The 265,014-nt window shown below is 55.5% G+C and overlaps 6 protein-coding genes and 1 non-coding gene across 19 annotated transcripts; 6 read left to right on the top strand and 1 right to left on the bottom strand.

The window, feature by feature from the left end:
- The first annotated feature begins 8,736 nt into the window (after positions 1–8,736).
- MMP17 (matrix metallopeptidase 17) lies at positions 8,737–29,956 on the top strand. Of its 3 annotated transcripts, none has more exons than XM_060029329.1 (10): positions 8,737–8,965; positions 18,555–18,687; positions 19,502–19,631; positions 20,115–20,398; positions 21,325–21,501; positions 23,085–23,184; positions 24,845–24,927; positions 25,025–25,177; positions 28,022–28,279; positions 29,026–29,956. In XM_060029329.1, exons 1-10 carry the CDS (start codon positions 8,819–8,821, stop codon positions 29,337–29,339), a joined length of 1,779 nt encoding a protein of 592 aa, XP_059885312.1. In that variant the 5' UTR covers positions 8,737–8,818; the 3' UTR covers positions 29,340–29,956. The 3 variants fall into 3 exon arrangements, with proteins under 3 accessions (XP_059885312.1, XP_059885313.1, XP_059885314.1); XM_060029330.1 differs by lacking the exon at positions 8,737–8,965 and adding an exon at positions 11,466–11,522 and having other exon boundaries at positions 18,555–18,716; XM_060029331.1 differs by lacking the exon at positions 8,737–8,965 and adding an exon at positions 11,472–11,522.
- A 30,304-nt stretch (positions 29,957–60,260) lies between these two features.
- Positions 60,261–82,387, top strand: ULK1 (unc-51 like autophagy activating kinase 1). The gene is made up of 28 exons (XM_060027847.1): positions 60,261–60,580; positions 60,929–61,021; positions 61,102–61,143; positions 68,786–68,818; positions 69,110–69,146; positions 69,836–70,009; positions 70,092–70,165; positions 70,391–70,492; positions 71,486–71,544; positions 71,633–71,715; positions 72,085–72,135; positions 72,479–72,567; positions 73,313–73,466; positions 74,121–74,181; positions 74,385–74,474; positions 74,965–75,090; positions 75,541–75,689; positions 75,814–75,900; positions 76,322–76,590; positions 77,257–77,450; positions 77,774–77,883; positions 77,969–78,112; positions 78,464–78,657; positions 78,757–78,929; positions 79,010–79,128; positions 79,519–79,676; positions 80,437–80,572; positions 80,668–82,387. The coding sequence occupies exons 1-28, from the start codon at positions 60,470–60,472 to the stop codon at positions 80,721–80,723; spliced, it is 3,168 nt and encodes a 1,055-aa protein (XP_059883830.1). The 5' UTR covers positions 60,261–60,469; the 3' UTR covers positions 80,724–82,387.
- Positions 82,388–86,548: 4,161 nt separating this feature from the next.
- Positions 86,549–98,781, top strand: PUS1 (pseudouridine synthase 1). Of its 2 annotated transcripts, none has more exons than XM_060027846.1 (6): positions 86,549–86,584; positions 87,357–87,588; positions 89,414–89,551; positions 93,308–93,410; positions 96,306–96,997; positions 98,491–98,781. In XM_060027846.1, the coding sequence occupies exons 2-6, from the start codon at positions 87,367–87,369 to the stop codon at positions 98,530–98,532; spliced, it is 1,197 nt and encodes a 398-aa protein (XP_059883829.1). In that variant the 5' UTR covers positions 86,549–86,584; positions 87,357–87,366; the 3' UTR covers positions 98,533–98,781. The 2 variants fall into 2 exon arrangements, with proteins under 2 accessions (XP_059883829.1, XP_059883828.1); XM_060027845.1 differs by lacking the exon at positions 86,549–86,584 and adding an exon at positions 86,641–87,049.
- Positions 98,782–106,238: 7,457 nt separating this feature from the next.
- On the top strand, positions 106,239–217,065 carry EP400 (E1A binding protein p400). Of its 9 annotated transcripts, none has more exons than XM_060027839.1 (55): positions 106,239–106,326; positions 122,417–122,575; positions 125,037–126,370; positions 127,888–127,998; positions 140,919–141,009; positions 142,405–142,512; positions 143,021–143,382; positions 145,465–145,758; positions 146,347–146,532; positions 148,494–148,634; positions 149,425–149,503; positions 150,187–150,236; positions 150,581–150,638; positions 151,458–151,547; positions 155,707–155,814; positions 156,743–156,933; positions 157,173–157,350; positions 162,004–162,140; positions 163,139–163,308; positions 163,798–163,972; positions 164,074–164,210; positions 166,540–166,726; positions 168,969–169,135; positions 170,591–170,757; positions 171,607–171,849; positions 173,697–173,861; positions 175,165–175,320; positions 177,099–177,193; positions 177,700–177,971; positions 182,733–182,935; positions 183,023–183,192; positions 184,655–184,851; positions 186,527–186,638; positions 186,790–186,933; positions 189,964–190,104; positions 190,301–190,384; positions 190,703–190,834; positions 191,041–191,085; positions 191,192–191,345; positions 191,464–191,705; positions 191,800–191,973; positions 193,175–193,311; positions 193,447–193,503; positions 196,280–196,358; positions 196,467–196,724; positions 197,766–197,814; positions 197,895–198,004; positions 204,031–204,238; positions 204,348–204,508; positions 206,086–206,304; positions 208,246–208,441; positions 208,802–208,926; positions 210,386–210,532; positions 215,575–215,652; positions 216,434–217,065. In XM_060027839.1, exons 3-55 carry the CDS (start codon positions 125,069–125,071, stop codon positions 216,704–216,706), a joined length of 9,315 nt encoding a protein of 3,104 aa, XP_059883822.1. In that variant the 5' UTR covers positions 106,239–106,326; positions 122,417–122,575; positions 125,037–125,068; the 3' UTR covers positions 216,707–217,065. The 9 variants fall into 9 exon arrangements, 8 of the variants coding, with proteins under 8 accessions (XP_059883822.1, XP_059883820.1, XP_059883823.1 ...); XM_060027837.1 differs by having other exon boundaries at positions 125,034–126,370; XM_060027838.1 differs by lacking the exon at positions 106,239–106,326 and adding an exon at positions 109,971–109,982 and having other exon boundaries at positions 125,034–126,370.
- On the top strand, positions 184,240–184,367 carry LOC132436732 (small nucleolar RNA SNORA49). The gene has a single exon (XR_009521878.1). It is a non-coding gene; the product is annotated as a small nucleolar RNA SNORA49 (small nucleolar RNA).
- A 10,625-nt stretch (positions 217,066–227,690) lies between the features above and the next one.
- Positions 227,691–236,162, bottom strand: DDX51 (DEAD-box helicase 51). The gene is given in 16 exon segments (XM_060027834.1): positions 227,691–229,994; positions 230,124–231,458; positions 231,682–231,816; positions 231,896–231,959; positions 232,073–232,174; positions 232,364–232,480; positions 232,562–232,677; positions 232,755–232,953; positions 233,084–233,229; positions 233,299–233,407; positions 233,572–233,678; positions 233,773–233,844; positions 233,956–234,101; positions 234,417–234,567; positions 235,563–235,775; positions 235,777–236,162. Coding segments are annotated over 15 exon segments (2,037 nt in total). The 5' UTR covers positions 236,110–236,162; the 3' UTR covers positions 227,691–229,994; positions 230,124–231,431.
- Positions 236,163–236,172: 10 nt separating this feature from the next.
- NOC4L (nucleolar complex associated 4 homolog) lies at positions 236,173–241,788 on the top strand. Of its 2 annotated transcripts, none has more exons than XM_060027835.1 (15): positions 236,173–236,377; positions 236,706–236,826; positions 237,318–237,424; positions 237,691–237,798; positions 237,966–238,115; positions 238,200–238,299; positions 238,380–238,414; positions 238,668–238,784; positions 238,865–238,976; positions 239,124–239,184; positions 239,317–239,427; positions 239,591–239,751; positions 239,841–239,923; positions 240,211–240,324; positions 240,411–241,788. In XM_060027835.1, exons 1-15 carry the CDS (start codon positions 236,261–236,263, stop codon positions 240,528–240,530), a joined length of 1,617 nt encoding a protein of 538 aa, XP_059883818.1. In that variant the 5' UTR covers positions 236,173–236,260; the 3' UTR covers positions 240,531–241,788. The 2 variants fall into 2 exon arrangements, with proteins under 2 accessions (XP_059883818.1, XP_059883819.1); XM_060027836.1 differs by having other exon boundaries at positions 236,175–236,377; positions 238,734–238,784.
- The last annotated feature ends 23,226 nt before the right edge of the window (positions 241,789–265,014 follow it).

Genomic DNA, 265,014 nt, shown 5'->3' with positions numbered 1-265,014 from the left:
AGGCCAAGCCCCAGGGAAATCGGGCTCCGCTGCCCACAGAAGGTGCGAAGGATGCCGGGCCCTCCGAGAACCAGCCGTCCACCCCGCTCCGTGCCCGCGGGTCGGGGGCTGCCCACCTGGCGTCTGGGGCCGGTGCCGAGTCCCCCTGACAGGCCAGGCCACAGCCGTCCACGCAGCCAGCGCACGGGGCCTCCCATCTCTCAACTCGGCACGCAAAACCCACTCCAGGGGCCAGCGCCCTCCAGCCCGGCGTGGGCCCGGGCTCAGCACGCGAGCCAGGCGATGACAAAGCCCTGGAGGCGGGAGGCCCGACAACACGGTCTGGTCCACGGCAGCGGTCGGTGGGCCTGGGGGAGAGGGGACGCCGAGCAGAGGGCGCGAATGGGGGCAGGGCCAGGCGTTCCGGGCTCAGGGGCCGATGAGGGAGACAGACAGAGACACAGAGAAAGAGAAAGAGGAGCCCCAAGTGACTCCCAGGGTCCCAGGTCGGCAAGGGGAGGGGCCGGGTGATCCCTGTGGTGACGGACTAGACGCGGGGACCGCATCGGGAGCGCACGTTTAGCTGAACGCAGCTCCGGAAGGTGGCATGTAGACGCAACCTGCATATGCGCGCGCACACGGGTTACTACACGTGCGGGTTACTACACGCACGTGCTTCTTTCAGCACCGGCGCTGGGGACACACGGGTTTGCCTGGCGTGGCTCATCCACGGGACTGTCCAGGGAGGAGGCTGTTGGCCAAAGGCTCCAACAGGCCGGAGCTCGGGTGGCAGGGGCCTCGTGCCCGCAGCACGTGGCTGGTAACCGGAGCCTCCAGAGTCAGCAGCACGGGCATCAGAGCAGGGAGAGAGCAGCGCGGGACCAGCCCCTGGGGAGCCTGCACCGAAGGGCTGGGCGGGGGAGCTGAGGGCCCAGGAGACCCGGGGACACCAGGCCTCTGGAGCCCCGGCAGAGGCTGGTCCCCTCAGTCCCTCGCCGCCTTGGCAGTGGGCTGGGGCAGCCTCCCCTCAAAGGTGGAGGATCCCTCCTGAGGCCCTCGTGCTGCTGCTGAGAGCCACTGAGGGCAGGACAGCAAAGCCCCCCGGCCTTGAGGGGGGCCCGGAATGAACAGACGAGAAGGTACCAGACGCCGGGTGGTGGAGACTGCACAGCGGGGAGTGGGGCGAGGGCAGAGGCTGCTTTGCAGAGGCTTCAGTAAGGAGGCATCTCTCAGGAAGAGGCACGGGCGAGACCTGCAGGAAGTAGAGGGTTGGGGGAGCTCTGGGGCTGGGGGGCCACGAAGAGCGTGAGCAAAGGCCCTGAGGCAGGAGCAGGCCTGGGGTGAGGGGGGGCGGGGCGGGCTGGGCCCACAGGCTGGGATACGAGCTGGGACTTGCCCCCCGAGCACAGCAGAAGCCCCTGACGCTGAGGCAGGTGGCACCATCCCTCCACATGTGGGGAAGGTCGCCCTGGGCCTAGTTTAGGGAACAGCAGGAAGGCAGGGTGGGCACAGAGGACAGCTGGGAGGTGTGTCAGGGTCCTGGGCAGCCGCCCAAACCACCACTAAGCAGGGTTTGAAAACTCGGGAGTTTGTCCGCTCAGTTCTGGGGGCCAGAAGCCCGAGGCCCGGCTGCCACAGGGCTGGGGCTCTGAGGGCAGATGTGCTGCTGCCCGTCCGCTCCTGGCGCTGCCGGCGTCCTGGGCGCTGCTGTGTCCTCGGCTCGTGGCCGCACGGCTTCCGGCTCTGCCACCACCTGCCCGTGTGTTTCCCCGCTTCTCACCTCCTCTCCAAGGACCCTGTCACTGGGTTCGGGCCCCACCCGGACAATCCAGGATGGGCTCATCTCCGGCCTCAGCTTTGATTCCATCTGCAGCAACCTCTTTCCAAATAAGCTCATGTTCTCAGGTTCTGGGTGGACGTGAATTTGCGGGGACACCACTTGCCCTGATACAGGGCCTTGGAAGGAAACCCCAGCTGCTGTGCAGGAGCAGGCCTGAGCTCCGAGGAGCACATGGCTATAGGCTGAGGGCAGTGGGAGCGTCAGACCCTCTTCGTGTGTTCCCAGCCGCTAGGCTCCTCCCCGCACTATTTAAGAAGCAGCATCCCTCCCCCTCCCTCCCTCTCCCCCTCCCTCCCCTCCCTCCCTCTCCCCCCCCCCGCCCCCGCCCCCTCCCTCCCCGCCCCCTCCCTCTGCCTACCCCTCCCCCACACACGGACAGAGCACAGACCTGACAGCGCCTCCAACACCTCACCAGCCTGCTTAACTTTCCTCGCTCTTTAATGTGTGTTTAATAGGGATGCACGGTGAAGGGCTGTGTCTTGCTGAGTCTAGAAACCTCTTCCTATAAGTCGGGAACCAACTGCACGTGACAAAGCAGCCCATCACCGTGTGCGTGGCGGCCCTTCCCCTTCTTCGCGCTCTCTGAGATCGTGGTACCGCTGATTCAGTGATGCACAGTAACTTGGCTTCTTCTCAGTTTCACAACCTGCTGACCCCTGCGAGCAGCTGTCCCCTGTGCAGCCGGGGCCGGAAGAGCAGCGGCCACACAGCACAGACGGGGCAGGCGGGTCCGACCTGCCGACCCTTCACCAGCGCGCCTGGAGCAGAGCCCCCAACCCGTCATCCCCGCGTTTCCTTCTCTCCTTTTAAGCAGAGACTCACACACCATGCCATTCACCCCTTTAAAGTGGCTTTTGGTACACTCATAGCACCGTACAAACATCAACCACTATCCAATTCCAGAACATTCCCACCTCCTCAAAATAAACCAACCACCTACTCACTACCAGTCGCCCCCTTCCCCTCCCCCAGCCCCTGGCAGCCACCGCGTTGCTTCCCGCCTCTCTGGATTTGCTGGTTCTGGACATTTCCTATAAATGGAATCGTACAGCTCGTGGCCTTGTCTTCCTGTTTCTTTCCACTTACAGTGTGTTTTCCAGGCTCTTCCACGCTGCAACATGCCTCACAACTGCATAGCTTTTCAGGGCCGAATAATACTCCATTGTGTGGGTACACCACATTTGTGTGCCCCTTCTTCACGAGTCAACAACTGCATAGTTTTTCAGGGCCGAACAATACTCCATTGTGTGGACACCACATCTGTGTGTCCCTTCTTCACGGGTCAGTGGCTCTTTGGGCAGCTTCCATTTGGGGCCATTATGAGTAATGCTGCAACGGACACTTATGCACAAGTTTGTCTGTGGACATAGGTTTTCAGCTTTGGTTCTTTTTAAATTGGGAATAGCTACATCGCCTCCAAGTAGGGCAGCCGGAATTCACTGAGTTGGGTCTGTACATCCTTAGATCAGCTCCCAGAGCACAGCGACCGGACGACAAGCCTGGAAAGGGTGCGGGAACATGCACTGCCGGCCTCTTTCCTGCCAACACCCCTTTCTGGCACCTGCACCCCAATTTTCCTCCGGAAAGCCGCCCCTCCCCGACTTGGCCCACGTGGTAAGGGTGGGGCTGACAGGCCCTCAGCCCAAGACCCAGGCCAGCCAATCAGAACTCACGTCTGCTTGGCCCAGTGATGGGCTCAGAGAAGAGCACAAGACCCAGGTGAGACAATCCAGGACCTTCCCTGAAACGTTAGGAAGGGCCTCCTCGGGACTTCCCTGGCAGTCCAGTGGTCAAGGCTCCGAGCTGCCAGCACAGGGTGTACAGGTTTGAGCCCTGTTTGGGGAGCTAAGATCCTGCGTGCCGCATGGCATGGCCCAGAAAAAGGGAGGCCTCCTCTTCTGGGCAGGGTGGGGGAGCACGCGAGGTCAGCCAAAGGGAGGAAGCAGAGTCTGGGCTCAGAGACCCTGGAACCAGCCATGCCTGAAACTAACCTCTAATTTTCCCTCTTAAGCTGGGTTTCTTGAAGGCGCCTGAAATTGTTCCTCCTGCACAGAGACCAATGGGGCCAAGGGGGCCAGAGGCTCGTCCTGGATGGAAGACAACAGGGTACGAGACAGCCTGAGCGCCGGAAAGCATGTCCCACAGACAATCCCAGCAGTTAGAGCATCTTCTCTTCAAATACCAAGAGGTGAATACAAGTATTCTGAACCAGAACTGATTTCTCTTGTAACGCCCTCTCCGGAGGCCGTGGCATGGGGACCCGCCTCCCTTTCAGGCAGGTGCCCCAGAGAGGGAGGGGTGGGGTGCTCCCCGGGGGCACGGGCTGGGCAGAGGGTCCGGCTCCAGGACCAAGAGTTGCACCTGGCAGCTGAGTGGGGCGGGGCCCAGGGGGGCCAGCGACACCCCACCCCGGCCCCCATGGCCACTCGGCCCGCACAACCCCCAGCGCACGTGGTCCCCACCCTGACGACCTCTCACCTCTGGCTACGACCCCCTCTCCCTCCATCTGGGCGTCTGCTCTGGGCTGAACTGTGTTCCTCCAAAATCTGGGTGTTGCAGTCCTCAAGATGTGACTGTACTTGGAGATGGGGTCTTAAAGGTGATTAAGGTGAAATGAGTCCATAGGGTGAGCCCCGATCCAGCGTGGAGGAGGAGATCAGGGCACAGACACGCACAGGGACGGCCACGTGAGGACATGGGAGGACACGGCCATCTACACGCCCAGGAGAGAGGCCTCGGGGGGACCAGCCCTGCGACACCTCCATCTCGGACTTCCCGCCTCCAGGACACAGGACCATAAATGTCCGGGTGCTTGTTACGGCGGCCCTAGCAGACTCACACGGCATCTAGATACCAGCAAAAACATCCCAAATGTGGCAGGACTAAGCACCTCTCAGCCATCCTGACTACCTCCCACGGCTGCGGCTGTCCGGGCTCGGCCGGGCAGCGCTCCTCAAGGCCTCCCTGCAGCCGCCCCCAGACCATCCGAAGCTTCTTCACCCACAAGCTGGCCCCTGAGCTGGGAAGACGCAAACCGCCGGCTAGAGCCCTGGGGCTTCTGTGCATCCTCTCTCTCTCCCCCTCTCTCCGCCCCCACTGAGATGGCAAGTGTCTTGCACTGAGTGCCGGGGGGTCCAGGGGAGCCCGTGGCCTTTGCTAAGGCAGGCTCAGAAGTGAGCCTGCAGGCCCATCTGTCGATGGAGGTGGACACAAAGGCCAGGGGTGTAGTCCCCGCTGGGGAGCGTAGCCAAGAGTTCAAGGACAAGCTTTTTGTTGTTGTTGTTTTTGGCCACGTTGGGTCTTTGTTGCTGCGCACAGGCTTTCTCTAGTTGTGGCAAGCAGGGGCTTCTCCTGTTGCGGAGCACAGGCTCTAGGCACGCAGGCTTCAGTAGTTGCAGCATGCGGGCTCAGTAATTGCGGCATATAGGCTCAGTAGTTGCGGCACACGGGCTCTAGAGTGCAGGCTCAGTAGTTGCGGCGCACATGCTTAGTTGCTCCGCGGCATGTGGGATCTTCCCAGACCAGGGCTGGAACCCGTGTCCCCTGCATTGGCAGGCGGATTCTCAACCACTGTGACACCAGGGAAGTCCCAAGGACAAGTTTTAAAACCACCTCCCCCTGTTGGCACTCCAGCCCCATGGCTGAATCTCCAACACACAGAGACTGCCCCGGGGCCTTTGCACGGGCTGGCCCCCTGGCTGACTGCTCTTCCCTCAGGCCTTTGCGAAGCTGACGTCTCATCCTCCTGACCCCGCCCGTAAGATGCACAGGAGTTTCCCGTGGCTGCCCTTAACTGTGACCACAAACCCAGTGGTGCAAAGTGAGGCACCTTTGTTCTCCCCCAGTTCTGGAGTCCGGAGGTCTAGAGACAGTTTTGCTGGGCTGAAAGCAAGGTGTGAGCAGGGCTGGCTCCTTCTGGGGCTCCCGGGGAGGCTCTGCTCCTTGCCTCGTCCAGCTGCTAGAAGCACCTGCATCCCTCGGTGCCTGGCTGCATCGCTCCGACCTCTGCTTTCATCACCACGTGGCCTCCTCCCCTGACTCTGAGCCTCCCCCTCCTCCCTCTTTCAAGGGCCCTTGTGAGGACACTGCGACCACCCCCATCTCAACATCTCTAACTTAATCACATCTGCAAGGCTCCCCTTACCACATAAGGGGACACATCGTGGATTCCAGGGATGGGGCCTGGAACCTCTGGGAGCCACTGTTCCACTTTGCACCCGATTCATCTATGCCCACCATGCCAGGTGTCAGCCCCACAAGGGCAGGGATTCAGGCATGTGGCCAGTGCCCCATCGCTCTGCTGGACTGAAGGCCTGGGGCCTGGTCTAAGGGCACCACATCCCCTTGGGGCCCCATCTTGGAGCAGGGACCTCCTTGAGCAAGCTGACCTTTCCCATCCAACACACACATGCACCCTGCTCTTCCCACTGACCTTGAGTTACACAAGTAAACCAGGAAAAGCTGCTCCTGGTAAGAATGTAAAACTGTGCTGAGACCCTGAAGGCCTTGGTCCCTTCACATCCTGGTATCTACCTGTTGGTCCTCATCTGGTCCCCTGAGCAGACCAAGCTCAGAAGAGATGACACGTGTGTTTGTACACGGTACACATGGTAAATGTAACTATGTAGTTGTTTTGTGGGGTTTTTCTGCTCTCTGCTTTTTTTCTTGTAATTTTTTTTTCACTCAACAATAGGTCTGAGTAGCGTCATTGGCGCACCTGGATCTAGTTCACCCTTTCTCACTCAATGCAGTGTTCCATCTTTGGGGTACGTCCCAGCGCGGTCATCCCAGGGCAGCCACCAGCTTACACAGCAGCTGCGGGTCTTAGAAAAGTGCCCATTTCTGCAGTGGGACATGACCCCACTGCAGCAAACACAGGCCGGCAAACGGGCGCCACGGGACTCTGCCCGTCACCCTCGTCCTTGAACACAGCCAGCACCAGAGCACACAGTTAGGCAGTTTCTGGGTTTTTTTTTTTTTGGTTAACTATTACATCTCGCATCAGCCGTCTTGTACAAAGATGGGCGTGTTTTTCCAGGGCAGACACCAAGAATGCTGGGCCGTAGAAAGTGTACATTTCAAATTTTAATAGCTGCTCCCTGATGGCCTCCCAGCGAGGCTGCACCAGTGGCACCCCCTCCAGCAGCACCAAAGTCCCCACTTCCCTCCGCGGTGAGTGATGACAGATGACTTTCTCAACGTCGCCCATCTGATGGGTGAAAAGTGGCCTCTCGTCAGCGCTTGTATTTGGGCCACATTCAAATGCCAGCATTCAGGGGCAGGCTCGAGGAGAAAACAGCAGCCGTGGTGCCACACGGCCCCCGCCACGAAGTGACACGTCCCCCGACACCAAGCATCCTTGGTTCCCGCACCGTCCACCAGGCACCGTCTGGACCTACCTAGCGAGAACCAGGTCTGTCTGTCCGCAGCTTCTGATGCTTGTGGCCCTGCCGCTGCCACTGCCATGGCTCTTCACCGCCTTCAGGGCCTCCTACAGCTCCTCAGCAGCGCCCCCTCTCAGGTGCAGGAAGAACTGTGACACCATGGGGTCGACTGCTCCGGTATCTCTTCCGAGCCCCTTGCGCCAGCCCTGGCTGCCACCCACCCTCCTTCACTCTGACGTCAGCATCTCAAAGTTCCTTTAGAAAACGCCTCCCTTCCCCTCGTCAGCGCAGCTGGTCCCGCTCGTCCCCCAGCCACATGCTTGGCTAGGGATGGGCACACGGCCCACAGCGGCCAATGAGAGATGGCCGTGGGACTGCGGCCTGAGAGTCGGTCGGCCGGGTTTGCTAATCTGGAAGAATGTCGGGGGCGGCTGCCCACTCTGTCTTTGCTGCCATTTGGAGGGATCTCGCCTGAGGATGAAGCCAACACAGAGATGGAGAGAGAAACCGTATTCTGATCATGTCCTGGTGCAACTTGATCCAGCCTTGCCTGACGTCAGCCTGCTCTGAGATGGCCTAGTTTAATGAGCCCATAAATTTCCTTTCCCTGACCAGAGCCAGTCTGAGCTAGGCTTTTGCCAGTAGCACTTGAGCAAAGTTGGGGGATGTGCCTGTGAACGGCCATCGTATGCAGGGTCTTCACTGCAAGTGATCTCAGCGGGTCAATATAACGGTCTTCTGAGCAGGCTTGGAGAGTAACAGCAGGGAAGGATGCGCAAGACCCCAGCCACGGGAGGACAGTGGAGAGGAGGCTCTGCCCGAAAACCCAGCCCTCAAACCCGCAGCGACCACAGACCCACGGCCCTCGCTGACTCCCAGCTGCGCCCAGACGCCACCAGAGTCAGGGCCGCCGCCCGCGCCCCTCCTAGTCTCTCACCCCACCCCCTCCCGCAGTCCCTCCCGAGCTCCCACCCCCAGCCCCGCTGCAGCCCGGCTCCTCTCACGCCCCCAGCCCCTCCCTGCTCCCACCCCTACCCCGACCCCTCCCACTCTCCCTCCTCAACCGCCATCCGACCCCACCTCCCTTCTACCACGGTGCAAAGGCTCCCCCAGGCGTCCGCCGGGCGCGCTGCGGCTGCCGCTCCGGGTCCCCAGCCCTGACCGTGAAACAGTGCTCGGCGCGCGGGGTCCAAGTACGAGCGGTCGGGCGGGAGGCGAGGTCCGTTCCCCGGGGGCCGGCACAGAGCCCCGGACTGTGCCCCCGCCTGCATGCCTCCGCCGCCCCGGGGCCGTCTGGGGACACTCTGGAAGTGTCTTCCTTAGGGCCACCGCAGCCAAGGTCCCCGTGTGGACTCGCCGGGCGGGGCGTGGGTGAGCTCTGAGCATCCTCCAGGGGGCGCGGGACTCTGGCGGGAGCGGGGCGCGGGGCCCTTTAAGGCGGAGGGAGGGAGCGGCGGCGGCGTTCATTAACATATATTAGCATGCCCCGCCCCGCCGCTGGGAGGCGGCGCAGGGCTCGGTCGGGCAGGCAGCCTGGCGCGGGCGCGGGGCGCGCGGGCGCGGGGCGCACGGGCGCGGGGACTGCCACCGCCGCGCCGTCCGCCCTGTGAGCGCGATGCGGCGGCGCCGCGCCACCCGGGGGCCCGGCCCGCCACCTCCCTGGGCCCGGGTCCCGCCGCTGCCGCTGCTTCTGCTCGCGCTGGCCGCCCGTGGGGGCTGCGCTGCACCCGCGCCCCAAGCCGAGGACCTCAGCCTGGGAGTGGTGAGTGCGCGGCCGGGATGCAGGGCTCCCGCGGGCCGGGGAGACCCCATCGGGGCGCCTCGGTGCCTGCGGGAACTCGGACGCCCTGCACCCATTTCCTGGGCAGGAAGGCTGAGGCTGGGTCACAGTCTGAGTGTCTTACGCGCGCGCACCCGGGTCTGGGAAAGAGGCGGCGGGTCCCTCCCGGGCTCCGTGCGCTCAGAGCCCGCCGCAGTCGCCGGAGCCCGCGGAGGTTGGGGGCTCACTGGCCCCAGCCCCGTTACCGGCTCCGTGTAGCCCCAAAGGGGCCCCTGAGGCGGGTGGGACAGCAGTCGCAGCCGCCCAGAGCAGGGCGGTCCCGAGTGCGTTCCCCGTGGGAGTGGCGGGGGGGAGGGGTGCGCGCCCACAACCGAGAAAAAGACAGGGCTGCTGAGTGTGGGCGCCCCGGAAAGTCGGTGGTTTCGAGTTTGCTCCGTTGAGGATGTTGAAGACGTTGGGGAGCAAGGGAGCCGGCCTCCCAGCCCCCCGCTGGGCATGGATCTTGGCCCAAGTCCCTGTCTCCTTCCACCCCCAGGGTGGCCAGCCCTGCCTTGCCACCCTTGTCCCTGTCCTGAGCCTGCTGGAGTCCCCCTCCCATTCCCAGGCTCGGATGTAGCCGTCCCGCCTTCTCCTGCGCCCCTCCCTCAGTATCAGCTGTCCCACTGGCTTGGAAACCATACTGGGGGACTGCGCAGTGTCTTCTTCCCACACCCCTCCCCCTTTCAGCCCGCCAGGCTTGGAGCCTCCTCTTCGGGACCTGGAAGATTTAGATCAGACTTTATGGGTCTCGCCACCCCCGGGCCCCGGGAGGCCAGGCGAGGGCGAGAGCAGGGCGGTGGATGAAGCAGATTCCTTCTGAGGCTTCCGCCCCTGCAGTTGCCCTCACTTGCACAGATGAAGGGACAGGGCCGGGGACCTTGCTCCCTGCCTCTGCCCCCGGCCCACGGCAGTCTCCTAAAGGGGTGCCGATAAGGCTCCTCTCCCAGGCCAGTGGCATTCTCGAGCTCCGGGTGGCTTTCAGGCCAGTGCAGGCGTTTGGGCGGCATCCGCAGCCCCGTGGTTGGCAGGACTCGGCCACCCCCGCCCAGCTGCCGCAACCCCTGCAGCCGCCTGCGGGGGAACGACCACGGTCCCTGCTGTCTGCATCCAGACGCCAGAGGGTCCCCAGCGCCGCTTCCTCCCAGCCAAACTGCTCTGAAATCGGGATGCCTTTGCCCACCTCCTCCGGGCCCTGGGGTGTCTGAGGGCATCAAGTCTCTAGGTCTAGGCTGGGTGGTAGTAGAACCAGGCTCCCACCTTCCAGCTGTGAGGGGCCCCACGGGAGGGTTCCTGGGGGTCGGGCCCGCACGCTCAGGGCGTGGAGCTCCTAGCCCAGCCAAGTGCGTGTGTCTCGCCCAGGGCTGTTCTGAAGTTTCTCGCCGCCCACCCAGAGGAAGCGGGTCAGGTGCACACTCCGGCTCCTGGCTTGCACCGCCATGCCTCCGCCTCTCCCTGCTCCCCTGGGTTCCCCGGCAACGGGGCACTGGGCAGGGGACGTGGCTCCCCAGCCTGGAGCCCCAGAGACAGCAGGGCCCTGGTATACGACCCGGCGCATAAAGAGCAGAGGATGCTGCCCTTGCCCAGAGAGACCCCCGCCCCACCCAGGGAAGGCCAGGACCCCTCCAGCCTGAGTGAGAGAAACCTTCCTGCCTCCTGCCCCCGACTTGCGGGCCGAGGGCGGTCTCTGGTGGCCTTCGGGGGAATGACACCTCAGCGCATCAGACCCGGAGGTGCCGGAAGGCTGGGAGTACCAGCAGGGATTTGCGGGGAGGAGGGAGGACTCCCCTCCACCCAGCTCTGCACGCTGCCCCCAGGGGCCCACTGACTGGATATTCAGATCTAGGGCTGCCAGTGAGGAGAAGGGCCCCTTTGTAAGTGTGACCCAGCTTCTGCCAGACAGAGCCGTGCCCAGCGGGTCTCTTGTGCGCTGGCTGTCCCCGGGAGGGGGCTCCCCAGCCCAGCCCGCCCGAGCCTCAGAGGAGAACAAAGCACCGGATTGAGGCCTGACGCGCCGGTCCAACGGTGGGCTTTCAGGCCTCGGCGAGCGGGACAAAAGAGCCCCGTGCCCTCCTGGGGTTGTCGACTGAGCCGCAAGTCCTTCTGGGCCCGTTTTCATTATTTTATTTCTGAGTAGGTAGTACCCACAGCAGAATATTCAGACCATGCAGAAGGGTCTGCAGGGGCCGTTGTCTCCCTCATTTCCTGAGGATCCTTCCAGAGGTTGTCTGGGCACGTAAAAGGGCATGGGGACCTCGGTCCCTTATTTCTACGGATGACAACCTGCTGCCCACTGCCGCGCGCCCTGCGGTTTTCACTTCCCAGTCTATCCTGGAGAACGGTCCGTGTTGGAACGTCTCGGTCCTCCTGGTTCTTTCTTTCCACCCGTCGCATTTCACTGCACGGATGTCACGTCCATTAGCCAGACCCCCGCACGGACGGGCAGGCTGTTCCTAATAGTTCGCCATGGCCAGGAGCTGCCAGGACGCCCGCTTACTGCGACGTGAGTATGTGAGGGACCCATGCTGGGGGAGCCCAGGTGACAGGTATGCACGTAACGTATCGTATGTTGGCAGATTCGCCACCGTCCTCTAAAGTTTGTTCTCAGGTTCCTATCCCAGCAACAAAGTCTGTGAGCTCTTGTGCCTTGTACCACGCGTGCTGGCAGGTCTTTTGATGCCTGACACCCAGACGGTGACAGTGGCTTGTGGCTGAGAGTATGTGAGGGTGGCCGGGAGTAGCGGCCCAGGGGGCTGGGCAGGGGCTGGAGCTCCTGTGAGCACGTATCCCCCTCCAGGGGGTAGGGAGGGGGGTGGCGGGGGTGACCATCACCCTGGCCTCAGCCAGTCGCCTCTGGGTCCCCAGCAAGCGTCTGGCACCTCGGTGCACTCAGGACCCGTATCAGACCTGGCTTGGGGCCGGGAACACCCTCTCGGCTGCAGTCAGGGAACCCAACCGAGGGGACCAGGGATGGTGTCACTGAGCCGCCCAGAGGGGAGCCTCGCCTCCAGGTTCCCCTCCCAGAGCTTAGGACCCAACTGGGCCCCTTCCCGACCCTGGAGGCACGTTGTCAACAAGTGAGTCGTTTCCCAGACACTCATGGCCTAGGGCGTCTGGATGACTGAGAAGTCTTTGTGGTGCTTTCGGGGGCCTGTGGCGTGGGCGGGACCGCCCTGGCCGCCTGTGGTCTGAGCCCCGGGACTGTGGAAGCTGACTAAACAGGCTGGCGAGCAGCCTGGCAGCTGAGGAAATGTCGTTGCTCTTTCAAGGGGCTCCGGGGCCAGCCTCTGCTCACAGCCTGCGATCTGAGCGTTGGGCCTCAGTCTCCTCGTCTGTAAAGTGGGGCCATGAGAGCGGGGCAGTGGGGACGTTCCCTGGGTGATGCCCCTGAATCTCTCACCACAGCGTCTGCAGGCAGTAAGCTGCCTTCGTGTTCTGAGGAGGGGGTGTGGGAACAGGGACAAGGGCTTGAGGGCTCACCAGGGTCCTCCCTGATGCAGTGCCTTCCTGGGGGTTTCCGAGGGTGCTTTGCGTGCATGTGGTTTTTGCCTCTCGGTTAATGGTGGCTCGGAGCTTCCAGTGAGATGCTCTGGGTGCAGGGCCTCTGCTGAGCACGGGAGGGGTGACGGGTGCGTCTGTCACACGCTAGCCGACAGCCTGCTGTGTCCCTCCCAGGCACTGTCCAGCTCTCAGGAGGGATGGATAGTGGCCTGGGCAGGATGCGGGACCCACTTCCCCCTTTCCCTGGCCCGCCTGCCCACTCCTCCATCCTCTCTTCCCTCTGTACCCCAGTCCTACCAGTTCCTTTCTGCTCCCTGAACTTCCAAGGCTGGTTCCTGCCCCAGGGCCTTTGCACAAGCTGTTCCCACTGCCATGAATTCTCACCTCGGCTCATCATCTGGCCGGCTCCTTCTCATCCTTCAGGTGCCACCCCCCCGAGCACCCATTTAAGGAGCCCCTCCACCCTGTCTCACTTCCCCTCATAGCACAGCGGTCCTGGGAATAGGCCCTGAAGCCAGATAGCCTGGGTTCCCCTCCCAGCTCTGCACTGTCTGGCTGTGTGACCGTGGGCAAGTGTCCTGACCTCTCTGCACCTGTTTCCTCATCTGTAAAATGGTCATAATAATAGCGCCCACCTGTAAGATCATTTCAGTAGTTCTCTGTTGAGCGCCTACTGTGTGCCAAGCGGGAACTGAACCCCACAGACCCCTGTTCTCACAGCTTTCCCCTGTGGGTGCTGTGAGTAATTGAGCAGCGCTCAATAATCGTTGGCCATTAGGATCACTAATCATTTATCATCTGTGACACTTATCACGTGTTTATCTTTGGCTTTCTGTGCAAGACTGTCCCTCCTGCGTAGACAGCAGGACGGTGTCTCCCCAGACCTTCCCTGTCCCCCCGGCACCTGACACAGGGATCCCTCGGTGAGGGTGTCGGATGGACGGGTGGACCGTCAGAGGAGGTTCTGGGAGCATCCCCCTGGGGAAGATGCTGGGGCAAGGGGTCATCCCAACCGCCAGCAGCCCCTGGAGGAAGACGCACCCTGCCGGGGGCCACCAACCCCTTTAGCTCTGGGTCTTTAGCGCCCGGACGGCCAAGCGGGTCAGACACAGACTTGAGCCAGAGCTGCGCCCTGGGACCGTGAGCCATTTCCGCAGCTGCACGTGGAGGTGATGGTGACACCGCCCCGTGGGTGCTGAGCAGTGAGTGGGTGAAGGTGCAGAGCCGGCGGCACGCAGTGGGTGCCGAAGGGCCTGTTACTGTTTGGGGGTGGGGGTGGGCGCTCTAAACCACCGCCCGCCCGCCTCCGCTCCCCCAGCGCCGTGACGCTGTCTGCGCTGCCCTGGGCCTCCGTTTCCTCAACTGTGCCGTGGGGCTAACGACACCCGCTCTCCATACCCGCTCCAGACGAGGCTGGCGGAATCCAGTTAGAGACGGAGGGCGAAGGGGGCGCCGACAGTTCATCCGCCGTCCCCACTGTCCCGGCCAGACACGGGCCCCTCACGGGGCATCGGCGAGCTGACAGGCGTCCCGGGGTCCCGGTGGCTTCGCTCCGGTCCTGCTCCCACGGCCAGCGCGTGCGGCGAGCCCTCATTTCCCCCCCGTAAGTGGGGACAGCAGTGGCCAGGCCTGGGGCTGTGGGAGGGACCTGCGGGGGCACTGCACACAGTAAGCACTTCTTGTTTACCGGCACCGGCGCCGTACAGCACGTCGCAGCGCGGCCTTCCCTCGCCCGCTGGTCCACCCGTCTGTGGAAGGTTGGTTTGCTGCGCCCCCTGGGAGCCAGCAGCGAGGCCGCAGGTGCCTGCACTTGACGGCTGACCTGCTGGGCCGAGGGCCGCTCAAGACGTGAACGCGGGGCCGCTCCGTGGCGGCGATGGCCCACTGGCCTGTGACTGCGGAGGTCAGGAGGGAGTTCTGTGGTGTGTGCGTTAAACATCGTTAAACATCGTTAACGCTGTGAACGAATGCACGTTGTGTCAACCAGCGATAAACGACATAGAGAAAAACAAGACCAGGCGGGGGCTGGGCAGGGCGAATGGGAAAGCCACGGGAGGGATGGTAGGTGACTGCATTTGCGGTAGGGGCCGGCGCCCCACTTCCTGCCAGTGCCTTGGGCAGGACACCCACCTCTCTGGGCCTTGGTTTCCCCATCTGCAGTAATGGCTCAGCTCACGGGGGTCCTTGCGGGGAGGAGGGTGAAAGCATGTCCTTGGCTGTTAGCGATTCTCCAAGGCGGGGCAGCCCCTGCGGGTTTGGGGCTCCCCTCGCTCCCACCCCTCCCCCCTCCCCTCAGCCTTCTGGAAAGTTCACCCTCTGCCCACACAGCCTCGTTGCCCTGGAGACACGGTAGCCGTGGTGACAGTGAAGGGAGGACCAGTGGTTGAGCACAGGAGGGGGCTGGCCCAGGCGACCCACAGGCTCTGCAGGGTATTGGGGGGCAAGGGGCAGGGCCCCCACCCCAGGGGCCGTCCTCATGCGGGCACCACTGCGGTGGGTGCAGGGATCGGGGCTGCGCGGGCTCCAGGGGCAGCCGAGGCAGGGCTTTTGTCAGCCTTCGCCCCATGCAAGGACCCGGCCCTGAGGACGGGCTCTCAGCCTGGTTCCTCTGTGATGTTCCAGCGTGTACGTACTACCAGGAAAAAAAGTGAAACCCCGGCCCTTCGGGAATTTGCTTGTCTCACCTGAAGAGGGGAACGAGCTGGCAGGGCGAGAGGGAGAGAGAAAGAGAGAGAGAAAGGGGCTGTCCAAGACGCCCCCTCCCTCACAGGGCTCTAGGGTGACTGTTCCTTCCCAGCAGGGATGGGGGCTTCTTGTCGGGGACACTTGTGTTTCCACTGAAGGCAGAACAGGATGGCTCAGGCTGGGCTAGGGTCCCCGTGGGTTCTTCAGGCCCCCCGATCCACGCATCACCTGAGGGTCGGTGGCTGCCAGGGGCTCGTCCTGTTGTCAGACACCTCCTGAGGATTTCCCCCAGCGAGCCGTCCAGGAATCGACACAGAAGCCCACCGCCACTGGTGGGGCCACGGGGAGGAGGTGGGCCCGGGGTGTGAAGAGAAGGGACGGGCTTTGCGATGGGGGAGGGAGCTGCGCTGGGGGCAGGTGGGATGTCTGAGCCCAAGCCTGCGGGGAAAGGGGGAGGGAGCCCCTGCCTCCCGCCAGCCCCTCAGATCTGGTCCCTTCTTGTGCTCCTGCGTGCAGCAGGAGCTGCAAGCTGCAGTGCCCAGGGCCCGGGCAGGCGCCAGCAGCTGCCGGCCGCGGTCGGAGCAGAGCTTGTCCCAGGCTGGCACAGGCCCTCAGCTCTGCCCTTGTTCTGACCTGTAGCTGAAACCTCCTGCTTTTCAATGTTAGCAGACGTTTCCAAACCACCTGAGGTGCTCTTGAGGCCTGAAGCCCAAAATGCGCTTGGCCTTCGGGCCAGGCTGCCCAGCACCAGCGGGCGCAGCTCCTCTGTGAGCCCCATGGAGCCCCGCGAGGGCTCAGAGCGGGGCTCTGCTACGATCAGACGCCCAGCTGTTATCCCAGCCTAGAAGGGGACAGCCGGGAGACGGGTGGTCCCCCCAGGCTGTCTCAGCCCCTGCCCACCCAAAGCAACTGGCCTGGGTGGGGAAAGGCGCTTGCCTGGGTGGACCATTACCTGGTAAGGAGAGTGGGGACAGCATCGTCACCCAGCATCGTGTCCGGTCTGAGGACACCCCGGAGGGATTCCTCGTGGTGCTGGGCGCCTCCAGGCTCTGTAGCTCAGTCCTGCAATCCTAACAAAGAGCTGCAGAGTGTGTGTGTTTTCTGACTTTCCGAAAGAAAACGGCAGCATCAAAACCTTAAAGCACATGTAAAACTTTCCCCCAAGATGTGCAGCCACAAGCACACATTTTTAAAACAATTTTTATCGGAGTATAGTTGACTTACAATGTCGCCTTAGTTTCTGTTAGTACAGCAAAGTGGATACAAATACACATCTGTAACCGGGAATGCTCTCAGACACTGATTAGCCGGGGGACTCAGTAAATCCTGTTGACGGCTGACGGGGTGCATTTAAATGTGTTTGAAGTGATGTGAAGGGCGGTCCTCCCGAAAGAAGGGTGCTCGGGGTGGCAGAGGCCTCAACAGCACAGCCGGCAGAGCCGGGTCGGGGTGAGCCTGCCCGGCCCTCGTGCTCCCCTCGTCTGGGCACAGGATGTCACCCGGGTGTCCACCGGGAGCGCCCCTTGGTTGCTGTGCACTGTGCTGCCTGGGTCGAGGGGGGTCTCCCTGTCCCCCAGTTCTGTGCATTCTGGGGGTTCCTTCAGGAGTTGGGGAGGAGGTAACGGAACAGAGAGAACCCCAGCAAGGACTCAGTGTTTCCTGGAAAGGAGGGAATCCAGCTAGTCTGCTGCAGGTGTATGCAAATTATATGCAAATCATTGAGGACCCTCCTGGTCAGTTACATTCCCTGGGAATTCCAGGAGGATAGACCCCCTCCCACTGAGCACCCTCTGGGCCCCCTGTGGGGTCAGATCCCTGGGGCGGGGAGTCCTCAGGCAGGGGCTGCAAACTCGCAAGCTTCTGGGGGCCCTGCAGGTAGCATAAATGAATGGAAGATTTTTTACATGTCCACCAAAAAAAAAAACAATAGACCTGCAAGTCGGTGCATTTCTTGAAGCCTGGTCTGGGAGGGGGTGGAGCTCAGAGAATCTCCCAAACCCTGCCTTCCACCCACCTGTGGGTCATCTGAAGCTGGCTGATGAGCCCACCCCTGGCATTGCGTCCATATGGCTGAATGCTTTTTTTTTTTATCCTTTAGGACATTTATTTATTTATTTATTTTGACTGCGTTGGGTCTTTGTTGCTGCACGCGGGCTTCCTCTAGTTGTAGCGAGGGGGGCTACTCTTCGCTGCAGTGCGCGGGCCTCTCACTGCAGTGGCCTCTCACTGCAGTGGCCTCTCTTGTTGCAGAGCACAGACGGGCTCTAGGTGTGCGGGCTTCAGTAGTTGTGGCACGTGGGCTCAGTAGTTGTGGCTCACAGGCTCTAGAGCGCAGGCTCAGTAGTTGTGGCGCACGGGCTTAGTTGCTCTGCGGTATGTGGGATCTTCCCGGACCGGGGCTCGAACCCGTGTCCCCTGCATCGGCAGGCGGATTCTCAACCACTGCCACCAGGGAAGCCCGGCTGAGTGCCAAGTCACATGGCTTGGGAAGTGGGCATGAGAGCCGTGTGGCAGCTGAAGAAACAGAAGCCCCCCAGGAGGTCCCCACGGATGGCATCAGTGCCTCCCTGTCCCCTGGCCCCCCACAGATGGTAAAGGGGTTCTATGTGTGTCCGTGGTATAAAGGGTTGCCCCCCATTCCTGCTCAGAGGACCCCCACTGGGGCACTTTGCATCAGAGCTGTCCGCTGACAACACACACCTTATATGGAGGGTACCTGTGTCAGGGCTGATGTGAGCATTTCCACGTTCTAACTCTTCATATCCTCACATCCATAGGCGAGGAAACAGCCCAGAGGGGGTGTGACTTGCCTCAGTTGCACAGTGAGGAGGGGGCTGGGTGGGATTTGCACCCAGGCAGCCTCGCTCCAGAGTCTGGGCTCTTAACTACTGTGCACATGCAGCTCATAACCGGATTCCTAAAACCAGATTCTGAGCCCATTGCCCTTCTCAGCACGGGTTTCAGACCTTGGGTCCTAAACTGCTGCCTCACAAGCCAGCTCCGGGCCTGAATTGGGCGCTCACGATGTTAAATAACCTTTTAAAAATCTCACTTCCGGAAGTGTCCCCTGGGCATTTTGCTGCCTCAGGAGGAGTGAGGTGGGGCAGGCTGCCATGAGCAGTCGCACAGGTTGTGCACTGCTCAAACCCACCCATCTAAGGGGCATCAAGTTTATTAAGACACTTAGGCAAGGAAGGAGCATGAGGCACTGTGGGCTACTGGGCAGGGGCTGGAGTGTTGATCAGGGCTAGGAGAGGCCTGCCCCTCCCCACAGTGATGGCCCCAGGCAGGTGGCTCTTCTGTGGGGCTGAGCTCCCCCTCCACCCCTCACTGTACTCTCTGCCCGCAGGAGTGGCTGAGCAGGTTCGGCTACCTGCCCCCAGCAGACCCCGACACAGGGCAGCTGCAGACGCCAGAGGAGCTGTCCAAGGCCATCGTGGCCATGCAGCAGTTTGGAGGCCTGGAGGCCACTGGCGTCCTGGGTCAGTTCTCAGGGTGCAGTGGGAGATGGGTGAGCTGAGCCCAGTTCCTCCTAACTGCCCCCTCCAGCCTGCCCTGCTCTCCTGGGATGGAGGGAGGATTCCCGCCGCATGGGATCCCTCCGTCATCCCCTCCCCGTCCCCGGCCGTGGGCACAGCAGGGGGTGAGTGTGTACCAGCCGCACCCAGACCCCCTTTCCACACTTTCAGTGGGGTCTCAAACTCCATGCCACGGGCCAGGCAGGCCAGCTGTCGGAGTGGGGTCTGGCCACCCATGCCCCAGCTGAGTCGCCCCATTGGGGTGCTAGGCCTGTGCTGTTGAAACTGCCCGCTTTCCAGGAGAAACCAGAGATCTGGGGGGTTTATGTGAGCACCCCACTTTTTACATTTTGGCCACAAATTCCAATTTTGTAAAGACTTTTCGAAGGGCCAGCTGATCAAAACATGGCTGTCCCCGGGCCTCTCGGGAGTAGACACGTGTGTCACACACAGACCCGGTCGGGTGTGTGTCCCATGAGATGCAGGGAACGTTGGCCGACGGTCCGAGTTGGGGCCGTGCCCCCTCCGACTGCTCAGATCCCTGCCGTACGTCAGTGAATGCTTTGAAAGCCCCCACTCCTGGCCTGTGGACGCACCCCTGGCAGGGGGGCCCGACATAGCTGGAGGCCTGGGCCTTGTCGCCCTAGACCTGGTGCAGAGCGAGGGGCCGGGACTGGAGCTTGGGGCCAGCTCTCGGGGAGCTGCTGGGAATCCCCGGTTGGGGGTGCGCGTGCGCTGGGCCTGGCTCCTGACCCCCGCCCGCCCGCCCGCCCTGCAGATGAGGCCACCCTGGCGCTGATGAGAACCCCGCGCTGTTCCCTCCCTGACCTCCCAGCCGCAGCCCCGGCTCGAAGGACGCGCCAGGCTCCGGCCCCAACCAAGTGGAGGAAGAGGAACCTGTCATGGAGGTGGGCAGGCGGGGCTCCACCGGGCCTGGCCTTTCCGGGGGTCTGGGCGTCGGCCAAAATGAGCACCCACAGACCGGGGCTTAAGAGACAGGAATTTATCCTCTCGGTTCTGGAGGCCAGAAACCCGAGGTCCAGGGGCCACAGGTCCCTTGGAGGCTGTGAGGGAGAATCCGGCCCAGCCCCTGTCCGGGTGCTGCCAGCAGCCCTGGGCCCGTGGCTCTGATCCTTGCTTCCGTCTTCACGTGTCCTCCTTCCGCGTCTGTGTCCCCTTCTGTCTGTTGTGAGGACACCACTGGATTTAGGGGCCACCCTATTCCAGGATGAGCTCATCTCCATCCCCGCCCCAAACCCCCTTTCCAAATAAGGGCCCCGGTGCCCCCCACCGCCCCGGGGCAAGCTGTTCCAGGGAGCGCACTCCAGCCTGGGGCGGGGGCACTGGGCCTGTCCCTGTGACCGACCCGGCTCTGACCCCGCCTGCCCCAGGGTCCGCACGTTCCCGCGGGACTCGCCCCTGGGCCGCGACACGGTGCGCGCGCTCATGCACTACGCGCTCAAAGTCTGGAGCGACCTCACGCCCCTGAACTTCCACGAGGTGGCCGGCAGCGCCGCCGACATCCAGATCGACTTCTCCACAGCTGACCACAACGACCGCTACCCCTTCGACGGCCCCGGCGGCGCGGTGGCCCACGCCTTCTTCCCGGGCGACCACCACACCGCAGGGGACACCCACTTTGACGATGACGAGGCCTGGACGTTCCGCTCCTCAGGTGCGTCCGGGTTGGGGTGGCCCCGGGGACCCCGCATGACCCCCAGCCCCTGACAGAGCCCACGATGGTGTAGGGAGCCACACCAGCCCCCCAGGAAGAGGAAACCGCCACGGGTCCCCTGCCTAAAGCCGTGGGCACCTGTCCAGCTCAGGACAGCTCTGCCTCCAGCCGTCTCTGCACGGGCAACCCACCTGGCGGACCCGGGCTGGGCTCGCAGGCCTGGGACGTGACTCCGTGAGCCAGGCTTATCCTCCCCCTGGTCCAGCTCCCAAGCGGGAGTGCAAGCTTGGAAGGCCTCTGAGGCCTCGGCACGCCATCACTTCTAAGTCCCATTGGCCAAAGGAGTCACGGGCCCCTAGCTTCAAGGCGGGACGAGGGGCAGAGCCGCGTGGCACAGGCTGCAGGTGCGGGCGGGGGAGACGGGGGCCTCGTGGCGTGAGTCTATATCCCAGGCTGGGGAGCGCATCCCAGCTGGAGGAGCCAGAAGTGGCCCCGTAGAACCTGTGGGTTTTATGCCTTGATGGGAGCCCAGGCCCATCCTGTGGGGCCTGGAGCATCTATTCAGTGCTGTGGGGTTGAGGGAGCTTACAGTGACCCCTGTAACTTGGGATCCTGACGGCCAGCAAGGCCTGAAATATTTACCACGTGGCCCGTACAGAATAGTTTGCCAACTTTACTGTGAGGGGCACGTGGGAGGTGAGGGGGACCAAGAGACCCCCGGGGCCCGAGAGGCCACTGTGAACTCCACAGGGCCTCCTAGGAAGCAGACAAGCCCTGAGTGACTCCATAGGACCCGTCTGTCAGACCGGGGCCTCCTCTGTAACCAGCTTGGCGGACTCATCTCACCTCACCCCACGGGTCCCGTCCCCGTGGCCCAGCAGGAGCTGGCGGTGCCTCCCTGGGCTCACTGGCTCCTGTGTCCCCAGATGCCCACGGCATGGACCTGTTCGCAGTGGCTGTCCACGAGTTTGGCCACGCCATTGGGCTGAGCCACGTGGCGGCCACACGCTCCATCATGCAGCCATACTACCAGGGCCCGGTGGGTGACCCGCTGCGCTACGGGCTCCCCTATGAGGACAGGGTACGCGTCTGGCAGCTGTACGGTGAGTCCCCCCCAGAACCATCACGGGTCGCCCGGGGATGGGGACAGCGATGCCGGGGACCCCAGAGCACAGAGCCCCACGGCAGAAATGCCGGGGACCCCAGAGCACAGAGCCCCACGGCAGAAATGCCGGGGACCCCAGAGCACAGAGCCCCACGAGAGGGCTGGTTCTGTCTTGTCTGCTGCGCGCTCGGCACCTGGGGCCGCCTGGCACACGCTGGCTGCCCCGCGGTGTGTGTAGAATGAATAAGCAGGTGAGTTGTGTCGCCAGGGGTCCCTAGGACCTGGGGCCCCCGCTGCCCTCTCCACGGAGCTCATCCCAGAGCCCCGGGCAAGATCCCACGTCCAATCCCCAGACGGTTTCAGGTTGTGACAGCTGACGTTGATGGTGACCCAGGGCCCATGCAAAGCACTTACATGTATTAGGTCATCCAGTCTTTACAACCTGTGAAGTAGGTGCCACATCCCCACTGAGAGACGGGAGCGCTGAGCCAGGACTGAGCCAGGGCCAGCTCCGGGCCCCCTTCTGCTGGGGACACATCAGGCAAGGTGGCAGAAGGAGGTCTGTCCTGGGAGCTGCGAGAGCAAGGTGGGGGTGATGAACCTCCCCCAGTCACCCCCCTTCTCCATGCTGGTCTCCCTAACCCCACGCCAGTCTGCCCCTACCCACAGTGGCCAGAGCAGTCGTCTTAAGGCCTGGGACCGGGTGCCTCACCTCGGAGGCCAGCCTCACCTCATTCCGCGTCGCAGCCTCTCCCCCCGCCTGGACCGCCCCACCGCCGCGTCGCTGTTGCCCCAGCGCTTCCCACCTTCTGGCACCTGTGCGCGTCCTTTACTGACGCACAGTTTACGGTTTTTACCCTTTGAAAGCGTTTGGTACGTTCACCATGCTGCTCAGCCGCCGTTTCTCTCCACTTGCAGAACGTTCTCATCCCGCCCCCCTTTCCCGCGCCCTCCCACCTCACCCATGAGCAGTCACGTCCCATCCACTCCCCAGCCCCCGGCAAACACTCGTCCCTTTTCTGTGTCTCTGGACTTGCCCCTTCTGGACGTTTCACATAAATGGAATCGTACAATGTGTGGCCTTTTGTGTCCGGCTGCTTTCACGCAGCGTGTGTTTTCCGGGGTCCTCCCCGGCGTAGCGTGCATCGGTGATTCATTCCTTTTGACAGCCGATCACTTTATTTATCCTTTCTTCCGTTGGTGGACATTTGGGTTGTTTCCACCTTTGGGCCATTATGAATAACGCTGCTGTGCACATTCATGTACAGCTTTTTGTCTGAACACCGGTTTTCTGTTATTTGGGGCCTGTGCCCAGGAGTGGAGTTGGGGGGCGGGGGGGTGTAAACCCTCCCTTGAGTCAGTGGGGCACCTGCGCCTTCCGCTCACGCATCCCGAGGCTCCGGCTCCAGGGACGGAGTCTCCCCTGCCCTGCTCGCCGCCGCAGCCCGGCGCTCGGCCCGGTCAAGACGCGGTGCCACCCACCCGATGGCCCCGGCTCCGTCCTGGCGGCTCCAGGAAGGGTGGTGGGGTCTGCGGGGAGGCGGGTGTGCTGGGCCCGATGCAGCCTCCTTGTCTCCACAGGCGTGCGGGAGTCCGTGTCCCCAACGGCACAGCCAGACGCCCCAGAGCCCGAGGAGCCGCCCCTCCTGCCGGAGCCCCCCGATGATCGCGCGAGCACCCCGTAAGCCGTGGGCCCCTTGTCTCCACTCTGCGGCCAGCACGGCCCCCAGCAGCGGCTCCGGGTCCTGAGCTCGTGGGGCTTCTGGGCCAGCTGAGCCCTGAGTGACAGTTAGTTTCTTTTCTTATGGACAGACAGTGGAGGGGACCCCCCGCTCACCCCAGCCCAGAACCGTGCAGAGGCCTTGACTTTCAAATGTGCGATTTCCTCTCACCCTTCATCCCAGTCAGTCATCGACAGCTGCGTAACAAGCAGCCCTGCCTCGTGGCATGAAACCCCCACTACATCGTGAGGCTCGTGGGTTCTGTGGGTCAGGAACTCGGACAGGGCACGGTCGGGGGTCGGGGGTCGGCTCCACGGTGTTGGGAACACCTGCTGGGGGCTGGGATCGTCTGGGGGCATCTTGCCTCAGGTCTGGTGCCTGGGCTGGGCTGACTCGAAGGCTGGGCTCAGCTGGGCACCATCTGTGTCCCGTGCCGGAGGTTGGATTCCTGGAGTGGCTGTCCCAAGGGAGCATCCGGAGGGCTGGCAGTGCTGGAGGCCGTGCGGCAGCTGTCCGCCTTTTAAGGCCCAGCTTGGATTCGTCTAGCCCCGTGGTGAAAGCAGTCAGAGCCTGCCTACTCTCACCCCCCCATCCCCCAGTGGAACAAGTGCCACAGAATCTGCAGGGAGGCGTCCCCGTCCACCCCTCCCACCTTTGCCCTCACAGCCTGGCATGCCGCCGTGCCACCTTCACGCTCACACAAAACACTAAACACAAAAATACAAACAGAAGTCTATGTATTTAGGCTTCCGTGGTTTGGTTTGTTTCGAGGTTTGGTTTTCCAGACGTGGGATGTTTTCATGCTTTTCTCACTCCGCTGTATGTGGTGAATGGCCACTGAGGTCACAGATGTTGCTGTAACTTGTGTTACTGTTGGTCTTCATTGCACTTATTTATTGAATAAGTAACACCTGGCAGCAGTGCGCGATTCCAGGGGCACAAAAAGCAACTCACAGCGAAGTCAGTCCTCGCCGCTGACCTGCCAGCCCCTCCCTGGGGCAGACATTTGTGCGTGTGCGTGTCCTTCCAGAGAGACTCCACACGTGTGTAGAAAGCCCAGTGGGTAGATGTACATGTGTGAGCCCAGGGGATGTCTCCTGTGCCGCTCCGCGCCTCGGCTTTGGCCCCAGGGCCCGTGGAGGCCTCTGTGTCTGTGAAGATGCCTGGGTCTCGGGGCTGAGCTGCACTGCGGTACGCGTGTGCCCTGCCCTGTTTCTGAGTCCTGGATCGGCGGGCATTTAAGCTCCTGACCTTTTGTCGTCACACATGACGTTGCTGTGAGTACTGTCCGTGGACAGGGCTCCAGACTCAGAATCGGGGTCCCGGCACGCGCGCTCCGCGCTTCTGTAGAAAGTGCCCAGCTGGCTTCCCGACGCTTCTCTGGCAGCGTGGAGAGCGCCTGCTCGTCCAGTGCGCTCGCTCAGCGATCCGTCTCGCATCCTGCACGGCGAGCGTGGGGCTGTTTCACCTGCTTTTCTCTCTTGACTAAACTGCTGTGGTCGCTGGGGCTGCAGGCGGTGATGCGGGCGTGCAGGGTCCTTCGGGGATGCTTGTCCCCGTGGCCTTGCCCAGCCCAGCTCCCCGGGGCAGCTCCCAGCCCGGCCCTCTCTCTGCCCCCAGGCCCGGGAAGGACGTGCCCCACAGATGCAGCAGCCACTTTGACGCGGTAGCCCAGATCCGAGGCGAGGCCTTCTTCTTCAAAGGTAACCCCCTCGGGGTCCAGCGGCCGCGGACAGAGGAGCAGAGCCCACCTGGGCCCCAGGCCGGCCACCTGCAGCCCCACCCCCTGTGTCCCCCCAGGCAAGTACTTCTGGCGGCTGACCCGGGACCGGCACCTGGTGTCGCTGCAGCCGGCACAGGTGCACCGCTTCTGGCGGGGCCTGCCGCTGCGCCTGGACAGCGTGGATGCCGTGTACGAGCGCACCAGTGACCACAAGATCGTCTTCTTCAAAGGTGGGTGCCCCCCCATCTGGGTGCCTGCCGGGCATCGCTGACCGGGGGCCGCAGCCCGCGCTCCCCAGGACCCCCAAAGCTCGCGTCCACGCAGGAGGCCAGTCCTGTGCTTTGCTCTGTGGGTCCAGAGCTCAGAGCAGAGAGGCTCACGTTCACGTGTGCACTCAACCGGTTTGTAGTTATTGAGCACCTGCTGTGTGCTCTGCACTGTGACAGGCCTTGCAGGCACACAGTGGGCAAGACACGAAAATCCCTGCCCTCATTCTGGGCCGGGGGACACACGATAAGCGCCTGCAGGTAATGAGGGAGTTAACTTCAGGTGGACCTGCGGGACCAGCATACCAGGCCGAGGGAGCTGCCAGTGCAAAGGTCCTGAGGCAGGAACAAGCTTGCTGATTGAAAGAACCTGGAAGAGGGTGATGAGGCTGGATCAGAGTGAAGGGCGAGGAGGCGGGGGTGGGAAGTGCAGGTCCTCGCCAGGGGCCGCGGGAAGGAGCTGGATTTAGCCTAAGAGCAGGGGGAGACTGCTCTCCCATCTCAGTCCAGGGTGACAGGTCCACTGGAGGAGGGGTGTCACTTCACCCTCAACAGCCCCGCTCCCGGGCGGGGCTGGGGTGGTGGTTCCTGCCCTTGGGGAGCGTGCTGTCTCTTTGGGGAAAAGGCAAGGTGCCCCGCCTGCAGCAGGAGACTGAGCCCTGCCAGTTCTGTGGGCGCCTCGGGGGCCGTGAGCCTTCCTCAGTCTCACGCACTGCTGTGCAGCTGTGTTTTGGGGGTGTAGGGTCTGTAGCTCCCCAGAGTGAAGCCACCCTGCTGCCCTGACCCAGGCTCTCCAACCTGGCCTCCCTTGTGTGGTGCCTGGGCTCGACCCCTCCACACTCACCCTGACGCGCCCCCTGACAGTGGAATCACCGTCTCCCAGGCTGGATGTCAAGGGCCGGCCACAGTCATGGTGGGGGCACCTGTCTGGCATCTTCTAAGTAACTTGGATTATTTCTTAACATTTAAAAATCGGGAGATCCCCACGAGAAACCACAGCTCCAGACTTGAAATGTGAGACAGTGTGGGCACTTGGGGCCTCTGCACTCGCCTGGCAGCGTCCGCTGGAGCAGGTCGGGCTGCCCGGTCGACGTCACCCCACGTGTGCCCACTCAGAGGAAGTCCTCACGGCCCTTCTCGTTGTGATCGACGGGGCCCTGTCTGCAGCTGTGCCGTCGTTTCCTTCAGTTGTTGCCAGTCTCTGACAGATGATCTTTTAGAACTTATTGTTAATTGTGGTAAAACACACACACACACTGTAAAAGTTACCGTCTTAACCATTTATAAGTGTAGAGTTCAGGGGCACTAAGTACTTTCATGCTGTGTGCACCCGTCACCACCGTCCATCTCTAAAGCTTTTTCATCTTGTAAAGTTGAAACTGTCCCCATGAAACACTAACTCCCCATCCCCCCCCCCAGCCCCCGGCACCCACCAGCCTGCTCTCTGTCTCCATGGACTTGCCTGCCCTGGGGGCCTCATATCGCGGAAGCACACGGGATCTGTCTTTTTGCGACTGGCTTATTTCACTGAGCATCACGTCCTCAGGGTCATCCACGGTGCGGCAGTGGTCAGAATTGCCTTCCTTTTTCAAGGCTGAGTCGTGTTCCATTGCGTGGATGGAGCACATTTTACCATCTGTCGATGGACACTTGGCTTTGCTTCCACGTCTTAGCCGTTGTGAATAAGGCTGCCGTGGACATGGGTGTACGGATAGCTCTTTGAGAACTTGCTTTCAGTTCCTTTGTGTATATACCCAGGGGTGGGGTTACTGGGTCCTGGCCTATTTCTTTCTCCCACAGCAGCCGCTCCCAGTTTACATTCCCACCAGTGGTGCCCGATTCCCCCCATCCTCACCTACGCTTGCTGTTTTCGGGGGGCGGGTTTGATCGTGCCCGTCCTACTGGGTGTGAGGCGGTGTCTCGTTAGGGTTTCGACATGCATTTCCCTGATGATCAGTGATGTTGAGCATCTTCTCGTGTGCTTACTGACCACTTGAATATCTTCCTTGGAGAAATGTCTATTCCAGTCCTTTGTCCAGCCAAAGATTTTTTTAATGTTTTGCTTCTTCTTCATTTGTATCTTCTGTTTTCATTTGTTTCTTTTTCCATTTGTTGTTTTGTTTGTTTCTTTGGCCGCACCTTGCAGCTTGCAGGGTGAAAGCACAGAGTCCTAACCGCTGGACCGCCAGGGAATTCCCTCATTTGTTTTCGAAATAACAGGGTCGATTAGTTGCTAAACCGGGCGGGAGTGGGGGACATGACAACACATACCCAAATTTGATTCCCACCCGCCTGCGGCGGAGCAGCTGAGGATGTGTTTCCAGAGCACAGAGTCAAGGACACCCAACAAGGGTCTTAATCACACCATTTCCCAAAAGCTTTACGTGCGGATTTGAAGTTCTTGGTGATTTCTAAAGCTCTGCTTCTGTGTAATCTGACGAGGCTGCACACGTGCAGGTCCGGTGGGCCTTCACCCGGCGCCCTTCCTGCTTTGCCCGTGAACGTGCTCAGCCCGCCTCACAGCAGAAGTGGACAAGGCCCCGCTGACCGAAGTGGCTTCTCGGGGTGGGAGCGGGTAGTCTTGCCCCCTGGCTGTGACGCGGCCGCCTCATCTGGCCCCGCCTCCCCAGGCTGCTGGCACGTGTGGGACCCCTGCCGGGAGCACAGCAGGCGCTCGGTGAACCCTCCTGGGACTTACGCCATGGGCACTGCGCATCGGGGTGCCCGTCTGTGGGAGGAGCAAGGGCTGGGGCCCTCGCCCGGCGGGCTGGGCGAACCCCGGCCCACGGCTCTTTCTCTCGCCCCCAGGAGACAGATACTGGGTGTTTAAGGACAATAACGTAGAGGAAGGATACCCGCGGCCCATCTCGGACTTCGGCCTCCCGCCGGGCGGCGTCGATGCTGCCTTCTCCTGGGCCCACAATGACAAGACTTATTTCTTTAAGGACCAGCTGTACTGGCGCTACGATGAGCACACACGGCGCATGGACCCTGGCCACCCCGCCCAGAGCCCCCCGTGGAGGGGCATCCCCAGCACGCTCGACGATGCCATGCGCTGGTCCGATGGTGAGCCGGGCGCGGGGGGAAGGGCGACTCCGGGGCAGCCTCAGCACCCACACCTGGGGAGCTGGGATCCAGCGGCAGATGCGTGCGTCTGCTCCGCCCCCCCCACCCCCGCTGCAGACACCACCCGCCCCCAGAGGGGCCCCTGGGTCGCCCCTTCTGGCTCTTGTTCACCTCTCGGGGTCCCTTCCTCGCCCCCGTCACCCCTCCAGCCATAGCAGCCTTGCCTCCTGCTCTCACACACACACCTCAGGGCCTTTGCACCTGCCGTGCGTCCCCCCCCCCCCACCCCCGCCAACACTTTCCCCACCGGCTTCAGGCCTCCGCCCAAACGTCATTGCAGCGCCCCCTGGCTGCAGTGAGAAGTACAGCACCCTCCCACAGGGGCAGCTCCACCCCTACGGGAAGTTTCATTTGTTCTATTTGCAAAGCCATGTCCCCAGTACCTAGAACAGCCTGGCACATTGTAGGCCCTCACTAAATAAATAGCAGGGGAAAGCAGAGGCCATCTCGTCCATCCCCCTGCCTCCAGGCGGCTCCTTGAGCTTTCCCAGGCCTGCAATGCTCTGAGTGCCCACAGATGGGCTCCCCGTAGGCTGAGACCAAGACTCTGACTCTCACCTGAGACATTCTACGTCCGTCCTTCCTACTGGCCCCGCAGCTCTCTGTATCCCGTCCTCCTGCCGTCTACACCGAATCCCGCGTGCTGCAGCGGCCGGAGCTCAGCTGCCTGCCCTCTTCTCCCCCAGGTGCCGCCTACTTCTTCCGCGGCAAGGAGTACTGGAAGGTGATGGATGGCGAGCTGGAGGTGGCGCCCGGGTACCCGCAGTCCACGGCCCGGGACTGGCTGGTCTGCAGAGACCCGCCCGCTGACCCCGAGGACGCAGACGGAGAGGCGGGGGCCCACGCCCGGCCGGGGCAGCGCGACCACAGCCGCTCAGAGGACGCCTACGAGGTCTGTTCCTGCACCTCCATCGCCGCCGCAGCACCGCGGGCCGCGGGCCCACTGCTGGCCGCGCTGCTGAGCCTCCTGTGGACAGCGGCCCGGGCCCTGGCGCTGTGACATTCGGCGCTGGCCTGCGACAGGACAGAAGGGGCTGCAGTCCAGAGCCACAAAGTGCAAGGACTGATGCCCGCCCCTCCAGCGCCGGAGCCAAGCGTCCCTGCAGAGCGGACCGCGCCTTGCAGACGGGGACGGCGCCGCCAGCCCCCCAGGCCGAGGCCACCGGGTGCAGCCCCCCGACTCGGCAGAGGCCAGCAGAGGGCGCTGCTCCCCGGGCGCGGATGCTGGGGGAGCTTCCGCCTGGCCTGCCTGCCCTCTGCCAGCTGGGGAGGTTGCGTCACGGCCCGGCCGGGCTGGGGCCGGAAGCCGTCCTTTCGGTGAGCGAGTGACTGAATCTCACGGAGACTGACCGAGGAGCCAGGGGTAGGCTGGGCTGGGGGCGTTACATCGGGTCCGCAGACCCTGGCAAGAGCAGCCCGGAGGCCCACGGGCACCGCCTCCCCGTCCCCTGCCGCAGAGCCGCCCCTGGTGCTTCCGCCCGCCCGTGGGGCTTCCTCTCCTGGTCCCAGTGGGCCTGCCGGCCGCCTTGACCAGGGCAGCCGCCTCCACGGGCGAGCCCCCAAGCTGGGGCCGTGGTGGGCTTCCCTTGTGACGCGTTTCAGACAAACACGATCTCTTCCTGCTTTGTAACGGCTCAGGCTCGGCTCCCTGACGCACTCAGGCGGTCCGAGCGTGGGCGTCCTCCGGGGCCTGTGCAGCCCTGGCCCCAGACCACCTGCACTCTGGGGTGGGGGGCCTCCAGGGAGGCCTGTGCAGTGGTCACCAACACCTTCCTGCCCAGCGCTTACTTGACGACTCCATGACCCCTGGGTCATTACACCCATTTCACAGATGGACAAACTGAGGCCCAGCTCAGGGAAACGAGCCTCCTGCCCGCAGGCAGGGGTCGGGCCGGGTCAGGTGTCAGGACCTGGGGTTCTGGCACGTTCGCCCAACCCTCCCTGATGGAGGTACTGCTCCCTGATGGAGTACGTGCAGGTACTGCTCTCAGTGCGGGACGTGCAGAACGAGACAAGGTTTTGGGTGGGGCACCTGGGACGCTGTCTGCCACCCCGAATGCCCCTGAGGGCCTCCCAACAGGAAGTGCAGGGAGGTGGCTCCGTCCCATTGCTCCTTCTGCTTCTGGCTTCAAGGCCAGGATGGCAGCCACCGCTCTACCACCCGGAGGGGCAAAGAGTGGGAGCTGTACCCCCTTCACCCGGGAGGGCGACCTTTCCCAGAAGCCCTGGCTGCCTGCCCGCTCTCACTGGCAGGGAGCGATTCATCAGTGCTTCTCCTGGGGGTGCGTGGACATGGGGGTGGGACGGTCCTTGCCCGTCCCTGTCGCAGCCATAGATAGCCCCAAAGGTAGGGTCACCTGGGTTGAGAACCTCTGGTCTAGAGGAATCAGCACCCCTCCCTGGGGCTGGGGCAGGTGAACACCTGCAGCAAAAATGGTGTCGGTTAGAAAGAGGAGAGTAGGTGATGTGAGCATCAGGCCATAAGGGGGTGCGAAGAGCCCCTGCAGGGGCCGCCTTAGAGCCGGGGTTCTCCAGGCGGGGTGCCCAGCCAGCAGCATCGACATCACCCAGAGCCGGTAGAAATGCAGATTCTTGGGCCTGGCCCTGCCTGCTGATCAGAAGGCTGGGGGTGGGGCCGGCCATGTGTTACCCTCCCCCGCTTTCTGCGAGTGTGATACACGGGGAAGTTTGTGAACAGCTGCTTTCCAGGGGGCTCCGGAAAGGCCGCCTGAGCCGGGGAATGAGCTGAAACAGCGAGGAGGAGCTGGTTGTGCAGCGATCTGAGGGAAGAGGCCGGCCGGGGGCGCGGGGGGGCCGGGGCAGGGCAGGCGCACACGTCCTGGGGTGCAATGGGCCTGCCCAGCAGAAGCCCCTGCATCCTGGAGGTTTTCCAGGAGGAGAGCGGGAAGCGCGAGGCCAGCCCACGTGGGGCGTGGGAGGCTGCTGGAAGGCACTGGCACTCGTTCCCTGCATCGTGGGAGTTACCACCACCCCCGCTCTAGGGTGAGGCCCAAACGTTCGCATATTCAGGAGAGAGCTCAGGCTCCCGCAGCTGCACACCTCCACCCCTGCCTGATGCCCAGGTAGCAGAGGCAGGCTCAGGGCCCATCCTGGGATGCGTGGATGCCATGGCCAGGCAGGCAGTCTCCAGGCCAGGCCACGTCCCACATCCGTGTGTCCGCCATCTGGTCCCTGGGCCCAGGAAGGGTATCTGCCCGTCTTACCACACCAGATGGACTAAAGGTGCCTCCTGGGGGAACAGGCTACCTCTGCTCATCAAGGACGCCCCCCCCCCCCGGGGTCCCACTTCATTCTCCAGCAGCCTGCAGGGGGGTGGGGGGGCAATCCTAGGCCCTCGTGTATTTGGGGAAACAGCTCAGATAGGGTCCCCAGGTCCCCTGGGCACACAGCCCATGGGTCAGAGCCGGCAGTGGACCGGGTCTACAAGAACCCAGGCTCTCTCATGGTGGGTGGTGGTCTTACTCTTGTGTTAAAGCCAAAGACCATTTTATCAAACGTTCCCACTAATTCTGTCTCACATGAAGTAAACAGTAGACACAGAAGTGGCGCCTCTCTGTGTTCAGTCCTAAAGGACAAATTAGCAGTAAAAGTAGTGGCAGCAGGAGCTGCTCCCACCAGGGGCTGCGAACCAGGGGTCTGGGCACTGAACAAACCCATGGAAACACTCGGCTTGAGCCCATCTTTTTATAAATACACGTGCTTTCACATTCTGAAATAGTCTCATATATACAGAGGAGATGCAGGTCGAGTACAAGACTTTTTTTTTCCTTACCTAAATTATTTGGGAGCACACTGATGACCCCGGACACTTTTCTATATATTTCCTGCAAACTAGGACTTTCTCTCAAGTCTCTGTAAAATCAAGAACTAATAGGACACATCAGACCCCACTTGGTTTCTGCATTTGTCCCAGCAACATCGTTTATTGACAGGACCCAACCCAGCATCACACTCAGCTGTCCTGAGGTTTTATGCTCCCTGAGCCTTGGATTTCCCTTGACCTCCATGACCTTGGGCCTCGTGAAGGTCACAGGCTGGCTGTCCTGTAGACTGTCCCTCAATGCCAGCGGCCTCAAGTGTCCCCATGGTTCCATTCCGGTTCTGCATCTCTGGTAGTAATGTCGCAGAATGATGTTATGCTCACATACAATTTTCAATTTTAGGTGAGTATTTAAACACCTGGAGCTTTCATGTAAAATTTTGGGTTTTCAGTCAAAAGTCTCTATTTTCACCCCAAGCTGTGCTGGCTCTACTTGGAGAAGCTGTGGTGAGCCTGCAGCCATGGTGACAGACCCAGAGAGATCCCTCAGGAGGAGGTCAGAGGGTCCACACCACACCGGTGAGGGCACAGACCCTGGGCGAGGTCAGCCGTGGAGGCCCAGGTGCTGGCTGACCTCAGCATGACTGGGCCTTGCAGGGAAACACTCATGCCTGTGTGCATGGGTGTCAAGTATACAAAACGCATCTACACAGGGGACCCCTGGGACCAGAAGGTCTCTGTTCTAGCTCCCATTTTACAGGTGGGAAAACTGAGGCTCTGGTCTTGGCTCAGGCTGTCATAACAAAAGCCACAGTGCGGGCTTGAACAGCAGTTATTTATTTCTCACAGTCCTGGAGGCTGGACGTCCAAGACCACGGTGATGGCAGATTGGGTTCGTGGTGAGAGCCTGCTCCGGGCTTGCAGACAGCACCTTCTGGCCGTGTGTTCACATGGCAGAGAGGGCAAGTCTGGTCTCTTCTTCTTATAGGGACACTAAGCCCACCATGAGGGCCCCGTCCTCGTGACCTCCTCTCAGCTTATCACCTCCCAAGGTCTTATTTCCAAGTACCATCACGTCGGGGGTTAGAGCTTCAACATACGACCTTTGGGGGGACACAGACATTCAGCCCGTAACACACAGGGAGAGGGGCCCCCAGCACCGCAGCTGTCCCTCGCATGGGACCGAGGCCAGACCCAGATTCCAGCCACACCTCATCCCCTCCTGCCACCTTTCCTAGGAGCAGATTATGGGAGGTTAGGAGGCTCTGGGTGACTCACCCTAAAGAATAATCATGATGGTACAGTTACTGGTACTGTTCTGCACTTCACAGACACGAGGGACGGAATGTGCTTAGTTTCATTTTCCAGATGAGAAAACTGCGGCTCGGAGAGGAGCAGTGATTTGCTGAAGCTCGGGCTCTTGGTGGGCGGGGGAGCTGGGAGTGAACCCGTAACGGTCCTGCTCTGGGGGTCCTCCTCACAGGCTGCCGTGGCCCTCCCTGGGTGGGGAGGGGGTGTGATTATGGGACAGCAGCGCGGGTGCCCCTCGTTGGAATCCCAAGGACGGTGAGCGGGTTTTCCTCCAGGGCTCTGGGGCCAGGCCAGCGCTGGGCCAGTGTCCCTCGCGACTGTGTGCCCGTGGGCCTCCCACCCCAGCTGGGCATTGGGCCCCTGCTGGCTCTGCAGCCCCTGCCCTCTCTGAGTGGACAAAGGGTGACAGGACCCCAGTGCGTCCAGAGAAACGAGAGGAAACCAGAGCAGATGGACCCCAGCACAGCCGCCTGCTCCCCTGCCTCCCCGGGCACTGGGCAGCTCGAGGCTGCGGCAAGCGTTCCCACCTGCCCTCCCCCGTTTCTGGGTTCTCACCCGGGCTGTCGTGGGCTGGCAGCCAGGTGGTGACCAGGGCCGCGTCTTCCTCACCCGCATGGCTGTGACGCTGGCTGTCTCTGGAGCCCCCGCCTGGCCTGGGCTTCCTTACCTGGCGGCGGCCAGTGCCAAGGGCAGGAGTCCCAGGAGGCTGAGCGGAAGCCACAGGTCACTTCTGCTGGCCTCATGCCCGCCGGCCCCCAGGGAAGGGGACAGACCCCACCTCTCAGTGGGTGCCAAGTGTCAGTCCACAGTCTGAGAAACCATGTGAGATCCAAGGATTTTGCTCCTCTTGGAAAACTCAGCTGGCCACGCTGCTCCCGTTCGCATGGGAGAACCGAGGGCCTGAGCCCCCCAGACCTGCTCCTCCGCAGGCGGACAGCAGGCCACCGCCTGGCTCAGGCAGAGACCTCAGCACCCTGCTGTCACCTCCCGCCCGGCTCATCAGCCCCTCTGACCCCCAGGCAAGCCACCATCCGCTCTGCCTCTTAACTGTCCTCGGCATCCGCACTGGCCACTCTCCCATCTGTTCTCCACACGGCAACCACAGACCAGATCCCTCTGGTCTCCAAACCCTCCCGTGGATCCCCTGGCCTTGGGAGTGAGTGTGAGGGCACAAAGCCAGTCCTTACCACGGCCTAGATCTGGCCCCTCGTCCCTGTCCTCCATCTCCCCTCCCGCCTTCGCTCCAGCCACCCTGACCCAGCCCCTCCCAGACCACAGCTCCTGCCTCAGGGCCTTTGCACACGCAGGTGCCTCCAGTGTCACCTTTGCAGTAGCGCCTCTCTGACCACCTCCCTGGAACCACAAACGGCCCTCCTTCCCCATAAACGCACCCACACCCCTTCCCTCCTTTATTCTCCATGGTACCCACTACCATCTGACCCGCTCTATAGTCAGTTTAGATACTCAGCTTGTATTTTGTCGGCTGTCTTTCCTCTCCACTAGAGTGTAAAGATTTGGCCTATTTTGTTCAACGCCGTGGTTCTGGCTTACTAAATGTTTGCTGAGTGAACAAACGAATGACAGAAATGCCGCAGGTGGACCCAGGCCCCATGCTGGCGGCTGGGCCAGGCCTTCTTCTCCCTGAGCCATCTCAGGACTCCCTCTTCCTCCTGGCCCAGGAAGCGGCCTTTCGGAGGGCGGCCGCTCAATTTGGGTGAAAACCAGGACTGTCCGGGATGGACCTGGATGACTGGCCCCTCGTTCTAGGCCAGACCAGGAGTGCAGCGCCTGACTCGGGGGTAGACTCCCTGGGACCGAAACAAGCCCCAGTCCCAGAGCCTCTCAGTCACGACTCCCTCCTGGGGCCCGTAGTGTTTGAACCTCTCTCCGTTCAGTGTTGGTTTCAGAGGCGAGAGGTAAGCCTCTTGCGGTCAGCTATCGGGAGGCCCAGGGCTGGTGCAGCAGAGGCCGCCTGGCCGACTGCGGAGAGCACCACGAGGACCTCGAATCAGCACCAGGTGAAGACGCGAGAAGCAGCGTGACGCAGAGCAGACTCAGCAGACAGACGCCGCTCCGCAGCCTCAGGTCTCCCGGCCCTTTGTTTAGTGATAACACATGAGACATGAATGAGTGATTCCTAAACAATGCGGCCACTCCCTGCCCGGCAGAGCCCTTGTCACAGAGACACAGGGCACAGGACGCAAAGTGCTGACCGAGCCCACAGAGGACACGGGCGGGCCCCCGAGACAGACGGCACTGCGGCACTTACTGTCAGACCCATTTCGCAGTCGCGCCCAGGACCCAACGGGTAAATGTAAGTCGGACGCTCTGCAGGGGCGGGAGTCCAGGTGGGTGCAGGCTGTGGGGAAGGTGAGTAAACAGCAAGGAAAATGGGTGGTGACCGCACGCCGTGAACGAGGGGCGAGAGTTCTGGCAAGGACGGAGCCCCCAGGGGTCTGCGCGGAGCAGCCTGGGCTGAGAGCTGTCTGGGGACCGTCAGAGGGTCATGGAATGTGGAGCTCCCAGGGCCCACCCTCATCACAGTCACCGCCCAGGGAGGTGGCCACCGGCCAGGGTTGCATCACCCCAGTGAGGCCCCAGGTAGCCCCGGGCCACAGCAGCGTGGACCCTGATGCAATCCTCTGCCTGGACTCGTGTGGCCTCGCTGGCCTGCCGGCCTGGACTCTGCCCTTCCGGGGGCCCTGGCCCCCAGCGCAGCCTCCAGCTGCCCCCTGCTCCCAGGCTCCATCTAGAAGCACTTGGAGTTATTGCCTTGCGGTGCCAAGCAAGTCACTAGCGGCCTCCGAGGCTTCCTTTCCCACCTCCCAAGCGGCCCGGGGGCTGGGGAGCCAAGTGCGCGCCTGTCGGGAGCGTGGGTCCCCCAGCCAGACGCCCGTTCACGCCTGCTCTCCTCCTTGACGGTGTGACTCTGACTAATTACTCAGCTGCTTCATATGTGAATTGGGGATAAGCGCACCTGCCCGGTGGGCCGGATTAAACGAACAACCACACCCGGAGGAGAGGAACCGGCCGGGGCACAGGTGCAATGCCAGAGCCTGCTAGTGTTATGACCGAATTTCACTGAGTCCTCGATGAACAGTTTTTCACGTGAAATCAGGATGTGTCTTAAAACTGATGGAGGGTCAAAGTACAGCACAGGGACTTCCCTGGCGGTGCAGTGGTTAAGACTCTGCACTTCCACTGCAGGGGCACGGGTTCGATCCCTGGTCAGGGAACTAAGAGCCCAGGTGCCGCGCGGCACAGCCCAAAAAAACAAAGGTACAACCCACAACATTGTGTTCTTTCTAGCAGCTCGTAAAGGAATGGGGGCCTTACTATCAGTGGCATTTAGATTTGACTGAACACAGAAGTATTACTAAGCCGGAGAGACAGGGGGTCACAGACTCCACGGAGGGGAAGCGGAGGAAGAGATCTGTGAACCAGGAGTGGAGTTAACAGTGCCTGGGCTCGGGGACCCCAGGAAGGTCCCAGGCTGCACCAGGGCACCGTAGCCCCTGGACACCTGGCCCCTTTCCTGGGGTCTCAGGGACTCCAAGATGCCAGCAGACGTCATGAGCTCTCATTCCAGAGGCAGAAGAGAGAAGTCAGTGCCGCCATCAGTAAGAGGAGGGTTGTAAGTGGGGATCACAGCGGCCGGGGTGAAGGTGGGCCTGGGGTGCTTTAGACCAGGCGGTCCCGGAGGGCCTCTTGGAGTAGGCGACATTTGAGTGAGACCTCCGTGATGGGAGGGCATGGGGGCGGTGTTCCAGGCAGAGGGAGCAGCCAAAGGCCTCAGGCGGGAGCCAGCTTGAGAGGCGGGGAGACAGAAAGAGGCCAAAGGTCAGGGTGGCTGACCCAGGTCACCCGGCTCCAATAGGTGGGTTTGAAGCCAGGGCCCAGGCGCGTCCAGCTGCGCTTACCACGTTGTTGGTTATAACGAAGGACAAGGAGGAGGAGAGGGGGCAGCTCTGGGCGTGGGCATTTGGCAGGCAGGGGGCGGCAGGTGGCCGGGAGGGGCAGAGGGTGGCCGGCAGAGGCGCATCTCACATTCAGTCCCGTGCACCTCTGACCGTCCCCGAGGAAGGCAACGCTCAGAGCCAGGTGTCCCAAGGCCAGGTGGCCCTCCAGGAGGAAACAGGCAGCCGGGCATTGGGGGAGGAGCTGGGCGGAAATTCAAGGGTCTGTTTCTTTCTGAGCCCAGGCCCCTCCCTGTAGGATGAGATGCCCAACTGTAGGGGCGCTGGCCACACCGCAGCTCACACCTCAGGTTATTTCGCCTCCCTACTGAAACTGTTGTATTGTTTCTGACAATGTAGATTTTTTTTTTTTTTTTTTTTTTTTTTTTTTTTGCGGTACACGGGCCTCCCACTGCCGCGGCCTCTCCCGTTGCGGAGCACAGGCTCCGGACGCGCAGGCCCAGCGGCCATGGCTCACGGGCCCAGCCGCTCCGCGGCACATGGGATCCTCCCGGACCGGGGCACGAACCCGTGTCCCCTGCATCGGCAGGTGGACTCCCAACCACTGCGCCACCAGGGAAGCCCTCTGACAATGTAGATTTGACGTTCTTTTTCACTTATCCATACTTTATTTCAGCTCATACCTTTCTCAACAACTGTATGCTAAAATACACAGGACACAAAATTTATCATTAGTGACACTGAGTACACTGCCGGTGCCCACCCTGCCCTGCACCCAGCCCCCGACCATTTTTATCCACCAGAGGGAATCTCCGTGCCCCCCAGCGGTCACCCCCAGCCCCTCACCAGCCCTCAGCCAACACGAATCGCCTTTAAGTCTCTGCATTTGCTTATTCCGGGAAGCTCATCTGGGAGGAAACCATACAATCGTCGTCACTTTGCGGCTGGCTGCTTGAATGTAACATGTTTCCAAGGTTCGTTCGTGTCGTAGCGTGAATCAGAGCTCCGTTCCTCTTTACGGCTGAATCATGTTCTCTTGTACGGCCGGCCTACATTGGTTTATTCATCCATCCGTGGACGGACATCAGGGTTGGCAACTGTGAATAACGCTGCTATGAACGTGGGCGTGTGTGTTCGCTGAGCCCCGGTTTTAGTCCTCCGGGGAGTAGACACGGAAGGCTAACACAGGCTTTACTGGGGAACCCGAGTGGGCTTCTGAGAGCACTGCAGGGTGCAGATGCTCTGTCACCCAGCCTGGGTCAGGTCTGGAAGAGTAAAACTCCCCATCCTTTCCCACTCCCCTCCACCCAGCTGTTAGGGGAACCACTGACCGAAACCACCGCCCCACCCCCGCCCTGGCCAGACCCAATAGTAACCCCTTGCATGAGTTACCTTACAACGGGAGGTCCTGGTAAGGAACGTGGAACTCACAAGCTACCACCAACCGGAAGAATTCGGGAAAGGCCCAAAGGAGAGAGGAAACGCCAGTCCGTATGTCCTACCAACCTCCCAGAATCCTTCTCGCTGGAATCCATCCAGGCTGAGCGATGTGTGCGTCACCAGCAAGGACCCTGAGTCAGAGTGATTGGCCAGAGACGACCCGGAAACTAACCCCATCACCATAAACCCGAGACTGCGAGCCACGTGGCAGAGCCGTTCTCCTGGGGTCCCTCACCCTGCTGCCCTCCGCCCAGGCGACCCTTCCCAGCAAAGTCTCCTGCTTCGTCAGCCCGTGTGTCTCCTCGGACAATTCATGTTCGCGTGTCTGACAAGAGCCCACTCTCGGGCCTTGGAAGGGGTCCCCCTTCCTGCAACACAACCGCGACCCAGAAGCTGTGCCCGGGGAAGGGGAGCTGACTGGGTCTGAGCTCTAGGCTGGATCTCAGGAGTTCCAATCCACCAGCTTCCCAGACAGTCCGCTGCTCAAGAGCATAAATGCCTGTGACGGCTTTGCCCGGCGCGTGTGCAAATGTCCTGCACCCTCCATCTCCTGCAGAGGCTCTGCCGTGTCCCTGAGGGCATCTGGATTTGAGACCCGGGGCCTGTCTTGGTCTGGGGAGGGGAAAGGGGTTCCTGCAGAAGCCCATCAGGTAGGTCCTGGAGGCTGAGCACCACCTGTTCCAGGTGAGTCCAGGGATGCCCAGGTGTGGACTCTGCAGTGTGGCTGGGCTGGACTGTTTCCTTGGGGTCACCAGCTGTGGCGGCTAGGGGTTGAGGAGTGGGAGAGTCGCCAGGAGCACAGAGCCAAGCAGATACCTGCGGGGACCCTGAGCTAATTACCTACAAAAGCCACGGAGTAGGCAAATTGATTTGGAGCCTATACCAAAGTTTATCATTTATCAAGAAGGGGAACTAGCAGGAGATAAGAGAGTGCCCTTCTGAGAGGGTTTGGGGAACCTGGTTTAGGTATTTGGTACACATGCTTGTTTGATTTCTTGCGGTCCTAAAACCCCCATCAGTCTGCGGATAGTCTGCACCCCCATCAGTCTGTGGACAAAGAATGTCGCCTGCCTTTTCAGTAAACAAGGATGTTGCGGCCACAAAGCCAACAGCCGCTGCAGCTGCACCTATGGTGCACCCTGAGGGGAATTCAGGATGCAGAAAAACAAGATACTGGCCCTAGACAGTTAAGATGCACATCAAAGAAAAAAAGAGAGAGAGAGAGCACGCTTGCGAGAAGGCGAGAAGGAAGAAAAAAGAGGCACATCAAAGGAATGCTAAACAGGAGATGTGATTTCCAACTCCTAACCCAAAGCACACACGAAGGGGCCATTGAACAGCTGTGGGCTCTCGCCCTGGGCAAGCAGAAGAATGGGGAGGGGGTAGGACTGACTTCCGCCCCTACCCCAAGCTAGAGATGCCTGGTGGCCCAGGCCCCTCAGCTTTGCTCTCCTACCTGGGCAGCGTTGCCTGCACGCATATGCATTCAGTAGGCGCTCACCCCCGTGTTCATTCACCGCAGAACTATTTGTGGAGCACCTACTCCGTTCCATGTTCTGTTCCAGGCACGGGGGATGGCAGAGAACTTGAGCCCCAGGGGCAGCCCCTCCTCCACCCTGGGCCGACCTGCTGGGATATGAGCAGCCACTTCACAAAAGAGGCTGGAAGAGCGCAATTTGAGGCAGCAAAGAGATGCTCTCTGAACTGGACACTGTCCAGTAGTGAGTGCTGTCACGGGCTGGTGTTAGCAGGGAGGACCCATGGGTCAGGGGACTCTGGTGGGTGTGTAGCCCTCTGCAACCCCTCTGGAGCATAAATGGGCATATGATTTTGTAAAGTGGAAGCTCTGCATACTTTGTTACTCTGCAATTCCACCCCTAGGTATGTCCCCCAGAGAAACTCTGGCAGGGGACAGTAGGAGACATGAATGAAAGTGTTTGTAGCAGCCTGTTCCTAACAGCAAAGATCTGGAAACAACCTACGTGTCCATCATCAGAACGGATCATGGTTCTGGGACAGATCTTACAGGGCAGTGTAAGGCGGCCGTGAGGAGAATGGGCTGCTGCTGAACAACACAGAACGGATCTCAGTGACAAAATGTTTAGTGAGAACAGCAAGGTGCAAAGGACTACAAATGCTATTGTTGAAGATGATGATTCAGAGCTATAAAATCATGATTCAGAGCTATAAAAATGAAGAGGTGTTAAAGATTTTGCTCAAGGAGGGACCCAGGCAGATGTTAGATACTTCAAAACAAAATAAAGAGGGGCTTCCCTGGAGTCCAGTGGTTAAGACACCTCGAGCTTCCACTGCAGGGGGCACGGTTCCGTCTGCCCCTGGTGGCGGGGTGGGGTGGGGGGGCGGGGAGCTAAGATCCCGCCGGCCCAAATTTGCGGCCAAAAAGAAAAGAAAGAAAAGAAAAAGACACCTTTATAGATAAGGAGTATTGAAGTGCATATGTAAATGGAGGAAAATCTGTATTTTTCCCCCTGGGGTGGAGGGAAGATAACTGAACCTCTGTGGATAAGAAAGAATTCCCATGTCTGTCAGTTACCTGCCATTTACAATGAGTTGTAAAACAGCTCGGAGACAAGGGAAGCCCAAGTCCCCGTAGCCCTGAAGCACTGAAGCAACACGGTGTGTGGCTGACCCTTGGAATATTCTTCCATTCCTTTGCTTTCAGCCTGCCTGTGTCCTTAAACCTAAAGGGAGCAGCACACAGCGGGCAGCACGCAGTTGGCTCTGGGTTTTTTATGGACTCAGCCATTCAGTGACTTTCAGTTAGTTTAATGCATTTGCATTTATGGATTTGCATTTATCCATTTACATAATGACTGGTAGGGAAGGCTTTGCTCTTGGCATTCTGTTTATGGCTTTCAGTTCATCTTGTGGCCTCTTTTCCTTTATTGGGTTTGTTGATTTTTAAAATATTGATATACTTTGATTCCTTTCTCTTTCTCTTTTGTGTAACCCTATAGGTAATTTTGTGTGTGTGGTTACTTTGAGACTTACATAAAATATCATAGTTATAAAAGCCAATTTTAAGCTGATAGCAACTTATGTTCAGTTGCATACAAAAGCCCTGTAGTTACCTCCCCCCACACGTATTTCTTTTTAATTGAAGTATAGTTGATTTACAATATTATATTAGTTTCAGGTGTACAACATAGTGATTCAATATTTTTATAGATTATACTCTGTTTAAAGTTATAAAATATTGAGTATATTCCCTGTGCTGTACAGTATATCCATGTAGTGTCTTTATTTCATTTGGCGTAGTTTGTGCTTCTCAATCCCCCATCCCAACCTCGCCCCTCCCTACTTCCCTCTCCTCACTGGTAGCCATTAGTCTGTTCTCTGTAACCGTGTTCCTGTTTTGTTATATTCACTGGTTCGTTTTATCTTTTCGATTCCACATATAAATGATAACATACAGTATTTGTCTTTATCTATTTCACTAAGTATAATACTTTCCAGGTCCCTCCATGTGTTGCAAATAGCAAAATTTCATTCTTTTTTATGGCTGAGTAATATTGCATTTTATATATGTATACTACATGTTCTTTACCCATTTATTTTAGATAAACATTTAGGTGGCTTCTGTATCTTGGCTACTGTAGATAATGCTGCTATGAACATTGGGGTGCATGTATCTTTTCAAATTTATGTTTACGTTTTCTTTGGGTATACATCTGGGAGTGGAATTGCTGGATCATACAGTAGTTTTATTTTCAGTTTTTTAAGGAACCACCATAACGTTTTCAGTAGTGGCTGCACTAATTTGCACTCCCACCACACACACACACTTTACGGTATCGTCACAATTTATATCTATTCATACTGTGTACTTTTTAACACATTTATTAGTTATAGTTTAACACTTTTGTCTTGCAACTTTTAAACTCGAATTAAAAGTGATTTACCGCCACCATTACAGTGATATTCTGTATTTGTCTATATATTTACCTTCACCAACAGTTTTCTTATGCTATTGTGTTGTGTTTTTTGTACACTAAGATGTCAGTTTTATAAAGCTTAAAAACAAACAAAACACAATGTCTACATATATGAATATACAAATACATACATACACATATTATATATATATGCTAAGATTGTTTTGCAAAAGCAAGGGAAGGATGTGACCTCATAGGTGAATCTTATGGACATACCTCTTCCTGAATGAAGCCAGACACAGAGACTGAGCTCTGCATGATCCTTTTTTTTTTTTTTTCCGGCCACACCATGCGGCACCCAGGATCTTAATTCCCCGACCAGGGATTGAACCCGCTCCCCCTGCAGTGGAAGCTCAGGGTCTCAACCACTGGACCGCCAGGGAAGTCCCTGTATGATCCATTTTTATAATGTTCAAGAACAGGCAACACCAATCTATGGAGAAAGAGGCCAGGGTAGTGGTTCTATTGTCAGGGGTGAAGAAGAGTGCCTGAGAGCTTTCTGGGGCTGGGCAAGAGCTGCATCCCGAGCTGCGCAGTGATTACTCAAGTGCAGACATTTGTAAGATGAATCCATATCCTTAGGGTTAGTCCACTAACTGCGTGTAAGTTACACCTCAATTAAAAGTTAAAGCAAAGGAATAGCAAACACGCAACTCAGGCACCGGCAACCTCTGACTGAGGGGTCGAGTGGACAGGAGGGGAAGGAACACGGACAGAAATGGAAATTATCAGGAATGTCGCCCCTCTTTGGCACGGTTTTCAAGGTTGTTCATTCTCTGGTTATGCCTTCCATGTGTGCTACAGATATTATTTTGTATGTATTGAATGGTAACAAAGATTTTCAAAGTAAACATACAGGGATGTCCAATAACAATAACTACTTTTTTATATCTCTTATGCAGTATTTCTTTCCATTTGTCGTGAAAAAATTCAAGCTTAGAAAAGAAAATAGTTCAACGAGCAGCACATACACAGCACCTAAATTTAATGATTGTTAGCATTTTGCCATATTGCTTCACTTATTTTTGGTCTTTGCTGAAGTAATTTTAGAGTAAAGTAGACCTCCTCATTTCATTCCTACTGCATTTTGTAAGAAGTAGACTTGCTTTTTCTGGATCAATTAAGGTGTTACGTTTCTTGGAAAACATAATTTGGTTAATCAGGAGCCTTCATTGTCTTAATGCAAAAAAGTTCCAAGTGCAGTGATTTCCAAGGAGCTAAGTTTTGACGTTTGTTCGATAAATGTTTCCAGAGTATCTGGTAAGAGCAAGATACTGTGTATTAGGTGCTGTGAAAGAAATCCAGTTGAGAAAACCATAACCCGGAAAGATACACGCACCCCAATGTTCACTGCAGCACTATTTACAATAGCCAAGACATGGAAGCAACCTAAACGTCCATTGAGAGATGCATGGATAAAGAAGATGTGCTACATATATACAATGGAATATTACTCAGCCATACAAAAGAATGAAATAATGCCATTTGCAGCAACATGGATGGACCTAGAGATGATCATACTAAGTGAAATAAGACAGACAAGGAAAAACAAATATCAAGTGATACTACCCATATGTGGAATCTAATTTAAAAAAAAAGAGAAAAGGAAAAAATGAACTTAGTTAAAAAACAGAAACGGAGTTACAGATCTCAAAAACAAACTTACGGTTACCAAAGGGAAAACATGGTTGGGGAGGGATAAATCAGAAGTCTGGGATGAACAGACACACACTACTATATATAAGATAGATAACCAACAAGGACCTACAGTATAGCACAGGGAACTCTACTCAATATTCTGTGGTGACCTATGAGAAAAGAATCTAAAAAAGAATGAATATGTGTACATGTATAACTGAATCACTTTGCTGTACACCTGACACTAACACAACATTGTCAATCAACTAGACTCCAATAAAATAAAATTTTACAAAAGAAAGAAAGAAATCCAGTGGCATGAGACTTGGTCCTTGCTTTCACAATTTGGAAAGTAAAATAAAATATTTACACATATACCCCCCTCAATTTTTTAAAATAAAGTAACATGATGACATATTACTCCTAAGTACCTTGTATGAGAATACAGATATTTTAATATGTCAACTATACGTCAGTTAAAAAGAAAAGGATCATTTTCCTGCATGACAGCGACAGCACTGTCACACTCCCCAAATGAACAATAATGCCCTGATGTCATCTCCCACGTGACCATATTCAAAGTTGCCCCTTGTCTCCCCAAATACCTTTACAGTGGATTTGTCCAATCAGTCCTGGTCCAGAGCCACGGTTGCATCTGTGAATCTCTTTAATCTACAGCAGACCCCTATGTTCCCCATGCCCTTAACCTGATGAGCAACGGGGATTGATTGGCCCAAGACAGGTACTTTATTTTTTTTGTTTAATTTTTATTTTATATTGGACGATAGTTGATTTACAAAGTTGTGTGAGTTTCAGGTGTAACTTATGTGGTTACTACAGAATGCTGAGTGTAGTTCCCTGTGCTATTCAGCATGTCCTTGTTGGTTATGCTGGTTATATGTTGGTTATAACATAAAATGTTATCCATTTTATGTATAGTAGTGTGTATATGTCAATCCCAAACTCCTAATTTACCCCCACTTTTCCCCTTTGGTAACCACAAGATTTTTTTTTTGAAGTCTGTGAGTCTGTTTCTGTTTTGTAAATAAGTTCATTTGTGTCATTTTTTAGATTCCACATATGTGATGTCATACGATATTTGTCCCAGACAGGTACTTTAGACAAGGCAGACCAGGTGAAGTGATGGAGACGGAGTGAGGGGGCGTGGCTTTGCTTTAAGTGGTCAGGGACGCTCTGGGAGGAGGGGCCACCTGGGCTGACCCAAGAGCCAGCCGCGCAAAGTTCTAGGGTGAGAGTGTGCCCAGCAGGGGCAAGGCACAGGCTCAGCATGTTTGAGGTGCAGCGTGGAGGCCAGAGTGGGCGGGCAGGCGAGCCGGAGGAAGGGCTGGAGGTGCAGTCAGAGGAGCCGGGGAAGCAGGTCACGAGGAGCAAGCGAGCCAGTGGACGAAGGCTGCCACAGACGTGCCAGCTAGATGACCGCCCGTGTCTGTGAATCACCTGCTGGGCATGTGCGACGTGCTGGGCACTGCACTGAGCGTTTGGTGCGGTCAACCCACCCGATCCCCACGACAGCCCCGTGAGTTCCTGACTATCACTCAGGACCCGCCAGGCTCTGCAGCAGTAACAAACTGCTCCGAAAAGCTCCGCCACTCGAAACCCTGCAGGTTTATGTCTTGCTCCTGCTATGTGGTGATCCATCCCAGTGTTGGTGACGGGCTCCAGAATGAATGTGGGACCGTCTGGCATTGCCATACCAGGGGGGAGCTCAGGAGGGGCCGTTAGGAGCTCCATTCCGGAAGCTTCTACTGACAGCTCATCCGTCAGAACTGACCGCACGGCTGTAACCACAAGAAGGACAGGAAGTTTCTTCCCACTGGGCGCCCAGAAGCTGGGAACCCGGAAATATCCTAGTAGCATTGTGGCCCCATTTTACAGATGAGAAAACTAGTTTAAAAAAGATAAAAGTAAGTTGCCCAAGGCCTCACACCTGGTTACTGGCAAGGCAGGGAGAGCTGGCCTGGACTTGGGCTTTGTTGGCAGAGGCCTGGGCACAAGGATGCCGATGGGCGTGGTGGCTGTGGCTGTTCCTCCTGCCCCATGACACAGGGCACAACCGTTTTGCCCGTCTGCCTCCGAAGGCTGGAATCTGCCTCCGGACACTTGCTTCCTAGCCCGGAGGTGCCCCAGGTCCCCGGCGGGCTGTGCAGCTGGTGGTGAGGGCTGGGACCGGGACCCCGGGCCTCCAATTCCCCCCCGAGAGGCGTGTCCTGCACATGCTCGGGGCCCCACACCCAGACCAGGCTCTGGGCCCTGGAGGCTGCATCGCCCGGGGGCCTCTGGCTTTTCCTGGGTTTGGCCCAGCAGAGGCCCTTAGTCCCCGATCCTCCACAGCGGTGAGTTCTATGACCACCTCCCACCCGGGCCCTCCACCCAGCTCCAGCAGCCCCTGCGGGCCTGGCGAAGCCCCAGGTCCCCACAGCCCTGTGACTCCCTTCAGTAACGTCCAGTGAGACCCTGCGGAGTGGAATTCTGTCTCCCGTCAGGATATTGACTGATAATGGTCACTTCACCAGGGAGGTCTGGGAGGTTAGGCAGGGACCACTCACACAACAACTTCGACTGAGGGCTGCCTGAGGGCCAGGTACCATCTGAGGTTCTGGAAAATCCCTTCCGTCATGGAGTTCCCGTTCCATTGAGAGACAGACAAGAAACGCCATTAAACGAGGTCTGTTAGAAGGTGCTGGGTTTCCTAGACGGAACAAAAACAGGGAAGGGGCGCGAGTGTGCGGGAAGGGTCATAACTCTAAACAGGGAGGTCAGGACCCAGGGTGGGGGACAGGCTGGGCAACACGGGTCCCTCCCCGCAGAGCAAACAGCACGTGCAAAGGCCCTGGGGCAGGGCGATGGGTGCCCTGTGTGTTCAGGGGGAGCACGTGCAAAGGCCCTGGGGCAGGGCGATGGGTGCCCTGTGTGTTCAGGGGGAGCACGGAGGCCAGAAGCGGGAGGCAAGCGTGTCCAGCCTGGAGCGTGAGGACCTGGGCGTCCTTGGAGAGGAGCTGCAGGCTCTGGCTTGGACTTTCCAGAGCTGTGAGCCTGCACAGGTGAGAAGAGACTGTGGTGGACCCCGGCTAGAGGCCGGGGATGCGGCCCAGGAGGGAGATTCTGGCGGCAGAGGCCAGCACCTCCCACCTGGATCAGGTGCTGTACTGGGCTGCATGGTGTCCCCACAATTCATGTCCACCGGGGACCTCAGAATGTGACCTTGGACCTCCCTGGTGGCACAGTGGTTGAGGGTCCACCTGCCGGTGCAAGGGGCGCGGGTTCGATCCCTGGTCCCAGAGGATCCCGCGTGCGACGGAGCAGCTGGGCCCGTGCGCCAGGGCTGCCGGGCCTGCACTCTGGAGCCCGTGGGCTGCAGCTGGTGAGCCGCCTGCCGCAACTGCTGAGGCCTGTGTGCCTGGAGCCCGAGCTCCGTGGGGGGAGGGGCCCCGCGGTGGGGGGCATGAGCGCCCAGAGGGGATGGGCCCCCCCCGCTCACCGCGGCTGCAGAGCGCCCCTGTGCAGCCAAAAATAAATAAATAAATTAAATAAGTTAGGGCTTCCCTGGTGGCGCAGTGGTTGAGAGTCCGCCTGCCGATGCAGGGGACGCGGGTTCGTGCCCCGGTCTGGGAGGATCCCACATGCCGCGGAGCGCCTGGGCCCGTGAGCCATGGCCGCTGAGCCTGCGCGTCCGGAGCCTGTGCTCCGCAACGGGAGAGGCCACGACAGTGAGAGGCCCGCGTACCGCAAAAAAAAAAAAAAATCTGAATCACTTTGCTGTACACCTGAAACTAAAACAACATTGTAAATCAATTATATTTACATTAAAAATTTATTTAAAATTAGACTTTAAAATTAAAAAAATTTTTTTAATTAAAAAAAAAAAAAAAAGTTCCACTAACTGATGAATTAAAAAAATGTGGTCTAGGGACTTCCCTGGTGGTGCAGTGGTTAAGAATCCGCCTGCCAATGCAGGGGACATGGGTTCAACCCCTGGTCCAGGAAGATCCCACATGCCGTGGGGCAGCTAAGCCTGTGCGCCACAACTAGTGAGCCTGTGCTCTAGAGCCCGCGAGCCACAACTACGGAAGCCCGCATGCCTAGAGCCCATGCTCCACAACAAGAGAAGCCACCGCAATGAGAAGCCTACACACCACAACGAAGAGTAGCCCCCGCTCACTGCAACTAGAGAAAGCCTGCGCCCAGCAGTGAAGACCCAACACAGACAAAAATCAATCAACAAATATATATTTTTTAACAAATAAATAAAAATTTTAAAATGTGGTCTATCTGAGCAATGGAGTATCATTCAGCAAGAAGAAATGAAGTACCAATACATGTTACAGCGTAGATGAACCTTGAAAACAACATGCTGAGTGAAAGAAGCCAGACACAAACAAACCAGAAAGTAAATAAATAAAAAAAGAAATAAAAGAAGAAAAAAAAGAAATAGAAATAAGTCAGACACAAGAGGCCACACATCGTATGATTCCACTCATACAAAATGTTCAGAACGGGCAAATCCAGAGAGACAGACTAGTGGTCACCCGGGGCTGGGGGAGAGGGAGCCTGTCAGTGGGTGTGGGGTTTCTTGCTGGGGTGCTGCAAATGTTCTGAGATGCGATAGTGGTGATGGTCGCACAGCTCAGCATGCTAAAAATCCGCTGCAGTGTACACTTTAACATCCTGAATGTTATGGTGTGTGAATTATAACGTAAATTTCTTTTTAAATGAAGACAAATGCAATAAAGACATTAAAAAAAAAGAAAAATGGAGTACTGCCTGACCCGCTTGCCTCCGGGTGCAGAGATTGGCAAAGCAGCCTGGGGTGGGTGGACGTCGAAGGCGCCACCGCTGTGCACTGCCCGCAAGACAGGCTGACCTGCGTGGATGCTGGTCCACAGCCGGGCTCCAGGACCTGCCAGGGTGTGGCTCTCGGCCAGCCAGGCCCCTCCTTCCTCACCTGTAGAATGGGGAAGGTAATGGTGCCCACCTGGGGCCGGGGGTGAGGAGGCCGTGGGTGGGTTTCCGAGGAGCCCTAAGAGCAGGGCCTGGACGGGGCGCTGTGTTACCCGTCCATCCACAGAGCCCTCGGAGCACCTGTCCCCAAGCCAGAGCCCCTCGAGATATTTTTTTCTGAGGTGCGATTCACAAAACACAAAATTACCCACCTTAAAGTGAACAATTTAGGGGCGTTTAGCATGTCGACAATGCTGTGCGACCACCACCTCTGTCTAGTTCCAAAACATTGCATCACCCTGAAATAAGCCCCACCCCCATTAGCAGCCCCTCCCTCTCCCCTCCTCCTCCAGGCCCTGGCAACCATATCTGCAGCTTCATCTCTTCCAGGTGTTTCGTATAAATGGACCACTCGTGATACGGGACCTTAGACTTTCCCTCACTTGAGGCTGCTGGGAGATGAGAAAATAAAAGTATGTCTCCACATGGTTACATGAATTGTCCTTTTCAAAAAAATTCTAAACAAACCCCGGATGCACTGCTTGGATGAATCTTAGTTCGTGGTGCGCTGTCACCATCAGCTGGACTTATTTATAACATAAAAATGCGTGAGTTCACCAACCCACCCAAGAACTAGAGTATCAGTGATAACTCCCACCCGCCTCTGTGCCCCACACCTTCTCGTCCCTCCCAGGGACCACTGAGTTTTGTGCTGACACCTCACCTTTGTTGGATGGTAGTTTTAACACAAATGAACAATCACCCAGATGTTCATCCCACACGCATCACAATGTCACGTTGCGTTTTAACTGTTTTCAGCTTTGTTGAAAGGGTGTCATGTTATAGGTCATCTTCTGGGACTCATTTTTTCCCACTGCATATTATGTCGGTAAAAAGCATCTTTGTTGTTGCAGGAAGTTGGCATCTGTTCTTTTTTTTCCACTACGGGGCAATATTCCATTGCAGAAACAGATTATAGCAGAGGTTTGGGGAGGGGAGGGTTCAGTATTTTTCCTTTTATAGAGACTACTGCTGTCATAAAAACGAACGAAATTGAGTCATTTGTAGAGACATGGATGGATCTAGAGACTGTCATACAGAGTGAAGTTAAGTCAGAAAGAGAAAAACAAATATCGTATATTAACACATATATGTGGAACGTAGAAAAATGGTACTGATGAACCGGTTTGCAGGGCAGAAATACAGACACGGATGTAGAGAACAAACGTATGGACACCAAGCGGGGAAAGGGACAGGGGGTGGGGGAGTGGTGTGATGAATTGGGAGATGGGGATTGACATACATACACTAATATATATAAAATGGATAACTAATAAGAACCTGCTGTATAAAAAAATTAAATTTAAAAATTAAAAAAATTCAAAAAAAAAGGCTACTGCTGTAAACATCATAGGTTGTCCTCTGTGAGTGTGTGTGCGTGTGTGTGTGTGTGTGTGTGTGTGTGTGTGTGTGTCCAGGGCACAGGCCTGGAGGGGGCTCAGCAGGGACAGAAACAAGAACAGGCTCCCACAGCAGAGAGGAGAGGAGGGTCTCCGGGGATGGATGGGAAGGTGGATGCCTGGGCTCGCCCAGCCCCGGTGCCCCGTTCATTTGCTCACTCATTCATTCTTTCAACAATAGCGAACTGGGGACTTTCCTGGTGGCGCAGTGGTTAAGACTCTGCGCTCCCAATGCAGGGGGCTGGCGTTCCATCCCTGGTCGGGGAACTGGATCCCACATGCCACAACTAAGAGTTCTCAGGCCACAACTAAGGAGCCCTCGAGCCACAACTAAGACCCAGCACAACCAAATAAATAAATAACAATAACGAACTGAAGGTTTCCTAAGTCCCTTTTAGGCTAGTAACAAATTCAAGCTCCCTGTTTTGGAGCTTCCACAGAGGTGGAGGGAACTAGAAAATAAATTCACAAGGAGAGTTCCCATAAGGATAAGTGAGAAAGGACATGAAGTGGGGCTGAGGAGTTCTTAATTTTTTTAATCTTAAGCACTTTGGAGAGGGTGAATGGTAAATTTCTGCTGGAGGTGAGAGAAATAAGGTTGTAAGTGTGTCTCCCATCCCACTTCCCAGACCCCTGACTGTGCTCCTTGGCCCACAGTCCCCTTTGTTAGAGTGCCAGAGGGGCCCGGCTTCTTTGGATGGGACGGCAGTCAGGGAAAGCCTCTGGGGGAGATGGCTGGCTGGAGCCAGCCTTTTGACAAGCTGGTCAGTGCAAAGGCCCTGCAGCTGGGGTAGGTCGAGTGGGGCTGGATGAGGGAGGTGAAGACGGAAGAAGACAGCAATGCCCCGAGCACTGCGCCCACCAGGAGGCCCCAGGCCCCAGGCAGTGGCTTAGACCAGGGCGTGGCCAGGCCTGGAACTGGCAGAGGAGGACAGCAGGTTGGGGGGCGGGGAGCATGCACATCATCGGAAGACACACCTGGCTGCCCCTTGAGACGGGGACTAGAGGGAGGGCAGGACGCCGCAGGATTCTGGAGTTGCGGCCCAGGCGCTTAGAGGAAGCCCCAAGTCCCGAGTCCCCAAGTCCCCCTGCTCCAGGCCTGGCAGGGGCTTCTGCACCTGACAGGGCTCCTAACTCTCCGTCGTCCATCAGCAGGGTGGCAGTGGTCCGTGTCAGGCTGAGTCACACACCCGGCAGGATGCAAAGGCCTTGGGGCACTCTGCTTTGACTTCTGCAAGAAGCAGCAGCCGCAGGCTCTGAGCCAACTTGGTTCTCACTCAGGAGCTGCCGACTTCAAGGGCTGGAGCCCTCTGGGGCTGGGAAAATGCGGGCTAAAGCTCGGCGCCCTGGACCCAGCAGTCACTCACTCCTTCTCCCTCCAGGCCTTCGAGGAGGCTATTGGCACCCGATGTGCCTCCTAGGACCAGAGCCGCCAGCCCCCAGCACAGCCCCCCATGCCGCGGGCACCCTGGGAAGCCCCTCCCCCTCAGCAGTCCCGCCCCTCCCCCTCCCCTCAGCCCCTGCCAGCCGCCAATCCTCTTTTGGTCTCTATGGGTTCGCCTGTCTGGATGCTTCATGTAAATGTCTTTGTACAAGATGTGGCCTTTTGCGTCGGGCTTCTTCCACTCGCAGGACGCGTCCTAGGTTCATCCACACTGCAGACTGTGTCAGTGCTTCTTTTTATTTTATTTTCTTTTGGCCGTGCCCCGCGGCTTGAGGGATCTTAGTTCCCTGACCAAGGATCAACCCCGTACCCGCTACAGTGGAAGCGCGGAGTCCTAACGGCTGGACCGCCAGGGAATTCCCAGTGTTTCTTTTTAAAATTAACTTTGGGACTTTCCTGGTGGCGCAGTGGTTAAGAACCCGCCTGCCAATGCAGGGGACACAGGTTCGAGCCCTGGTTCGGGAAGACCCCACATGCCGCGGAACAACTAAGCCTGTGAGCCACAACTACTGAGTGTGCGCTCTAGAGCCCACGAGCCACAACTACTGAGTCCGTGAGCCACAACTACTGAGCCCGCGTGCCACAACTACTGAGCCCGCATGTCACAACTACTGAGCCCGTGAGCCACAACTACTGAGCCCACGTGCCACAACTACTGAACCCGCACACCTAGAGCCTGTGCTCTGCAACAGGAGAAGCCACCGAAATGAGAAGCCCATGCACCGCAACAAAGAATAGACCCCCGCTCGCTGCAACTAGAGAAAGCCCATGAGCAGCAATGAAGATCCAATGCAGCCAAAAATAAAAAATTAATTTATTAAAAAATTAAAAAATAAAATTAACTTTACTGAGGTATAATTCACACACAGTTAAATACTCGCATTTCAAGGGTTTTGACAACTGTATAAAGCCATGTATCCACCAGACCCCAATCACCATAGAACACTTGTCCCCTCCAAAGCCCTGCCTGTCCTTTCCCGATCCATCCCCCCAGCCCAGGCAACCAACAAGCGATCCGTTTCTGACGGGTGAATCCCACACAGGATGAATCCCTACAGCAGAGGTCTTCTGGGTCTGGCTTCTCTCGCTTTACGTACAGGGCGTCAAGGTTCGCCGCGCTGCTGCGTGGACAAGATGCTCATTCTCTCCGCTCCAGAGCGCGGATATCCCCATTTGTTTCTGCTTTCCCCTGTGATGGACATCTGTTTCCAGCTCTGGGCTACTCTGAATAAAGCTGTAATGAACATTTCCCATCAGGCACCCTGAGTAAACAGCTAGGAGTGGGATTGCTGGGTTGTAAGTTTATGTTCAGCCATCCTTGCCTGGGGGACACGGGTACAGACCTTCCCTCTGGGCTTGAGGCTGGAAGGGGCTGGCTGCAAGGCCAAGGTGGGCGGCGCCCTGAGGTTACCCGGGACTGAAACCAGCCCGGAGCCCCCTTAGAACCCTGGCTGTCACCATCCCACCCTGCTGGGAGCCAGGAAGCAAATTCCCATCCTGCCCCAAAGTCTGAAGTCCTTGAGATGAGCCTAGGCCCCGAGCAGCTTTGCCTAAAGTCCCCTAGCGGAGGATAAACACCTTTTCGGGATGAGACCACCAGCTCCCCCTTCAGCAGTGCTCCTCGACGGCTGGAGTTAGCTTGGGACGGGACTGGGAGGTGGTGGTGTTCTAGGGAGCTCTCCTTGAGGAACCTGGCTGTCTCCATTGTTCTAGTTAATCCTCCTTATTATTCCAGGTGAGATGACCTAGGCACAGAGAAGCCAGGTGGCTACCCAGGCTTCCCCGCTGTGCCTAGAGGGGACCCACCCAGACACTCACCCACTCTGCCATCCAGCCCATGGTTGGGGAGGAGTGACCTCCCAACACACACACCAGTGGTGTTTCAGTGGCATTTGAGGAGTGGATTCACCTCTGGGCATCGCGGACTGGGGTGATAGAGACGGGAACTCCTAGGTTTTGCCGGTATCCACTACCACTGTTTGGAAGAATGATCCAGAACTTGTAAGCAATGACTTCAGCATGCTCTTCCGTGGTCCAGTTGGAGCATCATTGAAGGACTACTTAATACTTCAAGGCCAGGGTCACCAAACTCATTCTGTAAAGGGTCACATGGCACATATGGCTTTGCCGGTCGCACGGCCACCTTTGCAGCTACTTAGCTTTCCAGGTGCAGCTTGGAAGCAGCCAGAGACACTAAATAAGCAAGTGGGCGTGGCTGGGTTGCAATAAACTTTATTTACCGAAGTAGGCAGTTAATCTCTAGAATATATAAAGAACTGCAACTCAAACAATCCAATTAGAAACCGGCCAAAGAACGTGAGCAGACGTTTCTCCAAAGAAGTTAAACAAATGGACCAGTAAGCAAATAAGATGCTCCGCATCACTAATCATTAAGGAAATGCAAACCAAAGCCACAGTGAGAAACCACAACCACTAGGACGGCTATTTTTATAAAGCAGAAAATAACAAGTGCTGGTGAAGATGTGGAGAAATTGGGATCACTGACGGGAATGTCAAATGGTGCAGCTTCTGTGGAAAACAGTAAGGTGGCTCCTCAAAAGATTAAAAATAGAATTACTAGCAGTTCCACTTCAGGATGTATATCCAAAAGAATTGAAGACAGGATCTGGAAGAGGTACCTAGACACTCGCGTTCATAGCCGCGTTATCCACAATAGCGAAAATGTGGAAGCAACCCAAGTGTCCTTCAGTGGATGAATGGCTAAACGAAATGTGGCGTATACGTACAATGGAATATTATTCAGCCTTAAAAAGGAAGGAAATTCTGACGCATGCTACAACACGGATGAAACTTTGGGACATTATATGCTAAGGGAACTGAGGCAGACATTAAAAGACAAATACTGTAGGATTCCACTTTTATGAGGTACCTAGAGCTGTCAGATCCATAGAGACAGAAAGTGGGAGGGTGGGTGCCGGGGTGGAGGGAAGAGGGAGTAGGGTGTTAGAGTTTTTGCAGGGGGATGGCATTAGTGTTTAATGGGGGCAGAGTTTCAGTTTGGGAAAATGGAAAATTTCTGGAGATGATGGTGGTGATAGTCGCACAGCAATATGAATGTATCGTACACCCTGAGGTGTACACTTAAAAATGGTTAAGATGGTAATTTTTAAGTTACGTGTATTCTACAAATATTAAAAAAATAAAAAGAAAGAAAACACTGGGACTTCCCTTGTGGTTTGGTGGTTAAGGCTCTGCACTTCCACTGCAGGGGGCACAGGTTCAACTGCTGCTTGGGGAACTAAGATCCCACGTGACGCAGGGCACGGCCAAAAAAAACAAACAAACGAAAAACAACAAAAAAGGAAAAAACCAAGAGGAGGGCTGGATTTGCCCCCTTAGACCATAAGTTTGCTGATCCTTGATGCAGGGGTTCTTCACCCGTGTTTACCTTTCTGTTGACAATTGATTCAAAGCTCTGAGTCTGTGACATTATCTGCATGTTAACTTGTAGGTTTTTGTCAAACAGAAGACAGATGATTTCTCTGAGACAGAAAAGATAATCAAAGGTTAATGTTTTGCCCTGGGAAACAATAACCAGTTTTGAATCGGACTGACCAATCTTACTCTAACATTCTTCTTTTCAAATCCCTATAAATAAACAGTCCCTCAAATTCTACCCAGGAACCATCTTTACTGTCTGGCTGGCTCCCTCGTTACTGAGTTAGCTAAACCTCTAGCCCACTTTTTGCTCCATATTCATATGAGAGTTTATTTGTTTTTTAATTTTTCAGCCACACCATATGGCATGTGTAATCTAAGTTCCCTGACCAGAGATCGAACCCACACCCCCTAGATTGGAAACACAGAGTCTTAACCACTGGACTGCCAGGCAAGTCCCTGAGAGTTAGTTTTTAACTTCTTGAAAATTACACTGGTGAAGTCTCAATGACACAGGAATGCAGCCCCCTGTCTGTTTTAAGGCACACAGACCACCCCCGACTCCCAGCACCTGTGACAGACATTACTATTCCATCACAGAATTCTCAGAACTCTTGAGTTTAAGACTCTAGGTAGCTGCCACCAGTCCCCTTGAAACGACACCCATTCACCATTCCTTTCACAGAAGGTAGCAGCAGTGCTGGAGGCCTGTCTGGGTGGGCAGGTGGCACCTCCACGGAAAGTGGTGTGTTTTGGCTTGTTGAGTAAGCAAGTCAGGGGTGCTTTTCTTCACTCAACATCCTTTCCACAGGTTTCTTGACTGATTGCTGGGCACTGGGCTGAGCACCAGAGGTCAGAGCTGAACAGGATTTTGTCCTTTCCTCGGGAGGTGTGGAGACCCGGGAGGACAAGGTGCAAGTGCTTGCAGTGGAGAGGTATCACTTCCTAGTTGTATGACCTTGGGCAAGTCACTTCTCTGGGCACCAGTTTCTTCCCCCATTAAATGGGAGTAACCATAGGAATCTACCTCCCAGGGTTGATGTGGGCATAAGAGTTACTTCCTGTAAAGAGAGTTGCCTGCACGTAGCAAGGGCAGTCGATTCTCACTGTTCATGGTACTGTGAATGAAGAATGTTTGCTGCCATATCGGTAAACAAAGGATGTTGCAGCCATCCAGCCATCACATTACAGCTGCCCCAACGGTGCATTCTGGGAAGACTCAGGATGAGAAGCAGAGGACACTGGCTCCGGATAGCTGAGGTGCATATCAGAGGAATGATTTCAATGAGCCCAGACTTTGCATCTTCCCATACATAGCGAAGCGCTAAATTCCTTAACTTGTGATGTCTGGTTTTCCTTATTTAACAGTAATCTTTCAATGTTCCGACTACCTGGTCTTAGTTTCAAAAACTCCTATAGATCCTGGCTCCCCGCCCCTTGCCCATTTGGGACAGTCTCTCAGAGTTTCTGAGATGCTGTGTCCCAGCCTTAAGTCCTTAGTTTTGTCCATCGAATAAAGCATAACTCTGAACTTTTAGGTTGTGCATTTTTTTCAGTCGACAGTACTCATGCTCTATAACGTTGCCACCAGCACAGGATTAGCGGATTCTGAACCTGCTCTGGGAAAAATACATTTAGGTTCCTGCCACCCTCTGGTCACAACGTTTTTGTCAACCGTTCAATACATCACTGTGTGTTTATGTGTGTTTCTGTTTAAAAGACATCTTATTTCATATATGCTGTTGATTCATTACCATTGTTTACTTTTGAACAGCGAAATCGCCAACAAAAAGCACAAAGATCCGAAGAATGTTGTGGGGCTCCAAGGACAAAGGACGGCCCTGCTTGAAAAGGTGTCAGCGTCACAGCCCCTACCGGACTCTTACTCACCCGCCCCACCCTGTTGCCATGGTTACAAAATTCCTGAGCCCACCTGGGCGACACTCATCTGAGCAACAGGGACCTGTCCCAAATAAGCAAAGGCATCTGCCCTGTCCCACTGCCACCCTACAGAAGGAAGGTGTATGTGCCTCGACCAATCAGTAAACGAGATTTTCACCTCAGACCATTCCTTTGTTTCCTGGCTATAAACACTGATCAATAGCACATGCTCAGGCTCGACTCTCCCAGACTGCTAGGACGTTGGCCCGCTGTTCTGGCAGCGACCCTTCCCTCCAATAAATTCTATCTTCTTTACGTTCTGCCCTGTGTCTGGAAATTCTTTTCCGGCCCGCGTTCGGACCGCGACAGATGTGGCCCTAAATGGCCCACAGGACCCTTGTTTGCGGTACGAGAGCTGCTGATGCGAGGCAGTGGCCTCCCTCACCCTCAGCTGGGAAAGGGGGCCTGGGGCAACAAACACTTTGCCCACAGAAGCATTTGAGTACTGATTTGGGGGTTACGTGAAACACTTAGCGAATAGGCGAATTCGCAGATATGGAATCTGAGTCACAAGGATGGAGTTGGCACAGACCATGGTGGGCGTGTCACACAGAGGAGGGTGGCAGCCTGAGCAACTGAGCTGGGCCCAAGGCCAGGGGAATCGAGCATACCTCGCCTCCCTTCCCTTCCACTGTCGAGGGCCCAGAAACCTTTTCCAAACGCACATCCCGTCTCATCTGCCCCCTTCCTAACTTCTGCCCTGTCACTTCCCAAGTTTAGGGCGAATATCTCCTTCCCAGGGTGTGCTGGGATCCTGGAGGCATGTCTCCGGGGGATCCCACTGTCTGCCCTGCCCGTTCTCTGCACTTTCCTGGGTTGAAAATTTACAACTGTCTGTGCAATCATTGCCCGTCTTGTCCCCCGACCCCAACCACTAGACAGGAAGGTCTTGAAGGAGGGGATTCTGTGTTTTTCTTCTGTGGCAACTCTGGGTGTTGAGAAAACAGTCATTGGATGAAGTGAGGGGATGGATGAGGACCTGAGGGCAGGCTACGACTGACCACATGGCACTGCAAGACCTTGTCTTTGGAAAACAAAGGTGTGGCCCAGGAGACCCATTGTCCCTTCCAGCTTTGATGGTCTCTGGCCCCAGTCCGGGCTGTGGAGTGCCTGGGAGCCTGTCCCTCAGAAGTGTGTTCCCACAGGCTGGTGCAACCTTCCAGGGCTATTACTGAAGACTGGGAGTGGCAGGGAGGGTTGTTTAGAATTCTGCATTTGCAAAAGCAATAATGGGAGGTTATGGGAGCAATTCACACTCAAGGTGTGAAGTGAAAAGGACCGGCTCTTCCCAAAGCAACCACTGTTAACAGTTTCTCCTGTGAGAGAATCCGGGCTCTTTCTCTTGCTGGCTGTGTGACTTTTTGGACGCGCAGGCCCAGCGGCCATGGCTCACGGGCCCAGCCACTCCGCGGCACGTGGGATCTTCCCGGACCGGGGCACAAACCCATGTCCCCTGCATCGGCAGGCAGACTCTCAACCACTGCGCCACCAGGGAAGCCCTGGCTGTGTGACTTTTTTACCTAACTTCTCTGGGCCTCAATTTTCTCATCTGTAAAATAGGGATATAATAGCAAGTACTTCATGGGATCATTGTGAGGAATAAATTAATATATGGAAAGACTACTGCCTGGTACATGGTAAGCAATGGGTTAGCTGTTATAGTTACCCAATGTACTATATATGCATACATAGTATAGTATTAGGGACCCTATATCTGTATATACATACATAAAACTATATACACATGTAGGTATGGTATACACACATCTCTCTCCAGTGACTTTCTTTATTTTTTAATTAATTTATTTATTTTTGGCTGCACTGGATCTTCGTTGCTGTGCGCGGCCTTTCTCTAGTTGCGGCGAGTGGGGGCTACTCTTCGTTGCAGTGCGCAGGTTTCTCATTGTGGTGGCTTCTCTTGTTGCGGAGTATGGGCTCTAGGCGCGTGGGCTTCAGTAGTTGTGGCTCGTGGGCTCTAGAGTGCAGGCTCAGTACTTGTGGTGCATGGGCTTAGTTGCTCTGACGCATATGGGATCTTCCGGGACCAGGGTTTGAATCCGTGTTCCCTGCATTGGCAGGCGGATTCTCAACCACTGCACCACCAGGGAAGTCCCTTGGAGCACTTTTTATCTGAGCATCTCTGCCTCTAAGAATCTGCTGTGTATTATTCCATAGAAAGGATGCACCAGGATTTACCTAACCTTAGGACCTGTGGGCTATTTCTTAGGTTTGGTGCAGTTTGGGGGACAGTTTGTAACTATCGAGCGCAATTTTAAATGCATAACCTGCAACGCAGTCGTTCCCTTTCTAGGAATTTATTCTATCCAATCTCCAGCCCTGGGGTACACAGGCCACGTCCCAGGTATTAATGGCGGCTATGGCACATGTGCGCCCCCCAGATGCGCAGACAAGGGATGTAGTGTAAGGCTGCAGCAGAACTGGTTGGAGGGCGACCGTTGGCTCATGCCCAGGCTTGCAGCTCCCCTGTCATTCCCAAGGAGGCGGGCCTGCTACTGACCCCGCCCCAACCATCTGGTCCCGCCCCAACAGGCCCCGCCCCACCGCCAGCGCCACCACCCACTGAGCGCGGCCGCCCGGCAGGCCCCGCCCCCCCCCAGCCAGGCTGGCCCCCAGGCTCCGCCCCGCCCGGCACTCTGTGCGCTTGCGCCGGCGTCTCAGGCTCCCGGGCCCGGCGGCCGCGGCTCTTTTGTCTCCGGGCCGGAGCCCGAGCTGGATCCTGAGCTAGGGTCGGAGCCCAGGTCAAGAGTGGGTTGGAGTCGGATCGCGTCCGCAGCCCGGGCTACCCGATGGGGCGCGCCCCCTGCCCACCGCCCCCGGCCCGTGCCGTCGCCTGAGCCCCGGCCTGCCTGGCCCGGCCCGCGCCATGGAGTCCGGCCGCGGCGGCCTGGAGACCGTGGGCAAGTTCGAGTTCTCGCGCAAGGACCTGATTGGGCATGGCGCCTTCGCCGTGGTCTTCAAGGGGCGCCACCGCGAGGTGAGGGGCCGGCCGGCCCGGACAGAGCGCCGGCGAGGGCGGCCCCCCCGCCCCGGGGTCCCTCTCCCCATCCCCCGCTCCAGGGACCCCCCCCCCCGTCATCCCCACCGCCGGGCACCCCCATCCCCACCTCCACACCCCAGAGGCCCCCTCATCCTGCCGGGAACCCCACATGAACACAGCCGGGCGCCCCTCGTCTCACCCCACAGCCCCGGGACCCCACGTCCCCCTCACATGCACTCCTGACCCCCTCATCTCCAGGGACCTGCTGGGCGCTTGGCCTGGGCAAGGCCTTCAAGGCGTTCCCGGGTTCCCCGCCCCTGAGGGACACCCGCGCTTGGTTTTCAGAAACACGACCTGGAGGTCGCTGTCAAGTGCATTAACAAGAAGAACCTGGCCAAGTCGCAGACTCTCCTGGGGAAGGAGATCAAGATCCTCAAGGTGAGCTGGCCTCAGCAGCAGGGGGAGCGGGTGATGGGCGAGGGCGCTCCGCTCACAGGAAACCTGGCTTTCTGTCCTAGGAATTGAAACATGAAAACATCGTGGCGTTGTATGACTTCCAGGTAAGGCTGCCGGCGCCGTCTTGGTGGGGACGGGCTGTGCTCCCCTCCGCCCCCGCCCCCACCGGCCCCAGTACAGCCTCAGGCCCCGCTGACTTAAGTCCCAGTCCAGCCAAGTGCTGGAGACCCTGGCCAGGAGTGGACTCTTCCAGGCTAGCGTCTCGTACTGGGGGAAGGAGCTGGGCACCCCCATGTGTGGATGGGCGTCAGAGGCCTGCTGGGACCTTGGAGACCCCACCCTCAGCCCAGTTCTTGGGCCTGGGTTTCTTCTGGGCGTGTTGGGAGAGCTCCCACCTTCCCCCGCCACCTGAGTGCCAGGGGCGCCAGCGCAGCTCCACCGAGGGAGGTCTGGCTACAGCGTGGCCCTCGGGGGTGTCTGGCCCAGCGGCCGCGACGGTGAGTCCTGTCCCCAGCGCAGGCTCAGGGCAGCCCTGCCGGCCTGGACCACCTGTCTGGGCCAGCGGATTGTTTGTTGACATTACCCCAGCGGCCTGGCATTGGCCACTGTCTCCCTGTGTCAGACTGGGGGAGGGGCGGGGCTAAGGGAGATTCCTTCTTGCCGGCAGCTGGGGCCAGCCACCCGGGCAGGAGGGAGGCGGGTGCCCGGCTGATGAGGCCATCTCAGGCCTAGCTGGCCCAGAAGACCGCGGCCTGTTTCCCCCAGTGACCCCGGGCCCCCAGGCCTGGCGGTGGGGGGGGCCCGGCCTCGGCCCAGGTCTGGGACCCTGGAGACCCAGTTTGGGGACCAGGAACCTGAGGCAGCAGATCTGAGGGCCAAAGTGCTGACTAATGGTTTTGAAACCTGTTTACTGAGGCCACGGGACCAGCCCCTGGCTGAGGGGAAGTTCCCAGCCTGGCTGTCTGTGTTTTGGTGGCCTCCTCCCTCCTTCCCTGTCCTCTCCCTCCCGCTTCAGAGCGGGGCTGCGGCCTTGGGGGCTGTGGCATGACATGAGGTGACTTGGGGAGGACCCAGGTCCAATGTGACAGCGACAGGAAGTGCCTGGAAGCTGTGTTCTGGGGCCAAGAGGGCGGCCCCCTTCCCCCTCCTCCTCTCCCACCCTTCCCTGTCCCCTGCCCCCGCCTCTGCGCGCCCTCCTTCCCATCCTGGCTGGGCCACACACCTGGTTGTGGGCAGTGCCACTTCCTCCAGGGCTTGCAGTGCTGTGGCTTCCCTTGTGCAGAGGAAGTGCTTAAGGCCAGCCAGCCTCTCCCTTGCAGGCCCCCCCCGCGGGGGCCCTGTGCTCTCAGCCTTTGGGGTGTGGGGTGGCTCCCCAAGTCCTTACACACTTGTCTGAGACACACATGGGACCCAGGAAATCATGGCTTTTAAAAACAGTTAATGATTTGGCTTAAAAAAAAAAAATGAAGAAACAGTACAAAAGGGACGTGGAAAAAGGTGACCCTACCATCCCTGGCCCAATGAGCCCCATCTCCCCCAGAAGGTCTCTCTGGGGACAGTGACACATCCTCACGTACCTCTTTGCTGCCACACCATCTACAGTTCTACTGTGGCATTTTTCACTTAAGTGTGTGTCTTTGAGAAGGTCTGTGTCACTCCACATTAACTCAGTCCATATGTGAGAAGTGACACCCCTCTCCTCCCAAGAAAGTTATCCCCCATTCTTTCTGCAGGGTTCAGAGTCCAGACTCTGAAGCGAGGTGACCTAGTTCCAGTCCTGGCTCTGCCACTTAAACGAGCTGTGTGTCCTGGAACAAGTGTCTTAATCCGTCTGTGCGTCCATGTCTTTCTCTGTAAAACAGAGTCTGGAGTTGTTTGGTTGAAACTGGTCCTAGTAAGCACTGTGTGTGCTGGCGTCGCTACGACTGTGACTGTGGTGTTACTTGCAGCTGTGTGGCGTTCCGTGGCCCTATATTCCACAGTTGACCTCACCTGTCCCCCACTGGTGGGACATGGGGTTATTCTGGGATTCTGACATGTCAGCAGTGTGGCGGCGACTCTCCTGGGTTCACCTTTGCCATGACTGTGTGTCCACAGGGTGGATTCCTAGAAATAAGAGGATGTGTATTTTAGTTTGGAACAGTTGCCAGATCGTGGTCCATAGAGGATGGACCGTGCGCACAGCAGTGCTGCTGGCAGGAGCGCCTGTCTCCCCACATCCTTGCCAGGAGGTCGGTTATCAGACTTCCATCTTGGCCTGCCTGAGAGGTGGAAAATGACATCTCTTATGGTTCTGTTGTTCACTTTGGGGGGAGGCTCAGCATCGCTCTGTGTGCACGTGAACACCAGGAATGCCTCCTACCCAGGGATGTGCTCCTGTGGGTCTTGTGATTACCGAGGTTGGACGGCACTGTGGTTAACAGCATGGGCCCTGCGCCCTCCTGCCTTTCTGAGCCCAACTCACCCATTTACTTACCTGTGTGACCTTGGGCAGGTTACTCAGCCTCCTGGTGCCTCAGTGTTACCCAGAAAATGGGAGATGATAACAGTACATCTATGTCGTACGGTGGTTGTGATGACAGCTTGAGTCTATGTATGTTAAGTGTTTAGATCTGTACTTGTTAGTAAGTGCTATATAAATATTGGTTGGTGGGAACTCTTTATATATTAAGGAAAGCCCTTCCATGATAGGTTGCAAATATTCCTCCTCAGGTTGCTTCTTGTCTGTTGAGGTGGTTTTGTTTTGTGGCCATACGGAACAGTGACCGTTGTCAGGCTGCTGTGCATGCGTGGGGGAGGCCTCTGGGGTGGTGCTCTGCTCTGTGGCCCACAGACATGTGGGCAGGCAGCGGGAGCCCCTGGCCTTTCCTTTCCTTGAGGGGCAGACGGCTGGCTCTGGGTCTTGCCCTCGCCTGCTGGGCGGTGGTTGGGTGTGCTCTTTCTGGGGAGAGTGGCCATCACAGGGGTCAGGGGACATCCCTGCCCAGCGTGCGCCCTGGGACGGGGGCCTTCCTGAGAGCAGCACGCCGTCCAGCTGGTTCCCACAGCTGGGTGACTCACTTCCCGGCCTGGCTGACAGAGCCACCCTTAGTGACTTTGGGTGGGTGGACACCTCAGTCAAGGGGAGAGGTCTGCCTTGCTGTGGGGTCATTCAGGACAGTGCCACCCTTTGGCCTTGCTTTTTCGTGACCCAGGCGGGCTTGGTGGGTCCGGGCAGGGACACGTCGATTCTGTGTTTTCCATTCTGGAAGTGTCCCCTGCTTCTCCCGAGTCAGGGGCAGGCCCGGAGTGTGGGAAAAAGGGGGCTGGGGAGGGCAGCTGGCCTCCCCCCGGCTCCCCGGCCCCCAGGAGCCACAGGCACACAATGGAAGCTGAAGGAGGCTCCCTGAGGAAGGGTGGGCTTCCTCCTCAGGGTGGGGCTGGGCATCCCTTCCCGTCTGGGCGCTGTCCAGGAGAGCCCAGCCTGGGGGCGGGGAGTGCCGCGGCTCCCATGGGCGGGTGGCTGTGCTCCGGCCCTGGCTGTGGCTTTTGCCTCCTTCTGGAGCCAGGACGGCCCACTCCAAGGGGTTAACTAGGCCAGTGCCCGCCCGCCCACCTGCCCACCAGCCCACCAGGCCCAGCCCAGGATCACCAGACAGAGCAGGCTCGGCCAGCCCGGGAGCTGGGATCCTCTTAAGCAAAGCACCTTAGCACCCTGTGGAGGCAGGGCGGCCTCCTGCGTGCCCGGGCGCCCGTGCCAGGCTGCTTGGAACACCTGGCCCCGACACCCGGGCCGGCCCGGTCCCCAGGGCCTGTGGGCGCGCCACTGAGAGACGGAGAGGGTGCCGCTTCATCCCGCCTTCAGGGCCTCGCCTGTCCTCTCGAGGTGTGCAGGTCAGCGTTCACGGCCCCCGTCCTTGGGGGCCGCACGCACGGTGGAGCGGCCAGGACTCTGGTGCCCGGAAGCCAGGCAGAATCACAGGGCCTGTCTGTGCCCGTTTCCTCCCCTTAAGTCGGCTGGGACGTCGATGGGACCTGCCCGCTCCTCAGGTTGCGCCGGGGGGACTGGTGGGATGGGGGTGGCCCCGCTGTGCTCCCTGCAGGCTGGAGGCCCGGTGGGCCGGCGCCTCGGCCATGTTGGTGGTTTTGCATTAAGAACATGATGGACTCCTGGGGCCAAGAGCGCGGCCAGAAGCTCCCTCATCCGCCTCCCCCAGGAGGGGAGCCCTCTGGCACGGCGGCCGCCACAGCCCCAGGAAGCAGTCCTGGTCCTTTCGAGTGTCCAGGCCGAGTCTGGACCGACCCCAAAGGAGGCGGCCTGCTGTCTGCAGTCCGCTTGGTCCCCCAGCCTGGGGGAGCTCGTGGAGACCAAATTTAGCTCAGGCGGAGGAGGGCCGAGGCGTGACCTCTCCAGGTCTCGGGTGGGCAGCAGGCTGCCAGGGGCAGCCCAGCAGTGCCACCGAGGCCGTGCTGACGGCCCCCCCGGGGAGCCTGGAGAGCCGGCTTCCTCAGGGGGGCCCAGGCACGCAGCCGTCCCGGAGACCGCCACACTGGGGGCGCTGCAGGCGTGGCCGAGGCTCGTGCCGGCCCATGGGGTTGGCGCCTCACAAGCTGATGCTGCGGGCGGGGAAGGGGCCTTCCGAAGCCAGGGCAGTGGGGGACCCCGAATCCCACGTGGTGAGGGGAGGTGGGCACGACTTCCCCGGCCTAGCCCTGCTGTGCTCTCCCCCTCAGGCCCTGAACCTCTGGGCTCTGTGCACAGTAGGGCCTGCGGGCAACACGCTCGGTCTCTGCTGGGTGACCCACGGGGTGAAGGGACAGAGATCGGGGGAGAAGAGGGGCCCCAGAGCCCCTGGTCTTTGCTCACTGAGAGCTCGCCGAGGGCACCAGGAAGGCTTCAGGGAGGTCTCAGGGGTCCAGGGTGTCAGGCAGCGGGGAGGGCTAGGAGCCCCGAGCCAGTGGGCGGCGGGCCCCGTGGGGTGGCCCCGCGGGAAGGAGGGCGTCTGGCCTGGTGTTTGGAAGCGCCCCCGGCTGGAGCGGGTTTCGGGGTCCTGTGCGGGGGTCCCGTGGGTTCCTGGGCACAAAGGGCAGTGTGCTGTCGCTGATGCACAGGCACCTCCTTTCTGGGGCAGGAGGTCGTGGGGTCCAGGCTGCGCAGGACTCACCTCCCAGCTGGCAGGCCCCTTGTCCCACCCAGCCACGGTTCTGCCAGCCCTGGGTGGCTGCCGGGGACCCTCGGGGGCGTGGAGGCTGCACCTGTCTCCTGTCCTTGTCATCCGGCCCTGCCCGTCCTGGCTCGGTCGGTCATCGGAGGCTTTCCTGGGGAGCAGGGGTCCTGTCGGGAGGACAGCCGAGAGCTGGGGGTGCCTGGGCCCCGCCCTGCGCTGCCCCTCTAGCGGTGTGGCACCTCTGGGCCACTCAAGACAAGGCTGCTCCCTGGCGGGTGAATTCGGGAGCCTGTTAAGCATGTCCCCAGAGGTGGCCGTGGTCAGGGTGACGGCAGGTGAGGGAACAGGTGGCCTGGGTGTCACGGGGAGTGGCTGTTCCATCTCCTGGGTTAGTTCTGGGTCCTCATCTCTGGCCCCTCGGCCCGGGAGCCTCCGGCTCTGCACCCGGCTCTCAGAGCCTCCCTCTGTTGGGATCTCCCTCCTCCTGGTACCCCTCTGTCCCCATTGCCAACCCCGCTGGGGTTGGTCGCAGTCGTGGGTGCGGCGTGACCGGGGACTTTCTCCCTGCATTATCTCTCCCCACAGCTGGCCTGGGAGGGCGGGGCCTGCGTGCTGGGCTGAGGCAGCTCCCACCTCTCTCCTGGGTGGGGGGGGGCGGGGGTGGGAGGGAGGGCCTGCTTTGGTGGGCGGAGCCCGCCCCCTCCCAGAGGAGCCCGGCTGGGCACTTGGGAAGGCTTCTGCATCCCTGCGGACACGCCGCTGAGTGAGGGCCTGGGGAAGCAGGGTGGGGCACGCGGCCCAGCCAGCCCCCGGAGCTGTCAGTGTCCACCTCTCAGCCCTGCTCCCCGGGGCGTCCCTGTCCCGGACGCACAGCCCCTCTGTTGGGGGAGCTCTGGAGGCATGGGGGCTTCTCTTTTGTTTTGGATATAAATGTATCTTTTTTATTTACCTTTTTTGGCTGTGTTGGGTCTTCACTGCCGCACGCGGGCTTCTCACTGTGGTGGCTTCTCTTGTTGCGGAGCACGGGCTCTAGGCGTGCAGGCTTCGGAGGTAGCTGTGGCGCGTGGGCTCAGCCGTTGTGGCTCACGGGCTCAGTTGCTCTGTGGCATGTGGGATCTTCCCGGACCAGGGCTTGAACCCGTGTCCCCTGCATTGGCAGGTGGATTCTCAACCACTGCGCCACCAGGGCAGTCCCGTAGGGGTCTTCTCTTGTTTCAGGGGGCTGATATTTACACCTGGGGTGTCACCCAGTGGCTTTGTGTTCTACTGGTGTGGGTCTGAGCCCAGGCCCAACCTCCTGGGGGTAGGGTGACTGATCAGGGGTCCTCTGTCCTGCCAGGTCGGGGTGGTGGCCCGTTGCTGGGGATCAAGTCTGTCTGGGCCTCGGGTGCCCTCCCCCAAAGGCCGCTGAGAAATGACCCTCCTGCAGCCACCTCCCTCCTCCACCCAGGCTTCCCTCGGGGCTCCCCGCATGCCTTGAGAGCTCCGGGGCCAGCGCACGCACTTGCCCCCTTGCCCCTGGGGGTTAGAAGCTGGAGCTGCCCGTGAGCAGCGGGTGGGGAATGGGGACTCGGTGCGTTCTGGGCGGCGGGGAGGGGCTGTTCCCGGTCCGCAGGGCCCAGCAGTGTACTGGTGCTGAAGGGGCTTGGGGACTTGCTCCTGGCTGGCAGGGCCCCTCCGTTAGGGAAGACCCCGCCTGGGAAGGAGGGGAGGGGACTGTGCAGGAGAGCAGAGCGGTCAGGACCCCGCCTGCCTGGCTGACTTGGCTTCGCTGGGCTCAGTTTCCTCATCTGTGACCTGGGGATCTCAGGGGCCCCTCCTAGACGGACGCCAGGGCCGTGAGTGCGGGAAGGCGTCTGTGCGCTGGCCTGAGCAACGGGCTCCGCAGTCTTGCTGTCGTGGACCGAGCTGTGGATGCTGGTGGCAGCCCGAGGCCATGGGTGGCCAAGGGCTGAGCCGGAAGCTGGCCGGCAGTGGGCTGGCGGCGCCAACCTATAATGCTGCCGGCATCTTTGGTTCCAGAGCCAGGAGCAGTTTCCGCGGCCTGAGAGTCAGGCCCTCACACCCTCGCTGTGTCCCTTCTTGGGGGCCTGAGTCCCCCACTAAGTGCTTCTACGTGGCCAGGACTCAGCACTCATAGAAGAGCAAGCGGAGCCCTGTCAGAACCTCCGGGCCAGGGCTGACCCTGACCCTGATGGAGACCTGGGCTGCTGAGGGCTGCCCCCGGGAGGCGGGGTCCTTGCTCCACCCCTGACACCTCTCCTGGGTCCTCAGCCCCTTCCCCAGACTTGACAGATGGAGTGATCTGATTGGCTGCTTCTCTGGTCACTCAAGCCCACTTGGCTCTCAGACCTCCTCATCTCCTGGCCACTAACGAACTGGCTAAGCCCTGGCATGACAGGCCCCAGGGCTGCCCGGCCAGCCAGTGTCCACGCTCAGTGGCCTCTCCTGCCTGAGCCCAGGCAGTGTGTCGCGGGCAGCTGCAGGTGCCGGGTGCCTGGGTCACGCTGGGGCCAAGCCAGTCTTCCCAGACAGCTGCCAGACTGGGGGGCAGGGCGTGCCGCTGCCCACCTCTCACTGCCTCTTCTGTGTCCTGCAGGAAATGGCCAATTCCGTCTACCTGGTCATGGAGGTGAGTCCTGGAGGCCAGCTGTGAGGACGGGGAGGCTGGGCCCTCTCGGCTCTCAGGCCCCTTGTCACCTTGCGGTGAGAAGTTGTTTTCATGTCCGTGGGCTTCGGGCCGCCTCACCGGCGAGCACCCCCATTGACCTCCTCAAGCATGGATTGCGGGGGACGCCTGCCCAGGCTGGAGACGGCACCGAGTGCCCAGGGAGCAGCGCCCAGGGGTGGGGTGGTGGGAGACCCGGGCCCAGCGGGCGGGGTGCCCTGGCCGCTGACCGAGGCGTGTGGCGGTCTCTTGCAGTACTGTAATGGCGGCGATCTGGCCGATTACCTGCACAGTGAGTGGACACCTGCGGCGGGACGGGCTGCCCGCGAGGCTCACCTGACCCGTTCTGAGAGGGGGCCTGGCCTGAACGAGCTCTCCTGGGCCTGATGGTGATGGCGGAGGCTCCCATCCCCCTGGCGCCTGCTGGGAAAGATGCAAGGGGGAGCGGAGCCCCGCTGGGGACACGTGCTGTGTCAGAGCCACGAGGGATGGCTTCTCAGGGCAGACGTGGTCTGCAAGGTCACTCTTGAGCGGGGCCCCGTGCGGCCCGCTGTGGATGTGGTGCCCGGCAGGGTCCCAGTCGCCGGTCGGCTGCTCTGCGGGGGCCAGACCTGTCCTGGGCCCCAGTGGGGTCCGGCTCTCCTCAGGGGGCGGGCCTTCGCAGGGTCCTGGCGCGGGTGGGGGACCACCGTTGAGGCCGGGCCTAGGGCTCATCGCACAGCCGCTGGCCGTGGTGCATGCCCTGGGCAGCGGGTAGAGGGAGCTGCTGAGAAGCGGCCCTCAGCTGAGAAGGGGCGGGGTGTGCTGGGCAGCACCGCGGGGCTCGCAGGCTGGGAGCGGACACGGGGCAGCTCAGGGTCAGACGGCGTGGCCGACGGGCCTGGAGGCCGCAGGGAGGGGCGCGGGAGCCATGCGGGGCGGGAGGCCGCTGGCCCGGGGCGCCCGGGCGAGCTGCGCCCCACGGAGCCCGTCTCCCCTCAGCCATGCGGACGCTGAGCGAGGACACCATCCGGCTCTTCCTGCAGCAGATCGCCGGTGCCGTGCGGCTACTGCACAGCAAGGGCATCATCCACCGGGACCTGAAGCCCCAGAACCTCCTGCTGTCCAACCCTGGTGGGCGCCGTGCCACCCCCAGCAACATCCGGGTCAAGATCGGTGAGGTGGCGGCCGGGGCCCGGGGAGACCGGCGGCCCCCGGGGGCCGCGGCCACCCCTCTCACGCCTCTCCTTGCCTGCAGCCGACTTCGGCTTTGCCCGGTACCTGCAGAGCAACATGATGGCGGCCACGCTCTGCGGCTCCCCCATGTACATGGTAGGTGGCCTGTTGGAAGGGGGGTCCGCGGTGGGGTTCCCTCCCGTGTCCATCCTGTGGCCTCACTTCGGGTGGCAGCCGTCGTGGCTGTGCCATTTCCCGCCACATCTGTGGCGTTCGGCTGGCGTGTGATATGATTGGCTGGCACCTGGCTGGAGCCAGACTTTGCGCAGCGCGCGCTCAGCGTCCATCCTTGCCGTCGCGCCGACGCACTGTACCCCGCAGGCCCCCGAGGTCATCATGTCCCAGCACTACGACGGGAAGGCGGACCTGTGGAGCATCGGCACCATCGTGTACCAGTGCCTGACAGGGAAGGCGCCCTTCCAGGTGAGGCCCCGGCAGGGGGTGTGGCACGCTCAGCCCTGCAGCCTCCCCTTGCCGGCATGCCGTGGCCGCCCAGCTCCCCCCTGTGCAGTCACTTCAGGGCCGAGGCCGGAGCCTCCACTGGCTCTGGGGCGTACCTGTGCGTGTCCACATGTGTGTCTGAACCAAGTTTCGTGGCCTCCCTCCTGCCCATTCCAGGGCTGGCGTGACCCACCAGATTGGTACGAGGACCCCAAGCTCTGGGGTACACCCTGCATTTGGAAGGCAGTGGCCTGCCGTGTGCTGGACCCCAAAGGGTCCAGGGCCCCGAGCCCGTGTCGCAGGCCCTTGCGTCCCGTGCTGGCCTCGTGGGCTGACCCGGCAGCTCTCCGCTGTCGCCAGCTTGCCCCAAAGCGCCCTCTGCCTGCCCGGTGACCTAGGCTGCCCCCATCCCCGCTCCCCGTACCTCCCTGCCTGCCGTTTCCTGCACGTGAGCAAGCGACTAGCGGAGGGCCGTCCCCCGCTGGCATGCTGGCCTTGGGAAGGCAGGGGCTGTCTTGCTCTCGGCTGCACCCCCCGAGCCTTGAACAGTGCCTGGCACACAGCAGTGCTGAGCGCGTGACACGTGAACAGGCGTGTGGGCGGGGCCCACTTGGGGGGCGAGCTTGTTCTGGGGCCCTTTGCTGGGGTGGGGTGCACGGACCACATTTTAATTTTAAGAAGCACATGACCGGTCACACCAGATACCCAGGATGCACCCGCACCAGGTGGGAAGGGGGCCCAGCCAGCATCCTTGCTCTGGGCCCCCCTGGCCCCCCTGTGTGGTCCCCGTGGTTCCACAGCCTGGCGGGGGGGGAGGGGGCCCCCTTCCTTGGAAGCATGCGAGGGCGCTCAGTGTTTGGACAGACAGGCTGGCCGTGCTGGACCAGGGGCCTCTCGGGAGACAGAGGCTCTGAGCGGCTGGTGGCTGAGAGCAGCAGGGATACTCACGCCTGGCCCCCTGGCCCTCACTTCCAGGCCAGCAGCCCCCAGGACCTCCGCCTCTTCTATGAGAAGAACAAGACGCTGGTCCCCCCGTGAGTGCCCCTCCCGCCAGACACAGACACCCTGCCCCCCCCGCCCCCGGGCAGGCTGCCCTGTCAACGTCGTGCCCTGTGCCCCCAGCATCCCCCGGGAGACCTCGGCCCCGCTGAGACAGCTGCTCCTGTCTCTGCTTCAGCGCAACCACAGAGACCGCATGGACTTCGGTGAGCACCCCCTGGTGGCCCGCCACCTCGCCCGACAGGCCTGGGGGGTCAGGGCCCTCGGGCTTGCGCCCCTGCCCCCCACGTCCTGCACACCCCACTCCCAGGGGCCCTGTGGCGGCAGTGAGTGGCTTTTCCCGGGGCCCGCAGCTCCTTTCCCAGCAGCGGAGATAAATCCCCGGTTTTGCAATGGGCAGCACTGCTGGGAAAACCATGGGCAGGGTGGCTGGATCCGGGCCTGGGCCGCGCTGGGGGCACCAGCTGGGACTCTGCCTCCCTCCGTTGCTGGAGTGCGGCAGCGGGGACAGGGCCCCGGGGACGGTGGGGCCTGGCCTCACCCCTCCTGAGCCCGGGCCCATCGCTCTCCTGCAGATGAGTTTTTCCATCACCCCTTCCTTGACTCCAGTGCCGCTGTGAAGAAGTGTGAGTCCCCTGAGGGTCTCGGCACTCCCGTGCCCCCCCCTTCTCCCTGTGGGCTGCCAGCCCCACCCCGGGAGGTTGGGGGCTACCAGCTCCTCAGCCCTCCTCCAGCCTGTGGTCCCCAGGGGCCCCAGAGGCCAGGGGGTGGGCTCGAGCTCAGCTGACTTGGTGCAGTGGGATTGGAGAGGTGAGGGCAGGCCCTCGCACAGGTCCCCTCCTGGTCCCTGGGTTCCTCTGGGGCGGGGCGGGTCCCGAGCCGGCAGCTGTGCTCGGCGTGGGGTTGACATGGGCAGGGTGGGAGCGGAGCATCCCATGCTGACGGGTGCTGATCCGCGCCCTCTGCCAGCCCCGCCCGTGCCCGTGCCCTCGTACCCAAGCTCGGGGTCCGGCAGCAGCTCCAGCAGCAGCTCCACCTCACACCTGGCCTCCCCACCGGTGAGTCACGCGCAGGGCGGCGGGCGGCGGGCTCCTGTCGCCTCGGCTTCGGGGCGTGCGGGCGTCCGCAGGAACCTCGTCGGGCTCCCGCCCCGCCCCAGCTCGCGCCTTCTGCTGTGTCGTCTGGTCTCATCACACCAGACTCAGAAACGTTCTGCTTGTGAATGTGGCGGAGTTAGAAGCGGGTGGAGGCCTGTTTCAGGGTCCCTGTGTCCCGTCGGTCTCTTCAGCACCGTGTCAGCTCCGCGCCTGCATGTGCACGGGCGCGCGGGTGGCCACGGGTGGGGGCCCCGTGTCCTGGGAGCCCACCCGCCCCGCAGCCCACGTCCCCAGCACAGGGCTGGGGTGAGGTCTGCCGAGGTTGTGCTCGGGGGCGGGGGCACTGGGGCTTGAACCTCCCTTGGGCCGTCTGTCTGTCCGTCCGTCTTGCCAGGCGGGGGCCAGGGCCAGGCTCGCTCACGCCCGAAGGTGGACCTTCCAGACGCCCCACCTCCCGAGCGCTGTGCAGGGCCACGGGGGGCAGGGGGGGAGTCGCTTGACATAGGGCCTCTGGAGCCTTTGGGGGCCAAGCGGTTCCTCGTGCTGGGCAGCAGGGGGCTCCGTGAGGTGACCGCTCCTGTGGGGAGGTCACCGGAGAAGCAGCGGCCTGGGGGAGGAGAACGTGCAGAGCCTCTGCCTCGTCCCCATGGTCCCCTTCACCCAGGCCCTGGGGCCGGGTCTCAGCGGCCTCCCCTCTGACCCCCAGTCCCTGGGGGAGATGCAGCAGCAGCTCCAGAAGACCCTGACCTCCCCGGCCGAGGCCGCCGGCTTCCTGCAGGGCTCCCGGGACTCGGGCGGCAGCAGCAAGGACTCGTCCTGTGACACTGATGACTTCGTCATGGTCCCGGCCCAGTTTCCAGGTCAGGGGGCCACCAGGCAGGGGTGGGCAGGGAGATCGCTGCAGACATGCCAGACGGAACCCCTAAGAAGGGGCTTCTGGAAGTTTCTACCCCAGATCAGCCTGGCCAGAGAGTCAGAGCTGAGTCCTGCCTGCCGCGGAGCGTCCGGGGCGCCTGCTCCGAGTGAGGAGCTGCTGCCCCCGCCCACCCCGCAGAGCCCTGTTCTCGGGCCCTCAGTTCCCCTCGCGACCCCGGCTGCTGGTACTTCCCTCACGGCCTTGGCCGCCCTGAGACTCCCGGGCCGGGGCCGCGTGGGAGCGGGCCCAGGTGTCCGACGGGCCACCCTGAGCCTGTCGGCTTGGCTTCGCAGGGGAGGAGAGGCCCTGTACCCAGCCACCGGCAGCTCAAGGAGGGCAGCGGGAAGGTGGGGACCCAGCGGTCCTGGAGGAGGAGTGAGGCCCAGATTGGGAGGTGTGGACACCCAGCCTGGGGTTCGCTGAAGGCTGGCGTGTGGGGAGGGTACCAGCGTCTCCGAGTGCCGTGAGGTCCAGACAGGCAAAGGGGGGTGTCAGCGCGAGCGACAGGAGCGGGGACGGGAGAGTGCTGGGCTCGCCGTGGCCTGGGCCCGCCCAGGAAGAGGTGCCTGGGCCAGCCTCACCCGTGTCCCATCCACAGGTGACCTGGTGGCCGAGGCGGTCGGTGCCAAGCCGCCACCGGACAGCCTGATGTGCAGCGGGTAAGCCCCCAGCCCGAGACCCGCCGGCTCTGCGGGGAGGGCGACGCCTGCTCTCAGGCTGTCCCCTGACCTGCCTGGGCCAGACAGTTTGGGAAGTGCCGAGTCTGCTGTGCCCAGTGCAGGACGGAGTCCCAAGGAGGGGCCAGGGTCTGCGCTGGTTTGGCCTGAATGTGAGGCCCTGCCGTCCGCCCTGTCCCCGCCAGGAGCTCGCTGGCGGCCTCTGCTGGCCTGGAGAGCCGCGGCCGGACCCCGTCTCCTTCCCCGCCCTGCAGCAGCTCCCTCAGCCCCTCAGGGTAAGCGGGGCCCGGGGCACAGGCAGCATCACAGCGCCCCAGCCCCAGTCGTATCCTGCAGGAAGCGGTTGTGTCCAGAGGCCCTGCCTTCATTCAGCCCCGGCAGGGTGCCAGGGCCCCTTGGGTGGTCCGGCAGAAGGAAGGGATTGTGGTGGAAGGGATGCAGGGTGGGCTTGGGGCCCAGGGGTGGTTACCGGAACCATCAGAGACCAGTGTCGTCGCTCCCTCCGCCCCTCCCGAGCTTGTGGGGCGAAGCGGGCAGTGGCTCCCAGTGCCAGCAGGAGCTGGCCCAACCTCGCTACTGGCTGGTCCCAGCCAGAAGCCACCTGGTGCAGAGAGTGGGGGGCATGGGGTACCAGGGAAGCAGTGCTGGCCGTGTGCAGAAACAAGGAAGCAGGTGGCCCGGAGTGGCCTCTGCCCCGGGATGTTAGGGCCTGGGGTTCAGCCCAGCGCCCCAGCCGCGGTGACCCCAACCTCTCTCCCCACACAGCCGGGCCGGGGCATCCTCCAGCAGCAGGTGCGGGGCCTCGGCCCCCATCCCAGTCCCCACTCAGGTGCATAACTACCAGCGCATTGAGCAGAGCCTTCAGTCGCCCACCCAGTACCAGGCGGCGCGGTGAGTGCACGGGCCCCCCATGGCCAGGCACATCCTAGAGGACTGTAGTGGGGGCCCCACGCAGCCCACTTGCATGGTGCGGGGCCGTCTCACGCGCACGGCTGTGCAGGCTGCACACTGCGCGACCGTCAGCGCCACCGCCCTGTGGGCACACTGGCACTCAAGCTGTACCGTGACGGCTTTCCGGTAGATGTCAGTGAAGTGTCTTGTGTCCACAAAACTGACTTCGATTTTTGTAAGTTTCGGAAGAGGAGAGGGCACCTTTTTTTGTAATTCACAGAAACCCCTGTGGGTTGGGGGCTGCCCTGGCAGGGACTGGCGGCTCCCACCGGGTTGGGGCTGCTGGTGAGGCCCGTTACTTGAACGGAGGGGGACAGACACGTGGCATGCTGGTGGCCCTGGCCGGGCGTGGCTGGGGCCCTCACACCCTGTGCCTGCTTGCGTCCGCAGGTCCTCTGCCATCCGCAGGTCAGGCAGCACCAGCCCGCTGGGCTTTCCACGGGCCAGCCTGTCACCCCCGTCTCACGCCGAGCACGGAGCTGCCCTGTCCAGGAAGTTCTCCCTGGGTGGGGGCCGGCCCTACACGCCGTCTCCCCAGGGTAAGCCTGCACGCCACTGGTGGACCCAGCCTCGGAGCTGGGACTGGGAGTCTCCACGCGGGGGGCGGGGGAGGGACTCACTCTCTGTCCCACATTGACCTTGGCAACCCCTCTTGCCCCCAAGTCGGAACCATCCCCGAGCGGCCAGGCTGGAGCGGGGTGCCCTCCCCCCAAGCAGCCGAGATGCGGGGTGGCAGGTCCCCTCGTCCAGGTAGGTGCAGCTCCGGCCCAGTGGGTGTGCAGGTGGAGCTGGGGAGGGGCGGAGGAGCTGGGCTGACCTCCCTGGGCTGGTCTGTCGCTCCTTGGGATAGTGGCCGTTTTCCTGGTTCACAACCGTCATTTCTTACGCGTTAAAAGAAGGCAGGAAACTCTGTGAGACTATTTAAACAAGCTTAAGCCTTCAGCTTATGGAGGCCCACTGTGGGGCTCAGATCCCACCCCGACCCTGCCATGCTGTGTGACCTCACGCAGGTGTCTCAGCTCCTCTGTGCCTGTTTCCTCAGGTGCGCAGTGGAGTGTAGGGAATCCTGAGCAGGCGTGGGGGTCTCTGTACACTGTCCTGGTTGGTCGTGTGGGCAGGTCCAGGCAGTCCTCGGGACAGCTGTGATTGGGCCCGTCCTGTCCCGCCCTAGGCTCCTCCGCACCTGAGCACTCTCCCCACAGCGCCGGGCTGGGCTGCCGCCTGCACAGTGCCCCGAACCTGTCCGACCTGCGTGTGGTGCGTCCCAAGCTGCCCAAGCCCCCCACGGACCCGCTGGGCGTGGCGTTCGGCCACCCGCAAGCCAGCCCCCCGCAGCCCTCCCATGGGCTGCAGTCCTGCCGGCCCCTGCGCGGCTCGCCCAAGCTGCCCGACTTCCTGCAGCGGAACCCCCTGCCCCCTATTCTGGGCTCCCCGACCAAGGTAACAGGGCCGCGGGCCTCCAGGGGGGTGGGTGGGAGTGGCTCTGTATGTGCTCAGGCCGCCGGGCTTTGTGTCTGGCGGGATTCCCACAGGACCTGAGGGGCCCCGGAAGCCAGAGGCAGGGCTGGTGTGCTCCAGCATAGCAGCGCCTGCCCTCTGTGCTGAGACCTCTTGCACTGGCTGGTGGCTGGATCCGTGTCTCCCCGTTCACGTGTGGGGTGGCCACGTCCCCGTGACGAAGACTGGCTCCCAAAGCCAAAACACCTGCGCTCTGGCCCTTGACCGGCAGCGCCCCGACCCTGGCCCAGCATCCAGAGCCCCGGAGAACCCAGGCTGCCACCGCGGGCACACTACTTAGCTCATCGCTTGCCTCAGTCTTCCTGTCTGTGAAACGGGGCCAGAACCTGCAGCTACCTCGTGGTGTCTCTGTGTGGGCATAGGTGCACACGTGCATGGCCTGTGTTGGACGCGTGCGTCTGCGTGTGTCACTGTCCTCCAGCACAGGGTGGAGTCAGCCTTCACACCTTTCCTGTGAAGACCTGGGTCGTGGAAGTTTGGGGTTTTGCGGCATGGGGCCCTGCAGGCTCAGACCAGCGCTGCTGACCCCGTTGAGATGTTAATGTCACCGTGGCGGGTCGTTCTCAGCACTTAACCTGCCCCTCCTAGGCCGTGCCCGCGTTCGACTTCACCAAGACCCCCAGCTCCCAGAACTTGCTGACTCTCCTGGCCCGGCAGGGCGTGGTGATGACGCCGCCTCGGAACCGGACGCTGCCCGACCTCTCCGAGGCGGGGCCCTTCCAGGGGCAGCAGCTGGGCCCCGGCCTGCGGCCCACCGAGGACGCCAAGGGCTCCTTTGGCAGGTGAGTGGGTGGGGACTCCCCCGACGTGGCCTGCGGGAGGAGAGGCCCAGCCCTGCCTGCTGTCTGCGGGCACCTCACTCCCTCTTCAACCCCTTCTGAGCCTCAGTTTGTGCGTCTGTTCAATGGGTGGCAGTAACTGCCCGGGGTGGGTGGGAGGACCGGGTGGCCAGCACAGTCGGGACGGGCTGGGCATGCTGACCAGGCTGCGGGGCCCCCAGACCCTGCCTCGGGGGGCCGGCCCTGGGCAGCGGGTGGCCTGGTGCCTGGGTCTCTGGATCCCCTGGGTGGCGCAGGGCCCGTGTTCACCACCCTTCACCCTGCAGGTCCCTCAGCGCCGGCCGCCTCACGGATCTGCTCCTTAAGGCTGCCTTTGGGACGCAGGCCCCTGACTCAGGCAGCGTGGACAGCCTGCAGGAAAAGCCCATGGAGACCGGTGCGTGGGGTCCGCCAGAGAGCATTCTGGGGAGTGGGGGCGCCCGCGGCGGGAAGACCCTGAGCCCCTCCTCTTGCCCTCTCAGGGCCGTCTGCTGGCTTCGGAGGGAACCTGCACCCGGGAGCCCGTGCGGGGGGCGCCGGCAGCCCTTCCCCCGTGGTGTTCACGGTGGGCTCGCCCCCCGGCGGGACCACGCCGCCCCAGGGCCCCCGTGCCACCGTGTTCTCAGGTGAGGACCATTGCTGGCCTCGCGGCTGCGGCGGATCAGCGGCCCACACCGTCCGTCGGGAAGCGGGAGGGGCCCTCGCTGTAGAGTCAGGAGCTGAGCCAGGCGCTACTCTCACGCGAGGCCCTGGGAGGGTCCTCCTTGGAGGCTCGGGGGCACGGCTCCCACAGCCAGGCCCCTGAAGCCCCGGCCCTGGACTCCGGGGTGCCCCTGCAGTGGGCGGGGGCCCGGGAGGGGTGAGGCCTCCGCTGGGGCGCCTGCTCGCAGAGGGGCAGGAGTGGAGCGGGTGGGGACCGGCTCTGTGTCAGAGTGGCGGAGGCCTGATGGGGAGGGCGGCCGGCCCTCTCCCCACAGGGGGCCCCTCCAGCCCCCTCGGCTCGGCAGGCTCCTCCTCCGCCCGTCACCTGGCGCCCGGGGCCTACGGCGAGGCCCCCCTCGAGGTACCCGCCCCCGGCCACTGCCGCAGCTTTGCCGACCCCGTTGCCGCCAACCTGGAGGGGGCTGTGACCTTCGAGGCCCCCGACCTGCCCGAGGAGACCCTCATGGAGGTGAGGGCCGGGCGGGGGCAGGCGCCTGGCCCAGCGTGGCGTCCGGGCAGGGCTGGTGGCGGTGCCGAGGAGCGTCCCTCAGTGGCCCCGTCTCCCCAGCAAGAGCACACGGAGATCCTGCACAGCCTGCGCTTCACGCTCGACTTTGTCCAGCACGTCCTGGAGATCGCGGCCCTGAAGGGCAGTGCCAGCGAGGCGGCCGGGGGGCCCGAGTACCAGCTGCAGGAGAGCGTGGTGGCTGACCAGATCAGCCTGCTGAGCCGCGAGTGGAGGTGCGTGTGCCCAGCGGGGCCCCGCGGGGAGGCAGCGGGGGTGCGGCCTCCGCCCCTGACGCGTCCTTGCCGCCCTCCAGCTTCGCGGAGCAGCTGGTGCTCTACCTGAAGGCGGCCGAGCTCCTCTCCTCGGGCCTGCAGACCGCCATCGACCAGATCCGGGCCGGCAAGCTCTGCCTGTCGTCCACCGTGAAGCAGGGTGAGGGCAGCCTTGGCCGGTGGCGGCGGCGGCAGCGGCAGCAGCAGCAGCGTTCGGGGCATGAGACCCTGAGGGAGTCGGGGAGGGAGGGATAGCCATCTCTGGGAGAAGGTCAGCGAGGAAGAGGTGACGAGGGAGGCCTTCCTGAGGAGGTTCCCTGGTGCAGGCCCAGCCCGGGGAGGGATAGTGGGGGTGGGGGGCAGGTGCAAAGGCCCTGCGGCAGGGCCCCCATGGGCCTGGGGCGGGAAGGCGCAGCGTGAGTTGCTGAGCAGAGCACCTAGGAGGTGGGGTCGGACAGCGCCCCGGGGACGGAGTGAGGGGCTTTTGCCCGCTGGTCGCGTGGGTTCCCTTGCTGGGGGCCGGCCTGAGCTGCCGGGGCGCCTCCCACAGTGGTGCGGAAGCTGAACGAGCTGTACAAAACGAGTGTGGTGTCCTGCCAAGGCCTGAGCCTGCGGCTGCAGCGCTTCTTCCTAGACAAGCAGCGGCTCCTAGACCGCATCCAGAGCGTCGCCGCCGAGAAGCTCATCTTTAGCCACGCGGTGCAGACGGTACGCCGGGCGGGGCCACGTGGGGCCGGGCGGGGAGAGCGGGCTGAGGGGCCGGCAGGGGCGGGTTGACGGCCACAGCTCCGCCGGATTTCAGGGGCATCACTCCCGGGGTGGGAAGTTCCACTACGCTGTCCCCTCAGCCAGCAAATGTCACCCGGGCCCCTCCAGCCCTGGTGGGGAGCCGGGAGCTCACCTGGGCTTCCGCCTCGCTGTGAGGCTCCACGGCCCAGACGTGTCCCTCCCTGAAACTCACGTTCCTTACCTGGAAAATGGGGAACCTGGTTTTCAAGGCTCTTAGCAGGTGAGTTGGTTCCTTCTTCTCTAGAGGGAACCAACGCAGGCAGCCCAGCTGGGAGCTGTGGCGTGAAGGCAGGAGGGGCTGGGAGGGGCCCTGCCCAGTGCTCTGCGTCTGTCGCTTTGGGGTCCTTGTGCCCAAAAAGCGCTGCTTCTGAGGCAGTGCCTGTTTTCGAGAAAATTCACTCGTGCAGTAAAAACACAGCCCGAAGAGACGTTCGGGAACAGTCGGCCTCCTCGTCCCCGAGCTCCCCTCCCCCAGGGGTGACCATCACTGACATGACCGGGACCGAGGGAGTGCTCTGCCCGGTGCGGGTGGCCGGTCGCCTGCCCTGTAACCCCGGCTGCCTGCGCGTGACCCGGCGGCGCCCACAGCGTGCTGCCCCGTGGCTCGTGCGGCCGTCAGCCCTGGGTCCCCCGTCTCTGTGGAAGGCAGCTGGGCCCAGCCTCCGCCCTCACCCGGCAGGTGCAGTCGGCCGCCCTGGACGAGATGTTCCACCGCCGGGAGGACTGTGTCCAGCGCTACCACAAGGCCCTGCTGCTCATGGAGGGACTGCAGCACATCCTCTCGGACCAGGCAGACGTGGAGAACATCGCCAAGTGTCAGTGTCCGCTGGGCCCCTGGGAGCGGGGGCGGGAGGGGGCAGCCGCTGCCCGCTCACCGTGGTGCCCGCCCCCCCTCCCTCCCTCGCTCCAGGCAAGCTGTGCATCGAGCGGAGACTCTCGGCCCTGCTGACCGGCATCTGTGCCTGACCTCCTGGAGGCCCGGCCCACGGTGCCCAAGGGGCCTGGACCTTTACTGCCGATCCATGGGGTGGGGAGCAGCTGGCCGGACTCGAAGGGACAAGCCCACGGCCGTGACACCACTCGCTGGTGCTGGGGAAAGGACCGTGGCTCCCCACCCAGCGTCCGGAGCCAGGCCTCAGGCTGCGTCTCTGTCTCCTGGGCTCCGCGGCCGTGGACTTCAGGGCGCTGGAGGCCCCGCACAGAACCTCGACGTAGGCCAGTCCCCTGGCCTGGCTGACGGGCAGAACTCCCCGCCCAGCCGGCGATCTGAACTGCTCTCCCGGCTGCCTCGATGGCAGGTGGGGATGCGTGGGCAGCCCCCGCCCCGCCCAGACCCCAGGGCTGTCTCGCTGAGGACAAGCAGAGGCCCTGAGACCGTGATGCCCACTCAAGCCAAAGCCGCCAGGCCTGCCCAGCGGATCCACCCAGCAAAAGGTGTGTCCTCCTGGCTCCCACCCCTCCCTCCCCCGAGACCACCACCCAGCTTTGTGATCACCCAGCACTTTATGCAGGCGGACTGGACCCGGCTGTTGCACCACCAGGCACGTGTGCACACCCGTAATCACGCGTCCGTGTGCAGACAGCTCCACGAGCGCGTGTGCTGTGCCTGCGCCCGGGTTGCTCTCGAGGCGAAGCCGCCGTCTTATTTAAATGTTCTTTTAGGGACGGACAGTACGAAGCACCGAGCTTCCAAAACCCAGCACAGACGCTGTTGCCGTCTTTCACACTTAACTCCTAAGATGTGTCTTATCTTCTGCAGCTCTTTTTCATTTTTCTTTGTTTTTAAAAGAAGAAAACTCGTATGAGTTGACGTTTTGTTCCTAAAGGACGGGGGCAGGATCGGGGCAGCCTCGGCAGCGATGCTGAGACCCCGGGGGCCGGTGGCGCTGGGCGCGTGTGGTCTGCGCATGGCCGTCCGCCCTCCCGCCTGTAGGGCGGCCCTACCCCTGCCCTTGCTCCCTGCCTGAAGACCGCGGACAGCTGAGGACTCCTTTTGTGCGTAAACCTACCTGTCCAGCTCTCACAGGAGGTTTTGATGTCAAGCCCTCTGTCCCCTCACCAGGTCCTGGCTGCCGTGGGGGGTCAGCGAGGAGGCCACCTTCCAGGCTCGGGGGGGTCCCTTTTCTGGTCTGCCCGGCTCTGCCTAGCTCCTCTCGAACGTGTCCTCAAGGATGCAGAGGGAGCCGCCCCAGCCCAGCACCCCCGGTGCCGAGGTTTCACCACAGGCCCAGGCAAGGACCCCATGCGTTTCTCTCTTGCGATACTTGAAATCTTGCCTCTGTGCTTGGACCCAGAAGAAGAGCAGCCCTGGGACTCGTTTCTGTCTCCTCACCGGTGGCTTGAGCTTCTCCTCCTGCGCAGAAAATGTCCGTATTTATTGCTTTACGGTTGGCTGGAACCGGGGCCTCTGGGGGGCGGCGCTGTGGGAGGGGCCCCTTGGGCTCTGTCCGCGGGTGACCTCCGGGCTGTGGGGTGAGCGCCGCCCACCCAGCCTGTCCTCCACAGCACAGCTCTCCACCCTTGGTCTACCTTACAAGACGTTTGTGTCACCCGCCCCCACCCCCACCCCCACCCCTTGCGTTAAGTTGTGTAACATCAATTTAAGGAAATAAACCTCTGGAGTTGTTGGGCTGCTGTTACTGATGGTTTGTCACAGCCTACCCTTCTCCCGTCACCTCCTTTCTCGGACTACACGCCCCGCCCCCCCATGTCCTGCAGCAGCAGCTGGAGTTTGGAGGTCAGGTTCGGGGCAAGGCTGGGAGCTCAGTCCTCCAGGGGTTCACCGGGTGCCAGACCTTGACAGCAGCCGCGTCACTTCCGTCCCCACCCACGGCGCAGGAGGGCCCCCCGCTCCGCCTCTGGGTGGGTGTGAGAGGCTGTGGTTTTGGTGTGCGCGCCCCCGACGGCTAGTGACCTCAAGTATCTCTCCATGTGTCTGTCAGCAATTTCTAGGTCATTTTTGGGGAATATCCATTCATGTCCTTTGCCCGTTTTTGAATCGGATGCTTTCTCTTTTTGTTGTTGAGTGCTAAGGTTTCCATATTTTAGACTACGTGTTGTTTTTTATTTATCTGTTTTTAAGGTTTTTTTTTTTATAAATTTATTTATTTTTATTTTTCTGGCTGCATCGGGTCTTCGTTGCTGTGCGCGGGCTTTCTCTAGTTGCGGCGAGCAGGGGCTACTCTTCATTGCGGTGCGCGGGCTTCTCATTGCGGTGGCTTCTCTTGTGGAGCACAGGCTCTAGGCTCGCAGGGTCAGTAGTTGTGGCACGTGTGCTCAGTACTTGTGGCTTGCGGGCTCTAGACCACAGGCTCAGTAGTTGTGGCTCACGGGCTCTAGAGCGCACGCTCAGTAGTTGTGGCACACGGGCTTAGTTGCTCCGTGGCGTGTGGGATCTTCCCGGACCAGGGCTCAAACCTGTGTCCCCTGCATTGGCAGGCGGATTCTCAACCACTGCGCCACCAGGGAAGCCCTACATATTGTTTTAATAGGCTAAAAGTATCTCATTAAGTTACCAGAAAGGCTAACCGCAATGTGAAACGAAAGTTCGCGGAGGGGTAGTGATAGAGGAAGTGGAAGGTGGGGCCTCAAAAGGCTAGGTCCCAGCAGGGCTGCTCCAGTCTGGCTTCCTGGAGTGCGTGCTCCAGGCTCTGCAGACAGGAAGGGCCGTGCCTGGTGGAGATGCAGCCCCTTCCGCTCTGTGGGGCTCCCGGTATGTTGCACAAAGAAATGCCGAAAGAGGATTAAGACAACCGTGGCATTTTGTTGTCAAATTAATAGACTTCATTTCTTACAGTAGTTTTAGGTTTACAGAAAAATTGTGCAGAAAGTACAGAGAGTTCCCAAATACTCCCTCTCCCCCTGCCACCCACTTTACTTCTCCTGTTAACACCTTGCATGGGTGGGATTCATCTGTTACAACTGATAAACCTACACTGACACGTCAGCATCACCCAGAGTCCATGTTTACGTTGTGATTCGCTCTTGGTGCCCGTGCTGTGGGTTTGGACGCACACATGATGACCTGTACCATTTCAGTGTCATGCAGAGTCGTTCCACTGCCCTGAATATCCTCTGTGCTCTGTGTTCCCTCCCCTGACTTTAACCCCTGTCCCTTTACTGTCTCCATAGCTTCGCCTCTTCCACGATGCTGGAATCACACAGTGTAGCCTTTTCAGGTTGACTTCTTCTGGGTGTTTCCATGGCTCGATGGCTCATTTCTTTTCAATGCTGAATGATACTCCCCTGTCTGGGGGTACTGAGTTTATGTATCCATTTTCCTACTGAAGGATATCCTCTTGCTCCCCAGTCTTGGTATTCATGGGTAGCGCTGCTGTAAACACCCTGTGTAGGAGCCTGACAGTAAGGAGGGCCCAGGAGGGCTGGCTGGGCCGGGGGTGCAGCGGGCACACGGGAGGGACCGGCTCCCCGCTTCCTGCGGGGCTCACGTTGCCCTGCGCGCTCCTGGCACGCTCACAGGGGGCCTTTGGCCAGGAGGTCCGGCTCAGGTGCCTGCCCCACTTCTAACTGCCCCCTGGGCACCTGTCCCAGCCTCACAGGCCTCAGTTTGTTCTCCGTAGATCAGAGTCCGGCTTGGTGCCACCATGGCCAGTTTGCAGGGAGGCCCCTCGGTGGTCTTTTCCTCTCATTCTCTCACCTGACACAGGACCTCAGAGCATGGCCCCAAGCTTCCACCCTCCCCACCTGCTGGCCCGCGGCACAGCCTGGGGTCTTGGGCCTGCCCCGGAGACTGCCCTCACCCGGCTTGGGTTTCTGTTCAAGCACCGGGAGCTTCCTGGTTCACACGGGCAGGGGGAGATGGACTGCTTCCCGGGGCACAACCTGAAGTCCCATCACCCAGTCTCAACTGCCTTCCTTGGCGGCTCTAGTTCCAGCCTCACAGTTGCCCAGGTCGTGCGCTTACACGGATGGTTCAGCCTGGGCCCCGTGTCCACCTCCATGTGCCAGAGCGGGTCCAGGCCTCCAGAGCTGCAGAGGCCGGGGGCGGGGAAGGAGTGTCCCCCGACAAAGGAGTCTCTATGGTAAGGGGTGCTCTGTGATGGTAGGTACTGTGTGACGGGGTGCTCTGGGTGAAGGTAGGTGCTCTGTTGTGGGGTGCTCTGTGTGAAGGTGGGTGCTCTGCGTGAAGGTGCCCCGATGCTTCCTAAGACTGCTCAGCCACCTGAGTTCCCCAGACCACATGTGACCTTGACCTTTCCTCATGCCTGGAGCCCTGGGGCAGCTCTTCCTCCCTTCCTCAGAGGGGTGGGCTGTCCTGGGGGATCGTTTAGCACGGGTGAGCTGTGCCCTTCCGCCTGCCTGAGCTCTTTTCCACTAGGCCTGACTTTTCCGACTAGGAGTCCGAGTAGAATTTGGTCCAGGAGAGGATCCACGTCAGCAGCCGCTGCTCCACTTTGTTTCTCGTGGATTCGCTCGTTCTGCACATTTCACGTACAGGTGACCTGTGAGCAACGTGGTGGTTCGGGGCCCAGACCCCCCCCCACACGCAGTCGAAAATCCACAGATAACTTGACAGCTGGCTCTCCATGTCCGTGGTTACGCATCCGTGGATTCAGCCACTGGCAGACCTACTAGTCCTGCACTTCGTATTTAGTGAAACAAGTTCTGTATAGGTGGAGCCGTGCGTTCAACCCTGCGCTGCTCAAGGGTCAGCTGTGCATGGAATCATACACGCACGACGTGGCCTTCTGCGCCTGGCTTCTCCACTGAATGTGTTTTCAAGGTTCACCCCCAGCCGTAGCATGCGTCAGTACTTCTGAGTCGTTTTCACATAGTGTTTAACACTTGATCACACACACTCTTGCTGTTGGTCTGTCATTGTCTGTCCCCACTAGAGTGGAAGCTTCCCGAGGGCACGGGTTCTGCTCCTAATCTGTTCGCAGCCTCTGCAGGCGCTGGGAACCTAGTAGGTGCTCGGAAAATAGCTACTTACCGAGTGGCCGTCTCAGGGAGGTCTGAGTCCCGTGCCGCCAGCCGCACTTCCTTCCACCTTCTGCGGGCTGTCGCTCGCTCCCGCCAGCTGTGGTGACATCTGTGCCGCCTCCAAACCCCCATGTGTGGACGAGTTTCCCATCTGTCTTCTACCAGCTTCCAGGAGGTCCTCACTCCCTGGAGCTCTCACACAGGCGGCTCCAGCATGACCCAGTCTCTCCCTGGCATTTGGGCCCCTCTCCGTGCCTCAGCTTCCTCATCTGTAAAATGGGGACAAGAGAACCTTCCTCAAGGCTTCATGAGGATTGAATAAGCTAACAGGCATCGAGCCACTAGAGCAGCACCTGGCACTGGCACATGGCAAGTGTTTTCTTACGAGAGGTTTGTGGGAAGGCGCTGGTCTGCACGCTGTTGAAAGACAGGCTGTCATTCCAGAAGCCGGGACTGGTGCTGTGTGGCTTCCGGCCATGGGCTCAGCCTCTCTGTCCCTCGGGTTCCTCTTCAGTAACGTGCTTGCTCTTACGGTGCTTGCTCCCTAAGGCGGGCGAAAGGCCTGAATGAGCTGACACTTGTAACACGGAACAGAGCCTGGAAGCGTAGTTGTTAGGACGATTTGTTCGCCCTAAGAGGGCGCATCCACATCGGCCTCAAACCACCCCCGAGTTGGCAGCGGGGAACCGGGCTCCCGGCGCCAGGCCCCGCCCTCCCCGCCCCGAAGCCCCGCTCAGTCCCGCCCCTGACACCAAGCTCCGCCCCAAGCCGCCTCGGCCCGCCTCGCCCAGAAGTACTTTTGTCCACGTCCGGCTGCCGTCCGGCCGCGCGCTCCGCTTCCGCCTTCGCCCACGTGGTTCGGCTCCGGCTCAGTCCGCCGCTCCGTGAGTGGGGCCGGGTCGGGGCGCGCCCCACTAGTCCCGGCGTGGGTGGCCGGGGTCTCCTCGATTCCCGAGGGAGAGCCGGCTGGGCGAGGCGAGAGGACGAGGGGGGAGCAGGAGGGACTGGGGAGGTCAGAGGTCAGCCTGGGGGTCAGGGACGACTTAGGTTATCCGCGGGCGGGGCTGGGGCGTGAGAGGGTCCCGGGAAGGTTAGAGTTCTCAAGGGGTGGGGCTGGAGCGTGGCCGTGGTCGGAGTTAAGGAGGGGCGGGCTGGTGTGTAGGGGCCCCGGGGAGGTTAGGGGTCTAGAGGACCCGGGTGGGTGCGTACCGGGGGAGGTCAGGGGTCGGGCGCGTGCCCCCCCGCCCCTCCCGGGCCTGCATGGGGCTCCCCAGCCTGCGGGCGGCGGCCTGGGCCCTGAGGAGAGCCTGCGGACCGTGGACCCCGCGCCTGGGACCGCGCCTCCTCTGGTAATGACAGTGCACTTGTCCGTGACCCCAGGGTAGCACGCTGACCCCCACTGAGCCCGACTGCATGCCCGGCGAGCACCAGCCCTCATCGCATAAAGTGCTGTCACTGCTCCATTTCTTGGACAGTGAAACCGAGGCCAAGTTGGTGGTTGGGCAAGATCTACAGTTAGCGCCCAGCTGGGATTTGGACTCGGTGGTCAGCCCAGGGTGTTTACTGGACCATGCTGCCACCGTCAGTCTTTCACTGGGCCGCTTCCTTCTGTGTTTTGCTCACACCCCACCCCCCCTCGCCACCGTGTCTTTTCAGTTTGCCCCCCATGGCAGGGAATGGGGAGGCCCCCGTGCCCGTGGGGACCAAGCAGGAGCAGGACAGGAAGGTCCGGCGTGGCTGGCAGGGCGCGGCCAGGATCTGGGAGGAGACAGAGCAGCAGGCGAAAAGGCTCAGGAGCAGCGAGGGTGGAGGGCAGCACAGGAAGCTGCCCAAGCGCAAGGTCGTGCTGCTCGTGGCCTATTCCGGGAAGGGCTACCACGGCATGCAGGTGAGGGCGCCCGCGGGCTGGGCCGCTGTGCTTGGGGCAGGGACCTCGCAGCGACGGTTACCCAGTGAGCCATCTTGGGAAGTGGCAGAAAGAGGGGTCTCATTCTCACCTCCTTTATCGTGTGGGTCCCATCAGGCAAGATTTAGATTCAGATCGAAGCAGCTTTGAGCCCTGTTTCATCCATGCATTGCTTGGGTGCTTGCGGGGGGCGGGGGGGGGGGAGGTGTTCATGGGTCTCCCAGGGTAGTTAAAGGCCCAGGCCTGCCGATGACCAGAGGCGGCAAGTGACGAGAACTCTCAGTCCGTCGTTTCCTCATCTCTCTGATCACAGTGCTGACTTTACAGGGCAGGAAGAGTCATTAGGCTGACCGATACCGCACACTAGAACTGGGACAGCGCCAGGGATGCTCAGAAGAGGCAGCTGTTACTCTTTGTTAGACACGTGAAGGTGACGGTTGTGGGTACGCAGGCACGTGAGAGCTCCCTGCTCAGCCCAGCCCCGTGACCCTTTCCTGAAAGGCACAAGAGCCCCGGCGCCCCGGCAGATGCACGTAGAGCTTCTTCTCGTCCCTTGTGGTCAGCGGTGTGGCTCTTACACTTCGGTGCCTCGTTCTTTAAACTTCTTGGAGGAATTCACTGCTGTGTAGAGTATCTCACTGAAGCGGAAGTTTAGGAAAACAGTGCCCAACCTTACCAGGTGCTGTGGTCACCTTTACTGTAAATAATAGTAGTAATGAGATACTTTGTATCCTATTTTAGTATTTTTCATTAAGTATAGGGTTGCACCCGTGAAACCAATTTGATGACCTTTGATGACCACGGGTGGATTGTGAAATGGTGGAAGCGGTGCTTCGGTCTCACGTAGTGGAACAGATAAACCACCTGCGCTGCTCTTCGCCGATGTTTAAATGCTTTTTTGTTTGAGGGTGACTGATTATGTGTGTTGTTGCCTTATGCGCTGTCTTGAGAATTTTGCCTGTGTCTCATCATCTTCCGTTTGCCTCAGTGTCCCCATTAGGGGAATGGAGGGGGGGTAGAGAGTGACGGTAGCTCACAGGGTGACAGAAGGACACAGCGGGCTGTGGGGAAGGGTGGTTGTCCCCGTTTCTTAATATCCATTCCGATCGCTGGAGGAGCATTTATAGCTTCTTGCTGAGTAAAGGGATTGGACTTAAGCTGCAGTGGGGACCGTGAGGTAGACTTTGGGAAGGACCTGCCCACTGTGGTGCGTCTTGGCGACGTGCTTGTCGCCCTGTGTCCCTTGCTTTGCAAAGATTTTCTTTGACGTCAGGGTGGTGATCTCACTGATGTCGCAGGGTCCTGCAGGCCCTGGACTGTGATTACACTACATCTGCACCCACTAGGTGCTGGCAGCACCCTGGGGTGGCGTCCTCCTCCAGCAGGGGCGCCTGCCTCCCTGTAGCGATGCAGGAGGGCCTGCTCCCTGCTGTGGTGAGGGAGGGGAGGCCCTGGGGTGATGAGGGAGGGGAGTCCCTCTTGGCCGGGTGCAACAGACAGATGGGTCTCCAGCAGGAGGGTGCTGGTCTCACATCTGACAGGTAGGGGGAAATGATGTCTTAGGTGATGCCCAGTGTCAGCTGCCCAGGGTGGGAAGTTTCTAGACTGTGGGTACCCACAGGTGGCTTTCCTGCTTCCCGTGGGTCGGGGGACGAGCTGCAGGGTCTCTCCACGCCCGCAGGTGCGGTCCCCACCTGCCGGGTGTGGGCACAACGCACATGCCCCTACCTGGATCAGCCACGGCCCAGGGCCCCTACTGTGGTAGTGATTGAGTGAAAAACAAGTTTTCTTCTTCTCTTTTCCTCAGAGGAATGTTGGGTCCTCGAAATTCAAGACCATCGAAGATGACCTGGTGTCTGCCCTGGTCCGGTCGGGTTGTATTCCGGAGAATCACGGGGAGGACATGCGGAAGATGTCCTTCCAGCGCTGCGCCCGGACGGACAAGGTAGGTGCTGTCCCCACATCCCCTGCGGGTGCAGGCAGCACCGAAGCCGCCGGTCTGTGGCTTGTGTTTGCCCTCATCCCACTTTCCATCTTAGCACCTTTATCTCTCAAGATTCTCTTGGTTACAATTGACAGATGCACAGCTCAGACTAGTGTAAGTGGAAAGAAAGTTGTTGCCTCGTGTGGCCAAGAAACTGCGGCATTTCTGGCCCAGGTGTGGCTGGACCTAGGTGCTCAGGGCCACAAGGTCTGGCATCCTCTCTGTCTGTGCTTTCTCCTCTGTCGCTCCTGTGGGTGGCGTGGTGGCCACAACATCTGCCTTAGATCCATCCATCTCAGGCTCGCGATACAAGTAGGACCGCGTGGCCGCAGAGGCCCACCATGCGTGTGATGTTAAACTTCCTAGGAGCCACAGCCAAAAGGGAAAAGGAAACAGGTGACGCTGGGTTTTGTTATCAATTTTATTTAACTTAGTGTGTCCAAGGTAGTCGCCTTTCAACGTGTAATCAACATAAAAAGCGATGAACGGGAAACAGTTTCCATTGTGCGTGTGTGAGCACCAAGTCTTTGGAACCCCACGGGAGTCGCACGCTCAGGAGTCTCGGGTGGCCGTGACCCAGCACTGTCCATTCATGCTCAAGAGATTGAGTCCTGCTGTCTGGTTGGCTCTCCCACCGTCCCAGGCCAGTCGCTGGCTGGTCCCACCCTGGCACACTGCCAGGTGTGGGGCTGGTGCGAGCAGGGGCTCCCCACAAAGGAGTGGAGGGTGTCGCCGAGGCAGGTGGGACAACCAGCCACGGAGAACGTGAAGCTGTCCCCCAGGAGAGAGAAAACCCAAAGTGCCCGTGCACCTGTGAGCCTGCTCTCTCAGACCCGGGCCCTGAATCATCTCTCTGGCCACCTAAGGTCACTGGGAGTCTGTGGTACACGTAGCTTTTTGCAGGTCAGGGTCCTGGGAATCTGAATAACGTTGAGTTTCAAAGGTGCAGCGTCCCCTGGGATCCACAGGCCCAGGCCAGAACCCCGGAGCCAGAGCTACCGCACAGACAGCTAAGAACAAAAACAGGCGCCTGGCAGTCTCGTGGGTGATCCAGTCACATGTTAGCTGGTCCAGGTAAAGAGTACCGGGGCTCTCCGTGGTGTTTGTTTTCTGTTTAACTTTCCCACTTACAGCTCTCTGGTTGTTTTCAAGGCAGAAGAAAAGTAAACATTTGCCTGAGCTAATGAAGACAGCATTTCCAAATATAGGGCTAGCATTTATTTCAGTTTTCACTGTTATTAGAGATGGTTTTATTCGAATATGTTTTCCTTCTTACATTTTGGGAAATCTAGGAAACCTTTGATACTAACATCCCCCTGGATGAACAAATGATGATATTTTGTTAGTTTTTGTTTCATATTAAAAAAAAAAGTTTCAAGGAGCTGTCATTCACTCCCACACATTTTGCCCATTTAAAGGGTACATTCATTGATTCTAGTCCTTTCTCACAGTTGTGCAGCCATTACCACAGCCCAGCTTAGAACATTTTCATCGTCCCCAGAGCTTCCCTGCACCCTTTAGTCATCACCCACTCTCCACTGGCACATCCAGAAAATTCTCCCTTCAGCGTGTAATCAGGGCTTTCCTGGTGGCACAGTGGTTAGGGATCCACCTGCCAGTGTAGGGGCCACGGGTTCGAGCCCTGGTCCGGGAGGATCCCGCATGACGCGGAGCAGCTAGGCCCGTGAGCCACAACTACTGAACCCCGCGCGCCTAGAGAGCCCATGTTCTGCAACAGGAGAAGCCACTGCAATGAGAAGCCCGCGCACCGCAACAAAGAGTAGCCCCCGCTCGCTGCAACTCGAGAAAGCCCGTGCACAGCAACAAAGACCCAATGCAGCCAAAAATTTTTAAAAAACCAGAAAAACGTGTAATCAATATAAAAAGATTAGCAATGAGATGTATTTCCATTCCTTTTTCGTGTACTGAGACTTTGAGACCTCATTTCAGAACAGCCATTTTATGCCCTCAGTAGCCACTCGTGGCCAGATGCCTCTGTGTTGGAGGGTGTCTGCCTGGTGAACAGTGGATTCGGCCTGTGTTCCATCTCGCCAGTTTATTTTTTGTCTTTCTTCTTTTTTACAAAAATCTCTCCAACTTTTTATTTGGACAAACCTCAGACCTCCGAAAGTCCCAGGAACAATGCATGAACACCCTTGGTCTTCCCCTAAACTCGGCAGTGTTAAAACTTTTGCCATATTTGTTTTCCTTTTTGTGCCTTTGAATGGAACCATTTGAGAGGAAGTTGCAGACGTCATCACCCTTCACCCCAAAATATGTCGCGTGAGCAGTGGCATCCTCTGGCAACTGCTTGGTGTCGCTGTCACCCTTGGGAAATTTAACACTGGTACACCGTTTCTTGTTGATCCTGTGTCTAACCCAGGGTTGATGGTTCATTCAGTTGTCATGTCTTTTGAGTTTCCTTCATTTTTTTTTTTAAATTAAAAAAATGTTTTTTCTATTTCTTATTATTATTTATTTATTTTTTTGGTTGTGTTGGGTCTTCGTTGCTGCGCGCAGGCTTTCTTTAGTTGTGGTGCACGGGCTTCTCATTGCGGTGGCTTCTCTAGTTGCAGAGCACGGGCTTTAGGTGCACAGGCTTCAGTAGTTGTGGCATGCGGGCTCAGTAGTTGTGGCACGCGGGCTCAGTAGTTGTGGCTCACAGGCTCTAGAGAGCAGGCTCAGTAGTTGCGGTGCACGGGCTTAGTTGCTCCGCGGCATGTGGGATCTTCCCGGACCAGGGCTCGAACCTGTGTCCCCTGCATTGGCAGGCGGACTCTCAACCACTGCGCCACCAGGGAAGCCCTTGAGTTTCCTTTAAAATGGTCTCGTCACCTCCTTTCTGTCCTTCCTGATGTGATGTTTTGGATGGTCCAGGCCAGTTATTTTGACGAATGTCCTCAATCTGTATTTGTCTGATTGTTCTCATGACTCGATACAGAGTAAAGAAATTTTTCGGCAGGAGTGTTACACGGTACTCTGTCTTCTTTGCTTACATTTAAAAAAATCTTTTTAGAAAGTATGATTGTAGCAAACAGAAAGGTGCATACAGTGTCAGTATAAAGTGAAATGGGTGATTCTTTGGTGAGCGCCCGGATGATCTCCACTCAGGTCCACACGCGGGTCTCTGCCCGCGTCCCAGGAGCCCCCTCCTCGTCCACCTTCCGAATCACACCGCTCCCCTCCCCCAGACCTTACTGCCGTATTGCCTTTTATGAAAACTTGCTTTTAGGAAAAAGGTGTAACATACAAATGGTGAACTGTGCTCTTCTTGAGTGCGGCGCTTGCTCAGTTTACCCGTGTCACTAGCACCCCATCCCCACAGGATACCTGCTGCTGTGACTTAGATGGTGACCTTGCTCAGCTCCAGTGTTCTGTCATCTAAGTTGCACTTTCTTTTTTCCTAAGTCCTTGAGAGTCACATCCAGGGTGGGACTTTATCTCCTATCTGCAGGATTTCATGTATTCGTTCCCGTGTTTCGTTGGGCTCTGAAGTTCACTTGTAATATTTTATAAGTTATGTGGCACTCACTCCCTTGGTATATAGAGCACTGTTCTTGTATCTGGTTATTCCCTTCAGATGCACTTCTGAAAGCAGAATTCCTCCACGGACAGATGTAGCGTGCGTGTGGTCCTTCTGCTGAAGAGACCAGCTTGCAGTGTCGGTGCTCCAAGTGCAAGGCCCAGCTGGCCCTCCCATGTCTGCTTCCTTTGCAGGGTGTGTCTGCGGCCGGCCAGGTTGTGTCCCTGAAGGTGTGGCTGATTGACGACCTTTTAGAAAAGATTAACAGCCACCTTCCGTCTCACATTCGGATACTGGGTAAGCCTTGCAGCGCTGGGCTGCACACTGGGTGGTGGCCAGTCTCACAGGGACACGAAATTTCTTCTTTCACCGAATTTCTCTGTTGCGGAGCTAAGGTAACAGAGTGGTCGCTTAGCAGTTGGAAGGAGTGGTTGTGAGTCAGCTGTAAGGAAGGGTTCAGTATTCCCACCTCCTTCAGAAAGGGACACAGCCAGACAGACAGACTTGGAAAGGCCCTCAGTGCAGCATCTTGGTGCTACATGTGCCTTGTTTTAACCAAATGCTTGGATATGAAAGTCCAGATTTGATAAAATTAAAACAGGGGCTATGACTCCCTATGGTAACAGGCCTGATAACGGGATTTGCAGTCTGACCCTCTCTGCCTTTTAAGTGGCATATATGTGCCATTGATAATTAATGTGGTAGTGGGGTGGCTGGGGGTAGCTCTGCTTGCCTTCTGTTTCTCTCTGTCCCATTTGTTTCCCTCTTCTTTTTCTCCCTTCTTTTGGATTAATTGATGTTTCTTATCATTGCATTTCATTATCACCTTGGTTAGCTAATGCGATGACTCGCTATGGTTTTTTTTTAGTGATCGCTTTGCCGGCCCTTAAAGCAAGGGCTGGCAGAGGCTTTCTGTAGAGGGCCAGGTAGTAAACTGTCTGAGGCTTTGTGGCCACACAGATCACTGTCTCTGTTGCATATTCTTCTCCTTTGTTTCTTCTTTTAACCACCCTTTCAGCCTTAGCTCAGAAGTTGTACAGGAACGGCCATGGTTTTAGCCACTGTTTGCCAGCCCCGGGGTCAAAGCATCCATGGGCCAGTTACCACAGCTGCCTTCACGTGAAGCCAGGCCACCTTGCACGCACCTCACACCTGCAGCCACGCACTTGCACCTGTCCTGCTGTCGTGACGTGTATTTCAGGTCTGCCTGTGTCATCACCCGTACACTACAGTGTCAGTTTTTCTTTAACCAGAGAATTAAAAACACTTTTAAATGCTTTTTAAAGTTGGAGTATAATCAGCGTATGGTAAACTGCGTAGTTCATTATACAGTTAAAACGTTGTGATATGTGTGCATACCTGTGAAACCAGCCCACTTGAGAGAGTCACCCTCTGTCCCCCCCAGAAGATTGTGACCCTCCCCACGCCCCTCCCACCCCATGCCTCACCGGGCGACCACTGATCTGCTCTCTTTCATTATAGACTGCTTCGTAGTTCTAGAGTTTTATGTCAATAGCATCGTAGGGAATGGCTTCTTGCACGGAGCCTCTGGTTAAAGACTCCTGCACGTTGTCAGGTGCATCCGGTTTGTTCCTTTCCATTGCTGCGTGGTTTCCAGTTGTTTATCCAGTCACCTGGTGGGGAGCACTGCGGGTGTCTCCAGTTTGGGGCTGTTACAGAAAGACACTGCCATGAGCGTTGGGTACAAGTATAAATAGGGATCTCAGCGCAAAGTCACAACCCTTGTTTTTGGTTACTTTGCCCACTACTGAATTTAGTTTCTAAATTTTTATTTGTTTATTTATTTGCTGCACCGCACGGCACGCGGGATCTCATTCCCCGACCGGGGATGGGACCCGCGCCTCCTGCAGTGGCAGCGCGGAGTCCTGGCCGCTGCGCCGCCGGGGAGGGCTCTGCATTTATTATTGGCATGACATGGTTTTATTTTTATTGTCCTGTGGTCCTTCTCTGCCTGGTGAGGATAATTCCCTCCTGAAGACCTTCTCTGGGAGCCAGTCCTCTTAAAGCCCCATGTGATGCCTCTTAACATTCACTCCACGGGAACGTTCTCATGTATGCCACAGGTTGTTCCCCACTTTCGCTAAAATAATACCAGACCCTACACAATTCGCAGCCGTTAGCACTGCTTACGTAACATGACCCAGCAAGGCTGTGTTTCCCTCGTTAGCAGCCCAGCCACGTGGTCGGCTGCCAGCCCCTTTCAGCCTTTTCTTGGCACTTATGTTCCGCACGACAGAAATTAGGTGCACAGAGCATACCTGCGATGCTGTGTCGATGAAATTGGATTCTTAAAGCAAGACAAAACACAAAAATAAGATTACCCCAAATCAGACACGACAGCAGAGACAGAAGACGGGAAGGGCGGCGCAGACGCAGCCTTGAACTGGCAGCCCCGGGGCGGGGTCATCAGTCCTTGTAACGTGAAGCCAAAGCTGGCCTTTAAGTCACAGCCTCCTTGTGAGGCTGAGTCCTCGCGACCCGGTCTGGGCTTAGCGTGAGGACAGCCGCGCAGCACGGAGCACCCAGGGCCACAAAGCGCTTCGTGCTCCCCAGTTCCCAGAAGCCGCCCCCCCCCAACGGTTGTGATTCTTTCAGAAGTTTTCTCTACAAATACAGACATAATCCGTGTGTCTGTATTTTTCTCACAAAGAAATGCACACGTAGTGCTTCGCTTCGCTCTTTTCTCCCTGAGCGGTTAGGAAGCCTGTTGGGAGCCCTGGCCGGGCACAGCGAGTCTTCGGCGCTGCAGCCCCCGGTCCTGGGCACGGGCGCCGGGGCTGCGGGGCTGCTTTCGGCTCGTTCTGCAAACGTCTAAGAGCCGCTGATCGTTTCCCCGTTGCTGGACTTTTTAAGTTGTTTCCAGTTTCTTTTGCTGTCTGAACACATTGCTGTCCCTGGCCTCACCTGCAGGATGGCGTGTGATCCAAGGCTTCTGGGTCGGGGTCACCGGCTGGTGCTTTAGTCCGCATGGGTCCCCCGGGATCCTGAGGCGAGAGCAGGGTGTCCCGCACCTTGGCCGACCCCGGGGTTTGTTTGATAGGGTTTAGCTGAGGGTTTAGCGCACGGAGCCGGGGCCCCCTCGGGCTCGTCCGGGTTCGGCAGGTAAGGTGCCGGCGCTCAGACCTGCTCAGGGTGTCGTCAGTCTGTCCTCATCGCCTCCTCTGCCCCCAGGACTGAAGAGGGTCACGGGCGGCTTCAACTCCAAGAACAAGTGCGACGCCAGGACCTACTTCTACATGCTGCCCACGTTCGCCTTTGCCCACAAGGACCACGACGCGCAGGACGAGACGTACCGGCTGCACGCAGAGACGCTGGGGCATGTGAACCGGCTCCTGGCCTGCTACAGGGGCACCCACAACTTCCACAACTTCACCTCGCAGAAGGGGCCCCGCGAGCCCAGCGCCCGGCGCTACATCCTCGACATGTTCTGCGAGGAGCCCTTCGTGCGCGAAGGCATGGAGTTCGCGGTGATCAAGGTCAAGGGCCAGAGCTTCATGACGCACCAGATCAGGAAGATGGTGGGGCTGGTGGTGGCCATCGTCAAGGGCTACGCGCCCGAGAGCGTGCTGGAGCGCTGCTGGGGGGAGGCCAAGGTGGACGTGCCCAAGGCACCGGGGCTCGGCCTGGTCCTGGAGCGGGTGCACTTCGAGAAGTACAACCAGCGCTTCGGCCACGACGGGCTGCACGAGCCGCTGGACTGGGCGCGGGAGGAGGCTGAGGTCACGGCCTTCAAGGAGCAGCACATCTACCCCACGATCATCGGCACCGAGCGCCACGAGAGGTCCATGGCCCAGTGGCTGAGCACCCTGCCCATGCATGACTTCAGCGCCACTGCCCACGCAGCCGCCGGCCCGGGCGCCAAGGTGGGGCTGGGGCCACGGGGGCTGGGGGTCAGGGGAACCGTGGGGCTGGCGCTGGCCCTTCCAGGAGCTCAGCCAAGCACTTGTGCACATCTGTCACTGTCCGTGGCTAAGCTTCAACCCACTCTGCCCCCTGTCATTGTACCCATTGTACAGATGAGCAAGCTGAGGCACCGAGAGGCCTGTTGCTGCCCTGGGGCCACAACAGTGGGAGGAGCAGGGCCAGGGCATAGGACCTGGTGGCCAGCCGCCCTGCTCCGCGCTTAGTGACGCTGGGGAGGGACATGCTCGGTGGCCGTCGTCCCGTGTGTGGGACGGAGGTGCCGCTGGGACGTCCTCCTCTGGCTCATGCTGCTGGTCAGTTGGCACGTACCTGGCTCCAGAACATGGGCTCGCTTGGCAGGCGCCAGGGACGCTGAGCGGCCAAGCGTCGTTCTCCTCGCCCTCTGGGCGGCGTTCCTGTCCGGGCCCGGGTGCTCTCCTCCGCCTGGGAGGGGACGCAGGCTGTGCTTTCGGCCGCACTGTCCCAGAGCCCTGCTGTCCGATACCGCCCGGGGACCTGGCTCAAAGTGTGATTCATCTGTGAGTTAACTGCCAACCTTATGTTAGAAGGAGAGCATCCACGATTGGAGGTGCTGGAGCTAAAAGTGAACATTTTACTCTAGTTCTCGATTCTCTACCCTGGGGCGAGGGAGGTCCCCAAAGCCCATGTTCGCTCATGGTGTCCCAGCAGGCTGTCAAAGGGTGAGATTCCCACCTGGAGCTCTGGGAGATTTCTTCCCATTGTCTAGATATCTAGAAAAACACTGTCTTCCCTCCCCAGCTGGGCTTGTAAACCCATGTGCATACAGGTAAGGGGGCCAGGTGTAAGAAAGGCAGGGGTTGCAGGTCAGATGGTGAATTCCAAGCAGCGTCGGGGAGGAGACGGGACTTGGTGGAGACTGTGGGAAACGGCAGAGCTCTCATTCCACCGGAAGGGCCCCTGCAGCTCAGCGCCAGCCAGGGGAGGGTGGCCCTGAGTGTTGTCGGAGCTTGCCTTTTCTCAGGAGAAACTGGGATTGCAGACGTGTATGTGAAATAGTCCACTCTTTAAATGTTGGTGGTTATCAATTTTCCCAGCACTGTGAGGCCAGATGGAGCACGTGTACAGATGGGACCTGGGGGCCAGGCTTGCTCTCTGCTTGATTCCCACAGAGAGAGGCCTCTGACCGTCTGCCGTCTCTATATAGCGCCGAGGGGCTTGTACTTGACCAGCTTTGCAGTAGATCAGTTTTATGTCCCCAAGGTCACTGAAGCCTCTGGGAGCTGGAGGAGCCCAATGAAGACCCCCTCTGGTCCCCAGCCCTTGGCTTTGCCCGTTCAAGACAGGTTCTTGAATCAGTGAAGAGGAAGACGGGTGAGGCTGAGCCTCGCCCTGGGCAGCCCCTGTGCAGGAGAGGGCCCCCGCCGGGCGGAGCGCTCCCCACAGTCATTCCCTGTCTGCTCTCGCTCTGCAGGTCCCCCGCCCCCTGGAAGGCAGTGATGGAGACAGTGACTGAGCTGGCCCACGACACCGCACGCCGGGACCCGCCAGCCTGCTGCTGGCGGCATGCCTCGCCCAGACGGGACGGCCCGCGCGCGGCCTCCCCAGCTCAGGATCCTGAGAGCTGCGTCATTCTGAGTTTCCGTCACAGGGAGAACCTGCCGCGAGTCTATTTTCAGCTCACGCGCTGACTACACACAACTCAGCACGTAAAGACACTATTTTTTTAAAGAAGCGATTTTCTTATTAAATAAGTACAAACCTTGCTTAGTCACTTCTTTTACCTTTTTCTCGGTCTTTTCCACGGGTCTTTCACCGAGAGAGGTGCAAGGAGCACCGTGCGCTGTGTCAACAGCAGACCGGAGCGGTGGGAACGGGTGACCTGGTGGGGGCGCGTGGCTGGGCGAAGGCTGGAGCCGGCGGGACAGCGGGCGGCTCCTGGCAGGACTGGCTGCCCGGCTGTCAGGGTGGGGCTCGGCGGCCCGGCGAGCGGCGCAGACCAGAACAGGACAGGGGGGCCGTCGGGCCAGGGGTAGCAGTCCCCAGCGCTGGAGGACACGGGCTCCTTGTGGGTGTCCACCTGGCCCCCTGCGGCACGCAGCTTTCATCCTGGTCCGTGCATCCCTGGCGCCGCCTGTATTCCGGGCGGGAGGGAGGAGGGAGGGCAGAAGGAAGGGGCACATCGTTGACTGTCCCGTAGCGAGCCCTCCTGGACGTCCCGCCAGCGACTTCATCCCCTCACTGGCCAGAGGTGTGTCACGTGGCCACGTCCAGCTGCAAGGGGGGCAGGGAAATGCTTTTATTAAGTGGCGCCCTGCGGAGAAGGGGACGCTCTGTTACCAAGGAAGTCGTCAAGTCTGCTGCAGGAGACGCGTGGTGTGTGTGCACGTGGGACGCACGCGTGCACGTGCTGTGTGCCCACGTGGACGCACGCGTGGTGTGTGAGCAGTTTGTGCACGTGTATTTGTGATGTGATCGTAGGTGATGTGTCTGCATGGGTACGTGTGCACGTGTGATGTGCAAATGCCGTGTGGTGGGTTGCACACGTGTGTACAACGTGGCTGGGCAAATCCCCTCGAGGGAGCACTGTCTTTCCGAGAACAGGGCGGGTGGGGCGAGTAGAATCGGCAAGACTGGCAGTGCCGTGGGGGAGAGACCAAGTGAGGTGTGCCTTTGGGTCCGAGAAACCTTGCCGAGCGGCTGCCGCTGCCGGGTGGCCTGCGGCTGGGACAGGAGGCAGGGTTCGAGGCCGACCTGGGCTTTGGGTTTCAGGAATTGAGGAGCTAGCTGGGCCATTAACAGGTGGCGTGATTGGGAACAGGATGGGCTTGCAGGAGAAATCCTGGGGCTTGGCTTTAAGCATGTTAATTTTACCTGTGAGAGGGCTTTTAAAGTCACTTCCCAGGGCAGAAAGTAACCTAAGCACTGCTGGGATCGTGGGGCTCTCCCCATGGAAGGTTACGTGGCCTTGGTTTCAGGGTCAAATTGTAGACAATTCCCAAGTGTGACTCCAGGCAATTAGTGAGTGAGTCTTGTTTTGTTTTTTAGCAAAGAACAAACTCCTTTCTTTAAAAAAAAAAAATTAATTTTGTTTGTTTATTTTTTTGGCTGCATCGGGTCTTAGTTGCGGCACACGGGATCTTCGTTGAGGCATGTGGGATCTTTCCTTGCAGAGCGCTGGCTTCTCTCTAGTTGCGGGGCGCGGGTTTTCTCTCTAGTTGAGGCGCGTGAGCTCAGTAGTTGTGGTGTGAGGGCTTAGTTGCCCCGCAGCCTGTGGGATCTTCGTTCCCCGACCAGGGATCGAACCCACGACCCCTGCATTGGAAGGCAGATTCTTTACCACTGGACCACCAGGGAAGTCCCTGGGTGACTCATTTAAATCACCTTGGAGGATCCCTGGGTATGTGATATTTTAAAATATGTACTTGGAGGGAATTCCCTGGTGGTCCAGTGGTTAGGACTGCACACTTCCACTGCAGGGGGCGTGGGTTGGATCCCTGGTCGGGGAACTAAGATCCTGCATGCTGCACGGCACGGCCAAAAAAATAAATAAAATAAAATGTGTACTTGGAAAAACAGAGTACAGAAAAACAGAAGTTGCCCTCCCTCCCTAATTCCCAGTATCTCTCCATAGGCCCCTACTCGTTTTTCTTGTGACTTCCAGAGGTCTCTGTGCATATATGAGCGTGTTTGACCCTTGTCTTCACACAGACGGTGGCGGTCTTTGCCATCACAAAAGTCTGTGTCGTTCTTGCTGGTGGCCCACAGTGTACGCAGTCCATACCACTCAGCCTGCTGGTGGACGTGTGTCCAGCCTGTGATTTTGCACACAACGACCAGCCCTATACATCCTTGTCCACGTGTGAGCATCCCGAGATGCTGACTCAGTGGTCTGGCGGGTTTCTAATGCCTACCTAATTCTGACAGCCCCTGTCCGCCGTAGAAGCGTTTCCTTGCATCCCTGCCAGTATCATATGACTATGCCTAGTCCCCCACTCTCCACAACATCAGGGAGCAAACCTGATCTTGGGGCCGGCCTTCTTCTGGGTCTCGTGCCCCTTCCCTGAGTGGGGAAGCACACTCAGGAAAAAGTTAGAGTCAGGGGCCTGCATAGTCGGGGTCTCAGTTGTCAGCAACTGAGACTCAGTCTGGCTGATTTAAACAGAAAAGCAGGGCTCCCCTGGTGGCGCAGCGGTTAAGAATTCACCTGCCAATGCAGGGCACACGGGTTCGAGCCCTGGTCTGGGAAGATCTCACATGCTGCGGAGCAACTAAGCCCGTGCGCCGCAACTACTGAGCCTGCGCTCTAGAGCCCGCGAGCCACAACTACTGAGCCCGAGTGCCACAACTACTGAAGCCTGTGCTCTAGAGCCCGTGCTGCGCAACAAGAGAAGCCACCACAATGAGAAGCCCGCGCACCTCAGCGAAGAGCAGCCCCTGCTCAAACGAAGACCCAACACAGCCAAAAATAAATAAATAAAAAACAAAAACAGAAAAGCTCTGTATCCCCCCGATGCCGGAGGGCAAGCAGACACAGCCAAAAATAAATAAATAAATTAAATTAAAAAACAAAAACAGAAAAGCTCTGTATCCCCCCGATGCTGGAGGGCAAGCAGAGCCTGAGTTGGTACCTCTTTCCCCGGCCCCAGCCCTCCTGGCTGAGGGACGAGCTTGGCGGCCCATCATGCCAGCCTTCCCCGGCTGCCCCGCAGATTCCCACATCGGCCAGCATGTAAGATGTGCACAGGAATCAACCATCCAAGAAAACAGTGGGAAAATCATTTAAGCGTTTTTTTTTTAATTGAAGTGTAGTTGGTTTACAATATTCTATAAGTTGCAGGTATACAATATAGCGGTTCACAGTTTTTAAAGCTTACATCTAAGCAGTTTTGATCTGTGTGTATTGAAGCTGCAGTTTGAGAGGGTCTAAGAGGGAAAACGTTACAGGCTGCTTCTGGAAACGGAAGCCACTCTGCAGATTGAGTTGGGCAGACGTTTTCCACAGGACATGTGGGGCTTGTGCATTGTTGGAGGGGCCTAATAACCTGGTTTGGACTGGGTCTCCTGGAATGACTCCCAAAACAAGACAGAACTGACCCCCCGCAAGGCACCTCCAGTTGCTGATGCTGCCTCTGGAGCCGAGAGGGATGGGAGGCCCCAGGACCCCCAATAGCCCCACACTTGGAGATGCGTTCTGGCAGGCCCAGAGCTGCGTCCAGGGTCAGGGATTCCGGTCAAGAAGCCACCCACCACCGGACCTCCCTTACAGGAGAGACTCAAATTTGTCAACTCATATCCGTCAGCAAGTGCAGCCAGGAGCAGCAGGAAGGAGGGCACCTCCCTGCCACCCCCAGTCACGCAGAGGCAGCAAGTGGGAGGGGCCCACGTCTTGGCTGGGGCTCGGGCCTCCAAGGAGTCTGGCAGGTGTAGTTTTTAACTTTCCAACGTTGCTAAGTAGGAGGGTGGAGTGAAGATTGAAAGGGCCTCCCTACCAGTACTTAGAAACATGAAATCACTCCCCTCTTTCATCCAACTAATTTGATCCCTTTCATGTCCCTCTCCTGTCTCCCTTTTATAGTCAAGTTTTACTTTCTCTTTAGAATTTTTTGTGTGTTTATATCAGAGAGGATACTTGCATCTGCATTTTGCTGAGCAGTTGATCACTTTAGCCTGCATTTTTTTTAAGATGGATTTCTGATTGAGATATAATTCATGTACCACGAAACTCATCCTTTCAAAGTGCACAATGCAGCGGTGTTTAGTAAATTCACAAAGTTGTGCAACCACCAGCACTACCTAATTTCACCTTTTTCATCAACCTTGAAAGGAAACCCTGCATCCAGCTGCTGTCCCAGTCCCCTCCCTCCAGCCCCTGGAAACCAGCATCTACTTTCCATCTCTGTGGATTTGCCTGTTCTGTACGTTTGACATAAATGGGATCATGAGATACGTGGCCTTCTGTGTCTGGCTTCTTTCCCTTAGTGTAGTGTTTTTTTCAAGGTTCATCTGTGCTGTAGCCTGTGTCAATATTTCACCCTCCTTTTTCTGCTGAATAATACTCCATTCTATGGCTCCGCCACATTTTGTTTATTCATCAGTTGATGGACGTTCGGGTTGTTTACATTTCTTGGGAATTATGAGTAATGCTGCTAAGAACATTTTCATACACACTTCCATGTGGCTGTGTGTTTTTAATTCTCTTGGGTATATACTTAGGAGTGGAATTCCCGGGTCATATGTTAACTCCTAACAACCCTTTTGTGGAACTGCCAAACCATTTTTTTCAAGAGGCTGCATCACTTTAAATTCCCACCAGCAGTGTATGAGGTTTCCGATTTCGCCATAGGCTTGTGCACTTCTTGTTACCTTTTTTTTTTTTTGGCTTGAAACAACGCAGATTTATTATCTTAGAGTCATGCAGGCCAGGAGTCCAAAATGGGTCTCATGCGGCTAAAATCATGGTGCTGGCAGGAGGCTCCAGGGGAGAATTCATCTCCTTGTCCTTTTCAGCTTCTGCACACATTCCTTGCCTCACAGTCCACAGCCAGCAGTCGTACCTGTCCAGCCTCTTGCTTCTCTCATCTCCTCTCCTACTTCTTCTGGAGTCAAATCTCCCTCTACCTCCCACTTGTGATTACATTCGGGGCTCACACGGGCTCATTCAGAGCTATCCAAGATAAACATGCAGTTACCTTTTTTTTTTTAAACAATATCTTTTTAAAATTTAATTTATTTATTTTTGGCTGCCTCGGATCTGCGTTGCTGCACGCGGGCTTTCTCTAGTTTTGGCGAGCTGGGGCTACTCTTTTTTTTGCGGTTCGCGGGCCTCTCACTGCTGTGTCCTCTCCCGTTGCGGAGCATAGGCTCCGGACGCGCAGGCTCAGCGGCCATGGCTCACGGGCCCAGCCGCTCCGCAGCATGTGGTATCTTACCGGACCGGGGCACGAACTAATGTCCCCTGCATTGGCAGGCGGATTCTTAACCACTGTGCCACCAGGGAAGCCCGGGGCTACTCTTCATTGCACTGCACGGTCTTCTCATTGCAGTGGCTTCTCTTGTTGCGGAGCATGGGCTCTAGGCACGTGGGCTTCAGTAGTTGCAGCATGTGGGCTCAGTAGTTGTGGCTCACGGGCTCTAGAGAGCAGGCTCAGTAGTTGTGGTGCATGGGCTCAACCACTCCGCGGCATGTGGGATCTTCCCGGACCAGGGCTCAAACCCGTGTCCCCTGCATTGGCAGGCAGATTCTTAACCACTGCGCCACGAGGGAAGCCCTACCTGACTTTTTGATTCAAGCCATCCTAGTGGTTTTGGTTTATATTTCCCCATCCCTAATGACGTTGAATATCTGTTCATGGGCCTATTTGTACATCCTCTTTTGAGGCATATATGCAAGTCCTTTGCCCATTAAAAAATTTTTTTTTAACTGAAGTATAGTTGATTTACAATGTTGTGTTAATTTCTTCTGTACAGCAAAATGACTCAGTTATACACATATATATATACTTTTTCATATTCTTTTCCATGATGGTTTGTCACAGGATACTGAACATAGTTCCCTGTGCTATACAGTAGGACCTTGTTGTTAATCCATCCCTTTGCCCTTTTTTTTTTTTTTGCGGTACGCGGGCCTCTCACTGTTGTGGCCTCTCCCGTTGCAGAGCACAGGCTCCGGATGCGCAGGCCTAACGGCCATGGCTCACAGGCCCAGCCGCTCTGGGGCATGTGGGATCTTCCCGGACCGGGGCACGAACCCGTGTCCCCTGCATCGGCAGGCGAACTCTCAACCACTGCACCACCAGGGAAGCCCCCCTTTGCCCATTTTAAAATTATTAGCCTTTTAACTCTTCAGTTGCAAGTTCTTTATTCTGGATACAAGTCCCTTATCAGGTATATGACTTGCAGCTATTTTCTCTCATTCTCTGGGTTGTCTTTTCTTAGTGATGTCATCTGAAGCACAAGTTTTTAATTTTGATGATGTCCAACCTATTTTTTATGTTGTTACTTCTGTTTTTGGTGTCATAAGAAACCACTGCCTAATCCAAGAACCTGAAGATTTGCATCTGTTTCCTTCTGCGAGTTCTGTAATTTTAGCACTTACATTTAGGCCTTTGATCCATTTTGAGTTCACTTTTGCATATAGTGTGAGGCTGTGGTCCAACTCCATTCTTTATGAAAGCAGCTCCTTTGCCCCTTTCTTGTTTGCCCATTTCTGTTCCCCTCTAACCTTAAAAGAACCTAATTATAGAAATGAGACCACTAGGCAATTTAACCTAATTCCTGACTGATGCTCTCCTGAATGCACACATGCCTTGCCTAACCTGTTGATTCTTTCCCTAGATTAAAAGAAGTCAGAATGAAGAATTAAGCAGTTAAAAAATGACCAGCTCTCTGCCCCCAGCAGCCCCCTTAGCAATCCTGCAGGCAGATCACTGAGGCAAGATAACATCTGAAGAGTCAGGCAGTGTGCACGCAATGGAGAAGGACGCAGAACCCACCCTCCTGCCTCGATGACTGCCTGAGATTCTCCCCCCTTTTTCCCTTTAAAAACTGTCATGGCTGAGCAGAATCCTCGGAGTTGATCTCTGGACGCGAGTCCACCTCCTCCCCAGACTGCCGGCTTTTCTGATTAAAGCACCTTTCCTTTCTCCTGACTCTTGCTTCCCGTTTATTGGCTTTGAGCAGCGAGCAGCCGAAGCTGAGCTGGGGAACAGCTACCAGTGGACACCCCGTCTCCCCGCACGGTTTGTCTGGTTCTGAGGGGTGACTTCCTCGGCTCCCGCCCCCTTTCTGCGCCGCCTCCTCACTCCGCCCTCCGGCTGACCCTTCCTCCGGCTCGGCCAGCCCGCCTGCCCGCCCCTCGTCCCGCCCACAGCGCCGGCAGCCGACCCCGCCCCCCCGGGATGGGCGGCCCCGGGGGCTTCCGAGACCTCCTCCGGAGGCCCCAGCCGGCGCGCAATAGGCGCTGCGGCGGGAGGAGCGAGCGCACACCCGCTCCCTCGTCCTCGCAGCGCCCCCAGGGCAACCTCCGCTCTCCACAAACCCGGCGCCCGCTCCGCCGCCGGCCCATCGGCCCGCGCCCTCGCCTTGCCGGTCTAGCCCTCACCGCCGTCTCCACTCCTCCCGCTCCGCCGACGTCACGCCGGGCGCCAACGCGCAGCTGCGAGCGCGGGGCGCGCGTCCCTTCCGGCTCGCCGTAGCAGGCGCGCCGCCGCTTCCTGCGGCCGGGCCCCGGATGTGTCGAGCGGAACGGTGCCTCTGGGCCCGGTCCCCAGCCCCAGCCCGACGTGGAGGAGCGCGGCCCAGACCCGGGGTAGGTGTGGGCGCGGCGGGGACAACGGGCCGGGGGTCTTATGGCCTGCGCCCCGGCCTCGGTTCCCCCTGGAGCCGCGGGGGCGCGGGGCTCCCGGGAGGGAGGCCCCGCGCGGCGCTGGCTGTGGGACGGGACGGGCTCGGCGCCGGGACCGGTCGGCCGTGAGGCGGGCCGGCGGCGGCCGGGGGCGCTGCGGGCCCGCTGCGGGCCGGCCCGTTCCTCCCGGTGAGTGGGCCGTGGGGCCGCGGGGCGCCTCGCATTGTTTTCTGTGCGTGAGATTCAAGTCAGGTCTGTTGCTTTCTTTTGGTCTCGTGGTCCGGGTTCGATGCCCGACCCTCTCCGCAGCATGGGGATGGCGCGGCTTTGCTTCTTCGCGCGAGGTGTCCCGCGCAGGTGTGGGCAAAGGTGCTGAGGGAGAGTGACTTGTCAGACGCGTCGGCCAGGGAGCCCTGCGGCGCCGCGGCGTGCGGCCGCCTCCAGCCCCCCTCCCTCGCCCACTTGCAGCTCTCAGCTGGCTAAGGCTTGTCGCCCCCGGGGTCTTCGCGTTGCCCGCACCCTCCGCCCGGAACACCTTCCCGCAGAGATCTGCCGCCCACATCTCTGCTCAGACGCCACCTCCTCAGTCGGAGAAGAATAACCTAGCAGCGGGCTAGTAGTGATTATCCCGGGCGTTATAGATGAGTTTTATTCTCTTCGCTTATTTGTATTTTCTGGTGAATTTTTTTTTTTTTACCTGATATGTGCAATAAAATGGTTTTTGTAATTTTTTTTTAGCGGAACCAATGAAATATAAATATGCTTTCTGAATGGTTGGAAAAAAATACATCTTAAAACTCTAAATCATTCTACCACCCAAAGATAAGCACACTTAGCAGTTTCTTTGTGGCCCCTTGTTCTATGCGTGTAATTTTTTTTTTAATAATGGGGATTGTACAGTGTAATTCTATGTGCTTTTAAAAACATGTAGTTATCATGATCAGGTGTCATGAAATCCTCTACAGCAGTTGCTGTTAGTGGAGTAGTATTAGTGAACCGTCATCTACTTAATTTCTTGTGTTGGATCCCCTCTTTCTTGCCTATCCCAGGCCGTGGCTTTAATATCCTCGTGTTGCCTTCAGTTTATCTTCTTTTCAGAGTATTCTCATCAACGTACAGCCCCTCCCTCCAGCTACCGTTACCCTTTCTAGGGCTTAGCTTCCTTTTATACCAGAATTAGGAAGAATCGCGAGCTCCCTATCACTACTTCCTCTTCTCATTTCTCTTGAACGTTGGTTCAAGCTAAGCTTTTGGTCCCACCTCGCCTCTGAAACAGCTCCTCTTGGGGTTAGGTGACACCATATTGCCAAGTCCCCCTGTTGGCCGCCTTTGACTGGGCCTCCCATGGCTTCCTTGAATCGCTGTGCCCTGCTGGCACTGGGACACAACTCTGTTGATTGTCCTTTTACCTTGATGGTTGCTCTCCTCAGCCTCCTTGCTGGTTCCTTCTCATCTCCCTAACTTACACAAATTATAAGGCCTCGAGGTGGTCCTCTCACCTCCTCTCTGGTCTGTACACTGGGTGATCTCATCCCGTGTCACGACTGGGTCACTTGTCAACACATCCTGAATGTGTTTCTCCTGGCAGGATCTTCCAAACAGCCACTTTTACATGTGTGAAACCTGCTTATACACTGCTGCATCTCAGTCAGAGGCAGCGCCATTCTTCCTGTTGCTCAGGACAGAGCTCCTTGTGTGGTCTCTGTGTTCCTTCCACGTTCCAAATTTGATTGGTCGGCACTTTAAAAATTGATCTCAAACCTGACTGCTTCTCACTGCCTTCTTGGCTACAGCTGTCATTTAAGCCCCCCGGGTCATCTCGCCTGGGTTATTCCAGTGACCTCCTTCCTGCTCACCTGAGCTGAGCTGCTCTGCAGTTGACTCTGAGCACAGATTCGGGTGATGCACTGCTTTGTTCAGAGCCCTCCATCGTTTCTCATCTCCCTCAGAAAAAAAGCCAAAGTCCTTAAGGCAGTTTATGAGGCCCCTTGTGCCCAGGTCCCTGCTGCCCCTGTGACGTCATGTCCTGACCCCACTCGTTGTCACCTGGCTCCTGCCACACCCAGCTCAGGCCTGGGCACACTTCGGCTCTGCCTGAAACGTCAGGTCCCCACGTGCCACGGGTCTGCCTCTCACTGAGTTCTCTTTTCAGCAGTTCCCTCCTCAGAGAGGCTGCTGGATAACCCAGCGCCTTGCCCACTCGCCCGCGTGCTCCATCCCTTACCCTGAGCTGCGCCACTGCACTGATGGTCTGGCACTCACCGCTTTGTGCGTTGGGGCAGGAGCTATGCTTTGTTCGCTGTCATACACACAGTGCTTCAAATCGTGTCTGATGGCGTACGTGCTTAATAAACATTTGTTGAGTAAATAAGTTAATGAACACATTCCTTTCTAAAGCAGGTGGATTTGGTAGGGACCTAGGCATGCAAGCGTAATTAGAAATTGTAGGGGTTGCTGAGGAATAGACTTCGCATGCTCTCAGAGGAGGGAAATTGGCTTTTCTAGTAGAGACTTAATGCACGAGGTGAGGTTTGGATTTCGTAGGTAGAAATGAAGAGAATTGAATTTGACTCCTGCAGTTGGAGATGGGAGCTCCGGAGGCCATTGAAGGAAGGGTTCAGCTGCTGGATCTTGCATTCAGGGGGCCCTGGGTGAAGTTAGACGTCCTGCACAGGCAGCGTGGTGTCCTTCACGTGGACCATTCACCGGGGCCGTCCGTCTTATGTCTTGAATTCTCTCGTTGGCATTCTCTCTGCACTGCTACCCGCACCCCCAGGGTCCCGCGTTCCCAGTGTGGCGGCAGTGAGCGCCTGCAGGGCGAGCAGCTGACTGCGGCTGCGGCCTCACATCTTGCTCTGGGGCTGCCTCTGCTCCTCAGCCCCCTGTACAGGGACTACGCACCGCTGCCTTTCAGAGTCAAGACCCTGGCCCTTAGACTTTTCTTCTGCGTAGAGCATCCTTTGGGCCTGTTATCTCAGCCCCACCCCTTCTGTGTTTTTTTTTGCTTTGTTCTAACCAACAGAAATTTTTATCCTGTTTAGGCGCACTATTGTAGAAATAAATTTAAAAAATCATTTATGTTCTGAGTGGAAGGGAAGGTCTTTGCATATCCTCACTTTGCTGTTTTACTTAGCTTTTTTTTTTTTTTTAAATATACGTTTAATAGTATTCACTTTTTGGAGTAGAATTCAGAGAATTTTGACAGATGTGTAATTTCCATGACAATTGGGATACAAAACAATTCCTTCCCTCCCAGCAGTTGCCTTGTGCTGCCACTCTGTAGTGAACTCTTTCCCCAGCCCTCGGCAGCCTCTGACCCGTGAGTGTGTGTTTTCTGTGTTTTTCAGGATGTCAGCTACAGGAACTCACACAGCGTGGAGCCTTTTGAGTCTGGCTTCTTCCACTGAGCGTAATGCCTTTGAGATTCATCCAGGTTGCTGCGTGTACCAAGAATGTCCCTTTTTGTGGAGTAGTAGGTCCACAGTGTGGATGGACCGCGGTTATCCATTCACTCGTTGAAGGACATTTGGATTCTTGCCAGCCTTTTAATACAAGTAATGAATGAACAGTTTACATTGCATTACAGTCAGACAGTACAGAAGCACCCCAAGCATGACGAGGTTCCTCTTTGCTCTTTCTCCTCCTTCTTGACTTCCCCAGACTGACTGATTTGGTATCCATTTCTTTATTTACTTTTAAATTTAAAAAAAAAATTTTTTTTTTTTTTTGGCCATGCCACGTGGCTTGCAGGATGTTAAGTTTCCCGACCAGGGATTGAACCCAGACCCTCAGCAGTGAAAGCACCGAATCCTAACCTGTGGACCACCGGGGAATTCCCCGGTATCCATTTCTTTTCAAAGTGTATTCTTGTAAACAGCATATAGTTGAGTCTTATTTTCTTAATCTAGATTGTGACTTTAAGATTTTTATTTGATATTTGGTCTATTTAATTTTTTTAATATAAATTTATTTTACTTATTTTTGGCCGCGTTGGGTCTTCATTGCTGCACGCGGGCTTTCTCTAGTTGCGGCGAGGGGGGGCTACTCTTGGATGTGATGCGAGGGCTTCTCATTGCGGTGGCTTCTCTTGTTGCGGAGCACGGGCTCTAGGTGCGCAGGCTTCGGTAGTTGTGGCTCACGGGCTCTAGAGTGCAGGCTTAGTAGTTGTGGCGCACGGGCTTAGTTGCTACACGGCATGTGGGATCTTCGTTCCCAGACCAGGGCTCGAACCCCGGGTCCCCTGCATAGGCAGGCGGTTTCTTAACCACTGTGCCACCAGGGAAGCCTCTGTTTAACTTTTAAATAAACACTTTGGAATAACTTTAGATGTACAGAAAATTTGCAAAAATAGGTTTCTTTCTATATATTAGAAGCTACATTCTCTGTGAGGGTGATATCTCCCACAAGAGGATCAGAATTGGTTCTTGAGAGGAAGGTGAGAAAAAATTAGGTATGACAGTGGTTTGTGGCATCCCAAAGAGTCATAGTACTTCACAGATACACAGCATAGCTATGGTTTACAACTTCACGGGGGACGGTCGGGAGAGAAATGCCTAAATAGGCTTCTTAGGGGGACAATGGGGAAAAAAAGGTTGAGAAATAGCAGCAGAATAATGAATTGGGCGTTTGTAGCTTTATTAGCTGGTGTTTAAGGAAGCACTTCTTCAGTTTGTCTTGAATGTTCCTCTCAAGCTAAGATAGATCCCACCTGGCATAGTACAGGGGGCGCTGGCCCATTGGGTTAAGGACCCACCACCAACACCATGATTTTAATCAGAAGGGACGCTGGGGACATGAAGTCTGGGTTTCCGTTTGCACTGCAGCCTGAGAGAGGTCAGGCCTGTGTAGTAGCACATGGTGTAGTGCACCCTTAAAACCGAGTTTTAAAACTCCGTTTAGTCCATTTTATATCTTTTGGAACTTACGTATTTTAGGAACTACTATGGAACCTTCATAACCTGCTCTGAGGTGGGAGAAGAATGAGTGTTTTGTTAGCCAATAGGACTTTTGTTAAGTGGCATCTGGTGTTACCATCTTAATAGATGCTAACATTTTACTATGAAAAATTTCAAAGATACACAAAGATTGAAAGAATTTTATAGTAAACACCTAGATACCCACCACCTAGTTTTCTATTATTAACATTTTACTGACCTGCTTTATCACACATCCATCTATCCATCCATCTTTTAAAAATTTGGGGGAGCAATTCAAGATGAGTGAAAGCATTGTTTTTAATGTGTTTAATTTGAGCCTCTTTTTTACTCCCTCTCACAGAGGTAGTTGGTCCATTTTGGGGGTGTCTATCAAGTTACTTAGGGCCGCACAAAGACAACTTATATAAAAAGCCCTTGAATACAGGTTACCAGGGAGTGGAGGGCAGAGAGCATTCTCCACAGAGGGGAGTTCTGGAGGGCGGCGGTGCTTTTTCAGGGAAAGAGGGAGGGTTCACGTGGCTGCACGTGGGGTGTCTGGGGGTGAAGGTCCTTGTGGTGTAGATGCCACCGCTCTGCTGATGGGAGTCAGTCTCCATCCCCGCCTGGGCTCCCCCTGAATCGCTTTCTCACAAAACTGAGATGTGGTGGTGGTGCCTGGAGGCCGCGGACCTCAGACTCCCCCGGCCGACGCTGCCTGCGATTCAGCCCCGCAGAGGCCTGCTCCGTGTGTGACGCGGCCCCCACGGTGCCCTGAGTGGCGTCCTTCACCCTGGCCTTTCTTAACCCGCCTGTGCCTGTTACTAGGCCTCCAGTCTTAACTCTGCAGGTTTTCTAGAGTGTCAGTGTGTGCGCAGCAGCGTCTCTGTTTGAGGAGAGCCTCAGGTTGAAAGGAGAAGCTTTACTTCGTCTTGGATTTGTTTGTAGTCCCATCGCTGACTTGACTTTGAGATACAAATGGTGTTAAACGATGGCATGAGTTTATTTATTTCAAAGATGGAGATGAAACCGCTGAGAACCACTGTCCTAAAATCTCCTAACCTTTCTCTCTGTCTTCCGTCACCACCCCGGGCAAGGCTGTGTACATCGCTGCTTGTTCTGCAGAGCTCTCTGCCCCTAGTTTTCCTCCATTCTGCCAGGATGTCATTGTTTTTAGGCCATTTCAGGAGACAGGAAATGTGTTTTAAGGAAAAACCATGAGTTGATACTGACTCCCTCTTCTCATCCAGCATCGTGGAGTTGATCCGTGCCTTCCTTCCCCGTTCCATTGGTGATTATTTTGTCCTTTCCAGAGTTAGATTTGCTTCTGTTTGCGTTCAGTTTTAGGGAGCTCTTCATCCCTATTGATTTAATTTTGCTTTTTGAACGTGTAACACTTTAACATGATTCTAAAAGTCAAAATGATATGAGATGGTGTACTCAGAAGCGCCCCTTCCTCCACTGTCCTGCCAGTCTGCTTGCACCCACCCCCTTCATTTCTGGCTTATTCTTCCTGAGTTCCTTTTTTGCAAAAGTAAGCAGGTATTTATGGGGTGTTATTGCTTCCAGACTCTTTAGTGGACATAACTAGGAAATATATTTTTTAAGAAAGAAATATATATATAGATATGTATGTATCTGCTTATTTTTATTGGAATATAATTAACATACAACATTATATTAGTTTTAGGTGTCCATCATAATGATTTGACATTTGTGTACATTGTAAAATGGTCACCACATTAAGTCTAGTTACCATCTGTCGTCATACAGAGTTACAATTTTTTTTTTTCTTGTGATGAGAATTTTCAAGATTTACTCTCTCGGGGCTTCCCTGGTGGCACAGTGGTTAAGAAACCGCCTGCCAGTTCAGGGGACATGGGTTTGAGCCTTGGTCCGGGAAGATCACACATGCCGCGGAGCAGCTGAGCCCGTGCGCCACAGCTACTGAGCCTGCGCTCTAGAGCCCGTGAGCCACAACTACTGAAGCCCACGTGCCTAGAGCCTGTGCTCCGCAACAAGAGAGGCCACCGCGACGAGAAGCCCGCGCACCGCAACGAAGAGCAGCGTCTGCTCGCCGCAACTAGAGCAAAGCCCATGCGCAGCAGCAAAGACCCAACGCAGCCAAAAATAAATAAATAAAATTAAAGAAAATAAAGATTTACTCTCAGCAATTTTTGAATATGCAGCACAATATTACTGACTACAGTTCCCAAGCTCTACCTCCCCAGGACTTATTTATCTTACAGCTGGAAGTTTGTACCTTTTGATCCCCTTTAACCCACTTCGCCTACCACCCAGCCCCCACTGCAACCACCAACTTGTTCTCTGTATCTGTGAGTTTTGTTTAGATTTCACATACAAGTGAAATCATACAGTATTTATCTTTCTTTGTCTGACTTATTTCACTTAACATAATACCCTCAGGTTCCATCCATGTTGTTGCAAATGGCAGGATTTCATTCTTTTTTATGGCTGAGTAATATTCCATTGTATATCTCTCCATATCTGTCTCTCTATATAGCTCACATCTTCTTTATCCATTCATTTATTGATGGGCACTTAGGTTGCTTCTCTGTCTTGGCTATCGTAAATAATGGTGCATATGAACATAGGGGTACCTGTAACTTTTCAAATTAGTGTTTTTGTTTTCTTCAGATACAGTGGAATGGCTGGTAATAGAATTGTCATATGGTAGTTCTGTTTTTAATTTTTTTTGAGGAAGCTCCATACTGTTTTCCATAGTGGCTGCACCAGTTTACCGTCCCACTAACAGTGCCTGAGGGTTCCCTTTTCTCCACATCTTTGCCAACATTTGTCATTTGTGGTCTTTTTGATAATAGGTGTGAGGTGATACCTCGTGGTTTCGATTTGCCTTTCCGGTGTGAAGTGGTATCTCGTGGTTTTGATTTGCATTGCCTGATGATTAGTGATGTTGAGCATCTTTTCACGTATCTGTTGGCCGTCTGTTTCTTCTTTGGAAAAATGTCTATTCGGATCCTCTGTCCATTTTTCAATTGGATTTTTTTTTTTTGTTATTGAGCTGCATGAGTTCTTTATATATTTTGGATGTTAACCCCTTATCAGATATATGATTTGCAAATATCTTCTTCTATTCTTCCTATAAAAAGATTGCCTTTTTATTTTGTTGACGGTTTTCTTTGTTGCACAGAGCTTTTAAGTTTGATGTCTCCCATTTGTTTATTTTTGCTTTTGTTGCCATTGCCTTTGGAGTCAGATCCAAAAAAAAATAAAAAAGTCTCCAAGAGAGATGTCAAGAAGCTTAACCACCTGTGTTTTCTTCTAGGAGTTTTATGGTCTCTGGTCATACATTCAAGTCATTAATCCATTTTGAGTTAATTTTTGTGTATGGTGTAAGATAGTGGTCCAGTTTTATTTTTTTGCTGTGGCTGTTCAGTTTTCCCAACACCATTTATTGAAGAGACTGTTTCTTTCCCATTGTATTTTCTTACCTCCTTTGTCATAAATTAACTGACCATATATGTGTGGGTTTATTTTTGGACCTTCCGTTCTGTTCCATTGATCTGTGGGTTTGCTTTTATGCCAATACCATACTGTTGTGACTACTAAAACTCTGTAATATAGTTTGAAATCAGGGAGCTTGATGCCTCCAGCGTTGTTCTTCTTTCTCAAGATTACTTTGGCTTTTCATGATCTTTTGTGGTTCCGTACAAATTTTTAGATTGTTTGTTCTATTTCTGTGAAAAATACCTTTGGGAGTTTGATAGGGATTGCGTTGAATCTGTAGATTGCTTTAGGTAGTATGGACATTTTAACAATGTTAATCCTAATCTGAGAGCACAGGATATCTTTCCATTTCCTTGTGTCATCTTCAGTTTCTTTCATCAGTGTCTTACAGTTCTTAGTGTACAGGTCTTTTACCTCCTTGGCCAGAAAATTCCTAAGTATTTTATTCTTTTTGATGCAATTGTAAATGGGTGTTTTTCTTAACTTCTCTAATAATTCTTAGTATATGAAAATGTAACAGATTTTTGCTTATTGATTTTGTATCCTGCAACTTTACTGAATTCATTTATTAACTGTAACAGGTTTTTGGTGGAGTCTTGAGGGTTTTCTGTACATCATATCGTGTCATCTGCAGATGGTGACGGTTTTACTTCTTTCTGATCTTGGATGCCCTTTTATTCCTTTTCCCTGTCTAATTGTTCTGGCTAGGGCCTCCAAAAGTGTGTCGAATAAAAATGGCAAGAGGGGGCACCCTTGTCTTGTCCTGATGTGAGAGGAAGTGCTTTCAGCTTCTCACTGTCGAGTATGATGTAGCTATGGGCTTGTCATATGTGGTCTTTATTACGTTGAGGTATGTTCCCTCTGTACCCACTTTGTTAAGAGTTTTTATTCTAAATGGATGTTGAGTTTTGTCAAATGCTTTCTCCGCTCTATTGAGATGATCATGTGATTTTTATCCTTCCTTTTGTTAATGTGGTGCAACACGTTGATTGATTTGCTCATGTTGAACCATCCTGCATCTCTGGAATAAGTCCCAGTTGATCACGGTGTATTATCCTTTCAATGTATTGTTGAATTCAGTTTGCTAATATTTTGTTGAGGATTTTTGCATCTGTGTTCATCAGGGATGTTAACCTGTAATTTCTCTTTTGGTGGTGTCCTCTTCTGGTTTTCGTATCGGTAATGCTGGCCTCGTAAAATGAATTTGGGAGCGTTGCCTCCTTTTCATTTTTTGGAAGAGTTTGAGAAGGATAGGCATTAAATCGTTTTTGAATGTTTGGTAGAATTCGTCAGTGATGCCATCTGGTCCTGGACTTTTGTTTGTTGGAATGTATCTGTTTATTTATTTATTTTTGGCTATGTTGGGTCTTTGTTGCTGCATGCGGACTTTCTCTAGTTGCGGTGAGTGGGAGCTACTCTTTGTTGCAGTGCGCGGGCTTCTCATTGTGGTGGCTTCTCTTGTTGTGGAGCACGGGCTCTGGGCGCGTGGGCTTCAAGTAGTTGTGGCTCGCGGGCTCTAGAGCGCAGGCTCAGTAGTTGTGGTGCACGGGCTTAGTTGCTCTGTGGCATGTGGGATCTTCCCGGAGCAGGGCTCGAACCCGTGTCCCTGCATTCTTTTTTTTTTTACAAAAATAAACAGGGCTTCCTTGGTGGTGCAGTGGTTAAGAATCCGCCTGCCAATGCAGGGGATGTGGGTTCGATTCCTGGTCCAGGAAGGTCCCACATGCCATGGAGCAACTAAGCCCGTGCACCACAACTACTAAGCCTGTGCTCTAGAGCCTGCGAGCCACAGCTTCAGAGCCTGTGTACCACAACTACTGAAGCCCACATGCTCTAGGGCCCCCATGCTGCAGCTACTGAGCCCGCGTGCTGCAAATATTGAAGCCCGCACACCTAGAGCCCATGCTCTACAACAGGAGAAGCCACTGCAGTGAGAAACCCGTGCACCGCAATGAAGAGTAGCCCCTGCTCACTGCAACTAGAGAAAGCCTGGGTGCAGCAATGAAGACCCAACACAGCCAAATAAAAATAAAAATAAATGAATGAATGAGTGCAGGAAAGGTATGTCTCTGTCCTTCCATTAATTAGTCCATCTGTCTGTCTTTCTTTTCCCCTTTCTTATACAAAGTTATTTCCCCATATATAGTCTTTTTACACTTTGTTTATGTGATTTAGCAGTATACGTTCTGGAAATTGCTTTATACCAGTTCATGGAAATCTTCCTCATTCTTTTGTACAGCTACGTAGTACTTCATTAAGTGAATGTACTGTAATATAGTCAACCAGTCTCTGAAATATTATGGCTGTGCAGTTTATTTCCGGTATTTTGCGTTTGCAAATAATGCTGTAGTGAATAAACATTGCGCTTGTGTGTTTTCATTTTGGAGGTGGATATTCACGGTGAATGTGTAGTGGGATGCTGGGTTGAAGAGTAAGAGCATGTGTAGTTTCTTCTTCTTTTTGGCTGTGCTGGGTCTTCCTTGCGGTGTACAGGCTCTTCGTTGTGGTGCGTGGGCGTCTCTAGTTGTGGCGTGTGGGCTCAGTAGTTGTGGCATGAGGGCTTAGTTGCTCCACGGCATGTGGGATCTCAATTCCCCGACCAGGAATCAAACCCGCGTCCCCTGCATTGGAAGGCAGATTCTTAACCAGTGGACCACGAGGGAAGTCCTGAGCATGTGTAGTTTTGGGTAAATGGTGCCAGGTCCCCTTGTAGGGTTGTACAGCTTAACATCCCACAGCAGAGTTGAGAGGGCCTGGTTCCCACAGTCTCACCAACAGAGTATGTTGTCTGGCTTTTGAATTTTGTTAGGCTGATAGATGAGAAATGATATTTCAGCTTAGCTTTAATTCATATTTCTTTCATTATGAGTGATGGATTTACAAGTGAATGTGCTTGAAAAATTCAGCCTCAAGTCTTACCTTGGAGTTTTACTTTGTTTTACTGATTTTTGCAATAGAAAATCCCATTTCATAAATACAGGCTAGGCGTGAGTGAAATGAATCAGGCGTTTGGTTCGTTACATGTGAGCAACCTTGTAGAGAGAGTCATAGTGTTTTGGTGGGTTTTGATGTTAGTCAAGAAGGCCAAGCCTGGGTTCTGGTTGATGCTGGTAATTGTGTTAGGAAGTTGTGGAGCTGGCTTTATTTCTGGCAGGCCAGGCCTTCTCTGGTTTCTGCCTCTGCATATCTTCATGGCCTGTGAGGGGCTCTTTGATGCAGACGCTGCGCTTTGGATGTGGGCTTCCTCCCGTTCAGAAATGGCCCTCTTGATGGTGCAGTATAGAAATGCTTCCCCACTCTAACAGCAGTGCTCCCTGGGTGGTGAGCGGTGCCTGGCCCTTGGCTGTGGTGTGGGAGGCGCGTCGACTGTGGCGATGAGCGCAGTGAGCCTGGCGGCCTGGGGCTTCTGCTCAGCTCCCGCTTCTTGTTGCCGGCTGGGATGTGGCCCAGTGTGGCCAGTACTTGGATATTTCTAATGAATGAAGCTGACAACTTGCGTTTTTTATGTGAAATCTCCTGGTATAAAAATATCAATTGAAATGAATCCAAACAGCAGATGACATCATACAGACTAAAACCGTGTCTTTGGTCTGCATAGAGCCAGGGCGGCCATGATTGCCAGCATCTCCTGCCGAGCGACTTGGGGACTCCCCACCCAGTGTGGCGTAATGGCCCTCTGAGCCCTGGCTCTGTCTGTCTCCTCGGCCTTGGTCTTCAGCACGCTAGTATTCTAGCACTTTCCCCTCCTCTGCTTTTCCCATGCTCACTCGTTTACTCACCAAGCACCTACCGGGTGTCTCTCATATGCCAGGCTCTGTTCTGGGTGCTGGTGGTTCATCAGTGAGCCCAGTCAGACAGCCTCCCTTACACGACACGCTGTTATGCTTGGCCAAAGACGTTTCTTTTAACGTGTACAGAGAGAGCTAGAAATATGTACACGCCCATATATGTGTTGTCGTGTCGAGAGTTTAAAAACGTGTATACGTGTAATATATATGCTACGCGTATGTTTGGCTTTACTCCAGTTATATAATTTAAGTACGTACAAGCGTTTCCTCATTCTTTTAGTGGCTGCCTCTAAAGGGTGGTTATACCAGATTTTGTTAAAAGTTCCCCATAGGTGAGCATTTACATGTTTCAAATTTGACATTATAAATAATATTATAATGAACACCTTTGGACAACTGTATATTTGTGTGAATAGATCCCTAGAGGTGGAGTTCCTTGATCAGTGTACATTAAAACTGTGATAGGTAATGCCGCGTTACCCTCCAGAAAGCTATAGCTGTGCTTTACTTCCCTCATTTGTGTATGGCGGGTTCGCCATTTCCTAGCAGCCTTACTAAACCTGAATATTACCAGTCTTTTGATCTTCACTAACCTGTCAAACAACAAATAATTGTCTCACTTTATTTCATATTTTGTTATTAATGAGGTTAAGCATTTTTGATGTTTATGTGTCATCTGAATTTCTTGTAGGATTTCTGGTTTAGCCTCTTTTCTTGGGTTGTTTGGCTCTTCTTGATTTGTGGGAATTCTTAAGGATGGATAACCTTTTGTCATATAGGCTTCAAATTTTTTTTTTTTTTTTGCGGTATACGGGCCTCTCACTGTTGTGGCCTCTCCCGCTGCGGAGCAGAGGCTCCGGACGCGCAAGCCCAGTGGCCATGGCTCACGGGCCCAGCCGCTCCGCGGCACGTGGGATCTTCCCAGACCGGGGCACGAACCCGCGTCCCCTGCATCGGCAGGCGGACTCTCAACCACTGCGCCACCAGGGAAGCCCATAGGCTTCAAATATTTTTAATCAATCTCACTTTTTTATTGTAATGTTCTTCTTTAGTAAGGTTGTCAGTTGTTAATGCTTTTTAAAAATAAATATTGTTTCTAGGTTTCACGCCATGTTTAGGAAACTCTTCATTACTGCAGGATTATAAAGATATTCTCATATGTTTCAAAATATTTTTATGGTTTGATTTTACCCCCTTGAGTAATTTTTGTGAATGGTGTGAGGTGCAGGGGTGGGCGGGGCTCAGGGGGTGGATCTGACTTTTATTTTTCTAAATGGATCGATCTAAGAAAGTTTGGATTTTAATTCTCTAGCTTCAGGACTTCTCTGGCTGTCCAGTGGTTGAGACTCCACGCTTCCACTGCAGGGTGTGCAGGTTCGATCCCTGGTCAGGGAACTAAGATCCCACGTGCCGCAAAGAGCAGCCAAAATATAAATAAAAAAATAAATAAGTGATAAAAAAATAATTCTTTAGCCTTCCAGAAAGCTGTTGTGAACTTTAGTAATGCTCTAAAAAGACTTCTTATTTTAAACATCTCGACAACAGTCAGAGAGGTTTAAAAATAGCATCTGTCTGTGAGAGGCCTTTTTCTCTGTGGTCTGCAGCTCTTGGTGAGGCATGGATTTGTGGGCCCCACGAAACCCTGAGAGGCTCACCGGGTGGACCATTGCTGGAGGTGGCAGGGAGGCAGGGACAGATATGTCAGCGGGGTCTTGTGTCTTAAGGCAGAGAACTGCGGGAGTTTGTGCGATAGGCTGGAGTGGAGGGTGTGGCGTCTCTTCTATTGCAAAGTGTTTTCTTTTTTTTTTTAAATTGAAGTATAGTTGATTACAATATTGTGTTAGTTCCAGGTGTACTAATGATTTGACATGTGCGCACATTATGAAACGGTCACCGTGATGAGTCTAGTAGCCATCTGTCCCCGTACAAAGTGTTATTACAGTGTCACTGACCATATTCCTTATGCTGCACCTTACATCACATGACTGACTTCTATAACTGGAGGCTTGTACCACTTAATACCCTTCACCCATTTCACCCACCTCTCATCCCCTCCCTTCTGGCAGCCACCTGTTTGCTCTCTGTATCTGTGAGTCTGCTTTCATGTGTTGTTTTCTTTATGTGCTGGATCAGCCAAGATGTGCCTGGCTCTTGCAGCCGGCAGGTGCGCCCCGGGCGCTGCTGGCATCCAGCACAGGGCGGAGTGCCCGCCACGTGTTCCCTGCAGTTAGCTTGTTGTTGTGCTCCCTCGGGGCCTCATCCCTGTGCTCCTGTGAACTGCCAAGCAGGACCGAGTCAGTGTGGCAAACAGCATGCCCCTGTCTTTGCCAAAGCGTGTCACGTGACCGCCGAGTCCAGGGCTGGGAAATGCACACCCGTGTTGTGACTGGCGGGAGAATCGGAGTGTGTGGTGAAGAGCACTGATGACTGTGGCACAAGCCAGTTAAGGACAAACTTGGAAAGCATAGAAAGGCAGCAGGGAAAAATCAAAGTGTACTCTGTCACATAGTCAGTGTTAATACTGTTTTGCATAGACGTATCAAAGTTTATTGATGTTTATGGTTGGGCATGCCATCTTTCTGCTACAAATAACATTTCAGTCAGCATCCTTGTATATCGAACACAGCTCTGATCTTTTTTCTTAGGCTGATCTAGGAGTCGGATTATTGGGTCAGAAGACGTGAATGTGCTGTAAGATTCTTGTACCTACTGCCAAATTGCTCTCTGGAGTTTCCACTTGAAAATATTCCCAGACACTATTTGTGGCTTCTGTCCTCCCTTCACTCCCATCGTGTTCTGTCTGTTCCTTCTGCCCTGAGTTCATGCTCGTGCGTTCAAGCCCTGATCCACCCTCCTCCTCGTTCCCTTCTCCTCACTCTCCGTCCAGCCCGGGAGCTGTTGTTGATGTAGCAGAACTACCCAAAGCGGGAGCCTGGCCTGAGGGCCGGATCCGTCTGGGGGGATGACAGGGCTGAGAGGGAGACGGGTTTGGGAAGGGAGCAGGGCTCATGACCTGAGCTCCCTGCTCGTTGAAGGGGAAGAAGAGGCTTCCCAATCCCTAGCTGCCTGGACTCTGGGAGCCCCGAAAGAGAAGCTGGGGAGGGAGGCCCTGGGGGGCTGGGAGCATGTCCAGGCCTCAGCGGGGGGTGAGGGGGTGGGAGCAGCTGCTATGGGGACCCAGTTTCTTGAGCCCTTCCCCCCTCACTCTTTCCAGTTCTGACCTGGGGACCCCTGCCTACACCAAGGATGGGGCCCAGGTAGGTGTTTCTTAGGGTGGCCTCTTCCCGGCACCAGATGTGCCCCCTGTGTGATGTCAGCATTGCCCTGAGTGAGCAGCCGCCGCACAGACGGCGCCAGCCCCGCGTGGCCCCAGTGGGCGCTGCGCGCAGTGGTCTGAGGGCTTGTCCCCGCTCCTCGCAGGTTGCGGCGGTGCGCTGACGCGGCCCGCTGATCTCGGCCTGGTCCTGGGCAGTGTCCTCCTCAAATCGTGAGCCAAACAGCCCGCTGCGGCTGCTGGCGGGCCTTACAGTTAGGGACATCGCCGCCACCAATTCAGGAGATGGTGGCTTTGCTTTCCACCGGGGTAACTGTACCATGTTCCGGGGGATGCTGTTTTAGATAAGTGGTTTCTTTACATCATAGTTGATTGGGTTTGTTTCTCCAACCTGACCGTAAGCTCACTGAAGTCAGGAACCTTTTTAAAAAGTCAACGTGTAGTTTACAGTTCTTTGAATTTGAATGAACACACTCATTCTTGTAACCATCGTCCCAAATCAAGTGTAGAACCAGTTCCACACCCCCAAGTTCCCACCTGCAGCCTGGCAGCGTCTGTCTAATCTGTCTCTGTGGTTTTGCCTGTTCCAGAATGTCTTGTGTCAGTGGCCTGCAGTCCGTGGTCCTTGCGTCTGGCTGTGCTCCTTGGCGTCCTCGTGGTGTGGGTGTGTCTGTGGCTCGGCCTTTACGTTGCTGAGGCAGCCGCGTTGTGTGGCTCTTCCAGGTGTTTTATTCCTTCGCCAGGTGAAGGTCAGTATTTATGTGTCCATATGTCTCAGTAGATAGTTTTTTAATTTATATCTTTAACAGAGTCGTGGTTAAGTTGTACAATTAGTATGCTACTTTTTTCACTTAATAATATATCTGAAAAACTTTTCCATGTTTATAACATAGTCTCCATCTAGAACTTGAACATTGGATATTTCTGGTTACACTTCTTTTTACTTCTACTGTATTATTCTGTAATAAATATTTTTATGCATAATTCAAAAAAATTGGTAGGTGAATTTCCTTAGCAATTCCCAGAGGTTGGATTAGTAGGTCAAAGGTAATGGGGCCTGCTTCCCCACCGTTGTCGGCCACCCTGTTAGGCACGTTCTGAGCTCTGAGCCCTCAGAGATCTGCGCTGTCTCCCTCCACATTTTTTCAAGAGGTCAGTCATCACAATGTATTCCCCCCCCCCCATTCTTTACCTTCCCCCTGGTTTTGTAAATTATTATATGTGACAGAGTTTCTTTCTGGCCTTTGTTCTCTCTTATCATCTTTGGTATTCTGGGAATGTATTTTAAGGAAATAATCTGAAATATGTCCTAATGTGTTTGTTTATTCTTTTTATTCTATTTTTGTGTTTGTTCTACACTAATCTTCCTCATAATGCTTGTTTAAAAAGATCAGGAACAAAAGCTCTTTTTTAAAACTTGATTGATTGATTGATTGATTGATTGGGCTGTGCCGGGTCTTAGTTGTGGCATGCATGCGGGATCCAGTTCCCTGACCAGAGATCGAACCCAGGCCCCCTGCATTGGGAGCACAGAGTCTTAACCACTGGACCACGATGGAAGTCCCAAAAGCTCGTCTTGAAAGCAATAAGCATGCCTCAGAGTCCCCCGCCCTTGAGTGTCCCACAGCTCACAGTCCCGCCCACGTCTGCTGGGCTGTCTGCTGGGGGCGAGGGTGGGAGAGGGCTCCTGGGATGATAATTAAGGCTGTGGTCCCGATTTCCCGTTTGGATGTGTTGGCTGCAGCTTGCCCATGGTCTTTAGACTCCATCTTCAGAGACGGTCATCAGAGCAGAGAGTGCCTTCTCCTGCTAATCTAAGCAGGCACTGGTCTTTATGTTTCCCAGCCTTCACTTGTGCACCCGTGAGTTCTGTAGCTCTTGATTTCATACACATGTGTGTTTCAGCCAGGGGCCTGGGACTGTGGCAGCATTCATACAAATGTGTATTTTCACTTTTTAAGTCTTGTAACTTTCGGTTTATAATGTTTTTCATCCCTTGTCCGTTTTCTCCGTGAAATAACAGTGATGCCCTGAAGACGAAAGGATGCTCCTGCTTGTCTTGCGGGGAGGGCTGGAGGGAACACCAAGAAATGGGGAGCTAGGTGTGTCAGCAAAGACTTGAGAATTGTAATCGGGGGGAGGGTATTTCTGACCCAGCCAGTGGGGAGCAGACAGGCTGCGGCTGTCGTCCTGTTCCCAGCGGGGTCACCCCCTTGCAGACAGCAAGGCGCCAGCCCAGGCTCCAGCCCAGTGTGACTCCAGCCACAGTGCGCCCTTGTGGGCGGCCTCCCTGCCTCACCTTGGAATTAGCCTCCTCCCGCTAGTCCTCTGCTTCCTCCCGTCCTTTCTCAGCGTCCTGTCCCCTCTCCCGCCCCCTTCCCTAGTCCGCGGCCCTCAGCACTCTTGGGGCCATGAGCCCCTTTAAAGCCATGTCCCAGCTCCCAGAGAGTTGGCGGACCCCTGACAGGGACTCTCCCGTCCTGGCTGCTCCCTTCTCTCCTGAGGTTTTCTTCTGGAAACACCCACCACCCCCATGTGAGCTCGTAGAGAGGGCTGAGGTGCGAGGCTGGCACCAGGCCTGGGCCTCTCCCCCAGGAGCGCAGAGGGGCTCTGTGTGTTCACAGTCAAGTAACCCGGGGGTGTTTGCAGGGGCGTCGCACAGATGCTCATGAGAACTGCCAGCTGGTGAGGGGCGGTTCTCTTCTGATGACATGCGATGGTGGCATGTGTGGGAGCCACTGGCGGCCTCCTGGGCACCGTTCCTCCACTGGGAGAGATGGGCAGACTGCCCCAGCACGTGGCGGCACGGAGCAGGGCCACTGGACGAGGAATAGCCTCCCAGGAAGAAACATGCCTGTCACGAGCGCCAGCACCAGGTTCATATCCCGCTGGCCTTGAGCAAGTGATTGCCAGTTAGCTTCCTCGGGAGCTGGTTGGGACCACCCACCTGCTCCTGCCAGGCCATGTCCTGGCCCCAGGCACAGCAGTGACCCAGAAGGCCCTGTCCCTCCTCTGTGCTGAAGGAGATGGTCTCCAGTGCCATCTCGTCGGGGCTCGATGACAGTAAGACAGTGGTTTGTATCAGATGCTGGTGGGAACATCCCTCCAGAGCATCTGTCCGGTGCTGCTAAATGGTACTCAGAATAAGTAGTGATCAGATGGTTATATTTGCCTCTAAGTAACTTGATTTTAACTGTGTTTTTTCAGCAGAGCATTAAGTTGGATAAAAAAGGAGGGCGATCATGCACCATGGCAGCGGCCCTCAGAACGTCCAGCACCAGCTGCAGAGGTCCAGGGCCTTCGCTGGCAGCGAAGGAGAAGAGCAGCAGGCCCGTCCCAACCCCCCGCAGTCCCCCGCCACGCCCTTTGCGCCGGCGGCGAGCCCGTCCGCGCCCCAGTCCCCCGGTTACCAAGTTCAGCAGCTGATGAACCGCAGCCCCGTGGCCGGGCAGAGCGTGAACATCGCCCTTCAGAATGTGGGGCCGGTGGTGGGAGGGAACCCCCAGATCACGCTGGCCCCCCTGCCGCTGCCCAGCCCCACTTCTCCGGGATTCCAGTTCAGTGCACAGCAGAGGCGGTTTGAGCATGGGTCTCCATCGTACATCCAGGTCACCTCGCCGCTGTCCCAGCAGGTGCAGACTCAGAGCCCCACCCAGCCCAGCCCCGGGCCGGGACCGGGCCTGCAGAGCGTGCGGGCGGGAGCCCCTGGCCCCGGCCTGGGCCTATGCAGCAGCAGTCCCACCGGGGGCTTCGTGGACGCCAGTGTGCTGGTGAGACAGATCAGCCTGAGCCCGTCCAGTGGCGGCCACTTCGTGTTCCAGGAGGGCTCGGGCCTGGCGCAGATGGCCCCGGGCGCCCAGGTTCAGCTGCAGCACACGGGGGCGCCCATCACGGTCAGAGAACGGAGACTCTCGCAGCCCCACGCGCAGTCGGGGGGCACCGTCCACCACCTGGGACCTCAGAGCCCCGCGGCCGCAGGCGGGGCCGGCCTGCAGCCCCTGGCCAGCCCTGGCCACATCACCACGACGAGCCTGCCGCCCCAGATCAGCAGCATCATCCAGGGGCAGCTGATCCAGCAGCAGCAGGTGCTGCAGGGGCCTCCGCTGACCAGGCCTCTGCTCCCTGGGGTCGGGGGGACTTCGGCGTTTGGGATGACGTCCCCACCGCCCCCCACCAGCCCTTCCAGGACCGCAGCGCCCCCGGGCCTCTCCAGCCTTCCTGTCCCGTCTGCGGGGAGCGCGGGGATAAGAAAGGCTCCCAGGAAATTGGAAGAGATCCCCGCGGCCTCCCAGGAGCTGGCTCAGATGCGGAAGCAGTGCCTGGACTACCACTTCAGGGAGATGGAGGCTCTGAAGGCGGCCTTCAAGGAGTACTTGGTCGAGCTGTTCTTCTTGCAGCACCTTCAGGGAAACATGATGGATTTCCTAGCTTTCAAGAAGAAGCATTATGCCCCGTTACAAGCTTACCTTAGGCAGAATGATTTGGACCTGGAGGAGGAGGACGAGGACGAGGACGAGGAGAAGTCTGAGGTCATCAACGACGAGGTGAGGGGCGGCGCCCAGTCACCAGCAGGCCGGGCTGCTTGGCTGTGCGTGCAGGCAGCCGTGAATTGCACGTGATCTGTGAGCCTGGGGTGTTCATGAGATGCAGTTCATAAGGATTTGATCCAGGAGCAAATGGAAGATGCATTTGCTTTTTCCTTCATGGAAGGAAAGAGCTGCTCTAGTTAGGAGGACGGTGCAGAGTGGTGCTGTGAGTATTGCCGGTGCGTTTAGAACAGGGATGCTTCCCCGGTTTGGGGAGCCAACCTGGCCTGACCCAGCGTTCCCCTGTGCTCTGCTGGGTGTGTGGAGGTTGGCCAGCCCCGAAGGGCCTGCAGAAGCCAGGGGTGTGGACACCTTCCCGCTGGTTCCCCAGGTGTCACATTTTACTTAACGCAGGTTCACCCATTGGGATTCTCAACACCATGAATGTCATTTTCAAAGAAGGGATTTGAATCACTAGGTTGTTACAGTATATCAGTTATGATTTAAATCACTAGATACATTTATAAGGTATCTTCATGATTAAAATATGGTTATTGTGGCAAAGCAACTGAATTTTTTCAATTTTTAGATGTAGTCTTAGATTTGAGATCACATATTTAACTCACGCTGTTGCACATAGCTACTGAGTGGTATTTAAGATAGAATCTTTTTTAGATAGTGAACTTTTTGGGTACCTGGAATGGGTACTTAATAAATAACCCCAATTGGGATTCTCAGTACCTTAGTGATTCCTAAGGTCCCTTATTGGTACTTCCTAGAGAAGGAAGCTGAGCAGACAGGGCGACAGTGAGGTGCAGCGTGATGCACTGGATTTGTGCCTCTGTGTTGTGACTGTACACTATGTTGGTGGAGCTCCTTTTGTTTTTTGATACAGCTAAAACAGTGTAAATCTCTGTCAGTTCTTCTGCAAAGAAATCAGCCTTTGATGAACAAAAGCTGGCCTCTTTGTGCATCTCCTCGTTGATACTTATTATGTGTGGCTTTGCCATTTGGTGTTTTCTTTAACACCCTTTCCAGGATGAACCATTTTTATTTTCTAAAAGGTTTATATGATTTTTTGTTTTTTGAGGATTTCACCTCTGTTGCCATGAAATAGTGAAATTCAGTTCTCCTTTATGTTTGTACACCAATGTTGTCTGTAGGCTCAATCCCCCTTACCTGTCATTGCCATTCTGACCTGCACGTCGTAGGCCAGGGTGTAAACTGCCTATGAGGTTGTCAGGGCTCTGCTACTTGAAGACCGTCCGCCATTACCATTTTTAAAGTTTGAAGTTGCAGAATCTAAGGACATTGCACTTGTGACTTAAATTGGAGTTTCTGCAAGATTTGCAGTTGAGTTAGGGTATTATAAATCTGTCACAAATCAGTTCAGTGTCCTTTTACAGGATTTGATGCAAAAAAATTCCATTTTTAAACACCAGACATCAGTGAGCTATCAGCAATAAAATTCTAACAAAATTTTGAGCAGTCTTAAAAATTATGTTGCCTTTTTTTCTCAAAATATTTCCTCTCAGGTAAAGGTTGTGACAGGAAAGGATGGGCAGACTGGTACTCCTGTTGCTATAGCAACCCAGCTTCCTCCAAATGTTTCTGCTGCTTTTTCATCCCAGCAGCAACCATTTCAGGTACTTTTCGATGGTTCTAAAATGTAGTCTCATCAGAAACTTTTCCTTCATCCAGATATTTTAACCTTCAATTTACTATTTGCTCTTCAGCATTTTTTTCCAGAGCCCATTCCTTATTTTAAAAAAGTAAAAAAGCCTTCCTGCATATAAAATTATACAACTAAATTGCATGAGTAAATGACAACACAGACCTTAATGCATTATTTTTTGTGTGTATTGACCTGTAACGCAGTAGTAGCTTCAGCATGCATGTCATCTAATACCTACAGTCCTGTTGAATGTATGCTCAGGATTCCTTGTGTGCTGTGTTTTAAATGTTGGTTCTTTCTTGTGTCTTCTATCTGTATTTTTGAGAACAGTGCAAACAGAAGAAAAAAAAAGAAGATTACACAGATGATAACTTGATATTTTCTGTAGCTAGAAGAAACACTGAAATGAAACACACTTCTAAAATACCAGGACCTTAGGCTTCTAAATGGATGTTAATTGAATGCAAACTGATTATTTTTAATTTTTTGAAAATTAAATCACTCAGTGTTACATTAATAAATGCCAAGAACCTAAAAGTAGAGGTCAGATTCTAGTCATTTTGGAATAGATTGTGCTAGGTTCTGAAAGCAGTTGAATCTTGTGGTGATAATGTTTTTAAAATTTTCTTAATTTTTAATTTTGGTATAATTTCAAACATATATAAAAGTTGCAATAACAGTACAAAGACCTCCCGTTATATCCTCTACCCAAATTCACCACTTGTTAACTTTTTGCCCCATTTGCATTATTTTTATTCTCTCTCTCTTTTATATGTACACACATACACATTTCCCCCAAACTATTTGAGAGTAAATTGCAGACATCATATCACACTTGCATCCCTAAGTCCTTCTTCATATGGTATCAGGTACGAGTGTTACCTGACCTAACCGTGGTATAACAATCAATTCTGGAAATTTTACAGTAACTTTTACTATGACTAAGCCACAGCTCACGTGCAAATTTTGTCTCTTGTTCCGGTGACATCCTTTGTATAGTTGTTTTTCTCCCAGTCTGGGATCACCCGTTGTGTTTAGTTGCCATGCCTCTCTGGTCTTCTTTAATCTGGGCAATCTCCTCGCTCTTTCATGCCTTCACATTTTTGAGAAGTGTAGGTCAGTTATTTTGTAGAATGTCGTTTGACATGGGCCACTAATTCTGTTATCTATTGGCGAGTCCTGCTGGAGTCAGCTGCCACGTTAAAGACTGCAAAGTGGATTTTCTAACTCCATTATTCCTTCTGCATTCATTAGCTGGCATTCTGCTGTAATGATGAACTTTCTTTTTTCTTCCATTACGTATATTCACATACAGATTCTTATTTCATTTTCATATGTCATTAACGGTATTTATTTATTTAAATTTATTTAATTCAGTACAGTTTATTCTTTTTGGTCTATAGTTCTGTGAGTTTTGTTAAATGCCTAGAGTTGTGTAACCACCACCACCCAAGAGACAGAGGAGTTCTGTCATCCCCCCAGATGTTCCTCATGCCACATCTCTGTCGTCAAATTTTCTCCCTCCCTTAACCTTTGTTCTCTGTCTATGATTTTGCCTTTTCCAGAATAAAATATAAATGGAATTATACAGTATAGTATATGCATGCTGCCTTTTCAGTCTGGCTTCTTTCAGTTAGCATAATAATTAATGCATTTGAGATTCATCCACGTTGTTGAATTTGCCAATTGTTTCCTTTTTTTGCTGAGCGGTATTCCACTATATGAGTGTTCCCCAGTTTGTTGAGCCATTCACCCTTTGAAGGACGTTGGGTTGTTTCCAGTTGTTGGCATACCTAGGAGACAGGTTTCTGGGCTGTTATTAAGAGTACATTCAGTTTCACATGCGACTGCCAAACTTTCCACAGTGGCTGTTCCGTTTCACATTCCCACCAGCGGTGACTGAGAGTTCCTTTTGTTCTGCGTCCTCCCCACTACTTGTTCTTGTCAGTTTTCTTCTGTAGTTATTCTAATACGTATGCAGTGGTTTTAACTTGTATATCTCTAAAGACTAATGATGTTGAACAACTTTTCTTTTTCATGCGTTCATTTCCATTTATATATCTTCTTCGGTGAAGTATCTGTTCATTTCCTTCACCATTTTTTTCCCAGTGAGTCATTTGCTTTATTGTTGCATTTGAGAATTCTTTATATAATTGGGATATAAGCTTTTTGTCAGATATAAATTTGCAAATATTTTTCCGTCATTCTGTGCCGTATCTTTTTCTTCTTTCATATCATTTTTTACAGAGCAGAAGTTCTGAATTTTGATGTGGTCTCTTTTATCATTTTTTTTCGTTTATGGATTGTGATTTTGATATATAAGAACTCTTCACTCAACCCAAGGTCACAAAAATTTCCTCTAGTTTTTTTTTTAGAAGTTGTATAGTTTTATGTTTTACATTTAGGTCTGTGATCCTTTTTTTTTTTTTTTTCCGATACGCGGGCCTCTCACTGTTGTGGCCCCTCCCGTTGCAGAGCACAGGCTCCGGATGCGCAGGCCCAACGGCCATGGCTCACGGGCCCAGCCGCTCCGCGGCATGTGGGATCTTCCCAGACCGGGGCACAAACCCGTATCCCCTGCATCGGCAGGCGGACTCTCAACCACTGCACCACCAGGGAAGCCCGTGTGATCCATTTTGAGTAAAGTATTGTATAACATGCAAGCATCGGTAGAAGTTTATTTCTTTGTATATCGACAGCCAGTTAGTTGAGCAGTGTTTCTTAAAAAGACTGTCTTGTATCTGCTGAATTGATTTTGCATCTTTGCCAGAAATCAGTTGATCCTGTCCGTATGGGTCTGTTTCTAGGCTCTCTTCTCTTCCATTGATCTCTGTGTCTATCTTTTTGCTTAATGCCACACTGTCTTTACTACTGTATCTTTGTAGTAAGTCCTGAAATCAGTTAGTGTGAGTTCTTCAACTCTGTTCTTTTTCAGAATTGTTTTGGTCATTCTGGTTCCTTTCACTTTTCATATACATTTTAGAATCAGCTTGTCGATATCCATAGAACATCCTGCTAGGATTTTTTTTTTTTTTTTTTTTTTTTTGCGGTACGCGGGCCTCTCACTGTTGTGGCCTCTCCCGTTGCGGAGCACAGGCTCCGGACGCGCAGGCTCAGCGGCCATGGCTCACGGGCCCAGCCGCTCCGCGGCATGTAGGATCCTCCCGGACCGGGGCACGAACCTGCGTCCCCCGCATAGGCAGGCAGACTCTCAACCACTGCGCCACCAGGGAAGCCCCCTGCTAGGATTTTGATTGAGATTGGATTGACTCTATTGACCTGTTTGGGGTGAAGTAATATCTTGAGTCTTCCAGGCCAGGAATATGGTATGTTCTCCATTTATTTTTGTCTTCTTTGATTTCTTTCATCAGTATTTTGTAGTTTTCAGCATGCAAATTCTATGTATGTTTTGTTAGACTTATACCCAGCTATTCCAATTTTTCTGTGGTGCTATAGATGGTACTTAAATTTAAAAATTTTTTTCTAGTTGTTGATTGCAAGTATATAGGAATACACTTGATTATGCAACCTTGCTAAACTCATTTATTAGTTTTAGGAGCTTTTTTGTAGATTCCATGGGATTTTCTACCTAGAGAATCATGTCTGCAAAGAAAGCAAAATTTATATTTTCTTCTATCTGTATGCCTTTTATTTCTTTTTCTTGCCTTATTTGCACTGGCAATGGCAGGGACTGGCATGGACTTGCACTGTGATGCTGAATAGGAGTGATAAGAACAGACAATTCTTACCTTCTGGATCTTGAGGGGAAGCATTTAGTCTTTCACCATATGGAGTATGATGTTAGCTGTAGACTTTGTAGCTGTCCTTTATCAGGTTAAGGAAATTCCTTTATTCCTAGTATTTATCATGAATGGATGTTGGATTTTGTCAAATACTATTTGCTGCATCTATTCACATAATCATGTGATTTTTCTTTTTTGGTCTGTAAAAGTGGTGAATTATATCATATTAAGGTATAATTTGTAGGCAGGGACTGCACAGATCTTAAATGTTAGAATTTGTTGAGTTTGACAAGTGCCCGTGTAACCCATACACGTGTCAGGGCGTCCACTTCCACCAAGTCTCCTTGTGCCCTGCCAGCCATCCGCTACCCAGCCCCCCCGCCCCAGTTTATTACTATTTATTCTATTACTGTTTATTTTGATGTTCAAAGTATCTGTAATTTGACCAGTGGGAGCCCTTTCAAGCGGGCTCTAGTATACTTTTGACACATCCCTGGCGCTGTCCAAGTACTTCCTTACATTCTGGCACAAAGTGTTTAAAGTTTATCTCGCACATGCCTTGATTCAGTCCAGGAATCAGTCATTTCTCCAAGGAACTGTGTTCTTTTTGGTGGGGAATAATAATTTGAACCCAATATTTAGGTGTTCTTGTAATGAATTTGATACAACTGAAGATAAAATTTCTTGAATTGGAAATTGTCAGAAAGTTTATTAGTGGGACAAATTTCCTGTTAGTGCTTAGAGGAATGTAATACATCAGTGCGTTTATAGACCACATTGATAAATATTTGCATAAGAACCGTGGGACAGTGGTTGGCAGGGAGTGCCTGTAAACTTAGGTTGCATGGTCTCCACAGTGACACAAATTAAACCCTCTGATTTACTGTCATACTCACCAGATTGCCAGAAATTAAATTGGACAGAATCTGTTGATTTAGGTCTATGAGATTCTTACCCACTGTTGATTGGGAGTGTAGCATGGAAACATTTCACATGATCTGGAAAAGGTGAGCGTGGGTAGCCCCTTTTGATCCAAACAGCATGCTCTAAAGGTATTCTTGTGTTTGTGTGCCAGAAAACACATCTAATAATGGTCCCAGCAGCATCGTTTCTTCTAATAGCCCCAAACTGGAAAGATACATAATGTCCGTCAGCAGTAGAACAGGTCAGCGGGTCATGCACATTCATATAGAGGAATGCCAATAGTAATCAGTAGTGAAAAGGAGTGAGTCGGTGTGGGCGGGTCTCAGCAGCGCCCTGTGGAACAGAAGGAGTTACGGGAGAGCCCAGCTGCAGCGTTCCTTCAGGTAAAGTTCACTAGGAAGCAAAACGAAACACAGCGTAGCGTGGAGCTAAGCCTGTAGGTGGTGGCACCAGGGGAGAGTGTTCACGCGCAGTTCAGGTGGGGAGGGGGATGCCTTCATAGTGCGTGGGGTCTGCGGGGCGTGCGTAACAGCTTGTTCTTAAGCCTCGGGATGAGTACACGGGTGATTGCTTTATCATTACTTTTTAAACTTATAAGTTTTTCTAATTCTCAGCATTTTATTATGAAAAATTTCAGACAGGAAAGCTAAACAGTGTTCAGTGAACACTCACATCCCACTGTTTAAATTCCGTGATTATGCACAAATAAGTGAAATTCACATAACCATTTTTATATTAACCGCATAATGTTCAGTGGCATTTAGTACATTCACAGTGTTAAGCAACCACTGTTATGTATATCAATTTCTAAAATATCTTTATTGTCTTAAAAGAAAACCCCGTACCCAGAAAGCAGTCACTCCCCAGTACCTGCTCCTGCAGCCACTGGCAGCCACCAGTCGGCATCGTCTCCATAGATTGACCTAGTGTGGAGTCGTGCAGTATTTTGTGTCTGGTTTCTTTCACTTAACATGATGTTTTCAAGGCTCACCCACATTGTAGCATGCCTCGGCACTCCATAGCTCTTTATGGCAGAGTGTGTACCCATTGTACGGGTGTGCTACATTTTGCTTATCCACTCTTGATGAATATTCGGACTGTCTGCAGCTCTTGGCTGTTGCGAACAGTCCACTATGAATACTTAGTAGCTACCCCATTTTACGTCCCATCAGCAACAGACAGAGCTTCCGATATTTGTATATCCTTGCCAACTCTCTTTTTCCTGTTAAAAGAAATTCTGGCCATCCTAGTGAGCGTGAAGTGGTGTCTCATTGTGTTTTCTTTTGCATTTCTCTTATGATGAGTGATGGTGGGCATCTTAATGTGCTTGTTGGTCATTTGTATATCTTCTCTGGAGAAAAACCTATTCAAGTTTTGAAAAAATTTTTTTAAAAAAATTCTATGATTAATTTTACTATGCTTTTAAAAATCACGTTATTTAATGTTATAAATATTTAAGAGACCTAAAAGAGGAAAACCAAGGAATCTCCATTTTGAATTATAGATCTTTGTCGCAAATACTGGTGGATGTCTAAGGAGACAAGAAAATGGAGAGTCTGTCAGGAAAGAATTGAAATGAAAAAACATACCTTTTGTTTTCTTCGGAAAAAAAAAAATCTCAGTATGAGTTTTATTATTTACAACCAGTTGTAGAATTTTTATATTGACCAATGAAACTCTAGAAATAAATTCAGAATTCCTTGTATTACATACACAGTATATTAATTTCTGTCTGCTTCCAAAAGACTTTGAGGTAGTGTTTTTTTCTTTCTTCTTTTTTTTTTTTTGGCCGCGCTTGTGGGATCTTAGTTCCCCGACCAGGGATTGAACCCCGGGCCCATGGCTGAGTCCTAGCCACTGGACTGCCAGGGAATTCCCCAAAATAGTTTTTATTACAGTTATTTAGATCTTAAAAAATCCTAAGTGGAGATTATTTTTCAGTGATTATAGCATTAAAGGGAATGAATAATTATAGTTCTGTAACCCTACCCCAACTATTGATGTTTTTTTTTTTTTTTGCCATTTAAAAAAATATATTGAAATTCAGTTGATTTACAATGCTGTGTTAGTTTCAGGTGTACAGTAAAGTGGTTCAGTTATACACACGTATATAAATATATGTATTTTTTTTAACATTTTCTTCCATTATAGGTTATTACAAGATATTGAGTATAGTTTCCAGGGCTATGCAGTAGGTCCTTGTTGGTTATCTATTTTATATATAGTAGTGTGTATATTTTAACCTTAAGCTCCTGATTTATCCCCCAACTACTGATTTTTTTATTCTTTTAAAATTTTATTTATTTATTTTTAGCTGCATTGGGTCTTCGTTGCCATGCGCGGGGGCTGCTCTTCGTTGTGGTGCGCGGGCTTCTCATTGTGGTGGCTTCTCTTGTTGCGGAGCACGGGCTCTAGGCGCACAGGCTTCAGTAGTTGTGGCACGCAGGCTCAGTAGTTGTGGCTTGTGGGCTCTATAGAGTGCAGGCTCAGTAGTTGTGGCGCATGGGCTTAGTTGCTCCTCAACATGTGGGATCTTCCTGGACCAGGGTTCAAACCCGTGTCCCCTGCATTGGCAGGTGGATTCTTAACCACTGTGCCACCAGGGAAGCCCCTTAGTTTTTTATTTTAATGAAGTTCGATTTATCAGTTTTTTCACATGGATATCCAGTCTTCTAGCATCATTTGGTTGAAAAGACTTTTCATTCCATTTGGGTTGCTTTGGTGTCTTTAGGAACTGGCAAGGTTGTGTGAGTCTGAGTCTCCCTCTGGGCTCTCTGCTCAGCTGTTTTTATCTGTCGTCCATCCTTAAGCAGCACTGTGCCATCTGCTGAGTCTTGAAGTCCAGGCTTCCTCTTGTTCTTCCCTCAAGAATCTGTTTTCAATTCACCAACCTCTGTGTCCCCACCCTACTCTTCAGCCTATCCAATGAATTTTTTAACTTTCAGACACTTTTTCTGTTCTAGGTCTTTATTTGGTTCTCTTTCTTTTTAAAAAAAATTTATTTTTTTACTGAAGTATAGTTGATTTACAGTGTTTCTGGTGTACAGCGAAGTGATATATATATTCTTTTTCAGATTGGTTCTGTTTTTTAATCGTTTCTTTTTTTCTGTCAGGATTTCCTCTCGTCTTTCATTACAACATACCTTTATGTCCTTGGGCGTCCTTATTAAACCTACCGTAAAATCCCTGCTGCTACTTCCAGAATGTGAGGCGTCTGGGGGTTGGTGTCCATTGATTGTTTTGAGTATGGCTTGTGTTTTCTTGTCTCTGTGCTTTGGAGTAATTTTTTTTAAATATATATATTTTTAACATCTTTATTGGAGTATAATTGCTTTACAATGTTGTGTTAGTTTCTGCTGTATAACAAAGTGAATCAGCTATATGTATACATATATCCCCATATCCCCTCCCTCTTGCGTCTCCCTCCCACCCTCCCTATCCCACCCCTCTAGGTGGTCACAAAGCCCCGAGCTGATCTCCCTGTGCTATGCGGCTGCTTCCCACTAGCTATCTATTTTACGTTTGGTAGTGTATATATGTCCATGCCACTCTCTCACTTTGTCCCAGCTTACCCTTCCCCCTCCCCATGTCCTCAAGTCCATTTTCTATGTCTGCGTCTTTATTCCTGTCCTGCCCTTAGGTTCTTCAGAACCATTTTTTTAGATTCCATATATATGTGTTAGCATACTGTATTTGTTTTTCTCTTTCTGACTTACTTTGCTCTGTATGACGGATTCTAGGTCCATCCACCTCACTACGAATAGTTCAATTTCATTTCTTTTTATGGCTGTGTAATATTCCATTGTATATATATGCCACATCTTCTTTATCCATTCATCTGTCGATGGACACTTAGGTTGCTTCCATGTCCCGGCTATTGTAAATAGAGCTGCAGTGAACATTTTGGTACATGACTCTTTTTGAATTATGGTTTTCTCAGGGTATATGCCCAGGAGTGGGATTGCTGCTGGGTCGTATGGTAGTTCTATTTTTAGTTTTTTAAGGAACCTCCATACTGTTCTCCATAGTGGCTGTATCAATTTACATTCCCACCAACAGTGCAAGAGGGTTCCCTTTTCTCCACACCCTCTCCAGCATTTATTGTTTGTAGATTTTTTGATGATGGCCATTCTGACCGGTGTGAGGTGATACCTCGTAGTTTTTTGCTTTTTTGTTTTATAAATTTATTTATTTGTTTTTATTTTTGGCTCCATTGGGTCTTCGTTGCTTTGTGCGGGCTTTGTCTAGTTGCTGCAAGTGGGGGCTGCTCTTTGTTGTGGTGCGTGGGCTTCTCATTGCGGTGGTTTCTCTAGTAGCGAAGCATGGGCTCTAGGCACTCAGGCTTCAGTAGTTGTGGCACGTGGGCTCGGTAGTTGCGGCTTGCGGGCTCTTGAGCGCAGGCTCAGTAGTTGTGGCGCATGGGCTTAGTTGCTCCGCAGTATGTGGGATCTTCAGGGGCCAGGGCTCAAACCCACGTCCCCTGCCTTAGCAGGCAGATTCTTCACCACTGCGCCACCAGGGAAGCCCCCTCATTGCAGTTTTGATTTGCATTTCTCTAATGATTAGTGATGTTGAGCATCCTTTCATGTGTTTGTTGGCAATCTGTATATCTTCTTCGGAGAAATATCTGTTTAGGTCTTCTGCTCATTTTTGGATTGGGTTGTTTGTTTTTTTTGATATTGAGCTGCATGAGCTGCTTGTATATTTTGGAGATTAATCTTTTGTTAGTTGCTTCGTTTGCAAATATTTTCTCCCATTCTGAGGGTTGTCTTTTCGTCTTTTTTATGGTTTCCTTTGCTGTGCAAAAGCTTTCAAGTTTCATTAGGTCCCATTTGTTTATTTTTGTTTTTATTTCCATTTCTCTAGGAGGTGGGTCAAAAAGGATCTTGATGTGATTTATGTCATAGAGTGTTCTACCTATGTTTTCCTCTAAGAGTTTTATAGTGTCTGTCCTTACATTTGGGTCTTTAATCCATTTTGAGGTTTTTCTGTGTGTATGTTGTCAGGGAGTGTTCTAATTTCATTCTTTTACATGTAGCTGTCCAGTTTTCCCAGCACCACTTCTGTCTTTTCTCCATTGTATATTCTTGCCTCCTTTATCAAAGATAAGGTGACCATATGTGCGTGGGTTTATGTCTGGGCTTTCTATCCTGTTCTATTGATCTATAGATTCTGTTTTTGTGCCAGTACCATACTGTCTTTTTTTTTTTTTTTTAAATAAATTTATTTATTTTGGGCTGTGTTGGGTCTTGGTTTCTGTGTGAGGGCTTTCTCTAGTTGCGGCGAGTGGGGGCCACTCTTCATCGCGGTGTGCAGGCCTCTCACTGTTGCGGCCTCTCTTGTTGCAGAGCACAGGTCCCAGACGTGCAGGCTCAGTAGTTGTGGCTCATGGTCCTAGTTGCTCCACGGCATGTGGGATCTTCCCAGACTAGGGCTTGAACCCATGTCCCCTGCATTGGCAGGCAAATTCTCAACCACTGTGCCACCAGGGAAGTCTTGATTGCTGTAGCTTTGTAGTATAGTCTGAGGTCAGGGAGCCTGATTCCTCCAGCTCCGTTTTTCTTTCTCAAGATTGCTTTGGGTATTCGGGGTCTTTTGTGTTTCCATACAAATTGTGAAATTTTTTGTTCTAGTTCTGTGAAAAATGCCATTGGTAGTTTGATAGGGATTACATTGAATCTGTAGATTGCTTTGGGTAGTAGAGTCATTTTCACAATGTCGATGTTTCCAATCCAGGAACGTGGTATATCTCTCCATCCGTTTGTATCATCTTCAGTTTCTTTCATCAGTGTCTTATAGTTTTCGGCATACAGGTCTTTTGTCTCCTTAGGTAGGTTTATTCCTTGGTATTTTATTCTTTTTGTTGCAGTGGCAAATGGGAGTGTTTCCTTAATTTCTCTTTCAGATTTTTCATCATTAGTGTATAGGAATGCCAGAGATTTCTGTGCATTAATTTTGTATCCTGCAACTTTACCAGATTCATCGATTAGCTCTAGTAGTTTTCTGGTGTCATCTTTAGGATTCTCTATGTATAGTATCATGTCATCTGCAAACAGTGACAGTTTTACTTCTTTTCCGATTTGGATTCCTTTTATTTCTTTTTCTTCTCTGATTGCTGTGGCTAAAACTTCCAAAACTATCTTCAATAATAGTGGTGAGAGTGGCCAACCTTGTCTTGTTCCTCATGTTAGAGGAAACGCTTTCAGTTTTTCACCATTGAGGACGATGTTGGCTGTGGGTTTGCCACATATGGCTCTGTTATGTTGAGGTAAGTTCCCTCTGTGCCTGCCTTCTGGAGGGTTTTTATCAGAATTGGGTGTTGACTTTTGTCAAAAGCTTTTTCTATTGAGATGATCATATGGTTTTTATCCTTCAGTTTGTTAATATGGTGTATCATGTTGATTGATTTTGAATTGGGTTTTGGGTATCGTGAATGATAGGTTGCAGAGACCCTGAGATCTGTTATATCCTTCTGAGGAGTTCTGCTGGTTTGCTTTCACATCTAGTTAATGTGATTGGATTGAAACTGTAGACTCTGCCTCCTGAGATCTCAGTGTGGTTATGCTGGCCTGTGCTTGGCGTCTTGGCATGTGGGTGGTCAGGAGGCAGCCAGAAAAAAGGGGAGCTTGGGGCCCATCTCCGCTGCCTCCTGTGGCGATTCTCCCTTACCTGTCTCCGCTCTGGTCTCCTACTCTCCATCCTAGTAGTCTTCAAGCCAGTGAGACCCTCCCTGTCTGGGTCTGAGACTGGGGCCTGCCCTTGTGCCAAATGCCGTAAACCCAGAAGCGTCCCCTAGTTTCATTCCCTCCTTGCAAGTATCGAGTCCCATGCTGTATCTGCCCACCTTTTCACATTTTTAATATTTCTTTTAGAGTTTGTATTTATCTTGAATGTGTTTAGTCCAACAGGAAGTACTTGGCCATTACTGGACACAGAACCCTGTATCAATTTCTTTTATTAAAAAAAACCACAAAACCTTTTTTTGATTACAGAAGTAATACATGTTCATTGTAAAACATTTAGAAAATTTAGAAAAGTGCACACACAGATTATAAATTGATTGTAATCTTGTCCCCAGAGACAACCACTGTTCACATATTGTCTGTTTTTTAAATCATTCTTTTCTCTTCTCCCTCCTTCCCTCTCTTCCTTCCGCCCCCATCTTTGTTAAATGTAAACAGGGGGTGCTTACTTTCCCTTTTCCTTACTCTGGGGCCTTGCCCCATGTGAGGCAAAACCTGCAGCATGGCTGGTCCTGGCAGTGTAGTGTCCCTTCCTAGGGATGCTGGGGTCAGTAGCCACTCTCCTGGTCCTGGCAGTGTAGTGTCCCTTCTTAGGGATGCTGGGGTCAGTAGCCACTCTCATGGTCCTGGCAGTGCAGTGTCCCTTCCTAGGGATGCTGGGGTCAGTAGCCACTCTCATGGTCCTGGCAGTGCAGTGTCCCTTCCTAGGGATGCTGGGGTCAGTAGCCACTCTCACAGGCAGTTTCTTTGTTCGGACACCTGTAACTTTTGCATTTAAAATGCCTCGCTGAGTAGAGTGGATATAATTGAATTATTAAAAAAGTTAGCAACTGTTAAGCATCGTGCTTAGCCTTTGGTAGCCCTTCAGGGGTAGTGCAGAGGTGTCAAGGGTGTAGGGCGCCCAGAGTCAGCTAGTTTCTGTCTTTGCCGGTAGCTTTTCACTTAAACATTTTAAATAACCTGTATGTATTTCACACAGTTATATATCAAGTAGGGTACTAACTGCAGTACCATTTTGAAGTCAATTAGATAGTGCTTAATTGGAGTTTTAGCGCCATTTTCCAGTAGGAAGACAATTTCAGTCTTCTTATCATTCAGCTTTTGTGATTTTGGCGGGCTGAGCGACGCCAGGCAGTGTGACTGGTCAGGAGGCTAAGTTGTAGTCCTTGCCGAGACTGAGGTTTCCTGCGTTAGCTTCTGCTGTCATTGTGTGTGCAAAGCCAGCTCGTTTCTGAAGGACTCTAGATTTGCATTGAACTGAAATTCCATTTAAAACCAGAATGCAAATCCTTTTTTATCCTCCAGAGGTAAGTTAGAACTTTAAATTATTTATTATAATACATCGGGTAGATGACATTTCTCTTCTTAAAAAGAAGGGAAGTCAGTGTTTGGGATAATTATGATAGTTTTAGTTTACATTCATTCTTGTAATGCATTTAAATTATGAAAATCTCAGTTTTTCCTTTTTTTTTTTTTTCCAGCAACAAGCCCTTGCAGGGACCCTTGTGGCAGGGGCTGGCAGTGTGATCGAAACGGACCCCTTTAAGAGGCAGCAGGCGGGACCTCCGGCAGGTATGTCACGGAGCACAGGCTGAAGGGCCCCCGGAGCCAGTTAGCGTCTTAGTTTGGGAATTCCAGTGTAGTGGCCACCTGTTTCTAAAGCGTGGCCCCTAAGGAACTTAGTTTTGGTTAGTTTCTACTTTGAAAGTTAATTTTTCTTTTGTGGTAATCAGCTAAACAAAATGTTTATGTGCATGTTTATGTGTGCTGAAGTTAGAAACTTGTCAGTTGAGTAGGTGTATTCCAGTTTGGTTTCTGTGTGCATTTGTAGGCTGTTTAGCCCTCATGACATGATGAAGTGTAAAGCCATCTGCCTTTTCAAATTGTCACTCATTTTACAAACTGAATTTTTTCTCCAAGTTAGGAACTTAATACACATTTTGTGTAAAAGATTCAAACAGTTTAGAAGGGTGTAGTTTAAGTCTGTCTCTGGTTTGGTATTCCTTCCCCATTCCCTAGCCACAGAGCTGGCTATGTTTGTTCAGTTTCACAGACAAGCATTGCTACAGGTGTGTCATTCTGAAAAAGTTCAAATGTGATCCTATATATATACACTGTTATGTCTTTAATATGAATTGACTAGGCCATCTTCCCCAGGCATGGACCTCATTCTTTTTGATAGCTGCAAAATACTGCGCCCACTGCATGGGTGCTCCCTTCTTTAGGCATCAGACCCGTGTTAGCATTCATTTGTTAGCATCACCTTTTTTCTGTTGTAATCAAAACCTGATTGAACATTCAGTTTCACAGTTTTTTCTATACATGTCTGTCCATGTATCTAAAAGCAGCGCTCCAAGAGTGAAATTGCTAGATCAAAATGTGTGCATAGTTAAGTATTAGTGAGGCTAAGTTGCCCTCCAAAAGGGTAGGGTCAGCTTTTGCTCCCGTCAGCAATTTCTGGTTCTCTCAAATTTTGGCCATTTTATTAAGTATCTTTTAATCTTTGTCGATCCAATGGGTAAAAAATAAAATCTTTGTTTTGATAATGGATTTCTTTAATTTTGATGCGGTTTCAGTTACCTCTTCATGTTTTTAACCATTTGTGAATGTGTTCCTCTGCTCGTTGTTTGTGTTCTTTGCCCATTTTGTCTTTCTGGTTGTTGATCCTTTTCATATTAATTTGTAAGAGCTTTATGAATGTTGCCCGTTGTGTATGTTGCAGATAATTGTCTCTTAGGTTGACGCTTGTCCTTTGCCTTTTTTATGATGCTTTTCCTTATATTTACAAATTTTTAACGGAAAGAAATTATATTTATCAACCCTATCTTTTATGGCTTCTGCATTTTGGTTCATGCATAGAAAGGCCTCTCTGTTCAAAGATGATAAAAACACTTACACATGTTTTTTCTACTACTTTTGTGGTTTTATTTTTACATCAAACTGCACCTTTTCTGAAAATTATTCTAGAGCAGTCTAAGAGACCTCGACTCGAAGTGGGTCACCAAGGGGTAGTTTTCCAGCACCCAGGGGTGAATACAGGAGTTCCTCTCCAGCAGTTAATGCCGACAGTTCAAGGTAAGACCCAGCGCCAGAACTAGCTCTCTTAGCTCAGAAAGAGGGAGTCCAGAGAGGGCTTAAGGAAGCAGCAGCAGACTAAAACGTGTGCAGTCCAGGTAGCATATCTGAGGTGGTTTCTGCCATCGGGACGTTCCTCTGAGTCCCACTTCACACAGTATGAAGAAACCACTGGAGACCAGCTCTTGTCACTTTAGCGGAGCCGCACGTCCCACTGTCCTCAGCTTCTCTCCGGTTTTCCCTCCTGTGTTTTCTCTGACTTGCTGCTGTGGTAGGGACCCTGCGGTTATCCCGTGCCTGCTCTGCTTGATGCTAACGCGCAAAGGCCGAGGCCTTTCTTTCCTTTGTTGTGTGCTCATTTATCACGTTAGACCTAATACACAGAGATCTCCCACCAGGTAAACCTCCCGTTTGAGTGTGTGTGTTGCGAGCGCAGGGTCTGAGGCAGCCCTGGCCGGTGGAGTCCGAGCCCGGGAGTCAGGGCCGCTGGGTCTGCCCTCTGTTGCAGGGGGAATGCCACCCGCGCCGCAGGCTGCTCAGCTCGCCGGCCAGAAGCAGAGCCAGCAGCGGTACGACCCCTCCACGGGGCCCCCGGTGCAGAACGCCGCCAGCCTGCACACGCCGCCGCCGCAGCTGCCCGCCAGGCTGCCCCCGGCCGGCCTCCCCGCCGCGCCCCTGCCGCCGGCGCTGCAGTTCCCCCCGCAGCCGCAGACGGCGGAGCCGCAGACCCCGCTCCCGGTGCCGGTGAAGACGCAGCCGCCAAACGCCCCCGCCCCGGCGCCCCCGCCTGGACAGCTCCCCGCGGCCCTCCACGTCCCGGTGCCCGCGAAGGCGCAGATGCAGGCCCCTCCGCTCCCGTCCCAGCCGCAGGTACTCCGGGCCCCTGCCGTTCCCCGAGCTAGAGGTGGAAGAAGAGACAGGCTGTGTGCTGGACGGGATGGCGCCCAGCTGGGTAACTCCTTCTCTCCCAGTGCTTCGCTCTCCACCGTGCAACAGTCAGTTCAGTAGCTGCAACGTAAATTTACTGTGCAGTTGTAGTTATTGTTGTTAAAATGTCAGAAAACGACACGATTCTGAGTGCTGCCCTCGGCACAGGGAGCCACGCACAGGGCACGGTGGCCCTGGTCCCACCTGATGTGCCGAGTAACGCGAGGTCATAGGAGCGAAGGCCTGGGGGCAGTGGGGCTCCTATGAGCCTGACCGTCTGCCAGGCTCTGTCCACGGTGCCTCCCCCGGACACTCCACTCCACCAGCGTGGGTGAGGCTGCTTTCCAGGCTTGATACACGTTTCCAGGGTTTATAATGCCCCTCCTCGTCCACAAATTAACTTCACCCAGACGTCTTTTTGAACGTGTACTGTAGACCACGTGGGGCCCCTGAGGAGCAGTGCGTTTGTGAAGCATGGGTCTGGGGCACCAAAGGGGCCAGAGGCAGTGTTTTCAGAGGCTTGTCTCAGCAGCGTGTGGTCAGCCGCTTAGGAAAACCTCCCCTTCCTCTCCCCTCTCCCTCGTTAACAAGGAGATTTCCTAGCTGGGCTCGGAGTTCGAGTTCTTCTGGTGATTGTAGAAGTTTGCTTTCATGTAAGGATGTTACCTTTCACTCACCGCCTGCCAGGTGCAAGGCGCGGTGATGGGCACTTCCGGGCCATTATTTGCTCTCCTCTACCTGGCAGCCCTCTGTGGTAGAATCTTTATCACGCCCATTAGCTATGGAAAGACGGAGGCCAGAGAGGCCAGATAACTTGGCACGGTTGGTCAGCCAGTGCTGGAGGGGCTGTGGCTGGCCCCCTGGGTTGATTCTGGAGCCTTCTGTGCGCCTTGGGAAGGAGTACCCCCTCCCCCGCCAGGGCGCTGAGCTTCTTGGGCCTCCGCGGGCTTGAGGGTTCCATGGAAGTGAGGCTCTCTGTTTTGAATACTGTCATTGAGGCTGGTACCGACCTCATGCAGCACTGACGTTTTTCTTGGGTTTCTTTCCCGCCCTTTTTGTCAACGGTGTGAGCTGTGGGATGTGATTTTAGAAGAAGCTCCTTACAGAAGCCGTGGAATTTTGTTCCTTCCAGATTGGGCGGGGCCGGCAGTCTTCTTCTGTAAAGGGCCACAGAGAGGGAGTGTAATGATTTCAGGGTTTGCAGGCCGTATGCTTCCTGTTGAGTTGCTCAGCTCCGCCGCTGAAGCTGAGAGCAGCGCCAGGGCCCACAGATGAGTGGCCGTGGCCTGTGGAACTCTCCCAAAGTGTGTGGCCAGCCACAGTTTACCGACCGCTGAGGTGGAGGAAATCTCCTTAGAGGTGGGCGGAGAAGCTGTGCGCCGTGAGGGGCCCGGCCTTGGCCGCGGTGTCTCGTCCGCACCGCGGGTTATAAACGTGCCGCGTGCGCGTCGCTCTGTCCTCAGGCCTCCTGGCGCGGCAGGGCCTTGGCTTCCCTGCTCTCTGTCCCCCCACTTCCTCGCGGCTGGAACTCCCGTGTGAATCTAAGCTCCCCTTGGGCCCAGGGAGGGCTGGGCGGAGGGGCGCCTCAGCTTTACAAGCTCGGCTCTCGGGACGGCACAGAGGAGGGTTTCTAACCTTCCAGCTTGCCCACCGCGAGAGGGCCGCGTGGAATTTGTCTTTGCCCTTCAGAGAACAGGTGCACGGTGAGCATTTGGTACTTCTCAGTTAAGAAGTTTCTACAATTAAAAATTCTAAAAAATTACTTGAAAAAGCAAAAAAAAAAAAAAAACAAACCCGACGTAAGACCATATGTGAAGGCACCGTTTACAGGGAGCTCTGATGTGGCTTTGTGGACTAACAGGGCTTCTTCTCTTCTGTAGACACGGTTAGTCTGCGTGGCCCTGTGGTCCGCAGTAGGCCCACTGGTCAGTCTGCGCTGCTGGGGAGAGGGAGGGGCATTGCACAGGGGCCTCCAGCCAGCCTGTGGGTTCCGGGCACGGCGCTGAGCCCTGTTTTCCCTGCCAGACGGCGGCGCCACCCAGACCGCCCATGGACCCCGCCCAGCCCTGCCCGCGGCCGCTGCCCTCCGCCTCCTCTGCCTCGACCGTTGTCCCCGCCAGTGGCTCAGGCCCGGGGCCTTCGCCTGCCCGGGCCTCCCCGGTGAACAGACCCTCCCCGGCAGCCAAGTCGCTGTCTCCGGTCATCGCCCGCTCCCCAGGGGCAGCCGTGTCAGCGCCCCCGAAACCACAGAGCCCCGCTCAGAATGCCGCTGCCCCCCACGACGGTTCTCAGGACAAGCTGGCAGAACAGATAGCGCTGGTAAGTGCGCCTGAAGAAGCTCTTGAAAGTGCTCAAGAAGAGCTCACCGTATACTCCAGCCTGTGGAACGCGTGTGCTTTCACTTTCTAAGGGGGCAGTAGTATAAGACGGAACACCTGATAGTAAGGTTTGTGATCCGGAGAAACCAAGATTAAAACCGCGTAGTTGGCCCTGTCCTGCCGGAGGGGCAGCTAGACTGGTGTGGAGAAGGTCTTTTCTGTGCTGGTGTCAGCAGTCGGGGGGAGGGGGTTGTGGGGTGCAGGCTGAGAGCTCAGAGCCCTCGGGAGGCTGCCCAGGCCAGTGCAGCTCACGGCCTGCACCTAGTGAGCGTTTGCTGTTTGTCGGGCGACTGAGCAGTTATTTGTAAGTGCTCCGCCGTGAGCGCTGGCCTGGGAGCTCTGTCCTGGGTTTCCAGGATGAGACTCCCGGGGGTCGCACGCCCTTGCCTCTGCCCTCTCGTAGAGCCTTGTTCAGCAACTCTTCTTTGTTGCTGAGACTTCCACGTAGCAGGGTCGCACTGACTGGGGTGTGCGTCGGTGGCTTGCACTTAAACTGTGCCGGACGTCTTCCACCCCGTGCTCCTTGCAGGAGAACCAGATCCATCAGCGGATAGCAGATTTAAGGAAGGAAGGCCTGTGGTCCCTCAGACGGCTGCCCAAGCTGCAGGAGGCCCCGCGGTCCAAATCGCACTGGGACTACCTGCTGGAGGAGATGCAGTGGATGGCCACAGACTTCGCCCAGGAGAGGAGGTGGAAGGTGGCCGCTGCCAAGAAGGTGGGTTTGAGACACAGGCCACCGCGGTGCCCAGGGGCCATCAAGCAGCGCCAGGGGCTTAAGTGTGCGGACGGAGGTCTCCCAGCCCCACTTTCTAAACGGTTTTTCTTCTTAAATTTTTATTTATTTGGCTATGTTGGCTCTCTAGTTGTGGCACACAGGCTCCAGAGCGCATGGGCTCTGTAGTTGGCGGCGCGTGGGCTCTCTAGTTGAGGTGCGCAGGCTTAGTTCCCCCGCGGCATGTGGGATCTTAGTTCCCCAACCAGGGATCGAACCTGCGTCCCCTGCATTGGAAGGCGGATTCTTAAGCACTGGACCACCAGGGAAGTCCCTCTAAAGAGTTTCTGGACTTACGATGTATCTGAAGAACGTTTTGCTGCTATTTAGAAAGTAGCTGCTGCGTTGCTTCATTTCTGAGGGCTGTCCCCAGTGCTCTAGCGTGGACTGCTGGGAACAGACACAGGCCCTTCTGCTGCAGTTCTGTCCTGGGATTTGGGTTCTTTTTCTGGCCAGTTTTGCCCGGCAGTTGGCATGAGGATGCCTGCAGCCCCCCAGATCCAGGCTGAGAGTAGGAAGGGGGAAGAGGCCAGGTGGCTGGCTTGGCAGCTCGGGCACTCATCCCGGCCCTCTGGCTCCCCGCAGCCTGCCTGCTCCGTGTTGCCTGGTCTTCCGGTCCAGCTTCTCTCCAGTTCTGGCTCAGAATTTATTACCTTCTCTCTGCTCCCAAAGTAGGCACCCAGCCTGGGGTGGGACCTCTAGGAGATGCTACTGCTAAAGCTGGCAGTGTGGAAAGTGACAGATTTCTAGGGCTCTTGGGTCCCAGAGTAGAGCAGCTGCCCTTGCGTACGTGTACATAGCTCCAGGCCCAGCTGCTTCTTCCTCCATCACTGTGTGTCTTTATTCCTCGGGACCTGGATGCTGCCTTCATATTTCCTATACTCTCAGGACTGGGGATTGATCCTGTGTGCCTGGCCTGTCCACCTCCCTCCTCTGAATTCTCCCCCTTGCTTTCCCCACGTAGTTTTGGAAGAGCGAGGCCGAGACCAAGGGGGTAACAGCAGGGTCTGAGTGTAAAGGGTCTTTAATCAGATTCATGTGTATTTAAGAAAAAAACCAGATCGCTCCTTAAACATTTCCTTTTTCACGAAAGTTGATGGTCCTGAGCATGTGGACGCAGGGCTGGACAGGGCAGTGGCCAGGGCCGAGGGGCAGGGACGGACGCCGAGCGGTGGGACTGAGAGGCAGCTGAGCTGGGGGCCGCGGCTGCGCGCTGTGCTGCCCCTCCTCGCGCCGTCCCTCTACCCCCGGGAGCCGGCGGCTTTGTGCGAGGGGTGCGCGCTGACCAGCACAAGGCCCTGGGAGTCCTGTGCTGGGCGGCCGCCTCGGGGGCATCCCAGAGCTGAGGGGCTGGCAGCTCCGCTGCACTCGGAACTCAGGATGTGTCCCTTTCTGAGTTACTTCTCTGCACCTTTTGGAGGTACAGCTGGTGAGGAGGTAAAGAGTAGAAATTCTGGAAAGCGGTTTGGCAATTTAAAGCAAAAGCCTTAAAACATGTGAATTATCCCAACCCAACTTTTTTAATCCTAGGAGTTAAATCTGGCTGCGTTCACGCAGTGGAAATGATACGTATTAAAGATGACTTTGATCTGTGTTGATTGATGGAGAGACGTTACTCCTATTAAAGGGGGAAAGGACGACTGTAGCACAGTATGATATTCCATTTTGGAGGAAAATATGTGTATTTGGTAAAATAACACTCGTAGGAAGGCCAGGCAGACCGTCGGCGGTGGCTTGCACGGGGTCAGCCTTTTTCCCGCCGCCCGTAGAGCAGGCGAGGGTGTGTCTCTCTGGGCATTATATGGAGTTACGGGCCGAGAAGATTTTAAAGAAACGTTATGTATCTTTTTTCTGCTAGCATGACACAGCGCACAACGTAAAATTCTTGGACTTTCATTTACTAGCTTGTCAGAACTGTAGTGCGTCATCACGAAGAGAAGCAGCTTCGGGAGGAGCGGGGAAGGAGAGAAGAACAGAACCGATTGAGACGAATAGCTGCGTCAACTGCTAGAGAAATAGAATATTTTTGGTCAAATATTGAGCAGGTAAATTCTGAGATTTTGATGGGCTCCTGGGAGCACAGACTGTGTCGGGGTTGCTGAGGCGGCCTTCTGAGCCCAGCCTGCCCGTGCCATGGGGAAATCCCACAGGTGGAGCCTGTGGCGTCGTTTGGAAAGGCGGGTGCCCGCACTTCCTGGGCACCTCTGGGCTGTTGGCTCATCAGGAGACCTGGTTCTGCCTCTGTGTTTCTCTTTGTGCATCGAAATCCCCATCAGCCGTGGCCTGCGCGCTCTGTGGTGTCTGGGAGCCTTCCTGAGGGGCCCTTCCGGTAGTTCTGTTTAGTATTGGCGCAGGTCACTAAAAGCTGCTTAGTTCCGGAGTGGCTTGCTCTGTCTCTCGCTTCCTTTTCGTAAAAATTCTCTTCTTACCGTCTGACAGAATTTGGGCAGGATGCAGTTGACACAAAATAATGAAAGAGGACCAAACTGAACATTTCTCTTTGGACAGCGTGGGGGGTTAGGGTTGCCAACCCTACGTGCAGCTGAAAATCTGCACACAGCTCGTCATCTGCCCGCTGCATCTGCGGTGCCATGGCTGCGGCTGTAGCTAGCCGCAGACCGTGCAGCTCTGTAGGGTTTACTACCGGAGAAAATCTGAGTACCAGTGGACCTGCACAGTTCAAATCCACGTTGTCCAAGGGTCAGCTCTAATCTGAAATGGGGTTGGGACAGCTGTGGCTGTGCTTTTGGCCTACGTGTGCGAGTTTTAATGTTTTCATATATAGAACTTGTATTTCTTAGTAACGCGCTTATTTATTTAACTCTTTGCATTTAGGTTGTGGAAATAAAACTACAAGTAGAATTAGAAGAAAAAAGGAAAAAGGCTTTAAATTTCCAGAAAGTCTCCCGGAAAGGTATGATTACTTTTTAAAAAGCCTTCCCCTTTTGCGGGCTGTGTTTGCTCGATTTTCTGCTCACCGTCGCCTTGTGACATCGTGGCTTCCCGTGGAGCCTCCCCGGCGAGGCTGTTTACTCAGCAGCCTGGTCCTGGCATTTCAGTTCTTCTGAGATTCGCTAGTATGAATCAATAAGCCCCAGGGTGACCAACTTTGGGGGGCTCTCAGGATTGAGGTTCTGAGCCTGTCCCCTGTGTCCCCGGAGAGTGAGATGAACTCCCCCGGCTTTGCCCCCCGCCCCACCGCGGTCCCCGCGTCTAGGCATCGTGCTGCTCCCACGGCGCTCAGCAGTAGCTACCCCATCACTGGAAACCTGGGGAGGGGGCGGGGAGGATTCCTCCCTTTTACTGATGAGGAAACTGAGGTGAAGGAGGTGGTCCCTGTTGAGAGTCACGGAGCTCTAAGATTATGCAAGTCATGAGCGAGAAGCTTTGCCAGGTTGGAGACTCTAGGTTCCTGCTGAAGCCGAGAGCGGGCGTGGCGGTGTGGCTGTGCCGCCCTGCGTCGCAGAGGGGAGGTGGGACCCGCCTTGCTGTCCTCTGCTCTCCTTGGGGGGCGGGCACAGGTGCCCATGGTCGTGTGAGGAGCATCACCTCCTCCACTGCCTTAGTGAAAGCGAATCGCGTTACCTGTCTCTTTAGGTAAAGAGTCGAGACCTACAGGGCTTGATGCGTTACGGGAAAGCTTTGTGGTGAGTTCGGGACTGTCGCGTCGCTGTGCGAGGGGGTGTCTGTGTGCAGGAAGTCGTAGGCATGAATAGCGTTCTCTCGCTGGAGAGCAGTCCCCCTTGGGCCTACAGCTGGTTCTTTCCAGCTTCAGCCTCACCTGGGTGTTAACCTTGGTGGTTTGGGGAGAGCAGACGTGGGTTTCGTCTTGCTTTCCCGCAGCCTCCTCCCCACCTTTGTGGTGTCTGCCGTGGACACGCCTGGCACGGCCTCCCAGGTCCTCCCGGTTGCATGTTGACTACAGTTCTGCTCTGGGTTCTCATTCTGTGTTTTCAGATCTCACGCTTATGATTTGTGTTCTGTGTCACAGGATTCGGGGATACCTGGAAGAAAAAGAAAAGCAAGCACATCTTTAACCGATGATGAAGGTCTGTCCCCCTGGTGCTTTGGCTGTCTGCAGGGCTCTCTGAACGCGCAGCTGGAGAGCTCACTCGGTGCTGCCGGGGCGTCGAGGACCGCCTGGACCGTGAGAGTCCGGTGGCTCGGTGGCTTATGCTCTTGGGGGCCGGGGGCCTTGGTGGATGGTGGGGTTTTGCAGTGGAGAGACGCGGAGTTGGATTGTGGAGGAGGGAAGGTGTCGGACCGTGTGCGTGCGTGCGCACGCGTGTGCCTTTCGTCGGTAGGGAGGAGAGGCAGTGCGTGTTGGGGGCAGGAGTCAGCGGGAGGGAAGGCGTGCCATGGTGAGGGCTCAGCTCAGGTGGAGAGGTGGCCCGAGAGTGGGTGGGACTCTTAGCCACCAGGAGCCGGCTGTGGGGTTGCAGGGCTGGAGGTGCCGGACAGGAGCTGAGCTCGGGGAATCCTCAGCTGGGCAGGGGCTGGGGCCTCTGAAATGGGCGATGATGAATTCATAGTGACACCGAACAACGTGCTTGTGGGTCTTTCTGTAGTGGGCTCTGCAGGTGGACAGGAAGTTCCACATCACTCCCTGTTTGGGCCTGAGTAGGATGTGATGAAAACCGGCCTCTATTTCACACTGTGAAATGGAAGAGAAAGTATAAAGTGTGGTCCCTTGTTTTTTGCTTACTTAATAAACTGTCACTTCCAGATTTAACCTGAGAAATTAGGACTTAGTTTTCACTTCTCTGATGGCTGTGCATGACAGCTTTGGAGCCTTGTAGCGTTTCTTGAGTAATTGCGAGGAAGATGCCGTGGGGTCTCTCGCTGACCTTTGATGGTGGCCATTCCAGTGGAAGACGAGGAGGAGACGATTGCAGAGGAAGAGGCGCTGGAGGGGGCTGCGGACCACCAGGCGGAGCTGTTGGAGTTAGCCAGAGAAGGTGGGCTCCGAGCGGCTTCCTGCGATGCTCTATTAAACATTTATTGAAACACACACGTAAGGTATGAAAACCGCAATAGGTTGCATGCGGTGTAAGCGGCCACGCCACCCAGTGTAGGAGAGAGCGCCATTCTGCCTCTGCCCTTGTCCCAGCGGGTGACTGCGGCCTGGATCTTGGCGTTTATCATTCCTTCCACTCAGTTTCCCCTTCCCCCTGCGTGAATCCTGAACGTACCGCTTTGTTTGGGTCTTAGAACTTGGTATAAACGGAATCACTCTGGAGGCTCACCCGCTGGCCTTTCTCAGTTCCGTTTCCGAGTTTCGTCCTCGTGGAGGTGTGTTGCTACAGAATCAGTGCCCACGGCTGAATGGTGGTCTGTGTGTGCATGTGTCACGGGTTAGCGGTTGTGCTGTTGGTGGGCAGTTCGGTGGTTTCCCTGCATTCGCCCTCACAGGCGGCGCTGCCTGCAGCACTCTTGTGTGTCCTGTGCACACATGCTTGGGCGTCTGTGCTCAGAGCAGGGGGGCCGGCTTGCAGGGCGTGCACACACGAGGCGGCGCTCCGCCGTGGTTGGAGTGCTGGGCCGGGCCCTGCGTCCCAGGAGCGCCTGGTGGTGTCTGCCTGTGGTGGGGGAGTGTGACCCACGAGGCGCAGCGTCTTCTCACAGCTGTCCTCGCCCCCTTGGTTTTGGGTTTTCTTTTCTGTACTGACTCTGGGTGTTCTTCCTGTGTTCTGGACACGTTTCCTTGTCAGTGACGTGTGTCCTAGTAACCTTTTTCCAGTCTGGGGTGGGTCTTCCTTCTCTTTATGGTGCCTTTTGAGGAACAGGTGTTCTTAATTTTAGTGTAGTTGAGTTTGTCCGTGTTGTTTAAAAGAAATTTTTTTAACCTCAGGATCAAAAGGATGTCTTTGTGCATTGTCTAAAAATTTTTGTTTTATGCTCGTATCAATGTTTGTAATCCACCAAGAATCACTTTTGTCTCTAGTGTGAAATAAGAGTGCAGCTTCTTCTTTTTTCCCCAAATGGTTCACTAACTCTCCCCGTGCCATTTGAAAAGGGCATCGTTCCTCAGTGATGCTCAGTGCCGGCTCACGTGTTAGTCACGTTTTCCTGAGACGCACGGCTCTTTCTGGGACCTTCATTGTTTTACTGGTCAGTTTGTACCAATACCACACTCCCTTGATTACTCTAGCTTTATAATAATTCTTGAGGCGTAGCTAGGTCAGTCCTTCTGCCTTATTCTTTTTTAGGAGAGCTTTGACTAATTTGGGTCTATTTCAGATGCAGCTCAGAATCAGTTTATCAAGTTTCAGAGAAAAACTGCTTGGGGATTTTGATTCAAATGTGGTTGAATTAGTGGGTGTTTGGTGAGAATTGCATCTCTATGAAGAGCTTTTCCAACCTATGATCAAAGTAGCCTCTCGGTTTACTTAGATCTCCTTCAATCGCTTCCGCTAACATTTTATGGTTGCGTATTTTTATTAGATTTATTTCTAGGTGCATTATATTTTTTGAAGTTGTAATCAGTGGTTTTTTTTTCAGATTACGTTTTAATTTGTTGCTGGTCTGTAGAAATGCAGTTGATTTTTATGTACTGATCTTAAATCCAGCAGCTGTGCTAAATTCTCACATTACTTCATCCCTGAAGAATAACAGTGTTTTCTCTATAACCCTGGTCCTTCTATTGCCGTTCCTTGCAATGAAGTGTAGAGATAGAGGTGCTGGCGGTGGGCACCTTCGGCTTGTTCTTTTGTTTTTGGCTGCACCACACAGCTTGTGGGATCTTTAGTTCCCCGACCAGGGATTGCACCCGGGCCCTCAGCAGTGAAAGCATGTGGAGTCCTAACCGCTGGACCGCCAGGGCATTTCCCGGCCTTCGGCTTGTTCTTGATTTGAGAGGGACATTTTCACCCGGCAAGGCAGCAGCTTGTGGCGGTTGGTCACGACTGCTTGGTTCAAATCCAGTGTTCTGTTTTCTCTTCTCTTAGCCTTTGAGCTACACCTTGTCTTGCATTCTTGTTGCAGGCCTTCCTGATTCTTGTGTGCATCCCTGACTTGGTAGAGTCTGTGTTAACTTGGAGCTGCTCTACCCCTTCCTGTAGGGCAGGAATTGGGAGCAGCCCGGCCGGGTGCTTCTGGCTCGGGTCTCACGGAGATGCGGCCGCCAGCAGGCCCAGCCTCCGGTCCACCCCTGCTGGCCCCCTAGCTGGCCGGGTGGATGGTTGTTGGCGGGCGAGCCCAGTCCCCCTACACGGGGACTTCTCTGGGTGGCTGTTCGAGCGTCCTCAGGATGGGGTGGCACGGTGGCTGGTGTCCCCCCCCACAGCAGGCGATCGCCCTGGTTATCCCTGGCCACTCAGGGGAACTGACCAGGCTGTGACCGCAGGGAGCCGTGTCACCGGGGCACATCTTCGTCCATTCACTGGGGTGCCTCTTCCTGGTCGGGTCTCCTCTCGTGCCCCTCATGAACCTTTCAGCACTTTCTTTATGAAGATGTTGTGAATTTTTTAAAACCTAAATTCTAAGTATTTAAATACTTTCTGTCTAAAGAAGTATAGAAATACTTTCTGTCTAAATAGAATCTTCTTTCCCATTATATCTTCAAACCAGTTTATACGTGTGAAGGCTGTTGATTCCTGTGAGTTGTTTGTTCCAAGACACCTTACGAATTATCTTATTCTTGAGGTAGTTTTTCAGTTGTTTCTGCTGTTTTTCTTTTTTTCCTACTTTGATAGTCATTATATGATGTATATGTACATTTCCCTGCATTTTGTTATGAAAACATGCAAACAGAAAAGTTGAAGAACCTTATTACGAACGCCCATACACCCGCCGCCTCCCTTCCACGATTGGTCTTCGCTTTATCACGTATCTACCTATCAGCCCCATATGATGAATAGTTTAAATCATGAGCAAGTGAAGTCACTGGATTATAAGTCTTAAACGAAGAGAGCCCTTAATGCTGTTCTTTTGGGGTACTTCTCTGTGGCGTTTGTTACTTTGACCACAGATTTTAGTGACATACGGTGTACGTGCAGAAAGGCTCATGTATCACGGGTACACAGCTCACAGCGTTCGTTGCCTTGTTATATATAACACCCAGTGGAACTGTGTTTGAATACCAACCTGGGTCCAAGTTTCCGATTACTCCCCTGGACAGACCCATGGAGTGGGAAATAGTGACGTCAGAGGGCATGAAATTTAAAGCTCTTCAGCTTTTCACACTGGTTTCCAGAAAAGTTAAGCCTGTTCGTACCATCACCCGCCGTGGTGAGACTGTTCGATTCATTGTGCTCATCCAGCATTACGGTTGTAAGGTGGTTGCCATGCAGTGGGGGATGCACTGCGCACTGGTTTCTGGAGGTGCTCAGTTAAAGAGATACTTCATGAGCCCTTTATAGAGTGTTTTGTGTGTGAGACAGCTCCATGTCCCTCGCCCACTGGGCTTCCGTGTGGTGGGCTGTTTGATCAGTTAGGGTGAGCTCTTTATACAAAAAGTCTATAGCAATATTTTAACATCTTTTTTGAACATTTTTTGTTTTATTTTTACTTTTACTTGATGTTTCGTATGTTTATGTCTCATCTCCTCTGATTATTTCTATCGTGGTATTTTTATATTTTCATTTATTAATCTGTAGATTTTACTGTACATTTATTAAGATTATTTCAGGAATATTTGTACCTTTATGAATAAAAGTTGAGTTTCTTCATTTCAAAGATTCTCATCTTTATAAAGAAAAGGTCGTATATCTTGTATCAGTAACGGGCAATCATTATTCGTTTTTGGAAAAAGATAAATGTGCTTTTAGAAAATACATACAGTTTCCAAGGAGTTAATTTAAAGCTAGGAAAAGGGATATACGTTTGACCCCTGAACAACACGGGTGTGAACTGCACAGGTCCACTTACTTACACGTGGAGTTTTTCCAATAGTAAACACTCCAGTGGTGCACGATCCACGGCTGGTCGGGTGTGGAGGAACCTCGCACAGGGAGAGCAGACTAGTTACACTCGGGTTTTCCACTGCAGGGTCGGCAACGCTGACCCCTGAGTTGTTCAAGGTCAACTGTATATGAAAGGGCCCTTCTCCTGACTGTGTTTTCTTCCCTGCTGACACTATTGGTGTAAAATAATCTTTCTTCCTACAATCCTTTCCAGCTGAATTGCCCTTAATTGATTTGATGAAGTTGTATGAAGGTGCCTTTCTGCCGAATTTCCAGTGGCCCCAACCTAAACCTGACAGTGAAGAGACAAGTGAAGACGAAGGTCTGTTTTAACATCTTTGAAGAATTCAGCTTTGAAAACAAAAGCCAAAATACTTAACAGAGGAAGGGTGCTTAAAACAGAGTTTAAGAATTACCTTCACTCCTTTCAGTCTGATAAAAAGTTGAAAATATATTTAATATGAAAGTTTATATTAATAGTTTCATTAAATTCTGTGCTTTTTATTTTTATTGGTTAACTTGGCATAATTATCAGAGTACTTGATCAAGTTGTGAACAATGTAGAAATACTCTTCTCCAGATTTATACACATTTTACGGGCCTAGGTTTTATCATTTATCCAGGCTGTGCTGTGTTTGTTTAATTTAACACACCCAGTTTAAGGACTTTACTTGACTTTTATTGGAGTTCCAAGGAGGTACACAGACTACGCCCGGAAGAGTCCACGTGTTGTTTTCATCCCCCCTGTTCTGGTCCATAGACGTGGCTGCCTGCGGGGGGCAGCAAGGGAGGGGCCCAGAAGATTCTGCGGGGAGGCCAGGGCTTGCCGGACCCCACGCTGCAGCAGGACTCCAGGGGGGGCTGGTGGCCCCCTTGCTTGCCCAGACTAGGATGCTTCTGATCCTTCCATTCTTGGTGGTGGAGGGCAGTCACTAAACCCTTAGATGGCTGTAAATCTCTGGGTGATACTAGCTCCTGATGCTGCACAGACATTTTCCAACTTCACCCAAGGGCCTTCCAGAGCGGTCCTACAAACTCCATAAGAGTTTGTACCTGTTTATCTGGATACATTGTTAACTATCTAAAGTGGATTAAAAACTTGCTGCTCAATTCTGTCTTTGAAGTGTTTGGGTTCTAGCAACTCCTTTTCTTTTTTCTCTTCTCTCTCTTTTTTTTGTCATGTTAAGTGGCCTCATAATACTATCACAGCCTCTCAAACCTCACAAATCCCGTTTTTCCATTGATCACAGACATGGAAGACTGCTCGGGTGACCGGGAGAGCCGGAAGGGTGTGGTTCTCATCGACTCGCTGTTCATCATGGACCAGTTTAAAGCCACAGAGAGAGTGGTTGTCGGGAAGCCTCACGCAAAGGACATCGCGGAAGTGACCGCTGTGGCCGAAGCCATCCTGCCCAAGGGCAGTGCTCGGATCAGCACCGCGGTGAGCCGCTGCGCCCTGTGTGAGGGGGTGTCTCTGTTAAGGGGAAAAGCTACCTCCTTCCAAACGAGCTCTTTATCCCAACGGCAGAAGTTGTCAGGAAAAACAATTAAGGATCTTTCTTTTCCTGTTATCTGTAAATCATCTTTGTGGCTTTCCAGTAGGCTTATCATATGAGTGATCTGACAACAGTTGTAATTGTTGTTCTGAGATGTGCCTGTTGGGCCCGTCTGCCCCTGCAGGTGAAGTTGAACGCTCCGGCTCTTCTGTACGGCGCCCTCAGAGATTACCAGAAGATTGGCCTGGACTGGCTGGCCAAGCTCTACCGGAAGAACCTCAATGGCGTATTGGCAGATGAAGCTGGGCTTGGTAAAACAGTGCAGATCATTGCTTTTTTTGCCCACCTAGCCTGTAATGAAGGTAAGAGCTTGTTGTTTTTTGAACAGTTCGTATTTGCTGAAACTGAACCATAGGCAGTGCATCTGGCGTGAGGGTGGGGAGAGGCCTTTATTCTCTGCTCCTTTGTTCCGTGCTCTGGTCCAGACTCAGAGAACTGGGCTCAGAGGCACTCATCACTGGAACAAACAAAGCACTCGTTCACAACAAACACTAGATCGAGTAACTCACCATTTTTCAAAGTCTAACGTAATATAAGACCCAGCAGGCTGTGTGACTGGGGCTTTGTGACTTCCAGGCCGCAGGGTCTCTGCGCTACTTCACGTTGGCATGAGTCCTCGTGGCCGGGCTCTCCCCTTGGGCTGCCCGTGGGCTGACGGGTGCGCGTCCCCCGTGGCGTGATTGGTCGCCCTGCCGAGGCCCATCGGCGCCTTCCCTGTGCTGTGGCGCAGGCCCTCCTGTCTCTCTGCTGGATCCCGCCACCCCTGGAGCCTTGCGAGGGCTCGGCGTCTGTGCAGCAGCAGAGGGATGGGGTGCCCGCACTCCGCGGCAGGCCGTGCCCTCGCCCCGGACGTCTGCCTCCTCACCCCTCGGCTCTTCCAGCTCGCACAGACGTTCAGCCTTCGGCCCCCGTTCACTGCCCTCCGCTTGGCTGTGGGCCTGGCGCCCGCCTGCTCCCCGCCTGTGCTGTGGGGCTGTGGACGAGCCTGTGTGCGTCTCTAACATGGGACAGGGGCTTACAGGCTTCCTCCCGCGAGGGAAGTGTCCCGTAGCACCGGGGGTAGGGGAGCAGGAACCTCGCGTTCCAGCACGTGGCCAGCTCCTGAGGAAGCACAGGCCTCCACCTTCATCTCCGTGTCACAGCTTCAGTAGCGGGGGGGGCCCCTCGAGTTTAGGGGGAGTCGGCACCCTGAGTCGGCTGGATGGAGATTCCTTCAGCCCTGGGATCGTTTCTTCCTCCCCGGCCCCTCTAAATTCCTTCACAGTTACCTTAGCGTCTTTAGTAAATAACTCTTCTTTGCCCTTGGTTTTGAAAGCTTACTTGATCTTACCTCTAGTACAAATGGATCAACTTTGAGGCCTTATTTCCTTGTGCTAATATGTTTGTTTTTGACCCAGTACCACAAAGTGTACGATGTAGTACTTTAAAATGAGTTTTTATATATATAGTTATCTCAAGATAGAAGAGCTACCTTGTCTTACTATTGTATTGTTTAGTTGAAAAAAGCGTTCATTATTGTATTTATAATAGTAAGAACTTGGAAGCAGTGTACACTTTCAAAAGTAGGGGATTTTATTTCATCGGTTGAACAAACAAGTGGATCCGTTATTCGTTCCATAGGTGCTTACCCAGCACCTAGCTGGTCCCAGGCACTGTTGCAGGCACCGGGGGTGCAGCTGTGAGCAGAACGAAGCCCCCCCACCCGTGAGGCTCACGGCAGGCACAGCGAGTAAGGATCCCACGCGGGAAGCAGCGCGGTGCCATTGTGTATGGTGTGCTCGGCACAGCCCGTGAGCAGAGGCCTGAGAGAGCCGTGGCCACCAGGATCGGGGGGCTTGGGAACATGGGGTGGCGGGCGCAGAGGCGGAAGGGGTTGCCGTTGTGTCTACGGGACAGTGCTGAGGCTGGTGCGGAGGCCAGAGGGTGCAGAGCCAGGAAGGCCGCCGGCCGGCCAGGTGAGGGCCTTGCAGGCTGCGCGGGCTCTGGCTCTTCCTGGTTAGAGGTCTGTGTTAGTGCGGGTGTCGGAGGGGTCACTGGACCTCCTTGGTGCTGGGAACAGACTCAGAGGGCCAGCTGTTGGGAAGCTTGCCGCCCTGGGGGAGAGGCGGGGGCCTGGCAGGTCCTGGGGGGCCTGAAGGGAGAGCGGGCAGGCGTGTGCCGCCCACTCCGCTTCCGCACAGGACAGGCCGAGTGGGGCCTGCCTGGGACCTGGCTCCCCTGCCTGCCCCCGCCCCCTGGAGCCAAGTGTCCTTGGCCTCCTCCTCACTGTGGGACCGTAAAGCTGGAGTTCACCGGTTCCTCAAGAGCAGAGGGCTCACTCCAAGAGACTCTGAGCGAGGGGGTTCTGGTAAGTTCACAGTTGGAATCCCTCACAAACTCACCACTTTTTTCTTTCTAAAGTAAAACAGCCAACGGTCTGTAGCTGTCCACCTGCTTCCATCCCCAGTGGTGACCCCTCGGGGCAGTCTGCTGTGTGTCCTGCCTTGCTTCGCCCAAGTGTCAACAGACATGCTCACAAACACATATATAGACACTTGTCCCTCCTCTCCAGAAATGGAACATGTGCTAAATGCTAGTGAAACAAACAAACAAACTTGCTTTTCACTGGAGGGGGAAGGCACCTGGGGTTGATTTACATTTCCCTACTCACGAGGTCATGCCCTTCAGAGAGTGTATCGTCTGCTTGTATGTTTCCCTTTGTGAAATTTCTTTTTTCTTTTTCTTTTTTCTTTTTTTTTGGCTGCACTGCGCAGCTTGTGGGATCTTGGTTCCCTGACCAGGGATCGAACCCAGGCCCTCCGCAGTGGAGGCACGGAGTCCTGACCACTGGACCGCTAGGGAAGTCCCATCCTTTGTAGAATTTCTGTTCACTTCCTTGTTCGTTTTCCTCTTAGGTGGTTTTATTCTAATTGAAGTATAGTTGACTTATATTATTGTGTTAGTTCCAGGTGTACAGCAAAGTGATTCAGTGTTATATATATATATATTTTCAGGTTATTTTCCATTATAGGTTATTACAAGATATTGAATATAGTTCCCTGTGCTATAGTAAATCCTTACTGCTTGTCGATTTTTTTTTTTCTTAAATTTATTTTTGGCTGCGTTGGGTCTTCATTGCCGCATGCGGGCTTTTCTCTAGTTGCGGTGAGCGAGGGCCACTCATTGCCGCGGTGCGCAGGCCTCTCATCGCAGTGGCCTCTCGCGTTGCAGAGCATGGGCTCCAGGCGTGCAGGCTTCAGTAGTTGTGGCTCGCGGGCTCTAGAGCACAGACCCGGCAGCTGTGGCGCATGGGCTTAGTTTCTCTGCGGCATGTAGGATCCTCCCAGACCAGGGCTCGAACCCGCGTCCCCTGCATTGGCAGGCAGACTCTCAACCACTGTGCCACCAGGGAAGCCCTGCTTATCGATTTTATGTATAGTAGTTTGTATGTTAATCCCATACTCCTAATTTCCCTTTGGTAACCATAAGTTGTTATTTTTTTTTCTGTGTCTGTGAATGTTTTTTGTTTTGTAAATGGGTTCAGTTGTATTATTTTTTAGATTCCACATATAAGTGTTAACATAATATCTGTCTTTCGCTGACTTACTTCACTCAGTATGATAATCTCTGGGTCCACCCATGTTGCTGCAAATGGCATTATTTCATTCTTTTTTATGGCTGAGTAGTATTTGTGTGTGTGTGTGTCTGTGTGTGTGTGTGTGTGTGTACACCACATCTTCTTTATCCATTCCTCTGTTGATGGACATTCAGGTTGTTTCCATGTCTTGGCTATTGTGAATAGTGCTGCTGTGACCCTTGGGTGCATGTACCTTTTCTAATTAGAGTTTTCTCAGGATATGTGCCCAGGGGCGGGACTGCTGGATCATATGGCAACTCTCATTTTAGTTTTTGAGGAACCTCCATACTGTTCTCCATAGCGGCTGCACCAACTTACCTTCCCACCAACAGCGTAGGAGGCTCCCTTCTCTCCACACCCTCTGCAGCGTTTACTGCTTGTAGTCTTTTTGACGGTGGCCGTTCTGAGCGGTATGAGGTGATATCTCGCTGTAGTTTTGATCTGCGTTTCTCTGATAATTAGCGATGTTGAGCATCTTTTCATGTGCCTCTTAGCCATCTGTGTCTTTTGGAGCAAAGTCTGTTTAGGTCTTCCGCCCATTTGTTGATTGAGGTGTTTGTCTTTTCAATATTGAGTTTTATGAGCTGTTTGTATGTTTTGGATGTTACACGCTTGCCAACTGTATCGTTTGCAGATGTTTTCTCCCGTTTTGGCTGGTTCTTTTCAAGGATCAGTAGTAATGACCCTTCGCTCATGAGCTGTAATGGCTCTAGATGTGTGCGTTACAGATATTTTTTTCCAGCCTGCCATTTCTGACTTTTAACTTGGTTTATGTTTATTTGTAGCACAGAAGTTGACATTTGTGTGTGTATTGCCCAGAAATTTAAGAAACGCTTAGTTTTCCAAAGAATGCAGTTGAAACCGTGTGCTTTGGGCTGGGTTGGGATGGGTTTGGGTGTGTTCGGACTGGCGGCTGGGGACCGTGACGAGTGTGAGTGTTGGACCAGCGCCTGTAGCATGGGGCTGCCAGCGGGCCGTGCCGGCCGCGGGGCTCGAGGCTGAGGGTCTTCCTTTCTGAGCATTGTTCACTGTAGATGGGAGTCCTTCCCCTGCTTACATTAAGGGGTCATGTTTGAATCCGCTCTCATTTTACTGGCTGCTCACTCACTCAGTTCCTCTCTGTTGAGTGCGTCCTGCCTTGGCCCTGGGAGCCGGGCAGCGGCCCGTCCTGACGGTGGCGGCTGCGCTGTAGGGCGGGCAGGGACCCCCCGCGTCCCAGTGATGTCTGCTCTAGTCGCACCCTGGCCTCACGCACACCTGCTGACCGGGCACAGCGCCGGGGACCTGCCCCAGACAGATGGTTTTTGTTACAGAGGGCATTTGTATGTCTCCTGTGTAGGCAACTGGGGCCCTCATCTTGTCGTTGTGAGGAGCTGTAACATCCTCAAGTGGGAGCTCGAACTGAAGCGCTGGTGTCCGGGGCTCAAAACGCTCTTGTATGTTGGCAGCCATAGAGAACTCAAGGCAAAGAGACAGGTATGTTAGTTTAAACTTGAAATAGAACTAAACAGAAAACATCTTACTTTCTATAGAAGACACATTTCAAAGTGTCCACACCTGCTTGTTAGTGTAATTACTGTCAATCACTCGTTTATGAGATACGAGACCTTCTAGTTGTCTGGGCTTAGAGCCCCCTTGAAGCATAGACTACACTCAGGAAACCGCCATTCCATGCAGGGCTTGTGTTCACCTCCCAGGAAGCGAGGGAGCTTCCCCCAGAGCTCGGATGGTCTCTGGAGGTGCTGTCATCCTTTTATTAAACTGTAGACCTGTTGGTTATCACAGGCAGAAATAAGAAAGTGTGATGCATCCTGAGTTCTGAATTACAGATCCGTAAAATAATTCCCATGGATGTGTTTATTAGGAATATTTGTGACAAACAGATGAGCTTCTGAAATAAATGTGGACTCTTACTTTTCTGTTTTCTGCCCAGTAGTTCCTAGCACTAGATTCTAGGTAGAAGTATGTTACAGGTCACAGGTTTTCATCGGAGAGGACATTTTGGCTTATGGTTAGACTCTACTGTGTTGAGTAATATTTACTTAAAAAGCGGGTACTTCGAGTGGTCTTTTCTTTTTTCCTCCCTCTCTTTTTTTTTAACTCTCTGGTAATTAATTTGCTTTTTAATATCTTGGAATGTAGTCAGCTGCAGCATAGCTGCTCACATTTCCTGTCATCTTCTGAATACGTGTTCCATCGCTAAGATGATAGACTATGAAAGCGAGCCCCACTTCTGGATGCTGTTAATGCCTGCAAGGCAGTTTCGTAATTTGTCCACACACGTGCTCAGCCTCCTAAAGAAAAAGATCATAAAAACATAAACAGCTGTTTCCGTGTGATGAGAGAGCAGGTGACCAAGGAAAAGGAGGGGTGACGGCGGTGGGGCAGGTTAGGTGGGCAGTGAGCGCGCACGGAAGTCCTCTCCAGGCCGCTTGTTCCTGCACGGACAGTGAGGCCTGGCTTTTGTGCTGCAGGGGTGGACAGAGCCCAACCGCATCAACGTCTGCATCACGTCCTACAAGCAGTTCTTCAAGGGCTACGCGTCCTTCACACGGGTGCGCTGGAAGTGCCTGGTCATCGACGAGATGCAGCGTGTGAAGGGCATGACCGAGAGGCACTGGGAGGCCGTGTTCACCCTGCAGAGGTCTGGCCACCCCTCTCCGCGTGCTGTGTGCTGGGTATTGTTGATGTAAAGGTTCTTTGGAGGGACTGTAGGAAACTGCAGGCTCCCAGAATGGCCTTTCAGCTTCAAGGGCTCCCCTCACTGAAGGCGCTCATTTAATTCAGTCCGTTCCTCAAGACGTGTGTGTGTGTGTGTGTGTCTGTGTGTGTGTGTGTGTGTGTGCGTGTGTCTGTGTGTGTGTCTGTGTCTGTGTGTGTCTCTGTGTGTGTGCGTGTGTCTGTGTGTGTCTGTGTCTGTGTGTGTGTCTCTGTGTGTGTGCGTGCGTGTGTGTGTGTCTGTGTCTCTGTGTGTGTGTCTGTGTGTGTGTCTGTGTGTGTGTGTGTGTCTGTGTGTGTGTGTCTGTGTGTGTGTTAGCTCCCGAGGATCGTTGTCCCTTTCCTTGAATGTCTCCCGAGACAGGCTCTGCGCCCAGCTTGACGTTTCAGGTGTCGTCTCCCGTTGTGTGTTCAGCCAGCAGCGACTGCTGCTCATCGATGCCCCGCTGCACAACACCTTCCTGGAACTGTGGACCATGGTGCACTTCCTCATCCCGGGCATCTCCAGGCCGTACCTGCACTTGCCCCTGAAAGCCCCCAGCGAGGAGAATCAGGACTACTACCACAAAGTGGTCATCCGGCTGCACCGGGTATGCGGCCGCCGCTGCGGGTCCCTGCTTGACGAGCACCCCCGGCTTAGCGTGCATGGGCCACGAATTCATTTTAGCAAAGGAGAGCTTTCTTTTTTCAGGTGACACAGCCCTTTATTTTGCGGAGAACTAAGAGAGATGTGGAGAAGCAGCTAACGAAGAAATACGAGCACGTCCTGAAGTGCCGCCTCTCCAATCGACAGAAGGCCTTGTACGAGGACGTCATCCTGCAGCCGGGGTGAGCTCAGGGCTGCGCACTCCTGGCCACCTTCCTGGGGAAGAGCGGGCCCCTCTGGCCTTCCAGAAGGCTCCTCCTCGGCGGTGGGCCTCTGCAGCTGGAGGCCATGCTCACGCCCGGCCCTGGCAGCTCCGCTCCTCTCAGGCTGGCAGGCTGCCCCTCCCTGGTCCCATCAGAGGCCATGCCCAGAGCCGGCCCAGGAGGAGTACAGCGTCGCAAGCCGCTCGGTGCCGCACCGCACTGGAGGTTCACGCAGGAGGCCGTGCTGACTGAGTGGCTCGTCCGTTCACAGCCGCGTGTAGGATGTGAGACCGAGGCCCGTGTGCCGTGTGGTCAGGCGCAGATGGCGCTCCAGGGCCACACCGGGTGGCCACGGGCACCTCTGTATGGACCCTAGAAGGGTGGGGCCCCATCCTGTCCATGATCCTTCCCGTGACCTGTTTGGCTCTTTGTCGTTGGTCGCGAGCGTTGTGTGCTTAAGTGCGTAACGTGGTCCGGATAGCGTCCACGGCAGCAGGTGTGCAGGAGAGGGTTTTGCTGTTAATGCCTGCTTGTGTCATAGGCTTCTTTTTAGACAGCTTTAGGACGGAGTGTAAGTAGCCAGTCCTTGGCAACCAGCGTCATGCTGCGGCAGGCCGTTGACCATCTCAGTCAGGCATAGGAGCTGTGGAGACCCCACCCCTGACAACACGTGCAGTGACAGCTCCTGCTTCCGGGACACTGGGAGCAGACAGCCCGCGGCACGGCTGGCGCCTGCTGGCGGTCAGCTGTCTCAGCCCGTGCTGATCCGGAGAGAATCGCAGCGTGCGCAGAGGGCGGGTCCTGGACCAGCAGGCATCCCTTCACCAGACAGACAGAGCCCCGGCGTCCTCGGGACGCCTGCCGTGTCGCTCTTTGGTGGCGTGCCGTGGGACGTCGCTTCAGTTGCGCTTGGCAGTGACGACCTTGGTCCCGCTTGTCGAGTGTGGGATGCTCTCTGTGTGCTCATAGGAGAGGCCCCTGCATCCGGGAAGCACTGGGCCAGCAGAGCCTAGGTTGTCCTGTGCCGCAAGATCCCGATGGAGCGGCGGGGAGATTCCCTGTCTTAGGTCCCTGCACCTCTTTCTCTCGGGCCTGTTGGTCAAGTCAAGGGGGGCCATGAGCAGGCCTGTGCTGACCCCACGGCGGCTCCCGGGCGTGCCCCGCACGCCTCGGTGCGTGTTGATGCGATGGCCTCGGGGTCCTTGGACGGGCTCTGAACGTCGCTCCCGGTCAGCGCCTTCCTGCCCTCTGCGTGGCGACCGTGTCACACGTTTCTACCGCCTTCCCAGAGAGCCCTGCGGGCCCGCCTGTGGTGGTGCCACCTCCTCCTGGTTTCTGTTATAGCCCTTCCGGCAGCTCTGAGCTCAGCCCTCAGGAGCCTCCATGTGCAGTTTTCTTGGTCTTGTGTTTTCTCTCCTGTCTCATCCGGACACATATCGCTGGCCTCTGAACGGCCGCCCTCCCCTCTCCCCTTCTGCTCTCTGGCACCGCCTGTGCGCCGTCCACGTCCCCGACCCCACCCCGCTCCACCCCTGCGCCCACGCGCTCCGTCCTGGCGGGAGCTGCCTGGGCCGCCGGGCTGACCGCGTCCTCCTGTGGCGGCTTGAGCTGTCCCCAGGCACCGCAGATCCCATGTGTGCGGGACTGGCTTCCCCAGACGTGCCTCTCCGCTAGGCTTGCCTGACTCAGGACGCTGTGCTCCACCGTCCAGGCCGTCCTCCCGTCCTGCCGTCCCCTCTGCTCCCCCTCTGCTCCCCCTCTGCTCGCGAGTCCCTGCCCGCCCCGCTCCACGGCTCCTTCCTGCCTCGCCCGCTGGGTGCGCTGTGCTCTGCGGCCGCCCTTGGGGGCCCCCAGCCTGGAGGTCTCAGCTGGCCTCCATGCAGTCCCCGCACTGTGGCCCCCGTGGCGCCGGTGCGGTGTCAGGCCTGTGGGTCTCCTCCTTCGCCGGACCACCCCGTCCAGTCACTCCTACCCCTGCCCCTCGAGGGCCTTCTCCCCCAGGCCGGGTGTTCTCACCCCGCCACTGCCTGCCGGCGCCCGTCATGGCTGCCGTGGAGAATGGCGTCATCCCTGTCGCGGGAGGCAAGGAGGGCTGTTCCCGTCTGCCGCGCGCCCTGGCTCTCCGGCTGCCCATTCTGTGTCACGGGGGTGGTGAGCGAGTCTGAGAACCCTCACCGCACAGAGGTGGGTCCGGATGTCGTTGCCGTGCGAGCCAGGTCTGGGGAGAGCACGCCGACTGCGTGTCTGTGGAGCCCGGCCGGCACGTGCTCGCAGCCAAGGCAGTGCTTGTGTCTCTCCCCACGCACAGGACGCAGGAAGCTCTGAAGAGCGGGCGCTTTGTGGACGTGCTGAGCATCCTGCTGCGGCTGCAGCGGATCTGCAACCACCCCGGGCTGGTGGCGCCCCGGCTCCCGGAGTCCTCCTACACGGCGGGGCCGCTGCAGTGCCGCTCGGCCTCGCTCATCCTGAAGGCGCTTGACCGAGACTTCTGGAAGGTACGCAGAGGGTGCGGGCGGCTCTGCCTGAGGTCTGTTCTGGGTGCTTCCGGAATGTCGGTCTCCACTAACTTGCGTCCTGCGTTTCGCCATCGCCTGATGCTGGGCAGCATCGAGTGGCGGCGTGATGGGCCTTCCCCTCGACCTAGAACCCGCTTTGGAATGGGCCCCGAGGGGTGAGCCCACAGTGTGAAGGAGCAGGGAGGGTTTTCCTCGCCTGACCGTTGGCCCCTGAGAAATGGCAGAGCGTGTGGAGGAGAGCAGGGCTCGGAACTGCGGGACCGCGGGGGTGTCCTCACACGCGCGCGCGTGGTCTGAGGCCTGCGGGGGCCTTTCTGTTAAAATGTTAGTAACTGTCCCTAGGTGGGGAAACTCGGTTATTTTTTGACCAAAAAAAGAAAGTCGTATACCTTTCTGTGTTTGAATTTTGGGGTAATTTTGGAAAGTTTTTCCAGAACCAAAATTTTTAAAACAAAAGAGATTGGGTTAGGTTGGGTGATTCTGAGCGCAAGTGTGCTGGGCTCGTGGCTCTCAGCAGGGCAGGGCCGAGCCCTCAAGGGCCGTCGTTCCTGCTCTGGCTTCCACGCAGGAGGCCGAGAGCTTGCCCAGGCCAGCCGGCCGCTGGCAGGCTGGTGCCTGAGTTCCCCTCGGCTGTCTCTACCCCAGAGGACCAGGGGCCGAGGTCTCACAAATGTGGAGAAACAGGAACCAGCTCTGTGGCTTCGACAGGCTTGTGCAGGTTCGGGGTGTGGACAGGACAGGGGCCCTGGGGCCAGATTGCAGGGGCTCACGTCCCGGCTCTGCCCCACGAGGAGTGCGGCCTCGGGTGGTCAGTCTGCCTCGGTTTCCTCACCACACCGGCAAGTCGTGAGGAGTCGGTCAGTTAATGTACGTGATGGTCTGAGGAAGGGCCTGGTTGGTAAGCAGTAGTATGTGGTGAGTTACATGATGAATGTGATTCCTACCACTATGCCTACTACTCTTTTATTGGAGTGTAGTTGATTTATAGTATTACTTTTAGGTAGGGATGAGTTTTTCGTTGAGTTAAAGAAAAATGGAGCCATGGAGGATGAAGTTGCGTCAGAAGCAGGCTACCTCAAGATACCAGGGGGGCGGGGGGGTGTTTCATGGATAGTAGTTTTTATGTTGTGTTTTCATTTGAAAAACAGTTTTATTGAGGTAGCTCGTTATCGTAAAACTCACTGTTCTGAAGCATACAGTTCGTTGGTTTGAGTATATTTACAGAGTTGTGTAACAGCCATCACCACTAACACTAGAACATTTCATCACCCCAAGGAGAAAATGCACACGCACTGTCATTCCCACTCCCCCTCCCCTTCCCAGCCCTGGCAGCCACTCACCTGCATCTGTCTCTGTGGATTCACCAGGTCCAGATACTTTATATCAATGGCTCACTTCACTTGAGCATAATATTTTCAGAGTTCATCCACGTTGCAGCCTGTGTCAGAATCTCCTTCCTCCATTGTCTGGATGGACTGCAGTATGTTCATCCGTCCACGAGCTGATGGGCACTTGGGTGGTTTCCACTTTGTGGCCACTGTGAGTGCACATTCATGTGCAAGTTTTGCGTGGGCGTGGGGCTCCCTTCTTGTGGGGCTCCTCTTGGGCACATGTCTGACGGGCGAGGAGTTGCAGGGTCACGTGTAGAGTCCATGTTTAACCTTTTGATCAACTGCCTTGCATGGTGGCTGCCAGGTTTCCCATCCCCACCAGGGTGTGAGGGGGTGGGGGCATTCACGTCTCCACATCCTTGCCCACACCTGCTGTCCATCCTCTTTGATTCCCGCCATCCTGGTGGGGGTGAGAACGTCTGAGAGAAGCACAGGTGGAGTGAACATCCCCAGGGCTCCGGACATAGCGATGTGCCACACGCCCGCTGCACCTGCACCAGCACGCTAGGGTCTCTCCCTCAGCCTCCCCAACGAGGCCGAGCATCTCCGTCCGTTTAGACGAGCGTTTTCCAGGCTCGTCCCTCTCTGCTGAGTCTAGTCTGTCTCTTAAGTGCCACCCTCTCCTTTCCCACTGCCACTCGGGATGACCACGTGCCATCACTCCCACCTTTCTTTAAGTTGGGGAACTGAGCACACCGAGGTCCGGCGGGTGCCTCTCAGCAATACAGCTGCTCGGGGCCTGGCCTTCCCGGTTTGGAATCGACCTGGATTCCTAGTCAGCTGTTTTCTTCCTGCCTCCTGTAGCAAAATTGTTTTCTTTTTCTCCTTAGGAAACCGACCTTTCTATATTTGATCTTATTGGCTTAGAAAATAAAATGACTCGCCACGAGTCAGAACTGCTGGGTAAGAAGAAGGTGACGCGGAAACTCTTCGAGGAGCTGTTCACCGCGCCGCCACCATCGGGCAGGCCAGCGGCCGTCAGACTGAAGCCCAGCAGGTGTGTGGTGTGGTGTGGAGCGTCACTTCCTGCTCACCAGCCGGCTCTGGCTGGGTCCTGGCTGGTTGTGTGTCGTGGGGTCTGGGTGGCATCCCCTCTTCTCCTGCTGAAAGGGACCCCGGCCCCGCAGCCTCTCGGGCAGACCTGGGACCACCAGGTTGGAGCTCCACACGAGAACTGGGACTACAGCCTGTGAAAAGAAAGGCTAGTCATCTAATCTGGCTATCTGCTTCTCCTGGAAATGACCCAGATGTCCTTGGATGCTGGGATAAGCAGTAGGGGTGTGCAGGGCGTAGGAGAGGCTCTTTTCATCATCTTGAAGAAGCGTTGGCCTTTGGGAGGGCTCTGCCTGGGGAGGTGGTCAGGGGCGGGGTGGCCAGGCTGCCTCTGACCTGGTGCGGGTATGGTGGCAACCGTCAGGGCAGGGGGGCACTGCGGGGGGGCGGGCTTGGGGCCCTGAGGTCTGGCAGAGGCTCCACCCCTGACTGCAGCATCAAGGGCCTCCAGGGACATGATACAGGTGCCACAAGACTGGGAGGAGCGGTGCGCGCAGATGGAGGAACTCGAAACACGTGATTCAAGACAGGCCACACCCGTGCAGCCGGATTTGTGCACAACTCTGTGCTCCAGCTAAAAACAAAGGAAAAGCAGACAGGTGTTCTCGAGAGAAATGGGCCAGCTCTGCAGATGGCAGCCATTTCTGTTGCCTTTTCTCTGTGTGACCTCCCTGGCGACTTGGATCCGACCACCCTCGCCTCGGCTGCCTGGCCCACACTCACAGGAGCCTGCAGCCCTCAGTTAAACACGTAGCCAGGGCAACGAAGCCACAGTCCTCGGGGCTGGCCCGGCCTCGTCTGGTGGCTTTCTGCTGGCTGCTGGCTGCGCATGGCACGGGGGTTTTGGTATAGAAGTCCTGCCATCATGGTTTTCCAGGTTAAAGAAATAGGAGGAGCATGTTGCTTGTGATAAAATCGGACGAAGCAGCCATGGTGTGGATCCCCCTTCACAGTTTTACCCACTGGTGCCTGTGGGGTGCCTTTACCATTTCTGCTGATTCTCTCCATTTCCTGTACTGCCTTGTTACCTAGTTGTGCAAGTTGACTTTTCACCCCACTTTACTCTTACTCAGAAGAGTAGTAGAATGGACTTTACGTGTTAGAAGCAGTTTTTCTAGTCCACGTTCACGGGAACTTAATCACATTCACCACTGCATCGCCCAAGCGTTGGGGTAGACGTACCATTTTTAGGTACTAAGCACCTCCCTCAGCGTCCCTGGTGAGCGCTGCTTCTTAGCACAGCATTTAGAAATCCCCCCACCCCTCTTTAAACTGCACCCAGGGTGTGGGAACCCCACTGCCCGCGGGGCAGCCCTGTATCCCCGGGGCCCGTCCAAGAGGCCATGCCTGCCGCGTCTCAGCAGTGCTCGTGTCTTCCTGCCCGCGCTCGGGCGTCCAGGTTGTTTCAGCCCGTGCAGTACGGCCAGAAGCCCGAGGGCCGCACCGTGGCTTTCCCCAGCACACACCCGCCCCGGACGGCCACGCCCACAGCCACTGCCACGCCGCAGGGCCACGTTCGAGGACGGCCGCCCATCGCCACGTTCTCTGCAAATCCGGATGCAAAAGGTATGCCTCTCGTGGGGGTGTGCTCGGCACCGCAGAGGGTTTTTGTGGAAGAAGTTCTTCGTGCTTCCCTGGCCCCATGGGGACGTGTGACCACTCCTCTAGCGGGAGTGGGACCGTGCACCCTGGCTCTGCCCAGGAGACCATGTGTAGTTCTCACGTGAGTTTTACGCTTTTTTTTTATGTCTTTGAACTGTATAAGATAGCCCCTTCTTAGTCGAGTTACTGTTGATGTGATGGGGAAGATGTACCTCGGCAGAAACGTTCTCTTTTATGTCGGGAAACGCGTGTCGAAGTCATTTATGAAACTTCTGAGGAAGTCTGCTTTTGTGTTCTGTGCCACCGCTTCAATGTAACCTGATTGTTACTTGAAGAAGGATAGGGTTAAATGGCAGAAAAGGTAATAAAAATTGTCTTCTAACCCTAATCCACGGGGTCCTCAATGTCAAGTCCCCTGTGTTTTTCTGAGATCTTCATAAATGCCAGAGCTGCTTGTTGCAAGAGCTCTTCGTGCAGCTGGGGACGCCAGCGCTGCCTGACCTCCGTGCGTGGTTAAGATGTGGTTCTCACGGACATGCCCGAAGGGGCCGGCTTGTGACACTCCCGTTTACTCCAGAAATGCACCGTGTCGTGGACTGGTGGACTCGAAGTGAAAATATCAATAGTTAACGACGGATAAAAAATTAGATTTCTCTCATCCTGTAGACCACCCACCCCCTTTTTAGAGAGGGCGTCTCCTTTGAGAGGCGGTATGAAGTAATGTTTGTTTTATTTCTTTAAAATTCGGGTTTAATACTGCATTTTCTGAAGAACCTCTAACAGCTTTGCACAAACCAACCTTATCGATTGCAGCGCCAGCAACCCCGTTTCAGACCTCTCAGGCCTCCACCGGTGCTCCGAGACACCAGCCCGCCTCGACCTTCAGCACAGCACCTAGCCCAGCCCATCCTGTGAAACTGCGGGCTCAAACCACTGCCCCGGCCTCCACCCCGGGCCCGCCCCAGCCCCAGCCCCAGGCCCCCTCGCACCCGGCCGGGCAGAGCGCGCTGCCTCAGGGGCTGGTGCTCACCTCGCAGGCCCAGGCGCGCCTGCCTAGTAAGTGGCTTCGCCTCTCCTGGGTCTGCCACCTCTTTGTACAAGGACATTGCGTTCACACGAGCGGCGTGTGAAGGGCCTTGCTGTCCACTCCCTTTGTCTCCCCGACCCCGTGTCCGGTGCTGCCTTTCGCCACGCTGTCCTTTCCAGCCCTAAATCTGCAGAGGGAGGGCTCCGCTCAGGGCCTTTCTCTGTCCTTCCTTCTGATCCCGTCCGTCAGCTCTGCTTCTCCCCCGTGCTCGTGCTCGGCCCGGTGGCCGAGGATGGTACTTCTCCTCTGTGAGCCACGGGTTTGTCCCGCCAGCCTCCAGGGCCCCTCGGAGAGCAAAGGGCAATAAAACGAAAGCCTTGTGAACTAGGCTTCGACTTCCTTTTAGTCTCTTGCTTATTACCAAATTTAAATCTGGAATGACTATTGCTCAAGTGAGACATTTTGTAATAACTCACTGAAACATCGCAACCTTCTTACATTTTTTAAATAGAACTTTTTATTGTGACCAGCGCGATTAGGGTACTACCTCTGTCCACCCTGCTGTTGGAAGTACCCTGATGGAAACTGTCCTGGGCCACACCTTTTCTCACATGCCACCTGGAGCACTTTATCGGTTGCCACAAGTTGTGTTGAGGCCTCTCTGGAGAGACAGGAGAGAGAGAGAAGTAGTGTCATGAGGAGACACCGGGTTCAGGCTGGTTTTCTCTTGTGATGAGCCTGTCTTCCGTGCCAGCAGATGCGAAGCACTTATCCTGGTTCATTGCCCAGGGGAGGACAGCCCTTGCATACATTGCGCTTTTTCTTTCTTTTGGGCCAGGGGTAGGAGTCCCGGGGGTGTACCCAGGAGCCGTGCTTGGGGGGCGCAGGGTCAGGCCGCCTTTCATGCCTCCACTTCTGGACTGAGGAGGGCTTGTGGGAGAGTCGTAGTTCTGTGCACAGATCTCTGCATCTCTTTTTCCGTTTTCCCTTCCTGTTTATGGTTTCTGTGGGCAAGATATCCTTGGATGTTTTCCTCGTCTTTTGCTAACTATTCTCTTTATAGCATCACTACTAATTCTGGCCTGAATTTTCATGGGAGGAACATCTAGACTCAAATATCAACCATTGGGTTTTAAAAAAAAAAAAAGCCTTTAAAGCTATTACTGAATTACAGTTTGAAGGTGGTACCTTTTTGAGTGAGGTGCATATGACTCCATCTGAGTTCTGTTTTTAAGAAAAAAAAATGCTTTAAGCAGTGTTAAATCTTCCATTTTTTCACAGTTAAAATTATAGACTGAATCCTACGATCTAGTTCAAATTAGTGTGAAACACTGTATCATAAAGTGTGATGTATTTATGTACTTAAATACATTCCCACATTTTGAAAAGGTTATGAGTATAATTGAAGCTAGTTCTCTATTTTATATCTGTAGTGATAAAATCCTGTTTAACTCTGTGAGCTAAATCAGACATGTACTTTCTCACATTCTGAAAGGATTCTGAAGTTGAGAGGTTGATACGAGAGTTTCAAAGTGTATGACCAATACATTTCCGCTACTTCTGATGTTTGCTACTTTTTTATCGCCTGGAAAGAAAAGCAAAATGTTCCTTAAGGGCTTGGTTAATTATATTAATATCTGATACTCTAAAATTTCTACCAGTTATGATGAAGTTAACCATTAAAATCTGGTGTTAATTTTAATTGTTTTTTTTTCTATTAAAATATTTTCTGAAAGTGTTAGAAATACCCAATAAATGTTTCTGTGACACTTCAGTTTGCTACAGACGATCATTCTCTGTGACAAGTGATCGTCAGTATAGCAATCGAAAACTCTTCCCAAGAGTTTTCTTTCTCGTCTCCTCTGCGTCTCCGCAGGTGGGGAGGTGGTCAAAATAGCCCAGCTGGCTTCCCTCGCGGGCCCGCCGAGCCGAGTCGCCCAGCCGGAGAGCCCCGTGACGCTTCAGTTCCAGGGCAACAAGTTCACCTTGTCGCATAGCCAGCTGCGGCAGCTGACAGCCGGCCAGCCCCTGCAGCTCCAAGGTAGGGTTCGCTGACGGGCGGTGACCCACGAAGGCTTTAAGCCGGGGCGTCCCGGCAGCTCCCCACTGCAGCTGTGACTTTGGCCCCCTTAAGCACAGGTGCTTCACCTGTAAATGGCCTTAATGAGTCTCACCTCGTTGGCGTTCAGAGGACTTGGGAGATAGCGGGTACATCACCTGGTGGCCTGGACCCTGACACACGTTAAATAGAGGATAGTCGTTTCTAAATAAAATCTGCCCTTTGAGTAAAGTTTCCTATTTTAAAAATCAAAATAGAAATATTTACTCCTTTCAGATTTCATTGTGAGGTGAATTGTCCTAAAAGTGGCAAAGGCCCAGCGATTTATGCAGGAGAAATTATTTTCTTTTATGTACAGGTTTTAAAACTTCCAGACCAAAGCCCTCCCAGGCCTGTGGCTGAGAGCACGGTGTTCGTGTAGTAACTGCTTCTCGGAGGAAACGAGGGGATGCACTTTAGTTCATGTTAACCCTCAGCGACTCAGCTGGAGGGTAGGACCCAGAGGGGGGATCCGGCCACCTCCCCAGGCAGCCTCCCCCGACGCGTCGTCGTTCACGGCTCTCATCGGGGCGGAAGGTTCAGTTGTCAGCCAGGTCTGGGGTGCTCTGTGTGGACGCTGGGGACACGCACCTCAGCAGAGCAGAGGCCCCCAAAAACGCGCCACAAAGAAACGGGTTCATTGGTTTCATTCCATATTTCTCTGGTTTTTTGACCAAAGGGGCGAGGTCATCTCTTAAAATTTCTGGTGAACTCTAGTTTTTGTAGAGGACGATTCCGGAGCAAAAGATGCCAGGAGACTTAATCACAGAGAGGTTGAAATGACAGGCTCCTGCAACAGTGGCGATAGAGCCACAGCATTTGGGCTAAAAAAACCGAGTGTTTTGGTATTTCTTCACCCAGCTTGTCTGGTTGGCAGGCGCACCCAGTATGTGATCTGGGAGCTGGGACCTTCCAACCCGTGACTGCCTCAGGCCTCGAGCAGACGTGACAAATGCTGAGCGGGTACTCGCTGCATTACCGGAAAGCAGTCAGGCATCGCAGGGAGTAGAGGAGCTTTTTCTTGACGTTAAGCCAAGTGACTTGGATCCTTGGCATTTTCATTCGTTGTGAATGAAATAGTTTCATTTTTCTCCAAGTAACTGAACTTGGCATCGCCTCATTGCAGGAAATTTGATTTTGGATTTTCGGTTTATTGCCTTGTTCTTGTACCTTAGGAAGTGGGTGTAGCCTGGGGGTTGAAGGCACACTTGGCTCGTGACTGACCCCCATGCATGTGTGATTGCAGGCAGCGTCCTCCAGATTGTGTCCGCGCCCGGGCAGTCCTACCTGCGACCTCCAGGCCCCGTGGTGATGCAGACAGTGTCTCAGGCGGGGGCCCTGAACGCCCTGGGAAGCAAGCCCCCAGCCGGCGGCCCAAGCCCCGCACCCATGACCCCTCCAGGTAGAGTGCTGTGAGCCGGAAGGAGGCTTGGTTTTGAAACTTCTTTTCTTCCTTCCTTCCTTCCTTCCTTCCCCTTCCTTTCTTTCTTTCCTTTCTTCCTTTCTTCCCTTCTTCCTTCCTTTCTTTCCTTTCTTCCTTCCTTCCTTCCTTCCTTCCTTCCTTTCCCTTCCTTTCTTTCTTTCCTTTCTTCCTTTCTTCCCTTCTTCCTTCCTTTCTTTCCTTTCTTCCTTCCTTCCTTCCTTTCTTTCTTTCTTCCTTTCTTTCCTTCTTTCCTATCTTTCTATAAATTTATTTATTTATCTCCGTTGCGGTGCACGGGCTTCTCGTTGCAGTGGCTCCTCTTTCTGCAGAGCACAGGCTCTAGGCACGTGGGGTCAGTCGTTGTGGCTCGCGGGCTCTAGAGCACAGGCTTAGTAGTTGTGGCGCGCGGGCTTAGTTGCTCCGTGGCATGTGGGATCTTCCCGGGCCAGGGCTCGAACCCATGTCCCCTGCATTGGCAGGCGAATTCTTAACCACTGCGCCACCAGGGAAGTCCATGAAACTTCTTTCTGACTTTCTTTGCTTCTGAGGCAAGTGGGGGGCGTGGATGATATCTGTGATGCCTCAGAACCCGTAGTCCCAGTTGTGGCCACCTCTGATTTCCATAGATGGCCCGTGTCAGCTTGGTTTCTTTTCTTTCTCTTTTGCTCCCAAAGGTAACGGTCGAGCCTCACCACCCTCACTCAGCCTTTAGATGTTTGATTTGGTTTTGCTCTGACAAGAAACTTGGAATCATGAGAAATTTTGCTTGTTAATGTTACAGATACACTTAGGGCACGTGCTAGAAGTTCTTGGACAGGTAACGGAGCAGGGTTTGGACCTGGACCTGTCTGCGGCCAGTGTGCCTCCTTGCCTGTTCCGCAGCCTCCTTCCCGCCAGGGTCCCCTGCTCTCCAGACACACCCACACTGCAAACATCGGGCACAGGCACTTGGGTCAGGTTGATGTATGCAAGCGGCAGGGACCTCTCTCAAGTGGAATCCCTGGTCACTGCCCAGCCCCAGGCCCTGGGTCGTCTGTGGTGCCGTTGGGGTGGGGCCTCTGCACCCCGTCCCCACTGGGCTCTGTCAGTGAGTGGGTGCTGGAGGGACCATGAGGCTGGCAGCATCGCCTGGCGGCCGCTCTACCTCCCAGCCAGGCCGTGCAGCTCTACTCGGTTGGTCTGTTCTTCAGGCTTTCTTCCTGCTTCCTGGAACCAGCTGTGCCAGCACCCTCCCCGGAGGGCGCTCAGTCCTGCTCTGCGGGCCCCAGCTTCCCGACCTGACACCAGTCCGGCTGCTGGGTTCTAGTCACCTCGACCCTTCTCTGTCGCTCCCCGCAAGTGGCCCCTTCTCGGTCCTCAGCCGTCTCTTCCGCAGGCCCTTGCGGAGGAGCCTCTGTCAGACGGGCAGTGTGGCGTGGCTGACGGGAGCAGGCCGCGTGGGGCCCAGGCATCCCTCTGTCCCAGGCACGCAGGTCAATGCTGCCGAGATGCCAAGGGCAGTGGAGCGCTGGGCCCGCGTGGCTGCTGCTTGGCGCAGTGACGGGAGTGACCGCGGGTCTGAGGTCACGCCGGGCGCTGCCAAAGGAAGGAGGCAGATCGCGGCGCTCAGCTCAGACCCTGGCCAGAGAGCGGGAGAGCACTTACTAGTGGTTGTGAACGGTTGACCCACTCCAGAAACGTGCTAGTGGAAGCTGACGATGTTCCGGAGAGCGTTGCCGGTAGTTTTGTATGCCAACCCTTCGTTTTTGCCTTTGTAGTGGGTGTGCCCAGCCGACTGGCAGTCAGTCCCCTGGCCGCAGGAGAACCTGGAGTGGCCTCCAAGCCAGCCTCTCCCGTCGCCGGGCCGACGCAGGTACGGGGCAGCAGACCCCAGCACGCGGTGCCAGCGCCACCCCTGCATGCGCGGAAGTCGCTCTCGGGAGCTGCTTGTCACTCGGGAGGGTTGTGATACTTAACCGCTTCTGCGAGGCGGCATCAGTTTATCTGCTGCTAAAAACGCGCTGTCTCTCTAAATTAGAGAATTTTGATCTTAAAGACGCTTTTCCTACTAAAAGAAATGAAACCAGGCTTTAGGACTGCAAAAATGCCCTTTCACATTTTTTTGTATTCTTCTACTGGTCTTCCAGGCATTAGAAACGCTCACTGTGTCTCAAGAAGTACTTTACACGTTGGCAGAGAAAACGGCGCCCATTTGCTCTGCTCTCTTTTCTGTCACTGTCTCCCGTGGAGCCAGGGCCCGCACGTCTAAGCGTGCTCTGCGGCCGGTCACCGTGCGTGAGGGACCCATGGGGCTTGGTGAGGCCGGGAACTGGCCGTGCTGTTTCTCAGTAACCGTTTTCATCTCTGTTTTTGATGAAGGAGGAAAAGACCAGACTTTTGAAAGAGCGGCTGGACCAGATTTATTTTGTCAACGAACGGCGCTGCTCTCGCACTCCTGTCTACGGCAGAGACCTGTTGGGGGTTTGTTCCCTGCCTGGCAGAGGGCAGTTGCCTTGGCTCGGGGCTCCTGATGGAGGTCATGGGAAGGGGGCTGGGCCCACGAGCCGGTACACGTCACCCTCGACAACTCACAGGGACCTGATTTTGACCCTGACTCAACGTCAGGAATCCCTCCAGGACGTCATGGACAGGTATGGTAGCATGCTGTAAGCGTTCTTTACTCAGTCGCTGTGTTGCACCCAAGCAGCTTTTGTTGTTCTGTGGACGCTGATCTCATCCCTCTAAGTTTCTCCCCGGGTTGTCCCTTGGAGTCTGTCCGAAATCTGTTTCAGAGTCTTCAGCTTTGGCACCAGATGGCCTCTCCACCCTCTGGGAGCCTGTGTGCCCCTCCCTGCGGATCAGTTCTGTACCCCACGGGCCTGGGCCTGGGTGCAGAGCACAGCACCGTGCTCATTCAGGGCTGGGGGCCAGACCATTGTGTTGTAGACCGCTTTCTCCATTTTGCTCTTTTAAAATAATATTTTAGGGACTTCCCTGGCGGTGCAGTGGTTAAGAATCCGCCTGCCAATTCAGGGGACACGGGTTCGGGCCCTGGTCCGGGAAGATCCCACATGCCGCAGAGCTACTGAGCCTGTGCTCTAGAGCCCGCGAGCCACAACTACTGAGCCCGCGTGCCACAACTACTGAGCCCGCGTGCCACAACTACTGAAGCCTGCACGCCTACAGCCCGTGCTCTGCAACAAGAGAAGCCACCGCAATGAGAAGCCTGCACACCGCAACAAAGAGTAGCCCCCGCTTTCCACAACTAGAGAAAGCCCGCATGCAGCAACGAAGACCCAATGCAGCCAAAAAAAAAAGAAAAAAAAATTATTATTATTATTTTTAAATTTACTTATTTATTTATTTTTGGCTTCTCATTTATTTTGGTGCGCAGGCTTCTCAGTGTGGTGGCTTCTCTTGTTGTAGACCATGGGCTCTAGGCGTGCAGGCTTCAGTAGTTGGGGCTCGCGGGCTCTAGAGCACAGGCTCAGTAGTTGCAGCGCACGGGCTTAGTTGTTCTGCGGCATGTGAGATCTTCCTGGACCAGGGCTCGAACCTGTGTCCCTTAGCATTGGCAGGTGGGTTCTTAACCACCGCGCCACCAGGGAAGCCCAATAACAATATTTTATTAAGAAACCACAGGAATGATTTACCGTTGCATGATGAGAAACATGTGTTTAAGAGTCCAGGGGTTAAGATTCCACGCTTCCGCTGCTGGGGACGTGGGTTTGATCCATGGTCGGGGAAGTTTTTCATGCCGCCCAGTAAGGCCAAGAAAAGAGAGAGAGAGAGAAAGAGAAGCCCAGCTGTTGGGGCCCACAGGCGTATCAGCCCCTCCCCCGCCAGACCTGTGCCCTGGTCTCTCTGCCCCACGTAGTGTCAGGCCCTGCTTGCAGCTTCATTCACTGCTTTGGCCTGATTTTGAGTTTCAGCCTGAGGGTATTTCCTCTCCCTTCTGTTTTGTGTGCCCGGGCTCAGCTTTCAGGGTGTGTCCTCTTTAGGCCTCTGGAAACGATGGAACTGGGCGCGGCCTCCGCGAGGAGCTCTTCCCTGCTTCACTGTGTAGGGAGGTTGCCGCCCTCCGCGCACTTGTCTTGCTTCGGATGCTGACTTGTCTTTCTTTCCTCCTTTTCCTCTGACGTTACAGATGACTTTTTTTTTTTTTAACATCTTTATTGGGGTATAATTGCTTTACAAGGGTGTGTTAGTTTCTGCTTTATAACAAAGTGAATCAGTTATACACATACATATGTTCCCATATCTCTTCCCTCTTGCATCTCCCTCCCTCCCACCCTCCCTATCCCACCCCTCCAGGCTGTCACAAAGCACCAAGCCAATCTCCCTGTGCCATGCGGCTGCTTCCAACTAGCTATCTACCTTACTACGTTTGTTAGTGTGTATATGTCCATGACTCTCTCTCGCCCTGTCACAGCTCACCCTTCCCCCTCCTCATAACCTCAAGTCCGTTCTCTAGGAGGTCTGCGTCTTTATTCCTGCCTTACCCCTAGGTTCTTCATGACATTTTTTTTTCTTAAATTCCATATATATGTGTTAGCATACGGTATTTGTCTTTTTCTTTCTGACTTACTTCACTCTGTATGACAGACTCTAGGTCTATCCACCTCATTACAAATAGCTCTATTTCGTTTCTTTTTATGGCTCAGTAATATTCCATTGTATATATGTGCCACATCTTCTTTATCCATTCATCCGATGATGGGCATTTAGGTTGTTTCCATCTCCGGGCTACTATCAAACTCTTAGAGGAAAACATAGGCAGAACACTCTATGACATAAATCACAGCAAGATCCTTTCTGACCCACCTCCTAGAGTAATGGAAATAAAAACAAAAATAAACAAATGGAACCTAATGAAACTTCAAAGCTTTTGCACAGCAAAGGAAACCATAAACAAGACCAAAAGACAACCCTCAGAATGGGAGAAAATATTTGCAGATGACTTTTTAAGACAGAGGCTGTTTGTTAGAGCAGTCTCGGGTTCACAGCAAAATCGAGGGGAAGGCGCGCAGGGCTCCCGCCTTCCGCCAGCTGCCCCCACCGTCAGCACCCCGCGCCGGAGTAGCGCGCTCCTTACAACCCACGCGCCTCCGGTGATTCTTCATCAGCGCCCAGGGTCCGCGGTGCACGGGGGGCTGTGCTTTTGGCCTTGGGTGTTCTGTGGGCTCGCACAAGTGTATAGTGACGCGCACCCGCCATTAGAGGATCGTGCAGAGTAGCTTCACTGCCCTGAAACCCCGCTGTGCTCTGCTCATTCGTCCCTCCCCCCCCAGCCCCGCCCGAAACCCTGGCAACCACTTATCTGTTCACTGTCTCCATAGTTTTGCTTTTCCAGAATGTCAGATAGTTGGAACGTAGAGTAGGCAGCCTTTTCAGATGGCTTCTTTCACGTAGGAATGTGCACTTAAGGTTTCTCCTTGTCTCTTCATGGCTTGATAGCTCATTTCCTTTTAGCCCTGAATAATATTCCATTGTCTGGAAGCACCACAGTTTGCTTAAATACGTTCACCTACTGAAGGACAACGTGGTTGCTTCTAAGATTTGGCAATTATGAATAAAGCTGCTCTAAACACCGATGTGTAGGTTTTTGTGTGGACATGGTTTTTAATTCATTTGCGTGAATACCAAGGAGCGTGATTACCAGATCACACGGTAAGAGCATGTTTAGTTTTGTTAGAAACCGCCACACTGCCTTCCAAAGTGGCTGCAGCATCCTGCGCTCCCAGCAGCACTGACGAGAGTTCCTGTTGCTCCACAGCCTCGCCAGCGACTGCTGTTGTCAGTGGTCTGGATTTTGGCTGTTTTAATAGATGTGTAGTGGTATCTCATTGTTTTAATTTGCATTTCCCTGATGGTATATACGTTGAGCATCTTCTCATATCCGTATTTGTCATCTGTATACCTTTGGTAACATGTCTCCTAAGGTCTTTGGCCCATTTTTAAAACAGGTTGCTTGTTTTTTTATTGTTGCATTTTAAGACTTCTTTGTGTATTTTGGATAACAGTTCTTTTTTTTTTTAATAATATTTATTTATTTTGGCTGCGTTGGGTCTTCATTGCTGGGCGCGGGCTTTCTCTCGTTGCGGCAAGCAGGGGCTACTCTGTCGCGGCGCGCAGGCTTCTCGTTGCGGTGGCTTCTCTTGTTGCAGAGCATAGGCTCTAGGCGCGTGGGCTTCAGTAGTTGTGGCACACGGGCTCAGTAGTTGTGGCTCACAGGCTCTAGAGTGCAGGCTCAGTAGTCGTGGCGCACGGGCTTAGTTGCTCTGCGGCATGTGGGATCTTCCCAGACCAGGGCTCAGACCTGTGTACCCTGCATTGGCAGGCAGATTCTTAACCACTGCACCACCAGGGAAGCCTTCTAGCACTATTTGTTGACAAGACTGTCTTTGCTCCCTTGTGTTACCTTTGTTCCTTTGCCAAAAGTCAATTGACTGTAATTATGAGAGTCTCTTTCTGGGCTTTCTGTTCTGTTCCATTGATCTGTTTGCTTGTTCTTTTGCCGGTACCATGCTGTTGATCACTGTAGCTTTCTGGTAGTCTTGAAGTCAGGTAGTGCCAGTCCTCCAACTTTTTCTTATTCAGTATCGTGTTGGCTCTTCCGGGCAGTTGCTTCTCCATGTAAACTTTAGATTCAGTCGGTTGGTATCTACAGAATAGCTGGCTGGGATTGCATTGAACGTCTAGATCAAGTCGGGAAGAACTGACATCTCGACAGTATTGGATCTTCCTGTCCATGAACATGGAATATTTCTCCATTTATTTAGTGCTTCTTGGATTTCATTGATCAGAGCTTTGGTCGTAAGTGGTGTTGTAGTTTGCATGCAGTTGGTAGCAAGTCATCATGCAAGCCCGGCTTGTGCTGAGTCCCAGAATGAGGGCTTTTCTGGAGCAGGTGGTGTCTGCAGGTTGGCGGTGGGTGTCAGGTTGGCTGTCATGGCTCATCTGAGTCGTCATGGTGCTGCTCTCTGCGGGGCCCCTCCTCCCAAGTCTGGCTCCCTTTCTGGTGGCACGGTGGCTGTAGCAGCTTCAGGGCTCACATCCTCCCCCAGACCGTCCAGGCGACAGAGTGCCTGCATTCCGGAATTCCCATCCAAAGACGGCAGGCTGCCTCTGCACCCATCCCTCTGCCCTGGGGGTACCCTGCGCTGTTCATTTTGATCTGGGTAGCCCTCACTGGTCGGGACTGGTCGGGACCCGCCCCCGTGGTTGCTGTGATAGTGTGGTCCAGCAGCCCGGTGACTGGAGCTAGGCGCTCTGGCTGCCCTGGTGACTCCCGACTGCCAGGTGGTTCTGCCCTCTTCCTTCTCAAGCCTTCGCTGCCTGAGACAGAGGGGCCGCTCGGCGGAGACACCCCAGGTGCGCCACCTGTGACACCTGTGCTGTCTGCTTCTCAGGGTGGTGTGTGTGATCCCGCCGGTGGTGGCCGCGCCCCCGTGCTTGTGGGTGGCGAGGCCGCCCTCCCGCTACAGCCACAAGATGAGGCTCTTCAGACACTACCTGCGGGAGCACACGGCGCCCTTCGCCCAGCAGCTGCAGCGGGTGACAGCTCTGCGCTCCCTGCGGTTTCCCGAGCTGAGACTGGTCCAGTTTGACTCAGGTACGAGACACCCCGTCTGTACTGCTGCCTGTGTCGGATGCACTTGCTTTGGAGTATGAGATGCTGTTGATGTTACTCATTTCACAGGAAAGCTGGAAGCGTTGGCTATCTTACTTCAGAAGTTGAAATCTGAAGGACGTCGCGTGCTGATTCTATCGCAGATGGTTCTCATGTTAGACATTTTAGAAATGTTCTTGAACTTCCATTATCTCACCTATATAAGAATTGATGAAAACGCCAACAGTGAACAACGGCAGGTAGGAAAGAAATCATTTCTTTTGTTATCGTTTATGACTCATTTGGGTTAACTTTGATCACCAGTTTCTAACCTAGTTTCTCAGAGCTGTGCAAACTCAGTGTTGCCATGCTTTCTAAACAAGGGAAGAACTTCTTAGTGTCTTTGGACTTTAGCTCCATCCTTTGATATTTTTTCCTAAGTCCTGTTATTTGGGAAGTGCAGTCGGCTAGATGTCTCAGAATCAAAACTGGTGACCTGCAGTCCTTACAGGGAGGAGATGGGTGTCCTTCGGGAGGCAGCCACATGAAAACAGGAAGTTCTGCAGACTGATCTACAGTTAAAGAATTACAGGTTAAAATAACATGCCCGTTCTTTACCTGTCAGGTTAGCTAAGGGTAGCTGGATTCCATCAGGCACAGTGAGAGCAGCTTTCTCGTGCGCTGTTGGTGGGGCGCAAATTAGCACAACTTTCTAGAAGGCGAGCTGACAGTGTGGGCTGTGAGCCTGAAAAAGGATGTGCGCCTGACCTGCTAATTCTGCGTCTAGGGCTCTCTCCTTTAGCAGCACTCAGGGGTGCATATGCAGAGTTGTTGATGGTGGAAATGTTTGTGATAAGCCCCAGTGGGGAGCAAAGTCCCAGTCCAGGAGTAGGAGAATGGGTCAGTAGTGGTCTGCGTGCCACAGGGCTTGGCCCTGTCCCGAGTGTCCCACAGCGTGAACTAGGAAGCCATCTTCAGCAGCGTTTCAGAACAGGTTTTAGTATCAAGGCAGAGCATTCCCGAGTGCAGACAAGCTGCTGGCCTGTATATCACATTACCCACTTCACGCCGTCCAGCACAGGCAGCCCTCCCCATGCTGAGAAGGCCTGGAAGGAGGTACACCACGGTCTTAGTGACAAGTTCTGTCCGGAGTGATGTAACAAATTATATAGAGAATTTCCTGAAGGAAGAGGGCAGGTCACACCTGCTAAGGTCTGTTTGGGCGCTGAAGTCATTGCAGGAGAGAAGTCGTGGGAATGAGGCCATTTCAGCTGGCGGCCCTGCGGGAGTGGGGAGGCCGGCGGCTGCTCCCTCGGCCTTACTCCAGGCGCTTTTGCTGTAAAGCGCCTGGCATTGCCGGAGGGTACATGAAAGAGCACGCATCCCTCCCCAGGGAGACTGCTGTCCTGTGGGGCCCACTCGTGGAGCTGACAGCACAGGTCGGGTGGGGTCGGACACTTTCCTTTCTGTACCTGCTGACTGGCGATGCTTAAACAGGGTAGAGGTGTCGGCAACCAGTAAGCGAGAGATGCGGCACGTGCCCGGAAGAGCCACAATAAAATGCTAAAATCCGGTGTAATTGGAACATGGACCTCGCGTCAAAAGAAACACAAACCGAACAGTTTTGTTACGGAATAATTTCTAACTGATAAGTACCAGAACACGTCAGAGGTTGCCTGTTGTTTGGCAGGGATGGTAACTCGGGGTTTCATTTCGCCTCAGGACCTGATGAGGAGTTTCAACCGGGACCGGCGGGTCTTCTGTGCCCTCCTTTCCACACACAGCCGCGCCACGGGCGTGAGCCTGGTGGAGGCGGACGCGGTGGTGTTCTACGACCACGACCTCAACCCGGTGATGGACGCCAAGGCCCAGGAGTGGTGCGACCGGATCGGGCGGCGCAAGGACGTGCACATATACAGGTGAGGCAGGCGGCTGGGCCGGGGGCTGCAGCGTACTGCAGAAGCTTCTCCCACGTTCTGTTTACTTTCCTTCAGGCAGGCTCGTGTTCCTGCCGTCCTGTGTGTTCTTTCTTTATACTCAGCATCTGCCTGGGGCGTAACTGAGTTTGTTTGCAGCGGTGACTGGGTCGTGCTGCTGAGACGTAACTGCTGTCCTTCCGACGTGTACTTGCATTTCTCCTGGGGTCCCTGACCCTTAAGAGGGTGCTTCATGTTCTAGGTTGTTTCAAGTATTTTCAGATATAAATTATCATAACTTAACAGTTAGCAATTTGTAAATTCCCTATTGAAAGCATTTAAATCTTACAAGCGGCCAACCACACGCAGTTGAGGAAAGCAGAGAAGCCTCTGCCATTGTTTCTGAGCTCTGGGAGTGTCGACTGGGAGAGCACAGCAGCACTCGGCCCCCGCTGGCTGCCCGTCTGGTGCCCGAGTGTGCCAGGCACGCGCCGCCCCCCTTCCCCTGCGCTCCTGCCACCTCTGGGGTCAGCACCGAGGGTGCGGTCCCTGGCGGCCAGCCTGGGACGGGGACCCCAGCCCACGTGTGTAACCCTCGCCGTTTTCATCAAGACGTCGTCATCCATGCACTGTGTTTAAATAGCTTTAATTTTTTCCTGATTATAAATGTATTACTTGTTCATTGAAAAGAAAAAGAAAAAAAAAAAGGAAAGCACATGGAGAAAATCAGTATCCTGCCCAGACGGCAGTCAGTAGCATTTTGGTGTGTGTCTTTCCAGACATTTCCCTGGTTTTTTTTAGATGGCTCATGCCAGCAGTCAGTCTTACTGCGTAATCCTGTTTTCTTTTAACAGTATATTGTGAGTGTATTTCTGTGTTAATAAATATAAATTTGATACATTGTTTATATAAATGGATAACGTTTCATTGTGTAATCCCTTCCTTATCATTGGCCCTTTAGCAGTTACTAGCTAGAAACGGGGGAAAACGTTTTATTCTCAGGAGACACAATCTGTAAACTCTCAGGAATGACCTTAGCAGTAAAGGTGCTGGATGTGTAGGAAGTAGAGTGTAAAATCGTGGAAGGGCATAAGCTGAGAGATGTCACCAGCGGGAGGATGTGCTCTGTTCTTAGACGGGAAGACCTGGTTCGTAAAATTGTGAAGTCTCCCCAAAGCGATAGTAAAAGTTTTAACATCATTTTTTAGTGAAAGCGCTGATCATGGGTGTGGGAATGGTTACTGCAGCTTTCTGGGGGCACATAGCGGGAGCCAGGGGACACGCATCCTTGGGCTGCAGCCACTGGACACGGGTTCATTTGGGGGTGCAGTGCAGAGAGGTGGATGCGGGGGCGCCCGCCCGCCACCGTCAGCACTGAAGGAGACGGGGCTCGAGGGTCCGGAGGCCCCCGGGGGCCTTTCCAGGTAGAGGCCGGTGGGGGACATGGATGGCCAGCGTGGGTGGCATGCGGGCCTCCGGGGCCCGCCCTCCTGCCGTGTGGGAGGCGGGACAGGCATGGTCACCTCTGGGCTCCACACGAAGGAAGGAAGCAGCACAGAGTGGGGCTGACAAGCCGTGCCACGCAGGCGCTGTTCTGCCGGGTGGCCCAGGCACCGTGGCGCTCGTGCCGTCCTCAGCTCCCGGGGACTTAGCTGTCGCATGTGTATTTGGTTTGTAGGCTCGTGAGTGGCAATTCCATTGAGGAGAAATTGTTGAAAAATGGAACCAAAGATTTGATCCGAGAAGTGGCTGCTCAGGGAAACGACTACTCCATGGCGTTCCTCACGCAGGTACCTTCGTCCACGAGGAGGCCTGGGGCCGGGGGGCGGGGTTGCCACACAGTGACGGGAACCGGGCGGGTGTAACGATTGAGGGGGGTGGCTGCTGGCGGTTTTCCACGCGCGGAGGCCTCAAGCTCAGTGGTCCTCATTTCTGTGTCAGCGGACGATCCAGGAGCTGTTTGAGGTTTATCCACCCGTGGATGACACTGGCTTCCCAGTGAAAGCCGAGGAGTTTGTCGTCCTTTCTCAGGAACCTTCTGTCACAGAAACCATCGCACCCAAAATTGCCAGGCCTTTCATAGAGGTGAGGGTGGCCGGCGCCGGCCTGGCGGCGTCGGGTCTGGGGCTTTGGGTCTGCCCTCCGCTCCTGCGGCACTGCTGCCGCCCCCTCCCCAGGCTCCAGTCGCTCGAGCCTGGCCTGTCAGCCCCTCCCTCCCTGCTTTTGGTTTGGGGGATTTTAGTTGTAAAAAGAGGTGAAGGACGCGCGAGAGAGCGGTGTGGGCCTCGCTGCCCACCCTGCCACCGTCGCCGTTTTCACCCACGCTTCTCGGGCCACCCCTCGCCGTCCTGTGTGACTTTGTGCCCCGACGCCTCCACCCTGCTGTGTCAGCACCTCTGTCACAGCGTTGCTGGGGAGGATGCCCCGCTCTGCAGGGAGCCCTGGCGTGAGTGTGAGATACACGTCCCGCTCTGAGGACAGAACCAAAAAGAATAGCAGCTGTCTCACCCAGCCTCCCTGCGTTGGTCACCCGCTGAGATGACAATGCCTTGGATTCTAACTGAAATCTCGCCTTCTGCGTTTCCGGCCCGGACCCTTGAGGTCGCAGACTGCGCGCTTGGCTCGCGCGCTGCTGCTTTGGGGCAGTGCTGCTGTGCAGACCTGGCACACGCTTGCCTGTCAGGCCCCTTGCTTCCCTCCCCGAGACCCTGCTCCCGTCCTGCCTCCTGGGGGCCTTTGACTGCAGGACACCTCCTCTCCTGTTTTTGAAACTTGACTATCCAGTGATTGAGAAGTAATAAATGCGTGTGCTAAAAAACCTTCAGGAATTTATAATGAAAAGTAAGTGTCCTGCACCAGGCCCTCGCTTCCCTCTCAGAGACCACCACTGTCAGCTGTCTTTCACATTTTCTTCCAGGAGCTGTCTGTGTATAATGTCACTTGCACAGAAGTACCTTACAGCTGTTTCGGTATCAGGAGGGACAGATAGATGTACCGTTTTCTTTTAAAAATTGGTGATACGTGCACCAGGTTTTTTTAAAAAAAAAACGTCAAACAGCATGATCTAAACCTCATAACGGAAATGATTGTAGAAACCTCACAACAGAAATGATAGTAGGGAAACAGTAGGTTACCTGTCCTGTAGGTGACCACTCAACCATTGTTAAAAGTCTTATGGGGGTCCCTGGTGGCACAGTGTCCAAGAACTCGCCTGCCAGTGTGGGGGACTCGGGTTCCAGCCCTGGTCCGGGAGGATCCCACGTGCCGTGGAGCAGCTGAGCCTGTGCGCCGCAACTACTGAGCCCACGTGCCACAACTGCTGAGCCCACGTGCCACTACTGAAGCCTGTGAGCCACAACTGCTGAGCCCGCGTGCCTCAACTACTGAAGCCTGCGCGCCTAGAACCTGTGCTCCACAACAAGAGGAGCCACTGCAGTGAGAAGCCTGCACACCACAATGAAGAGTAGCCCTCACTCGCCGCAACTAGAGAAAGCCCGCGCGCAGCAACGAAGACCAAAAACGCAGCCAAAAATAAATAAATAATAATAAAATTTTAAAAGTATATATCTTACATGGATCCTGGAAGAAACGTGAGGCCTGAAGGCATGTGTGTCTGAGGAATGTGAGTGTGTTACACACCCTTGCTGTTGTTTCTCAGTGCATCTCTGAGGTGCCGGCACAGTGTGGTGTTTCAGCACACAGATTCTTTGAAACGTTCTGGCTGAACATCCTACTGTGAGTTGGGCGCTGTTGTAGGCAGAAGGGGTATAGAGTTGAGAGAAAGAACTCTCGTCCTCCACAAAGCTTCTATTCTAGTGACAGGAGAGATGACACACCATCACCCTGCGGAGATGGTGCGCCATGCGGTGTCCAGGAGGAGTGTTAGGGGTGGAGGGGCAGCACCTCCGGGTCCGGACAGTAGGGGCCAGGTGTGGCTGGGGGACGAGGGCGATGGAGACGGGCTGCCCGCGGACATGTGGGTTGGGAGCATCGCCTGGCTGTATGCTGACCCTGGCCTGGGGCCGGTTCAGAGGTGCAGGCGTGGGGGGCAGTGTGGGCGCATCCCTGCTTGAAGTGCAGTTTGCTCCTGGCTGGTGAGCTTTGCATTCATTGGCAGCGTGGGTGCTTGTTGATGAAGTGCTAGTTCGTGTCTTTTTCCTATTTTTTTTTAACTGGATTCTTTTTTTTCCTTAATGGCTTCTTGGCTTTTTTTCTGTATTCTGGATGCGAGGCTTTTGTGGGATACATGGAAAATGTCTTCTCCCAGCCTGTGGTTTGCCTTTTTTAATGCTGTCTTTCAGCAAGCAGCAATTCTTGGTCCTAATGCCACCCAGCAGACCATCTTTATCACATGGTTGGTGCTTTTGCGTTCTAAGAGAGGTTCTTCTCTATTTTCTTCTGCGTGTTTCAGTGTTTTGTGCTTCATACTTAGACGTACGGTCTGTCTGGAAATACTTTCTGGGTATCGTGTGAGGAAGGGTTACATTTTAAACTCTGCAGATGTTGCCCAATGCCCTGGAAAGAGGTACCCGTCTTAACTGACATCCTCTCAGCTGCATGGTCCCCCCAGCCCCGGCCCCGACGTGAGCGTGTGTGTCTGCATTTGCCAGCCTGGCTGTCGGGTGTCGGGAGAGGCACATGCAGCATCTGCTAGTCTAATGGGCGTTTCTTGAACTGTGGTGACACTGACCCTTACGTGTCTGTCGCCGTCTGCAGCACGTTTTCTGGGGGCTTGGTTTCTGTCTTCACCACAGACCACGGCCTGTATCTCGTGCACGACGAAGAATTGTTCTCATGGTCAGGACCGGGGCAGGGTGGTGGGTGGCGGGTGTGAGATGCAGCCAGACGCCCCATCCTGCTCGGTTCTCTGAGTCTGGGGGCCGGGCTGTGCGTGTCAGCCTGTGTGCCTGTGGCTCTTCTCGAGGGCGTGCCCGTTTTCCCTGTGCCTGCGGCGCCGCCGTCTCAGGCGTACGAGGGGGGCCGAGGAGAGCAGGCATCACCGTGGGAGGCTTGGTGTACAGTGTGGGCACGTGGGCAGCTGTGTGGGCTGTACCCCTCAACTGAAGTGTTGAGAGCGCATCCGAGTCACGTCCACTAAGGGCGCACTTCCTGCAGGCCCTCAAGAGCATCGAGTGTCTGGAGGAGGACGCACACGAGTCAGCAGAGGAGCTGGCGCCCGGGTCTCGGTGCCCCGACGGTTCCCGGTGGGGCGAGGAGCCCTCGCCACTGGAGGAGTTAGCGGACTTCATGGGACAGGTTTGGCATTTTCTACTTCATTTGCTTCTCTGCACCTAAATACTTTAAACATGTGACCCTTCTGGGAGATATTTCTTGTTCATCTTGACCAAGAACAGTCGCTGTTTTGATTCAAGTGTTGGTGGGGGGTCATAAGAGGAACTAAGTCCTTGTGAACTTGCTGTTAACCGTATTCAAAAAATACATCTTGAAACAGCTCACACCAATTGAAAAGTATGCTTTGAATTACCTGGAATTATTCCATACTTCCACTGATCAAGAAAAGGAGAGAAATAGCGAGGTAAGAGAATGAACTTCTGACCATCTTAACACGTGAGAATCTCAGATTCTTCAGGGTTAAACTGGGTTGGAACTAAGTGTGACTTGCCTAGAATTAAAGGAATAAACCCAGACCCACCTGTGTACAAACTGATCGGAAGGGAGAAGCCTCAGGAACCTGCAGGTGCAGTTTTCCTCGGTTCTGAAGCAGCTTGGGGCTCCAAAGAGGGTCACGTATTGGGAACAAAGAGAAGGGCCCGGGCCGGGAGCACAGGGGCGGGGCAGGGCTGGGGGGCGCAGGGGGCGTGGGCGGCAATGGGAACGACCGCTGTCTCTCCAGGGCGCTGTGCTGGCCGCCGTGGGCGAGTGGGAGGCCCGGCACGCGCGGGCACTGCGGGAGCGCGAGGCCCGGGCACGGCGCGAGCCCGAGCAGCAGCTGCTAACCTACACCCGGGAGGACGCCTGCCGCGCGGTACGTGTGCCCGAGGGCTCCCCTTACCCGCGCGGGCGTGCGCCGCCGCGCTGCCCGCCGGCCGGGGCGCAGACGCACTGCGGGGCTTCTCGACAGCCACGCTGCGAGCTTGTTTCCAAGACTTGACCGGCGTGAAGGTGGATGCTGGGTGGCTGCAGCTTGAAGCCAGGGCTGGGTGGACCTGAAAAGCTCCCCTTCTCCTGTAGGAGTTCGTGTATGAGGGCGCCGACGGGCAGACGGAGGTCATGCCGGTGAGTGCCCGCCTCCCCGTGTCCCTGGGCTCACCTCCCGCCTCCCGCCCTGTCGGGCGGCTGCTCCTGGGGCCACACGGCTCAGGGCTCTCCCTTCCACACGCAGCTTTGGACGCCGCCCACGCCCCCCCAGGACGACAACGACATCTACATCGACTCAGTCATGTGTCTCATGTACGAAACCACTCCCATCCCGGAGTCCAAGCTGCCGCCCGTGTACGTGAGGAAGGAGCGCCGGAGACACAAGACGGACCCGTCAGGTGGGTTCCCGTGGCGGGAGAGGGTTCGGCGCTCCTGGTGGCCTCGGTAATCCTCCTCCGCGGCCCTGCTGCCCCCCTTCCCCGCCGACCTGCCGGCTGAAGCAGCCTCTCCGTGCAGCCGCAGGCAGGAAGAAGAAGCAGCGTCACGGGGAGGCCGTGGTGCCCCCGCGGTCGCTGTTTGACCGCGCGACGCCCGGCATGTTGAAGATCCGCCGAGAGGGGAAGGAGCAGAAGAAGAACATCCTGTTGAAGCAGCAGACGCAGTTCGCCAAGCCTCTGCCCACCTTTGCCAAACCAGCCGCCGAGTCCGGCCCCGACAACCCGGAGTGGCTCATCAGCGAGGACTGGGCGCTGCTGCAGGTGAGGCCGGCCGCGTGCTCAGGGCCCTTTGGAGGGCGGGGAAGCCGCTGACGCGCAGCACCTTGACCCGCGGCGCCTGACCTTGGTCCTCCAGGCCGTGAAGCAGCTGCTCGAGCTGCCGCTCAACCTCACAGTCGTGTCCCCGGCCCACACGCCCAACTGGGACCTCGTCAGCGACGTCGTGAACTCCTGCAGCCGCATCTACCGCTCCTCCAAGCAGTGCCGGAACCGCTACGAGAACGTGCTCATCCCAAGGGAGGAGGGGAAGGTGAGGCCCCCTTCCTGCGGGGCACGCGGCTCGGCGAGGGGGAGGGAGGGGCATGGGTGCTGGGCGCGGCCCTGAGCTGGGGCAGACACAGTCCCAGTCCCCGTTCCCGCCGGCCGGAGTCCCTGCGCTGAGATCTTGCCCGACAGAGAGCAGCCGCGCTGCTGCGTCATTTGGAAGATTCTGTGTGCTGCCTGTGGCCCAGCGCCGTCCTAGCTTCGTCCCCCCTCCCGGGTTGGGTGTGTAGACGGGCATGGCTCTGTGCTGTTAGCTTCATCGAAGGAGGGCCCGTCGGTGCCTCCCGCTTCGTGCATCACTGTGCTTTCCCGGGGCCTTGGCCACTGCAGCGGCTTGACAGGCGCTAGACACTCTGGTCCCAGCCGCGGGCATCAGAGACTCTGAGTGCAGAACAGCCGAGTACGTGGTGTCTGTCATCAGGAGGCCACCTGTGGCCCCTCGAGTCCGCCTGGCTGCTGAGGAGGTCTCCAGGGCGCTGCCTTTTCTTGTCTCCCTTGAGCTGCATTTGTCTCTTTCCATTTCTCCATCTGCTCTGTCCCCGCCTTGCTGCCTCTCAGCTCCTCGCCTGTCCTCAGGAGGGTGTCTGTGGCCTCCATGCAGAAAGCCTTGGCACGCGGCGTCGGGCTGGCGTGTACCTGTGGCCGGCGCCCAGTCATAGAGCGGGAGCGATGACCGCGTCTCCCGCCTGGGACGGGCCAGGGCATGCGTGGCAGCGGCAGACATCCTGGGCTTTGATGAAGTTTGCTCCTGGGTTCCTAATTCATGGAAATTACTTATTTTGTTTCTATAAGCACGCTTTAACGAATCTTGGTTTTCATTTTTCTAAAAACAGTTGTCTCCAAACTGGGGGACAGCCGCCGCTTGGTGCCCCGGGGCCGACCAGGGTGAAGGCGCGCTGGCTGCGGGCCGCTGTCTGTGTCAGCCTGGCCACTCGGCCTCACTGCTGTCTGCCGAGCTGGCGGCGGGACGGGCGGGAAGGCGTAGCCCAGGCCGGGGAGTGTGTTTGTGGTCGGTGGACGACGGCCACTATGTCGTTGCTGATCCATCTGTGTTGAGTCTCAGAGAGAAGGGTGGGAAGAAGGGACTCATTGTTTAAGCCGGGGATTGCACGTTAGACCTCCCAGTCAGGGACCCTGTTCGCAGGGTCGGCGTCTGACCCTGCTGTGTCCGCCCCATCCTGTTTCAGAGTAAGAACAACCGTCCTCTGCGCACGGGCCAGATGTACGCTCAGGACGAGAACGCCACGCACACCCAGCTGTACACGAGCCACTTTGACCTGATGAAGATGACTGCGGGCAAGAGGAGCCCCCCCATCAAGCCTCTGTACGCGCCCGCGCCCCTGCGCCGGCTCCGTGGGGCCGGGGCTCCGTGGGGTCGGGGCTCCGTGTGTCCTTGGCCTTCCCTTCCTTCTTCAGTGCATTGTCCTCTCTTCAGTAATCCTCTCTCTGTGTGTTACAGGCTTGGCATGAATCCCTTTCAGAAAAACCCCAAGCACGCTTCCGTGTTGGCAGAAAGGTATTTCTGTATGTGTGACACAGTTTTCATCGTTTGAAATGATTTCATTTTAATGTTTTCTTAAACCCTACAAGTTCAGTGAATTGTTGTGCGAATGGCGTGTCCAGGCATCAGCTGGGGGTGGTGTCGAGGTGAGGCGGGCCGGGCACACTCGTGTCCCCTTTCACGTGATGGGGTGTCCTGCCTGCAGTCTGACAGTGTCACAGCGGCTGTGCCACCTCTCAGCTGGCATACGTCTGCTTGGCCCTGCCCTAGAAATGTACCCAGTTGACCGGGGTTGGGGTGGGGGTGAGTGTTCTTTTTATTTATTTATTTATAGCTCCGTTGGATCTTTGTTGCTGCGCGTGGGCTTTCTATAGCTGCGGTGCGTGGGCTTCTCGTTGCGGTGGTTTCTCTTGTTGTGGAGCACGGGCTCTAGGCGCATGGGCTTCTGTAGTTGCAACATGCAGGCTCAGCAGTTGTGGCTCGCGGGCTCTAGAGCACAGGTTCAGCAGTTGTGGCACACGGGCTTAGTTGCTCCACGGCATGTGGGATCTTCCCGGACCAGGGCTCGAACCCATGTCCCCTGCGTTGGCAGGCGGATTCTCAACCACTGCGCCACCAGGGAAGACCTGGGGTGAGTGTTCTTGCCTTGCAATTTTGCAAAGGAAGAAAAATGATTAGGTAGATGGGTAGAGAGATGGGTAGGTGTGAGAGAGCGGACAGAGGGAAAGAGAACTGTACGGTCTGAGTTGCTCGGCACGTGGGCGTTTGCTATAAAATCCCTGCAGCTCCCTGCATGTTTGCCTCTTTCTAATAAAATATCGGGAAAAAACACATGTTCAGACGGAGCCCAGTTGCTCCTCTGGCTCAAGCCTTCCTCGTCACCAGGTAGGTTTTGCAGATACCACCTGACACGGGCCTGTGCCTGCTGAGGGCCCCCCGGCCACACCAAGGACCAAGGCCTGCGCTGCCCTCCCGCTCCGCGCACCCCGGCCTCCACAGCCTGCTCCTCCGCCTGGCAGCTGGCTCGGCCTTGCAGGTCGCTCCATCTGGGACCATCTGTCTGGAACCGTCAGCCCCCCGCCAGGCCCTCCCTCACACGTCATCTTCTCCTCGTTGGTACTCACGCCCCAGCCCCTCTCTGTGTTTCTTCCTGGAGTGGATCGTCTTTGCATTTTTACTTGACTCCTTCAGCATCTTGCGTGAGCTCCGTGGACGTAGGGGTTCTAGAGGCTAGAGGCGCAGAGCACATGTTCCGTATGTGTGTATTGATCGAGTTGATGATGATTTCATTAATTGGTTTTCTTAACAAGAAAAACAGGCCGGGCCCGGGTTCAGCAGTGAACGAGGCGGGCCCAGTCCTGCCCTCCTGTTTCTCTCGCACAAGACACAGACTCTGAGTAATCCTTACGGAGGGCGAGGATTCATCCTGAAAGGGAACAGAACCTAGCCTGGCTGAGCTGGGGAGAAGGGACACTTGTTCCTCTGAGTGAGGGCCGGCGGGTGGGAAGGCACGGAGGGCAGGGTGGGCGAATAGAAGGCTGGCCTGCAGGATGCGAGGGAGGAGGTCTGGGGATGGTGCCCCCGCGGCGGGGAGCAGGGCAGTGCACGGGTGGCCCGCAGTTTGGGCGGAAGCAGGGGTGGCGTGAGGCCGATCGGAGTGAGCTGGAGGGCGGCTGCACGGTGAACGCAGACCTGGAGGGCGTCTCGGTGGCTCAGTTTTGTTTTTGTGTGTCTGGCGCTGGTGGGAGAGGTTGGCGGACAGGATGAGGGTGGAGCCGGGCTGGCCTTGGCCACGTGCAGGCCAGGTGCGCCGAGGGGTTGTCTCTAGGTAGTGGCCAGGGCCAGGGTCTGTAAGCAGTGGGAGGCCAGGCCGTGTGTCCCGGGAGGGAGCTGGATGTGGAGCAGGGACCGCTGCGGCGGCTGGACCGTCGCCACGCCCAGCGGTTGAATTCCCCCCAGTGGTGGAGGCCTGGGGCAGGCGGAGTGGGGAGTGCGCTGAGGCTGTGGCTTTACCACCAGGCGTGATGGAGAGACACGGGGTGAGGGGGGCCAGCATGCGAATGTGGGGGCGGCAGGGTGGGTTGCGGGAGTTCCTCGAGGGGTCGGGGGACTGAGTGGACTGACGTGGGTGAGGTCAGAGAATGGGAGAGGATGCACTGCGTGAGCTAGGGCACATGACGCGGGAGGGCTCGTGTCCAGAGGGGCCAGACAGGCGCAGCAGCGGCACCTGCGCCGCCCCGAAATGCAGAGGCGGCACACGAGGGCAGAGCCAGCCTCCCTGCGGCAGGACTCAAGGCTGGTAGGTGACCGTCAGCCCAGGAGCCCCTGGAAGCAAGGGTTCTGTGAGAGGCTGCGGAGGGCTGTGGGCCGCTCACGGCACTGGGCGGGTGGCCGGCTGCTCTCCGCGGGGCAAGGGCTGGCGCTCAGTGCAGGCGGGGGCAGGCCTGGCTTTGGGGGCGGGGACGTTGGTTTGCAGTGAGGGGCACGGCGCCGAGGGGCTTTATTGCCCCACGTGTTCGGGGACACGTGGTATCCAGGCGCCGTGCCGAGTGCCGCTGCTGCAGGGGACCGGGCCCGGGCCCACCTCTGGCAGGTGGTCCTTGTTGCGAGGGAGTGGGAGCCACCGTTGTCTGGGGCAGACTGGCAGCCTCTCCTCTCCAGGGCCGAGCCGCTCGGGCCCCGGCCTTGGCGTCCCGGCACTCGGCGTCGTGGGAAATAAGGACTTTGGATTTCCAGCGCATTTGTCTACTTAGAACTCACAGTTTATTTCTCGTTTTTCCCTTGTCTTTAGTGGAATCAACTACGACAAACCCCTGCCTCCTATTCAGGTCGCATCCCTCCGGGCGGAGCGCATCGCCAAGGAAAAAAAGGTGTGTGTGGTACAGCGGGGCGGCGGGAGGGCCACAAGAGGGGGCCAGGGGTCCCCCCCACCCCCGGGCCAGCTCCTCCACACGGCTCCATTCCCTCTTGCCCCGTAGGCGCTGGCTGACCAGCAGAAGGCGCAGCAGCCGCCTGTGGCACAGCCGCCGCCACCGCCGCCGCCGCCGCAGCCGCAGCCACCGCCACCGCAGCAGCCGCCCCCACCGCTGCCCCAGCCCCCGTCCGCCGGCAGCCAGCAGCCTGCGGGGCCGCCTGCCGTCCAGCCCCAGGCCCAGGCGCAGCCCCCGGCACAGCCCACGCCGCCCCCACCGAAGGCGCCCCCTGCGATCACGACGGTGGGCAGCGCTGCAGTGCTGGTGAGAAGGCACACAGAGTGGTCAGCTCCAGCGCGCCCCTGTCCAGGGTCCTGTGGCTTCCAGCCCGCGGACCTTCCTCCCAGAGGAAGTAGGAGGCCAGCCCAGTCTCCCCCAGTCTCCCCCTCAAGGAAGCGCATGCCTCACCCCGTCTCTCCGGTGCTGGGTCAGCTCCGCCCTCTGGGCTGGGTTAACTGGGCAGCGATGTGGGAGACGAGGCCGTTCTTCTAGGTGGAGGTGAGCGGGAGGTGTGGAATTAGGGTTTTGTGAAGCGTGAAGAGGTCGCCCTCTCTTGTCCCTACAGACTCGAAGAGCAGGTACTGTTAGTGCAGACTTCCCTCTCCCCACCCTGCCCCGCTTTCCCCCAGAGCTGTGCACACGCGTGTGCATCTTCAGTGCCCGTGAGAGGAAGGTGGTGAAGTGCATAAAAAAAGAAAGGCAATGTGTCGATCTTATGCACCCTGCGCTGTCGCCGCTGTGCCCTGCCGCGTTCCCTCTCTGTGTGTGCCTGGTGACACGTTAGAGTCCCACGTGGGGAAGCACTGCTGCCCGGCGCGGGACGGTCTTGTTGTACGGGGTCATTTCCACCCCGTGTTCTTTGTTACATTTGCCGCAGTGGCGTTCGATGTGCACTTGGCAGCTCCGTCCTTCGTTGTTCAGAAAACTAAGCACCTGCCTGGTGTGAGGGCTGCTCCCTGCCCAGGAGAACAGTGGTGGGTGGTCAGGAAGAGACCTTCTGCAGGGCTGACCCCTGGGCTGTGGCCAAGTGACATTAGTCAGTCAGAAAAGAATGGAAAACAGCCAGCACAGGGGCCCTGAACTTGGCAGATGTGGGGCTCAGAAGGGTCAGTGTGGCCGGAGCCTGGTGACCGAGGGACAGACTCAGCACTGTGGGAGGAGGTGGGGGGAGGGGGCTGAAGTCAGCCATGCGGGCCGAGTAACCGTGACCAAGGGTTTGGGTTTGATCCTGATGAGGGGGAAGGCTTTGGAGTGTTTACGCAGGGCGGAGCTTGACCTGAAATTCAAATGGTTTTCTTTTTTCAGCAGGCAGGAGCCATCAAGACATCCGTCACAGGGACAAGCATGCCCGCGGGTAAGAAGTCTCACGGGCGAGGTGCCGCGATTGGAGGTGAGTTCTTTCCTGCGCTCCTACCTCGTGTCCTCTCCCCGCAGGCACAGTGAGCGGAAATGTGATCGTGAACACCATCGCCGGCGTCCCCGCTGCCACCTTCCAGTCCATTAACAAGCGCCTCGCTTCACCCGTGGCACCTGGAGCCTTGACTGTGAGTTGTCCCTGATCCTGGGTGCTTTTGGTGGCATGCATGACCCAGGATGCTGCAGTAGCTGTTGGCTTCTTAAAAAAAATTCTATTCCATTGGTACAGAAAGTCCTGATCTAGTTTGCGTTTCATAAAATACTGAGGACATTGAGGGGTGCAGAGGATGGTTTCCACGTGTGCTTTCTGGGAGAGAGTGTGTTGAAATCCCCCACCGTGGTTCCAGGAGGAGGGAGGGGGTGCAAGGGCACGTCTCCAACTCCACGGACAGGGTGCCCACATGCCGTAGCGGCAGGTTTGCCCGTGTGTGTGGACACGGCGCTGTTGCACAACGGGGCACAAGGCGGGGCAGTGTGTTTATGGGTGTCTAGGCCCATGCGTGGGAAGCAGGAAGGGGCCAGATGTGGGCAGAGGGAGAGACGCAGAGCCACAAGACCTCTGAGCATGTAACCAGAAGGAGACAGGGCGCTCACCTGGACGCACCTGCCGTCTGTGGTGTCACCGTAGAAAACAAAAATAAATGACGGAAATAAAGGAGTTTACATTTACATCCTGAGTTGCAGTTTAGTCACAGATCTAAAGACAACATGTGCCCTGAGTGAGAAGCTGCTTCAAAGTCAGCAGTGCTTTGGCAAATAGAGTGATGTCCCTGTTGGGTTCTGAGGAATGTGTTTCCTATGAAGGTGGTGTTGGTAGTGAACTAGACAGTGTGGTGTTGGGAAAAGGATGGACACATAGATCCATGGAGTAGGATAGAGAGTCCAGAAATAGACCCACATGTACATAGTTGATTAATTTTTACTAAGAGTGCCGGGCGAGACTCTTAGTGCAGGGAGGGACTTCCTTGGTGGTGCAGTGGTTAAGAATCCGCCTGCCAATGCAGGGGACACTGGTTCAAGCCCTGGTCCGGAAAGATCCCACATGCCGCAGAGCAACTAAGCCCGTGCGCCACAACTACTGAGCCTGTGCTCTAGAGCCCGTGAGCCACAACTACTGAGCCCACGTGCCACAGCTACTGAGCCTGCGCCCCTAGAGCCCGTGCTCCCCAACAAGAGAAGCCACCGCAATGAGAAGCCCGCGCACCGCAACGAAGAGTAGTAGTCCCCGCTCACCGCAACTAGAGAAAGCCCGCACGCAGCAACGAAGACCCAACGCAGCCATTAATTAATTAATTAATTAAAAATAGAGAGGAGAACTCTTTAAAAAAAAAGAGGGGCTTCCCTGGTGGCGCAGTGGTTAAGAATCTGCCTGCCAATGCAGGGGACACAGGTTTGAGCCCTGGTCCGGGAAGATCCCACGTGCCGCGGAGCAACTAAGCCCGTGCACCACAATTACTGAGCCAGCTCTCTAGAGCCCGTGAGCCACAACTACTGAAGCCCGCACGCCTAGAGCCCATGCTCCGCAAGAGAAGCCACCGCAATAAGAAGCCTGCGCACCGCAACAAAGAGCAGCCCCCGCTCCCCGCGACTAGAGAAAGCCCGCGCACAGCAGTGAAGACCTAACGCAGCCAGAAATAAATAAAATTTTAAAAGAAAAAAAAGAGTGCCGAGGGATTTCAGTGGAGAAAGGGCAGTCTTTTCAACAAATGGTGCTGGAGGAACTGGGGAAACGTTCAAAGCCGAATGAACTTTGAACTGTTACTAGTACTGTATATGAAAAGTCACTCAAAGTGGATCATGGGCCCAGATGTAAAACCCAAAACTATAAAATTTCTAGAAAAAAACATAGAACATCTTTGCTTGGTTTTAGGCAAAGATTTCCTAGGATCCCAAAAGCCTATAAATTATGAAAAAAAATAAATGAGGCTTCATCAAATCAAGAACTTCTGTTCTTTGGAAGATACTGTTAATAAAATGAAAAGCAAGGCATGGAAAATATTTGAAGAACATATCTGATAAAAGACTGGTACTTAGATTATACAGAGATTTTTTCAATCAATAATAAGAAAACAAACAACTTTTAAAAGTGGACAAAAAAATTTTTTTTAATGGACAAAAGATTTGAGCAGTTACTTCACCATGGAAGATACATATGGAGATATATATATATATATATACACACACACACACACACACACACACACACACACACCATATGGATAGCAAATAAATAGGAAAAGATGTTCAACATTGTTAGTCATTAGGGAGATGTAAATTAAGCTACAGTGATCTGCTACTGCTACACATCTCTGAGAATGGCTTTAAGAAAAGAAAAACCTGGCAGTATCAAATGCTGGTGAGGATGCAGAGCAGCTGGAATCCTCATTGCTGATGGGAATGCAGAACCTTAGCAGTCAGTCTGGAAGACAGTTTATTTCTTACAAAATTAAACGTACACCTACTCTCCAGCCTATCAGTTCCACTCCTAGGTTTTCTCCCAAGAGAAATGAAAACACGTCTGCACAAAAACACCTGAGCGTGAATGTGTTTAGTGGCTGTGTTCATAATTACGACATAAGGGAACAGCCCAAATGTCCTTGAGCAGAAGGGAAGATGGTGCACCCGGCCCATCTGGCACTGCCCAGCGGGGCAGGAGACTGCTGGCACGTGCGGCTGCACGGCAGATCTCAGTGGCATTGTGCTGGCTGATAGGAGTTTTGAAAGCCTTCGTGTGTGTGTGATTCCATTTAAACCACATGGAAAAGGCAAGGCTTTACGGACGGAAAACAGAATATGTTCTGTATCTATCTGGTGGCTACTCGGCCTCATACATTTATAAAAATTCACAGAACTGTATTCCTGAAACAGGTGAATTTTACTGTACGTGAGTTACACCTCAGTAAATTGGGTTTAAAAAATTAGAATACTCTAAGCAGTAGAGTGACTATGAAAACAGTTTTTCTAGAATGTGACTGTGGATTATTTCATTCATTTTTCTTTCTGCTTTGTAGTAAACCACTTTAGACTCAGCCAGTTCACTGAATACAGAAGCTATTAGTTAGCCTGTGGCATTAGGATCATTTCCTATGACCAGTGTCACTACTTCCGTGAGGGTGGCAAGCCCAGATCATTGCACTTGGTATTTTATTTTGAAAAGACCTATTTCTGTAGTCATATTTTTAAAAAATAAAGCAATTTATCCACAATGTATTTTTTGAACAGCTCTTACAGGCAAGATTCTCTCCCTGGTGATGTGGGGCTAGAAGTAGGACTCAAACACACGGCTCGCTTTCATGGGGTTCTTACAGTCAGTCCTGTGGCCGCACCTAAAAGAGGTACAGGTAACAGGGAGGTTTTCTGGAGAAGGGAGCATTGGGCTTCCACAGAATAGGAAGATGTCATCCACCAAAATGGCTCTTTGGAAGGCAGGGCAAGTCGTACAAGCAAAGGTTCAGTGGTGGGAAAGTGAATGGTGTATACTGGGCACAGCAAGCGGTTCTCTTTGGACGGAGCACAAGATGCATTAGCAGAGAAGCGGTGGTTCCCACAACCTCTCACAGGTTCTTGAGCGGCTGCGCGTGCTTGGTCTTGTGTGACGGTGAGCCTGGGCTGTCATGGTGTTTGGATTTCAGGCTGAAGAATGTGGGTTCCATTCACCAGGCGATGGGGAGCCCTTGAAAATGTTTGAGCAGAGGTGTGTTTTAGGGAAATTCATGTGATGTTTTATGTGTAGAGTAGATCATTGCAGAAAAGGTTAGAGAGAAAGCTATTTCAGTAGTGCGGGAAAGGACTTCTGTTTCTGGTGATAAGGTGAGTTGAGTTATTTATACCACTCTCCTAATGAAAAGAACTGAAATTATTGGATAAAATTTTTAAGTATCCTCTTCAAAATTTCAAGGAGCTGACAAAAGAGTAAATAATTATTGGGCCAAAATCTAAGGGAAGAGGCAACCCAGAGAGATACACAGGGTGCCCTTGTGTCCGCCTTGGAGTACACTTCACCTTCTCAGACAGGGGGACCCCCCGTTCATGCCCAAGGCTCGACTCACCCAGGTGGAGAGTCTAAAAGGAGGCATTGATGCCTTGAGACAGGCCCCCAAATGGCTAAGTCCTTAGGGCAGGGTGAACCGGAAGTAAAATCCATCATGCTGAGCAGAGGGTGGGGCAGGGGCTCTTCCTGTGGAGCTCTAGCCCCAAGTCAGCTGTCAGTTTGCAGCTCACGTTGATGGCTCCCCAGAAGGGCTCCCAAAGCCCCTCAAATCATGTGACGTAGACCTGGATGAGCAGTGTTTCTGGGTAAGTGGCCAGAATCGAATGCAGATTCTCTGGAGGAATGTGCCTTCAACCTGGACTTCTTAGAATGTCCACAGTGATTTCCAGGTATAATGAGCCGCATATAATAGAAGATAACCAAACACACGGAAAGAAGGCACCATGAGTGAGAACCAACAGAAGCAACAGACACTGGGCGGATCCTTAAAGACTTGAGATGGTGGGGGTTAGCAGGCATAGATGATAAAACGGTTATACTTTCTATTTTAAAGAAATAAAAGAGAAGCTTGCGAATGTCTGTAAAAACCAGGAAACTATACTTAAAAGAATATAGAGAACTTTAAGAAATGAAAAGTATGGTTACCAGCATTGAAAAATAAATGTCTTATAATCGGGCTTAATATCACTTTCCACACAGCTGAAGAGAGAGTTAGTGAACTGGAAGATAAATCAGAAGAAGTTATCCCGAATGCAGCACAGGGAGACAGCAGATGGAAGTACGGAAGAGAATTCAAAGCCACGGAAGATTGAGTGAGAGGATGTAATCAGAGGTTAATCAGAGTTCCAGACAGAGAGAAAGTTGAGCAGAGATAGTATGTGAAGATGTAAGAGTTTCCCAGAACTGATTGATGACACTGATCCGTATACCCTGGTCAGGGATGATGAAAGGGACTCCACGCTTACATAATGCCAACGACAAGGAGGTCTTCAAAGCAGCCTGAAAAAGTCAGGTTGCCTTCAGAGGTACAGCTGCTTACTTCTCAACGGTGGTAATGAAGCCAGGAACCAGCTCCTGGAATGGAATGGCATCTTCATTGTAGTCGGAGAGTATAACTGCCAGCCCTGAAAATACCTTGAAGAACAAACATTTCCAAACAAAGCCTAAGAGAATTCCCTATAGATCTCGCCTACATGAACTAATTGAGGTGCAAACGGACTTTGCGAACAGCAGTAACTTACTGTAGGGTCAACAAAGGCAGACATGACATACACGATGCAATGACGTGAGCAGGGCTAGGGATGTTGAAACATTCCAGAATCCCTTTATTGTTCAGGAAAAGTGTGAAATTATGGATTAGACTTTTGTAAGTTCTTGATACAATTTTTAGACAAGCCACCAAAAGAATAAGAATAGAGTATAACTTCCAAACTTTGGGAGGGGAAAGTGGGATGAGAAGAAAGTAATGTGCAGGAAGGCAAGAAAGATGATTAAAAGAAATACGGAACAGGTGAGTTGAATAGAAAGCACAGAATAAGATACTGGATTTGGATTCAAATAGGTAATGAAATGTAAGATTAGGGACAAACTAAACAGGAAAACATAATGACCGTCTGCACCAAGGGGGCCAGCAGGGGCCAGCGCCACATTTCAGGGTGCTTTCAGAGGCGGACTCGGTGGAGCTGGGCCCAGCTGCTGAGGGGCTGCGGCGGCCGTGGCGCCAAGGGACGAGGACACAGCGAGGCCAAGTCGAGACGCCGCGCGGGTCCAGGGCTGCAGCCTCCGCAGCTGCCTGGGGATGGCCGTGGGGGTTAGGGGCCTGTATGTTTCCGGGGGATGAACACGGGCATCTAGATGGTTCCTGGGACCAAAAGGTCTTTTGAGCGAGGACAGCGGGACAGGGACAGGCAGTGTTTTAGACTGGGGGCGGCAGCGTCGTGATCTTCCCTTCTGCGAGCAACCCATCCACGCTAGCCCTAGGCACAGGCTTTGAGTTCACAAGGGAAACAGTCGCTTAGCAATCTGTCAAAAGGCCAGAATCTGGAATGTGCTTCGTTTTCTAGGATTTAGCGTTTGATGCCCTTTTCTCTTCACCCGACGGCTATAAGGAGTCTTGAATGTTGTGCAGCAGCCTGACGCTTTTCTTCTCTTCGCCTTTTCCAGACCTCGGGAGGCTCTGCTCCTGCCCAGGTGGTCCACACCCAGCCTCGAGCAGTTGGGTCCCCCGCCACGGCCACGTCCGACATGGTGTCCCTGGCACCGACTCAGGGTGTTCGAGCGGTCACCTCAGTGACGGCCTCGGCTGTGGTCACTACCAGCCTGACCCCGGTGCAGACCCCGACCCGGTCTTTGGTGACTCAAGTGTCCCAAGGTAAAGGCAGGGTTGGTTTCCTGTGTGGCCTGTCCCGCTCTTCAGGCCCCTCAGGGCTCAGGCTTGCACACGTGTGCGGGGCCGCAGTCTCACCAGACGACCTCTTCAGCCACAGGGGTCCAGCTTCCGGGGAAAACCATCACTCCCGCGCACTTCCAGCTCCTGCGGCAGCAGCAACAGCAGCAGCAGGCCTCGCAGGTGCAGGTTCCGCAGATCCAGGGCCAGGCCCAGGCGCCGGCGCAGATCAAGGCGGTGGGCAAGTTGACTCCGGTGAGCGTCCTCTAGAAAACCGAACACACACACTGTGTGATGATGCCTTGGTGTGTCATGTGATTCAGGGTGTGTTTTGCACAGTCCGCCATCGTCTTTATGTGGGAAGTGTGTTTGTGTTGTCTTTAGAAATCACTTTGCACACAGGGCCGCTTCCATGATCACACGACCAGCTTGTTCACAGCTCTCTGAGGCCTTAATCCCCATTTCCGGATGGATCTTCCCACTCGCTTGCTTGTGCTCTGTGCTCAGGCTCTGTGCTCTTTTCCCAACCTGAGAAAATGTCAGTGAAAAGTATTCCTCGACAGCTTTAAGAGACGAGGTGGTGGAGCTTGGCTTCCTGAGGAGTAGCTCGTGTGCGGTGTCGTTTCTCTCATGTGGGTGCTGATGCCCCTGAATCTTGCCAGTCTGTGCACGACCTGTGCTGTTACATAGGTAAACAGGTTCGTTTTAAAAGGAAGCGCTGTATTCCTGCCACAGTGGGAAAGCATTAGTGCTCACCACAGAAAGCAACCAGGAAAACGCGTAATAAACGCAGGATGGTGCTTCAGAATTCCAGCTCGCTGTCGGGCCTGCCACAGTAAGTACCTGACCTCGGGCCTGCCCCTTGCGGTGACAGAGGGGACGAGGGCGCTGGAGGGCGGTGAGGACGTGCGAGCACCAGCTGAGACTTCTTCGTCCCGGAGGCACCCGAATGTGCGCCAGGGAAACGAGGCGTCCCGTCCTCCACCACACCGGCCACAGCTCAGGGGCGCAAGGCCACACGTGGCTGAGCCCGCCACATTGGACAGCCCAGCTCCAGAACGTGTCCGTCACCGCCGAAGCTGGCGACCAGCAGACAGCGCTGAGTTAGGGTCCTCCCGCCCCACGGCCTTTCCTTCCCCCGCACCAACGCTCCTCGCGCTCTAAGGCGGCGGGGCCTTCAGTTGCCCCTGCTCCCCTCTTGCAGCTGCTCAGAGCCCCACGCACCGGCTCGCTTGCCTGGTCCTGTTACTCCCTTCCCTTCCCTCTCCTAAACCAGCGGCAAAGTCCTTTTCTTTTTCAGCACCTTGAACGAGATCGGAGGGTCGTGAATAACTCAATATAAATTTCCTTAAAACATTTTTATCCCCTAAAATATTTCCTGAGCTATCTTTATCTTGATATTTTGACTTCTTTTAAAGACATGGGTTTATTTACCAATTAAACTTTCATTTGGAGACAGTTGGAGTACAAAATTTAGAGCTCGTGCTTACCTTATGGTACCTTGTAGAACTTCAAGAGCGACTACAATTTTAAGACTTAACGATTTGGGGTGGTACCACAGATTCGAATCGCCTTGCTCGTAAGCGATAAGAACCCAGGAATTTTGCTGTGCATTTGCTAATCTGTGAGAATCGCTGTTGCTAGTTCTCATCAGTGGTAAAGGGAACATTTAAAAAATGTTGGCAAGGCCTGGAGGATGGTTTGCATACTGCACGTCAGCAACTGTTTACTTCGACATTGAACGGGTAGTAGAACAGTAACTTAAAACCAAGATATATACGAAATGGAATGCAGTTGACGTTGATGAAAAGATTACTTTATCTGGGTTTTAGGAACACCTGATCAAAATGCAGAAGCAGAAACTGCAGCTGCCCCAGCAGGCGCCCCCAGCACAGGCCCCGCCGGGGCCCCCGCAGCCAACGGCACAAGTGCAGGTGCAGCCCCCGCAGCCCACGCAGCAGCAGAGCCCCCAGCTCACCACGGTCACGGCCCCGAGGCCCGGCGCCCTGCTCACGGGCACCACCGTGGCCAACCTCCAGGTGGCCCGGCTCGTAAGTTCCGGTCGATACGCTTGTTTTTCCAGAGCAGCGTCTTCTTACGTTTTAACTGAACCATTGTTGCTCGCTCAGGCCCTTGCAGGTATTATGGCGGAGTGACAAGTAAAGGCACGGTCGTTCCCCCAGGAACTTAAGTTCTCCTCGGAGAGGGTGAAACAGCACGTGGGAGACATTTACACAGTCACGCTTTCCAGAATGTCGGTGTCGCAGAGCTTATGGTGGCCTGAGAGGCTGGGGGTGGGGTGGGGAGCGAGCCCGACCACGGAGGGAGAGCAGGCTTTACGTGGGGGGGCGACGGGAGGGCGAGGTGTGGCCCCTGGAAGGTGTCCCGGTGCTGCTGGGGCAGAGGCCAGGCACGAGGCCCGTGTGGTCAGAGCAGAGGGGAGGTGGAGGGGCGAGTGAGGCCCCAGAGCCAGACTCAGGGGTCGCGGTGCTCTGCAGGCCCAGAGAGGCATCGAAGGTTTCTGAAGGAGGGGACGATGGTGTGGTGAAGGGGGTGTCTGGGAACGCCAGCTACATTCGGCACGTGTCGAGGGGGTGTCCTGGAGCCCAGATGCTGCACATCAGGCAGACCAGTGCCCAGCGCGGGCGGCTCCCTTTCTGGCACTGGCGACGGCTAGCATTAGGGCTCCTGCTCTGGGTCAGGTGCCGCCATAGGCTCTCCGCCTGTCACCTGATTGGTGCTGAGGCAGGAGTGGGTGCTGTGATGCTAGCTCCATTTTGCAGGTGCAGAAACCAAGGCATACGCCTTCAGAACTTACCCAGATCTTACAGCTTGTCACCCACAGCACAGCTGTGATCCGGGGCTCTGGGGGCCCAGGCTCTGCTTCCCGCGTGCTTCACTCCACTTTTAAGTCTGTAAGAGAGGGGATAGAAGTGGATAAAAACTGTGAAAGCAAGCTTGGTGTCACCTGTGTTCACAAGAAAATGCCAGTTCAAACGAGCCGAGTGGTAATCGCGCATGACGGCCCGCCTCAGGCAGCCCAGGCCTCGGGCGGAGGGCTTGCCAGCAGGAGCCGGCTCCCCCGGAGGAGGTGGTAGTCAGTTGAGCTAAGAAACATGCCCGTTACTTTACCCAGTGATCCTGTTTCTGCTGTATCCTAAAGAAGTGATAGAACCAGTACAAAGTAGTAAACGTACAGACTTGCACCAGGAGTGTTAGGGGACCTGAATCTCCGTTACTGGGGAGCTGACTACATAGACTGTACAGCGTGCGCACAGCGGGGTCGTGCACAGCTTTGGAAAAGGGGTTGTAGAAGGAGGAGAGCTTACAGATACCTAGAACTCATCCCACTTTACACACTTTCCTGGCAGGCCGCACAGATAAGGACAAGGTCTGGGGGGCTGGGTGTCGTTTCCACATTCACATGTGGGCACCTTAGGGCTATGGCTGATTTTTACTTCCTCGTATTTTCTTAGGTAGTCTGAGTTTTTGTATGTATAAAAACGGATCTATTTCCATTTTCCTTTTAAAAAATATAACTTAAGGAAAAAAGTGCTTGGTAGCCGAGTGATAAGCAAGTCGCAGGAGGTGGAGACCGAGAGTGGCCCTTGGTGGGAGGCCGAGGTCGTAATTTCGGGCTGATCTTCCGTGGCCGCTGAGGGATAGGAGACGAGCGTAGGAAGTGTGGCAGGAGTGGGGTGCTGTCAGGCTCTGAGATGCAGGAGGCAGAGACGCTCGCTGTGGGACAGGAGCGCATCTGAGCAGCAGTGCGCCCGGGCGTCCGAGGGCCGCCGAGCCCCGCTCCCTGTGTCCGCTGGTGACGGTCAGGGCACATAGGCGGCCCAAAGTGAGCTGTTTTCCATTAGCTGACCGCCACGCAGCACCTTTGTGAATGTGTCAGTTTCTCACCACCTGACCGCTGGTGGGGAAATGTCTGCAGACGTGTGGAATGCTGAATGTCTCTGGACTCTCCCATTGTTTTCACTGTCTAGACCCGGGTCCCCACTTCACAGCTGCAGGCTCAAGGGCAGATGCAGGCCCCGGCGCCCCAGCCGGCCCAGGTGGCACTGGCGAAGCCCCCGGTGGTGTCGGTGCCTGCAGCCGTGGTCTCCTCGCCGGGTGTCACGACGCTGCCCATGAACGTTGCTGGAATCAGTGTGGCCATCGGGCAGCCGCAGAAAGCCGCAGGTGCCTGTCTCATGCCACCCCTCGGCCCCCGCCGCTCCGCGTCCAGCCTTGAGTGGGGCTGACAAGCCTTTTCTAGTTAGTAGCTGTGGCCCGCAGCCATCTCGGGTGTGTCACGGTGTATTTTAGCAGAAGTGTCCCTCGATTTAACCGTTCACGTTCTTAACTTGCCCACCCTTTGTCCAAATGTCGTTGTGGACCTGGAAACATTTTAAGTAGATGTAAGGCGGGCTTTATTCAGCTCAGCACCGTTTCAGCATGTAGTTTTCTGTACAGAGATCACTGAAGCTGAACTCACTGTGAGCCCTGAGACCTTGTCCCTGCTTGGCGCTTGTGATTCAATGACCTGACCTGTGTTCTCAGGGCAGACTGTCGTGGCCCAGCCTGTGCACGTCCAGCAGCTGCTGAAGCTGAAGCAGCAGGCCGTCCAGCAGCAGAAGGCCATCCAGCCGCAAGCCGCCCCAGGCCCGGCCGCCGTCCAGCAGAAGGTACCGGGCTCCCGCTTGACCCCTCTTCACGTGAGCCAGGCCCCGCTGCCAAGCGTGGGATGCACGGAGATGGATAGGGTTCCGAGGTGGCCCTGCGTGGCTGCCTGGCCTCCACGCACCGGAGACCCCATGGTTGTGGCCTTGGGCTGTACGTAGGACGGCCTTGGGGCTGGCCCTGGAGGGAGGGCGTGGTTCATGAGAGGGGGAGCCCCCATGTCCTGCCGGCTCGTGGGGGCAACTGTGAAGGACGCAGGCTGTGGAACTGCATGACTGGGAGGGGCCGGAAGGACTCGGGGAAGCATGTGTAGCTCCTGGTGTGCGACCCGTCTGGGTGCACAGGAGCCAGCTGTGTGTGTGCGTGTGTACGTGTGTGTGCATGTGTGTGTGTACGTGTGTACACACGCGCCATCAGCGGATGGACGGAGGGAGGGGAGAGAGGGGAAGGGGTACTGTGAGAGGAGTGCTGTCAGCGACCCTCTGACTGAGAAGGCTGGGAGGCAGCTCTGAGCTGATTGAGGCCCCAGGGGCGAGTCCTCCTCAGAGGCGGGGGTTCGGGGCTGCGCTGGCAAGCAGGAGCGGAGTGCAAGGCGCTCTGCTCCCCAGGGCTTCTGCCTCATCTGCTCCTGGTGGCGCAAAGCCCGACGCACAGATGATGGCGTCTGGGCTCTTGACCTTCCTGTTGCATCTGTGCTGTTTTCTGAACCGGAGCGAGCCAGCGCCCTGTCCCCATGTGCTGAGGGCTCTGCAGGCGGCTGGTGCCCCTTTCCAGAAACTGACAGACGCGCAGAGACGTGAAGTGACTTCTGGGGTGGGGCGTGCCGGGCTGGGAGGCACTGTGACAGGACGGAGACCGGGCTGGGTCATCGCGGGGGCTTAGCCAGCATCTGAAAGAGAGAAGGAGAAGGGCTTTAGCCAAAGTGCCAGTCGGTATGTTCACGTAACTTGAAAGAAGACTTCTGAGACGTTAAAAGTGTCCATAGCTGTGGCTTTGTAAACCGAATATATGGGCCACATACACGCATGGCTTTCTGAATAGTATTTAAACGCTCCTGGCAGGGAAAATGGAAAATTAGACTAAATGTGTAAAGATTGTGCGTACAGGTTTGTTTCTGTTTGTGCTAAATAGTTTTGAGTATGGGCCAAATTCTTAAAGTTAGATTTGGGAAACGGTGTGTGTTTTCTGTATTGTCAAGTTCGCTCACTTACATGATGAGCAGACGTGGCACCAGGTGCCTCAGAGGATGGGAGATGAAGCCCAGCCTGGGCCATGAGGGGACCTCCCAGCAGGGGAGGAGATGACCCAGGACCGGGCCCCCCGGGGGGGCAGCAGCAAGAACACAGGGCAGCGGGCGGGCAGGGCCAGGAGCCGGGGTGGTCACGCTGCGGGCATCTGGGGGGCTCTGAGAAGGGGACGCAGAGCCTTGCCTGCTCTAACCCTGGGCGGCCTGTCTTTCCTCAGATCACAGCACAGCAGATTGCCGCTCAGGGCCAACCACAGAAGGTCACCTACGCCACCCAGCCAGCCCTTAAAACCCAGTTTCTCACCACGCCCATCTCCCAGGCCCAGAAACTGGCTGGGACCCAGCAGGTGCAGACCCAGATCCAGGTGAGCAGCGGGGAGCCCAAGGGCTGGGAGCAGACGCAGCGGGCGCTCGGAGGTAGAGCAGGGGGGCGCCACCAACCAGCGCCCCATGGAGAGGGTCGTGGGGCCCTGCAGCGTGGCCTGGGGACTGTGCTCAGGTCCTGCTGCGGTGGCAGCCTTTGTGCTGGTGAGGCTCCTGCAGAGGTCGTGGTCGTCCCTCTGCTGCCGCCGGCTGCCCGGCACTGGCCAGCCCAGCATTGCACGTCTCCTGGGTCCCGGCACACGCGTGACGCCCGGGACGGGGTGCGGGGCTGTGGGCACGCCCACCCATTGAGCTCCTGTGGTCCCTCAGCCTCGGCCCGTGCCAGCCTGCCGTCTGCCTTCCTCTGGCAGCGGTGCGAATCTGCTGACCGTCGGGGCCCCTCCCTTGGGACGAGCCTGTTCGGGGGCTTCCCGGTGGGGCTGTACGTCCCGGGTGTCTGCCTTTGGGTCTGTGTGTCACACTTCTCCCAGCTTGTGCCTTACCTGCTCACTCACTTTACGAACGGAGCTTCTGGATTTGAGTGTATTGGAATTTATCAATCTTTTTGTGTCTGAATAGTGCCTTTTGCGCTTTGCTTAAGAAATCCTTCCCAGAGGTCATGGTGCTGTTTCCTAGATCATTTCTAAAAACTTGATAATTTTTTTGTTCACATTTATGTCTTTAACCTTCCTGGAATTGGTTTTTGGAGATGATCCAAAAATAGGGGTTCAGTTTAATTTTTCCACGTGAACACAACGCCCTGTTACTTTCACACTACTCATTCGGGAGTCCCTTCTCTCCCCCGACCCACCGTGTGACCAGGCACGCGTGACGTGCGGTTCCTCGGGGGCTTCTCTGAGCACCGTGGTCTCGGCCCCTGTGAGCCCACACTGCCCGCTCTTCGCCACTCTGCTGCACGATGATTCTCGGCATCCACCTCCTGCTGTCGGGAGCATCCTGCTTTCCCGCTCTCTGCACTTCCGTATCGATTTTGAGTCAGCTTATTTAGTATACGCACCGTGGTCAAAACTGATGGCGTTTTTGTTAGAACTGCATTGACTCTGTAGATCAGTTTGGGGGAGAGTGGGCATCTCTACAGTCTTGACTTCAGATTCACCAACATGATACATCATTTGCTGTTTAAGTCTTCTTTAATGCCCTTTAAGTAAGTTTTCTGATTTTTTTCCCATAAAGATCTTATTGCGTGTATTAGATTTATTCCTAAGTAACGGGTGTTTTCTGATACTCTGCTCTAAGTTCCCTCTTTTTGTCTGTGTCTGTAGGACACTGTATGTTGACTTTTGAATCCCACAGCCTCAGTCTGTTCTAGTTGGTTTGCGTTTCCCTTGTGTCGATCACATCACCTGTGAGTCCTGGCGGCTGGCATCTTCCCCTTCGTCCTTCTGTTTCTTATTCCCGCCTCGTCGTGCTGGCGATGCCCGCAAGGCAGTGTGACAGGTGCAGACAGGAAGCTCGGCCACATGGCTCTCCTCATGGTCGTTCTGCGGGTTGGGTTTTTAAAATCACCCTGCAGCACAGTAAGAAAAGTCTCTTCTTTATCTAGATTGCTACAACTTTTTGTTCCTTTGGTTGTGGTGTTTTGTTTCTTTACAAACCCTCTGTCTGCACCCCTCCCCTCGTGGTCCCTCCAGTCTCGAGGCTTTGAGCCCATCTGTGCGCCCATGAGTCCAGATTCGCATCTGCGGCCAGCTCTCATCTCGCCCAGGGTTTTAATCCTGGCTGCCTTTGGACGGCCCCCTGGAGGTGTGTGCCTCTGGTACCTTAGCCCCTCCTCCTCCAGCTCTGGGACAGCAGTTCTGTCTTCCCTGACCTTCAGCCTTTCCTGGGCCAAACCCTCCGCTGCTCTTCACGCTCCAGACCCGGCCCAGCACGGATCCTGCAGTGAAGTGCGCTGAGACGTGCTTTGTGGCGGCGTGGGGTCCCTTTGTCACCTCTAGGTCAGGTTTATCCGGGGTGTTGTGCCTGCTAGTCGGCTTCTTCTGTCAGTTATGAGAGGGGTGAGTTAACATCTCCCATTCTGGGACTCCCCTGGCGCTCCAGTGGTTGGGACTCCGTGCTTCCACTGCAGGGGCGCGGCTTCCATCCCTGGTCGGGGAACTGAGGATGCCACATGCCGCCTGGCACAGCCCAAAAAATGGAGGAAAAAACCCCCTCCCATTCTGGTTATGGGTTTATCTGTTTTTCCTTATATTCCTTTCTACTTTTGCTTTTTATATTAGGTGCTCTGTTGTTAGCTGCACATAAATTAAAATTTTAACTTTTATTATTTTGAAGTACTGTTTCGGTGTGGCAGCCTGTTGTGCCTCATACCGAGAACTCTACCCATATGTCACAGAAACAGTCACTGGACGCCGCCTCACTGTCATTGTCCCGCGTCTCAGTTTTGGTCCTTCAGCTGTGACACATTCACTCCCTTTATGGTGAGGCCTGGGAGGAACGGCTTTTAGCTTCCATTTTGTTTGCATTTTCAACTTGTTCTGTTTTCTCTTTCCAGCCTTACTTGCCTTCTCTTATTCCATTTATGTATTTATTTTTTGTCATTCTGGGTTTTTTTCCTCCTCTGACTCGTCTGAAAATTACATGTTTTTTTTCTGTTCTCTAAGTGGTTACCCTAAGATCTCCATGTGCAGATCTGCCTTGTCAGAGTATAGCACAGACCACCGTCTCTGCTCTGCTCTCGAGCACGGGTCTGTCAACACCGTTGCTCCCTGGCCCTCTCAACTCACCTGCTGCTGCAGTCATGCAGTTTCCTTCTATCCTGTTTCATTTTCACTTTTCATGTAAAATTCCTTTTCTTCTGCTTGAAGTACACCCTTTGGAGTTTCCCATAGTGTTTGAAGATGCCTGTATTTCACTCTTGTTCCTGAAGGATGCTTCTGCGTTGTATGGAATTCTAGATGGACATTTATTTTCTCAGCACATTAACAGTACTCCCTGGCTCCTGGTCTTTTGTTGTTGAGGAGAAGTCAGATGTCTGTCCAGCGGGTCGCTGCTTCGATGGGAACCTGTCTTTTTTCCCTCTGTTTCCTTTTGAGATCTTTTCTTTGTCTTTGGCGTTTTATAAATGCTGTGACGGTCTAGCTTGGAATTTGCTGATCGTCTGGAATCTGGGCATTGATCTCTCTTGTCAGTTTAGGAAATGACCAGCCGCCGTTTCTTTAGGTGCCGCCTCTGCCCCGTTTCCTGCCCTCCGTGTCTCTTCCGTCTCTGTGCTTTCCTTCCATTGTCTCTCTGTGCTGCATTCTGAGTAATGACCTCTAGCCTGTCTCCCATTTCACTGAGCTTTCCTTTCATTAGGTCTAATCTGCTGTTAAGCTTGTCCATTGAATTTTAATTTTGGTGATTATAAGTATTTTATTCTTCGAAGTTCTGTTTTTGTCTCAAACCTGCTTGGTCTTTGTAGTTTCTTGTTCCCATACGTGTTTTCAGGCTGCACAGGACGGCACACTGTTTTGTGCGTGCCTGATAATTCCTCTATTTGAAGTCCGTGTGCGTCTGATTTTACTTGTTTCTGCTGTTCTTGCTTCAGGAACTGTGGGGTTTTTGTCATTATAGGAGTTGTCTTCTTGTGAGCCAGTTTCCCTTGAAGTTCTGTTGGTTGGAAGGCTTTGAGGTCTGGGTTGAAGGTGGGTTCTTCCTTGTGCTGGGCTCCCATGGGTGCCTCCAGGACCACATCAGCTGTGGCTTGAGGGTTTGGTCTGCCAGCCTGTGTCTCCCGCTCCCCTGCCTAGCACCGAGGCCTAAGGCAGGCGGCTTCCTCACAGACCCTTTGAGTGCCAGGATCGCAGCTGCGGGGGGCATCGGGCAGCCCTCTTGTTATCTCCTCCTGAGAGTGGGTTTGGACTTGGTCTCTTTGCTGCACCCGGGAGGCCATGAAAACCCAGTTCAAGGCTTCCCCTGCAGCACGTGGTCTCGGGCACGAGCTGCTGTAGCACCTTCTCATGGCTCGGGGTCCCCCATTTGCTTAAGTTTTGGCACTGGGAGCTCTGGACTTCCTGCAAGTTTATCGATGCATTTTAAGACGTCACCTTGGTGTTATGCATGGCATCTCAGCATTTTCATGGCTGCGGATCTGAGCTGTGGCCCGTGCGCTGCGGTAGCTGACCAAACGTCTCTCCCGTCAGAGGAAGCGCACAGGCTCACTCAGGGGTTCCTTTGATGTCAGTGAGTGCGGTTCACAGTTTTTGATTCAAGTTACAGTAAACTAGTAAATGCCTTGTGATTCATTTTAATTTCCGTGAGAACTCGTATTTACTTGGTAGCTTGTCATTTGCAAGTACATCATATAATTTCACATTTCCTCCAGGATTATCTTGGGCAAGACTTATTTTCATCCCTGTTCCGCCAGTTAGAGACCTGAGGGGGCTTTCCATGGCCCCCAGCAGCTACCCACTCGGGAGCTGCTTCTGTGAACCGGTGTCCCCGAAGCCCTGAGTAGACACAAGTGGCCTGAATTGTCTTATTACAGCAGGACAGCAAGATAGGCAGGTTTACAAAAAGTGACCATTGGGTGGAAGGTTTTGTTTTGTAGAGGAAGATATCAATCATGATGAAGAAGAATGTAGAAAAATGGTGAAGTAACCACTTTAGAGTTTGGGCGTAGATGTCTCTGGACTAGGGCTGAACCTGGGTGTTGGTCCGGGTCCCCTGACAATGGGGGCATACGTGGAGTGGCGCCCAGGCACTCTGTCTTCCATGTAACTCTCTCATATAGACTTGTAGCGATTTTTATAAAAGAAAAATGTGACTGTCTGAAATATGAGACCGATAATAAGCTTCAAATTACATGTGATTACCGATTAGGAAGGCAGTCGTTACTCAGCGCAAAGGTGAAATAACTGGTTCTCTCGGGGTTCCAGGTGAGCCCACTTTTGAGACCTGCTATTTTGTGTCGTCTGACCACCGTCTTTTTTTTTTGTTTTTTGTTTTTTGCATTAAGAACTGAGAAGGAGAGAGGGCAAGAAATCTCTTTTGCGCACACGTTCATTTGGCGTCTCCATTTGGCTTTTTTGTTTTGTCCAAGGTTGCGAAACTCCCTCAAGTCGTCCAGCAGCAGACACCCGTGGCCAGCATCCAGCAGGTTGCCTCTGCTTCCCAACAGGTAGGACCTGGAGACCCGCAGCTGTCGGGGGTTCCCACGAAGAGAGTTCTTGCTTTTCATCCGAGGAAATAGAATTTTAATTCCTAGAGAACGGCTTGTGATCTTCATAATACAGAAAAGAAAATTAACTTTGGAGAAAACACTTGATATCCTGAGACTAGCAGGAAAAAAACCCTGAACAAATGTGTTTGGACTCAGTGTCACATGTGCTGAGGGGGCTCATTTCTGGGCTCCTTCGTTCAGCCAGTAAACCTTAGGTGCATCCTGCCAGCTGAAGCCACCACACCTTCCTTTTAGGGAAACGAAGAAAGAAAACAGAATCCGTTCGTATCGACCTTGGGTCTTAGAGTAGAAATACTACTGGGGACAGCCAGGACTTACCTTCCCAACAGAGCCTAGCTTTCGGTTCTTACCGGCTTTTTACTGCTAAAAATGTGGCCGTATAAAAGCAGTGCTTTAAAATAATCCTAGTTGGTTCAGAATCACACTGGCATGTAGGTGTCAAGAAACCAGATAGTATTAGGAGCTGGACACCAGCAGCACCAGTCCCCGGCCATCCTTTCCCCAGAGGCGTCCGCTTGCAGCCTAAAAGCAGCAGTAGTTTCGTTTTCTATTTTTGTTTGGTTAGAAACCAGGTCCTATTTTGATAGGTCAGGTGGTTTTTACATTTCACGGAAGCATTCGCGCTAGTCATGTTTCTAACCCCCACCCCCAAGGACGTCTAAGTTTTCATGTCACCTGATCTGCGTTTTCTAGGAGATGTGTTTCTGTTTTGGTTCAGGCTTCCCCACAGACTGTGACCCTCACCCAGGCGACAGCGGCCGGGCAGCAGGTCCAGGTGATCCCCGCAGTGACAGCGACAGCACAGGTAGTCCAGCAGAAGCTCATGCAGCAGCAAGTCGTGACCACGGCGGCGGCCCAGCTGCAGACCCCCGGTGTTACCAACCCAGCCCAGGTGCCGGCCAGCTCCGACAGCCCGAACCAGCAGCCCAAGCTCCAGATGAGAGTCCCCGCCGTCAGGTTAAAGACGCCCACCAAGCCTCCGTGCCCCTAGTCGGGAGCGCGGCGCGGCCCCAGGCGGGCCGCCCGTGCCTGCCACCGCCCCGCCCAGATGGGGTGGACTTATTTACTGAGCCCCAGGACAGTGCCCTGCAGGGCGTCCAGTGCCTGGAGCGGCGACCCTCAGCGAGCGCCCCCGTCACGTGTTATGTGGCTGACTGAGAAAGCGGCAGTGGCAGTGTTTCCTCGATGCTTTACCTTTTAGTTTCTCCTCCAGGGCAGTACTGCTGGGTCTTGAAAGCCATTTAGAATTTCTCTGTTAGTGTACAGTGTTTTTTGCACATCACAAGTAGCCATTTGGAAGGTGCAGTGAGTCATAAAATAGACCTTGTGGAGCTAAAATGTGGTCTGACAGCATCTGTCTCTGCCTGGTTCTTTATTCCTAACTGAAAGCACGTTATGGTCCTTCGAGAGGAGAAAGACTGTCTGATATCAAAGGTAGGTCATCTCAGATCAGGGAAAACCAACGTGGTTTCTCCCCTCCCTCCTAAAATGTGACTTGTTTGGACTCTTAAAGGAGACGTTTAGTACTGACATGCATTGAAGCACATTCGTGACGCGTTCCCAGCTTGTGTTGAAGGGGAATGGTCTGTGACTGCATTTTCATTGCAAAGAGCATCGCGCGGCTTCCCTCAGAGTGGCCGGTTTCCACGTCAACGGAACCCCTGGGGCTGCTCCCCACCCCAGCACATCCACGATAGTTTCCCAGGTTTCGGATAAACTTGTAAGTGGACTTAGGCTACTGAAGCAGCGCCAGCAAACCTTGTGGGGCTCCTGTCTGGGAATATGGTTCGGGGCCCAGAGTGCTGTGCAAGTGTTGTCACGTTGCAGACGGCACTGCTGAGTGCTCGGCGAGGCCCTTGCAAGGGGGCGGCCTGCCATCGCCCCTTTGCTTTCGTGCCCAGCCCAGGCGTGACGTGCAGAGGTGAGAAGCCTCCTTGTGCAGGTGCTGTGTGTATGCACCTACAAGTATTACCCACAGAAATGGGTGTGGTAAGCTCTTCATACTAGACTGCCATGTCTTGTATGTGAGCTTGTCGCCCACTTGGGGTTCTGCGTAAAGCAGGGAGCCATCCAGGCTCTTTGGGGTGGGGGGCCCGTGGTTGAGGGGCAAAGAGGGGGCCCTGGATTTGCTGTTTTTATTTTTTTTACTGTGGCAACTGCAAAGGGCTTGATTGGCTGACGATGTCTGCTTACCTGGAGGTGTCCACCCAAGCAAAAGGCGCGTGTCTGATGACACCCTCTCCGCTCCGTCTCTGTGCCTCTTCTACAGTTCTGGTCCAGGACATCAGGTTGTGTTAGGTCTGTGTGTACTTAGGAACAGTTCCGGCATACTGAGAGATTTTAAATTTGTAATCAGTCTGTCTCCTTCCCCTTTATATCACTTTATATGACACAAAGGAAAGTGTCCTGTCCCGAGTTTTTTGTTTCCCATCAATATATGTGGACACTAATACGGCGATTGATACCTTAGTGAAGCCAACCGGGCAGCTCATTTTTGAGTTCTTGGTGAGAAATTTGGAAAAAAGTAAAGACCGGTTGCTCAAAGTGGACAGGATTTAACGTTCTAGTTACTTGAACACTATAATTTGCCTTCTGACTTGTTCATTGTGGGTTCAGCATGTGCTGTAATGAGGGAGTGCGGCTGCACGAGGCTTCTGTGCTTCGTATCTGGGTACTGAGGAGAGTTCCTACTTTTTTTTTTAAATCCTCAAATGTGCAGAACTAAAAAGGAATTCTCCTTTTCAGCTTATTTTAACTTGTGAAGCCTGTTGGTTTTGTTCTTACCCTTCTTGGGATGTGGACGATCTCTGTAGATGATGGTGAAGTGTTGAGTGTTTAGAATATCCTAGACATAGCTGCCTGAGTAGAAGTCCTCTATTAATCTAGAACACTAGAAGAGAATTTAGAAAAATCTCTCAAAAGCTTTCTAAGATAACAGAACTAGGGTCTGAATATTTGCAGTGTGGGACTCCTGCCCTGTCTTACTATGTGAGTGAAAGAAGTGCGTTTTCTTCAGCGATTCCCTGTTGCAAAATATGGGACAGAAAATAGCGTTACTGGTATCAGTCGATTTAGTAACATCTGGATGTCAGCACTCTACCTCCTAGTCTTCCACAGTCATTTAGGTAAAGGGTCCGGTGTATTGTTTTCTTCGCTTTCTGTTTTAAAGGTTAAACTTTCCATATGTAAGAGTAAGTGTGAGTTTAGGACGATGTTTTCCAGGCTTCCTCAGATTGTTACTGTTGTCAGAATCCCACATTACCTTGTAGAACAGGGTTCCCACCCAATGCATGGTAAGGATTGAGAGAAATCTTCAGAACATAAAATATAAAGACAGCAGGCAAAAACACCGTCAAACTGGAATTGGCCACCGTGGAAAAAGCAGTCACCCAGGTTTTCTTTAATTCAGAGACATTTGTTCCAGGGAGGCTGGGTGGTGGTTGGAGGATCCGGGGGCGGGGGAAGTAGGAGGCTGGAGTCAGCCTCCTGAGGCAGAGGCTTTCCCTTTTGCCACCTTCAGGACTTTTTGTTAACTGTTGTAACCAGATAGCTGTTGTGTTTTAAAATATAAAGGAAGAAGACCGAAATTGTAAATACTTTGTAAACAGTCATTTGTACTTGAATAGTAGGGTTTTAAAGGGCACTGATATCCCACCAAACAAAAGGTATAATAAATTGACCTTTTTATATGCTTTTTTGTTTTGTCTTTCATAGAAAGCTACTGTTCAGGTTAAAATAAGATACCAGTCATATTCATTTCATTTGTGTGAAGAGAAAACAAGACACAGGGAAACCAAGTTAGTGTTGCGAACGGAGGTTTTCTTCTCCTCGCTCCTCCCCCAGACAGTAGCCAGAACTAGAAGGGATGGAGCTTCTCAGTGAAATCACCATTTCTCTCCGCAGAGACCATGTCCACCTGGCCACTGTGTTCCAAAGCCACACGAGGAGGAAGGACCCGGTGCGTTTATTTTTCTTCGTAATGTTCTTGTTCTCCAGTGCTACCTTGTACTAGACAGCAGCACTTCCTCAGCTGCTCTGTGCTTCTGTCCCTGTGCAGTGAGCATTTGCTGAAGCATAATACATGCCAACTTTATCACTAATGGTGGAAGTTTTTTAAAAAAAGCAACACTTGGCTCTTCAAGAAAATCAAAACTAATGAGAGATAGATGGGTAAATTATTGGTTTATTCAGCTGATGCTTACTGAGTGCATACTGTGTGTCTAGGCCCTGGAGCGATAGCTACGAGCAAAGTAGACAAGGAGGTTACGTTCTACTAGTCCAGACAGATGATAAAATGATTGAGAACGGTGTAAGCACCATGAAGAAACAGGGACAAGGTCACGGCCGGCGATCTGGACTTCATGCTAAGCAGAAGCCTGGAAGACAGCTTGACTTACAAGTTGGAAAGCTCACTGTGTCTGCAGGGGAGGTGGTGGTTGAAGGTAGCCAGAGTGAAACCAGGGACAGACCCGCTGGACCATCTCCCTGGTCACAAACAAGGGAAAAAACCATCCTTGTGGGTCTTCAGATCCCAGCTCAACAGCCTTAGGAGGCATTTTCTGACTGCCGCCCCCTAACTTAAAATGGGCACTCAACCTACACCTCCTTTTCTCAGCCGCTCGGCCCTACTTCCTGTAACCGGGCATCCCTTTGCCGATGTGTGCCCCCTTCTCCCTAGACCGCAGGTCCTGCCAGGGCAAGGACAGGACGTGCCTGGTCAACGCAACAGGCAGTTAAGTGTGCGATGAGGCGGTGGGTGGGCAGGGGAGGAGCGGACGGACGGGTGGACGGAAGGCTGCAGGCGAACGGTAGGAACGAACGGAGGCGGGCGCGCACGTGACCGCGGGCGAAGGAAGCCGCGGGAGTACGCAGGCGCGGGCCGGGGGCCTCTCGTGCAGTTCCCGCCTCAGCTGCCGCTGCTTCCGGTCCTCCCGCCCTCGCCCCGCCTGCCCGCGGCGATCGGCCGGCGCCGCGCCTGCGCACTAGGTCCAAGCCGGCCGCCGGCTTGCGTCGGGTGGGGTCGGGTGGCCCGGGCCCGCCCTCGGCTGCCGCCGCTCTTGTCCCCGCCGGCACTCTCCGCCGCGTCGCCCGGCAGCCGCGGTGAGGGCCCGCAGCCTGTCCGCGCCGGGGCGGGGCGGGCGCTCAGGGCCGCACGGCTCTCCTTCGGCCTCCCCGCCCGCCCGTTGCCCCAGCGTTCCCCCGGTCCACCTCCCCCTCGACGACCCCGTGACCCTCGCCGCTGACCCCCGCCCCGCCGGCCCCGGGAGGCCGCTGTCCGCGGTGCTGACGCCGCCGGCGCCGCGTGTCTGGAGGGGCCGCTGGTCGGGGTGTCCCCGCCCCACACCCGGGAGGCAGAGTGGAGTCCGGGCTGCGGCGTCTCCTCGGCCGGCCCCGCCGGGGCGTCTGTCGGGAGAGGCGCCTCGGCACCCCTGCCCACGGAGGCCTTTCCCACGACGGAGAGCGAGAACGGAGCTCAGCTTTGCCTTCAGGCCCGAAGACCGCGCGGCCTAGCAGACACTTCACAACCCGGCCCCAGAGCTGGGGGAGGATCCCTTCCTCGCCGAAAACTGCTTTGGTTACGCGCAGCTCGCAGCTCGCGCGCGAAGCCCCAGCTCCCAGGTCTGTTCCCGGGCTTCACGGGGCCGGCGTCCGCCAATGACACGTGAGAACGTGGAGCACCTCTCAGCCCACGTGACTGCCTTCCAGTTGTGGTGTTGGGTCTTGATGATTACTGGGTGCTCCGTGCGCTGAGTGGGGATGCCCAACGCCTACAGAGTGACACAGAGGCATTGCGCACGCATTTCTGTAACCTTTTGCCAAGCAGATAGGATGTTCGTTTATTTATAAAAGTGTTTTCTTAATGTTCACATCAAGATAGCAAGAGAAATACGACTTTCTCCTTTAAAGGTTGTCAGCTAAACCGGCTCCTGCAAAAGTGGAAACGAAGCCCAAAAAGGCGGCAGGAAAGAATAAATCTTCAGACAAAAAAAGGTGCAAACAAAAGGGAAAGGGGGAGCGAAGGGAAAACAGGCTGAAGCGGCTAACCAAGAGACTAAAGGTGTACCTGCAGAAAATGGAGAAACTAAAAACGAGGACAGCCCAGCTTCTGTTGACGCAGGAGAGAGAGAAGCCAAGTCTGATTAGTATCACACACCTGGTCCTATCAGTGGTCCCTGTCTCTCTTCCTGCACGATCCAACTATTTAGTAAATGACAGTTTTTTAGGAGCTCTAGAAACATTTTTTAAAAGGAGGGACTCCCCCCTCATCCCATTTTTTAAGTGTAAAAAAAAAATTTTTTTTTTAAGAGGTGAAAGCATTGGCTGGTTATTTATTTTTTGGTACAACCAGAAAACAGTGGGACATTGAATACGGGAGGCTTTGACTGTCTTGGGTGTCAGCTTAACATTCCATAGATGGGGGTAGCTTTTATATCCTGTAATACAAAGCATTTGGAGTCAGGTGTGCATTTAATGTCTTGAACACTTTTTTTGGGTAATTTTTATTAGAGTACAGTTGCTTTACAATATTGTGTTAGTTTATACTGTACAGCAAAGTGAATCAGCTATACATATTCATACATCCCCTCTTGTTTGGATTTCCTTCTAAGTTAGGTCACCACAGAGCACTGAGTAGAGTTCCCTGTGCTCTACAATAGGTGCTCATTAGTTATCTGTTTTATTATACATAGTATCAATAGTGTATGTGTGTCAACCCCAATCTCCCAATTCATCCCATCCCCCTGACCCCCAACACTTTAAAGTACTTCTCGTCCCATGTTGTTTTTGATAGAATTCTTCCTGAAGCAAACCACTCACTCCTTGATCTTGGCTCTCCTGGTCAGAATTCTGTGTGCTCTGTAACATCTTTGGTCGTGGTAGTACAGTTCTAGTAACTTTGTTAATGTGCTGTGAACGATGGACAATTTGAGTATGTACAGTATATGATATTAAATTGTGAATTAGTGGGACTTATGACGGAACAGCATATCAATATTTGAAGGTATTGGTACTTGCTATCCTGTTAAGGAAAATTTGCCTCCAAATATTAAGCTGGAAAGTCACTGGAATAACTGTTCAGAAAAGAATCACAACTACATGATTTTTTCGATTTTTGGTACGTATGTTAAGAATTGTGTGCAGGGACTGCCCTGGTGGCGCAGTGGTTAAGAATCCGCCTGCCAATGCAGGGGACACGGGTTCGAGCCCTGGTCCGGGAAGAAACCACATGCCGCAGAGCAACTAAGCCCGTGCGCCACAACTACTGAGCCTGCGCTCTAGAGCCCGCGAGCCACAACTACTGAGCCCGCGTGCCGCAGCTACTGAAGCCCATGCACCTAGATCCCATGCTCCGCAACAAAAGAAGGGAACACAGTGAGAAGCCCACGCACCACAATGAAGAGTGGCTCCCGCTCGCCACAACTAGAGAAAGCCCACACGCAGCGACGAAGACCCAACACAGCCAAAAATAAATAAATAAAAATTTTGTAAATGATTTAAAAAATTTTTTCTTCAAACTGAGTTTGAGAATTCTTCTGGATAGAAATTCTATATCGGATCATGTGGTTTGAAAAACTTTTAACTGTTTCCCCTGAATTTATATGATGTATTATGATGGAAAAAAATGAGATCTGAGCATCTTGTAAAATACATTTGTCTATAAAATACACGTACTTTATACAAACATATTTGGAAATAAGGAATCACCTGTATCCTGGGCTTGAGTCCCAAGTTGCGATGGAGTGGAGGGGCTGAAGACACCCACTGCCTCTTGGCTCGGGCAGGGTGTTCCCCTCTCATCCTCAGTTCCCTTGGTGTCAAATAGGAAGATGGTGGAATTGGTCTGGTGGTGTTCTCATGAATAATCACTGAGTGAGGGATGGGAAGCCATTAGCACATGTCTGAGCCCAGGGGACTGGCCTTAGAAAATGTTAGCCTGGTTGGAGGAACCCTCAACTCCAGGCCTCAAGGAACTCCAGCCAGCAGCCCCCAGAATGTATGCTCATGACAGAAAATCACAGCATACACAGTGAAGAGGCCTCAGGAGTGAGGGTCTGACTCACACCTGTAGAGACGTTAAGATGCCAGAATTGCTGGATCTAGAATAAGAAATGCAAAATGTATTTCATATGGTTAAAGAAACAAAGGAGGAAATAACAAGCATGGAGGAGAAACAAGGGGTCACCAGAGACCAAGCAGATAAAAAAAAAAAAAAATGAACCAAATAGTTCTTCTAGAAATTAAACATAAAACAATTGAAATTTAAAATTTAGTGGAAGTAATCTCAATCCCTACCTCACACCATATGCAAAAATTAACGCAGAATGGATCAGAGACCTAAATGTGGAACTCACAGTTCTGAAACACAGGAAAAAATCTTTGTAGCCTTGGGTTAAATTAAGATTTCTTAGCTACAACACCCAAAGCACAAATCTATAAAAGAATAAAAATGAAAAGTGGAACTTTATTAAAATTAAAAACATTTTGCTATGTGAAGAACATTATTGAGATAATGAAGAGCCACTGGGAGAAAACATTTGCAAAAGACGCAGCCAATGAAGCACTTGTAATAGGATATATAAATAAAAGAAAAAACGCGTTTCCTTTACTCACGACACTTCTGACACCAGCTGCATGGGGGTCTCCCACACCAAGCTGTTCTCCAGGTCTCCGTGACATGGACCAGCTGTCCTACAAGAGCCCAGTTCTGACGCTGACTGCCCGAGGCTAGCACAGAGCCTGCAGGCTAAGGACCCAGCCCCACAGACGACCCCCTTCAGATGCCAGTTACAAGTGCCAGGTTGTCACCTGTCCTTTTGACCAACTGGCTATAAATTGGAGGATTCCACAACCCCTCCTTGGGTTGGATCGTTCGCTAGGACGGCTCACAGAACTCAGGAAAAGTTTACTTACGAGGTTAGTGGTTTATGATAAAAGGATATAACTCAGGAACAGCCAGATGGAAGAGATTCATAGGGCGAAGTGTGGGGAATGGAAGTGGAGCTTCCTTGACCTCTCTGGGCACCACTCTCCCAGAATCCTCTCGTGTTCACCAACCTGGAAGCTCCCCCGAACCTGTCCTGGGGTTTTGTGGAGGCTCCGTTACATGGGCCGGATTGATGATTACCTCAGTGCCTACCCCTTCTCTGCTCCCCAGAGGATGGGGGGGGGTGTGTGTGCGGTGAGGCTGAAGGTTCCAAGCTTCTGATCATAGTTTGGTCTTTCTGGTGACCAACCCCCAGCCAGGAGCCCACCAAGTCACCTCATTGGAACAAAAGACCTCCTGGCACCCCTGCCACTCAGTGGATTCCAAGGGTTCTAGGAGCTGGGGGCAGAGACCAATATACAGCATATATTTCTTATCATTTCACAGTAAAGAATTGTCAGAGGGCTTCCCTGGTGGCACAGTGGTTAAGAATCCGCCTGCCAATGCAGGGGACACGGGTTCAAGCCCTGGTCCAAGAAGATCCCACATGCCGCCGAGCAACTAAGCCTGCCTGCGCTCTACAGCCCACGAGCCACAACTACCGAGCCTGCGTGCCTAGAGCCTGTGCTCCACAACAAGAGAAGCCACCACGATGAGAAGCCCACGCACTGCAACAAAGAGTAGTCCCCACTCAACGCAACTAGAGAAAGCCCACGCGCAGCAACAGAGACCCAACGCAGCCCAAAATGAAAATAAATAAATTTATTTTTTTAAAAAATGGTCAGAACTCCATAACAAGAAAATAACTCATTTTTGGAACTTCCCTGGTGGCGAAGTGGTTAAGACTCTGCACTCCCAATGCAGGCGGCCCGGGTTCAATCCCTGGTCAGGGAACTAGATCCCACATGCATGCCTCAACTTAGAGTTTGCGTGCTACAACTAAGGAGCTGGCGAACTGCAACTAAGGAGCCCATGAGCTGCAACTAAGGAACCCACCTACTGCAAGTAAGGCGTGGTGCAACCAAATATTTTTTTTACAAAAGAAAGACTCATTTTTAAAAGTGGACAAAAGATTTGAACAGACACTTCACCAGATAAGCTCTAAGAATGGCAAATAAGCACATGAAAAGATGTCAGTATCCTTTCATTAGGGAAATACAAATTAAAACCGCAAGGAGATACAAGGACACACCAGCTAAAAAACGAGGACCTGGGCTAGTGAGGGTGAGGAGTGGCCTGCTCCCGTGCCTTGCCGGTGGGCGGCGCCCAAGAGCCAAGCCCCGTTGCAAACAGTTCGGCAGTTTCTTATGTATTTTACTTAAACAATCATTTACTCTCTGACCCAGCAATCTCACTTCTCACAGTTTACACAGAAGTGAAAACACACATCCACATGATAACCTGTATGCAAATGTTTATAGCAGCTTTATTCGTAATCTCCCCAAACTGGAAGCAGCCCAGTCATTCAACTGCCAGATGGAGAAGCAAACCACGGCCCCTCCGGACGATGACGTGGCACTCAGGTAGCAGGACCAGGCTGCTGGTGCTCAGACGGCAGGGGGGAAACTCGAATGTATTGTGCAAAAGAGGCCAGACACAAAAGGCTACATACTCTATGATTTCACTTATATGACGTCCTGGAGACGGCAAAACGATAGGGTCAGACTATAGCTCAGGGGTCTCAGGGGTGGGATGGGGGCGGGGGGGGAAGGACTGACCTCAAAAGAGCCATTGGGGATTTGGGGGGTGATGGAAATGTCCTATTCTCGATTGCGTTGGTGGTTACATGACCACAGGCCTTTGTCAACACTCATAAAACCATACATCAAAAAGGGTGATTTTGGGGACTTCCCTGGTGGCATGGTGGTTAAGAATCCGCCTGCCAATGCAGGAGACACGGGTTCGAACCCTGGTCCGGGAAGATCCCACATGCCATGGAGCAACTAAGCCCGTGCGCCACAACTACTGAGCCCGTGCGCCACAACTACCGAGCCCGCGTGCTGCAACTACTGAAGCCTGCGCGCCTAGAGCCCGTGCTCCGCAACAAGAGAAGCCACCACAATGAGAAGCCCGCGCAGCAACAAAGACCCAGTGCAGCCAGGAAAAAGGGGGGGGGGGTGATTTTTACTCAATGCAAATTCTTTATTAAAATTTTTTTTTAATTTAGAACATTTTGAATTTTATTTTTTGGCCAAGCTGTGTGGCACGTGGAATCTTAGTTCTCCAACCATGGCTCGAACTCGTGTCCCCTGCAGTGGAAGCGTGGAGTCCTAACCACTGGACTGCCAGAGAGGTCCCCTGTATGCAAATTCTACTGCAGTTTTTAAAAACTTCATGGGAGAGTAAACAGTACATTTGAGAATTAGTGACAGAGAGATCTGGAGAAAATCAACCTACTGCAACACGAAGAACAGGAAGAAAGAAAGATGCGTGGAGAGACAGATGGCAGAGGGGTGAGAGGTCTAATGTCGGAGTTGAGTTCCAGAAGAGAATGCGAGACAGGTAATATCTGAGGACGTTCGAGAACCGGCTTACGGTGCCAATCCAGAGATTCAGGAAAGCCAGAAGGTCTCAAACAGGATAAAGAAAAGATTCCCCGCAGACACATTTAGGCCAACGGTAAACTCGGGAGGCAAGGAGAGGTCACAGGAGTGGAGGGAACACACAGATCACCTGCAGAAGGACAGTTAGACCGATGGCTAACTTCTCAGTGGTAACTACAGAAACCGGAGAGTTCTTCCGTGAGTTGGGATAAACAGAGGCTCCGTGGGGTGCCGCGCGGATGGCTTCACGGGAGCCGCTTTAGGGTGTCCCTCCACCCACCGTGCCCGCTCGCGTGGGCACAAGTCTGAGGACAGGACGCTCTCAGGAAGGCTGGGGGCGGGGATGCAGCGGCTTCCAGGTGGCAGCTTCTGCTTTGTGTCTCCGCACGACCCGGAGGACCCATCCTTCCAACTGAGAGCACTGGACGTAGATTTTGGCAACAGACCTCACAGAGCTCAGAAAGGGACCAAAGGATCGAGTGACGTTTCGACAACAAAGCTCTCTGGTGCCATCGGTTTATTTATGGGAATGGGATTTTTTCAGTGTTTTGATTTATAAATTGGAAAAATAAGAATAGAGTTGACACTGAGCCTTGTGGGCATAGGAACTAACTGAAGAAAACAGATTAGCCCTCTCCATCTATTAAATTTTAATTTTTATGTTTAGTAATTATTTACCATAACTGTAATACACTTGTCATTTTGATTACTTGCATACCAATAATAATTGTACCGCTTTCTCAATCCAGACGATTATTATTATTATTTTGCGGTACGCGGGCCTCTCACTGTCGTGGCCTCTCCCGTTGCGGAGCACAGGCTCCGGACGCGCAGGCTCAGCGGCCAGAAGATTATTATTTTTGAACACTTAGAGCCTTGTGGTCAATTCTGGAGCACATTTCTATTGCAGGGACGCATGATCGGGGGTCTATAAAATAATTCCAAGCATAAAATACATTAGATCTGTGGGGGGAATGGAGCGGGAATAGGGATTCACAGAGAGGAGTGTGGGGTGATGGGCAGCATCCAGTCGTAGACGGAGTATTGGATGGTACCTGACAGTCCCCTTATTTGCCTTTTCACGGCTCTGTCGTGATGCTCTGGGGGTGCGCGTTCGCAGACACAGCACATGTGTCCAGAGCTGCGGCCGTGGCCTCGCCACCCGCCTCCTCTGTCTCTTGTACCAGAAGGCGTCGATGTGCCCGGGGGAGGAGAAGCTGGCAGGCCACAGCACCCCTTTGCACACTTGCCAGGGAACGCTCCCAGGAGCACCGGTGGGCACAGTCTAGACTGCTCTTCAGCAGGAGGGAGCCTTCGCCGCACCAGAGTGGCACCTCCCCTCCAGCCTTCTGAGAGGCAGCACCTGGGGCCTTCCTGGGTGACGAGACCTGCAGGTGCCTCGCTCCCCATCCTTGCCCCGCGTGCCCAGGGGGGCGAGGGCAGCAGAATGGTTGCACCAAGGCCACGCTGTCATCTGCGTGTCTCGGTGCTCGTGGGCCGGCCTGGCCGAGGGGTCCCCCCAGGAGGGCCGAACAGCCATCCCAGGGCCGTCGGACGACCAGCACAGCTGCTGGACCGGTGGGTCCCGGCCCGGCCCTGCTCAGTCCTAACCCTGATCAGTTCTAACCCTCGGGGGGATGCAGTTCCGGGGTCTGAGGGCCCCCTGGAGCCTTTGTGAGCTCAGTTCCTGCCAGCACAGAGCATCTGTGCCCACCCTGCTGTGTGTGCGGTGGCAGCAGGAACGCCTGCGAGGCTGGTCTGCCACGTTCGCGCCCCCTTCACTCTTTGCTTCTCATTTCTCCCAGTTTTGTTGAGATATCATTGACATACAGCACTGTATACGTCTAAGGTGTGCAGCATAATGACCTGACTTACACATCATGGAGTGATTATCAAAGTTTAACGAACGTCTGCCATCTCACACAGATAGAACATTAAATAGAAAAAAAAAGTTTTCCTTGTGGTGAGAACTCAGGATTTACTCTTAACAGCTCTCATACACATCACGGGTAACCTACAGCAGTGTTGTATTTGTCATGTTGTACGTTACATTCCTAATACTTATTTACCTAATAAAGGGAAGTTTGTACCTTTCGACCGTCTCATCCAATCCCCCTGCTTCTGGTAATGACAAACCTGATCTCTCTTTCTATGAGTTTGTTTTGCAGTATGAGTGACTGGCTTACACGCTGTTAATTCCTGCTGCTTCGCTTTTCTCTGAAGTCGTCTTCTTTTCCAGATAAATGCCCAGCAAGTCGCTGTTGAAACCCAACAGCAAAGTGACCTACACACCGCAGCCTGCCTTGAAGACACCACTACCGCCCGTCTCCCAGATGCCCAAGGCCCCAGAGACCCAGCAGGTGCAGGGGAGGCCCTGTATCTCCCAAGTTCAAAGTGAAGGGCGAAAGCAGGCAATGTCGTTTCCGCCTAGTGGTCACTTTGCTACTCCCGGGCCCCCCCTCCCGGAAGTGAGGGGCAGGAAGGCTCGGGACAGGCCACAGCCGAGGTGCTTCTGCTCAGTCTCCCGCGGCAGCGGCAGCGCCTGCGGTGCCCCCATGAGTGGCTGCATGCTCCCAGCCCCCAGCCTCCACTTCAACCTCTTCCCGGAACCCGTGGGCAGGCTCGGGGCCTCCGCACACGCTGCAGCTTCTCTCCTGTCCCCACGCGCCCGGCCACTCCGCAATGCTCAGTAAAGGTGACATCGGAATTCTTTGTTCTGCTGGCAATTATCAATATTACGAAACTTCTAAAAGCTCAGCCGTTGTCTTCAGTCACCTGCCTGGGCCTCTTCCCGTCTTCTGACACAAGCGTGACTGAATGTAAAAGAAAAGGCAGGCTGAGGAGGCAATCTGCTATTTCCAGCAATCCTATCACCCAGGGGCACGTGTGTTCACTATTTTTTTAAATTTTATTTATTTATTTAAAAAAATTAATTTACTTACTTATTTTTGGCTGCATTGGGTCTTCATTGCTGCACGGGGGCTTTCTCTAATCGCAGCGAGCAGGGGCTGCTCTTCATTGCGGTGCGCAGGCTTCTCATTGCGGTGGCTTCTCTTGTTGCGGAGCATGGGCTCTAGGCACACAGGATTCGGTAGTTGTGGCTCGCGGGCTCTAGAGCACAGGCTCAGCAGTTGTTGCACACAGGCTCAGTAGTTGTGGCTCGTGGGCTCTAGAGCACAGGCTCAGTAGTTGTGGCTCGTGGGCTCTAGAATGCAGGCTCGGTAGTTGTGGCACCCAGGCTTTGTTGCTCTGCGGCATGTGGGATCTTCCCGGACCAGGGTTTGAACCTGTGTCCCCTGCATTGGTGGGCAGATTCCTAACCACTGCGTCACCAGGGAAAAAGTCCTATGTGTTTTTAAACAGATGCTTTATTGAGATACAATCCACAGACTGGGAAGCCGCCTCTCAGAGGCTGTGCATGGCTGTGCCGCCCCCCGGGTCCCGTGCGAAGCCTGGACTGAAATGTGAGCGGGTTCGGTATGCAGGGTGCGTTTACAGCCCCAAGAGGTCCGGGCTGGTGCGACCCGAGTCCTGGTCCGCGTGCTCTCCCGTAAGCTGCCCACTCTGCCCCATGACGTCCACTCGGGCGACAGCGAGCACACGGGACGCCAGGACTCATGGTGGTGATTCTGCCAACACAAGGAGCTGCGGTTCATTCCCATTAAGGCTCTGTCAACACGTGACTCTTGGAAACGAAGCTTTCTCAGAGACGGCGGTCAGTGCTCTGAAGCCTGTTTCCTGGACACTCGTGTCACACACGCGATGACTAATCGTGAAGTACAGCCACGATGACCTCGCAGCGCATCCTCCGGTCTCTGTGACGCCTCGCGGGGAACGGCTACTTAGCAGCCGGCCGTTCACCCCAACAGCGAGGGACTCAGGGCCACCTCTCCCACGCAGGGTGGTGGCTTACGCTGTTAGAAGAACTGAATTCCTGAAGGTACCTCAAGGCTGATCCCCAACTTACAGCCTAACGCGTGGCAGACGCCACCCCATCAGCTCCGGGGGAGTGTAAACAGTTTCACTGGAGACTTGCTTCCAGAAAGACCACCCGACAGGGGGCTGACCTTGTGCCCCCTGGAAGGTCTCAGGCCTGGGCCGGAGCCTTGTGTCCAGGGCAGCAGCGTGCTTGGGGACCGAGGCTCGCTCAGCTGAGGAATCCCCGTCTCCTGCTCGTGCGTCCAGCAACCGGTGCTCGGGATGTTTCCAGAAAGGAGGCGGCTCCCCCACCACGAGGGCAGAGCCCCGGCCTAGGCTGCCTTCTGCCTCTGCTCCTCCTGCGGGGGTGGCGGGGGTGGCAGTTGGCAGGGGTTGGCAGGCGCCACCCGCCGCTCACTCCTTGCGGCCGGCCCCGCCCTCCACCCCCGAGGGCAGAGACGCCCCATCCCCACGCCCGCTCGGAAAGCCAGTTCGGTGCCGGACCCCTCCGGGCCGTGGGGCCCCCTGCCGTCTCCTCCCTCCACCTCGGCTGTCCCAAGACGAGCCCCCGTGGCGCCTCACCCTGATGGCCCTCTCCAGCTGGGACAGGGCCTCCTGGTACCGTGGGACCAGCGGCTGCAGGAGCTCACTGGGGGCGTCGTGCCGCTCGAGCCTGGGCACCCCGCCTTCCCTGAGCATCCGGACGAACCTCCTCTCCTGCGGGGAAGGAGCACGTGAGGGGAAGAGGCTCCCGCCCCGCCCGGGCCCCACCTCGGGCTGAGACCCCCAGGCTGACCTGCACCTCGAGGAGCAGCGTGAAGGCCTGTCCGGATTTTCCGGCGCGGGCGGTTCTTCCAACCCTGAAACGGAGCACAGCCTCCTCCAGAGCCGTGGCCCCCAGCCCCTGAGGGCTGTTGGGACCAGGCTTTCTCCACAAGCCACCCCCTCCCCAGACCCAAGGCCAGTCCCGCACCGGTGCACGTAGGTCCGCAGGTACTGGGGGGCGTCGTAGTTCACCACCAGCTGCACGCCCTGCACGTCGATGCCGCGGGCCGTGGCGTCGGTGCTGATGAGGCTGGCAGGACACAAGGGGCCACGGGCCCTGCCTGAGGCCGGGAGCAGGGACACACGCCCCTTCCCGCCCTGCTGGGGACCCCGCCACGGAGCTGGGGAGGGCCCGAGGCGCCCTTCAGGAACCCAGGCTGACGCCGGAGCGAGCGCCCTCCCCAGAGCAGGACCCCGGCCTGTCTTCCCAGGTACTCACAGCTGGATCTTCCCCTGCTGAAAGCGCTTCAAGATCAGCTTCCTAGCGCCAGGCCCGTAGCGGGAGGAGAAGTCGGCCACGCGCACGCCCCCAAAAGCCTGGACTAGCAGAAAGAGCCTGGGCGGGAGAGGCCAGAGCCGGGTGGGCTGGGGGAACCACCTCCTCTCCCCTCCAGTCCCTGCACCACGCGGGCCTCACCTGTGGGAGTTCTCACGGGAGTTGGTGAAACACAGAACCCTTGAGAGATTCATCTTCAGGATCAGGTGCAGGACGACCAACGGCTTGAGACGGAGGCTGCAGGGCACGTAGCGATGCTGCGGGGGACGGCGCGACGTTGGCCACAGCCCGGTGCCTAGACACGCCCCCTCCCCCCTCCAAGTGCCCTGCTCACCGTGAGCCCCGCAGGGAAGGTATACTTCCCGCCCAAGTCCCCGGCCACGTCCACGTCGGGGTCTCTGAGGCCCCCGTGCACCGACCCCGTGGAAAAGAGCCGGGGCCGGTAGAGGCCGAGCTGCTGCAGCTTTTCAGGGTTCTGGGTCAGAGTGGCTGAGAAGAGTAGTTTCTGCAGTGGCATCTGGGGGCAGCAGACGCTGGAAAGGGAGGACACGCTAGGAAAGCAGCACCCCAGCCTGGTGGGAGAGCGTCTCAGACGGGGGACAGCGGAGGGGACCAGCTCAGGGCGGCCCCACTGGGCGCAGAGCAGAGTGCAGGGCCTGGTACCTGGCTGCAGTCACAGCCCGGGGCTGTGTTCTCTGGAGCAGAGCAAAGGGATCCCTACTGCCCTCACTGGGAAAGGCCGCAGCCACCACCCGCGGCAGCCAGGCCTGGTGCATGCTGTCTATCACGCGGTCGGCCTCATCGATGACCTGCGGGGCGGGGGGGCCGTGGTCAGCTTCGGGTCTGGGCCCGGGCCTCCCTCCACGTGGGCCACCTACCAGGAAGCGGAGATGCTGGAGGCTGAATCCTGGGGTCTGCTCGACGTGGTCTACCAGGCGGCCAGGGGTGGCCACCACGATGTCTGCCAGGCAGCGGAAGCCATCTGCTCTGTGGAGCGGAGAGTGGCTCAGGAGGGCCGCCCTGCACTGACCACCCCCCCGACGTGGGGACCCTGTGGACGGCAGCGCTCTGCTCCCCAGGGCCAGATGGCTACGATGCGGCTGCAGAGCGAGCCCACCTCTTGGAGGAGCCCACAGACCAGAGGAACCTACGTGTCCTGCACGAGACTCTCCTGCTCCTTGGCCAGCGACTTCTGCCCGGTGACCAGGGCGACCCGAAGAGGAGTGGCATCTGTGTAGACGCTGAACACTTTGCTCACCTGGAGGAAAAGCAGCCATGAACAGCGCGACCCGAGGCCCCGCGCCGCAGTGACGAAGCCCCCGGCTCTGACCTCCAGGCATGGGCCCACGTACCTGCTGGGCCAGCTCCTTGGTCGGCAGCACAACCAGGGCCCGAACCTGGCACACGGCTCGCCGTAGCAGGGCCTGCGGGGTAGACAGCCGCCCGCGTCAGCCCGCCCCCCACGTCCGCCCGCGCCCGCGTCAGCCGCTCCTGCCTGCAGACCCGCCTGGAGGGCGAGGGCTCTCTGCGCTCACCTGCACCACGGGGATGACGAAGGCCAGTGTCTTCCCACTGCCCGTTGGGGCAGACACACAGAGGTCGCTAGGCCGGTAGCCGCCTCTGCTTACCAGAAACCCGTTGGCTGCGCTCTCCAGGAGAGCGGGAATCACTGCTGCCTGCACTGGACAAGGAACGGCGAGACGCACGTCACATCGGTGCAGGGACACCCAGTACCAGCACAGGCACCAGAGACGGCCGCCTCCCTGTCTGTGACCTCTGGGCTGGGCTCTCGCTCAAGGTCCGCACCAGAGCCTCCCGGAGTGCTGAGAGGCTGGAGGTGCCGAGGCCAGGACCACACCTGCCACCGGACGTGTGCACAGGCTGCCTGTGTGGACAGCTGCTGAGCGAGGGCCTTGCCCGGTTCTGGGAGAAGATGCTCTGGAAGGAAACCCTGCTCCCACCGCCACCCCACCCCACCTGCGCAGGGCAGGGGCACCTGGAAAGTAGGACGAGATGCCCTGAGCCCGCAGCCTCTTCCGCAGGTCCGGGTGGACTTCCGGGATATCCTCAATAGGCACCAGGCCTTCGGTGACACTCTTTCCAACGCAGCTTGGCTCAGCCAGCCACGCTGGCAGGAAAGGCTGGACCTATCACAGAGGGAAAGAGAAAGAGATGCGGTGAACGCTCCCAAACCCGCCAGGCCAGCAGAGCAGGGCCCCATGAGCCAAGCGCTCAAGACACTCAGGCTGAAGAAGCCGCAGGAAAGAGACAAGCTTTCTAGCTTCTCCTAGACCGCCCACGTCTCACTCTCCGTGAAGCCTTTAAAAGGCGTGAAAAATACATACCAGAAAGCGCCACTCCCTGAGCCAGACCACCCAGGGGCACCTTCGCACCTAGTAACACCCGTGCCCCAATGACAGCTGTGCTCCGGACTACACCCGCAAGGTGCCCGTGACCTGTTTGCTATCACTGGCTCTGCACCAACCGTACAAACCCTCTGTCGTTTTACACAACAAACTCATTGCTACCTCAGGGCCTTTGCCCCAACTCGGCCCTCTCCCTGGCACACACCCCCCTGCCCCCACCACACCTTAACCAGGCTGATCCCTGTCTTCTGATTCCAACTCAAAGTGGATCTCCCCAAGGGCACTCTGCCCAGCCTCTCTTATTCTTCATGATGACGATCATGCTCCAGACATCCTTTAACTCACGTATTCGACTACTGAAATCTTATGCTGACATAAATCTGCTACTCGCCCAGGAACTTGGTAGGCCTGGTAGGATCTCCCATTTTGTTCGCTAGATTGGTGAGCACAGTGGAAGCTCCTTAAATGTACACCAAGGAAGCGAAGCTGTTTAGAGAGATCTCTGTGACAGCAGTACGGAAACCAAGTCAACCCGCTGGTTTCGGAAAAGAAAGAGAACTCTTACAATTGAAAGTAGAAGTGCCGAGTTTGCACAGGATTCAAACCGTAAACGAGAATGCTAAGACATCAGCAGTCGGCCGGCTCAGGTGTTCACTCACCGAACACAAACCATACACCCATCAGGCGAAAGCACCGTCCTCCAAGCCGTCCCACGAACACAAGCCGCGGTAACGACAGCCACCCCAGCGCTGCAGCCTCCCCCCCGGGCCGCTCACCTTTGGCGCCTTGCTCCTCCCGAAGCCCCCGAGCACCAGGGCGTGGGCTGGGGGACCAGAAGCCTCTTCGGGGGGCTGTCCGCCCTGGCCCTCCGGCGACCCCGCGGCTTCGGCGCCCACGCTGTTCCCCGCCGGCGCCTCCTCGCTGCTCTCTGCGCGGCAGAAACGGGGGCGGGGCGGCGCGTCAGCCCCACGCGGTCCCGAGTCCCAGGGCCCCGCCCCGCGAGGCCCTACCTGCGCCCGCGTCCTCATCCTCGTCGTCCGCCTTCCGCCGCTTGCAGGGAGGTGCGTGCGGGCTCCCCGGCGCCCCGCCGCTCTTGCGCCTCCGCGTTCTGCGCGGCCGCCGTCGCCGCTTCCCCGCCGCCTGAGCGGTCTGCGCGGCCTCCGCGGGCTCCGAGGGTTCTTGCTGCGGCGGCTGCTTCTGCAGCTCCCGCTCTCGGGCCCGGCACCGCAGCCGCTCCAGCAGCGCGCGAGCCCGGCCGTCCGCCTCGGCCTCCGCCCCGGCCGCCTCGGGGCCCCCGTACCGCGCAACGTGGAAGAGCGCCATGCCACCCGCCGCGCGCCAGTCCGGCCCGACGCGCCACGATGACGAGGGGGCGGGGCTAGACGTCATCAGGCGCCGGCGGTGACGTCAGTGGCGCGCCGGGAGGCGGAGCCGGTGGGCGGCTGAGTTGGTCTCTGCCGCGTGGGGTGGCGGCATGGAAGGGGAAGCCGGCCCTGGGGGCGCGCGCCGGGCGCTGGGCCGCCTGGTGGAGGCGGTGCTGGCAAACCGAGGCAAGGCCAACGCCGTGTTCGACATCCTGGCCGTGCTGCAGGTGGGGGCCCGTGGGGAGCGGCGGGGGTCGCGGCCGGGTCCCGGGGTTGGAGACCAGAATGGGGGCCTTCTCGGGCTCTGACGAGGTGGGGCTTGGGTTCGGAATGCGGCAGCTAATTGCAAAGCGGGGTTCAGGACTTTTCTGGGGGTATTCTCCAGTCTCGCAGGGCTCCCAGGTTGGAGGGTCGGGTGTGGGGTTTGGCAGAGGTGGGATGGGAGGGTCACGCGGGCTCAGGGGTGGGGTGGGGTGGGGCTGGGGTCCTGGTCGGGAAAGGGGGCAGGGGCCACAGCTTCAGGCGGGGCACCCCGCGACCGGCATCTCCCCGCAGTCTGAGGACCAGGAGGAGGTCCACGAAGCGGTGCGTGCATGCAGCCGACTTTTCGGGGCCCTGCTGGCCCGCGGAGAGCTGTTTGTGGGCCAGCTGCCCTCTGAGGAGATGGTCATGGCAGGTCAGTGTCCAGGAGGGCCTGGTTTCTGACAAGGTTAGAGGGGGATCTTGCTAACATTGGATGAGCCCCCCCCCGCCCCAGAACTCCATCATAGGCCATGCGGGTTGGTGGGATCGGGAGATTGTGTTTGGGGGAAGGGGTGGGTAATAGGGACGTTGAAGCCAGGTGTAAGTAAAGGTTGGGTGGGGTGGAACTGTTGGTCCTGTTTTGCGCCTCTTGTGGGATTTGATGATGCGTATAGTTGACTGTTAATTCCATGGAGGCTTAGAGTTCTGTGGCTCAGGCCTTGGCGCGTCTGGGTCTTGGGGTGAAAGGAGAGAGGATCCTGCCTGGGGGAACGTGCTGGTCCTGCCCCAGGTCTGGAACCACAGTGACTCGTTTTTCACTCATTCCTCGGCTGGGCTGAGTAGAGGGCAGGGGGAGGGTGGGGCTGGGTCCCGTCTGGCGTGTGCGGGCGTCGGTGTGGGCTGACCGCCCTGCCCCACCTGCAGGGTCCCGGGGGGCCACTCGCAAGTACAGGGTGTGGATGCGGCACCGGTACCACAGCTGCTGCAACCGCCTGGGGGAGCTCTTGGCTCGCTCCTCCTTTCGGATCAAGGTGAGTCTGGGCCGCTAGCCTTGCTTGCCCGCGCAGGGGTCTGCGAGGGGTCTGGGGCCGTGGCTGCAGGTGCCGGTCCAGGTGAGGGTGCTGTTTCCTTCTGTGGCTGGTTCCTCTGGGTGTGGCTGCGTCCGTCCTGTCTCCTGATTCTCACAGGAGCTTTATCTTGCGGGTGTTCAGGCCTGAGGGCCGGGGGAGCTCTGTGGGCCTGTCTGCAGGGGTGACGTGTGGCGGGCGCCTCGCGGTCCCTTTGCCGCCCCTCCTAGGAGCTGGCCCTCAGCACCCTCATGAAGTTCGTGCAGCTGGAGGGCGAACACCCCCTGGAGAAGCCCAAGTGGGAAGGCAACTATCTGTTCCCCTACCAGCTCTTCAAGGTGAGGCCCAGGCTGCCCGCTGCGGGTCTCCCCGGCTGCCTGTGGGTTGTGGGGTTTGGGGGGCCTCTGGAAGCCCTCCCCAGACTCTGCTATGTGAGCTCCACACCTGGGCCGCCTGTCCTGGGGGTCAGAGAGGTGCTCACCACCTTGTTCCCCCTCCCCTGCAGTCGGTGGTAGGAGGCCTGCTCTCTCCAGAAGAGGACTGCTCCCTGTTGCTCTGTCAGTTCCGGGAGTACCTGGAACACGACGACATCCGCTACCACACGATGCAGGCCGCGGCGGACGCTGTGGCCCGGGCCACTGATGGGCGCCCTGAGGTGAGCCGCCTGGGTCCGGGGAGGATGGGGCCAGGGGGGTGACGGGCACGCGGCGTCCAGGTGCTCAGGCCAGGTCTGCGGCAGGTGCCCCTCGCTTTTTGGAACAACGCCTTCACGCTGCTGTCCTCCGTGAGCCTGCCCCGCCAGGAGAGCGCCCCCCCCAGCTTCTACGTGAAGCACGCGGGTAAGCGCCGGGGCTGGGAGGGCGGGAGGGCAGGGCCCCGGCCTTCTCCCATGTCGGGTGATCCCTCGCTTTATCTGCAGAGCTCTCGGACAAGTGGAAGGTCGTTCATCTGAGGGTGAGACGCTCTGGGTGGGTGGTGGTTTCCCTGGGAATCCCCCGGTCCTGGGCTAGCGCCCCCTTCCTGGCCTTGTCAGCCACCGGGGTCACAGGAGGCCCCAAGGGCCCAGGCACGGTTCCTGGAGGTCAGAGGCGGCCTGCCCAGACCTCTCTGGGGCTGAGTGTCACTGCCAGGGTGGCTGTGAACACAGGGCCTGTGGCCGAGAGGGAGGTGTTCTCTCGCTGGGGTTTCTTAGTTCCTGGCTCCGTAGCGGAGGCAGGAGGAGAGTGGGCACGACTGGGAGCGTGGGCACGCCCACCCTGCCGCCTCCCCGCAGGAGCACAGGAAGGCCTTCCAGCAGATGTGGCTCGGCTTCCTCAAGCACCAGGTAGGGGTGGGGGAGGGACCCCGGGGCTGGGCTCCAGCAGGCGGGGCGGGCCGCACCGACCTGACTGCTGCTTCCGGCAGCTGCCTCTCCGCATCTGCAAGAAGGTGCTGGTGATCATGCATGACTCCATCCTGCCTCACCTGGCGCAGCCCAGCCTCATGATCGACTTCCTCGCCCGCGCCTGTGACGTCCGTGAGCAGGGAGCGCCTGGTGGGCCCCGGAGCCGGGAGCAGCGGGACCAGGGCGGCGGCGGTGGGGGGGGGCTCTGCAGCCCCGGGCCAGGCAGCCGGCGGGGGTGTGCCGTCAGGTTGGGCTCCACGGCTGCGCGTCTGTCTGCAGGTGGAGCCGTCAGCCTCCTGGCTTTGAACGGACTTTTCATCCTGATTCATAAGCACAACCTGTGAGTGTCCGCCTCGGGGTCTGAGGGCTTTTCAGCTCTGCCCGTGCATCCGTGACGTTCATCCGTGACCCTGATCTGTTCTGTTTGTGGCTCTGCCCCGACACGTGCTCCGTCACCCCCCTCCCCCGCCAGGGAGTACCCTGACTTCTACCGGAAGCTGTATGGCTTGCTCGACCCGTCTGTCTTCCACGTCAAGTACCGGGCGCGCTTCTTCCACCTGGCTGACCTCTTCCTGTCGTCCTCGTGAGTGGGGGCGGGGCTGGGGACACCTGGCCTGGCTCAGAGCCGCAGTGCTGCCTGGGCCCCGCCCATCCCTGTGGGGCTGCGGGCCCGCAGGCCAGGACGGGAGCTGGGGGCTGGCACGGAGGGGTGGAGTCTTACGCCTCCCCCCCCCCCGCCCCCCCAGGCATCTGCCTGCCTACCTGGTGGCTGCCTTCACCAAGCGCCTGGCCCGCCTGGCCCTGACAGCGCCCCCCGAGGCTCTACTCACGGTCCTGCCCTTTATCTGCAACCTGCTGCGCAGACACCCAGCCTGCCGCGTCCTCGTGCACCGCCCCAGGGGCCCTGGTGAGTGTGGCCGGAGCCCCTGGGAGGCCTGGCCAAGAGGCCAGCACGTGGGTGCAGGTGGCAGACTGGAGCCTGGGTCTCGTTCCTAGAGCTGGACGCCGACCCCTATGACCCCCGAGAGGAGGACCCTGCCCGGAGCCGAGCCCTGGAGAGCTCCCTGTGGGAGCTGCAGGTGAGGGCGCCCTGCCTGCCGGTCAGTCCCTGGGCTTCCTGGAGCCGCCCCACCTGGGCGCTCCCCCTCGGCCTCCCACCCAGCCCCACCTGCACGCCCCTGCCAGCATCTCTTCCAGGTCCCCAAGGATCCCACCTTGCCTTGTCACTTCGCTCACCCAGGGGAGCCTTTGCCTCCGTCTGTCCTGTCCTTGGCCTGCGGAGGTGGTGGGATGGTCCCCTGCTCAGTGCGTCCTGTGCCCCTTGCTTTGCCCACGGGGGGCGGTGACATCCCACGTGCCTCTCCAGGCCCTCCAGCAGCATTACCACCCCGAGGCGTCCAAGGCCGCCAGCGCCGTTAGCCAGGCGCTGTCCGAAGCCGAGGTCAGCCTCGCGCCGCTTCTGGAGCTCACCGCCTTCCAGGTGAGGCTGTGAGGCGGGCCGGGCGCGGGGCAGTGAGGGCCGTGCAGCGCGGGGCGCCTGACCGGCCGCCTGTCCCCGCCCCGCAGATATTCGAGCAGGACCTGCAGAAAAAAGGGCCCGAGCCAGTGCCATTGGAGTTCATCCCGGCCCAGGGCCTGCTGGGCCGGCGGGGCGACCTCTGTGCCCAGCACTTCACGCTGAGCTGACCCTGCGCGCCCCGCTGCCCCCGACAGATGGTCTTGTGGGAAAGCTGCTGGGGGGTGCTGGTGGGCGGGGGTCTCGGGAGGTGCAGGTCCTTCACCTGTGCCCCTGGGGCTGGGGTCAGAGTGCCGTCCACCTGCCGCCCCTCCACCCGCCTACCCTGCTGGCCTCACCGGAGGGTGCTGCTCGGGGCCCTCCCTTCCCTGCGGCCTGGTGGGGAGGGGCGAGGTGGGGTATGGGGGGCGCTGCAGGGCAGCCCCTGCTTCCGGGGCCTCAAGTTACAAGCGCGCCGGGTCGTGGCTTTTGTCGGCCCCCGCGATCCCCCCCCAAGACGCGCCAGGCTCTCTGCATCGCTGTGCTTCCTGACACGGGGCGGCCGTGAGAGCCTGTCTGCTGCAGTTAGACTGTGACGTGGGAGTGACAGGGTGGCTCTGTGCCCCGGTCAGTCTCGACGGGGAGCACAGAGAGGGGCACGAGCTCTCTGTGCCTGGCCAGGCCCTACTGAGGTCACCTTTGTCCCCAGAAGCACAGTGAGTCCGGGGGTGAGCGTCTGCCCCATCGAGGGGTTACAGGCGGGGCTGGTTCATTCCTCCATCCCCTGAGCAGAGTGGGCCAGCAGCCCGGTTGTTTCCACGGTTATCTTTTAGAGGTTTCTCTTCTGCCAAAGGTGGCGGGTTTTCCGGTTCTGGCAGTGACCCTGTTTCCTTTAAAAAACCCACTTGGTCCGGCACACGCCTGGAGCCGGCCCACGGTTGGCAGGGGCTGGTGGGGGCACGGGGTGGGGCAGCCCACAGGGAGATAAGACACCTCGCTGCCCTCCGCCTCCTGTGCCCCACTCCTGGCCCCGCCCTGCCCCTCCCCCCGGGGAGCAGGGTGGGAGCTCGTGGTGGGCACCCTGGAGTCACAGCAGGGAAGGGTTCCGCCAGTCTGGTGTCCAGGTACCCCCACCGGCCCGGGGTCCCAGTGCACCCTGCTGGTAGCAGCACACCACGTGGCCCCGGTGCCCTTCACCCGTCTTCCCACGTCTGTTACTGAGCTGGAAACCGCCTTGTCCCTGGGGCGCAGGGCTTGCCTGGAGCGGGGGGCGGGGGTGGGCGGTCTTGAGAGAGCCGGGCCGTCTGGCACCAGGAGTGTCCAGTGGGCCAGAGGCCGCCGTGCCTTGTGTGGGGATGCCAGGGGGCAGTTCTGGACGGCCTGAGGCCTCCCGCTTTTCTTGAAAAATGCCACTGTGTAAAAAAATTTACAAACTACAAAACACTTGAACGGTCTCTCTTGGTCTTGTCTGCATTCGGCGTCCTGCGCTCCCGTAGGTCCTGGCTGTGGCCCGTAGCCGCGCTGGTGCCCGGGCAGCTGCACTCTGCCGTGTTTGCCCTCCGGCAGGTCCCCATTTCCTGTCCTCTGGCCCTGGTTGTCCGTGGGGGAAGAGGGGTGAGAGTGCCCCTCCCAGCAGCTGTGAGGTTGGCTGGGAGGCCGCGTGGTGGGTTGGAGGTAAGAACTGAACGGGGGGACTGGGGCCACCGCTGGGGCTCTGCCTGTCCTTCAGGAGCCTGAGGGGTGGCCGGGACAGCCTCCGGGGCACATGGGGCTGACTGCAGGGCTCCTGGCTCCAGGGGAGGTACAAGCTCAGACTTTCAAGGGCTTTGGAACCACCTGGGATCAAGGAAGATGTCTACGTGGGCGGGCGGAGGGAGGGAAGGGCCTCGGGCAGGTGTACCTGAGGGCGGAGGACATAGGGGCTCCCTGGTCTGTACCAGGAGACCATCCTGAGCCGCTTGTGAGCAACCCACCTCTGAGCCCAGAGACAAGAATGCAGGCGCTTAGAAAGAGTAAACGTTTGTATGTTTAAAAAGAAGAAAAGACAGGCACCAGCGAACCCGCGACTGGCAGCCTCAGCCCGCCAGCGGCTCCCTGGGAGGAGGACGAAGGGGAAGCCCGCTGCCTTTCCTTAACTACAGCCCCGCCCCGGGTTGTCTGGCCTTTGTAAGTTACAAAGCGGCACGCGCCTAACTAGGAGCTCAAGTGAAAGGGCAGCGTGTGGGGAGATGAGGAAGCCTGCTCGCTCCCCAGCCCCGTAACCCACCCTCTCCTCTGCTGCCACTTCACCGCACAGACCCTCACGCTTCCCGCGCCGGGGGAGAGGCCAGGTGCACCTGCCCAAAGCCTCCCTCCACCTGCCCACGCAGACGTTTTGTTTGTGGCGCTGGGGACGCTGTTGTTTCCTAGGTCCAGTTTTTACAAATTGCTTAAAAAAAGATTTCAGACACAATGAATACCTTTTTAGCTTAAGTATGCCCCGTTTGATATTTGAGATGCACTAAATTTTAAAAGTTAAAGTGAAATCCACAAAACATCAAACTAACCACTGTAAAATGCGTGATTCAGGGACTTCCCTGGTGGCACAGTGGTTAAGAATCCACCTGCCAACGCAGGGGACACGGGTTCGAGCCCTGGTCTGGGAAGGTCCCACATGCCGCAGAGCAACTAAGCCCGTGCGCCACAACTACTGAGCCTGTGCTCTAGAGCCCGCGATCCACAGCTACTGAGCCCGTGCACCACAACTACTGAGGCTGCGCTCCAGAGCCCGTGAGCCACAACTACCGAAGCCCGTGTGCCTAGAGCCTGCGCTCTGCAACAAGAGAAGCCACTGCAATGAAGACCAGTGCAGCCAAAAATAGATAAAATAAATTTATAAAAATGCATGAGTCAGTGGCATTTGTGCATCCGTGACATGTGACCGTTGCCTGTATATAGTTCTAGAACTTTCTGTCGCCCGTGAATGGTGTGTATCCTGAGCTCTCCTGTTTCAAGAGGAGGCCCATGTCCATGGGAAGGTGTCTGGAGGCCGGAAGTCCCCACAGGCATGCTCGGGGCCCCATGGAGTGGGCTCTGTCGTCTTCTCCCTCCAAGGCCGGGTGGCCACTTGGAGTTGGGTCAGCCCCAGGCCTCCAGCAGGAATCGGAAACCTGAGTGGACGCGCAGAGCCAGGACCCTCGGGCGGCAGCACCTGGACTGGGGTCTATAGGAGGGAGGTCCACGCATTCTGGGCTGCCAGCCTGCCATGCCCGCCCGCGGGAGTCTGGCGTCTGGTGGGGGATTTAACTTGGTTGAAATTGAGGGCTGGCCTTTGTCCGGCTCCAGGAGGGACCCGAGGCCCCGGGCGTCCTGATGGGAGCGCCGTCTGCGGGGCCGCGGCCCGTCAGAGTCCCCGATGGGGGTCACGGCGGGGCTTTGGGCTGAGTGGCATCCGCTCCCCCTCCGGGGGGCTGGACACTGGGGGCAGCCACGTGGGTCCCACAGCCCCGGTAAAAACGGGACGCCGAGGCGGGGAGCCCCCGGCTGGCAGCACCCCGTGCGTGTGCTGTCGCACGTCAGGGCCCACGGGGAAGACACTGGACGCTCGTGGTCGGGGATCTCTGGGGTCTGTCCTGCGCCCTTCCCTTGGCCGGGGTACTTCACACCCCCTCCCTGCAGTGAACCAGGACCGTGAGCACAGAGCCCTGAGGGGGCTTGGGTAGTCCTCCCGGGGGGTTGTCCAACCCGAGGGGATCTCAGGGGCCTTGGACTCGTCGTCGGTGTCAGGGTGGGGATGGTCTTGAGTGCCTGATGTTGGAGGGCCCCTGAGAAAGAGAGTCCCTGCACCTGCCACCCCACCAAGCAGTAAGGGGGTTGATACCCCGCTATGAGGAGGGTCCGGGGCAGGCCGGGAGGCACCTCCAGAGTAGAAAGGTTGGCGGACGGTCTTGGACGGGGCGTCCAGGATCGCCAGGGGCAGCAGGGCAGGCGGGAGCCTCACGGCGGGGAAGAGGGTCTCTCGGGGTGCCAGTGAGGACAGGTAGTACCTCGCGTGCCAGGGGGCCGCCGAGTCCTTCCCAAGTGCCTTGAGTCCAGGCTCCTCGCAGGGAGCCCCGCCGTGGGTGTGCCTGCCCAGAAGGCCCGGGCCCTGCCTCCCCGCCGCATTGGCGCAGCGTGACGGTGGTTTCCCTGCTGCCCATGTCAGGGCAGCCTGCCCTCCTCCTGACTCAAACGCTGCTTCTCTGTTCCCGGCACATACACCTGTCCCGACCCCACCGGGGAGAGGGGGGACCCTGACCAGCAGAGACCTCATTTCTGCCGCATCCGGAGCCGGAGCTTGAAGTAGTTTCAATCCCGCGGCAGAAACACAGGGACGCGCTGTTTCCCGCACGACCCGTGGTCCTGCCTCTCGAGTTACTGAGACCCGGTGAGCCAGGGACATGGGGGACCCCTTCCTGCATCTGCGGCGGGCCCCCGCTGACTACCCCGCTGCACGATGCCACGGCTCCAGGGCTGTCGGGTCCAGGGTTTCAGAAAAGCTTGGAGGGAGGGCGGGGGTGGCCCGATGTTGGGGGGGGGGCTGCCTGCTGTGTGCCCGGGGCGCCGTCCCCTGGTCCTGCTGCACAAACAGGCCAGCCCTGTCTGTCCCTCTGTCCCTCTGTCTCCCTGTCTGTCTCTCTGTCTCCCTCCAGGAGACGAATGGGGCTGTTGGACGATTAAGTCACAGTCACACGCGTAATGAGGAACGTATCACGAGACGCGGAGAACACTCTCCAGCAATAGGAGTGCTCAAGCTAACGGGCATGTAGCAAGCAAGCTGCAGAGAGCCGGATGTCCGAGGGGTGCCTCCTGAAACAGCCAGGGCGTAGACCTGGGAATGTGCGCCCCACCAGGGCTTTCCCGCTGGGCTGGGGGCACGGGGTGGGGGGCAGCAGCTGGCCCCTAGCACTGAGCCGCCCTCCTCCGTGGGGCATCCTCCGTTAATGGAAGCCTCCCGGGGCCCCACCCCTGCTCCCAGCTGATCACGGCCTGGTGAGGTCACGGCCTCAGTGCCCACCGGCTGGTGCCCCGCTCTGTGCTCGGGAAAGTTGCCCAGCCCCTCCAGGCCTCGGTCCTCGCATCCACAAAGTGGGCGGTTCCAGGGGCTGTGGCTGCGTAGGAAATCAGTCCAAAACTTAGAGGCATGAAACCACTACAACATCGATTTCGCTCATGAGTCTGCAGCCTGCACAGGGCTTGCGGGGGGACAGCTGGTCTCTGCTCTCCTCGGCAGGAGCTGGGGCGGCTGGGACGTCGGGGCTGAGCTCCCTGAGGTCTGGGCTGTTCTAGGTCAGAGCCGGAGCCATTGAGGTCGTTGAGTACGGCGTGTCGAGGTCAGAGGAGGCCTGGACCACTGGCATTGCTTGAGGCTTAAAGGCCTGCCGAGACACCTGTGCTAAAATGGGGCAGTTCATTTGTGCTCATTATAAAGACCTCGGTTACTATAGAGATGGGCGTCGGTGGGAAGGGAAAGCGCACATGGAGGACCTGTGAGGCTCTGCAGTGATCAAGGAGATTCCCGGGAGACTGCTCTGGGAGATGGGCACTGCCCGGGGGGCCAGCCACGAGGCTCTGGAAAGCCCAGAGGGTGGCCAGGGGCAGCAGCTCGCCTCTGCTGTAGAAAGCCGCCGGGACAGCGCGGACGTGAACGCTGTGTGCCTATAACACTCTCTACAAAGTCGGGGTCAGATCCGGCCTGCGGGCCACAGCTTGCCCACCCCTGGTCTAGCGACCTTCCTGGTCTGTCTGTCTGTCTCTGGGTCTTCTTTGGTGGACATGGCCAAGAGCTATGCAAACAGTTCTTGTCCACGGAATGAACTTGGTCTGTAGGAGGGACGGTGGTGTCCCCCCCGCAGGTGGAAGGGGGCAGCTTTGCATCAGTTTGGGGGATTCACTTCAGTTCTCCCGGTAGGCCTGCTCTCGGGTCCCCCCAGGAACAGTTTGAAGTTTTACCAGCCGTTAACGGTTAAATGGATTCTGATACGCGTCCATTTGTATCTGTAGGTGAGTTATGCTTTTTCCCTTTTACAGAAACTGACCATTAATAGTCCCCGGAATTGGGCTTCCCTGGTGGTGCAGTGGTTAAGGATCCACTTGCCAGCGCAGGGGACACAGGTTCGAGCCGTGGTCCGGGAAGATCCCACATGCCACGGAGCAACTAAGCCCGTGCACCACAACTACTGAGCCTGTGCTCTAGAGCCCGTGAGCCACAACTACCAAGCCCACATGCCACAACTACTGAGCCCGCGCGCCTAGAGCCCGTGCTCCGCAACAAGAGAAGCCACCGCAATGAGAAGCCCGCGCACTGCAACAAAGAGTAGCCCCCGCTCGTCGCAACTAGAGGAAGCCCGCGCGCAGCAGCGAAGACCCGATGCAGCCATAAATAGATAAATAAATAAATTTAAATCTATTTAAAAAACAGTCCCCGGGACCCCAGTCCCAGACACGACCGTGGTTGCCAGCTTGGTGCATATCTGCCCTCTCCCCAGCATCCCTTTAATGAAAAATCCCAGCATCACATCACAGGGCTCGTGCGCCCCAGCCACCCGTCTGCCTCGGAAACATGACGACACAGTGTGTGCATGTGGCATTCTCGCTGACTGGCCGCCCCACATGTCCCCTGAGCTGTGATGTATTGAATTGTCATCGAATGTCTGTCATTGAAGTATTGATTCCCCCTTTCTTTCTTTTTTTTTTTTTTTTGCGGTACGCGGGCCTCTCACTGCTGTGGCCTCTCCGGTTGCGGAGCACAGGCTCCGGATGCGCAGGCTCAGTGGCCATGGCTCACGGGCCCAGCCACTCCGCAGCATGTGGGATCTTCCTGGACCGGGTCACGAACCCGTGTCCCCTGCATCGGCAGGCGGACTCTCAACCACTGCGCCACCAGGGAAGCCCCCCCCCTTTCTTTTTTGACCCGTGAGGAATTTGTTTGAATTTCCGAGAGGCCGTTACTAATTTCTAGGGTTACTGGACACAACAGATTCCTGGGAAGTGGATTAAATATTAAACGTGTGGTCAGGTGTTCTCCCGGGAGAATGTGACATTGTCTGTGCTGTGACACCTTCTGTATCCCTCCGTCTGCATCCTCGCCACCCCAGAAGCTGCAGAGGCTGCCGCTGAACCAGTCTCAGTTGGGGGGCAGAGGGGAGGATTGGTCCCGAGTGGCAGGGCCTCTCCTTGGCGCCCACCCCCATTTAGCGGAGGCAGACAGGTGAGCATTTGCCTGGAAATCTGAGTCTCTTGCCAGAAGAAGGAGCCCCTGGCCCTGCTCCCCGCGCTGTGGCCCGTTCTCTGCCTGGTCTGTCTCTCGGGCAAAGCCCTTCAGCGCTGCTCCCCTCCCCACATCATGCCGGCTGGGATCTGGAGGCCCATCGCAAGCTGTGTGCGGGGCCTCCAGGGGAGCCTCCCCAAGCAGGGTGCAGCCCTGACAGTCTCTGGGACGACGTGCGCATTCCCCCGCAGGCCTCCTATCCCTCCCCTTACTGTTCCTGTGAAACAAACCGCCCCAAACTCGGTGGCAAGAAACAGCATTTTACTATGTTCCCAAGTTCTTTGGGTCAGGAATTCAGAGGCAGGGCCCCCTGGGATGGCTCACGTCGCTCCACAGTGTCTGGGGCCCCAGCGGGCCGGTGGGGGCCTGGCGGAGATTCGAGGGCAGGGCCGGGTCCTTTGGAGGCAGCTGGACTCCCAGGGCTGGTTCTGTGGCTCTGGGGGCCTCGGGCCTGTGGATTCCACGGAGCGGCCAGGGCTCTGAGAGCAGGTGGACGCTGCGTGGCCTTTAATGACCCTGCCTCAGGAGTCACCCAGGGCCACCGGCTGTGCTCCCAGCCTCGAGGGAGGGAACACGGACCTCACCTCTGAACTGGAAGGCTGTCAAACCGCGGAGCCTCCGCTGGCCCCGGGCTGGCGGGAGGGAAGGTCCTTCCTCTTCAGGCATGGGGAGGAGGTTGTGCATGGAGGGAGACGCTGACCCGGCTCTACCACTGTGGGCAAGTGACGTGGCCTGGCTAGGCCTCAGGGTCCCCACCTGTAAAGTGGTAACGAGAACAGCACACGTCCCGTGGGGAATGACGAGGGGTACATGGAGAATTGGGGGAATTAGTGTCCTGGGGCCACGTAACAAACACCACAAACTCCAAGGCTTAAAACAAGAGTAATTGGGATTCCCTGGTGGTCCAGTGGTTAAGAATCCACCTTCCAAGGCAGGGGACGTGGGTTCAATCCCTAGTGAGGGAACTAAGTTGCCGCAGGACAGCTAAGCCCGCACGCTGCAGCTCTTGAGCCCATGCACTCTGGAGCACCACAACGAGAGAGAGCAGCCTGCGCACCGCCACTAAGATCCCGCTGCAGAGGCTTGTGGGAGGTGCCCCCTCCCTTTCTGACCCGCAAGAAGCCTTCCTGCGCATGTGCAGGCAGGGCAGTTTCCCTGACCCCGGGAGGGGTCGTCTTATCTTTATTCCAGCAGAGCTCAGCTTCTGCCACCAGCTTTGTCCTTGGAGCGTCTGGGTGAGAACAGAGCTTCGTGGTCCTCCACTGGGTGAACCCAGCTGTCCAGCGCGGGGCCCGTCCATCTCCTGCGTCGCCCTGAGGCTCTAGGGGAGGAGCCTCCCTGCTTCCCCTGCCTCCCCTGCCTCTGGTGCTGCCGGTGCTCCTGGTGTCCTGGGCTGGTAGCCGGCCTCTCCATCCTTGGCCAGCGCAAGGGCGGATGTGCTGCTTCACGAGGGTGACGGTGGGGCAGGATGCTGGGCCGCAGGGACACGCTTTCAGACATCTGGGCTTTGCGGCACTGGGTAAATTCTTACACGTCCAAGAAGCGATGAGGTTATGTGTTGGTTGTTGTTGAGGGACTGGGAGCTGGGGGCCTGCTGAGTGTTCCAGACAACGGGATGGATGAGTGAAATGTGGTGGGCACAGTGGCGGGGACCAGACACGCATACAGCAACGTGGAAACATGGTGACAGGCAGGGTTTGATGAGAAAAAGGAGGGGAAACAGATTGCGATGTGGGAACACGGTACCACCGGTGTGACTGGAAAACACTCACAAAACAGCCCTACACGTTTTGCAAAAGGATGCGCGTCTATTTAAGGATAAACATCATCAGACCTGCTGGGGGGGCACCTGGGGGGGCACCTGGGGGGGCACCTGGAGGGGGGGGCACCTGGGGAGGGGGCACCTGGGGGGGCACCTGGAGGGGGCACCTGGGGAGGGGGCACCTGGGGAGGGGGCACCTGGAGGGGGGCACCTGGAGGGCGGCATCTGGGGAGGGGGCACCTGGGGGGGCACCTGGAGGGGGCAGCTGGGGAGGGGGCACCTGGAGTGGGGCACCTGGAGGGCGGCATCTGGAGAGGGGGCACCTGGAGGGGGGCACCTGGAGGGGGGCATCTGGAGAGGGGGCACCTGGGGAGGGGGCACCTGGGGAGGGGGCACCTGGAGGGGGCACCTGGAGGGGGGCACCTGGAGGGGGCACCTGGGGAGGGGGCACCTGGGGAGGGGGCACCTGGAGGGGGGCACCTGGAGGGGGGCATCTGGAGAGGGGGCACCTGGGGAGGGGGCACCTGGGGAGGGGGCACCTGGAGGGGGGCACCTGGAGGGGGCACCTGGGGAGGGGGCACCTGGGGAGGGGGCACCTGGGGGGGTACCTGGGGAGGGGGCACCTGGGTAGGGGGCACCTGGAGGGGGGCATCTGGAGGGGGGCACCTGGAGAGGGGGCACCTGGAGGGGGGACACCTGGGGAGGGGCACCTGGAGGGGGGGCACCTGGAGGGGGGCACCTGGAGGGGGCACCTGGGGGGGGCACCTGGAGAGGGGGCACCTGGGGAGGAGGTGGGGGGGGAGGTGCGGAAGAGTGAAGTCAACAGAAGTTGCCCAGACCGTGATGACGCGTCTCACAGTGAACGTCTGATAAACTCACCTTTACGCTCGTGGTAATGAGGTCCCAGTAACAAGAGGAGTGTCTTCCTGGGCTCGAGGCCACACCCGAGCTTCTCAGGGAGCGGGGACTGCTTCCCACCCCTGGTTCTCAAAGTGGGGTCCCTGGAGCCGCGCCAGCAGCACCTGGGAACTTGCTAGAAACGCCGATTACTAGTATTAGTATGAGTACTTTAAAGCACTTTTCACTGTGATAAGAACTCTGCATGTGAGAGCTATGCTCTTCACGTGTCTTTGGTGCTGAGAAGTCTGGTCAAGCAGCCTCTGGCCACTTTCCTGTTTAACTCTTGTTGGTTTGTAGACGTTCTTTACACACATTCTGGTTGTGGTTCTTCGTTATATGTATTAAAATATCTTTTGCCCTAAAAACCAAGAAAAGAAATGCAAATTCTGGCCTCGTGTGGCTTGGAAGCTCCAAGGGTGGGGTGGCCTCAGTCTCACACAGGCCCCCAGCACGAGCAGCAGTGGTTTAGAGGCGCCAACGTGCTGGGGGCCCCCCGCCCCGGGCTAGCAGGGGGCCTCTGGGCGCTGCCATGGGGCCTGTCTCGGGTGGCGCCCGAAGTTGCGGTGCAGAGTCTGTTACGAGGCATCGCTTTCCCTACTGGCTGCAGTGGGGCAGACGTAGACCTGCTCTTACTGTAAGAGGCACAGCGTTTCCTAAAGCCCTTACGCTTCCCTTGTGGGGTGGGTCCGGAATTAAATGAGAGCGCGTCCTGAGGGGGCTGCGGACGGAGAGGACTGGACACGTCTGGCTGCAGGTGGGGGGCGGGCAGCGAGTGGTGAGGGTGGGGTCAGGGCCCCCGAGCCAGACCCGAGGCTTTCAGGTCTGCCTTTGGGGAGCAAGGTGGGCTCTCGGGTCTGGAGGGTCCTGCTGCCCGTCTCCCCTGGCAGGGGCGTGGCTCTCCCAGAGGGTGTCGTCGCTCCCTCCCGCAGGCCTGAGCTTTCCTGGGACGAGTTGGGCCCTGCACGGAACTGCAGGTGGGCGCCAGTCAGGGACCCAGGATGGGTTGCCTGGACCCCTGCCCAGCAGGCGGCCCACCTGATGCACAGCTGCCCATGGGCCCAAAGGTGGCTTTTGAGGTCCCTTCAGCCCAGCAGAGACCCCTGGGCCCTCACTCAACTCATCCGTGATTTAAGAGATAATCGTTTCGGGACTTCTCTGGGGGTCCAGTGGTTAAGACTCTGCGCTCCCAATGCAGGGGGCCAGGGTTCTGTCCCCGGTCAGGGAACTAGATCCCACATGCATGCCGCAGCTAAAGGATCCTGCACGTGGCAACGCAGATCCTGCATGCCGCAAGTAAGACGCAGCGCGGCCAAATAAAACAAATAAATATTTTTTAAAAACACAAAGAAATAATCAGTTCTTGACATAGAATATTATCCTATTATAGAATAACTATAGAAATTATAATTATAACAAATTATAACTCAATTATTTTAAATGAGTGACATAGTTATTAATTATATTACTATATAATCATTAATTATAAGTATATAATTAATAGATACTAATTATTAGTTATAAATTGTATAGTTTTAGTTGTAATCACTATGTAATTAATAATAAATCATTATTTAAATAATTTCTATTATTTATACTAACAATTAAATGAAATTATTAATATAATCACTATAGATATTAATTATAACCACAATTATAATTATGAGAAGCGGCAGAATATTATTTTCTTGTTATAGATAGAGCAGAAAAGCAAATCTAAGACGTGACTCTCTCCTTAAAGTCGCCTCTGGACTCCTCGTGGGTCGCACTTGCAGCCTGTGCCTCTCGCAGGGGCTGAGCCAGCCTGACCCCGGCTCTGGGCCTCCCCGTCCACAGGGAGCCTGCCAGCCCAGCTGGTGCAGAGGGCTCGCACAGGGCCCCTGTCCCCCGCCTTCAGGAGGCCCCTCCGCCGGCCTGGGGGTCCTGGCTTTGCCTGATGACCCGGGCGTCCCACCCAGGCTGAGAACAGACGCCTGTCCCCAGCAGACGTCCCCGGAGCTGTGAGGTTTATCCCCTCAGCACTTCTCATTTGTTTCTCCGTAACATTAATTTCTCGGTCCCCAGGAGCTCTCTCTCACCATCCGGGAGGGCCCCTCTGGGCAGAGTGTGTGTCGGACGAGGCGACCTCTGCAGCTTCTGCGTCGCCCCACTTCCCTCCTCGGGCCCGCCGGCTCAGGGTTGCCAGCGCCTCGAGCAGCCCTCTTGTCTCAGGGGCTGGGGCTGGGGGGCTCCGAGGAGAACACCACCATGTGTCTGGGCCTTCCCGCCCTCGGCCCCCTCTGCCCGCTTTCAGCAGGGAATCGGGTGTCCAAACGCTGATCAGGACGTGTCTCTTGTCGTCCTGGAAGTGTGGGCTCTAAGGAAGCTCAGCTTGACCACTGAGATGGCTGGTTTTAGGTGTCCCCTCAGCCGGGCCACAGGGACGCCCAGAGAGCTGGTAACATGCTACTTCTGGGAGGGCCTGTGAGGGTGTTCCCTTGAATCAGTGGATAAAGAGATCCACCTTCTCCAGTGGCGGGGGCGCATCATCCAGTCCACGGAAGGGCTGAGTAGAGCACAAAGGGAGAACAAGGGCTAATTTGCTTTTTCGGCATGAGCTGGGACAGCCATGTTCTCCCGCCCCCCGCCAGTGGCTCCGCCGACTTCAGTTCAGCCTCGGGACTTGGACTGAACGACACGTGCTTTCCTAGGCCTCCAGCTTGCAGGTCCTGGGACTCCTCAGCTTCCATTGTGCCAGTCCTTCATAAGTCTCTTCTATCTGCTTATCCATCTATCTACCATCTATTCATCGATCATCTGTCTATCATCTATCTATCATCTATCTATCATCTATCTACCTACCATCTATCTATCATCTATCTATCATCTATCTACCTACCATCTATCTACCTACCATCTATCTATCATCTATCTATCATCTATCTACCTACCATCTATCATCTATCTACCTACCATCTATCTATCATCTATCTATCATCTATCTACCTACCATCTATCATCTATCTATCATCTATCTACCTACCATCTATCTATCATCTATCTATCTATCATCTATCTACCTACCATCTATCTATCATCTACCTATCTATCATCTATCTACCTACCATCTATCTATCATCTATCTATCATCTATCTATCATCTATCTACCTACCATCTATCTATCATCTATCTATCATCTATCTACCTACCATCTATCATCTATCTATCATCTATCTACCTACCATCTATCTATCATCTATCTACCTACCATCTATCTATCATCTATCTATCATCTATCTATCATCTATCTACCTACCATCTATCTATCATCTATCTATCTATCATCTATCTACCATCTACCTACCATCTATCTATCATCTATCTATCATCTATCTACCTACCATCTATCTATCATCTATCTATCTATCATCTATCTACCTACCATCTATCTATCATCTATCTATCTATCATCTATCTACCTACCATCTATCTATCATCTACCTATCTATCATCTATCTACCTACCATCTATCTATCATCTATCTATCATCTATCTACCTACCATCTATCATCTATCTATCATCTATCTACCTACCATCTATCTATCATCTATCTATCTATCATCTATCTACCTACCATCTATCTATCATCTATCTATCTATCATCTATCTACCTACCATCTATCATCTATCTATCTATCATCTGTCTACCTACCATCTATCTATTATCTATCTAATCTGTCTATCTCCCCATTTATCATCTGTCTATCCTCCACCCATCCATCCATCCATCCATCCATCGTATTGGTTCGACTTCTCTGGAGAGCCCTGACTATTACAACCGCTTGTTGGCAGTGTGACTTCAGGCAATTTACCGAGCCTCTCTCTACTGCACTTTCCCTGTCTGCAAGATGGGAGTTAATATGGCATCTCCCTCACAGGCTCTTTGTGAAGATGAAAGAACCAAGGTATGAAAGTGCTGTGCACAGTGAGAGCTCCCAGGTGCCCCCTGTGAGCACTGCCGTCGCTATCTGCTCTCCGTTCCCACACGTGTGCAAGTTTCCATCCTCCACGGAGGCATCTAAGAGACGTGACTCCATCCTCCTTGAACCTACATCCTATTGCCAGCTTTCATCTCGTCAGAGGTTGTCCAGGTGGGGACCCTGGGCCCATAGTACCAGCGTCTACTGAGAACTTGTCAGAAGTGCAAATTCCCAGGGCCAGGGTTCTGCTGAGTCAGAGGCTCTGGGAGTGGCCTCACGTCTGCTTTCAGGAGCCCGCCAGGGGTCTGGGGCTTGATCGAGCATCAGGCCTCATGTGAGAGTGCACCTTCAGCTCGGGGTGTCAGGACTGGAGAACGCCAGGGGACAAATGACATCGCTGGCCCCTCGTGGGAAGACTGTCCCTTCCACGACACTGACCAGGAGGCTGGCCAGCAGAAAATGGTCAGAAGAGAGAGCAGGACATCATGGGGCCAGGTCCCAAGGGGAGCCTGCGTGTGTCCAAGCTGTCCCTGCGCCCCTGATTCTCTCAGCGTCTGTAGGGTTGGTAGTGGTGTCTTGGCTGCATTCCTGATTCTGGTGATTGTCTTCCACCTTTTCTTTCCGTCTTTCTCACTAGAGGTTTGTCCACTTCACTGATCTCTTCCCGGAACCAGCACTGTGATGGTCTGTCCTGATCTCTTCCCGGAACCAGCACCGTGACGGTCTGTCCTGATCTCTTCCCGGAACCAGCACCGTGACGGTCTGTCCTGATCTCTTCCCGGAACCAGCACCTTGACGTCCCGTCTTCCTTTTTCGGGGTCACTGACTTCTGCTGTTTATTCTCTCTGCTGCCGGCTTGCTTCTTGGGCTGGAAGCCTGGATGATGGGTCTGATACGTTTCTCTTTCCTGTGAGCGTTGGGGGCTGCACGTCCCAAATGCCCCCCACATTTGATGTTTCGTTTCCGTCTCCATCGGGGGGATCCCACTTCCCGCTGGCCTCGGTGCAGAGGGCCCTGGCAGGAGCAGGTGGGGGCAGAGGGCCTGGCTCCCCACGTGGCCTCCGCTGACCCTACGGTCGGGCCCTGGCCAGCGTGCGAGGGCGTGAGGCCCAGACCTTGCACGGCATTTGGGTAGAGGAGAGCAGTCGGGTTGGGGAGTCTTCTGTCCTGCTAGCTGCCCCTTTCCTGGTCCTTTGGCAAAGAGCAGGCTTTGTTGCTGGGGGCATCGTGGTTTCTGAGTCGCTGACTTCTGAGGCTCCCAGTCAGTGTGGGTTGACGCGGCAAGAAGAAAGACACTCCTGTCACCGAGCAGGACCCTGTGAGGCCTTCCCAGAATAGACCCTACCTGCGTCCTCCGCCTGCCCGCGGTCTGTAGAAAAGACTTTAGTCAAAGAACAAATTTAATCAGAGAAGTGAGAAAATGCAGAAAGAAAGGAAAACAGTCAAGTGAGACAAAATAATAATATTTTCAGCCATTAAACAAAGCCAAGGACCTTTAGTTCCTCCTCAAGGGCTGCAGATACTATGCTGAGCCGTGTCCTTGAGCTGCTCTGCAGATACTGAGACCCCCGCCAGGTGGGAGAAGTTAACTGTCTGCTGCCCACAAGCACGCAGACCCCAGACAGGCTGGAACCTGAAGGTCAATGGTGCCGACCCCCGATTACCTCACCACCAGCCAATCAGAAGAAGGTCCATGGGCTGACCACGCCCTCCTCTTTGAACCATTGCTATAAAACTCCTCATGACCCCCTCCAGGTCGGGACACACAGTCTCTAGGGCAGGAGCCCGCCGTGGCCCCCTTTGCCTGGCAAAGCAATAAAGCTATTTCTTTTCTCCTTCACCCGGAACTCTGTCTCCGCCTTTCTATTCTGCACCGGTGCATGGACGCCGAATTTCAGCAGCCCTCCTCACCTGTGACTCCTCAGGCCCGAGGCCCGAAGCCAGCCTGCCCTTCTCTGCACCTGCCAGGGTCTCTCTCCGGAATGTCCTGAGTTTCTGGCTGCACTTGTGGGAGGAGGGGCGGACGAGGGGCCGCCAGGCCGCCGTGTGGTCCTGATGGTGGGCACGGGGCCTTCCCTCCTGCAGCCCCACAGCCCTGCCCAGAAAGAGGAGCGAGCCCGCCGCGAGGATGTTCCTGTTTCTGTGGGCACCCCGCACTGGACGCCCCATGAAGGTGGGGTCTGAGGTCAGAAAGGACAACTGGAGCCCACTCAACTGTAACCTGCAGGGAGAAAACAACACTGGCTTTGTTAGTCATCACTTGGAAGCTCGCGGCCAGGCTGAGCTGCGCCGAGATGAGTGATGTTTGCAGGGCGAGAACACGATTGCCCATCACCGAGTCGATCACCCCGTCCGTCTGCATTAGCCCAGATAAGCCATTTGATTTAATTTAAAATGTCTATCGGGTGCTTAAAAGAATAACAAGGAATAACAAACAAGGCATCTCCTCTTATTTATCCCTGAGCGGTTACCCCTGCGGCTTATCAAGGCTGTCAGTTTAATTGACTTTGGCCTGGGAAGCAGTTCTCATCAAGAAGAGGGAGCAGCGCTGCTGTACCAGGCCCTGCAGGTCCCTGTCCGTCCACGCGGCTGTGGCTCTCCTGGGGCCCAGCGGTTCGGGGGGCTCACGCCCATCGGCGCTATCGCCAGCGCACAGCCCTTGGCCGCCCTCTGCTCAGACCCCGAGCGCCGGCGCTGGTCCCGCCTCCTGCTTCCCGGAGCCCAACGCACGTGAGGGCATCCGAGCCTGACTGCGCCGCCCGGGTCCGGGCGCCCGAGGAACGGAACTTGGCTGCTCTAAACACCTCTGTGTGCCGGAGGCCCCTCCTCGGAGGGGGGACACGCACCTCAGCCAGTTCGAGGGGCTCTTCATCCCCTTCTCCCGGGCCCGAGTCCCTATGGCCGCACAGGGCGTGACAGGAGCCAGATGAGGGCCAGCCCGTCGCGGGAGGTGACAGTGACAGCACGCGGCAGCCGTTCCCAGGGCCTGTGACCGTGCGGGGGAGAAACCACGTCTTCGTCCTCGCTAACTTCCAAATGGAAGGCAGTGTTTCCTACAGTTCTAAACGCGCTCGATTCTCGTCACCTGCAGGAGCCCCGCGCTATGAACGCGGAATTAGTGGTTACCAAACCTGCTCCAGGGAAAATGCGGGGTTAGTCAGGGTCCTGTGAGCCCCTGGGCACGATATTTTGTCAACCGATCAATAGACGACGTTATTCGATGTGTTTCTGTTTAAAGACACCTCATTTAATCTACGTTGTTGACTCGTAGTGTGGACCTCGGGCCCACAGGCTGTGGTCACGCCGGAACCGAGCCCGTCTCGCACGCGTCTTTCTTGTCTTCAGGACACTGGATGGTGCTTCCTCTCTGAACTTGGCGCCATTTTAAACAGCAAAACCACCGACAAACGCAACAATGCAAAAAACCCTAAACAGATGCACAGGGCACTTGCTCACAGCCCCAGAGCTGACACGAGACAGCGTCACCTGGCTCCGCCCCCGCCGGGAACACGCGTGTCGGGCCAGTCACGTGTCTCCCGCTCTGCCACGTTCTCGGCACCCACGAAAGCGCCCAACTCTTGATGTTGGGGTCACAGGGAGATTTAACAGGCGGGTACATCACAAATACAGAATCTGTGAATGACACGGGTGGCTGCACGGCGGCAAACCTCGGTTTTATTAGGAGCGTGTGGATGGCGATGTCGTCAGTGGAAATCTCAGAGTTTCAATCTGCATCGTTGCCGTCGCTGAAGAAATCTCCCGCCTCATCGCAGCTGGGATCCTGAGGCGCCCTCACACCTGCGGCCGCAGCTTCGTACCTGAAGCTCAGCTAAAGCAGCCGATTCTGTCACTTGTGTTTGTTTGTATTATTATTATTATTATTTTTGCGGTACGCGGGCCTCTCACTGCTGTGGCCTCTCCCGTTGCGGAGCACAGGCTCCGGACGCGCAGCCTCAGCGGCCATGGCTCACGGGCCCAGCCGCTCCGCGGCACGTGGGATCTTCCCGGACCGGGGCACGAACCCGTGTCCCCTGCATCGGCAGGCGGACCCTCAACCACTGCGCCACCAGGGAAGCCCTTGCGTTTGCTTTTAATACTTTGCCAGCTGGCTGGATCCCAGCAGAACTGATCTCCTCTATAATCTCACGTCTTTTGTCAGCCCGGGGGGCCTCAGCCTTGTGCAGCCTCCACGTGGGCACATCCTCGGCCACCAGGCCTGGGAGAGCTGACTTCTGCTCTGCAGACCCTGGAGGTGGTGGACGCATGCTGGTCCAGCCGCCCGAGATGCCGGCGGGGAGTGGGGAGCGTCCAGGATACAAAGACGTCAGCTGAGCGCCCAGGCTGCGGGTCCCGGCTCTGTCCTTGAGGTGCCATGGGTGGCGAGCACGGTGCCGCACGCATCTCTGAGACGGGAGTTATGGCTAAAGGAGTGTATCTGTGTCCTGGGCGACCGCACCAAGTGACCACAGACATCCTGGCTTAAACCAGCAGAACTCTGGGACCCAGGTATCGGCCGGGCTGCTTCCTCGTGGTGTCAGAGGGAGGCACTGGTCCAGGCCTCTCTCCCTCTCCGGGTGCTGCCGGCATGCTTGACCTCCCGGCCGTGTGGCTGCGTCACTCCGATCTCTGGCTCTGTCTTTACATGGCCGCGTTCTCTGTGTCTAATCTCTTCTTCCAAGGACCCTGTCATTGGATTAGGGCCCACCTACTCCTGGCTGAGCTCTTCCTAATCAATTACCTCCACGAAGACCCTAGTCCCCAATAAGGTCACCTTCTGAGGTTCCAGGTGGACACCATCTCGGGGGCACTGCCGATCCCAGCACAGGAAGTGACCTCCTCCCTGGCCTGCCCACGTCCCAGGAAGGCATCGCTGTCACCTACGTTGCCCAGGGCGCGCCGGCGGCTCTGGTGCTTCCCTCTGCACCCCGTGGGCCCCTGCGGGCTTGGGCCCAACTCTGTGCCCTTTGATGCTTCTGCAGCGTGTATTTTCTGAGCCAAATTCGACTCGGGAGCTGGTGGTGGCCCCCCTTCTGTCCCGTGCTGCCCCTGCCAGGACGGCTTCCATCCTCGACCCACTGCACAGGGCAGGGGACCCGGGGCGCTCCTGAGGGTCTGGACACGCCACGGGCTTGGGACCCTGGGCAAAGGAGAGCCAAGCCCGAGAGTCAGGGTGAGTCCCGGTCCTCAAGGACGGTTTCTGGCTTCGGTCTGGCGGTGACTCCCTCCAGTCTGTAGGAGGCTCCTGGAAGGGAGGGGAGCCGGGCTCCAGGGTGGGCGTCCACGGGGCCCCCCGCCTCACACGGCCCCCCGCACGCTCACTGCAACCCCCAGCGCGGCTCAGCCCTTCTACCCGGGGAGCCGAGCTTCCAGTGTCCACCCACCTGACCCGGCTTCTTGTCACTGGGCTGGGATGTGGCCCCCGGCCCGGCTGCTCTGTTTCTCGCTCTGCCGGGGGTCTCGCCTCCCCAGGGCCAGACGGTGCTGTTGGTCTCCAAGGCCGGCGCTCCAGGCCTCCTCCCGTTCGCCAGGACAGCCCGTCTGCTCGAGGCCCAGGCTCGGCAGCGTCGGGGCGTGTACCTCACGCAGGCCCGGGGGAGGACAGCCCTCAGGGTGGGTGAGCCGGGGGTTGGGGGCGCTTGTCCGCCATCGTTACCTCTGAGAGCGCACCTGGCCTCTGTGCCCCCCAGGCACGGGGCCAGCCTGCCAGGCTGCTCTGTCTTCCATAGACGTGTGGACCGTGTCCCCCTCCCCACTGCCGCCCCAAGACGTGTTTAGCTCCTCATCACTGACGCCTGCTTTCGCGGCGTCCTCGTGACCTTAAGTGGAAATGGGGCCGTCTGGGGTGGGTCTTCATCCACGGGTGGTGCCTCAGGAGCCGGGAAAAGGGGCACAGACCCACGCCAGGGGTGGGGGGGCGCTATCCTGAAGGCCTGGGCCGCCTGGCGGGCGGGGTCCCGGTGGGGCACCTGGGATGTGCCTCCTGACGCCCTCGGCCCCCCGGGAGTGACGGTGGTTGGCAGTCAGCGCTGTGGTCCCGTTTTATGCCCCCCCTCCAGGCCTCGGGGCTGGCAGGGTTCTCTCGGGCTCCGCTCCCCCGTGCCCAAGGCAGCACGACTCTTTACTGTCCAGGAGACCTATCGTGTGTCTTTGGGGGTCCCAGCTGCACAGGGTGCCAGGAGACCCCGGTCCCTGAGCCTCCTGTGTGGCTCTGAGTAGCCCCTTTCTCTGCAGGGGCCCCCATGCTTTCTCAAAGCTGTTGGAGGACATTTCCTGGGCTCTGGGGGTCTTTTCTCCGCCATCCGCTAGGAGCCCCAGGACAAACGGCGTCCCCGGCTGTCCCCGCCTGCCCGGGAGAGGCAGGGCTGGGAGCCTCTGCCTGAAATGGTCCGTGGGCTTGGGGCAGTTGATGTCCTCATTTTTAATCCTCTGCTGCCAGACGCGGAAGACATTTTTCAAAGACAGTTTATCGGCTTTGCTCCTGCTGTCGCCGTGCAGAGATATCGTCCTCCTTTAAGCGACGTTGGTGGGAGACCCACCCCGCGCTGCGGCTGGAAGCAGCAGCATTTTGAAGCAGAAGGGGGTGTGACGGTCTGGGTCCAGGAAGGGGAGGATGTTCCCTTTTCCAAGCCTCAGGGATGCTCTAGGGTCCCCTCCCAGGCAAACAGCAAGGCTTCCGGATGCTGTGATGGGGATGACAGGGGCAGCGTCCTGGTCACCCGGTAGGGGAGAGCCATGGATCAGCTGGGGGCCACGCGGTAAAGCCACTCTGACGGGGATTCTTTTAGTTCCTTTTGGAGGCTTTGGTGACTCCAGAACACAGCAGCTCTTTGGGCTTAAAATAACAGAGATCCACGGAGCAGCGGGGCTTCGCCCGAGGCCAGCGCAGGAGGGGCTAACGCAGGGCCTGCCAGCGGGCCACCAGCCGTGCTCGGGGCTGCAGGCTCCTAAAATCTCAGCCACATCTCAAGCGAGCTCCAGGCTCTCGTCATGAGTGAAGTTCTTTGCACACCTTTGTTGAGAGCGTGCTCGTAGTTCACCTCTCCGGGGAGGCCCTGGAGAGGCAGGGCTGGGACCCTCTCCCCGACTCTGGGGGCCCTGCCATGGGGCTGGGGGCTCCTGGCATCTTTGCTTCCCCGGCATTCACTCCCCAAGGCTCCCCACTCCCAGCCAGTGCTCTCAGAACACCCTCGTTGAATAAGTGAGCGAGTGAATAAATGAATGAATGGCCCAGGCAAGAGGTATTTCCCTCCAGTCACCATTGAAAGGGGGTCTCAGGACAGGCTCCGGGGGGCGGCGGGCGTGTGGCTGGACCGACCACACAATTTGCCCAGCTCCTCGTCCAAATATGATTAGGGACCTCAGGTAAATATTAAATGCAGCTGGGGTCCTTCTGAGCAGGGAGGGGGGCACTGTGGGGATGCCAGGGGGCACCGTGCTGACCCTTAGTGAGTGTGTCTGGGGGTGAGGTCTATCCCCGAGAGAACGCCCGGGAGGCTGAGAGCACAGCGATGGGCCCTCTGTGCCTGTGGTTGGACCAGGGACCCCAGGACGGGGTAGGTGCTGGGGGGCCCCTCGTCCCCTTTCTTCTTCCAGGCCAGGCCCTCCCTCGGGGCTGCACAAGGGCTGCACTCATGCCAGGAGCTCTGTGTGCGGTGCTTTTCTCCAAACGGTGATGGGCAGTGTTTTATGAAGCTCTTCTATTGTCTGGCAGTCCTTTCAGGTCTCCTCTCACGCCATCTACGGGCACACAAGCTCTGGCTCTCCCCTGCGACGTGCTTTCTTCATTGGTCTCAGTATCTAAGCTGCCCTGCTGTGGGCTGAAATGTGTCCCCCCAAAACCATGAAGCCCTAACCCCCAGGACCTCAGGCTGTGACCTTATCTGGAGACGAAATCTTTACCGAGGTGATTGAGTTAAAATGAGGCCCTTAAGGTGTGGGCCCTGATCCAACAGGACTGATGTCCTTATAAAAGGGGAAATTTGGACTCAGACACGCACACAGGGAGAACATCACGTGCAGCAGAGGTAGGGATGGGCTGATGCTTCTACAAGCCGAGGGGTGCTGCCAGCGGACGGCCAGGACCTGGGGGAGGGGCAGGGACAGACCCCCTTGCACGGCCTCAGGAGGCGCACCTTGATCTCAGACTTCCAGCTTCCAAAACTGGAGACATGCGTGTCTGTTGCTGGAGGTGCCGACTTCGTGGCACTTTGTCTGGCGGCCCCAGCAAACGGGCTCTCCTTCCCCAGGGCCTCCTTGTCTCCGAGGCCTCTACACTGGAGCCCTTCCTGGCTTCTCCTCCCTGGCCACACTCACTCCTCGGTGATCTCACCTAGCCTGATGTCTTGAAGCAGCCCTGATCCCAGCCCAGACCTCTCCCCCAGGCTCAGACTCCATCGGCGCCCTCGGTGAGCTGTCCGAGGGGCACCGGCCCCCATGCACCTGTGCCCTTCCCCCACCTTCCCCTTCCCCAGACCCCCGTCTTGGTTGATGGCAACTCCGCCCATCCTGAGCCCAGATATCTGAATTGGAGGAGAGGCCGCTTCTCCTCTCTCACCCCCTCGTCTGGTCCTCACGGTCTCCGCCGCCACAGACAGTGACGCTGCCCCGCCCGACCTCCGATGACCCCACATCCCAGCTGGAGGCACTCCCCGAGGGTCTGCAAGGCTACACGCTGCCCTGCTCTGACCACCTCCACTCCTCTGCCCTCGCCTGCCCCAGCCCAGGGCACTTGCTCTCTGGTTGCTGCTGCCCCAGGGCATTTGCACGGGCTGTCCTCGCTGGTCTTTGCTCAAGCGGCACCTTCTCCGTGGGGTTTCCCCTGATGTCTCTCTAAGGGTTGCACACCAGCCTCTCCCTCTTCTGTGGTGCTTCGCTTCTCTCCTCAGCGCTTACCACCATCCAACACGCAGTTTACCTGTTGCTTATCCTCGTCTGACCTGCTCTGTAAAGCGTGGAGTTGAGAACAGGAGCTCGCCACCGTCCTCACCACACAGATACATAAACGCAAATAATCTCAACTAGAGTAAATCACCAGGAAGTGGTGAGCTTTGAGTATTTATTACCTTTGCTTTTAGTATAATTGAATTGTAAGTGCAAGCGGTTTATTTTTAGCAATAGCTCTGGTTCACAACTGGTGCACAAAATTCCTGAAAATTTCAAAACTGGCTCTTGCCATCTGGAGTGGTCCAGCTTCAGGTGCTGCTGTGGGGGACGCAGCAGGCCTGATTTCATCGTGGGTGCCTCTCAGCCCGGGCCCCGCGAGGGGGGAGGGCGTCCTGGGCCCTCTGCAGGGCAGGGGGACCCTCTGGCCCGGCTTCAACCCGTCCGAGTCAGGAGTCCGGTCCAGCTGAGACGAGCTGTGGCCGCCACCCCCGGGTCTGCGCTCAGACCCGCCTCCTGCTCTATGGCTCTCCCTGCAAAGCAGAGTGTTCTGTGTCCCACGTTTCTTGTCCTTCGGCTCCAGGTGGCGTCAGCCGAAAGGATATGTTGGGAAATTGGGGGGTGGGGAGAAACCAGGGTGTTTCCCTCCCCACCTTTCGCTTTAGGGCTCTTTCTGGAAGCGCCGTGTCTCGTCCATCCGTCCTTCTGGCTGTGGCTCCTTGCTCTAGTTACACCACCCCCTCCAGGTCCCTTCAGCCAACGGAAGATGAGCCCCTGGGATGCCTCAGCCCTTCCGTAACTTGTGTGATCAATCCCTGGTCTCAAATTCCCTTTGTCTGACAGATGGGATGCAGGCTGGTACAGTAGGGGTGGCCTCAGCCATGGGCCAGTGGTTGGAAAACAAGACAAAGAAGAAACATTGTCCCTAAGGTAAAGGAAGTATGAACAGGAGGCCAAATGGTTTAGGGGGCCGGGATGGCTTCAGTACCGTCCGTGGATGGCGTTAGTGGTTACTCTGAACCCAGGATTACAGAGGCGGGGGTCAATGAATCTGCATGTCACCATGAATTAGAAAGCTCTGTGAACTTGGCCCCAGACAGAGGCACTCCTGGGGTGCAGGCAGGGGTCTCGACCAGCAGGGACGTCCCACCAGCCGTGGCCAAGTGTCGACCACAAAACTGCAGGGACCGCTCCCAGGGGCACCACCAAGTGGCTGCCCCACACAGCAGCATGGAAACCGTGGTCCACCTTCAACTCTTTCCAGCTGACGTTTGGGTGGGGACTCTGCATGGAGTTACCCCCAGGGTTCTTGGGCGGTTCTTCTAGAAAAGGGCGATCCTCACGAGGGATACACCTGCTCATGAGGCAGGTAAGGACTGCAGGGAATAGACATAAGCATGCTCCAGGGCCACGTATTAGGAGGAAGGCCGCTCGGGTCCGGTAGACGGCTGCCTCCCGCTAGGAGACCGTGGACGGCGCTGGGCCGCGCTGGGCTGACTGACAGTCCTGCTGCCCGTGGACCCAGCTGAGCACCTTTGTCCTCACGTGTCCTGGTGCCAGACAGGACCCTGACAGAACGCGCAGGGTTTCAAAACACGGGAACTCACCCCCTTCGAGGGGGTGAGAGGTTTGTCAAGACCTTGAGAAGCAAGTTTCCAAGTGTCAGGATTTCATGCGATCCCGTGTGGGCTGCAAACCAGCCAACTCTGACGGGAGTGTCAATTTGCCCAATGAACTGTAACACAAGTGAGGTTTAAAAGTTCGAGCCTGTGATATTTCCTATTTTAAACCACAGGCAAAGCACTCTGCGTGCTAATGGCCGCTACCTGTCATAATTTCACTTAAGAAACTTCTGTATTCCTGCAGACCAGTCCTTGGCTAGAGACT

The sequence above is a fragment of the Delphinus delphis genome, chromosome 13 (assembly GCF_949987515.2).
Source record: "Delphinus delphis chromosome 13, mDelDel1.2, whole genome shotgun sequence".
NCBI lineage: Eukaryota > Metazoa > Chordata > Mammalia > Artiodactyla > Delphinidae > Delphinus > Delphinus delphis.
Note: the sequence above shows the minus strand (reverse complement) of the source record. Positions and strands in the feature narration are given on the sequence as shown.

Coding starts and splice junctions, on each gene's coding strand:
- NOC4L (XM_060027835.1), top strand. CDS start 236,261: ATGGAAGGGGAAGCCGGCCCTGGGGGCGCGCGCCGGGCGCTGGGCCGC. Junction 238,415..238,667: donor GGAAGGTCGTTCATCTGAGG/GTGAGACGCTCT, acceptor CTGGCTCCGTAG/CGGAGGCAGGAGGAGAGTGG. Junction 239,428..239,590: donor GACCTCTTCCTGTCGTCCTC/GTGAGTGGGGGC, acceptor CCGCCCCCCCAG/GCATCTGCCTGCCTACCTGG.
- MMP17 (XM_060029329.1), top strand. CDS start 8,819: ATGCGGCGGCGCCGCGCCACCCGGGGGCCCGGCCCGCCACCTCCCTGG. Junction 18,688..19,501: donor GGAGGCCACTGGCGTCCTGG/GTCAGTTCTCAG, acceptor CCCGCCCTGCAG/ATGAGGCCACCCTGGCGCTG. Junction 21,502..23,084: donor ACGCGTCTGGCAGCTGTACG/GTGAGTCCCCCC, acceptor TTGTCTCCACAG/GCGTGCGGGAGTCCGTGTCC.
- ULK1 (XM_060027847.1), top strand. CDS start 60,470: ATGGAGTCCGGCCGCGGCGGCCTGGAGACCGTGGGCAAGTTCGAGTTC. Junction 74,182..74,384: donor GACAGCCTGATGTGCAGCGG/GTAAGCCCCCAG, acceptor TGTCCCCGCCAG/GAGCTCGCTGGCGGCCTCTG. Junction 78,658..78,756: donor CCGAGGAGACCCTCATGGAG/GTGAGGGCCGGG, acceptor CCGTCTCCCCAG/CAAGAGCACACGGAGATCCT.
- EP400 (XM_060027840.1), top strand. CDS start 125,069: ATGCACCATGGCAGCGGCCCTCAGAACGTCCAGCACCAGCTGCAGAGG. Junction 127,999..140,918: donor CCCAGCAGCAACCATTTCAG/GTACTTTTCGAT, acceptor TTTTTTTTCCAG/CAACAAGCCCTTGCAGGGAC. Junction 215,653..216,433: donor TTGCCTCTGCTTCCCAACAG/GTAGGACCTGGA, acceptor GTTTTGGTTCAG/GCTTCCCCACAGACTGTGAC.
- PUS1 (XM_060027845.1), top strand. CDS start 86,961: ATGGGGCTCCCCAGCCTGCGGGCGGCGGCCTGGGCCCTGAGGAGAGCC. Junction 87,050..87,356: donor CTGGGACCGCGCCTCCTCTG/GTAATGACAGTG, acceptor GTGTCTTTTCAG/TTTGCCCCCCATGGCAGGGA. Junction 93,411..96,305: donor GTCTCACATTCGGATACTGG/GTAAGCCTTGCA, acceptor CTCTGCCCCCAG/GACTGAAGAGGGTCACGGGC.